This window comes from Rhinolophus sinicus, linkage group LG04, assembly GCF_036562045.2.
Source record: "Rhinolophus sinicus isolate RSC01 linkage group LG04, ASM3656204v1, whole genome shotgun sequence".
Taxonomy (NCBI): Eukaryota; Metazoa; Chordata; class Mammalia; order Chiroptera; family Rhinolophidae; genus Rhinolophus; species Rhinolophus sinicus.
In genome coordinates this window covers 171,604,292-171,888,993 of record NC_133754.1, presented here as the reverse complement: position 1 = coordinate 171,888,993, position 284,702 = coordinate 171,604,292, and the positions used below count along the sequence as shown (strand labels likewise).

General features: G+C 47.6%; 7 protein-coding genes and 2 long non-coding RNA genes across 29 annotated transcripts; 2 read left to right on the top strand and 7 right to left on the bottom strand.

Annotated features, from left to right (window-relative positions):
- Nucleotides 1-13,094: 13,094 nt before the first annotated feature.
- On the bottom strand, nt 13,095-40,138 carry TMEM268 (transmembrane protein 268). 8 transcript variants are annotated; one of them, XM_074330916.1, is made up of 11 exons: nt 39,574-40,138; nt 38,439-38,632; nt 37,081-37,128; nt 33,755-33,941; nt 30,418-30,527; nt 27,706-27,813; nt 26,548-26,697; nt 22,299-22,409; nt 20,200-20,280; nt 19,093-19,281; nt 13,095-15,865 (listed from the first exon to the last, which is right to left on the bottom strand). In XM_074330916.1, exons 4-11 carry the CDS (start codon nt 33,861-33,863, stop codon nt 15,686-15,688), a joined length of 1,038 nt encoding a protein of 345 aa, XP_074187017.1. In that variant the 5' UTR covers nt 33,864-33,941; nt 37,081-37,128; nt 38,439-38,632; nt 39,574-40,138; the 3' UTR covers nt 13,095-15,685. The 8 variants fall into 8 exon arrangements, with proteins under 8 accessions (XP_074187017.1, XP_074187020.1, XP_074187019.1 ...); XM_074330919.1 differs by having other exon boundaries at nt 33,755-33,937; XM_074330918.1 differs by lacking the exon at nt 37,081-37,128.
- Nucleotides 40,139-45,599: 5,461 nt separating this feature from the next.
- On the bottom strand, nt 45,600-52,937 carry ATP6V1G1 (ATPase H+ transporting V1 subunit G1). The gene is made up of 3 exons (XM_019731182.2): nt 52,749-52,937; nt 48,968-49,068; nt 45,600-46,391 (listed from the first exon to the last, which is right to left on the bottom strand). Exons 1-3 carry the CDS (start codon nt 52,828-52,830, stop codon nt 46,218-46,220), a joined length of 357 nt encoding a protein of 118 aa, XP_019586741.2. The 5' UTR covers nt 52,831-52,937; the 3' UTR covers nt 45,600-46,217.
- A 46,230-nt stretch (nt 52,938-99,167) lies between these two features.
- On the top strand, nt 99,168-182,936 carry WHRN (whirlin). 8 transcript variants are annotated; one of them, XM_074330906.1, is made up of 13 exons: nt 99,170-100,645; nt 124,672-124,890; nt 133,710-133,835; nt 159,045-159,247; nt 160,357-160,393; nt 161,571-161,783; nt 162,592-162,801; nt 165,766-165,798; nt 177,327-177,398; nt 178,638-179,151; nt 180,950-181,128; nt 181,640-181,762; nt 182,051-182,936. In XM_074330906.1, the coding sequence occupies exons 1-13, from the start codon at nt 100,028-100,030 to the stop codon at nt 182,231-182,233; spliced, it is 2,730 nt and encodes a 909-aa protein (XP_074187007.1). In that variant the 5' UTR covers nt 99,170-100,027; the 3' UTR covers nt 182,234-182,936. The 8 variants fall into 8 exon arrangements, with proteins under 8 accessions (XP_074187014.1, XP_074187011.1, XP_074187010.1 ...); XM_074330905.1 differs by having other exon boundaries at nt 99,172-100,645; nt 180,947-181,128; XM_074330910.1 differs by lacking the exon at nt 124,672-124,890 and having other exon boundaries at nt 99,169-100,645; nt 180,947-181,128.
- LOC141571359 (uncharacterized) lies at nt 137,870-143,041 on the bottom strand. Its single transcript, XR_012496117.1, has 3 exons — nt 142,782-143,041; nt 142,067-142,211; nt 137,870-141,168 (listed from the first exon to the last, which is right to left on the bottom strand). It is a non-coding gene; the product is annotated as an uncharacterized LOC141571359 (long non-coding RNA).
- A 3,845-nt stretch (nt 182,937-186,781) lies between the features above and the next one.
- AKNA (AT-hook transcription factor) lies at nt 186,782-239,325 on the top strand. 7 transcript variants are annotated; one of them, XM_019719578.2, is made up of 23 exons: nt 194,431-194,577; nt 195,222-195,303; nt 201,146-201,532; nt 204,415-205,484; nt 207,194-207,268; nt 212,951-213,107; nt 213,842-213,996; nt 216,544-216,603; nt 218,504-218,631; nt 219,126-219,333; nt 220,922-221,076; nt 221,178-221,375; nt 222,209-222,455; nt 223,445-223,551; nt 224,318-224,529; nt 226,134-226,293; nt 229,210-229,386; nt 230,018-230,124; nt 230,803-230,949; nt 232,130-232,225; nt 233,771-233,887; nt 234,148-234,340; nt 238,160-239,325. In XM_019719578.2, the coding sequence occupies exons 3-23, from the start codon at nt 201,259-201,261 to the stop codon at nt 238,422-238,424; spliced, it is 4,308 nt and encodes a 1,435-aa protein (XP_019575137.2). In that variant the 5' UTR covers nt 194,431-194,577; nt 195,222-195,303; nt 201,146-201,258; the 3' UTR covers nt 238,425-239,325. The 7 variants fall into 7 exon arrangements, with proteins under 7 accessions (XP_019575139.2, XP_074187003.1, XP_019575138.2 ...); XM_019719580.2 differs by lacking the exons at nt 194,431-194,577; nt 195,222-195,303 and adding an exon at nt 186,782-186,842; XM_074330902.1 differs by lacking the exons at nt 194,431-194,577; nt 195,222-195,303 and adding an exon at nt 187,290-187,392.
- Nucleotides 239,326-241,109: 1,784 nt separating this feature from the next.
- On the bottom strand, nt 241,110-244,558 carry LOC109439945 (alpha-1-acid glycoprotein). The gene is made up of 6 exons (XM_074330904.1): nt 244,394-244,558; nt 243,852-243,994; nt 243,552-243,622; nt 242,642-242,749; nt 242,389-242,492; nt 241,110-241,313 (listed from the first exon to the last, which is right to left on the bottom strand). The coding sequence occupies exons 1-6, from the start codon at nt 244,502-244,504 to the stop codon at nt 241,230-241,232; spliced, it is 621 nt and encodes a 206-aa protein (XP_074187005.1). The 5' UTR covers nt 244,505-244,558; the 3' UTR covers nt 241,110-241,229.
- Nucleotides 244,559-246,832: 2,274 nt separating this feature from the next.
- Nucleotides 246,833-250,276, bottom strand: LOC109439944 (alpha-1-acid glycoprotein). Its single transcript, XR_012495909.1, has 6 exons — nt 250,114-250,276; nt 249,577-249,719; nt 249,277-249,347; nt 248,366-248,473; nt 248,113-248,216; nt 246,833-247,036 (listed from the first exon to the last, which is right to left on the bottom strand). It is a non-coding gene; the product is annotated as an alpha-1-acid glycoprotein (long non-coding RNA).
- Nucleotides 250,277-254,667: 4,391 nt separating this feature from the next.
- On the bottom strand, nt 254,668-258,118 carry LOC141571176 (alpha-1-acid glycoprotein 1-like). Its single transcript, XM_074330898.1, has 6 exons — nt 257,953-258,118; nt 257,410-257,552; nt 257,110-257,180; nt 256,200-256,307; nt 255,947-256,050; nt 254,668-254,871 (listed from the first exon to the last, which is right to left on the bottom strand). The coding sequence occupies exons 1-6, from the start codon at nt 258,061-258,063 to the stop codon at nt 254,788-254,790; spliced, it is 621 nt and encodes a 206-aa protein (XP_074186999.1). The 5' UTR covers nt 258,064-258,118; the 3' UTR covers nt 254,668-254,787.
- A 4,385-nt stretch (nt 258,119-262,503) lies between these two features.
- On the bottom strand, nt 262,504-265,957 carry LOC141571177 (alpha-1-acid glycoprotein-like). The gene is made up of 6 exons (XM_074330899.1): nt 265,793-265,957; nt 265,251-265,393; nt 264,951-265,021; nt 264,040-264,147; nt 263,786-263,889; nt 262,504-262,707 (listed from the first exon to the last, which is right to left on the bottom strand). The coding sequence occupies exons 1-6, from the start codon at nt 265,901-265,903 to the stop codon at nt 262,624-262,626; spliced, it is 621 nt and encodes a 206-aa protein (XP_074187000.1). The 5' UTR covers nt 265,904-265,957; the 3' UTR covers nt 262,504-262,623.
- Between the last annotated feature and the right edge of the window lie 18,745 nt (nt 265,958-284,702).

Below are 284,702 nucleotides of genomic sequence, written 5' to 3'. Positions count from 1 at the left end.
TCCTGGACCAGATGGCTTCACAGGTAAATTTTACCAAACATTCAAAGAAGAATTAACACCTGTTCTTCTTAAACTATTCGAAAAATCCAAGTGGAAGGAAGTCTTCTAAGTTCATTCTATAAAGCCACCATTACCCTGATTCCAAAACCAGAGGAAGACATTACAGAAAAAGAAAACTACAGGCCACTATCCCTGATGAACACAGATGCAAACATCCTCAACAAAATATTAGCAAACTAAATTCAGCAACACATTAAAAAAATACCATACACCATGATCAAGTGGGATTTATTCCTGGGATGTAAGTTTAGTTTAATATCCACAAATTAGTTAATGTGATACACCACATAAACAAAATGAAAGATAAAAATCAGATGATCATATCAACAGATACAGAAAAAGCATTTGACAAAATCCAGCAAGAGTTTATGATAAAAAATCTCAGCAAAGTGGAGAGGGAACATATCTCAACATAATAAAGGCCACATATAACAAACCCACATCATACTCAATGGGGAAAGCTAAAACCATTCCCCTTGAGATCAGGAACAAGACAAGGATATCCACTTTCACGACTTTTATTCAACACGGTATTGGAAGTCTTAGCCAGAACAATCAGACAAGAAAAAGAAATGAAGGCATCCAAATTGGAAAGGAAGAAGTAAAATTGTCATTATTTGAATATGACATGATACTATGTAGAGAGAACCCCAAAGATTCCACCAAAAAACCTATTAGAACTGATAAATAAATTCAGTAAAGTAGCAGGATACAAAATTAATATTCAGAAATCGGTTGCATTTTTATATATCAATAACAAATTATCAGAAAGAGAAATTTTAAAAAAAAGCAATCCCATTTACAACTGCATCAAAAAAAATAATAAAATACCTAGGAATAAATTTAACCAAGGAGGCAAAAAACCCTGTACTTGGAAAATTACGAGACATTGAAGAAAGAAATGGAAGACACAAATAAATGGAAGCATATCCTGTGTTCATGGATAGGAAAATTTAACATCATTAAAATGTCTACACAAGCAATCTAAATGTCCAAAGCAATCTATAGATTCAGTGCAATCCCTATTAAAATACCAATGGTATTTTTCACAGGACTAGAATAATCATAAAATGTATATGGAACCATAAAAGACCCCCAAATAGCAATCGCAATTTTGAGAAAGAACAAAGTAGGAGGTATCATGCTACCTGATATTAAACTATACTACAAGTCCATAATAATCAAAACAGCATGGCACTGGCATAAAAGCAGATACAAGTCAACATTAAAAAAATAAACAGTCCAATTAAAAAATGGGCAGAGGTATTTCTCCAAAGAGGACACACAGATGGCCAATAGACATACGGATAGATGCTCAGCATCACTAATCATCTGAGAAACGCAAATTAAAACTACAATGAGATATCACTTCACACCTGTCCGAATGGCTATCACCAATAAATCAAAAAACAAGTGTTGGCGAGGATGTGAAGAAAAGGGAACCCTCATGCACTGTTGGTGGGATTGCAAATTAGTGCAGCCACTATGGAAAACAGTTTGGAGGTTCCTCAAAAAATTAAAATTATAACTACCTTATGACCCAGCAATTCCACTTCTTGGTATTTATCTGAAGAAATTCAAAACACTAATTTGAAAAGATATGTGCAATCCTATGTTCACTGCAGCACTATTTACAACAGTCAAGGTATGGAAGCAACCTAAGTGCCCGTCAATAGATGACTGGATAAAGAAGAGGTGGTATGTGTATGTATGTATGTGTATGTTTGTGTGTGTGTGTGTGTGTGTGTGTGTGTGTGTGTATATATATAATATATATGTATGTATATATGTGTATATATATATATATATATATATATATATATATATATATATATATACAATAAAATATTACTCAGCCATAGGAAAAAAACTTACCATTTGCGACAACATGGACGGACCTAGAGTGTATTATGCTAATTGAAATACACATAAGTCAGACAGAGAAAGACAAATACCATATGATCTCACTTGTTTGTGGACTCTAAAGAACAAAATAAACAAACAAAAAATGAAACAGACACAGACTCATAGGTATAGAAAACAAACTGATGGTTACCAGATGAGAAGGGGGTTTAGAGGCTGCGTGAAAAAGGTGAAGGGATTAAGAAGTACAAACTGGTAGTTACAAAATAGTCACAGGGATGTAAAGTGCAGCGTAGAGAATATATAGCAATAATATTGCAATAACTATGTATAGTGCCAGGTGGGTGCCAATCGGGGAGAATCACTTCATAAAATTATATAAATGTCTAACCATTATGCTGTACACCTTAAACAAATATAAAATAATATTGAATGTCAACTGTAATTGAAAAAATAAAAAATAATAATAAAAGCAAGTTTGGTAGAATTCCCCTGTGAAACAATCTAGCTAGGCCTGTTGCTTTTGGAGGGAGGGTTGCTTCCTGATAAATTTCTCTATTTCTTCTATAGGAATTGATAGAATTTTCTATCTTTAATGCAGTCATTTTGATAAACTATATTTTCCTAGGAAATTACCCACTTCATGAATTTTTTTAAATATTTGCATAAAGGTATATAACATACTGTCAAGATTTTTTAAATGTGTTTCAACGGTTATTTTCCCCTTATCCTTTCTAGTTTTATATATTTGTGTTTTCTCCCTTTTTCTTGATTAAATAACATACTATTTGTTTTTTTTTTCAAAAAAATATTTTGATTTATCAATTGGATCCACTGTTTATACTATACATAAGTAATTTGTCTTTATTTATGTACTTCCTTAGTACTTTTTTCTTGTATTTCCTTTTGATTACTTTGAATGTCATACTTTGATATTCTTTTTCTAGTTTATTTCATTCTTTTATTTTCTTGATACAAGCATTTAAGGACTGTGGTAGGCAGAACAATGCCCCCCCCCCCCCCCGCAAAGATGTCTTTGTCATATTTCCCAGAACCTGTCAATATGTTACCTTATATTACAAAATGGATTAAGGTTGCTAGTCAGCTGACCTTGAGATGGGGAGATAATTCCCAATCATCTGAGAGGGCCCCACGTAATCATAGGGAGAATCTCTGCAGCCCAGCTCTGGGCAGATTTCTGCCACCATAGCACAGAGGCCAGGACAGGAGGGGAAGTGGCAGCAGCAGGTAATATACCAGCACTTCGTCCCATCCGAGAAGGAACTAAAGTGATACAACCCATTTGTAAAGTGATTGGACAGTATCAACCCTGAACCTTTAAAATGCCCCAGCTTCTGATCCATCCTTTCTGCTAATTACTATGTCACCTTGACCAACATACCGAAGAAACATTCTGTGCCTCAGTCCTGGTTCCCTGGCTCTGTGACCTCACAGACAGCCTCCTCTCTGCTCTGCCAGCTGCAGGTGAGTGAGGGTCAAAGGTGAGACATGAGTGAAGAAGGGACACTGTCTCCATACTCCTGGACACCTTTTCACTTTGTGACAGGAAGCAGACATTATCTCTAACTTACCTTGATCCCCACTGTTTTTCTCTCTCTGGGTCCCAGTCTCCCCACCCATGCTAAATGGCCCCTATGAACCCCTCCAACCCCAGAAACCTTCCTGTTTGACTTAATTCATCTTTCTTGTTCTGGTCCAAGTGCTGTGGGGTCGCTGGAGACCTCAAGTTCACAGCCCACAGGGGACAACCCAAGGGCCCTTTGCTTTGGCTCCTGCTTCCATCTAGAAGAGGGCACTGGTAGTGCAAGAAATAACACACCCTGCCCCACCCACGCCTGGATCTCTCCTTCATCACAGTCATTCAAAATTATTAAGCACTTACTATGTGCCAGACACATGCTAAGCACTTCACATCTTTATGTCACTCAATTCTCACAACATTCTGGGGAAGGTTTTACCATCCCCATTTTACAGTTAGGAAAACTGACGTTCAAGGAGGTAAAATTGCTCTAGATTACACAGCAAGACACAGCAAGAATTACATCCCACTTCCATCTAAGTAAAAACTGTCTACTCTTGGGGCTGGCCCAGTGGCCATACACCGAAGGCTGCCGGTTCGAATCCCACATGGGCCAGTGGACTCTCAACCACAAGGTTGCCGGTTCGATTCCTTGACTCCCCCCAAGGGATGGTGGGCTCCGCCCCCTGCAACTAAGATTTAAAAAAAAAAAAAAAAAAATGTGTGCTCTTAACTGCTCCACCCAGCTTCAGGGGAACCCTTTCCATTTGAAAACCACCTGCCATCAAGTCTCAGAAGAGAACATCTCTCTTCCCCTGCAATTGCCTATAGGGTGAGACGGTAGACAGCATGGGCTCTGGCACCAGACAAAGCTATGTTAAAATCCCGGCTGCTACCCTTGGCTGCAAGGCCCGGGAAAGGCACCTTTCTGAAGCTATTTCGCCACCTGAGAAATGGAGCAAAGCCTTGCAGCGTGTAGCTGCACATTAAGTGAGCACATAGATGGGAAAGGACCTGTGCAAGACGCTCGGGGACTGTCAGCGGCCTTGATCCCCGGCTGTTTCTCGTCCCTTGTTAACGTCTAAGACTAAAGTCACCAGGAGAAGGAGCTAAGTCCAGAATCAGAATGTTTCCATCCATTTCTAGGAGCAAGGCATAAAGCAGCTGTTGGTGGAGGAAGGGAGAATGGGGAGAATGTTGGGCTTGTTGTTGTCCAAGAGAACAGCTCACGTACTTATTCATGCGATCCTGAAAGGGCACCTAGTCTGTGCAAAGCCCGTGCTCAGCTCTGGAATCCAAAGGTGAGCTGGACCCATCCCTGCCTCTCCGAGAGGAGTTCTTGCCCACGTTCACTACCTTATCCCTCACATACCGTGTTTCCCGAAAATAAGACCAGGTGTTATATTAATTTTTGCTCCAAAAGACGCATTAGGGCATATTTTCAGGGGATGTCTTATTTTTGATGTACAACAATCTACATTTATTCAAATACAGTCATGTCATCTTCTTCTGGAACATCGTCATAATGTACTACATGCATCCATCTGGCTGACGACCTTAAGTGGGGCTTATTTTCAGGGTAGGTCTTATTTTCAGGGAAACACGGTAGTACCTGGCACTAGTAGGTCCCCAATAAACATGCTGAACAAACTGTCTTATTCCCAAAGGTGACAAAGGCCATGGAGAAGAACAAAATGAGGAAGGGAAGAGGGAGTGGAGGGGGAGGCGAGGAGGTTTAAACAGGATGAATAGAATTAAATAGGGTGAATAGGCCAGAGGCCTCTCTAGAGAAGGTGACCTGTAAGCAAAGGCTTGAAGGGGGTGAGGGAATAGGTCTCTAGGGAAGAGCATTCCAGGCTGAAGGTGGAGCCCTTGCAAAGACAGCCGTGTTTGGTGTGGCTAGAATGGAGGAAAGGGGTGAGGGAGAAAAAAAACAACAGGGAGGAGTGAGTGAAGGGTTGGATTATGAGTTTTTTCAGAAGCCCCGAGAAGGACATGGCTTTTGTTCTGCGTGCTATGGGATGCCACTGGGAGACTCTGAGCAGGTGTGACATGATCTGACTCACACAGTAAGAGGATTCTGCTATGTTGACCTGTAATGAAGAACAGGGTGGGAGAAGCAGGGAGACCAGTTAGGAGGCCACTGCAATAATCCAGGTAGAGATGGTGGTGGCTGGAAAGGGTGGGAGGCTAGTACCCAAGGGGGAGGCCATGGCGTGATCCCAGTGTGCCGTGAGTGAATACAGCCACCATGATGTGAATTCCCAGAGTGGCACTTGGGCCACAGGGAAAGGGGAATGAGAGTGGGAGATGGCCAGGGGCCAGGAAAAGAGAAAGGAGGTTAGTAACAAGATAAGGATGTACAACCTTGGAACCTTGGATCATCAGAGACAGAAAGATCCTTGGAAAGATGATGCTGCCCAACCACCACCTGTTACAGATGGGAGCCTAGGCCCAGAGACAGGCATGGACTAACCCAAAGCCACACAGCAAGTTAGTGACAGAGCCAGGACTTGAACCGGCAAGGCTGAGATGCATTATCATGCTCCCATGAGACCAGGGCCCTACTGGAACAGATTGGAGCCAACAAGCTACCTAAAGGAAAGGGAATGGGAAGAAATGAGCAGAGCCAGCACCTATGCGCACCCGCCATCACAGCCATCACATTATGCGCAGTTAATCATTTGTTCCTCTAAGGTGGGTACCACTATTTCCATTTTCCAGATAGGAAAGTGCGGGGCAAAGAGATTACAAAATCAGCCCAAGAGCAGATACCTAGAAAGCAAACAACAAATCTGACTTGTAAACACAGGCTTGTCTGTAAGCGCTGCTGCATGCGTGCACTGGGTTCTGCTATCGCAGGACCTGGCAGAGAAGGAACTGGCAGTTTTCAGTCACAGTCTTATGTTCGTTTAGGAAACAGCCCTGCCCAGAAAACTGTACTGGACCTTAAAATCTGCTGATTCAACAAGACACCTCTGCAGGTAGACTGTCAGAGTGGAGGCTCCGAGTCCTTTCCATAGGTCAGAGAACTCTGGGCAGAAGAGGAAGGGCTGGCCAAAGGTGAGCCTACACAGGTGAGCCTGGGCCTCCTGCTGACCACGAGGAGCAAGGGAAGGTGTGGGAGGAGGGAGGGGCGTGACACCTTAGGAGCCTGGCCCAGTATGACCCACCGCTTAAATAACAAAGGGCTTCTGGGACTGGGGCAGCATAGCCAGATGCCTCGGGGACCTTTCCTCTTCCCACAGCCCACCGAAGCATGGCATCAAAGATCTTCTGTTGTTGCTGCCAGGCCAGCGAGGGGCCTCCTGACACTGTTTGCTCCTATACTCCAAGAACCCCCCAAGTGTACCAGCCACGGTCCTTTGGTAGGTTCCAGACGCGGGTGTATGGTGGCTGGCGAGCATGTCAGAGTTATTTCTCTGGACCTGTCTCCCCAGCCACCTTCTGCTAGGACAGCCTCAGATTTCTTTCAGCCTTTTGGAATTGTGAGAGAGTAATTATCCAAACCCGTAACAATACATCCTAAGGTCTATATTAGATAATACTAATACTGGCTTTAGTGCTACATACCAGCTTGAATCCTGCCTCAGCCACTTACTGAGCTTGCGCATGTCACGGCACCTCTCTCTCTGAGCTTCAGCACCCTTCTCTGTAAAATGAAGATAATGATAATATACTACCTACTTCTCAGGTTGTTGGGAGGATAGAATAAGGCAATATCTCTAAGTGCCTAGATTATGGCCCCACATGAAGAAGGCATTCAACAGATGGTGAGTGTATATGGGTACCAGTCAGAAGCAGCTATGCTGACACAACAAGTAAACTCTCAGATCTCAATTGCTTAACCCAGTTTGGGGTTATTCTTAGCTCAAGCAAGCAGAATTTTTTTCAAGCCATTAGTAGTATTAGCAACCCCCAAACGGGATCTAACCAAGACTGTGTATTCATGTGAAATTCAAAAACTTTGCCCAGGACAAATGTTGTCCTTCACTCTTTCAGATCTGAACCCAGATTTTTGCAAAGATAATTTGCAACACAGACACCCACACTACTCCTCCAACAACAGACGGATAAAGACCTGTACTCTTGCCAGACGCTGAGCTTTCTAGTCGGGGACCCCCAGGCTACACAGCTGCGGGAGTGCTTCCAGGAGGAAAAGGCTGCAAACAGGGGCCATGAAGACTGCTTCAGAAACTCCCCTGGAGGAGAAGATGTCTGAGCCATCCCTGCGCCGTCAGCAAGATCCTGGAAAAGCCACTGAAGGAAGAGCTGCTTTCAATTAAAGTCCTTGGTTGCATCCTAGGAGCGTGTCCCTCCTCTTTTCCCGTCCCGGGTGTATGGTGGCTGGCGAGCATGTCAGAGTTATTTCTCTGGACCTGTCTCCCCAGCCACCTTCTGCTAGGACAGCCTCAGATTTCTTTCAGCCTTTTGGGGGTGTGAGAGGAGAGTAATTATCCAAACCCGTAACAATACATCCTAAGGTCTATATTAGATAATACTAATACTGGCTTTAGTGCTACATACCTGCTTGAATCCTGCCTCAGCCACTTACTGAGCTTGCGCATGTCACGGCACCTCTCTCTCTGAGCTTCAGCACCCTTCTCTGTAAAATGAAGATAATGATAATATACTACCTACTTCTCAGGTTGTTGGGAGGATAGAATAAGGCAGTATCTCTAAGTGCCTAGATTATGGCCCCACACGAAGAAGGCATTCAACAGATGGTGAGTGTATATAGGTACCAGTCAGAAGCAGCTATGCTGACACAACAAGTAAACTCTCACATCTCAATTGCTTAACCCAGTTTGGGGTTATTCTTAGCTCAAGCAAGCAGAATTTTTTTCAAGCCATTAGTAGTATTAGCAACCCCCAAACGGGATCTAACCAAGACTGTGTATTCATGTGAAATTCAAAAACTTTACCCAGGACAAATGTTGTCCTTCACTCTTTCAGATCTGAACCCAGATTTTTGCAAAGATAATTTGCAACACAGACACCCACACTACTCCTCCAACAACAGACGGATAAAGACCTGTACTCTTGCCAGACGCTGAGCTTTCTAGTCGGGGACCCCAGGCTACACAGCTGCGGGAGTGCTTCCAGGAGGAAAAGGCTGCAAACAGGGGCCATGAAGACTGATTCAGAAACTCCCCTGGAGGAGAAGACGTCTGAGCCATCCCTGTGCCGTCAGCAAGATCCTGGAAAAGCCACTGAAGGAAGAGCTGCTTTCAATTAAAGTCCTTGGTTGCATCCTAGGAGCGTGTCCCTCCTCTTTTCCCGTCCCGGGTGTATGGTGGCTGGCAAGCATGTCAGAGTTATTTCTCTGGACCTCAGTCTCCCCAGCCACCTTCTGCTAGGACACCCTCAGATTTCTTTCAGCCTTTTGGGGGTGTGAGAGGAGAGTAATTATCCAAACCCGTAACAATACATCCTAAGGTCTATATTAGATAATACAAAGTACTGGCTTTAGTGCTACATACCTGCTTGAATACTGCCTCATTGACTTCTGAGATTCCCTTGGATATGGAGCAATTAGAGCCTCGTATCTTAACAAGAAATGTGGGTTTGGCATTCCAAAACATTTCAGCACTCCTAACCAACCTAGCGAGGAAATGTGTAGGAGAGGCTGGTAAGTGTAACGGGCGTCTATAAATGGATGCTGTGGTAAATGTCTAGAGCTTGAGGGCACAATTCTGTTCACCTATTGTGGGACTCCATTTGGTGCTCAGGACCATAGACAACAGCGGTCAAGTTGTGCAAACACTGCACCCAGCAGCCCAAAAGGGATGCAACGCCCAGCCAGTTTGTTTATGCTGAACACAGAGCACGCAAACATGAGGAACATGCAAGACACCAGCAGTCTTCAGCTTTAACCAGCGAGCCAAGCACAGAAGCAGATCACTTCCACAACAGAACCACAACTTTGGGAACAAAACGACGAGAAGCATTTTGCAACCAACTTGGGGATTCAGGGAAGGCTTTCTGGAAGAGAAAGCTTGAGTTTTCTGAAGGTTGAAAGGGAATTAGCCAAGCAAAGAGGAGGGGGAATGGTACCCCAGAAGGAGGGAATAAAACAAGCAAAGTTGGGAACAAAAAAAGATGCCCCTTAAATGTCACTTCCTGCTCTCATCACTTAAGAGTCCTCTTCACAGAAGGGATAGTAAGAGGCTCACATCCTATGAACTTGTCAAAGGGCTCTTGGCCTCAGAGTGACATCTTTCTTGGAAAGATTTTGAAGTAATAATAGTAAAAAAAATAATGACAGCCACAACTGGACTTTACCTCTGACTATGGCAGACTAGCTTATATCAGACTAACCCTTCTGTGAGAGCAGTTTTAAAAGATGAGGTTGTTATGGGTTTTTTTCCTTAAATATGTTTGAATTCATCAGAGAGCTACCAATGCGATAAGGACTCGAGTGGCCAAGACCCTGGAGAAAGGAAGTACAGAGAGATGAAATGAACATTGAGGTCTTCTGACCCTCTCAAGGGACCTGCCAATTCCTAAGCAGGGTCTAAGTGGCTGAAAAACTAGGCAGACTTTTCAGCAGACACACAGCCTGGAGTAACAAACATTGGAGGTTGAGGGCTTACCCTGGAGGAGGAGTCCTGGTTTTAAAAAGTTTTTTAAATAGGTTTTCAGTTAAAATCCCTGAAACTCTATAACTCTATTTCTGGTTAACCCTGGCAAGTCCCTGAAACTCTATAACTCTATTTCTGGTTAACCCTGACAAGTCAGGGTTAACCAGAAATAGACCAGCTCCGTCTCACTAGGCCTAAAACCCAGAGTGAAATCTATCCCAACCCTACTTTTCTCAGAAGCAAAAGTAAATCCTCTCTGAAGTAATATACAGAATCTTGTATACGCTTCATTTTTTTTAAATGGCTGGCACGCAATCAAAAATCACCAGGAATGCCAGAATAGATAAGAGCAACTGACCAAAAAGCAAAAGAAGCAGATCCACGGACGAACCAGATACTGGAGTCAACAGACATGGACTTTAAAATACTGAAGAAAATAGATGAAAATGGATAATTTACCTGAGAACTATAAACTATTTTTAAAAGTCAATTGAAATGTATAGGACTGAATATTATAGCTGAAATTAAGAACTCAATTGAAAGGGTTAACAACTGATTAAACACAAACAAGGACAAGAGTACCGGAGGAGAATGGAAGTCAGTAGAAAATATTCAAACCAAATCATGGAGAACCAAAAGAAGGGAAAACACAAAGTATTAGATATACAGTGAAAAGATACCATTCGAGTCCCAGAAGGAGATGAGAGAGAAGAGGGGAGAAGCTATGATGAAAAATATTGTACCACAGATTCAACATGTTCTATGAACCCCAAGCAAAATAAAGAAAGCTATACCTGGCACATCGAAATAGAATTGCTGAAACCCAAGCAAAGAAAACATTTTAAGAACAGCAATGAGACTCAGAGCTGACTTCACAACAGAAACAACGAAAGCCAATGACATCTTCCAAAAGTTGAAAGAAAATTACAGTAATATCCTAGAATTCTTGACTTACCAAAAAATAGCTTTCAAAAATAAAAACAAAATAGATACTTTTCAGCAAACACTCAGTCTGTCACCAGAAGATCTGTGCTGGAAGGAAATGCTAAAAGTATTTCTAAATATACTAAATGCTATACTAAAGAAAAATTTCCAAAGGTAGTTCTAGAAAGAGAATGATCCTAGATAAATGTATGAAAATGCAGGAATAAACAAAAAGTAAGAAAAATAAGGAGTAATAAAATGCAAACATATGAATAAATCTAAATGAAACTGACTATATGAAACATTAATAGTGGGTGGCCGGTTAGCTTAGTCGGTTAGAACCTGGTGCTGATATCACCAAGGTTGCCGGTTGGATCCCGGCAGGGACCACTGTGAGCTGACCCCTCCTTTAAAAAAAAATTAACAATCATGTCTGTTGTGGTTTAAAATACAGAGAATTGGAACCCACGATAACAAGAGTACAACAGACAGAAAGATGAAAGAGTTCTAAGGCCTTTGGATTTGCCCAGAAAGTGGCAGAAGGACGCACTTGAAATACAGCAAGGATCCATGTTGAAATCTAGGGTAACCACTAAAAGGACAGAATGCATACCTCCTAGGCTAAGAGATGAGAAATTATTAAAAAAAAAAAAAAAAGAAAAAGAAAAAAACAGAAAAAACCCCTTAAAAACCTTAATGCAAACGAAGGCAAAAAAGTGCAGAAAAAAGAACACAGAAAAAGAAGACCAATAGGAAGTAAATAATAAGATGGCACATTTAAGCCCAGATCTATCGAATATATCAGTAAGCACACTAGACATAGCATAGTAAATACTCCCATTAAAAAGAGAGAGACTGAAAAATTTTTTTAAATCCCATATGCCCATAGACAGGCACCTTAAAGATAAGGATACATATAAGTTGAAACTAAAAGTATGAACAAAGATATACTATGTGATCACTAATCGAAAAAAAAGATCATATATCAGACAAAGTAGATTTTAAGACAAAAATCTAGTAAAGAGAGACGTTTCATAAATATAAAAAGAGTCAACTTATCAAGAAGATTTAACAATTCTAAATTTGTATGCATGTAATAACAGAGCAAAACTTGTCAGAAATGAATTAAAATATGTTCACACAAAATCTTGGACACAATTATTCACAGCATACTCATAACAACTAAAAAGTAGAAACAACCCAACTGACGAATAAAATGTGGTAAACAAAAGGTGGTATAGCCAAGCGATGGAATATTATTCAGTCATCAAAAAGGAATAAAGTACTGATACATGTTACAACATGGGTGAAACTTGAAAACATTATGTTATGTGGAAAAAAGCCAGACACAGAAGGCTACATACTACACGATTCCATTTATATGAAATGTCCAGAATGATAAAATTCAGAGATAGAAAAGCAGATTAGTGGTTGTCAGGGGCTGGGGGGGAGCAATGGGGAGTGACTGCTAATGCACACGGTAGTGGGGGAAGGGGTGACGAAAACATTCTAGAATTAAACAGTGGTGATGGCCGTGCAATCTTATGAACATACTAAAAAATTCTGAATTGTACACTTTAAAATGGTGAGTTTTATGGTATGTTAATTATATCACAATTTTTTTAAACTATGGAATTAAAAGGAAATTTGTTAGAACTAAAAGGAGAAACAAAATCTACACTCACAGTCGGAGATTTTTCTAGCTTGGTCACAGATAGAACCAACCAACCCAAATCAGTAAGTACAGATTTGCACAACCCAAGGTAAAAGCTTGCACTAACACTCAGGTAGAAAACAGCAGGCAGCAGCTGCAAAAGAAAAACCATCACTAACGGGGCCCTCACCTCAATTAAGCCACCTGTTATCACACACCCCTTAATAGACGAGAAAATAGAGGAATAAAACGACCAAAGAGGGGGAGCATCTGGCCCAAAGTGACCAGCTTGCTCTTAACCTCCCTGCTATACTGTCCCCCGGTACTGAGTTTCAGAGAGACTTGACTAGAATCATAATTCACACAAATATACCCGATGGTGCTGGAACGACCAAGGTCTGACGCAGACTGAATAAACATTAACTGTTAATGACTTACTAAACAAAAATACACATGGGCATCTACAGTATACAAGTCAAAGTAAGAGGTTTTTTTATTTTTTTTAAATAGCAACAATTTATTGAAATCTTACTCAAAATTGCAAGCACTTTACATTTTTGATATCCTTTAATCTTCACAATAACCTGCCAGGTAGGTTCTCTTATTCCCATTCCACAATGGGGAGTGAGACCTAAGGATGGGAAGGACGCTCGCTGCTCCTGAGAGGCAAAACTAGGGTTTGAATCAATGTGACTAGAATCCCAGTTCTGAGCTACTTCCTCCCTTTGCTCCCCCTTCACGACACTGCACCACCTTCACCACTGCTATGGCTGGCAGTAACACAGAGCCTTAAAACTTACGGTGCTTACTGGTTCATTTGTGGAATCCGGTCTGCACAGCAACCCTGTGAAGCAGGCAAGACCAAGATCACAGAATTTTCTAAATGAGAAAGCTGAGGTGCAAATGCAAAGAACATGTACCACGTGGGCAAAGCTGAATGCCCCTCCCAGCAAGTGAGACCATCAGAAACTGAAGAGAGGAAAGGCAGGAAAGAATACAGCAAGGGTTGCATTCTTTAACTAAGCCCTAAAATGGAAAAACTGCTGTTTTGTCATTAACACACACATTTTTATTCTCGGTTATTATACTTACAGTTTTATGTTTGGATGATAACTATGGGCTCCTACTGATCACATTCACAGCCCTTATTTCCTCTGTGGCAGGTAACAAAGACAGTAACTACCTTCACGAATAATTCTCGTTGCCAAGCTGCCCTCAGAGTTGGCCAAAGAGAAATGCCGAAAACAGCCATTTCCAAGGGCTGGCCTACACACGGTTTTTCTTCCCTGGCCCAGAGAAAGTGATAGTCAGACTCATCTCTTACGCAAGTCAGCCACATTATTACACTTCACGTTCACCAGATCTGTTTATAAAGGAGTGAACTGACACTCAGAAAGGTTGCGTGATTTAGCCAAGGTCACGCTGCTAGGAAGGAGCAGATCTGGGATGAGAATCCAGCTCTCCTGCTACTAGGCCAGTGTTCTGTCCAAAGAAGCATCAGGTCTGGGCCATTTCAGTCGTGTGGGGCTACAGAACCTTTCTACATATAAAGACATAACAGACAGACAGGCCAACGGAGTAAAAAAACCTAAAAATTCCCAGAATTTTGGCTTTGGAAAAGCCATTCAGAACCACCCAATCTACCCTTTATATAGATGGGATAAACTGAGGACCAGTGAAAAGTTACACAGCTAGATGTGGCAGTTCAGGGCCAGAAGCCAGGTCTGTGCCAATCTCATCATTCAGCTACTATGGAGAAGACAAAGCAATTAATCCACAGGATTCTTTTCTTCCTTAGCAGGACCAGGTCATGCACAAAAGTATCAAATACAGTCTCTGCCCTTGAGGAGCTTATAGTCTACCTAGAAAAACAGGCATGTGCACGGGAAAACAGAATCAATACCAAAACATCAGTAAAGGTAGCAGCTACATCAAGAATTTAAAGGAGGCAGAGAGGAGCAGAGCTGGCTATGTTGAAAAGCTTCTTGAAGGAGGGATAAGGAAAGCTGGGCTTTGAAGCATGCATAGGAGTTCAACAGATAGAAAAAAATAGGTATGTCAGTCCAGGAAATAGTTTCAACTTATGAAGGAGTTTCAACTTATGGGAGATGAAGTCAAAATTGCAAATGAAGCCCAGATCTTGGGGACTGGGGAGCCTTCAAATGCTAGGAAAATTTTTGATTTGGGCCTATGGAATAATGGGTCCTCAAACTTATTCAGGAGCAGAGAACCTGAAAGCCTCTGAGCTCTTCACTGGAACTCCATAAGTGACAGATGATGCTACATTCCAGGACAGAGTTAGTGTCAGGAATCAGGCCTGTTGCTCTATATCTGTAGTATAAAACCACAACCACAACCACCAGCACACAGACCTTTGAACAAAATAAGTCCTCAAATCGGACAGGATGGGTCTTTTCCAAATAGTCCTGTGAATAGTCAGTTATGTGCCATTTGCTTCTTCCCTCTGTCTCCTCTGTCTCCTGGAAGCCTATGTACTAGCAGACAACAGCACAGGTGCACTGTTTTTCATCAAGTATAGGACAAGAAAAACTTAAAAGGGGAGAACATTCAGGGAATTTACTTCTTTTCTTCAGATCAGGAAGAGGCAGTCATAATTTTAGAGGCCCAGGGCAATGCCACAAAGAGCCTCCGTTTCCCCATCTGACTTGAAGGGCCTGGAGATGGGAGCATCATCTGGGACCAAACTATGGGTACGTTTGGCCCAGTCGGTCATCTTCACATTTTCTGGGCTGTCCGGACAATGAAAGGAACGCGAGCGTGGCCCTTCCATGCAGGTTCTCAGCAGCATGGAGAGTAGTTTGGAGTGCAACCGGCTCGGCCACCACCCGCTTCTGAGAAGGCCTGAGGTCAGCATGGGATGTCGACAGGCCATTTTTGTGCAGGGTCCTGAAGTGAGCACGACACCCTGTTGCTGACACGACTGACACCCTTCAGATGCTTCTCTCACCTAGGGCTCGCCGTCAGCCATCTTGGACTCCTGAGGCCTCCTTGACTTCTCACCTTCAGTCTTGGAGGAAGATGAGTACCTTCGTCCCTAGGTCACCTGGCCAGGAATGGGCAGCACCCTGTGCCCAGGATGTGGGCTTCTATGAGCTGGCAGGGGCATGGAACCCTTGGAGAGTCTGTGTGTCGTGTCCCCACTACGTGAGGGAGCTGGGAGGTCACCAGGAGCCGGATGTAGTAGCCACCAAACACTGCCAGCAGCTGCTGGGCCATTTCCTAGAAGAGGCACAAAAGCAGAATGAGGGCCACAGAGATGCAGCTAATCCACGAGGGGAAGCCAGACCGTCCTCATGCCCGGGGACCAGCAGTAATGCTCACAGGGAAACACCCAGCCAGGCCCTCCCCTGGGGCCCTTGGAAGATGTCTGGTCTAGAACCCCAGCTCTGCAACTGACTCTGTGGGGATCCTGGAGCCTGTTTCCTCATTTCTGCGGTGGGTAACCAAACTGCTGATAGGTGATAATAATACGCACAAAAAAGCTATGGAGCCTCAAAGTACTGGAGAAATTAGCATTGACTTATACCAGCCAGTCACACACACACACTTTTTCCAGTTTCCAGTGTCTGTGAGACTGTAAAGTGCACGAGGTCAAGGTAATACACTTGAAGAAAATCACCAGAGAATGGGGGCGGGTGGAGGAATAGCCCCATGGTGACAGGATGCTTCAATTCATACACGGTACCTGCTGGATTTCTTTAGACAAGTGCTCCTACTACACTAAGAGTTTGCTTATAAAAACTGGATTTATCACAAAAAGAAAAATGCTGTATGATTCCACTTACACGAGGAACCTGGAGCAAAAAATTCACAGAGAAAGAAAGTAGAATGGTGATTCCCAGGGGCTGGGAAAGGGGGAGTTCGTGTTTAAAAGGTATAGAGTTTCAAGATGAGATGAAAAAGTTCTGGAGATGGAAGGTGGTGACGGTTGCACAACAATGTGAAAAACTTAATGCCACTGAATCGTACACTTAAAAATGTTAAGGTGGTAAAATTGTACCTTACGTGTACTTCACTATAATGAAAAACATTAAACAGTAAAAAAGAATAAAATAAAGAATTTTAAAAATTGGATTTAACGCGTGTTCTTATGAACACATTTGGTCTCTAAGGTCTGTCCACTGGTCTGGCAGTTGGAATTCCATAGAAAATGCTTCAATTCCTTACCCGTGGCACTGAAGGCCTTTCATGATACATACTATGTCCAGTCTGAATGTAATAAAATGAAGTGTGGGTCACAGCAGGCTATTTATGATGGTAGAGTTAGTGATTAAGAATAGCCTTTCAAATCAAAAAGCCCAGTGGAAATTTCAGCTCAGCCACCTTGTGACGGACCCAGAGCAAGTCACTGCACCTTGCTAGGCCCATTTCTTCATCAGTAAAAGAGGGGAAATCCTAGTTCTCTACCTGGTTAGGCTGGGGTGAGGAGTAAAGGAACTAACGGATAAAAAGCCTTGTACCTAGTGCTCAATAAATGTCATCACTATCATTACCGTGATCATTATTCAAAACAGCAAAAAGTCCACCTCGCTCTGTCGGATCAGTGTTATCCTTTGTGCTAGAAAATACTGAAAATTCTTCAAATAGCCTGTCACTCACTAACTCAGATTGGTCTTCTTGCCCATTTACCCTAAAGTCAATAATGTAAGAAGCAAAGAACTAGGCCGGCCCAGTGGCTCAGGCGGTTAGAGCTCCATGCTCCTAACTCCGAACGCTGCCAGTTCGATTCCCACATGGGCCAGTGGGGTCTCAACCACAAGGCTGCCAGTTCAATTCCTCGACTCCCACAAGGGATAGTGGGCAGCGCCCCCTGCAACTAAAATTGAACACAGCATCTTGAACTTGAACTGAGCTGCTGCTGAGCTCCCAGATGGCTCAGTTGGTTGGAGCGTGTCCTGTGAACCACAAGGTTGCCAATTCGACTCCCGCAAGGGATGGTGGTCTGTGCCCCCTGCAACTAGCAACGGCAACTGAACCTGGAGCTGAGCTGCGCCCTCCACAACTAAGACTGAACGGACAACAACTTGAAGCTGAACAGCACCCTCCACAACTAAGATTGAAAGGACAACAACTTGACTTTAAAAAAAAAAAAAAAAAATGTCCTGGAAGTACACACTGTTCCCCAATAAAGTCCTGTTCCCCTTCCCCAAAAAAATCTTTAAAAAAAAAAAAAGAAGCAAAGAACTGTGGCGAGAAAATTGACCTGCTTAGAATTAGTAGCCTGGCTTCTGTCCTTGGCTTTGCCACATTCTCCACTGCTCTGTGTCCTTGGGCAAGTAGTGGACTTCTTTAGAGGCTTATTTCATCCATCAGAGAAGAACAAAATAATCTCTGCCTCAGAAAGCATGCTAAAGAATTTTATGCACGATAAAAAGTTGTTAAAATGTAAGAGGCCATAACTGTTTCACCATCTTTCACAGGCACTGGTTTCCTACTGAAATATAACAATATGGCCCATGCTGAGACTTGGGCACTGGCTATATTTTCCTTAAGTTATAAGGGCAGCTACTTTAAAAACATGTGTGCACACACTGGGATTTGATATTCATGACAGGAAATTGTATAACCACTGGTTTGAATGAATTTGAAAAATAATTTAAAAGACCCATCATATTTAATAGGCTGTTTCCCATAAACCCAGACATGCTTGCCGCAATAAAGTACGTGACCTTATCAATCTGTTCTGCTCTTCAGAAAAAGTCAAGTGAAGACATTAATATTTATCATTTTCTCTTATAGTAGTCCTATCTGCAGGCCCCCCACTCCCCAGCAGTGCAAAAGAGAAAGTCTGGGCTGGTTTGGACCTTTAATCCCCAAATCTGTTGGCCGAAAAGAAAATGCAAGTGCTCTTCTACAGCACACCATGCCTGAGGTCCCCCCTCACTGCATGTCTCCCAGACAGTAGGTCTGTCCTCAAGGCGAGAAGACGGTAGCACAAGCTGCAAACTCTTATCGTCAGATTTCGGGTCAAATCCCACGGACAGCTTAGGTGGCAGGACCCAACAGAACTCTGGAGGAACTGCACTTCAAAAGAGATGCACGTAAGATTTAAATATCCAATTGCAATTTAAGTAGATAGGTGGGTAGATGATAGATTGATTGATAGATTTAGAAAATGATCTAAATATTCATCTACATGTTCATGGTTAGGTAGGCTATGATCTAGCAACACACACCTATACATCTAGTGGAACTACCAAAAAGAATATCCAAGATATTAAAAAAGGGGAAATAACCCAGGAAGTAGAAAATGACTCCTCTGAACTATTTTTAAAAGTGCTGGGATAAGGGGAAAAAATATTGCAAACTAGTAGGCTAGATTTGTATGGTGTCCACCAACTCAGGAAAGCCATGTTCCGTGGAACTGACAACTTGAGGCCCCACACAGACTCGACACAAACATCCTGTGAGAGAAGGTGGCCCTGTCTGGCCCAGGTGCCCGTTACCTCCGGCTCAGCGTCAGGAACGAGCTGGTGAAGCTCAGTCTGCATGAGTGGTCTCTCTGTGGGATGAGGACTGCTGGGCAGGAGAGGGGCTTCCTCCAGCAGGTTCTCAGGCCCCTCCGCCGTTGTCGTGGGGCTCACCCCAGTCTCCATGACAACACAGAGCTGGCTCAATCTGCTTCTCAGCAAGGACTACAAAGGAAAAAGAGAGGGGGTTCGGGTAGTGTCCTAAGTTGCGTAGCATACAGGACGCCAAGTCTTGTCCTGAGCTGCAGACCCATGGAGGACAGAAGGACCTTCTACAGACTCAGACACTGACCTCGGGAGAATGTGGAACTGAACCACATCAGAAAGATCAGGTAATTCCCTACAAAAGTGCGGTCCGTAATAGCTTTTAAAGCACTTTTCCTTCCATGCTGTCATTTACTCCGCAAAGCAGCCTGAGATACGGTTATCTTTATCTGTACATTGCAGATAAGCATACTGAAGCTCAAAGGTCTTGCCCAAAGCCATACAGGAGCTAATGGGCCCGGATCAAGGCTAAACCACAACTCTGACTTCAGGACTGACTCCAGCACTTCCAGGGCCCGGGAAAAGACTGATCCCAGGGAAGGAGCCCAAGGCTCCAAGACAGGAGAGCTGGGGGGCAAACCGGGCATCACCAACCAGCTCCGTGACCATCCCAGGGTAGTGACAGGACTTCTCAGAGCCTCAGTTTCCTCATCTGTGGAATCAGAGCAAGAGCTCCCTGATCTTCATAAATGGTAGGAAATCATTTTGAACAGTGAACGCTGCCTAAATATGTGGTATTTTCCTCTGCCAGGATCTTTGTTATTATTATTATTATTATTATTATTATTATAAGTAAATATATACTCACTGTAGAAAATGTGGAAAGTGCAATCAGTTAAAAAGGAGATTAGTTAAAATGCAATTAGCTAGAAAGACTTAATTCCTTAGACAAAACACCCACTGATTGCACGTAAGTGAAGTGTTCTTCCTTCTAAGCAACTTTCCCTAAGACATTTTTCTAACTTTGAGGTAATGCAATCTACACAATTTGGCCTCCTTAGTGTTTTGTTTGTTTTTTCACTTAAAGTATCTTCTTACCTCCTGGTTAGCCTTCATTTCTTGAACATGATCAGACAAAAACTGCACACAGTTCTCCAGGTCAAAGTAGACAAACCAGAGCTGGGGAGAGAAGAAGCCATGACCACTGAGGCTCAAATCTAGCCTGACCTTGAACTCTCTGTCCCTGGAACCTTCTTCCACCTCCTGCCTCCTCGCTGGAGGCCCACCCTTCTGAGGACCACTAGATTTATCCTGGCCTCTGGCGGAAGCATGCCATTCTCTTCTCTCCCAGCGTCCCCATACATGAAGAAGTAAGTCTGCTTTGTACGGCGGGTGGAAAAATGGCTTTGTGTGCAAACCCTGTTCAAAATGGCTGCAGCCCCATCTCCCACGAGTCACTAAGCATCTGACTGACTCCAAATCATCCTGGACATCATGTATCCATCCGGGGATACCATCTTCATTTTCAGGGGCCAGGGGCCCTTCTGTCTGGAATCCAACATACAAAGGAGTGAAAAAACCCTCAGCGCTGTCACCCCTACGGCCCATGGACCAGGTCAGAGGTAATCAACTCGGATACTCTGGGGACAGAGGGGTTAGAAGTCCTTACCTCACTGTTACCTCCCCTTCCTCCACAACCTCAACCGTCCCCAGAAGCCCAGATTACACCTAGCCAGGCCGAAATCCTCCATGTTCACACATTACATCATCTTGTCAGGTCCATACCCGCCACACGTCACAACCCAAACTCTGCAAGAAACTGGGAGCCCCGTCTCACACCTCCATCCACTGACGTCCCCTGGATCCTAGAACTCCAGTGACTGACCCATGAGATCCAAGGGCACATCCCTCTTGCAAACTAGTCTCTCCTGCTGTCGCATCGACAGAGGAACATTTTAAAAATGAATTTCTTTTCTACTTTTTATCATGAAAATTTCCAAACATATACAAAAGTAGAGCAAATAAAGTCATTAACTTCCAGGTACCCATCATCTTCTTTCAATGGTTATCACTTCATGGCGACTCTTGTTTCATCTCTACCGCCACCTATTACTCACCCCAGACACCTCCAGCCCCCACCCCACACCATCCCCAATGATTTTTTTTTAAATCCAGATATCGTATCACCTCATCCCAAGATACTACTTTGAAACCAAAAGAACCCAATTATTTTAAAAGACGTGTCCTTTCACGAGTCATCCATCCATCCATGCCGTCAACTAATACTTGCCAAGTCACCCCTATGCGTCAATCCAGAAAGAGGCTTCAGAGACAAGTTCAGATTCAGAGGCTGAAAGGACTCCCAGATTCAAGGAGCTCCCAGTGTCTGATGTCACACTTGAATGGCCAGAAATCTCGTGATGCCTTTAAGTTCACCCCCTGGTGCCACACAAGACACCCTTACACCCTACACCACTTCAGGTGTGCTAGGCTCCAAAAACACGGATCTGCACTTGTCTCTGCTGCAGCCTCAGTACCTAGAACAGTGCCTGGCGCACACTAGGCTCTCAGGAAATGTCTATAGGATGAACAGGTCCTGTGCACAAAGAGCTTCTTCCCAGGTCCCAGCCACACACCCACCTCTGGGCTCCCACAGTGCAAGGAGCAACGACTGGTGAGAGGGCAGATGTGGTACAGAGATTTAGCAATATCACTTGGGGAGCCCCGCCACCATCAGGAGACCTGGGGCTCATCTAGCCCCAGCTGTGTCCCACATTGTGTGACCTCGGACTAGTCACTTAAGATCTCCCCACTGTCCTGAGGGCAAAGAAAACAACCAAGCCATGCAGACAATGCCTTCCGGGTCTGACCTGCCTCTCCAGGGCCCTTACATGGGTCCCTCAGTACTTGGCACACAGGATGCCCCATCTGTTTGCTGAATAGATGCTGAATGAGGAGTGAAGCTTGGATGGTCTCTGAGCAACCATTCCAGCCCCGTGAGGTTGTAGGCTGGTTACCAGTCAGAGGGGAGCCTCTAGGAAGGAACATTAGAGCAGGGAGGAAGAGAAGGGCTGCCGATACCATCTCATTAGCAGACTCTGGGCGACACTGTGAGACTGGGAGAACAGGGGCCACCTCTCCCCACCAGCCCAGCTACAAATGGGCCCTCGAGGAGAGGTCACTCTGAGACGCGGTACCTGAATCACACTCTGGCAGCCTTCTACTGTGTCTGTCACTCCCAACAGTACCCGGTGTCTCTGGAGGGCTCCGTTGGCAGCTGCCAGCCTGAGGTCTGTGTTGGTGTTGGCCTGTAAGACAAACACCAGCCCTGTGACCAGACCTCCACGCTGCCAGGGAGCTCTTGGGCTCAGACAAAAGCCACGCACTACCCCACCCCTTGATACCTTGGGACAACCGTTTTCTTCAAGACATATCCATTTCCTCCCCTATAAAGGGAGACTGTGAAGTTGTGAGGACAATCAATTCAGTAGTGTCAGACAGCCCTGGGACGAAGCCCAGCTCTACTACTTCCCGGCTGTGTGGCCCTGGACACGTTCTGTCCTTTCCCCGAGTCTTGCTTTCTTTAGTTGTAGAATAAATGTAAACAGTGTTCCTGCCTCCTAGGAATGTGGTGAGATTTAATTGAGACTGTGCGTGAGAAGCACTTAACCCAGGCCCTGGGACAGTCAGGTGCCGTAAGTACCTGTGGGAGGAGGGAGGTAGAGGGTTGACAGATGGGTTTGAGCACTTGCTGTGTAAGTAAAGCACCTACTCTGTCTATAAGGCATCTCCTTTCCATAGCGCCTACCACAGTGCCTGGTCCTCAGAAGGAGCCTCTGGGACTCTGTCTCCTTCTTTTCCCACCCAAACCCATGATGCTGTGGATTTAGTTGATAAAGTAGATGCTCAGCAAGTCAGAGAGAAGAGAGAGGAAGGGTGTTGGGACCCAAAGTGCTGATTTAGGGAAGAGACCCTCCGGCCCCACCCCCACCCCCACCCCTGCCCCAAGGATTTTGAGATGCAATTAGAAGGCAGCCCAGTCAAAGACAATGGTTCCCAAAAGATAGGACCGCTGCAAGGAGCTTTTGAAAATATGAGAAGGCCCTTTTGGTTGTCACAGGGATGGGGTGGAAAAAGCTGGCACTTAGGGAGAAGGACCAGGGATGCTAAATGTACTCTCATGTACCTTCCACTGAAGGCCATGTCCCCCAAGAGACAATCCCACGTGCAGAAGAATGGTCACCCAGCTTACCTGCACTCCAGTGCCCCACTGGGTGAGGATGCATGTGAAAAATCTCCTTAGAATTACCTGACTGGCTAACCTAACTCCATTTTACATATAAACCTAAAGTGTTTTTTTTAAAAATGGGTTTAAAATATACTGAATTTCCCAGGATTGCCACTACTATGACAATCGAGGGATGATTTCGTTTTGCCTAGAATGTCCATAAGGGTAGTTCACCCTTTCAGAAACCGGTATTACCAAGAGTTCAAATCCCAACTCCATCCCTCACTACCTATATAACCCTGGGCAAATTACTCACTGTCTCTCTGCCTCCATCTCCTCACCTCCAGGTTGGAGATAATAATACCCCCTTCTAATAAGTGTTATAGTAAGGATGAAATGAGTTCATCCACATAGAACACTTGGAAAAATAAACACTCAATACACATTAGGTAATGATTATCATTACCATGATAATATTGAACTGAAATCATCGTGTTTTCCACTGTATCATGTTGGCCACAAACAAATATTTTTAGGACTATTCCCACATGCCCTGGCAACGTGCTTTACTCTGTAGGGAATACAAGGCAGGGTCTTTCATGCTCTAACAAACCTTCCAATTTTAAGAAAGGCTATTAATGCCCCAAACAAGGGGAAAACAAGGCAGTGTGTGCAAAATGGTGAGGCTCTCAAAGATGCTATGTAATGCAGGTAGGACATTAACAGTAACAAGGGTCAGGAAGGGCAATCTGCATGGTCCTGAGTGACAAGGCATCCAAGGAGGAAGAAATCCTTGAGCTGAAGCAAGACCTAAGGAAGCTGTGTGACCACAGATTGGTTACTTAACCTCTCTGAGCTTCAGTTTTCCCACTGGCCAACAGTCAATTATTGTAACAGTTAATAATTATTGAGCATTTACTTTATACCAGGCACAATTGTAAGTACTTTGCATGTATTAAGTCATTTAACTCTCCAAACAATGCTATGGGGAACTATAATTATTATCCCATTTTACAGATGAGGAAACTGCGACCCTGAGAGGTTAAGCAATAACTTACCCCGGGGTTGCAAAGCTAGCAAATGACAGAAGTATCTTGCCTCCTTATCAGGTTGTTGGGCATAGATAGCAGGCTCCAAACACAAAACATATAGTAGGTGCTCATTAAACGATAGTCATTTACTAGGAAGGAAAGGACCCTGGAGAGGTTTCCTGAATAAGCAAACAGTGATGACAAAAGTGCCACTGTGTACATGGGACTCCATGCTGCACCTATGGGTAAAGACATAGGTCTTGTTCATCTCTGTGCCCTGTGCCTGGCACATTGTCTGGCACTTGCAGGGGCTTCATAAATACCAGCTGAACAAGGAAGGGAGGGAGGAAAGGCGGCAGACAGCCACAGCAGGCATTCCCTGAACTGCATTACATCTGCTCCTTGAAGCATCTGCCAGGTGCCAGATATTTTGCTCCTGCTAAAGCAGAATATACTTTGCTTTTACCCCCTCCCCAAGAGAAATTTCCTGCTGCAGGAGCAGCCAGCTCAATTTAAGTTTTATAGGCCAAGCACAAGGGCCATGAAGCTTCAACAGAGGCCAAGGCAGTATTATTTTGTCAGCCTTACCACAAAGCTCAACAATAATCTTTTCAGAATGATTAAGCCATAAAGTTCCTATTCGTCCCTGTGTGCACAGACACTAAATGGAACTCATCCCCCAAACCCTGGCCACATTTCCCAACATCCCGCCCTCTCCTCCTGAGTCAGGCAAGAGCGGAGTGTTTGCTAAAGATCTCAAAACCCAGCTTTGTGCCACGTGCTGGGGGAGCTTCCTACACACTGGAAAGACGACAGAGGTGTGGTAGGGAGGACAGAGTCCCTGCAACGTGCCTAAGTCCTACTCCCCAAAACCTGCGTATATGGTCCATTACATGGCAAAGGGGAAGGAAGGTTGTAGGTGGAATTAATGTTGTTAACTAGCTGGCCTTAAAATAGGGAGATTATCCCAGATAACCCGGCAGCCCAGTGCAATCTCAAGAGGCCTTAGAAGTGGAAGAGGGAGGCAGAAGATTCAGAGTCAAAGATGTGAGAAGGACTCGAGCCGCCACTGCTGGCTTTGAAGGTGGAGGAAGGGAACATGAGCCAAGAAACACAGGTGGCCTCCAGGAGACAGAAAAGGCAAAGACACAGATTCTCCCCAAGAGGCTGCAGAGAGGATGCAGCCCTGCTGTGTGAAACTTCTAAACTGCAGGACTGTAAGATAATAAATCTGTGTTGTTTTAAGCCACTGCGTTTATGGTCATCTGTTACAGCAGCTATGGAACACCAAGGCTGTCGGGTAGTGACTGAGGACGTGGCTTGGAATCTAAGCATCCTGGCCTTGAATTCCAGCTCTGCCATTTATTAGCAGCATGACTTTGGACTACTCCTTGAGCCTTTTGGAGCCTGGATTCCTCATCTGCAAAATGAGTGTGCAAGACTCTACCCAGAGATTTATTGGGGGGGGGAGCAGTGGAGGTTAATGAGTTAACATATGGAAAGCATTTAATAGACCGACCGCATATGAAGTGCTCAATAACTAACAAAAGGCAGACGTTGAAGCAGCAGAACACAATTAGTGAACCACACATAAGCCAGGAGAGGCATCAATCTCCTTTGTGAATGAGATCAGGAATCAGACGCTCAGGCTTTGAGCCCCTGCTCTGCCACTCACACTGGAACGGGCCAAGCTACCTAACCCCTCTGACTACCCACGCTCTGCCTCACAGGTCGTTGCTGGGGTGACATGAGACAGAATTATCAACAGAGCACCCGGTCAGGGCCTGCCCACCTCCCCCAACCCTCTGCCTTGGGCACCTGTGCTCAGTAACCCCCTCCTCACTCAGGGACTCTTGTGAGCATCCGTGGGAGACGGTGCTTGAAAGGGTTCAGTAAACTCCAAGTGCTGTACAAATACTGGCTATCAGTGCTCTCCTCCCGCTCCCAGACTCTCTCAAAACACAGCTTGCTTCCAGAAAAACACCCTGCAGGGGTTAGATAGGACAGAGAGGATTTAATCACACATGTGATTTGATTTCTTTTAGTCACCGGGCACATGGGCAAGTGTAAATTTTCATGCTTGGAGCAATTCACTGAAGGAGGGGAAAGAGAAATATCTGATTAGGGACCCTCCTGCCCACACAGCCCTTCTGGAGGGAACGTGGCTGGGGTCTCCAGACGTCTCACCTTCCTCTGATGTCTTTCGAAGATGAGCATAAGAGTCAGGGTCAGGCTCACCGCGGCCAGGGTCACGAGCAACACGCCCACCCAGTGGTTCCCCAGGGCGAATATCTGGCTGGTAGAGTAGATGTTGGCCCACACCACCACGTAGAAAACCTGCGAGAAGCCGGGGCAAGAGCACAGTCAGGAACGCCAGGCCTCGAGGGAAGCAGCTCTACTCAAGGGGACACCCTGGGACACTTCTGACGCGTCCTTGGATTCACAGAGCTCACAGGGCCTGTAAGAGACTGATGGGGGCCTGTGAGAATGAGCCCTTGTTCCCTGCTCCTAAGTGAAGATAGAGGAACAGGGTTAGTTACTCCAAATCCCTGCTTGCCCTGATTTTAAATAAAACAGGAAAAGGGCAGACAGCTTGGAAGGAAGAGATAGCTGAGACAGAAGCCCACATGATCCTTCAGTAGTTATGTGGCCTAGACAAGTTATAACAGCTCACTGAGCCTCAGTTTCCTTACCTGTAAAATGGGGATAATGCCTACCTCACAGGGTTGATATAAGGGTGAGTAAGATAACACATGTAACAGCCTCGCACTTATTAAAAGATTAATAAAAGCCAGTTGCCATCCTTTTCCCTTCCTGAGAAATGGGACGTGGCAGTCAGGAGTGCTATTTGACCATTTATCCATACAGAGGAGCATAAAATCACAGTGGTTAAGAGCACAGATGCTGAAACCAGACTGTCTGGGTTCAAATGCCGGCTCTGCCATACATGTATGTTTATATGTATATGTATACATTTGTACACACACATACACACACACAATTAGAGCTGAAATGGACCCATGGGTTGAACAGGTGGGGAAACCACATCCCAGAGAGGAGGAAAATCTTGACCAAAGCCAGACACTAAGTCCAGAGCCTCAGGTGTGGGTCTACAGATCCCCAATCGTGAGTTCTGCCCTCAGTGAACCCTGCCTCCCATCCTTTACCTGGGCAGCTTGTTACACCTCTCTGCCATAAATTCCTTCTTATACCACTTCCGGGTTCCTGTGTCGTGCCCTCTTCCAGGAATCAGGCCACCAGCCCCCAAACCCCTTACACGCACCAACAGGCACCAAGCCCCAATGCCCAGTGCAGCAGTGCCACAGGGGCCCACCGCCTCCTCACCACAGCAAATGCCAGCCGCATAGGCCTCGAGTTGTAGATGATGTATCTTCTCACTTGGGGCTCCAGGAGGGCACTCTCAGCCAAGCTTCGGTACTGGTCCGCTGGGACCTGCTTGGCCACCCAAGGGAAAGAGACCTATCAGCCACAGAGCACCCCTCCCCACCTCCTTCCTGCCAGCAAGCATGTCATTTCCAGGTCACGTGGTCAACAGTCATTGTCATGGGGAAGGGGAATCGGCTGCACGCTGGGCAGGATGCAGAGTTCAAGGCACTGACAGCAACCACAGGGCTCAGCTTTCCGCGCAGGGAAGGGCAGGCATCACGGGGAAGGTGGGACAGCTCGAGGTCCAGGAGGACATCCTGCAGAGGGATCCCCGCCGCCCAAGGCTCAGTACCTCACAGCAGACCCAGGACAGACTACCGGTAAGGCACAGGCCTGGGAGTCGGCCAGCACTGGGTCCAAACCTTGGCCCTGCCACTCACGTGCTATGTGAACTGGAGAAAGTAACTCCACTCCTCTGAGCCTGTTTCCTCCTCTGTAAAATGAGGACAGTAAGAGTACCCATCTGATAAGGGTTGTATGCATATGAAATAAGGTCACACATGTATACTGCTTGTCTATGCATCATGCAGTAAGCATACGTGTAATATGTACATACATAAAATCTGCACATCTCTGTGGTCCTTTGTTCTGCCTACCGCAGTCGGTTATATTTTACTTGGATAGATATGTGTATCTAAGTGTATCTGGCCCAGTGGTGGTTCCACAGTGAGCACTTCATACAAAGTACTATTATCAATACTGCGACATCAGTAACTATTCATAAAGTCCAAAGTACTGAATGAAAACTCTCATCTTCCTGCCTGTGGGTAGAGTCCCAGGGAGCAGTTTCCAGGCTCTCAGCCTCACGTGGAAAGGTGCTGGCTCGGGTAGTAGATGGCCGTCAGCTGTAACCAGTTAGCCATTGGTCACTGATATAACTGCCGCGGCTGAGCTAGCAAGCGCAGATTGCAGTTAGCAAGGGGTTGGTCAGTTGGCAGAGAAGCGGATGGCGGATTGCGGATCGTGTGGCTCCTGCTTCCTGTGTCTCCAACCCAGCCACCAGCGAGACTATAGTGGTATGAACCCCCGATCCATGGCTCTGTGGGTGTTCCTTTTGGGCCTCGCCATATCCTGTGTTCTTATGCGGGGAGTAGGACTGGAGACCCCGCATGACACCCTGCATGACACTGCTCAAACAAAAATGTTGTAGCACATAAAGGCCCCATAGGAGTGGACTGCTTAAGAAAATAGAATTTAACCATTAAAGATGCTATTTAGGAACATGTAGAATAGTATGTAAACCGTTTACTGAAGACAACTATTTAAGGAAAATGTTGCTCTGAACAAAGGCTGAAAGGAAACCTGGGAAGACAAACCAGCTGTTCTGCTAATGTGGACTTAGTACCATCAATTTGGAAAGTTTCACTTTCACGGTGATAACATGTGGTTTTAAACAATATGTGGTTTTAAACAATAAAGCAATTCAGTTTTTAAAAAGGTAAACTCTAGGGGTAGTGGGATGGCTCAGTTGGTTGCACGCGCTCTTAGCAACAAGGTTGCCAGTTTGATTCCCGTTATGGGATGGTGGGCTGCGCCCCCTGCAACTAAATTGAAAACGGGGACTGGACTTGGAGCAGAGCTGCGCCCTCCACCACTAGACTGAAGGGCAATGACTTGACTTGGAGCTGGCGGGCCCTGGAAAAAACACACTGTTACCAAATTTAAAAAAAAATTTTTTTTTAAAAGATAAACTCTAAAATCTTCAGGGTAAAATGAGAGTGTATCTTCGCCATCCGTAATCAACCCTCCCTGGGCAGTGCAAGGAAAGGATGCGGGGGCTTCGGGGAGAGAACACCGATGGGTATTTAATAAAAACAGCAATAGCTACAATGTTTTGAACATTACTACGTGCCACAGGTAGTGTAAGTGTTCCGCAAGCATTATTTCCCTTCATCCTCACAGAAACCCTGTCATAGGCATTAATACTGTCCTCACTTTACAGATGAGACTGTGGCTCAGAGAAGTTAAATCACCTGCGTAGTCACGCAGACAGTGGGCAGGACAGCTAGATGTGCTCCCCGAACTATGGCTCTATGAAGCCTCTACCCCAAACCACTATGCTCGAAGGCACTGCACTATCGGCTACTGCGTACCTGGACCCTTTCCTCTCCTACAAGGCCCCTCCGCCTGTTGGCCCAGCACACTCCTGTTTTTCTTTCAAGAACCCAGATCAAGCATTTGCTCCTCTGCAAGTCTTTCACAACGAGTGCCCTCGCCTGGGAAGGTGTATCATCTTGTCCTGTGAAGGTCTTCCATGCCTTATAGTCCTCGACTGCAGCATTTATCTCTTGTTGTCTGATTTAGCCGATGCATAGCCATCTCCCCCACTGGGCCCTGTGAGTACAGATACTGGGGCCCACTCACCTCTATTGTGCTTGTGCCCACCTATGTGCCTGGCACAGAGTGGGCACCCAAAACACACATCTGTTAAGTGAGTTAACTGGGAAGAGAGGACAGTTCGAATACGTCTTCCTTCTATCCCCTACCACATTGAGCACATGGTTTGTGTTTAATAAATGTTTCGTGAATAACTGGATGAAAGGATAGATGGACAGACAGGTAGATGGATGGAAGGAAAAATGGTAAGGACGCAAGAAAATCAGCACTCACCTGAATACCCCAGGTCTGTAGCTGCTCTTCTGCGGCTCCCAGATCGAAGGCGATGGGTGCACAGGTGTTGTCAATGCGGAGAACCGTGAGCACCTGGCCATTGCGGAGCTCTGAAAGCAGAGCAGGGGCTCCGTCTGGCTGAGCAATACCTACTCTGGATGAGCCCAGAGCCTGATGGCATCACCGCCTCTGGCCACAAGCACCTCGTCATGGCAAGGAGGGCAGGGTGGCTGTCCTCAAATCCCTAAAGAACTAGACTTGACAGGAAAGCCCCCCAGGAGACAGAACTGAGGCTATTAGGACACAGTGCAAGACGATGGAAGAACCCAAAATAAGAGATGTTTACTCATAGAATGGGAGGTAGTGAGCTCCCCAACACAAGGGATATTAAAACAGAGTGAACAATTAACTACATTGAGGAGATGATGTAACAGACATTTATTATTGCATTGCTTAACCAAGTAACTCTTCCATTCCCAGGGGGCTCAGAGCCTAAGAGATAACCGACTATGATAAGCAGAGCCATGGACCCCCAAAGATGCCCTGCCCTACTCCCCAGAACCTGTGCATGGCAAAGGAGAATTAAGGTTGCAGATGAAATTAAAGTTGCTAATCAGCCGGAGAGCATCTTGGATTATCTGGGTGGGCCCAATGGAAGCACAAGGACCCTTAAAAGTGGAAGAGGGAGACAGCAGGGATGGAAGAAAGGCAGACAGCGGGATTATGGCTGGCTTTGAAGATGGAGGAAGGATTCATGAGCCAAGGAATGTGGGCAGCCTTTGGAAGCTGGAAAAGGATAGAAAACAGATTCTCCCCTGAGCCTCGTGAAGGAATGCAGAGCCCTGACACCGAGATGATTTGCGTTCAGTGAGGCCAGGATCAGACATCCAACCCACAGAAGTGTGAGAGCATAAGTGTGTGTTTTGCAAGCCCCTACGTCAGTGGTAGTTTGTTACAGCAACTATAGAAAACTCATATGCTGACTTACTGGTAACCCCTCCCAGGGTATCTACAACCCAATCAATATTTTAAATGCAAAAGTGAATTAGATGTTACCTCAGAAAACACACCACATCAATCCAGGCTGATCACAACAGCTATCAAAACTCTTATTCTGCGAGAGTGCGATGAAGTCAGACTGTGAGCTTGAGGCCAGCTGGCCTGAGAGCTCCGGGCTAAAATTCCCTCAAGTCTGGCCCAGGGAGGAGTGGTGGCAGAATGAAGCCAAACCCACCTTCAGCCCTGAGTAGAAAGACTCTGGACAAAAGCATAAGCTAGCTAGTCTGGGATTCAAACTGTAACTCAGCCTCTCACTAAAAGAGTAACCTTGAAGAAGCAATCTAAATCCTTGGCCAGCGACTTAGAGGAGGGTCACATCCACTGCAGAGGAAGCGCTTGGCACAAAATGGATGCTGAACAGCTGACCACTATTGTTGTCGTAACTATTATCGTCGTAACTTAAAAGCAAGTATGTCAGAACTCAAAAGTTACAGTAGAGCAACACTGATCTAGTTGTGTTTGTTTTTACCCTCCCACACGGTGTTCCAAGAAGGATCTAAAGTGACCTCCTAAAAATATGAAAAAAAGAAAACTATAAAATTAGATTTAAAAGTAGGCAAATGAGGGAAACAACACAAAAAGAAAACAGAAGCAGAAATAAAACAAAATAAGAATAACTTCCAGTAATTGAGCTCTCACTAAGCACCAGGCACGGGGCTTAGGCTTTAAGTCATGATTTCATTTAATCCTCCAAGAGCCCTGAGGGTGGGTGCCAGACACATCATGGAAAAGGAAACAAGCCTCTGAAAGGCTAACAAACGTGCCCAATGTTACCAGGGGAAATGAAAGCAAGAAAGAGAAGAAGGAGAAAAGATAGTGAGTGCTCTCAATGTAGGCTATCATGCCCCCGACTAGCTCTCCATCTCACACACTAAATGGTAAACCCATATAGGTTTGGACTGCAGGCATGGAGAATATGACACCCACCGCCCCCCACGCTGGCTCTTTGCACACTGAGCAAAGTGTTTGCCCAAGCAATGCAAAGATTCTCCAGTGTCTTTGTTTGCCTTCCAGACCATGAGTTCCTGGATTCCTGGCAATCACCTCTCTCATCTGTTCCTCTAAGTGAGAATAGCAAGTCCTCCACTTAGACATACTTGTTTTTACACCTAGATTAGGAAAAAGGATCTGAAAAGCTACCAAAGAGTATGAGAGAGAGAGAGAGAGAGAGAGAGAGAGAGAGAGAGAGGAGATGGGAGCAATTTCCTGCAAAGGAGTAAGAACTGGCTTGCCAAAAATCAATGGAGCAATGTCTTCAAAGTTCTGAAGAAAAATTATTTCATTCCATTTCATTCTACTGTGTCTGTGTGTGTGTGCACATGCGCGCGTGCTTGCTTTCCTAATAGCAGTAGTAATAAAAGAAATCCTAAGTAGTTGAGTAACCAGCCACATTTCTATGGATCCCACACTTGAGAATGCCGTCTCCTCTTGCCTATTCCCAGCCATTCATTCATTCATTCAACAAAATACTTATTGAGCATCTACTAAGGCCCAAGCTCTGTGCAGGTACTGCACCTTGGTTCAACACAGAGAGAAACAACACAAAGCAGAGCCTCTGCCCTTGTAAAGTTTACATTCTAGTAGGAAAACTGGACATTCAACACTTTATTACACAGGTAATTATTTAATTACAGACTGTAATAGATGCCATGGAGAGAAGAAGGAATATATCAGAGGGTCCCGACTTAGGCTGGGCCATCAGGACAGGATTCCCATGGAATGGATATCTGAACTGAACTCTGAAGATGAATGGAAATTACACAGGGGAAAGGAGGCAGGAAAAGCACCTAACAGGCAGAAGGAAGGACAGCAAATGCAAAGGCCCTAAAGCAGGACAGCATGGCCAGAACCAAGAACAGTGACAGGAGGAGTCATTAAGACAGGCCATGCAAGCTGGTGAATGACAGATCTTTGTGCTAAGCCCAATGGGAAACACTGAAGCAGAAAGTAAAACCGTTGCTTGTGAATTTAAGAAAGATCCCTCTGGATGCTATGTACAGAATGGATGGAAGAAGCAAGAAGAGATCAGCTAGTAAGCTACAGCAGGGATCAAAGCAGAGGGTGATGGTGGCTTCATTTAAGGAGGTGAAGGCAGACAGAATAGGTAGAAATGACAGAAAATGGGCTGGAAACAAATCCCAAAATGCACACCCCTAGCTAAAAGCACTTCTGTGCCCATGCACTCTCCTCCCTCATACTATGTGAGTTCAGCTCAGTACCTGGGGCAGGGGACGGGGGCATAGCTAGCGAGGAAAGGAACTCAGGGCCATGAGCTTACCTTGCCCCCAGCCAGGAGGGCTCCCCACAGGCAGTGCGTTCCAACCTGGGGAGGAGGTAGACAAGGGGCTGGCTGCCCCACCTGGGTCCATCTGCAGTTCACAAGCCATAGCAGAGCCAGCGAGGTGTCTACTTCCCCTTCTTGGGGCTGTGGTTCATTCTGGGGCCCCCAGATCAGTTGCGCCTGCCTTCGGAAAACAGCAAAGAAAGAACTTCAGGCCTAGGCCTGACAGGTTGGGCTCCTTGGCTTCTCCCAGGCCAGTCATCACCGGGCCTGGGAGAACCACCCAGTCTTTTTGCTGACTTTGGTCTTTTTGGTCATGCTAAGGAACACTCTCAGCAGGAGTGAGAAGGAACTAAAACCCTCCCAGACCTCAAATGAAAACTTCCCTTCCGGTCTTGGGTCTTCTCCAGCTCAGACACATCCAGGGACCCAAAGCACCCAGGAGCTAACCAGGCCCCCCTCCAGGCACGTGAAATTTCCATTCCCTTACTAAGGGCAGGACAGCTACAGTCACGGGGAGACTTTTTATACAAAGGATCTCAGGTCGCTTCCCAGAAGACATTGCAAAATACAAATGAAAGAAATGAGGATGGTAGGAAAGATAGTTTAAAAATTAAAATAAAAGTGATAACCATGGAGAATAAAAATACCCAGGCAATCAGGGTCCCGAGCAGAAGTGGTAGAGGTTTGTAGATTCCAGGGTCAGATTAACTGGTTTAATCTGAAGAACACAGATTCCAGGGTCAGATTAACTGCTTTAAAAATCAGTTGTACAACCTATTAGTTATGTAAACTTGGGAAAGTGGTTTAACCTCAAAGAGCTTCAGCTTTCCTATCTTTAAATAGTGGTACCTTGCCCCCAGGGTTGCTGCACAAAGAATCCACGTGATGGTACACATAAAGGACAGACAGCAGCATCTGGAACAAAGGACACATGCCATAAAAACTATCTCTGGTTGTTGCTGTTTTGAGGTCTGATACAGTTGTACCTGAGCCAAGACTTTGGTTTTGAGCTTCCCGGAAGCCAAAGCTAAAATGGAAATACTGTCAAATAGTTACTGTTATCCATAAGGAGAAAAAGAAAACCCAGGGTGAGGGGAGCAATGCTACCCTCCTGGCACGTAGATTTAAAAGACCTTGGAAATGCTTTCAAAGCCTTGGGAGCTGGATCAGTGACAGCACAGCGGGATGACCCTTAGCCACTTTGTCAACAAGAGCAGAAATGCCTTTTGGGGATATTTCTTTGATGGCAAAACAGAGTTTCCGGTGCCATACACTCCGGCTAGAACCTGCACACTTTATCTGTGATGTGTCCATCTGGAGCCTGAGAATCAGTCCTCACAAAGAAAATCATGCCTAACTCCCTGGGATGATAAATCAGTCCTGCAAAAAAAAAAAAAAAAAAAAAAGCCCACTAAAATCATCTTTTGCTGCCATGGTTCTCGATGCTGATGAAGACAGACAGGAAGTGTCCAGTTGGCATACACCTGCTTGAGTCCAAGATGGCCTGAGGACTGACTGCCACTGTTCAGGTCCCCCAAAGGGGGAAACCTGACTCCCTCACCAACTTCCACTTCTCTGAGTCCTTTAAAAAGGACCAGCTACATTATTTCTGATGCCCAGTGCAAAATGAAAATGTGGAGCCCCTTGTTCAAAAATGTAGAATCTCAAGATGGTGACAACAGCCTTAAACCAAGTGTGTGTGGGGGTGGGGGGCTTCCTAAATGGGAGGCTCTGTGTGACTAAACAGACTGCATGTACCTGAGCTGGTCCTGACTTTATGTTACAGAAGATCACTTGGAAGCCCCCTCTACCAACCGAGAATATACAAAAATGAGTCTTTCACTGACAAGTATCACAAACCTGCCCTCTATCAGGCTTTGAGGCAAGAAAGCAGCAAAATGTTAGGAAGAGCGAGGACTTTAATACCAAAGAGCCTGGACTAGAATACCTGCTAAGCCACTCCCATGTGCTGTGACATTCACTGTCAAGTTATTTAACTCCCTGAGCCTTGCTGTCCTCATCTGTAAAATGGGTTCAGGGAGGCTTACTTGGCATAGCTGCTATGGGGATCATAGAAGGAAATATAAGTGTGACATTGAGCACCCTGCTCACCAACCAGGCCCCTTTCCTCACAGGTTTTTCTCATTTCACAGAACAGAAAATTGAAGGTCAATGGTGTGAAAGGACCTGCCCAATGTAGGGTGGCCAGAAGCTGTCAAGCCAGGAGGTAAATACAGGCCATCTGGCTCCAGAGTCCAAGACTATCATAACTCCCATGCCCTGGAGCCTGGGGACCCAGGTCTGGCTGTCTCTGAGCCTGTTCCTTACTCTAGCTTTAAAAAGAAAAAGACAGAGGCGCAGGTTGAGGGAGACACTTCCCAGGTGTGATCTAGCAACAAATTCCAGTCAGCACCTGAGATGCTGCGCTCTGCGAGGGGCTCTGGAGGGCAGGGACCATCTCCCCCTCACCTAGCCCAACGCCTGGCCCACAGCAGGCACTCCCAAATATTGTTGAGCATTTACCAGTCAATGGTATCACCCCTTACTTCCTTCTTCTTATCTTGTAACCCCCTACCCCCACCCCAGGCATGAAAGCAACAACCACCCAAGGATGTCTGCCTTGTACTTGGCAATCACTGAAGCCCTTTCCTGCCTCATTGGATCACCTCCTAGGTCCACCAGGAAAATATAGTCTTTAGATCCATTTCCCACTGAAGGCTGTTTAGTGTAATGGCTAAAAGTAACCTGCACAGTCCTCCCACTTTCCACCTGTGAGACCTGGAGCAAATTATTTCTCTCAGCCTCAGCGTCTTTACATGTAAATGGAAATAATAATAACTTTAAGTTATTGTAAGGCTTAAAGAGTTCATCCATGTAAATTACTCAGAGCAGAGCTGGGCAAATAGGAATGACTGAAAGGACTATAGCTGTCATTATTTTTACTCCAGACATATTCCCTAAGCTTCTAGTGCCAGGTGCCACGCTTGCTGGACTATAAAAACCATAAATTAAATCTTAAGTCCCTCTTCAGCCCTCTCTGCTGGGGATCACCATCTGATAGAAAAGACAAACTCAAAGAAAGAGAAATAAGAAACAGACAGTGATCAAACAAGGCAGAGGGATGGTGGAAAGGCTTGGCAAAGTGCAGGGGAGGGAAGGGACTGCCAAGTAGGGAGAGGTTCACCCCAGAGGCCAGGATGGGTCCAATCAGGGCAGCCAGAATCTGCACTCACCCTGCAGCCCCTTGTCCAACCTGGAGGCTGCAGAGGGCAGGAGGGGTGTTTAGCAAAACTGGCCAAGGGCAGACACTGACCCATTACCTTTCAGTGTGTCCTGGGCCCAGGATTCACCCCAGCACAGCACCAGTCCTATGGGGGACAGGAGAAGAAGAGATAGACACCAGGGTGGAGGGACAGCCCTGGGCTCCTGCAACTAACTGGTCATCTACTCCCCAGCTTCTCCGAGTTTTAGTTCCCTTTGCAGACTGCATTTACCCAGACCTTCCCTGCAAAGAAAGATATCCTTAAGTCCTGCGGAGCAAATGTCTCCATTTCTCCAGACACTGAGTGCCCAGCCTCCCCAGGAACCGAGTGCTTCACAGAGATTTAGGGAGGGTATGGGGGGTGGGGCAGGGGAGTGGGGGTTGGGAGAGAAAGATCCTTGTTTTTACAAGTCAGGTTTTGTTTTCGTTAAACTGGAAAGTCCCAATAAGAGGCCCTAAGAGGGACTGTCACAGAAGTTTTGGGGTAAAAAAAAAAACCTTGAGAAACAGCGGGTCTAAGCTCTCCATTTTACAGATGAGGAAATTAAGACCCAAGAAAATGAAAGTGAACTATCCAAGGTCAAGGAGCCAGTCGGGGTCCGAGCCAGAACGGAACAGGGCCCATTCAGGCCGGGGATGTCCCACCACGTCTGGCCTTGGCCTTGGGCATATGTGTCCTGCCCCAGTCATTGCCCTCAAGTCCGGTCCTGGGTCTGCTGCCTGGGGGTCTCCTTTACCCAAGAAATCACCCCCCACCGGCCACCGGCTCCCAGAAGCCGCTTGAGAGCAGCTCCCACGCACAACACGCGGAGAAAGGGGCCCAAAGGCGCCCGGAAGAAGCGGACGCGATCGCGGCGCCCACCCCAGGCCAGAGAGGACCGCCGAAGCGGCCGCGCAGCACCGGGCCCGCGCGGCTCAAGACTTGACTCCGGGCTGCACGAGCCCGCGCACAGACACAGGGGCGCGCCCGGGCCCGCGCACACTCACCCGGCTACGCCGCCGCCGCCGCCGCCGCCGCCCCGGAATGCGGAAGGTCGGGGGCGCCGCCGCCCCACCGCGCCTCAGCCTCCGGCACCGCCACGCGCGTCCCGCCTGCCGTCCGCGGCGCGCGCCACCCTTCTCGGTCCCGCCCCCGGGCCGGGTCGGCCCCGCGCGGTCACCCCACCCGTAGGAGCCGCCCGCCGGGCGCGCTTCGGGGCCAAGAGGGAAGGCTTTTCCCCGCGCTGTGCGCTGCGAAGCCGAGCTGGGAGCGTCCTTTCATCTGCGGGGCTCTCTCCCGGGACGCCGCGGAGCGCCTCCGTGCTTGCCAACCACGTGCAGCGATTTTAGAGCTCTAGGGGGTTTGGGGGGGGCCGAACCCTAGATTCCCGCCCCTCCCTGAATCTAGGTCTGCCCAGCCGAAGAGCCACGGCTTACCTCTGAGGTCCAGCCCACGCCTAACACAGTCACGGGACTCGGTGGATGAGCCAGTATTGGGGACCAGAAATTTCCCAGGGACTTGTTTTTAAATGAACAATTAATGTGCACTGTATTGTTAAGATCATTGGTTTGGGGATCCGCTTTTTAGATCATCTTTGGTAAAGTATTTAACTTCTCTGTACCTCAATTTTCTGTAAAAAAAAAAAAATAGATTATTATACTATTTCATGGGATGGTGTAAACCTTTAATGATATAATCTGTGTGAAGTAGTCACAACTGCCAAACACGTAGTAGCTATTCACTAGATTTTGATTGCCACCCCTACCCTCATCACTCAGCATTTCAGAGGGGTCGACAGTGAAAAGTGGCCCCTCCCCAAGGAAAGCGCTAATGTTTTGTTTTGTTTTTCCACGGAGTACATATGGACAGATGCACACGTGTGTATTTATACCAAAGGGAGTCTATTCTGTTGGGCACCCTAGTTTTTCATTAAACAAAGTTCCTTGGCATTCACCTCAGGCCTGAACACCCCACTCAGCCTCCTTTCTTTTCAAGGGGCTCATAGAACTAACTCCACATACTGAAAAAAGGCTCTCTCTTTGCTTTGTCCCTCCGGGGTTCCCACTCTTGCTCCCAGGCCTTGCTGGAATGGTCACAGCCGCAGTGCTGCATGCATGCCACGGCCTGCATTTCTACTTAAAACAGTCGGAATGGGGATGCATTTTTAATTTCAACAGATACTGCCAAGTTGCTGGAGGCCTCTCAAACCACAGGACTTAGTTGGCTGCACGTTTGGCCAGAGGCAGAGGCGGAATGCTTGGGGGCCGTGAGCAGTGATTGAGCATCTGAGCAGCAGATACTGGCCAGGAGTCCTCATTCACCAGGCAAGTGAAGATAGACATTGGGTGCCTGCTCGGTGCCAGGCAGGGTACTGGGCAAGCACTGAGCACACACTAGATCCAAGACATACCTGTTTAGTTTGCCTCATTTCCCAAAACACAATTTGGGGGCATGGAAGCAAAAAACACATGGGATGTTGGAGCTTTACTGATTGCTGAGAGAGGGATCTGTTGACACATATGTGGCCTGGGTCACCATCTAGCCAAATCCCGCCTCTCTAGCAAGGCCTACCTCCTCCATGAAGCTGGAAATTGTACTCCTGCATTTCTGCCAGGCTGGCTTCACTTTGCATTCTCACTGCTCATCCCTCCAGGACGTACGTGTTGACACATCAGTCTCCTTTGCTAGGGAGGCACAGAAGATGCGGGCCTTTGGAACTGGCTGCCCAGGCATCACCGCTTACTGGCACGGGAACTTGCACAGGTCGGTTCACCTCTCTGAGCTTCAATTGCCTCATTTATGAGAGAAGGATAAGAATTTCTGCTAAACTGAAAGATTATAAGAATGAAATGTGATGATGATGTGCTTAGCAGAAAGCACTCGGTAAAAGTGAGCTGCTGTTCTTGGGCAGCAAGGCGTCATGCCTTTTTCACCTCTGAACTACAGCACATGGCAAGGCCTGGCACTGTAGCATGGGGCAGTGGGGACTCCATGGAGAGTGGAGAAAGGTGAATAAAATCCAGTAAAAGGTGAGTAATATCTAGTAGAGTGCTGGAAAGCAGACTTCAGTAGCAATATCTCAATGGATCCACAAGGCTCTGGTGGGCGTAAGACCCTCCCCAACCCAGTCTGCCCTGTACTAATCTTTACCCACTGTCCCCCAACCCCTAAAAACCCTAAGCTCCAAGAATTCAGACCATCTCTTAGTTCCTCCTACACCCCATGCCCTCTCTCACTTCTCAGTGGTTGCCATGCCTTGCCATCTAGAAGGTACCCCAAACCACATCCCCACCTCATTACCTGATGGACACATTCTTAGGTCTCAGCTGAAAGGACCCTTCTGGGAGCCATTTCCTATCCTGGGCCCAGGCCAGTACCTCGTTCTCATAGTTACCCTTGCTTAACGTACAACCACATCTAGCACAGGTATGGTCATTGTTCAGTGTGCCATTTCCCAAAAAGAGAGAAATGGGGCATAGGGCTGTTTCCACCCATGCTGATAGCTGTCCCACAGCACTCTGCCCTCAGTGTTTTTTCACATTTATCTGAATTAGGGAATAAATAGCTATGAGTGAAATCATCAGGGCCTCAACTATACATAAATCCAAATATAGTCATGCACTCCATGACATCAGACTGCATGTACGACAGTGGTCCCAAAAGATTATAATGGAGCCTAGGTATGTAGTAGGCTATACCATGTAGGTTTGTGTCAGTCCATTCTATGATGCTCGCACAATGACAAAATCACCTGATGACGAATTTCTCAGAACATATCCGCGTCATTAAGCAATGCCTGACTGTAACCACAAATCCCAAAGCCATTCTTACTCAGCAGTTGCTCCATCTGTCCTGCTGTGTTGATAAGCGTTAGATTCATGTTTGAGGGCCAGCTGCCAACTATCTGGCAACCTGGATGAAGGAGGAATGAAAGTCTTCCCAGCCTGGCAGAACCTTCAAGCTTGGCAGTTGATGGGACAGGGGAGAGACTCAGAACCGCTGGATAAGTAAGTGAAAATCAAAAATCAAAAATGAGATCTTGTTTTTTGGAACTGGTCTGCTAGCTATAGATATAGCTGACTTCCTAACTCCTTTAGAAACATACTGCTTGAAATTTGCCATGGCCTGAACAAATTGAACTAAATCATATAGCAATTCAGGCTGGGAAGTCAGACAGACCTGGGTTCAAATCCAGTCTTTGCCACTAATTAGAGCTATCTTAAAATTTTTTCCTAAAAGCATGTCCCACAGAATGTTCCATTGCTAATGGCTCCATTAAATTGATTTCAAATCCTGGAAGTCACATCATGTAGTGAGTACCCCAGTATGAGATACACGTGTCAGAATTTGGGAGTAAACACACAACTGTCCTTTCCAGGAATGTGCAAGGAGTAAGACAAGTCACATGATATTTGTCAGGAAACTGTGAAAACCAGAAGAAATACTCTGAATTCCTGTCAGTGAGGCCAACAACCCTCCTGAAATGTAAAGAATCTGTTTCTACACTATGTGCAGAAACAGCCACGGGCAGATACAAAGGCAATAAAATGGGGTGGGTCCAAAGAGAGAGCATTCACATCTCATTGGGAGAGAGGACAATTGAAGGTAGTAATCAGGCTTTTGACTAGAGAGCTAGGCTCTCTGATTTACCTTTAAAAACCCACAAGACAATAGTAGACAACCTAATCATGCTCTCAGAACAACCAGCCTAGTTCTTCTCTTAAGATTTCTTCAATTGCTGCTATCTGTTCTAGAATGCTGTCGCTCTTCCCTTTTTATTTTCAAGTAGAAAAAAAGGCGGGGGGCGGGGGGTGTCTGCTCCCTGACTTTCAAAGCCCACCAATCCCCATCAATCATTCGCCCGAACACAGTGAGCTATGGCCTTGAATTCACGCTTGACCCAGAAGCCAGTCAGTGTCATTTGAAATTTTTTAAAAGCCAGATGTTGACATGATCTGGCAGCTTCCTCTCCCCAACCACTGGCAGGAGAATGTGCCTCTCCTGCCTCTGAAGACTGGCTTACTTGCAGGGGAAGGGGTGGGAATGTGGGAGCAAAACTTGAATTGTCTGCCTGTGCAGAAAAAAGCTTTTTCCATCATTTCAGAGCCACGGAAATGATCAGATCAGTTGACAGGACAAAACACTGAGATCTGCCAGATTTCCCTGAAGGAAAAAAAAAGTTTTAAAGGTGAAAAACAAGGGGAATGGAAGACTCACCAAAAAAAGTTCCTTCACACTAGCCTTGTGTAGCTAACCTTCTCCATTTCTTGGCAAATTTGTGAGAAGAGTGATGGTTTCAGAAGTCAGGGAAAGCCATTTGGTGGGAAGAACCTGTTTTGATGAGCCTCTGGGCCTCAGCTTTCCCATCCATGGAGGTGGGATCAGACTGCCCAACGAGATTTACATCAAGTGCCCGGCACATAAAAGGCCTCCCTCACTAGAAGCATGCAGAGATTCAACATATGCCTCTGACAAGTTGCTTCACCTTTGAGAACATTAGGGTTTTTTTCCCACTCAGAAAGTGGAAGTGGTAAATCTTTAGGGAACTTGTATAAGATGTCGCACACAGGGTTAGGCTTACTGTAAGTTTTGTGCCTTCTTTCAAGAACACGACTAGGTCTGAGCTATGGCACCACATGGAATGGTCAGTTTCTGTGCTTATAATGGGCAATATCGGGGGCATCCTTCTCTCTCTAGACAATGGGTTCACAGGACATGAAATTGCCCGGAACAATCAATCTAGGATTCGGGAGATGAAAAAAAATCACATGGGTGAGATACATAAAAGGTGTATGATGTGCTCAGTACTGAGCAAACGCACAGTGGTCAAGTACAGACACTGCGCCAGACACTGCGCCCGCATCTTGACTCTACCACAGCACAACTGTGGGCTGGTTCCTTAACCTCTCTGTTTCATATACTGCAAAATAAAAGTGGTTATGAGTTGTTAATATAAATGCCAAAGTTCTTAGAACAATAGGTGGTGTAGAGAAAGCTGTTAGTAACGGTAGCAGGTATTTTTCACTCACAGAATATCCACAGGCTCTCCAATTTCTTAGCCTCCCATGCAGTTAGGTTGGCTCATGTGACCCATGCTGGTTAGTGGGCTGGAAAGCAGTGCTGTGTCATTGCAGGACTGAAGCATTAGGAGCTGCTGCACGGTTGCCAACTTTATCTCCTCCTGCCTCTGCAATCATGGTAACCATGCTAAAGTGGTAGAGCCACAAAGTGGAAGTAATCTGAATCGCTGAATCACGGAGAACTGCCGAGTCACCCAACTTGTATCGAACATTCTAAGAAATACACCTTTGTTGTAATCAGCCACTGAGATTTCAGAGCATATCCTATCCGGACTGGCCAATAACCGCTGTTATTGTGGACTTGTAAACTCGTAATCACAGATGATTAGATTGCGAAAAGCAAATTTTAGAAAAGTAGGAAACATTTGCAAAGCACCTAGAATGTTCTAGGAATGCGTGGTACTTTAACAATTCTGTTGTTGCTGTATAACAATGGTTCTCAACTTGGGGTGGTTTTGACCCCCAGGGACATCTGACAAGGTCTGGAGACAATTTTGGTTGTCATAACTCAAGGAGTACTACTGGCATCTACTAGACGGTTAAGGCCAGAGACACTGCTAAACATCCCTGTAGATTAAATGTACAAAAAGAAACCCTCCTGTGGCAGCCCAGACCCTATCTTTTAAGAGAATCACTATTACTGAGGTTTCTTCTGTCCTCCAGATATACTCTGCATATAAAAGTATAGGCAATTGTATCATCTTTTTTGTGCTCAGTGGGAACAAATCACACACATTGTTCTGCATGTGTTATCTTGGAATTCATTCCGTATCAAAACCAACATACCTGTCTTAGTGCTCACAGAACCTAACAGATGCTATTTTTTCATACCAGACTACAATGGAAGCCTGTCCCCAAGGGAGTTTTTAAAATATCTTAGCCTTGGCCCTACTCCTACTAGCCTGGGAGGGGCCTGACACCCACCTTTATCCTTGGGTACAATCAAGATTAACAACTACAGAATTACACCACCTGTGCCCTGGATCCCATGGCCTCTAGAGCCCCCAGGGATTCTCACTCCACCCAGAACACCTTCTCCAGTCTCACTCCCTCTATTCCCTCCCACCAGCATCTGAACGTATAGTCACCTCTCAAATCACCTCCTCCATCAGCGCTACTGCAGCTCTCCTTCCATTCACAGCCAAGTGCTTTTCCACTCTACATTCAATTCATGCTTCAAACCACTTAGGTTCCTCTCCCAGGAAACCAAGCTCTCTACTTTTTGGATCTTATCGTGTCCTCTCACCTGAACCTATCAAAGCACTTTTGAAATATTTCCCTCTGTTGCTTCTGTGACTTGAGCAACATCCAGCTGGTTGGCTGCAAGTCAAGAGTCAGTCACATAAATACCATCCTATGCATCCGAGACGCAAATACTGGTGTCTCCCAGGTTAAAGACACTGGGTCTAAAGCAGTGAATGCAGGTGTTGCTTCTTCACGGTCTTCCAGTTCGGGAAATGTGTAGTTGCAGCAGGCAGAGACTTGGAGTTGCTACACTTAGAGATACCAAGAGTAAAGCCCTAACAAAACTGGGTAGTTTGGGGACATGCTAACATGGAGATGTTTATTAGGTGTCCAAATCTAAATATCAGATAAGCAACTTGAGAACTCCAGGGTTTAGGAGAGCTAAGTCGAAGATATAAATTTGAGTCTTCAATGTACCTGGTAAAGCCAGGAAATGTACATGGTCTCAGCAAGGGAATTTGTGTGGAGAAGTCCAAGAACAAACCCTTAGGAAGAGGAGGAAAAGACTGAGAAGCAAGGTAGCACATTACGGCAGAAGCCAAGACAGTGGTTCAACCCCGTCAAACAGTGCAGAAGGTCAGGTAGAAACAGGACTGGGCCTCTCAACCTGGTCACCATTGCTGACCTTGACAAGCACTTTCAATGGAGTGGCCAGTGCGGATCAGAGTGCTCTGACAGTGAAAAACGGAAATGCTCATATAGAAAACTCCTGAGGAATTCTAGTATAAAAAAGAACAGTAACTAGAGACAGGAAGTGACCTGAGATCAACCAGTCCCGAGTCATATAAAATGAAAGTTTAAAGTCCAGCTAATTCTCTCGTACTGTTTCAGAACAAGCAAGGAAAGCCCACAATGTTCTCTTTAACCTGTTTCTACCTACCAGAAATTAGCCAAGGACTTTCCGCTAATATAGGGTCACAGGGCATTTAACATGTAAGGGTTAGTGTGAAGTTCCTGTAGGTATTAACACATATCAGTTAGCCTGCCAGAAAAGAAATATGCTTCATAACTTGCCCAAGGCTGAGTACAGGTGCTCTAGAGGAAAGGCAAACTGCTGACTTACTAGTTGCTTGCTGTTTTTCAAAACAGCCATTGGGTGAAATCACAAGTGATTCCCTTCCTGCTAAGATGCAGACTATGAATATTTTCCAAGTATGAGTGCAAATGTGTGTGTGATACACGTTAATTTAATTTCCTAAGTGAAATTCTGCAGACATCTGGGTCAAAGTACACTTTATATTATCAAAAAGGATGAACCAGAGGGGGGGAAAATGCATGACAAAATCATTTACTTCTAAAAGATTATCAGTACACCAAGTAATAACAAGTAACAAGTATTTGAATCCTATCATCTAGTAACTTGGATTAAGAACTACTAGAAACCGCCTGAACAATTATACTAGTATTCACTGTTCTAACCCTCAGCCAAAAGGACTATTTAAGGCTGGCTGCTGCTCTACACACGTTACAAATAACTATTTACTACTTTTTCATAGATAAAGCCCCTGACCTTCAAGAAAGCTTTAGGGGAAAAAACATTTAATCCCTTTCTTTCTTAAAAAGTTTGTTTTTGTACTACATCTAAAAAAGAAAAAGTCAGTGTTGATATACATATGTTGCTTGAGCTAAAAGGCATAGGAAAACAGACAACATACACCCTTAAATTTCTAAGAAACATGAGGTAAAAAGATGAAATCTTTGGATAAGCTCTAAGTTTATACAAAGAAGCTAGATTTGCTATTCTCCAAAAAGCAAAAGGACCTAGTATATAATAAACAGAAATAATTTAATGCCTTTCATAAGACTATAACTCAAGCTTTGCTAAAGCTTCATATTCCACGGAGGTGTCTAAAGGCCAATCTGTGGAACAGGCGCTTCTTTCTTCTTCCCTTATCCATTTATGCGGTAGTTTTCGTGGATCTCTGGCCGGATGTCGCAGACAAAGGCCAAGAGGTTATCCAGGACTTCATCCCTGTTCTGCTGGAAGTAGGTCTGGAGGATGGTCATCTTCTCTTGGGTGTCCTTCTCCACTTCAGTGCTGCAACTGCCGTGCGATCCCAGAGCCTGGAGTCGGGGAGCAATGACACACAGGGAACAGTGGATGACATTCTGGTTAGCCAGGAACAACTTTTGAACTCTGAGGAAACTTGGGCTCATCAATGAATACAAATCAGCAGCAGTGGGCACTGGAGCCTCACGACTGAAGAGCACGTGGGAAGTCCCACAGCGTTAATGGGGGCATAAACTCACGCAATCACTTTGATGGCCAACCTTAAAACATTTATCTAAAAGTAAATTGCATAGCATTCTACTGCTAGGAAATTATCCTAATGTGTATTATTATCCTAGATGTTCTACTATCCTAGATATTTTTAGAGCGGTATATTCTCATCTCTCTAGAGTCTAATGTGTAGCACTAACCAAAGACTGGAATGAACTTAAAGACCCATAGACTGAGGGCTGGTTAAACAAATGATGGTGCATCTACACCAGAGAACACTCTTTGGCCATTAAGAAAGATAAGGAAGGTGTGTATAGCAAGACCAAATGAACTGTAAAATATGCAGTTTAACGGGGAAAAAAGGCAAGGTACAGAATGATATCAGTGTGGTTATTTCCTTCTGTGGCTTTTAAAATGGGGATATATGTTTTTGTATTTTTTAAACTCAAAAAATAATAAGCACAGGGTACAAGGGGAGACACAATTTAGGAGGAATATACAGTTTCACCATTACTGGCTAATGTTTTCGCTCTTACGTTCAGCAGTGAATTCACCAATATTATAAATATGTAACATCTGTTCTTTCAAATATAAATATTCTAGTAGAATACAAAACTGCCAACAGTGACTGTCTCTGAGGAGGCCTGCAGATCTGGGTGTGAGGGAAACTCCTTTTCATTGTTGCCCCATTTTATTTTTATTGCTTGAAGTTTTTATTATATGCATGTCTCACCCCTTCAGTCTCCATTCACAATTTAATACACTGATCGATCGATAGTTCCTTTTACCTTGTACTGTCTTCACAGTATGGCCGGCTTTTTTGTTAACTGCTGTTATTAGAACCTATCAAGTTCATAACAAGATATAACTTTTTTGTGTCTAACCCTTTATATTGCCTAACAATATTGCTATCCTATATTGTTCTCACTTCATTACATATGTTAACAACTATATCCCTTCATGTCTGTATAATACGGTTTATCAAGCATTCTCTCAGATGTTACCTATTCCTCCATAACTGATGAGGAGGCTGTAAAGAATGAGGAAACCAGGCTCAAAGAGGTCAAGGTGAACATGTGAAGATTCAAACCTAGGGCTCTCCATCCTCTATATGACTGTTCATATTACAGGAACACCCAGGGGCATTTCATCATGGTTAGCTCAGTTGCTAATTCATATTTTTAAAAGTCCATGAACCCTATTCAGGGGGAAAAAAACCCATACTAACTCTATTCTATGAATATAAATAATTGCCAAACCCCAGTAAGTTGTCTCACTACTGAAGAGGTTACAATGGAACCTACTAGAAAAACTCAGACCTTATGCCTACAATGGAACACTAATACAGTCTCTATAAGCAACTGCGGCAGAGACGTAAAAGATGAGACAGCTGCCCTGACAAGAGTATTTCTACACTGTTCTGTGGGCAGTCTGACAATTTACAGCAGCAATCTGGCCCAGTTTAAGAGTTAGCGAAACACTAAGTTTAAGAACGCTGTCACTGACCAGTGCTAAGATGAACAATGATGAACGAAACTACTGCTACTTACTGCTGAGAGGCATGAGCCTTAATCACTGGACTTGGACCTGGGACGCTGTGTGCCAGGAACTAGCAGAGGCCACAATGCAGAACTTGAGAATGAAGCCCACAAAGCAAAAGGCAGAGTAGCAAGATGGAACTAAGAATCCTAAGACTATTATTTAAGCTTCTGGATCAAAATAAAGTTAGCCTTTCATCTGGATTTTTAATTAATTCCACTTTGCTTAAACCAGTTTGAACTGTTTTCTGTTACCTGTATCCAAAAGTCCTGAGACTTTCTTTTCTCTGCGAAGCCCTCCTCCACCCCTTCCCCTTTCCAGAATGTTCCTTGCTTCCTTTGTGCTGTGATCTGTTTTTGCACTATTATTTTCTGCATCTTACGCACGGCAGTCTAGCCTATACCACTGGTATGTGTCTGCATCTCCACTATACTAAAGTGGGGCTCCGTGTGACATCTGTGTACGACTGCCACTGCACTTCTCACAGCTGCAGGTTTGCATGACTTGCATTTCACTTCTGAGTCTCCCTGACCACCAGGCTGTAAGCTAAACACTATAGGAGGAGGGCAAAGACCATGTCTATTTGCCTTTATAGCTCAACCCCAAACACCTGGTAAGGAACCTGGCACATGTTAACTAGTCAACAGATATGTGTTAAATGATTGAATAAGTGAAGACTAGGATTCAATGTTAGTTAAAAACGGATCACCCTGAGATTCAACCTGAGCATGCAAGAAAATAAAACACACAATAAGCAAAATTTCAAAATTTGACCCGAAGGAAAATTGCCAAGCTACGCTGGCCATTTTGAGACTGGAAGGACGGGAAGGAGAGGGAACACTCAGGAACTAAAGCAGCAGTGAGAACAAACGGGGCCCACCGCAGCTTCCTTGGCCTTGAACTCCTTCTCCCTCTGTAGGCGGTACTGTTCAATTTCCGCCTGAGCCTCTTCTTTGGCCTGCTTCAGCCTCCGGTGCTTTCCTGTTTTCAAAGGAAAGAGACGCATCAGGAAGTGCTTAAAAAACAAGTAGAAGAGGAAGCAGAGACTGAGATGGTAAAGTCTAACATAAAAAAGAAAAGTGTTTTAAGATAAAGTCCCAAGAGACATGCACTGGCAAGACGGAATTCAGAGCGACCTAAGAGTGTGAGTTCTTGCTGCCTACAGGCTGTATTTAACTATTAATAGAAAGTGAATAGATAAAAAGGTCTACCTTCCAAAACTATAGACTGTAAAAATAACAGAAAAATAAACTGGAAAGTGTGAGACTACTCTCCCAATCTTAACTAAGAACCAACATCAAATGGGTGACATTAACCATCTAAGGAACTCTTCTTCTTCCCAAGAAGTAAACACCTAAGTAGGCTGCTGATTGCAACTGGAGCTCTGCTTAGCTTAGCAGACACTAATAAGGTCCCAAGGGACCTCAACCTAAACTCTAACGAAACAGATGATGTAATATTGGAAACTAAAGGCCATGCCTGTGCATAAGGAAATAAGTAATGAAAGTGGTGCTGGGAAGGAATCCTAAATGCAGAACACTGGACAGTAAGACTGCACAAGCATCTAAGGGGCGATGAGACAGACACAGGTGGTCTAGTTTCTAGAAAAGACTAGTTTAACATACAACTGGAAAACTTCTTTAGGTTCTATCAGCACCTGCATAAAAACAAGACCACAAGACCAACCAGATACTCTTTACTTTGATTCCCTGCCCACCAATCAAACTTCTCAGATACCCAAACATTTAAAAAAAAAAAAAAAAAAAGGAGGGGAGAGGGGGGATTCTAGACAATCAGCCAAAGCATTTAATTCAGAGCAAAAAAACATCTTGCATTTAAAAGTAAGCTTTATTATCTATCACCATATATTCACTGCCCAAATCCCATTCAACCCATGTAGATAAAGGAAATTAAATTTAACCTTCCACCTCCTAAGATTAAGAAAGGATCTTAGACCTGTGATGACCCCATGACATCAACACTCCATGACGCAAGTCTGACACAATCAACAGATCTCTCTCTAAGCACCCCAAGGACTATTTCTGCAAGTATATATGTACTTCAGTATTATTTAGAGCCTACTGTTGTCCACGGGAACCAACCTGTACCCCAATGCACTACATGCTATCCTCATCAGCTATAGTCAAAGCTATGTTTCAAAGCCAAAAATCTTTTCCACACCAACAATCTACAAATAATATTTACGGCCTGAACACTGGGCAGTAGCTTCATATAATTTCACAATATTGCTCTCCTGATCACTCCCAACTCCCACGGCTCCCTGAATTAATCACTTGTGATAATATTAGGTTGGTGCAAAAGTAACTGCAGTTTAAAAGGTTAAAAAAAAATTGCAAAACCACAATTACTTTTGCACCAACCTAATACATTCTGTCAGCAAACATCTTCAAAGTCCAGTTTTGACTAGCCTTCTCTGAAAACCAAAACTAAATACCTGTACAGGACAGCATATTTCTTCTCAACCCTGTTTTTCATGGGCCTGACGTTATGGGAGCCAACGTTTTGTTTCACTCCAGTGAAATAAACCATATCACAAATGTTTAAAAAATATGGTCCAAAGCAATGATTTCATGAAAAATTTGGATTGGACCATTTTACCACATCATGTATTGCTTCTTCCAATTCCTAACAGGGCAAGTCAACTATAATTACAGATCAAGAAAGGCAATAATTTTTTCAAATTGCAGCCTTTCTCAATACTTCTGTTTCTAGTTATTGCAAATTCTGAGATGTGTATTAGCCATAAACTCCATTAAAACAAATTCATTCAGTAAATATGTAAAAGCTATTGAGATGTACAAGCCCCTGCACCAGCCTTAATGGGATAAAGGTGTAAAGCATAACCCGTTTCTCTAAGGCACTCAGAATTATTCTTACCAAATTCTAAGTATTTGTTCCCGCACTTCCCCCCAATATTCTCACATGCTTTCCAACAGATACTGCTTCCGTTACTGATGAGCCATTACAGGACAAACTATGAGAAGTCATTCTGGAAATACTGTATCAAGGGCATAATCAGAAATATTCTATGAAGAACACAAAACTTTCCAGTCACCACAGGAATAAAAGGCTTGGTTCCAATCCCCAACTCCCTCAAAAAAAGCTTTTTCTATGAAATATCGAGTATCACACAACCCTTAAGTGAGAAATTACAAAATTACAAAAGCCCTTTACTTGGGTATGGATTCAGAGTGTAAGTCTTACACTAGGAGAAACACCAAGGAATTACTAAGATTAATATTTCTTGGTATTTTACCCTTGCACAAGAAAGGAGACCTCTAAGCCCCAGCCATGCTGCTTCCCAGGCTATAGTCAAATTTCTCTCTGAGCCTCATTTTTCCCACCTGTAAAATAGGGAAATAGATAGAAACATCTATGTCACTAGATAAGAAACTGAATACATAAATTAGACACAGTCCCTATTGTCCGATGCTTAGTCAAGTGACTGAGCGAGATGAAGGCACAGGTTATTGCATTGCGATGACAGAAATAAGCACCTGGGAAGGACTCAACCTCGTGTGAGGGGAGAAGGTCAAGTCTGGGAAGACTTCTTGCAAGAACTGCTGCCTCAATTTCGAGATCTGAAGGAAGACTAACGGTTAGGGAACAAAGAGAGGAAACTGAGAAAAGGCTTTTCTAGTCAGAGGAAACAGCTGGGCAAAGGCTTGCAGGGAAATCAACTCAGGTGCCTTTGAGGAATCCCAGTGGTTCAACAGTCTGGAGGAGAGTAACTTTGAGATTAGAGAAGAAAGCAACAGACAGATCCAAAAGTGCCTCCTCCAACCGAAGAAAGAATTTGGACTTTATTCTGCAGGCACTAAACGTTTGCCGGCCGTGAAGGCGGTAAGAAAAGTCATAATCGCATTTTAGAGGGGTGACTAACTGCAGCGGGGAGAATGGACCAACTGGGAGGAGGTAACTTCTACCACTCACCAGTCTAGATCCACCTGTTAAATTCTTTAGCAACCTCGTTTCTCAATTTCAGCCCTCACTTCACCTGCAATTAACCTCGCCAGTATCTGCTTCCTTCACTGGGATTCCGAATACCATGATGGTGGAGACCACAGATACAGCGGGCATCCCGGGGGGCAGGTCTTAAGCGCATTTTTAAAAAGTTTAAGAAATGAGCCTCCTACAGGACCCTCAGAGAACTTGGTATCTTGGATTAAGATGCTGGGGGTAGGGACGGGGTAGAAGTGAACAGATATATAAACCTTAACGACTGACTGAAGTGCCAACGAGGGAGGGAGATGTGGCAAAGACAACTCTGTGTTTCTAGACTGAGCAGCTGTGTAGATGGCGGCTCCCTTCACTGCGACGGAGCACCCCAAAGGAACAAGTGGGAGGGGGAGACAACACGTTCCTTTAGGATAGCCCACTTCACACGCCCCTCCCCAGACACCAAGGACACCCACCCATTGTTGTCTCCATGCCCGATCTGCCATCCCACAACACAACTTCCAATCGACCTTCAAGCTTTCCAAGGGCTCACATCATAGAGCTTCCAAACACACAAGCTTCCGCGATTGTAACCAGCCCTCCGCCCCGCAGTTTCGGGCCTCATCCGCCTACTACCGCCAGCGGCCTGGCCGCGTTCCCTGGACTCGCGCCACCCCTGACCGCCCCACCCCGAAACTCACGCTTGCGGGCCTCCGACACCTTCTCGGCGGCCCGCTTCTCGGCCTGCAGCAGCTGCTGAATACCCTGCGACTGACTGGCCATGGCGGCGATGACTCTGAAGCCGAGGTGAACGGCCTAAATCCGCTCGATCGCTCGGTTGGTCAGCTGATCCGGCCGCCCCAGATCTGCGCCTGCGCCACAACCGCTGTCACGTGACCTCCGCGGCGCTGTGTCAGCTGACTGCGTTTGGAGTCCCGTGAGTAAGTGGGAGGGGGCGGAGGAGGGAGGAACGGAGCGCCTTGACTGCGCCTGCCCGGGATTTGTCTTCATTGTCTTTAGGTCTCACGGCCCAAGCTGTTTTTAATGGTGCCTCTCCCTTAGCTGGTTCGATTCTTGTGGCCGCCCTGCCACGTCATTATTGCCGTAATTCCTCACTTTACAATATGCCCACCTTAAGGTCCAAAGAGGAAGGGTCAAGGCCGATCACTTTCCCCTATCCTGCACACTCCTTTGTTTTCCCCCTTTCTGGAACTTTCCTTGGGACTCAAAATATATTAGGGGACAGATGAAGAAAATTTTTGCCAGGCTCCGGGTATGGAGTATGGGCTGGGAATGGGGAGACTTGAGCTCAAGTCTGCCACTAATCTTGCTGTGTGATTTGGGGGAAGACACTCCCTTTCTGAACCCAAGTTCAGGAAAAGATTGGACTGTTCCATAAATGTTTGTTGAATGCCTGCTATGATCCTCAACCACTGTTGGTAGGGAGGATACAGCAGAGAGCAAGACAAGGTGGGGCGCACAGTTCATAAAAAAAGAAAAAACACCGAAAAACATTAACAAAAATAGCAAATTACAAACTGTGATAACAATGAAGGAAAAACTCAGGATGATGCTTTAAGAAGGAATAGGAGAGAGCGGAGGTGTCTGTGAAGGCCCTCCCAAGAAAGTGGCACTTCAAATGAAATCAGCAGAATGGGAAGTTAGCCAGGAAAGAATAGTTGGGGGGGGGGGGCAGGGGGGGAGGCTGGAGGGGAAGGGGACCAGGTGCTTGGATTGGGCAACTTGGCACAGAGCCATCCCCTACCAGGAGGAGGGAGATAGGAAGACAATGGTTGATTTGCAATATGACAGGCACTGTCCTAAAACTTGACTTAACTTCTCACAGCAACTTCAAAGTAGTGTTATTAACCCACGTCTGTAGTGACCAAACTGAAGCTTGGAGAGGTTAACTAACTTGCCCGAAGTCATACCCCTGCTAATTGTCGAATATTTGAATCCAGCCAGGGCTGCAGAATGGAACATCTGACCCACCATAATCTTCTGCTAGAATCTTGTGGGCCCTGGAAAGGACCAGATGATCTCTTAGAGTCCACCAACCACTGAGAACATAAAATAATGCCAAAACTTTTCTTCATAGAAATATCTTTGCATTCAAGGAGCTGGATTCATAACTCACAACATTTTCATTTGATTGAGTTTAGGGCTGGGGTTGGGAAGGAGGCTAAATCCTATCTTTTCCCGATACTACAAGAACCTGCAATTGTCTGGTCTCGGGGATTTTTAAATCCAGTCAATGATTTCTTGAGACAATTTGTCATTTTTGGTGTTTTAAGAAAACATAGTTTACTAAGTCAATCAATGGAGAATAATACACACTTCCAAGGGAGGGATGAGAATTAAAAGAGATAATGCCAAGAGGTAGAAACACCCCAAATGCCCATCAGCTGATAAGTGAACAAACAAAATGTGCCGTATCTATACAAGAGAATACTATTTAGTCGTAAAGAGGAATAAGGTACTGACACGTGGTGCAGTATAGATGGACCTCAGTAATATTATGCAGAGTGAAGGAAGCCAGGCACAAAAGACTGCTTATTTTACAGTTCATTTTTATGACATGTTCAGAATAGGCGAATCTGTAGAGATAGAAAGTAGATTAGTGGCTACCCAGGAGCTTCGGGGAGAGGGAATGAGGAGTGACTGCTAACTGGTATGGGGTTTCTTTTAGGGATCATAGGAATGTTCTGGAATCAGATAGTGGAGATGGTCGCACACCCTTATACATATACTTAAAACACCAAATTGTGTGCTTTAAAAGGGGGAATGATACAGTATATGAATTGTGTCACAAGAAAGCTGTAATGAAAAGGGAGTGTGAGAATGGATATGAAGCCCTTGCGCAGTTTCCAGTCTGTAGTAAGTGCCAGAAAATGGAAGCTGTTGTTTTATCTGGCCAGGGGGTTATGGTTTGGTTTACAAATCTGGTCCTCCACTTAACAAAAGCCATCACATCAGGATTCCTCTAACAGCCAGCTTTCTCAAAGCATCGAAATAGCTACAAATTCCAGAATTTTATTTTTTCAAGGCGTTTCAAAAGTTTGTTGTGTAAAGAGAGAAACATTAGACAATTTGTCCTCGGAAATTTTCAAACTGGTTTGGGTTTTCTGGTTGTCTGAGTGGGTGCTTCTTGTCAGAACTTGGGTACACTGGGGAGATGTTCTGCAATAACTAGGAAATGAGGGTGAAGTAATTGCCCTCCAAGGGAAGGCTTGAAGTCTTGAGCCAGCGAGGCAGAACAAAGATTTGCCAAGTCATCTGAAGGGCACAGAGTGGATTCCCCTGAAAAGGAAATGGATTAACTAGGCTAAGGAAAGAATGTGCCCATTCTGAGGTGTGGCTGTTGACATACAAGCCGGAATTCAAGAAGAAGGAACAATAGCTATCTTTATAGTCCCCAGGTCAGCAGAGACTAAGGGAAGTGGGGGTCTCTCATTACCTTGGCTTAGGAAACTAGACAGTCTGGGTTCAAATCCCAGCCCTGTCATTTATTTGCCTGGTGACCTTGAGCAAATTACTTAACCCCTGTGAGCTCAGCCTCCTCATATTGGTTCCAGGACCCCCCGGGGATACCAAAATCTTAGGATGCTCAAGTCTCTTATATAAAATGGTGTAGTATTTGCATATAACCTACACACATCCTCCCATATACTTTAAATCATCTTTCAGTTACTTATAATACCTAATACAATATAAATGCTTGTTATACTGTATTGTTTAGGGAATAATGACAAGAAAAAATCTGTACATGTTTAGTACAGACATGTACTCATCAGCAATGTAATTTTTTTTTCAAATACAGAGAGTGCCAAAAAAATGTATACACATTTTAAGAAAGGAAAAAGCTATTAAAAGTACACTGATGGTAACCACTTTGAGCACCTTTTGTAATTGCAGAAGTCAAACGTGACTTGTGTTCATCTTCTGTTATCGGTCTATATTGAGTATTACAATTTGAATACAGTTTTTTCCTTTCTTAACATGCTTATACTTTTTTTTGGCACCCTCTGTATTTTCAATTCATGGTTGGTTGAATCCATGGATGGGGAGCCCACGTATAGAGAGAGCTAACTGTAACTGGCTTAGACTGTACTACTACTTATAACACAGATAGTACCTGGATCCCTGTGATACCGTGTTTCCCCGAAAATAAGACCTAGCCGGACGGTCAGCTCTAATGAGTCTTTTGGAGCAAAAATTAATATAAGACCTGGTATTCTATTATACCCAGTCTTGTATTATATAAGACCTAATTTATATTATATTGTATTATATTATATTATATTATATTATATTATATTATATTATATTATATTATATTATACCCAGTCTTATATTATGTTAAAATAAGACTGGGTCTTATATTAATTTTTGCTCCAAAAGACGCATTAGAGCTGATGGTCCGGCTAGGTCTTATTTTCAGGGAAACATGGTAGTGGCTTCTCAACAAAAAATAATTTTATACATTACCTAGTGTACTTGGTTAGTGGAAGTTTACCTCGGACAAAATGACTGCCCTAGGGAGACTTTGCAGGGCCACTGCATAAGGATAAACAGGTTATTCAGTGCACAAGAAAGTGAGACTGCTGAAATACAGCCCATGCTCCACTTGCTCTGCCCGGAGGAAGCACCTGTTTGTAACTCATTCAAGGGACTCCCTTGGGACCAAGTAGTAGTCCTACCACAAAATCCAGGATGAGGGCCTGACTTGCCTCATGGAAAACTCAGAAACTCGTGGGGAAACTACATGCCTAACCCCCACCCATAGCCCCACCCCCTGGGGCCTCCTGAGTGACAGCTTCTTGGCCGCTGCTTGTACATTTTCCATATTAGAATGCCGATGATTAATAGTTAACCCTTCTTGGCCCTTGATTTATACTGAAAATAATTATGAAGAGACCAAGATTATATGTTCAAACCTTACCAGTGTTAGAGAGGTAATATTTATCCTCCAAGGAACCCAGTTAGCTGTGTGTTAGTGTGATAGTGATGCAGTTCAGGACCCGCCACCCTAAAATATGGCATCTTGGCATATTGCGTATTTTAAGCTGAAAGAATTTGAGACAGCACGTACAGGAAGGGTTCTTTGACCTCCCCTGAAGCAGATCATAAGACTCTCATGTGAGATGTGCCCTCTCATTACCCAGAGGAAAGGAACATTCTTATCTCCAAGACCAAGGGACTCAAAGATGAATCAAAACAAATGGGGCTTGCTAAGGTCCCCACGTTTACTCCACTTAACTCATACCCATTGTGTCCTATCACATTTTCCCATGACTTTTCACTCTTAATCAAACTTAGCATAAAAACACTCAGGTTTAACTGCTTCTTTGGGTCTTCAATTTCCTATGAAGGCAACCATGTCACATACAACTTATCTTACATAAATATGGACGCTTTTCTCTTGTTAATCTGTCTTTTGTCATAGAGACCCAGCCAAGAACCTAAGTTGGATAGAGGAAAGATATTTTTCTTCCCATACAATAGCATTTACTTCCTATTTCAATGTCTTCAAAGATACAGACCCAGCATCTGCCTGGGTAAGTAACATTTATTTCTCTGCTTTCCCAGGAGCTCAGGAGCATGTCTGGAAAGCTGATGGAGGAAACAAAGCATTATAAATTATTCCTAGAAATTAACTACAAATGAGTCTGAACAAAGTTATGAGTAGAGAGATTAACAGTAATCCTTTTCATTAATTCATTTAAAAATGTGTTTTGAGTTCCTGATATATGCCAACCTTCAACCAGCTGCTGTTATGTGGCACTGGTTGTCCTCCTGGAGTTTGGCATGAATGGGGAAGACAGCCAAACAGAGATACCCACCAATGAATACATAATATTAAACTGAGTAAACGCCTCTACAGTTGGGCTGTCTAACATGGAAGCACTGGCCACAGGTGGCTATTGAGAAGTTAAAATGTGGCTAGTCCTAATTGAAATGTGCTCTAAGTATAAAATACATAGCAGATCTCAAAGACTTTGTACCCCCCCAAAAGTAAAACATTTCATTAATAATGTTTTATTGATTACAAATAGACTTGATAATATTGTAATATACTGGGCTAAATAAAATGTCTTATTAAAATTAATTTCATCATTTCATACCCATTAGGATGGCTACTATTTAAAAAAAAAACAGAAAATAACTATTGAGTGTTGGTGAAAATGAGGAGAAACTGGAACCCTTGTGCATTGTTGGTGGGAACATAAAATGAGGCAGCCATTGTGGAAAACAATGGCAGTTTCTAAAAAAAAAATTAAAAATAGAATTATCAGATGATCCAGCAATTCCATTTCTGGGTATATATCCCCCCAAAATTAAAAGCAGGGTCTTGAAGAAATATTTGTACCATCATGTTCATAGCAACACTATTCACAATAACCAAAGGATGGAAGCAACCCAGGGTCCATGAATGGAGAAACAAACCATACAATGGAATATTATTTAGCCTTAAGAAGGAATGAAATTATGACACATGCTACAACATGGATTAACCTTGAGGACATTACCAAGTGAAAAGAGTCGGTACGAAAAGACAAATACTGTTTCATTCCACCTATATGAGGTATTTAGACTTAGTGTAGTCAAAGTTATAGAGACAGAAAGTAGAATGGTAGTTGCCAGGGGCTGGGCAGAGAGGGGAATGGGGAGTAGCCTGAAACTGGTTGATAAATTTCTGGTGGTTGAGGGAACTCCATGGATTTTTTTTTAAATTTATGTTTCACTTACAGTTGATGTAGGACATTACATTAGATTTCAGGTGTACAACATAGTGATTAGACATTTATATACCTTATGAAGTTATCACCCCAATAAATCTAATACCCACCTGGCATGATACATTGTTATTACAATATTATTGTCTATATTCCCTGTGCTGTACTTTACATCACCATGACTGTTTTTATAACTGGCAATTTGTACTTTTTAATCCCTTTCACCTTTTTCATCCCTCCCCCCACCCCATTGTCATGATTCCCACAAATTTGCAGATGACAAATTCCTTGTTTATCTGTAACAAGACCAAACACAGATGAACCCATTCTTTGTCTCGTGAGTGATTAAGATTAGAATTGTTCGTACCCCTGAAACGAGCCAGACACAAAGATAAACACTTCCTGTTCAGCTGGCTGAGACTTCCTCTGATTGCAAAATAATTCTAACTCTGCATCACCCCACCTGTAACTTGTCTTCTCCTCCCTACAAAAGCCCAAGGAAAAGCCACCCCCCTCAGGCACTTTGATCTTCACATCTGGTTGGTCACCTTATTGCAATAGCCTAAACAAAATAATCTCCTTAATTCCCCATTCATCTTGTCTTTGACAACATCGTTCAGATAAATACCTTCAAAACCAGAACTTGTTGGTTTGGAAACTATGAACTTGGCACATGTAATGCAGCGAGGACGGAATCAATCCAGTTGAACACACCATACATCGAGCATCTTCTATGTGCAAAGCACTTTGTGAGGCACTAGATTGTGGGATAAATAAATCTGCCAGAAGCAATATACTATTAATTTCTTAAGTAAATTGTCATCCCAGCTTTCACTGAGCACTTACAACAACCTTTTGAAAAAGATATCCCCAGATAGGTATCTCTGGGTATATAAGATCTCTGTTATCTTAGCCTCTGTTTTCTCTTCTCTGAAGTGAAAATAACAGTGCCCTCCGTACAGGGATGTTAGGAGGGGTCAATGAGATAATACATGAAATGTTAGCCTGTTGTTATTATGGACTATATTAGAAAAACAGTTTGGTCTCTGGAAGGAGGGAGAGGTCATTGTCTACAAGAAGAATCTAGATCACACTCAGTGTCTGCCACTCTCTCGAGCTCATTTATGAGCTAAGTGGCCAGTGGCAGATCCTCGTGCACAGGTCATCATGCTTTTGTTCATCTGACCCTTTAACCCTAGTGTCGCCGAAGCTGTCATTACCCCCACCCAATTCCTTGTGACCTTTTAGTGGGTTCCAGCCCATTTCCAACTGCCAGTATCTGCATCTCTCAGAATGAGAAAGGTGACTCTTCCCAGGCACCGAAAGTGACTGGGAATTAACATCCCCAGGGAACAGCCCTCAACCAGTGACACTAGGGAGTTGGCATATAAATACCTCTTTTCTTTTGACCTTTGGACGGGATCATTCTGAGGTATATGTTTTGTGCTGTGTTTTCCCCAGAGGTTTAACTATACTCTTCTTGTGGCAGCTGGCTTAATAATACACCTCCCCTTTGTGGGGTCACTTCTGCACTCCCCTACCAGTCTTCCCTGCACCTCCCAAATAAAACTGGCACTCAAATCCTTGCTTCAGGGTCTGCTTCCCAGAAAACCCGCACTAATCCCCAGGCCCAATTGATTAGACAAGGGTGAAGCCTTGATCCAAGACAACCCCCCGCGGCTGACCAGAACACTAATCTGTACATGGTTATAATGAAGCAAAGCAACCTGATTCTTTTTCTCCGGAGCAGAGAAGGAAGAAAGTAAAGTAGGAAAAAGAAAACAGCAACAGACGAGCTGGATTCTGGGAATGCTGTCCTGGGGCCTCCTGAGGGAGGCTGGTGGAGGCTCTGCCACCCCCACTGATGTGCTCCCTGGGCACGTGCGTATCTCTGTGCATTTTTATAACAACTTCCACCCGCTGAGTCAGCTGAGTTCAGATCAATTCTAGGTGGTCTTCCGCAAATGGCATAGCACCTCTGCACCTTGGTTTCCTCAGTTCTAAATGGGATAATACCAACCATCTCACAGGTATTTGTTAGGATTAAAGAAATGTGTGCCAAGCAACCTGGGAAATAGGTTGTTGTCAATAATGTAGCTCTTACCTGAGATCTTCTGTAGGTCCTGGGGTCTACAAATAGTTCCTGTCTTTTGGTCACCATAGCGACCCTAGGCAAGTTCATACATTTTCTCTAACGAGGCTGAGATAGTTTCACTTTCCCCTGCTGTGCTTGTCTGTGTTTTGCATAGATTAAAAATTCCCGGAGGAGTCACATTTTAGAGTATGTAGTCTGACCATTTATAACCCATATCATCTACTGTGATATGGGCAAAAACAATCAAATCGGAAAAATAGGAAAGGTCCAATTCAGTCCTCCCTGAGCCCGAAGATGCCTCTATATTTTTGGCAGTTTGGGGACCATCTAGAGGGTGGGAATGAGAACAATTGTTGGTTGGCTTTAGCAGGAAGAGTCGCCTACAGCCAGCTGGTGTAATTTAAGAGACCACCAAGCAAGCTGCCTGCCTCGCTGCCTTTCACTCCACCTGCCTTTGGATTTGTAATTCCTGCTGAACACCTGATCATACCAGGTCCTGGGCTGAGCGTGAGGGTCTCAGGTATGAGTCCGGCCCAGGACCTGTCCTGAGGAGTTCACCATCAACACCATCATTTTCCTTTGTTGTAAAATGAAGGCATGGGACTAAGTGATTTTTAAATCTCTTCACACCTTAAAATTCTATGATTTTTATGAAGGTGAGATCAATTCTAGGAAGAAGGCCTGTGAAAAGAAGCTTTACTTGAAGATACAGATAAGGATGAGAGACGATCAAAATGTCATGGATTTTTGCAAAGAATCCAACGTGTTATCAAAACACTAGCTGGGCATCTTTCTTTCCATACGTTTAAAAGAACTGCTATGTGACTGGAACCCTTGCGTGTGAATAAGCTGTGTCCACCGCTGGGCCAGACATCTACACTAAGGTACGCTTTAACACTTGTTTTGAAAATGAGACTTGTTCCACTGTCCATGATATATTGGAGAACATTTTGGGCATAATGCAAATTTTTGTTTCATCCACGAGAAACACTAGGTAGAAGCAGTAAGCTGCACTCACCTGAACTGACTGCATAGCACTAAATAAAAAACAAATCTGGACCTAGCCAAGGAGAGACTTTCTTTGAAAGGTTTACTGTGGGGGTGGGTAAGGGGACACGATAGGGGCAATTGCAATGGGGAGTGTGGGGGCAGAGCCCCAGAAAGTAGTTTCCAGGCTCTCAGCCTCACATAGACAGGTGCTGGCTCAGGTAGTAAATGGCCATCAACTGTGATTGCATGGCCATCAGCTGTGGCTAGTTGGCCGTCAGCTGTAACCAGTGAGCCATTGGCCACTAATATAACTGCTGTGGCTACGCTAGGAGAGGAGGAAGAGAGAAAAGAGAAGAATGGGGCTAGCAAGAAGATGGCGGCTGGGCTGGCAAGTGTGGATGGCGGTTTGCGGACAGTGTGGATCCAGCCTCCAGTGAGAGTATAGTGCCGCCAGAGAGAATATAGTGGTATGACTCCCCTACCTATGGCTCCTTGTGTGTTCCTTTTTGGCCTCACCATATCCTGCGTTCTTGTATGGGGAGCGGGAGCAGAGACCCCGCAGGCCGCCCCGAACGACAAATGGCGCAGCGAGCAGGGTCTCCCGCCTGACAGGGAGAATGCATACTCCATGAGATCTGCAAGCCTTTCAAGTGTTAGGCAAATGGGTTTTACTTTTATGGAGAGAAAGTAATCAAGGCCAGAAAGAACCAGGTGTGGGAAGAATGATCAAAGGTTGGTGTGATCAGAGTGGCTCAGAGCATGTCAGCCAGCTCTCAGGAGGCCCTAAGGAGGGGCTGTACGCTGGTTCAGGTTCAGGCTGGGCCAACTGAGATGCCTGGACGAAGGAGAGAATTTTAAACCAAAGTTTCGTTGACAAGAATTTTGTTCCAATTGATCAGTGGGACAAAACAATTCAACTGCTCATGTATAAGGCAAAGAACGGGAATTTGGAAGGTTTGTGTCTGGCCTTGCCGTAGGTTAACAAGGAAGTCATCATGAGTCTTATTTAAGTCACATGGGAAGTAAGCTGTTGCTGGAACACAAAAAGGTGAGGAGATTTCTTTAGCCATCACTCTTTCCAGGATCACAGGACTCCAGTTAAATTCAATATTATCAGTAGGAATATGCAAAACGCACACATGCATGCACTTCTGACATCACCAGCCCTTAGCTCTCCACTTGTGTTATGAGCCACATCTACCCCCATCTGGGGTTACAGCTGTCTCTCTGATCTCAGATAATCCTCCTCCCAGCACGTTACCATAACTCATAAGCTGTCACCCTACCCCCAATTCCACAAGCAAACTTCAGGTCTTTTCTCAAGGTAAGGTGACATATTTGTTGTGATATTTATGTATTTCTTAACCGTGAAAGACTGTGCTACCATATTTACTAGGTTCCTATCTTTAGGTGTGGTTTTTTTTTTCACTGTGTCACTGACAGAGTGTTTGAGTGTCATGCCCTAAGCCCATTTTTCTCAAAAGCCCTGTGGTTTTAATTGCAGTTTTATACAGCACAGTGATTTTCAGGAGCACATATGTCATGTCAGAGCAGAACTGATTGTGCTGGCAATGGGGCAATGACACACAAGTCCAGGGACACTGGTTTTGCTGCATTCTCTGTGGCGCATTTTCCGAGGTGTTGTGCTCCCCAGGGCCGTGGAGGTTTTGTGTCCTGCACAGGGGTACCCAGCGGGGGTGGGGAGCAGAGCTCAGATGCAGCCCTGCTCTGCTTGCCAAGCCCATGGCACTGTGTGCCACTCTTAACTGCACACCAACGAGGAGGAAAAGAGTTTTAATTGCACTTGGAATTGGAGAGTTAATTGAATGAACAGGATTGTATCTCACACAGCAAAATGAGGCTCCAGCAATAACCTAACGCAGTACTTCCACACCTCAGAGAAAAAGTGGGATTTATTGAATCTTCATGTCCCAAGGCTATTGGCCAGGAGCTGTGACTGTCCCCAGTTCCACTCTGACTACTCTGAAGGTGCAGCGGATCCATGTGTCCCTGTACCTTCAGAGCCCAGGGTGCCATGGATAGCTGGACCCACAGTGAAGGTAAAACTAAAGAATCCTACCAAAATAATATCACGGGATCACTACTCTGGGAAAGCTGGGGGCGAGAGGGAAGGGGTGTGTCAGCTGATGCACCTACTGGAATAAAGACAGCTCTTTTCTTATAAGGGGACATCCAATGTGCCCCCTTTTTTTCCACAAAAGGGTCCTGCTTAGCCTATTTGTATTCCAAAAAGTTGAGACTACTTAGTAACTATTTGGTGAAATAGCCTGTGGTGTATAATAACAAATATATATTTGGTCTTTGTCCCTGGTTTCTGGCGTGGAGATCCTAAAACCCTTGGAATTTCTGGAGTGATAAGAACATCTTTCGTTATTCAAAACAAGCTCTTTTCAATCATACCTGAGTTTATTCTAATGTGATTCTTGGTGGGCCCCTAGATAGCTCCTGGGACAACACTCTCCAATTACCTCTGGGCAAACCAGGAGCCAGTGTCCTACAGTGAATTGTAACCGAACAGGACACCCGATTCCCAGGACTTCTCCTCCCATGGGTGCAGACTCCCTGTGTTCTATTTTTAAGAGGCCAGTCCAAAGGGTATTATTATTCTGTCTCCTGGAAAGAGTCTGTCACAGTGACTCAGCACCATCCTCCCCTGAACAATGGTCTGTGGGCTCCATCGCTCACTCTTGCCGACACACTGGACTGAGTGAGTGGTTGTGTGGGTGTCTGGAATCTGGGGGCAGGAGCAGAGGAAGGAGCTGGGTGGAGGGAGGGCAGGTACTCCCCATCCAGAGTCACCCCACCCTGGGAGAGGGAAAAGAAATTTACTTACAGATACTACCGTGTTTCCCCGAAATTAAGACCTAGCCAGACGATCAGCTCTAATGCATCTTTTGGAGCAAAACTTAATTAAGACCCAGTATTATATTATGTTATGTTACGTTACGTTACGTTACGTTACGTTACATTATATTATACCCGCTCTTATAGTAAAATAAGACCGGGTCTTATATTAATTTTTGTTCCAAAAGACGCATTAGAGCTGATTGTCTGGCTAGGTCTTATTTTAAGGGAAACACGGTAGAACCCAGGGAGCTCCCTGTTAACTTCTTTGCATAGCTGAAAGCTTATACATAGGGAAGCTGAGAGAAGCCCTTGCTCTCCCTCAGTGGGCAGCTCCCTCTCACTATCAGGGTGCAGAGAGTCTAGCTTGGGACATTGAGTGAGCTAGATGAAGGAGAGCACCTCACCCCCATAATTCAGAGGGTGCAGGACCAGACCCAGGGGCGTTTTCACAGTTGCGTCTCCCTGGTTTGCACAGTGGTTAAGTCCGGGAATTGGCTGTGTGATCTTGGAAAACCCATTTGGCCTCTCTGGTTCTTGGTTGGTTTCCTTAAATGGAAAGCTACAGGGTTGCACAACATCAGTGTTTTTCACTGTTGTTCCCAATAGCCTCTGATCACACAAAGGTAACTCTGGGACAAAGGTAACTCTGGACAGTCCACGAGGCAAAGGATTCCAGTGAGGCACCTTAGAAGCTGGCAGTAGAGGTGCCTTAAGGGACTAAAGGGAGGCCCCTAGGAAGAGGAAGGAGAAGGACCCTGGCCACTGGATATCTCATACCTATAATTCTCCAACATGGCTGCTCTTTAGCATCAAAGAGCTTTGTAAATACCAGGATTGTGTACCACATACTGACCCAGAACATTGCAGGGCATGGGGACCAGAGCCTGGACTTTCAGAAATGTCTCCTGGAAATTCTGAAGTAGCAGTTATTGGAGACCCAAGATCTGAGCCAACTCAGTGTGCTGCTAACCTCTTCCTTCCCAGCTGCCCCACTGCCCACATTGCAGATGCTAATTCCAAGAGGTAGGCTCTACTTCTAAGGAAAAGAAACACCTTCTGAAGCCAGGTCTCTGTGAAAACAATGGGGTCCAGACCTTAGCAGGTCCTCAGAGGGCAGCCATCTCCTGCTTCCAGCTGCTCAGAGCACATTCAGCTCACACACACTTGGTGCCTTGAGCTTCCAGTCAGTCTCCTCTGAGAGGCATCATTTCCAGAGCCACAAGTCTAAGGAGATCCTGAGTAGAAATATCGCTGTCATTTAGCTGGTGACAGACACAGTCCCAAGAACAGTGTGCTTATTATCACTGGAGAGAAACCCTGAATGGGTTTTTGAATAACCCGCAATGGCTCCCATGTGAACAGGAATTCATTGTCAAACTTGGCTGGCTCCTCTCAGACTTGCCTTTGGCACTGCTGGCTTCTGAAATTTGCATTCCTAGATAGAGGACGTGGGTGCAGATAGCAAACAGCTGAGATAGGGTTGGGACAGGAAGGAAGGATTCAGAAGCAGCTGGGTGGTAGTTGCCTAGGGAAAAAGAAGATATTGGCTGGAATTGTTTAGTTATAATGACAGAGTCTCATGGTTTAAGCAAAAAGGAAATGTACTAGCATGATGGAAGAGCAGAGAGTTATATGTGATTCAGTGTCATAAGGAATCTTTCTCCAGCTCTTGGTTTTGCTTTCCTCTGTGGAAGCTTCCATCTTGGCCAGGCCCTCCCAATGTGGTGGCAGAGATGGCCAACAATGGGTCCAGGCTGATGGGTTACCAGTTTAGCCCCTCCAAGGAAGGAATTCCCCTTTGTCCCAGATGATCCCGTAGGTGTCTAAGGGTAGAATGTCACTGGCAGGTGTGCCATTTTGGACATCCCAGAACGAAGCACGGTGGCCAGGCCTGGAGCTGAAAGGAGAGGTCAGTCCCTCTCAAACCATGTGAACTGACGTGATAGAGATGGCTTCTTAAAGGGAAAATTAGGGTGCTATTATTAGAAGGAGGGGGCCAGATGCTAGGAAAGCCCTCAGGAGCTCTTCCCGACCACCACAGCGGGAATGAAAAGTACTTGCTCTGGCTGCTGTCATGTGCTGTGCTCTCTTCTACTGTAAGTTTTTCTAGATGGTTATTTTTTCACCTGCCTGTCTTCCCCACTGGTAATGTGCTTTCAGGGAGCAGCTGTGACCCCTATCACCTTTTGTAAAGATGCTTACTACATCTTAGTGGAATGATGAAAATAACACAGAACTAGGATTAGAGAATCCTGAGTTTTTGTCTTGATTCTGTCCCTAACTTTTGTGTAGTCTTTGAGCAAGTGCCCCCTTCTCCTTGGGCCTCTTTTTTTTGCCTTTACGTATGTATGTATGGATGTATGTATGTATGTATGTATGGATGTATGTATGTATGGATGTATTTATATGTACTGGGGTGACATTGGTTAATAAAAGCATATAAATTTCAGGTAAACTTTTTAAATGATCATGAAAAGTAAACGTTTTTATTTGTTTTTTATTTTATTTTATTTTTAATTGGGGAATATTGGAGAACAGTGTGTTTCTCCAGGGAGCATCAGCTCCAAGTCATTGTCCTTCAATCTAGTTGTGGAGGGCGCAGCTCAGCTCCAAGTCCAGTCTCTATTTTCAATCTTAGTTGCAGGGGGCACAGCCCACCATCTCATGTGGGAATTGAACCGGCAACCTTGTTGTTGAGAGCTCACACTCTAGCCAACTGAGCCATCAGGCCGCCCCTCAGGCAGCTCAGCAGCAGCTCATTGTCTTCAATCTAGATGTGGAGGGTGCAGCTCATTGGCCCATGTGGGAATCGAACCGGCAACCCTGTTTTTCAGAGCTCGCGCTCCAACCAACTGAGCCATCCAGCCGCCCCCTTCAGGTAAACCTTTTCTGTAAAGAGCCAGATAGTAAATATTTCAGGCTTTGTGGGCTATCGGATCTTTATCACAACTACTCAACTCTGCTGTTGCAGCTTAAAAACAACCGAAAACAATATGTGAATGAATGGGCTTTACTGTGTTCCAATAACATTTTATTTACAAAAATAAGCAATGGCTCAAATTTGGCCGCCTGGCCATAGTCTGCCACCCCTCTAGTAGATTGTTTTCTTTATCTATTGCTATGTGACAGGCCACTTGAACATTTAGCAGCTTAAAACAACAGCAATCATTTATTTTGCCCATGAATCTAGTACAATTTGGACAGACTGTGCAGGTACAGCTTATTTTCACTCCAGGCAGCATCAGTGGGGAAAGCTCAACCGAGGTTGAAGGATCCACTGCCAAGATGGTTCACTCACGTGGTTGGCAAGTTGGTGCTGGCTGTCTGTCGTCTGGGAACTCACCTGGGCAGTTGGCCAGAGGTTTGATATGGTTTCATGTGGGCTTCTCCATGGAGTTGTTTGCACTTCCCCACGGTATGGTAGTTGTGCTCTAGGAGTAAGTATTCCAGCAGATGAGAAGTGGAAGCTATCCGTGCCACAAGTCTTGAGTCCAGAAACTGGCACAGTGTAACGTCCACCGTAAGCTATTAGTCAAGCATCACAGAGCCCACCCAGATTCAAGCAGAGGAGACCTAGTTCCCAGCTCTCAATAGGAGGAATGTCAAAGGATTTGCAGCCATATATAATCTACCACAATGAACTCTAAGGGCTCTGCCAGTTCAAAAGTCCCACGATTTGAAGACTCAACAATGTGGCCTTGGATTCCAGGAGCTTCCGGCTAATTCCCTCACCTAACTCTGGGAGAGAGCATCGCCATAACCCACACAGAGATCCCTCAGCTCTCTCGACCTTCATAATGTCCCTGGAATATATGCCCCCCTCCATCCCTATCACCACCGCTCAGAGCAGCCTGGATGTTGCAGTGGCCTCCTAACTAGCCTCTTGGTTCCCAGTCTATCCATATATGCTTCCAAAGTTACTCTCCTCCCCAAAGCACTTCTCTAGGCTGTCCCATCAGGAACATCAGTGGCTCCTCCCTGACTGGAGAACAAAACCCCAGACTGGGCTCCACCTCCTTTTCCAGGTTTGCTTCTGATTACTTTTCGCCCTGAACTAAAAATCTTGTCCTTTGCCTGAAATTCTGAATTCTCTCTCTCTCTCTCCAACCTCTCTTACTACTGAAATGTAACCTGGCCTTTTAGAGCCAGCTTCCAAAAGCCGCTTGATGCTTTTCCTAGTTCTCAGACCTTAATTGTATGGTTCTTAGCACATGGTGTGAAGCTTAGGCCAACTTTTACCTTATCCTTTGTGCTTTTCTTATTCCTGTCCCAAATGCAAGGACCTTACTTTATTCCTCTCTGTGGTTCTGTATGCAGAGGGTGCTTGGTAAGAGCCCGGTGAATGGAAGTCAACCAAATTACAGACCTCAACCTCCTTGCTATGCCTCTTAACCATCAGTATGGGCAATCCAGAAACCAGGCCTGCAGCTTTCCTGGCTGACCAAAGCTGAGTTGGGAGACAGAGGATGAGCCTTTCTCTTGTGCCTCTGGAATCTGATCCCGGGCTATCATCAGCATAAGCAGTTAATCTTTCCAGGAAAGGATTATGCGCGCAAAGAGGGGTGGGTGATACCAGCTTCTCCCACAACCCTCTCAGAGAAAACTGGAAAGTTGTCTGTTCCATTAGAAGCCAAGTTTCATTCTTGGCTTGGTTCATTTCCTCAGCTAACTGGATTCTTGCTTCCAGTCTATGCCTTAACATTCATACCTAACTATGACCTGGGCCCTTCCCTTCAGCCCAGAACCCTTCATTGGCAACCCATGGTCCCCAGGATGACATTCCAGCTCCTTATCCTGAAATCCAGGGACCTTTGTGATCTGGCCCTTGCCTACTCGTCCAGCTTTGTTGCTGTCAAATCTCTCTTCTTGAATGAGCCTCCCCTTACTGCACGATATCACAAACTTCAGTCACTCTGAATTATGTGGAATCTCTGAAAAGATTGAGCCTCTTCGATTCCTTGGGATCTTTGTCTATGCTCTTGCCCCAACTCCTTACCCGGCTGGGTTAGGATTCCCTCACTCTGCTGTCAGTACTTCCCTTGACCATAGCAACACTACACTGTGTTCATGGCACTTTTTAAAAAACATCTGTTCCCCACTAAACTGTGATCTCTCAGAGGGCAGAGATTTGGGTTTTTTTCTCTTCTAATGCTAATGCCTGGCACAGAGTTGGCCCTCAGTAAGTGTTTATTGGATGGATAAATGGTTGTTCATTAATTTTTAGACAATTTTGAAGAACAGAATCATAAACCTTAAAAGTCAAATAGCACACTGGGGAAAAAAACCCAACAGTTGTGTTTTATATATGCAGAGCATGCCAAAAATTTGTATACACATTTTAAGAAAGTCAAAAACTGTATTAAAAGTGTAATACTCAATATATACCGATAACTAAAGATGAATACAAGTCACGTTTGACTTCTGCAATTACGAGAGGTGCTCCAAGTGGTTACTATTAGTGTAATTGTAGTACAGTTTTTTTCCTTTCTTCAAATGTGTACACATTTTTTTGGGCACCCTCTGTGTATAAATATACATATATATAGATATGTAAACTATATATGTGTGTATATAAATAATCTATATATCTATATATAAACTATATATATCTATATTACAAAGATTTTTCTTTATAAACCAATAAGGTAAAACTTAACCTCCAAAAAACATTAGACTAAAAACACAAACAAAAAAAACAAAGAATAATAAACACGAATGGCCAATAACTATATGGAAAAATGTTGCAACAAAGCCTTACAAATTAAACATTGTACCGTTCAATGTTTCATGTCAGTAAACATGAAAAATGGCAATAACTTGGTGTTTTAATGAGGCTGTGAGGAAAGGGGCACTTCTGTCCACTGCTGGTGGAATATTCCTGAGTTCATTTTTACAATGTTCTAAAAGTCTTTTAAATGTGTAGGCTCTGCTCACCAACTATTCTCCTTCTAGAATTTTTATTCCAAGGGTTAATCAGTAATACGTGCACATCTTCACACAGCTGCCATTAATTCCTCGTTATTTTCTCATTGATCACTTTGCCTCTAAGAACCGACAGACATTACAGTCAGAGGAGCCGATAGTATCTTACCACTATTTTAGGGACAAGAGCAGAAAATCCTTTAGTTTGTGGTGGTTTGATGGTGGGTTACCAGCCTGGGGGAAGCCTTTGTAGGGCTGCCGTAATAAAGTTGGTCATGATTTATATAGGGTCAAGAAGTTTATCATCTGCTGTGCCAGTTGGAAAATGCTCAGCAATTACTTGAAAGATTAGCTTGAGAAGGGAATTCTGGCTTGGCAACTGGAAAGGGAAAGTATTTATTGAGTAAGTAACAAGAAGTTACGTATATGGCCTCGTTTTATCCCTTGTTGGGCAGCCATGATTATCTCCATTTTGCTGATGGACAAACTAAGATACAGCTTGAGGAAAACTAGGATGTGAACCAGGTATCGCTCACTCCAAAGCCCATGAAATTTTTCACTGGCGTACAGAAGACTAATAATCGAACTTAGCACTTAGATGTGCCATTGGTTGTTTAAGCAAAGGAGATTGAGCAAAGCTATTCTTGTTGCTCTTCATTAAATCACATTGAGTAAAATAAGATATGACACCCATGTTCAGTAGCCTCAAATCTTCTCCCAGGTACATAATAATAACCTATCATTCAAATGGGAGGAAAACAATCTGATTCTGAGCAGGATAGAGAGGAACAGGGTACTGAATGGTTCCTCAGTGTAATTTCCTTTAAGCAAGTTCTCAGTCAGGGTAACTGCACATGTTGTGTAATTGATGGGGACAGACTGCCCCGTCCTGGCAGCTTGGAAGTGCCTCTGAAATGATTCGTTTTTGCACATTCTGTAAAATAAACACAAGCCCCATTACATTTGCATCCACATCATAAAAAATAATGGTTATTTGGCTGATACCTCCATGCCTCCCCCAGAGCTATATGCATTGGTTTTTCATGCCCTGTGATGGGTACAGAGACCCTGGACAGGGGTCTGTGACTGAGATCAGGCAGCAAAGAGGAAGGACCCCAAAAAATATCAGATGAGTTAGAAATGACGCACAGGATCTTTTGTTTGTTTTATTGGTGTTGCTGTTGTTTTGAAGGAATTGGTTCAATATTCAGTTAAACTTTTAAAAAATATTTTGGATTTGGTTGGTTGGAGGTTCAATAAATCCGTGAAGTTCACTTTGGTGTTTGTTTAGGTTTGTTTTTGGTTACTTTAAGTTCAAATACCTGCTTTGATGGTGGGATGAAAGGTAAAATTATACATGAACATGCATAGTCATACAGCCAAGGAATATGATCTGAACCATTCATAATAAAAATCAAATTATACCATTCTCATCAGCCGTCCCATGTTATCCTCTTGCTGTTCCTGATTATCACCATTCCACAGTTGGGGAGTTTGTCTTAAAAAATTGTTAACTAACTGTGGCTTGTCCAGTATGTATCCAGTGGTCCTCAGTCTGGTGTGAGAAGATGCCTTTGAATACTGGAGTTTGGGGCAGGCCAGTTGGCGGGATTAAATGACTTAAAAACGATAAACTGAAGGGAGCGGTAATCACAGGATGATGGCTGCAAGAGGAGGGAAACATCTTAGAACATAACTAAGGGGGCAGTTATCACATTATTTCCTGGAATAAACCACCCCGTACAACTGTGGCCCTCCCCCAGTAACCTTCTCTTGTGCTCTGACCATGCCCCTTAGGTATTCCAGCCCTGAGCTGTCCAGTACAGTAGCCACCAGCCACATGTGGCTGTTGAGCACTTGAAATGTGGCTGTTCTGAACTGAGATGTGCTGTAATTACAAAAATACACACAGGATTCTGAAAATTTAGTATGAAAGAAAGAATGTAAAATATTCAAAAATCATTTTTCTTATTGATTGCATGTTGAAATAACATGATGAGTATCTTCGGGTTAAATAAACTATATTATTAAACTTAATGCCACAGGTTTCTTTCTACATGTATTAGTAGGGCTAGAAAATTTAAATCTACATATGTAGTTTACAATGTATTTCTACGGAACCAAGCGGCTCTAGAGACCAAGTTCTCCCATGCTCCAGAAAATACAAAATGCCTCATTGGAACGGGCTTGATGTTGACCTTTGCTGCTTACCTCATAACAAGGCAATGCAAGTGACATGGCTCCTGAAAATCTTGCATGATTCATGACAGATCCTGACCAAGGAAAATGGGGACTTTAGTTTACCTCCTTACGAGGTATAGCCATGAATCAGTGGTTAAACCCAGAATACAATTCATTCCAGTCCCTTTCCAGTTTGGAAATCATTCTTTTCATGATGCATCCATCCCCACACCCAATTTTGGGGAATCTGCGTTGCTCCAAATTTTGCACACAGAATGAAAACTTAACTGTTTTATATCACAACCTTCAGATTTACAGTAAATGTGTCCTTGGAGTGCAGGAAGAGGTGTGACCTGCTCTGCTTGCATCTCATAACCACCCCATGTTCCATCCAACAGACAATATGTAGTGGAATCTTTTCTCAGTCATAAGAAAAAAATTTTTGATGTAGTGATTAAAGCATTGCACTACATGTAGAGACAGTCCAGTGGCTGAGAAATGCTGAGTTCGTCAGAACAGGGGACAGGGCAGAGATCCCTCTTCACCTCACTTAGAACAGTACCAGCATTCTAAATGTGAGGCTAGCACCCCTGTCATTTAGAGAACACCAGATCAGGAAGGGACCTCAGAAGTTTTCTGGACTGGACCCCACTCCATGCAGGAATCTTCCTTTGCCTAATTCTTGATAGCAGCCAGCTGGCTTCTGCTGGAACCTCCCTTGTAATAGAAAGCCCCCTCCCACTCCAGATGGCTGGCCTGGGTTTTTTCTTTTGTTGTAATAAGTCTTGATTATATAAAGTTCATGCTTATATTAGAAAAATTGGTCAGGTGTTCACTCTGCTATGACCTAAATGAGGTCTAGAATGCAAAGCAACCTCCCTCCCCCCACAAGGATGAGTTTGAATGCAGCCTTAGCTATTATGTTTTTCCATGCCTCATAACAATTTCAGCATCAGTTGCCTCATCTCAAAAAAGGAGGGGAGGAGCAAGAAGACAGAGCTTACTGAGTCGCTGTAAAGACATGAGAGAGGAGAAATGGCTCTCTAGATGCTAAGTGCTGCGTGCCTGCTGGTCTGTTTGTCTGGTTCAGAGTGCCTATTTCTTTAAAACAGGCAAGGGCTGCCTTCCACGTGCCCAGCAAGCTCTAGCTTTCACAAAGATGCATTGGCAATTACTCAGAGCCCTGAGCTCTCCTAGGCATTTACAAATTGATTTGTTCCCACGTTTCCAGGTAGAGAAGATAAGCAGCTGAGTAATGATCCATGGGTAAGGACTGAGCATCCAGGGTGGGCTTTGTATCTGAGGGAAGAGGTGTAGCATGAGGCGGAGGCGACTCAGTTCTGTGGAAGAGCAGAGACTATGTGGATGGCATCTACAGACTTCAAATAAACAGCAAATACTTATAGAGGGGGACATAAAGTGCGCCTGATTTGGAGTAAAACAGACATGGGTGTAAATTCCAGCTCTGTCATTTATCAGCTGTGTGACCTTGGAGAAATCACATCACCTCTTTGACTCTCACTCTTTCATCTAGAAAATGGGAATAATAATAACTACCTTGCAGTATAAAATGTTACTTACGTGTGTAGCATCTGCTGCGAGACTGGGATTTATTCACTGTCTGACTTTTAGAAACTTGCTTTGTAACAGATTTCTGGAGGTATGAGTGACATAATGTAAACGACACATGTTTAAAGTGTACAATTTTGTCGTCTTTGACATTTGTAAGCACATGTGAAACTATCACCACAACCAAGATAATGAACATGTCCATCACTTTCAAAACTTTCCTCCTGCCCTTCCCGCCCCTCCCAGAAGTCCACGGATCTGCTTTCTGTCATAGATTCGTTTGGGTTTTCTTCTTTTAGTTTTGGATAGTTTCTATGGCTATGCCATCAAGTTCACTAATCTTCTCTGATGTCTAACATGCCATGAATCTTATCTGAGGTTGTTGTTTTTTTTTATCTCTGACATTATTGTTTTCACCTCTAGAACTTCAATTTGGGCGTTTGTTTTATAAAATGCCATCCTTGAGTCTACTTAACGTGTCTAATCTTTCCTCTAGCTTCTAGGACATGAGGCATAAAGTTATAATGACTGTTTTTATGTCCTTATATACTAATTCTATCATCTATGTCATTTCTGAATCAGGTTTGATTGATTTTTCTCTTTATTTTTGCTGCTTTTGCATGCTTCATCACTCTTTTCCTAAGTTTTTTGAATAACATAATACTCATATATATGTCCATATACTTATTTTTTTCAATTATAGTTGACATTCAATATTATTTTATATTACTTTCAGGTGTACTATGTAGTCATTTTTTATTGGATGCCAGACATTGTAAATTTTACTTTGTTGTGTAAAATTGTTATATACATTGTTGTGTACATTGTTATATTAAACAAACAAACAGACAAATTTGAATAGAGACCATTTGAATTCAGTATACTTATAAGCAGAACTGATTAAATGTATAGCTTTCTAACTTTTTACATATTTATCCCATCCACTTAAACATTTTATCTGGCAAGGTCATAATTATTAATAAATATTTCCAGGACATGTTTTTGAGCTGTTTTTCTGGGATGCTGTTCAGTTCTTTGGAAGCAGTTTGATCCTTCCAGGGCTTTCTTTGAAGCTGTGTTAGGCATGACCAGAGCAGTATTTAGTCTGGTGTTAATGTTCCCCACTAACGAGGCACCACAAAAAATGAGTTTTCCACCCTGGCTGTTGGGAACAGGCACTATTCCTAGTCCTGTGTGAACTCTCAGCAATGTTCCTCTAATTCTTTTGGGTGTTTTTTTTCGCCTGGTCTTGGCAGTTTCCTCACACACATGCAATGATGAGTAAACTGAATATTGAATAATCCTCTGCAGAGCTCCAGAGTTCTCTCTCTGTTAAGCTTTCTTCTCTCTGGGACTCTGCCCTACAAACTGTAGCCACCTTGACTTCCTTGGGCTTCTATTTCTGCGTCGTCAGCTCAAGGAGTATGCTGAACTCCGCCCATACTCCCCATCTGCCCTGCAGAATGGAAACTGCTACAGGCTGGAGCATGTGTGGGGCTCACTCACCTCATTTGTTCCCCATCTTTCAGGGATCGCCATCCTTTGTTGACTGATATCCGATATCTCGAGAGCTGTTGTTTGGTTTTTTTCACTTGTTTCGGCAAGGAGAGTACATCTGATCCCTATTTCTCCAGTTTGGCTAGAAGTAGAAGCCAGAAAAATTATTTAAATTCCCTACAACTCAATTTCCTCACCTATCAGAGGAGAATAATAGTACCCATGTCATAGAACTGTTGTAAGGATTAAATGCATTAATACTTGGATGTAACACATGATAATTGCTCAATATGTAGAAATCATTATTGTTGTTGTTATTATTGTTATGATTATGAGGGTCTACGGGTGGGTTTCTGGGATCTGTGAAGTTCCTGAATTTTCAGTCCCAAGCACAATACCTGATACTTCATTGATATTTAATATTTGTACCTTTAGCACTCTATCCCAGACCGCTCCAGCAGATAACCACTCATCCTCTTACTTCGGTGCAAGCTAAGAGTGACCTTTGAGATCTGTACAGCTATTATTTCTATTCCCTTAGAGATCTAATTGGTATTCTCGTCAAGCAAATTAGCATTTGCAGCAAACATATTTCAATCTAGATTTATTATGCTTCCTAAATTAATGTAACAAGGGTATTCTGAAGAGCAAACCAGAGTTTAATTCATATGAGTCTAGAGGTTGTTCTCAGATGAGCTGGAGGAATTCAAGCAGGAAAGAAAGCTTATTTCATTCCTTCCCAGGCTAACTATATGGGCAAATGGGATATAGAACTTAAAAAGGGAAAGAAATCTATCTGAGATATGCAATTGAAACAAGGGAAATCGTTGCTCCAGCCGCTCAGTTGCCCTTAATTTCCAACTCCTGGCCTTTAGATATCTTTCCTCAATTTTGATGTGGTTGGTGTTACAGGCAATGTCCATAACGACTCATGGACCAGTCATCTGATAGGGTCCTCTTGGAGGCCTAGGGAAAGTCAGCAGTTTGAGGCAGGTCACAATGCGTCCTCTGAGCAAGCAGGATGTACCCCATGGCAGCCTCAGACAAAGTCCACATTTCAGTCTTCTTGTAAGACCTCTCCCTTCTCACCTGCGTCAGTCATCAGAAGCAGGGTCTGCTCCCCACTGTTCCATCCTGCCCAAGTGGTGCAGAGACTTATGACCTAGGGGCTTGTTGATGCCCCCAACACCCTTATGGCGTAGGAGCCCACTTGATCTGCCTTCTCTCATTTAAGAAAAGTAGTTTTATTGTCATTAAAACTAAAATTCTTATGCTTGAATCAGTGACCACCTGGTACGCCGGTTTCTCATAACCGTACTTGCAGTTCCATTAGCAAACTGGCATTTGCCATTTTTCATCTCCAAAACCAAGAGCATCACAAACAGACTTTTCACAAATCGCGATACACTGAAAAAAGGATCAAGTCTGGTCCTGAAGGGTGTATGAGGGCTGATGGGGTATGAAAGAATCCACAACGTTCAGGAAGCATGTCTGCACTTAAACCTAGGGCCGTAACTTGGAGCCTTCATTAATTCTTTTATTCAGCAGTTATTAAGGGAAGGTCTAAGATAACCTCCTAGGAGAGGGTTGCAGTTCAATAGGGGATATAAGACAAGGACGTAAATAATTGGAACTCATGGTAAGAAATGCTTACGGCTAGAAAGTTGTATTGCATAGAGGTTAAGATTTAGAACTTTGGAGTCAGACCTGCATTCACCTACTGGTTCTGGCCTTGACTAACTGTGTGTCCTTAGGAAAGTCATTGTATTTCCCAGTGGTTTCCTCTTTGTGTAAAATGAGGATGAGAGAGCAGTTGCATGAATTAAACCAGGCGAGAGATGAACTTAGCACATCACTCCGAGGCAGCAGTCAGTCAGTGTGAGCTGTTATTATCAGTTGTTTCAATCCAGAGGAGAACAACATCTTAGATGGTTTCCCAGAGGGGTTGGAAGCCACTTGGTGGCTCCCTGGACCAGAGAGAAGATGGGGCTTTGGAAGCTGGCACCTTCTGCTTCTACTCCCTGCAGGCTACAGGTTTCAAGGACAATTCAAAATGGTTCTACTTCTGTCTGGAGGCCTAAACAGCCTCAGTAGGGGATGTATAAATTCTGTGTCCACAGCTTTTCTTGCCTTATGCTCCTTGGCAATCTCAGTCACCTCTGGAGTTTGAATTCCCACATGAGGTGCTAAGATTTCATATTTCTGGACAAAGCAGCTTGTCCCAAACTAAATGTTCCCCTCTCTGTGGCTGCAAATTCATTTATGCATGGCCTCATTCTCTCAGGGATTGAAGCCAGAAGCCTTCCTGATACCCCTGAGGCCTCCTTTTTCTCTTTACCCCCGTATCATCCGTCATCCTGCCCATCCCCCCATCCTGATCCCATACAATCCATCAAGTCGAGTGAATTTTATCTGCTCAATATTCCCTGAAGCCATCCGTCAAGCCACCACCCTGTGCAGATGGTCATCTTTCACCCACTGGGCTGCAGCAGCCTCCCTGGTCCCTCTGCTTCTGCCTTGTCCCCTGTCAGCCCATTCTCTACTCTGCAGTGAGGATGGTCGACATCCAGCCATGAGTCTCTCCTGCTGACAGGTCCTCCACAGCTCTCTACACAACCTCCTTCCTACTCACCTCATGTGCACTCTCTCCTGCTTCTTTTCTAATCCGTCCCAGTTTTGCTTGGGGCAGCAATGCGCTCAGTTAAAAAATCTTATTGTCCAGACTCCGTTGAAACTTTGTGACCAGGTTTTGGTCAAGGAGAGGTAAGCAGAAGTCTATGGAGTGGAGCTTCTAAGGAAGCCATGGTTTTCCTGATGAAAAGGAATGGATTCAACTAGTAGAACGCACCTTTTTCTTTCCTTTTTCTGTCTGACACAGATTGATGCCTGGAGGAGGAGAAATTATCTTGCCACTAGGAAGATGAAAGTCATACATTAAGGTTGGTAGAGCAGGAAGCTAGAAGGAGCCTGTTTTCTTAATGACTTCCTGGGGAAGCCACAATAACCCAGGACTGTCTGGCTCCAGACTTCCTGTTACATGAGGAAAAAAAATCTCTGTGTTGTTAAGTAATTGCATTTCCGTTTCTATTTCCAAAGTTGGACTCAGTCTTAACTGATCCACTCTCCCATTAACTAGAAGAGCAGTTAATAAACTTTAGTGAGCATCCAAATCCCTGGGGCACTTGATACACATTCAGAGTGGGCCCCCCACCCCAACAGGTTCTATCCCAAGTGTATGTGCAGTGGGGGCCTGTGACTGGTATTGTTTAAAAGTACCCCAGGAGCTCTCGTTCCAGATGTTCCACATAGGACAATTAGAGAAACACCAAATTCTGCAAACTACACTTAGGCAATTAAGGAAACACACAAATTCTGGATGCATAAAAAATTTTATAAACCTCTACAACTTCTTTCCAACCTTATCTCTGGCCACTCCCACTGCCTATACTTATCCAGGACTTACCATTCAGTGACTTTAGCTGTGCTGTTTTCATGTGTACAAAGCCCTTCCCACCGTTCTGGACGTGGATGGTTCCCAGCCCACAAGATACAGCTCAGGCTTCACCTCACCTGCAAAGCTTTCCATGAATCCTCAGGCTGTGGTTGTTGTCACTCATTAAGGAGCCCTTAAAAAGTTTTGGGTGGAGAGAACAGTCAGGAAGGTGGGGGAAGGGCAGATGGGAGGACATGTATTTCCCATCACATTTGCAATGCCCACTTGCTCCCACTTCTTCCCCTTGCATGGAGGTGGGAGGGTGGGGAAGAAACCTTTGGGAACATTTTGAATGTTATTAGTTTTTGGTTCAGTCCTCCCTTTATAATAACTCCTAGAGACTGAAATCTGCATCGAGTTGAATGCCTGCCTTAGAAATTCATTAATTTTAGTGGGCTGTTATCTCCTTTCCACTTTTCAGTTACATTTCAAGAGTTAAAAATCAACCCTGGGCAAAATAGAAGCAATCAGATAGGCCCCAGTAGAAAGCAGGGACATCTAATTAAATCCTTATATTTTCAGGTCTAGCTCCGAAGGGAGGAAAAAACACTGATGGGTTTGATATTTATGGAGCTCCATTCATTCATTCATTCAACCATGCATTCACTCATTTATTCACTCCCTCACTCTGCACTGACAAGATTCTCTTGGGTACAAGTAAAGGAAACACAGCTCAAGCTGTCTTAAGTCAGACAAAGGAAATTCATTGGCTCATGTACCTGGAAAGTCCAAGAGTTCTGCTGGCTTCCCACACTGGGGGCTTATCATGTCCCCAAATGTCTGTCTTCCTCCTCCTCTCCTTCTTCTTCTTTCCTCTTCCTCCTCTTGCTCTCTTTTGTCTCTTCCTCCACCTCTCATCTGCCCGTCCTTCAGTCAGGGTCTCTCCTTGTGGCAAGTAAAAGGGACTCCAGCGGCCCTAAGTAAACTTCTTAGCAACCCAGGGAAAAGAGGTTGTGTACTGCTCGTGCCAACCCAAAACGTCCCCAGGAGGCTTTTGATCTGGCTCGTGTTTCATGTCTTTGCCTAAAACCTTTCTGTGGTCAGAAGTTTTGAATAGTCTGATTAGTTAGGCTGGAGACACATGGTCAGGGTGGAGAATGTGAGGGGAGGGGTCAAGTTCGGCCTCACCTAATCACAGGTAATGTATACAGGATACTGAAGTGACATAACAAACAGATTTCACCATCCTGCCATCCATCCATCCATCCTGCCATCCATCCATCCATCCATCCATCCATCCATCCATCCATCCACCCATCCATCCACACATCCATCCATCCATCCACTCATCCATCTATCTTTTAATCAATACGTTTGGCCATCTAACAAACATTTTTGTTAGAGCTTTTTCTATGCTTGGCTTTATACAGGCACTCATGTATAGGTCATCTACCACACAGCCAAAGGGCAGGATCAGGACTTAGCACAAAGCCTGGCCCAAAGTAGGTGCTTAGTAAGTATTTCAATGAATTAATAAGTGACCCTGAGTCTTAAGCCTGGGTCACTAGGACAATGACGATGCCCCTCCCTGACAGAAAATGAGCGTGTGAACAGGAAAAGTGCTTCTGGGTGAAAGGGGCTGTGCTGGGCTAAGTGTTTGAATGTCTCATGTTGCCCACCTGGCAGTGGGAGAGCCAGGCAGGGATGGGAATTATCTGATGCTTTGCTCTGCCAGTCTCAGAGATGGGGGACTGAGGCAATTGTTCTGAGCCATCAGATGAATATTTTGGAATGAGAGTCAGCAGGGAGATGTGATGGGATTTAAATGATGATACAATATGCTGGGCTGCTTTCGGGAGGCCTTGTTACTGGACAGGATGGAGGGATTGGGAGGGCAAGAGCCCACCAGCCAGGGCACTAATAAGCCAGCGACCACGTTCCTCATTCCCTTCCCCTCTCTCGGGGTGCTCCCAGGAAGGACACTCTGCCCTACTCTCTTTTTGGCTGCTGTGTCCACCAGCATTTGGACTGTGTCAGTGGGCATTCTGTGCATGCACCAGTGATGGGAAATTACCTGGTGATGGAGAGATGGACCTTGTTATAGAAACACCCAACATCAGTCTTGCTACCCAGCATTAAACAAACATTAGCTCCATGTAGTCCACAGGCAGAGGGAGGTGGGAGCTCGGAGTTGGTTGAAGGACAGGATTTTTGTGAGCATTCTCAACTTTTAGTGCATTGATTCGTTTATTTGTAATTTGCTCATAAATTTCTTCCTTGCTTCTTTCATTCACTCAATAAACGTTGATGAGGCATATTCTTCATGCCCGGCCCAGATCCCTTCTTACTGTTTCTGTGCCCATCACCCCTCCTTAGGTGCATCTTCCCTGCCAACAGTTGCACGTGCACCCATCGCACTTTTAGGACTGGCCTTAGGAATTTACATCCTCCTTATCCCTAGGGTACCTTTAACCAGTAACTGCGGAATGCAGGAGTCAGAAAACTCCAGATCCCGACTCCTTATCAGGAAAACAGTGGGGTGCAACTTACACTCCCACATCCCCCGTCCCCTGCAGGATTAGGCTGAAGCTGCCCTCTGAAGGATTCTGTCTGAAACCACATCCTTGCCCAGAGGGCAGGATTAGGAAGAGGCAGGTGAAGCAACTGGGGCACAGAATTTAAGAGGACACTGACTGTCAGGCTCATGCCTGAACCTCTGCAGCGTTTAGCTTTGCACCCTGGGTGCCTCACTCTGCTCCCCCAGCCTTGGCGCTGCTGGCCTCCCTCCTCTTCCCCATGGGAAACCTGAGCAAAGTCAGCTGAGCAAGCGCCATGAGCTGGAAAGTGGTTTGTGTGCACAGCAAGGAGTAAGACATGTGTCTGGTCTCCGAGAGCTCACAGTCTGGTGGGACCACATGGTTCTGGGCCCTCTGTTTGCAAATAACTGCGCCACCTCTGGGTGTAGCCCGGAGGAAGGGAGAAGCTTATCCCAATACTCAAATGACTGGCCTCAACTGCCTTGCTACTCAAAGCTAGCCAAGGCTGCTGCTTTGAGGAGAGTCATAGCATATGGGAAATTAAAAGCACTTTTAAAAATAATTGGCTTTGTGTAGTCAATTTCTGCAGACCTTCATGGATTTGCAGGCTGTAAAGGCAGAGAGATTTGTTCTTAATTAATTTATCTTACGGCATTTAGATTTGAGGTTTAGTGCAATCTCAGCCGCGGGGGGACACGCTTCTTATCACAGCAGCGCCTCATCCTAGAGTTAGGGCATGAGGCCAGGGTGCTCTGAAGCATCTGTGCAGAGGAACCATGGAGCCAACAGAGGGATTTAGGTCGCAAATGAGTTCCAGGGATCTCTCCACATTCACCCTAGAGTGGACTGAATACTGTCTCCAAATCCATGTCTATCTGGGACCGCAGAAGCTAAACTTATTTGGAAATAGTCTTGCAAATGAAATTAATTAAAGATCTGGAGATGAATCATCCTGGGTGTAGGGTAGGCCCTAGATCCAATCACTGGTGTCCTTATAAGAAGAGAAAGGGACACTCTCAAGGTTACAGGAAGAAGCCAGAACACTAGTCAGAGATTGGAGGGAGGGAGTTACCAGCCAAGGAACGCTGAGGATTGTGGGCAGCCACCAGAAGCTAGAAGAAGCAAGGAAGGATTCTTCCCCAGAACCTTCAAGAAGAGCATTCTCCTACTGACACCTTGATTTTGGACTTCTAGCTTCCAGAACTGTAAGAGAATAAACTTCTGTGGGGTTAAATGACCAAGTTGGTGGTAATTTGTAATGACAGCCCTAGGACACTAATCCAACCCAAAGCCTCTTAAGAGGGGCTTCAAAGGAGCTTACAAACCAGGGACCAGGCAAGTCAGAGCCATGAAGTGGAAGTCAAGAAATTGCAAAAAGAAAAGAAAAAGTGTCAACTGACTGGCAACCCCAACGGGGTCCCTCCCAACTTCTCACAAAATCTTTATGACGAGGCAGGAAAAAAGTGAAAAAGAAAGTTCCCACCAATGTGGGAAACTAAGATAGATTCCCAAATTAAGGTCAGAATCTTCAAGGCATTAATTCAAGGTTGCTGGTGCGTGTGGACTGGGTAAAATCCACCCAGGCTTAAATGCAAGGTATACTCTCCTTTGGGTCCAGGAAAATGAGACAGCCAGGGAGGATGTACTGTAGAGAAGAGCCTCTCAAACCTGGGGAGCTTGTAAAACTGTAGATTGTGGTTCAGCAGGTCTGGGGTGGGGCTGAGAGGCTGCATTACTGAGGAGCTCCTAGGTGGGGTTGGACCCCACCTTGGATAACAAGGCTGTAGGCTGGCTTAGAACCAGGTGTGGGCATAGTCGAAGGAAGGTCCAAACGAAGCTGATGGGATGTTCTCCAGGAGAAAGCTGCTGGAATCCAGGAGTTGAAGTTGTGGTGGACTGTTTTGTGTGTATTGCTCGTGCGATTGGATGGCCCTTCGTGGAGGAGAACGTGGCTCTCCTGCCCATGATGTGCTCTGGAGGGGTGCTGTGGGGGTGTCACTGCTGATAAAGGTGTTCGTACCAGTCATGCTCCCTTTTTACTCTGCCACAGGGCTGGCTGTGCTGGTTATTAGCCCCGAACTCGCCCTTCTCTCCTCTGCTCTGTAATGCTGAGACATCTTTGTTAGCGGTTCCCTTTGGTTTTGCCATTTGCTGTGGATTGAATGTTTCCTGCCCCAAATCCATGTGTGGAAACCCTAATCGTTACTGTGATGGTACTTGGGAGTGGGTCCTTTGGGTCATGAGGGTGGGGCCTCCTTATAAGAAACAAAAGAGAGACAAGGTCTGCTCTCTCTGCCATGTGAGGATACGGCCGGGAGGTGATCCCAGCAAGAACCTCACTGTGCTGGCAGCTGACCTCAGACTTCTGGCCTCCAGAACGGTGAGAAATGCATTTCTGTGCCTGAAGCCATGGTGTTCTGTTATAGCAGCCCAAATTAAGACACCGTCAGGTCAGTAGGCACTGGGGGAGGTTGCAAGGCTGGAGGAGGGGAGAAGCGTCTTCCTCAGTCCTGTCTGCCTGGCGATCCTGCCAGTGCTGCCACAGCAACAGTCCTTGGTTGTGTGCTAACAGCTAGTTCCAGTGTCTAGGTGCTCTTCCTCTCCCAGAGCCAGGCTCAGTGCACCCCTGTGAGGAGCCAGCCGCAGCCGCCACCACTCCCCAGTGTCCCAGGCACCAGCTCTGTGCGCCCGCCTCAGCAGCGAGGCTCTGACAGCCCCAGCCCAGTCCCTTTGTTCCCCCAGACCGAGGGCTGGTCTTTGCTCCTGCAGGACTCTCTCTGCTTCACCTCACGGTTCCCTTTGATGTGGGTCCTCTAGTACTCATTACAACACTCCCCTGTATTAAATTCTCTCTGTTAAAACAACAGAGTCGTTTCTGTTTTCCTGACCCTGATGTCCTAGTAGATGCGAGTTCCTCTGGTAGCCTGGGTCCTGGACTCATGTTGTGAGCAGTCTTGGCCAGTCTGCAGCACGTGTTCTAAGCAAGAATTAAACCTTTGCACAGTGAGCCGCTGAGACTTCCTGGGTCACTCTTTTATGTCACACAATTCAGTCTACCTTGACTCCTACAGAAGCCATGAACATCAGATCCCTCCAGCCGGGCTATTAGGAGGGGATTCTCTCACTCTGCCAGTGGGCAGACAGCTGCACCCAGAGAGCTACACACTCTGGCAATTTTACAAATACCCCAAAGTCTGGACAGATCTTGCTGTGTTTGAAATTGAGTAAAAGAGAAAAGCCTGGGGTTTTGTTTTTATGATATGAAGTTTTATAAATAAATAAGGAAAAGACAAACATCCCTGTAGAAAAAAATGGCATAAGGTTCATATGGAAAAATACCCAATTTTACCAGTAAAAAAAGAAAATAATTTAAATATATGCATATAATACCATTGTTATGGGTTGAATGGTGCTCCCCTCCCCGCTCCCCCCCCCCGCCCCCCGAAAAAGGTTTGTTGAAATCCTAACCCCCAGTACTTCAGAATGTGATCCTATTTGGGAATAGGGTCGTTTCAGGTATAGTTAGTTAAGATACTGGAGTAAGACGCAATATGACTGGTGTCCTTATAATAAGAAGGCCACGTGAAAAACAGAGACACAGGGACAAAGCCATGTGATGAGGGCCAAGATTGGAGTTATGCAATACAAACCAAGGAACACCAAACTGCCAGCAAAGCCCCAGAAGCTAGGAAGAGGCGGAAGGATTCCCTTACAGGTTTTCAGAGGGAGTATGGCCCTGCCGACACCTTGATTTGGGACATTAGCTTCCAGAACTGAGATACAATAAATTTCTATTATTTTCAGCCACACAGTTTGTGGGTTTTTTTGTAAGAACAGTCCTAGGAAACTAATAAAACCATTTTTTACTTTTCATGTTAGAAAAGAATAAAAAGAATAAATTCCCCAGGATTTAGTAGAACGTTCACGAGGGGTAGGTAATAGGCACTCTCATACGCTGCTGATGGGAGGCTATACTTGTACAGTTTTTTTGTTGGATGAATTGGCAAAATGTATCAGTAAAGGCCTTAAAAAAAGAACACACCTTTTGATGCAGCAGTTATATTTCTACAATTGTTTTCTGGTAATAGGGAAAGTTAAAAATAATTTGTGTACAATAATAAGGGATTGCTTAAATAAATCATGACATATTCTATGCAGTTATTAAGAATGATAATGCAGATTTATGTATCGCTATAGAAAGGGGTTTACAACATATTGTTGGAATGGTAGGGAAATTCAAATGAGAAAGTACATATAGGATAATCCTGCCTGTTGTAGGGAAAGATGTAGCTATTTGTACATATATGAGTACGTATGCAAAGGGTTTGGTAAAGTACCTGGCAATTGCTAGCTACTCAATAAGCATTTACCAAATAAATGAATGAATAATTGAATGAAAAAAGTTATAAACCAAAATGTCAGCATTAGTTTTCTGTAGGTTGTGAAGTTACAGGTGAGCTTTTGAAAAAATGTGTTTTAATTATGTTTGAATTATATCTATTTTCTAATTTTTATACAATAAGCATGTATTATGTCTCAAAAGGCCAAATATTGCATGAGTCCATTTATATGAAATGTCCAGAATAAGCAAATCCTTAGAGACAGAAGATAGCATGGTGGTTGCCTAGGACTCCAGAGGGTGGTGATTACAGGGGTCGATGGTTAAAGGGTATGGAGTTTCTTTAGGGGGTGACTGAGTATGTTCTAAAATTGATTATGGTGATGATCTCATAGTTGCACATATATTTAGAACTCTTGAATTGTTAACTTGAAGTGAATTGCATGATAGATGAATAATACTTCAATAAAGCTATTATAAAAAAAAGAAAAAGAATAAAGTGGTTTCCTAACTCATGTTATCAGTTCATCCTGCAGGCAAGTGTGGTGATAGCTCCCATTTATTAGAGACATTGTACCCAGCAAGGCTGTTAACTGTGGCATGGAGCTGGAGGACAAGAGACGTGTGGCCCAGTTACTTCTATCACCCCAGCCAGCAGCCAGCGAACCAGCAGACATGTGAGTGAAGCCATCCTAGATCATCCAGCTGCCAGCTGACCCTCCAACTGACCATTCCTACATGAAAGAGCCCAGCAGAGATCAGTCAAGCTGGGCCAGACCAGAAGAGCCACCCAACTGACCCACAGAAGTATAAACTAAGTAAATGATTGTTGTTGAAGGTGCTGCATTTTGGGATGGTTTGTTATGCAGCAGAAACTAACTGATACACTTTTGATATAAATGTGTGATGGTTCCTCCAGGGAATATATCCAGCTATAGAACTGCTGGGTTATAGATTTGGCGTATCTTCACGTCTAGTAGATATTGCCAAGTAGTTTTCCACAGTGGTCATGCCAGTTTACACTCCCAATAGCCATGTAGGTGGGTTTCTCTTGTACCACAATCTTGCCAATACGAGGTAATGTCAGATATTTCGATTTTTGCCAGTCTGATAGGTGTGAAATGTGTGAAATGGTATCTTATTAATCTGCAATTCCATGATCAAAGTCAGGTCGAATATCTTTTCTGAAGTTTATTGGTTGAATGGGGTTTCTGCAAAGAAACAACTTCAGTCAGGTTTGCATTTCTCCACCTTCTTGATGTGGCAGACATTCATTCTTGAAGACACATGAAGAAAGTAAGCTTTAATTCCAGAGTGTCCTCTCCAACTCTTGTCACCTGCCTTTTTCTTTAAGAATCAGCTCAGGCATTGACTCCTCCAGTGAGCCGTTCCTGACTTCCAACCCCCACGTTAGGTTAGGTGCCCCCTTTCCCATTCACCTCCCTCTATTTGAATACCTGCCTCACTGTGTTGTAATTGTCTAACTTCCCTTCTAAAGCAGGGGTTAGGGGAACAGGGAACCAGTGCCTGAGCCCCACCCCCTACACCCTGTTCTAGGAACCAGCCCACCAGCTCAGTGTCGGGCCCCGAGTGACCCCCTTTCTTGTCCCTCCTTCCTGAGCAGTTGAGAGGAAGAATCAAAAGAACAAATAGGAATCCACTTCGCTTAGTCTGGCACCATTTTTCTTCACATTTGTTTGCTCTCTTTAAGGTGTATCAAGTGCTTCCAAGTTCATTACTCATTTTGATTTAGCAATAATAATAATAATATTAATAACTAAATCAATCAATATTATATTTATGTGGCATTTACTGTGGAATAACCAAGTCAGGGGCACTGTGCTTAGGACATTACATGCACATCTCACTGAATTCTCAAAATGACCACACGAGAAAGATAGGTCCATTTAACAGATTTGGAAACTGAGGCTTTCAGAGATGTCTTGAGTCTGGATTTAATCTAAGGTCAGTCTGACTCTAAGACGTGTGTTTTACTCTTAATCATGGGGCCCTACTGCATGTATGAATATGAGACTGAGACCCAGAGAAAGGGAAATTGTCCTTGAAAAAACCTTCCATAGGCATCACACTGCCTATCCTGCTCATCCTGCCCCGCCTCCTTTAATCTGAGGCATGTGGGAATTAACATCCTCAGTTTACTCACATGATGATCAGTGAAGTGACTAAGCCACTCGTTCCTAGTCAGGACCAGAATACTGAATCTGGATTTTCAGTACTAGACGCACTTCAGCCACTACCCATTTGCTGCTCAGGGGAGGGGGCATGGACCACAGCATTGGCGTCTCCTGGGAGCGCTCTCAGATGTACCCCTGAGATCTTCACTTTAATAGGTGAGATTCCGGGGAGATTCCAGTGTGCATCTAAGTGTGAGAAGCACTGCCTATGCCAGGTTGCTCGAAGTGGAGGCCTGCCTCCACTTGTCTTAGCTTAGGACCCTGAGGGAATCATCACACCACTTTTAACTTCAGCTTTCCAATCTCTAAAATGGAGAGACCCCAGTATAATAACACTTGAAACACAACAACTTTAAATGATTATTGTTAACCATGTATTTTACTTTCCTACGGTTGCTGTAACAGAGTACCACCAGCTGAGTGGCTTAAAAACCACAGAACTTTATTTTCTCACAGTTTTGGAAGCCAGAAGTCTAAAACAAAGGCATTGGCAAGGTTGGTTCCTTCTGGACACTCTGAGAACGAATCCATCACGTGTCTTTCTCCTAGCTTCTGGTGGCAGCTGGCAATCTGTGGCGTTACTTGCCTTCTGGCAGCTTAACTTCAGTCTCTGTGCTCACAAGGCCCTCTTCCATGTATATGTGTTTGTCAAATTTCCCTCTCCTGTTTCTTATAAGATCACCAGTCATTGAATATAGGACCCACCCTAAATCCAGGATGATCTCAGCTCAGGATGCTCAACTTAGTTACATCTGCAGAGAACCTTGACCCAAATAAAGTCACATTCTGAAGTTCTGGGATAGACATGAATTTTGGGGGGACACTATTCCACCCACTACAGCACGTTACCGATTGCAAAAATGGTCCCAATTGTTCCCTTCCCTGGACCCATGCCCCCTTGCAATGTAATTTTTCAATCCTTCCATCAAGAGGTAGCTTCTACTCCCCCTTGCCCCACCTTGAATGTGGGCAGGACTTGTGACTTGCTTTGCCAACAGAATGTGGTGGAAGTGATGGAGTTTCAGTTCTGAGCTTAGGTGTTAAGAGGGGTTCGTCTCTCTCTCTCTCTCTCTCTCTCTCTCTCTCTCTCTCTCTCTCTCTCTCTCTCTCATTGCTGTCTCCACCGTAAGAGACAGGCCAAGTTAGCCTACAGGAGGATGAGCGATCACATGTTGCAGAGAAGGGCACCCCAGCTGAGGCCAGCATAGCCTGTCATTCTCCAGCCAATCTACCCACTGACCACAGACACGTGTGTGAGCCTCGCCAAGGTCAGCCAAGCAGGCTCAGATCTGCAGAATCACTCAGCTGACCCTCAAATAGGTGTTTATTATTGTATGCCACGGGAATGTTGTGGGTGTTCCTTACGCAGCATTATCATGGCAATTGATAACTATTACATATTATCCTGTTAATAAAAGTAAAATAGTATGAAAGCATGTTTCAAGCTAGTGGTTATAATCTCAACAGGTATTCAAATCTACCTAGAATGTACGTTCCACGAGAACAAAGACTTTTTCTGTTTTATTTTCCACTGCATCCTCGGTTCTTAGAATATTGCGTGGCACTTAGTGTGTATTCAATAAATGTTTGCTGTATGGATGGATGAAATCCAGGCTATGCCTCTTAAAGATTTCACCTCCCAACCTCTATTTCCTTACCTATTAAATGGGAGGATACAGAGACCTGGGAGAGTGGACATGAGTGTTCAATGAAGAAAGGAGCATAATGTACTTGATACATTGTAAGTTCTCAATACATAGAAGCAAGGATTATGGAGAATAGGGAAGTCAATGCTTTGGGGCCATGGACCACAGAACTTAGAAAGAAAAAGCACTGATACAGACACATAAAATATTGTGCACAATTCCAGGAACTTCACAAATGCACTGAAGCAAGAGCCCCAAGTTAAGAACCCATAATTTATAAATGGCAGTTATTTTTATTGTTATGTCTACCATCAGCAACACCTAATACATGCTCGATAAGAAGGTGCTGCTGAATGAGTTAATACTGAAAATGGATCATCTCTCCCTGAAATTCTTTGACCAATGACGGTCTCAGTCCATGGTCAGGCCTTCCTGGCCCATCCATCACCTATAAGGAAAGAGGAACGACCTTGGCTTTTTCTGACGAGCAAGAACAATGGCACAAAACCTTCTCCACGTGACCAGCAGAGGCCCCCACAGTCTTTCTGGGCCACTCTGCCCAACCTCCTCACGCAGTTCAGTAAAAACTCCTGATTTCTTCCAACTCCAGAACAAGAACACTGTGATTCCGAGATGTAACTGCAATATCCTTCTTGCTACAGTGGCTTTTAATTAGGCATCAAAAAACCCTGGAGCTCATACTGCTCCCTTGTAATGGTGTGTTACAGAAAATGACTGCCATTGGATTAAATCAAAGAAATGCTATTCAACTGATTCATTAGGCATATTTTAGTGGTTGTTGGGATGGCATCACGGCCACCCTTGCTGTTATTGTTATTTACAGAGTGAGGAGAGAACGTACGTCCTTTTGGAAGGTTGTTGATGAGACAAACTAGTTCTTCATGAAATAGCTAGAATAGGAGAGGCTGAGAAATCATGCCTGGAACGAGGACATAGGATATTCACCAATTGGAGATGGAGGGATAAGCATCTAACATTAGTTGAGAATATACTATATATATATATATATATATATATATATATATATATATATATATATATATTGTTTAGGAAACAGCTAGGAAGGTCTGCATCATTAGATTCAGCAGGTATGTGACCAGAGACTTAGCTGGAGAGTAGGTGGGCTGAATTGTGTCCCCTACCCCCCAAATTCATATACTGAAGGCTTAACCCCAGTACCTCGGAATGTAAGCATATCTGGAGATAATGTCTTTAAAGAGGTAATGAAGTTAAAATTAGATCTTTAGGGTGAGTCCTAATCTAGTATGACTAGAATCTTTATAAGAAAAGGAAATTAGGACACAGACACACACATGTGAAGACACAAGGAAAAGATGGCCATCTGAAAGAAGAAACCAACCCTGTCCACCAACACCTTGATCTCAGACTTCCAGCCTCTAGAACTGTGAGAAAATAAATCTCTGTTGGTTATGCCACCCAGTCTGTGGTATTGTTATGGTAGTCCAAGCTAAGTATACATATACTGTATGCCAGATGAGTGTTTGGCATATATAATTGCATTTGATTCTCACTGCATTTAGTCACTTGCTCAAGGTCTTACCAGCTGGCAAGTGGCAGAGCCAGGATTTGAACACAGGTCCCTCTGATTCTGATGCCTGCCACACATTGCCAAGCTGCATCAAATTGCAACGAGGAGAAAAGGCAGCTATTGCCTACATGAATTTTGAAAATCCCTTCCAACATAAGCAATCTAGGGTTTGGTACATGGTGGAGGCTCAGACATATTTTTAGCAAGCCCTGGCATCTATTGTATTCTGAAAGAGTGCCACCCTCACTGAGGATGCTTTATGGAGTACAAGTGCTTCTGTAAATCTTCAAGAGCTGTTGGAAAAGGTGCTTGATGCTCCTCTGGGAAGAATTAGAATCAGCAATGGCAAATTAATGGATCCGTTGCTTTTAGAATACTGTCAACATTCCTTAGCCCAGCATTCCATGTCTGTCATGATTTGCCCTTTGCTCACCTACTCTCCAGCTAAGTCTCTGGTCGCATACCTGCTGAATCTAATGATGCAGACCTTCCTAGCTGTTTCCTAAACAATTTGTTCTTTTACCTGCCTCCATATCTTAGTTCATGCTGTTCCTTCTGCCTAGAATGTCCTTCCCACCTTATCCACCTGGTGATCTCTACTCATCCTTGAAGTGTAAGCCTTCAAATGTCCCCTATTTCAGGAAGCCTTGACCTCACCTGAAAGAATCAGGGGCTTCCTCCCATGGGTATTCGTTACACCTTTCCATCTTCCTCGCGATGGACACACCCTACGGTGACCTCTACAATGGATCAGACCCTTGTGTAATCCCCTCCCCTTCAGTTTGGGCAGAACCAGTCACTTGCTTCTAACCAATAGTGTATGGCAGAGGTGATAGGATGGCACGGTCTTGATTAGATTCCCTTATATGGCAAAGATGATGGCGTGGCACTCCTAAGACTCCATTACGTTATAAAAGACTCCATTTTAGCAGACTGCAGAGAGACTCCCTTGTTGGTTTTGAAGAAGTCAACTGCCATGTGGGCCACACGGCACAAAACTGTGAGTGGCTTTTAGGATCAGAGAGTGGCCCCCAGTAAAAAGCTGGAAACTTCAGTCATACTGTCACAAGAGATGAACTCTGCCATCAACTAACTGAGCTTGGAAGAGGATCCTTCCCTAGTTAAGCCTTCAAATGAAGACACCGCCCTGCCAACACCTTGATTGTAGCCCTTATGAGAGGAACCAGCTAAATCATGCAGGACTCCTGACCCATGGAAACTGTGCGATAGTAAATGTGTGTTGTTTAAGCCATCAAGTTTGTAATAATTTGTTACAGAGCAATAGGTAACTCATACACAGTTACAACACATAGCCAGTATTATTCCTCAGATGTTATTCCCAACTAGATGAGGACTAGAGTTCAGCTGTTTTAAACCCCACACAGTGCTTGGAACACAGCAGGCACTTGATACATATTTGTTGAATGAATAAAGGAATATGATCTTTAAGCTTCCACCTGACTTTGGAAAAAAAAATCGCTATAATTCTAGGATGTTGAAACTCCACTTACTGTTACCTTCATGGAAGGTCAATGAGAATATCAAATTTCCAAGGAATAAAGAAGAATGCAGAGAGCAAGCATTCTTCTGTAACAGTTATAGATTCTTTGACACAATTTGCCAAGCAGTTGGGCACACTGGGCCCTGTAAATGTAATAACAATGTCTGCCGAGTGTCTTTGAAGATGGTCAAAGTCAGAGGCAAAATCACAAAACCTGCTAAAAGGCAGCTAGGACCATTAGCAGCTATTTGAAACCCGGAGGCAAAGAGACATTGAGTCTTAAACCAGTCAGAGGGAGAGTCATCAGTCAGCGATGGAGCCAGGGACAAAATTCGAAATCTAAATTTGCGCAGAACCCCCAGAAAACTCTTCATGCCTCTCCCCTTCATCCTGTCTTCCCCTCCCCTCCTCCTCCTCTGCCGCAGAAACAAAAACATAATTCTCAGAGCTCAAAAGGCCTGCAGATCACTGCCTCCAAGGCCCTCATTGTACAAATGGGAAGACTGAGGCACAAGAGAAAAGACTTTGCCAGGAGTATACAGACGGTCCCGAGGACAGTATTCTTTTTCAGAATCCCCTGAACACTGAATAAAAATAAAAACAAAATAAAACAAAACAAAAAACTTCCTTGAGGATCAGTGAGGAAATCAGGCAATTAATCAGAAATTCTGGCACCTTGCTTTTTTTAAAAAAAAGTTTTACAGGGTCCATACATATGAGCAAAGCTAAGGAGTTATTTCCTCAAAGCAACTCTTATGAACCCCAGGGCAGCCCTGGTGCCAAGCACTGTGCTACGCATTTTGTAGGCATTACCTTCATTACCTTTCCAGCCATTCCTTTCTTATAGCATCTCTTACAGCTCTTTTTTTAATGAATGAAGAAACTGAGGCTCAGAGCGGTGACGTGATTCCTGCAAGGTTACATAACCAGGAGTTATTTAACCAAGTCTGTCTGTGGTAGTGATCACATTGCTGTGATGCCCATAGGAGTGGAAACTGAGGCTCAGAGAAGAAGGTGCCAGCTGGGGAGCCTCGCCACACACCCTCACGTCAGAGCTCACAATGGCCCAGTCCAGCCACCCATGACCACATTGGATACACACAACGCAACCTCCCCTGACTATCAATCAGTTCCCGGAGGGCAGAAGCCATGGCGGTCTTGTTTCTGCTAAAGCCCCGGGACAGTGCCTGGCAGAACGGAGGAGGAGAGAAGTAAAGTTTGAATGGGCGTGAATGCGTGAATGGATTCCCCAGTTAACCGTGCTGAGGTGTGCATGGCAAGAACGTTTCCCACGGGGGCTTATCTAATCTGAACCAAGCCGATGTGTGGAGTGAGTGTCCCAGCGTAACCACTATATAATCCCCCAATTAGAGAAGCTCTTCCAGACTTCGTAGCAAGCGGATCACAACACAGCAGGCCTGATAAGGTCACTTCACTGCTCTGCCTCCTTCCAGCCCACAAATTGGCTCCCTGCTATTTATTAGTGCAATGGTTATAGTTTGCTATTTCCCCCAAAGCTGTGGGAGAGATGTCAGCTGCAATCACATCTGTCTTAATACAAGATGCAATGAGAATGTGTAGAGGGCTAGTAGGGTGGATGGTTAACAGTACAGATTTTGGGAAAACCACCTCAGAAGCACAGGCCCTCAGCTTCCTCATCTGTAAAATAAAGGTAATGATAATATCTGTTTCACAGGATTGTTGTGAGGAACCAATGTCTGTAAAGTACTTAGCTCTCTACAAGCACTCAGTAAATTTTCCTTTTCGCTACTAAGGAGAGAACCTGGGACAAGCACCCAGTGGGACTGTGGGCAAGACAGTGATCTTCTGTGGCCCTTGATTGTCCTATCTGTAACGCAGGTAGGAGAGGGAGGGAACGATGGATTCATTCAACCAATACTTACTGGGCGCACACAAGGGGCTCATCCTGGGGCTGAGCACCAGACACAGAGATAACGGAGCTCAGGTCCTGTTCTCAAGGGCCTCCCGTGTGAAGACAGCTTTAACCAACATGGATGCTAAGCATTGTGGGAGCACCTGCTATGTGCCAGGCCTCGCGATAAGCACTTTGCATACATGAGCTCAATCAATATTCATAATAATACTGATGACAATGCCACTGTCCCCATTTTATAGTAAGGGCACTCTGGCGCAAAAGCCCTTCACGACTTGCCCAAGGTCACACTGGTAGCAAATATCAGAGATGGAATTTGAATGTGGTGATCAACTCTATGCTCTAACACCCTTCCTGCACAGACATCACATGATTCTCTGTGACCAGAGACACACTCTGGAGATTACACCCAGGCCAAGATAAATACCTGTATGTCTCCTCTTTTTTTGATGTTTTTGTGTTTTCTCTTTTTCTTGTTATCTCCCTGCACTTCCATCAATATTGTCTGCATTATCTACCAGTCATAGAGGCGCACATTTCCATTTTCTCTACGGATACCATCCCCACTGACACTGCAGGGAAGAGACAGGCTGTGGTCCTGGAGCAGAAGTGATCACTCCGGTTGCTAACCTTCTTTCTCTAGGGATCCCAGAGCTGGAAAACATCCCCCTGACGCCCTACATCAGACAGCTTTGAGCCTCCTCCTCCTTTATTAAACCCCTGCTCATTGTCCCCATCATAAAATGTCAGCTTACCAATCAGGGATCATTAGTGGGTGGCTACTCTTTAACCTCAGACATTCCCAGCCCAACTTTTAAGAAAATGTGATCTTCATATAATTCTCATCTGGGACCGTTTAGCATCTTTGAACCAAACATTTGAAAGGTTGCACAGCACAGTGGCTGAGTAAGAACTCAGGAGCCAGACTGCCTGGGTTCAAATCCCAACTCTTCCATTAACTACCTCTGTAACCTTGGGGATAGTTGTGTCCCTGTGTCTCAGTTTCCTGGCTATTCCACCAGGATGATGCTGGTGGTGGTGGTGGTGGTATCTCTGCTTACAGAGTAGTTGGGAGGATTGAGTGAATTAAAATACAAGTGTTTAAAACAGTGTTTGGCACTCAATAAATAACTATACTCTTTTAGATGTCCCATAGGAAATGCATTTCAAATTAAATTAATCTCTATTTCCTTGTAAGGATACATTCCAATAGGTAAGAGAGAAGGGGAGAAGCTCCAAATGACTATGAAATAGAAAGAGGCTTTTTAAGATTGCCATGAAAAATAAGAGAAAATAACTAACAATTTTATGACACCCTATGAGCAGCAGCATGCTTTCATTTACTGCACAGGACATGGCACTTGCAGCTACCTCTGGGGAGAAAGAAAAGGTTTAGAAATTCCATTTCACAGATGAGAAGGGAAGCCATTTGCTGTGGGCCACTCAACTAGTAAAAGGACATTCTGAGTGGAATGATGGTTTTCTGCATGATATCCAGAATGCAACTGCATATGTTGAATCTTGGTTAAAACAAACAGCTCAAAAAACCCAGCTCAACACAGAGCACTTCTGAACTGAGTATAATTCATTCTTATTTCCTCTGTCTTTTCAACTGCTCCAGCGTGTGCAAGTTTTTCCAGGAACATCCATAGGAGAAGGGCATTGGTTTGCCAGAGTTGGTGAACAATAATGAACTATTAAAAGTGGCTTTGGTTAAGACAGCAAAGGAGAGCCTGCAGCATACATGGGAGAATGATAGTTTCCTTCTGAAGAGATTAGTATGCAACCAAGACCTGCTCAAACTCAGGGTTTCCTTCCAGGTCTTGAAGGCAGGATGGAAGCAGGTAAGCCCTCAGGAGCCCAGGCATCTTGGATTTCTAAGAGCTTACTTCTGAATGACAAGCATATCTTCAGACATGAAATAGGATTCTTGAGGTTTGAGCACAGTTACATGCTGTCTTTCATTGAGGGGACACACTGCAAACTGATACAAAGGTGGTTATGCAAGATGGATGGAAGAAACCCCACTGAGTGCTTTTTCCCATGTTCTTGCACTTGTCTGCCCTCCCAAATCGGCCTCTATGAAATTAAACAATAACACGGCATCCCAGATGGTCTCTGATGTTTGCAGAGGAAAGTGTTTCTTTTTCTGCTAAGACCTGTGTGCAAGGTAGTTTCTGCTGCCTAAAGCAAAATACCTTCTTGCAAACATTCTTTGCACAGAAATAAAATGTTGGGAATAGGGATCTTAGCTCCTGGGATGCATTTATCAAGCCAATCACAGTAATTATAATTGGAACACAAACTAAGTGAAAGCTAAGCATGAAATACATTTGCAGTAAACCTGAACTGCACACAATTAAGCCCTGCTGGGTGGCATTTTTAAGTATGCCATTAATATATTTTTGGGGTGGGGAAGATTGATCTTTTTCTTAAATATCTTTGGCTGATTACTTCAAAGGCTTCAATAGCAGTAAAGAAGGAGGAAGGATACACATTATTAACAGCTAAACTTAGAACGGTAAGACAGATGTCCAAAGGTAGCCTAATTGGCTATTTAAGAAACCCTGTCAAACATGTTCATTGGGCATTAATTTAACCTACATCTGTTTTAGGGAAGTGAAGAAGAGAACTGAGTATTTGGGGGGATAATATACCTTCAATTCCTAGCCTTAGTTTTGGGAATGCACTAAGCTAACAGTGCTGAAAATCCTTCATGTTTCCCCTTACGAGCCTTCATTCAGATGTTACCTCTTTAATTTATAAAGTCCTTACCATTTTCTCCTCTAAACCTGGGCTCTCTCAGCCATTACCATACTGGTTTTTTATTTTATTTATGTGGTCTTTCTCTCCTGCTAGATTGTGGCCTCCTTAAGGTCAGAGATTTCGCCTTTTTAACAGGGGTCTTCAGCACGCAGCACATGATCCATCACAGAATCGGTGTTTGGAAAATGTTGAGTGAAGAGTGATCAAATGAGTAAATGAATGAATGAATGAATGCTTCAGCCTTCGGGGTCCAGCTCAAACTTACTTTTTCCAGGGACACACCATTTCTTCCTCCCCCAAATAAAATTGCACTGGCAATTCCAGAATATTTTTAAGGGAAAATATAGCTTTCCATAGGAAAATAGCTTAGGAGAGGCAATTCAGGTTGGAGAGCATATGTGTGAAGTGTGTGTGTGTGGGGGGGCACTACTGGCTCCTTAGAAAGCCACCTTTGAATAAAAGCAGAGGCTTTCACTTAGGTTGTATTTAGGGGAGTAGGATGGGAGGTGACAGGCTCTATGCCATGCCTTGGAGTATCTTCCCATTTTGTCTTGGATGGGAAAGCATAGAACATTTTTCCCCAACCCATTTCATATATATATATATATATATATATATATATATATATATATATATATAAATTTTGAGATAATTGTGGTAGATTCACATGCAGGTATAAGAAATAATACAGAGACATCCCGTGCACCTGTCACCCAGTTTCCCCCAGTGTGGACAAGATCACACCCTGAACATTGACATTGATACAATCCATCCACCTTATTCAGATTTTACCAGTTTTATATCCATGCATTTGTGTGTGTGCATGCACGTGTGTGTGTTGTGCATCCTTTATTTTTCTGAAAGCGGCTTTCTCGCCTGCTGGAGACGGGGCAGAAGGTAGTCTGAACTATCTCTACACAAGAGTTGGCTCCCACAGACATCAGTACATGCTTTTATATATCTCTCTCTCTCTATATATATCTTGAACACAGTAGGTGCCCAACAATCGTCTTCATAAACACTTGAACTTGTATGTCATGTGCGTGCAAGAAGGGAGGGCAGCGTTTTAAAGTAGAAAACTGAGCCTGAAGGATTGAATATTTTAGGGGTAAAAAGTTGACTATTTGCCCCCACAATTTTGAATTAGTCAGCTGGCTAATGGCTCCAAAGCGATCCTGATCACAAGCTTTGATCGCGGAAGGGCAGTTTTTGAGGTTCACCCCCCCATTCTGGAAGGGGCTCACAGAGCCCCCAGAGCTCCTCCCACCCCTACCCCCACTTTCACCCCTTTCTTCCCTGGGACTGGACTGTTTCACCCCGTCTCCAGGCAACCGCCAGGCGCGAGGCGGGACGTCATTTCCTGAAGAGCCCGCGGGGGAGGGGGGGAGGGAGGGGGAGGGGCAAGGGGCGGGGCCGAGACTGGGCCGGCGGCGGCGACGGCGTCGGAACTCGCGGAAGATCGGCCCCGGGCGGCTCAACAGTTCGCAAAGTCCGGGTTCGCGGCCGCGCGGCTCCGTCTGCGCCCGGGCGGTGCAGGGGCGCGGGGTTCCCCGGGCTGCTGCATCCCGGGGCTGCCCTGGACATGCCCCGCACCCCCTGCCGGACGCCCGCGCGGCTCCACCGGCTGCCATTCGTGGGGCTCTGGGATTAGAGCGCCCCCCACCCCAACTTATGACTTTGGGGTCCCCCAGCCCGAAAGGAACGGGCCGCCTGGCTGGGGGAGCCCCGGGCATGGTGTGACGGGGCGGTCAGCTTTGCTGCGCCCCCCACTCCATCCACCCGTCGTCTCAGTGCCCTGCAGAATGTAGCTGTTTTCTCTGCGTCCCCCACCCCGGACTCCAGCCGCAGTCTCCGCGACCTCCGGGCTCCAGCCACCAACTCCTTGTCACCCCGGATCCCGTCGCCGTCTCCGTGTCCTCTGGATTCCAGCCGCCGTCTCTGCGCCCCGCGGACTCCAGCCCCGACCCCTTCTGTCTTAGCGCGCCGGGGACTTCAGCAGCGGTCTCCGCGATACCCCTAGGATTTAGACACTCTTTCTACGCCCCCAAACCCAGACTCCAGCCGCCGTCTCTGCGTCTCCAGGGATCCAGACCCTGCCTCAGCGCCCTCCACTCTGCCCTCAAACCCAGACTCCAGCCACGATCTCCGCGCTCCCCGGGATTCAGCTGTCGCGCCGGTGCCGGCGAGTGCAGCAGCTGCCCCACCGCGCGCCCGGAGTCCGCCCGGGCCTTGGCGGGGAGATGAACGCGCAGCTGGACGGTCTGTCGGTGAGCTCGTCCTCCACCGGCTCGCTGGGCTCGGCGGCCGGGGCTGGCAGCGGAGGGGGCACGGGGCTGCGATTGCTGTCTGCCAACGTGCGCCAGCTGCACCAGGCGCTGACGGCGCTGCTAAGCGAGGCGGAGCGGGAGCAGTTCACGCACTGCCTGAACGCTTACCACGCGCGCCGCAACGTCTTCGACCTGGTGAGCACCCTGCGTGTGCTGCTGGACAGCCCTGTTAAGCGGCGCCTGCTGCCCATGCTGCGTCTGGTCATCCCGCGCTCTGACCAGCTGCTCTTCGACCAGTACACCGCCGAGGGCCTCTACCTGCCCGCCACCGCCCCCTACAGGCAACCCGCCTGGGGCGGCCCCGACGGCGCGGGGCTGGGGGAGGTGCGCCTGGTGAGCCTACGACGCGCCAAAGCCCATGAGGGCTTGGGCTTCAGCATTCGCGGGGGCTCGGAGCATGGCGTGGGCATCTATGTATCGCTGGTGGAGCCAGGCTCTCTGGCTGAGAAGGAAGGGCTGCGAATCGGGGACCAGATTCTTCGTGTTAACGACAAATCCCTGTCCCGGGTGACTCATGCTGAGGCCGTCAAGGTAGGGCTCTGGTTTGAGGATGAGTTCAAGGCAGAGTGATGCAGCTACTCATGGTGGCAGTAGCTCCATGCTGTGTGTCCTTAGGCAAATCATATGACCTTTCTGGGCTCCATTTCTTCAAAGTGTTTCTGTAAAACAGGAGCATCTAGTTTATTGAGCAAATAGATGCCAGGCACTGGTGACATAGTGATGGGCAAAGCAGACATGGACCCTGCCTTTGTTAGGCATAAAGGCTAGTAGTGTGTGGGAGACAGACATTATCAAATACTTGGGCAAATATATGATCACAAAGTATAAATGTGGCTGTGGATTCTTATGAGCATTAAAAGAGAGGTTTCTGCTTGGCATATGGTTAGTAATCAGTGAGTGTCCTCTGCTTCTGCTGTGGCTATTCTCATTATTCCGTAGGATTTTGCCCCAGAAAGAAAGTTTTGTTAGCTCCAAGTGGCCCGAGGAGGCTGTTCTGGTCATCTACAGAGCTCTGGCCCCGACCCTGCTGTTCATGGACCAGGCTGTGTATCTCAGGATAAAGCACTTGTCCTCTCAGAACCTCTCGTTCTCTACTTGGGAAATGAGGCAACAGGACCAGATAAGTGTCCCTAACCTTGTTGGAAATGAGGCCCTTACCTAAATATCAAAACAAATCCCCCATTCCCCTGAGAGTAGTTGTACTTTTTGGGTCTGTTAATGGAGAAAAATAACCTTATGGCAACAAGCTCCTAGAAATTGTGTTGTCTAAATCACTAGAAACTGTGTTGTCTAAAGGAATCTGCGTGTTTGCTAATCTCACACCCAGGGCTATTGCAAACCAGTTGGAATATGAGATGAATAATGTTGGTCTATGTGTGAATTCAAGGTTCCCTTGCAGACACACACACACACACACACACACGACCTTTGTGTTCCAGAAGTGAAGAGTTTTGGGGAAAAGGAAAGTGCTTCTGCGGGGAAGATGCTTCCTAGGGTTCGGGCCTGCTGATGACCCAGCTTCTCACCAGCCCACCCCTTGCCTCTGCTTCCGGTCCTCTCAGTGCAGGGGTTTTGAACTCCATTCGAGGGCCTGCTGGCTGCTGGGAAACTCTTAGGCAGCAAAGGTCCACGGCTGCTTCCTGTGTGCTATTCAGTAACCTATGGCCAGGTGTGTCTTGGGCTCACTTCCTGACTGTTCTCCTAGGACATGACCATCTCATCTATGACCTTGGCTTCCCTTATTTGCTTCCTAGCCCACCTGTCCCTGGGGAAGGCCCTTGAGCATTTTGGAAACGTATTTGCTATTTCTGGAAAAAGGCTGATTGGCTTATATTGTTGGGAAGGGGAAGTTGCAGTGGACAACAGTCCTTGTGGGTTTCCATGCACCCGTGTTCTCTCTGTCTCATCCTACCCACATCAATCTTTTCCCTTTAGCTGACATTCCATATATTTATTAAAAAAAAATAATCCATTAGCCTTTGTTCCTGAAAGGTCTGGAGTTCCCAAATGATAAATTTATATTCGAAAGATACTTGAACCCAATGGTCATTTATAAACGTGGATTCAATTTTAGTGACCATTTGAAAAACAAAAAGACTTGGGTAACTTAATCATCACAAGGTGATAGACTTTGAGAAGGCCTCAAGTAACCTGGACATTAAAAACACAGATTCTCCCTTCAAATCACACCCCAGACTCAGTCATGCCTATAAGGCTGGAGCTGCTTGACTGAGAGTTTCAGTTTGGCCCTCTCACATCTCGTGGATGACCCTCTGCACCTTCTGCCTGAACCTCCCTGAACTACTCCAAGGTGCTGTTAATTCTGTGACTTCTCAGCAGTACCAGGTCTTACTTACTCTTGTTGCTTCCAGAGTAAAACCTAAATTCCCCATGGCATGGTTTTTGAAGCCTCAGAACTAATCCCTGCCAGGGGGAGAGGTTGATAGGAGCAGAAACTGTCCTTGGATGTGTGGGAGCCTGTATGAACTGAGCAGCCCCCTTTGTCCCCGTCACTTTTCCTCCAGACGCGTCTGCTAAAGCAGAATGAGCTTCTACTTGGGGGTGCCCCTCTTCCAGCCAGCGCCAGACACATAACCTGCCCAGAATGCTTCCCTTTTGACCCTTCAGAAGCAGCAGGCTTTTTCTGTTCCAGGCAAAATGAGTGCTGCTTTGTGTCACCTTAACTCCAGGGAGAAAGGGGGACAGGCTTTCCTTGGGTGGAATTTAAAACGGAGGAGGCGGATCCTGTCTCTGTGGCCTCCACTAGCGCCTCTGGGTTGCAGGATGGGCAGGCAGTTTCAGGGACAGTGGAGAAGAACACCTGGCACTTGACACATTTCCACAAAATTAAGGATATTCAGTCCCTTAACTGAAAACCAAAAGAGGCCTTACTTCTCTACCAGGTGCAGACTGCCCTTAACCAGAATTTCCGCTCCCAGCCCCTCTTTTTCTTTCTCTCCCAGCCCTTCTTTATAAACGACAGTGCTCTAGGGCACGGTGTCAGGGGTTTTAAGGTGCAGTTACATTCCTGTTAACTGAACTTCAGACTTCATTGAAATGTCCCCAGTTTTTCTGCTTATATGCTTTTTCTGTTCCAGGACACCACATTGCATTTAGTAGAAGACATGTTTTCTTTTCCTCAATTTTATTTATTTATAGTCATCCATCTGTATCCATGGGGGATTGGTGTCAGAACACCCACCACCCCCAAAAGATACCCTTAGGTGGTATGCAACATTATATTAGTAATATTAGTTTCAGGTGTACAATATAGTGGTAGGGTGTTTTTATACCTTACAATGTGCTCACACCACCACTAATTCTAGTAATCATGTCTCCGTGGAAACTTATCACAAAATTATAAACTGTATATTCCCCTTCCCCGTTTTCACCCCCACCCTTCTGGTAACCATTCCATTGGTCTCTGTTTCTATGAGTCTGTTGTTGTTTTTTTTAACTGTGAGTTCTGCATTTGAGGATACAGAGGGCTGACCATGTTTGTTGTTTATTTATTTTGCTTCCTCCCCCCAGCTTTATTAAGGTATCCCTGGATAATAAAAATTCGATGTATTTAAGGTGTGCATGTGATGATTGACATACCTATGCATTGTAAGGTGATTACCATAACCCAGCTGATTGACGTAGCCATCACCTTACAGTTATTTTATTTTTGCACTAAGAACGCTTAGATGCACTCCCTTAGCAAATTTCCAAGTATGTAACACAGAGTGGTTAACTGTTGTCACCATGTGTGCGTTAGAACTTCTTCATCCTACAACTGAAAGTCTGTACCCTCTGACCAGCATTGGCCCACGTCCCGCAGCCCCCACCCCTTGGCAACCACCCTTCTATTCTCTGCTTCTGGGAGTTTGACTTTTCCAGATTCCACATATAAGTGAGATCTTGTCTTTATGTGTTGGGTATATTCACGTCGTATAATGCCCCCCTCAGATTTATCCAGACTGTCACAAATGGCAGGATTTCCTTTTTTATGGCTGAGTAATATTCTTGTGTGTGTGGGTGTGGGTGTGGGTGTGTGTGTGTGTGGGGGGTGCACGCGCCACACTTTCTCCTTTCATCTGTCAGTAGACACTTAGGTTGTTTCCATGTTTTAGCTATTAAGGAGATGTTTTCAATCTTAAAATCTTTATTTTTCTTCCGCAGATAGGAAAAAGGGGGAAAAGATCTTCTGAGCTTCCCAAAGGAGAGATTGTGTGTGTGTCATAAAAAGAAAATTAAATTTTAGGAATCAAGATACTTAACAGTTTGTGAGTCAGAGAGGTTTACCTCCTCCCAGTCAGTGAACAGAGTACATTGAACATTCAAAGTGTTTGCACTTCTCTCTCTGACAAGTCAAGCATCCATTGTTACCCAGAGCAGTTCAGTGAGCATTTTACCCTCTGTCCAGCGGGGGGCCCATCCCTCTCTTGAAGCTTGTTTGCTAAATCAGCAGTGTCAGGTCCAGATAAGGCAAGCCAGTTACTATTTGCAATTATGTTGAAACGTTTGATTTTTGAAAACTCTATCTTGAATGAACAGGAGCCAAACCAATAATAATAAAAAATGAGATCTTTCAAAGGTTTTCAGCCAAAAATGCTTGATAAATTGGCTAAGGAGTCTACAGACCAGGGATGCTGCATTGGGTTCTGCCACATGCTTGCTGTGTGACCTTGGGCCAGTCACTGACCCTCTTTGTGCCCTAGGATGCGTGGGCAAGGGGCTGCCCAAGGCCCCTTCCAGCTCAGACAGTCTGATTCCTTTGGTAAGTGCTATACAGAATGCGTTTAGAATGTCTAATGTGATGTTTTCTTGTTCTTTGGGAATTGCTTTCGTTTAAGGCAGAGTAAGGAAAGTTGGCTAAGCATTGGGAGATGAGAATCTTGGCACTCTGTGTAGCCTCCTACTAAATCAGGAAATTGACGGGTTACACACTGTACTGACGAGAACTTGACTGCTGTCCGTCGACCCAAGAACACCAACCCTGCTGCCATTCCAGAGTAAATGAGAAAATGACAGTAGGATTGTGGCATGCACAAGACTACCCTGGGAGCACTCAAAATCACATTCACTTAGCCGCCGGCTTTCCGAGTCCCTGATTCTGCGGGTAGCAGGGAGCAGAACATGGGGTATTTAGTGCTGCTAGAATGTATATACGTATGTGTGTGTTTCATCTCGGTAAGAATTAAACGGCTTCATTAGTCTCTGCGTCCCCCTGGGTACATCCAAGGTGCGTGTTAGAATTTGAAACATTCCAGACGTCAAAAACAGTGACCAGCCTTTTTTACTTAGAGGTAACACACCCTCCCTTCCTTTGCATAAAAACCTGGGAAGAATCTGTCCATATTAATCTAAACCATTGTATTTGGCCTGGCATGTTCTAAATGACACATTTGTGATTTTCCCATTGTATATGGCTAGCGGAAGCCATTACAAATCATTACCACTTCCAACTTTGTATCTGAAACACAGTTTCTCCCTCTGGTGTCATTCCTGTATTCCAATTTGGAAACCATGGGTAATACGTTCATGGGTGTGCACAGACTTTCCTGGGCCCTGCACTCTTGCTTGGGTCCTGTGGGTCCTGCCAGCAGTGACACATTGAAAGCTCACTATTAATAAACCCTTTCTTGAATAGATGTTAGGTGCTGGATCTAGAGTATGATGCAGTATATTGAGAGGGTCCATTTTTTAAATTTAGTCTTGTCTGTTTGGCTCAAGCTGATCCTGAAGGTTTCAGAAAATGATGGTACCTACCATGTTTCCTCGAAAATAAGACCTAGCAGGACAGTCAGCTCTAATGCATCTTTTGGAGCAAAAATTAATATAAGACCGGGTATTATATAAGACCCTATATTATATAATACTATATTATATTATTTCCAGTCTTATAGTAAAATAAGACCAGGTCTTATATTAATTTTTGCTCCAAAATATGCATTAGAGCTGATTGTCCGGCTAGGTCTTATTTTTGGGGAAACACAGTATGCAGGACAAAAATCCTTTCAACTGGTTATTTACTGTTCAAGTCAAAGAAGCATTTTGTAGGGTGGAAGGGAAAGCCTTTATTTTTTAAGAATTGATATTTTTATAGTAGAAGATGCCTGCCTCCTGACTTGAAGCTGGGCATGAAAGAGGTATAGAATCACTCCAGTGCTAGCTTCTGGTTTTTCTTTCGTCCCCAACCCTCTTCTGACAAACCCAGCATTGTTTATTACCTGCCATGGAGTCATCATTTAGATGGAGCTGCAAAGATAAGTATGATCCTTTAACCCAGGACCAATTGGATTTTGTGTGTGCTGTCACTTCCCACCTCCGCCTCCCTTCAGCCTCACAGCACACAGCCAGTACACACCTGTCAAGTGCATGCCAGCCCCTCAAACGCCTGTTTGTTCATGCTCACAGCACATGTGCATCTCCGAGTCATAACCCCCCCTCTGCCCTGCAAAGGGCTTTGCATTGAAGCAGACGTCCATGGGGGACTAGGCTCCAGCTGGCTGTCTAGCAACGTTCTTTGATGGCATGTAAGTCCACTGCTCAGGGATCCCAGACTAGTTAGTACCCAGCAAGGACCAGAGACTCTGATTAGAGGGAATGGCATTGAAATGGCTGGAGGTAGATGGAGGCTGAAATACAAAATTTTCAAAACCAATCCTTTTTTTTTTTTTTTTTTTTTAACCCCAACCCTCACCCCAAGCAAGAAGCTGATGTTAACACTAAGCTCCGGCGGACTTCTAATTTTGCTCTAAGGTGGGGGCCGCGTTTTAGATTCCTGTGCTGCAGATGTTTCCATTTCACTGTTATAGCACAGCAGGTGGAAAGGGTGCAAGGAGCAGGAATCAGACTCTCCATTTGTTTCCTGGGTCCCTCTGGTGCCAGCTGCAGGAGGTGGTACAATGAGGCCAGTGCACATGTGTTTGAACATTGCTTTCCTGGAACTCTATTGTGAAGAGAGGAGGCTGACGTTAGTGAGTGCCTACTATGTGCCATGTGCTTTTTCCCTCCCAGGGGATGCAGAGAGGTGAGGAGGCTCGTGCTCAGGGAGGTGAAATGGACTAGCCCAGGTCCACTATTGGGATTAGGAACTAGGTGGCCTTTCTGCCTTACCCCTATGGGAACCCAGCCCTCGGGTTATGGAGCCGGCCTCCTGGAAGACTATGGCAGCTTCCTGCTAGAAGGCAGGCAGGCGTCACCTTTTGTGCCGGATATCTCGGGGCCTTTTAAGAACCATTCAAAGGCTTCATTTTACCAAGTGGGGAGTCTGATGCCCACACATCAAGGGAAAGGGGCATGTGTTAGCCTGTGGTCATGCAGAACCATTGAACTACACTGCTCTGAGCAGCATGTACCACAGCCAGGCCCCCGGCTGGTACTTAGAACTCAGAGATGAAAAATGCATGTCCCTGCCTTCGGGGAGCCATTGGGGGATGGGGGCACATGGACCCACTCATAGCCACAGGTCACACAATGTTTTAAGTGCTATGACATCTGCATACCTCTGCAGCCCTGCCTCCCTCTTCGAAGCAGCACCCCTCATCCCCACCCCACCCCACCCCACCCCTCCATCCCCTTATCCTGCTTCAATTTTCTTCAGTGCACTTGCCTGGAAGGATGTTTCACTATTTGTTTTCCCCACTGCAAATAAGCTCTGAGAACCGAGATTTGATCTGCATTGCTCACTCACATACCTCAATACCTTCACAGTGCGGGGCACATAGTAGGTGCTTTAATTAATAAATAAATAATTCCTGAATGAATGGAATGATCCTGCTCCCAACGCAGTGCTGGTGAGTTCAGAATGCCCTAGTTCCTGAGTGTGATATTGGGAGAAAGTCTGTGTGTTGCAATGTAGTGGGTGCTGGATAGAAAATCGGGGAATGCCAGAAGCTTTAGTGTATACTTTACCATGAAGCTGGCTGTGTGGCTGTGTGGGCACATCATGTAACATTTCTGAACCTCAGTCTTTGGGACTGTGAAATGGGCATTGCCGCCTCCCGCCTGTCTCCTTCCTGGTGTGGCTGTGGTGATCAGATGATTTAATAGGTGTAAACAATTTGGTAAATAGGAAACCCTCTACTACTACAGCTGACCCTTGAATAACGTGGCTTGAACTGCACAGATCCACTTATATATGGATTTTGTTCCAGTTGACTCATGAAGTTCAAACCAGCGTTGTTCAAGAGTTAACGGGTGGTTGGGATCCGAGTCTGTGGAGGGCCAACTTAAGTTATACTTAGATTTTCAAATGCACGGTATCGGCGCCCCTACCCCTGCATTGTTTTAGGGTCAACTGTATTTTAGTGAAAGGCCTTTAAAAATAATGTGCTCTGTACCTGGGTGGGCAACAGCTTTTCTCATCCTCTGCAGCCAAACTCTATGAGACCTCTTTGGTTATTTCATTTGTCACTTTGCTCTTAATTTGAAAGCCACATTTCTAGAAATGGGTTATTTACCAAGCCTGACTGTGCCTGTGATTCCAAAATAGAATCATTTATTCTATTTTGAAGCAATCAATGAACCAAGTTTGGGTGAGGGATAGCTTCTGGCTTTTTGTTTTTCAAAGCAACAACAACGCTATTCAGATTTCAAGAAGCCCCAACATTTCAGGTAAAGGCCAAGTTCCTGCTAATCACTTGTATGTTTAAGAGCTGCTTTATTCTCTACCGAGAACGCATAAATGGGTTTATTTTTCCTTCTTTTCCAGCCCCCGCCCCCTTTAAGAATTTGTGTTTCTTCTGCTAAATTGGCTGTGGTTTTGCTTCAGCTGGCAGCCAGTTTTGTAGTTATGTTTCCTCTCTGCCTGAGTTTTCTTAATATCAGCATCCTCTCAACTTTGAATGCAAAGCAACTACCGTGTTTCCCCGAAAATAAGACCTAGCTGGACAATCAGCTCTAATGCGTCTTTTGGAGCAAAAATTAATATAAGACCCGGTATTATATAAGACGCGGTCTTATACTATAGTAAAATAAGACTGGGTCTTATTTTAATTTTTGCTCCAAAAGGCGCATTAGAGCTGATGGTCCGGCTAGGTCTTATTTTCGGGGAAACACAGTATATGAGCCTCCATAAACAAGTCCTAAGATGTCCTCTTCTGAAGCTGCAGGCTACAGGGAGGAACACAGAGAAGTGACATCAAAAGGGATATTCCCAAATGCCTAGGTGTTGGGGCCTTAGAAGTAGTGATTCACAAATGCAACTTGCCTGAAACTTAACAAGACCCCAGGCAAATCTTAACCACCCCAGGTCTGGGAAGCGCTGCCTGCCTTTAGAATTCTTTCCCTTCCCCCATTTATCCGCATGGACTTGACCAGAGAAGCAGACCGACCCTGTCCCTGTCCTTAGCTGATCTGGAGTAGGATTCCAGATGTGCAAGGTCAGCTGATACATTGGAGAATCAAGGAAAGGGAGGTCTGTACCCAAGAGGTTAGAGATGGCTTTCCGCAATGGACCTGGGCTTAGCTGTAACCTGGAGCAGCTCCCTTTGCTTCTCTGTGTCTCAGACTCCTCTACCCTTGATTCTACCTCGTAGTCCTCACAAATGGTTCTTGTTGCCATTGTACCTCCAAAGTTTAAAAACCATGGCCGCGGAAGTGCCTCTGCAAGAATTGTCATGAAAAATGTTACTGACTGCATTCGCTTGGCTTTGAAAACCTTCGGTTGTGTCCGCTTAGTTGGGGATAAAAAAATAAAGTGCCATTAGAAGAAACACTGGGACTTGGGGCCCTCCTGATTCGTCGTAGAGATTTGAATTGCAGAGTCATTTACTCAATGTAGTTGATATTCCCACGTTGACAGTTGCTTTAAAAATGTCTCCTATCTGGAATTTGGCTTCTGCATGGTCGTTTCACAGCAGTAACCAAGCCCGGGGGTGGGATGGAATTGTGTGTCCTGACCAACCACCCTTAAAAATATAAGAAGGCAAGACAGATCCATGGCCCAGAGGCCAGTGTGTGACAGCGTTATCCCTGACTGGCTGCTTCCTGAATCGTGTTTCCAGCATCCTGCCCTGATTGGCTGCCTCCCCAGGGGCCCTGGATGAGGGGAGAGAGAAAGCCATTTCCAGACGTAATTAATGCAGGTGGAAGTAGTGGTTTGACAACATGGGCATCTGCACTTAAAAGTCCTGTAGTTTGTTTGAACCACATCTGAAATGGTACGCTAGCCTTCATTAAGAGGATCCTGATTAAGAAAAGGAAAGTGGTCCAGCTTTCAGAAATTACCCTCCATGTAGTAGGGAAGTCCTGAGGAGGTAGGGATTCTTTTGCCATTTCCATCCTTCTGAGGATGAGGGTGTGATGTCCTCTGTTATATCTGGACCTTGCGTGACCTTTATCCTTTTTCTCCATCTCTTTTCTTTTGCCTCCCTCCTCTTTCTCCCTGGGGACCCCAAGCCTTTCCCAGAGTTCTCCCAACTCACCTAATCCTCTCCTGCTTCCAAGAGTCCTTCCAATCCTGAGATTTTAAGTCTACTGGGAAGGTTAAGATGTTCCGATGGCCCTCAGATTCCTTCCTCACTGCCCCCAAGTGTCTGTATCTTCACCCATCTTCTTGCTGTTACTGTCTCTGAACAGAATCTGTGCCTCCTTTGAGTGTCTTTTTTTTTTTATTTCTCTTTTCAACTCTTGTCCAGTCTTAGGGACAATCTTTAATTTCACTGGAAGTCCTAGTTCATGGCTGACCCTCTGATGGCACTCTCCTCTCGCCTTCCAGTCGTGGACATTTCCCAAGTTAGTAGCCTTGCCCTGCTCCTCTTCTCCGTGGTCTCCCCACCCAAGATATGGTGCGCTTAGACCAGGGGCGTCCAAACTTTTTTCAACGTCTTTCACCAAGGGCCATATGCGGTAAAATACACAAACAGCCGGGCCACTCACTCGAGGTGCAGTATGGATTGCCTCACGTGGTTTATTTAAGTAAACTAAATATATTTTTGGAATTTGCTGCGGGCCAATTAACAATGGATCGTGGGCCGCAGTTGGCCCGCGGGCCGCAGTTTGGACACCCCTGGCTTAGACCCTCCCCAGCACGTCTCAGAACTCACTTGCCTGCTCCCCACTGCTGCCACTTCACACTACAGTGGCCATCTCACTCTCTTTGCCTCTCTTCTTGCTCATCTGCCCACCAGTCCATTCAGCACCCTGGCAGCAGAACGAACTTTCTAAATTTGTATCTGATCAAACCATGCCATGCCTAATGCTTTGCCCTGGAGCTGGGGGCCTGCAGGGCGGAGGCTGAGCCCCTTAACCTGATGTTCGGGCTGCCCATAATCTGATCCCTGTTAACCCACAGACTGCCCTTTTCTGTCCACACTTGGCCAGACCAGCAACACACCGTCCTCTGAAATAAGGCTTTATTTCTCTGCACCTGTAGATACCTACAGCCCCTGTGGGGCCCGGCCCCAATGCATCCTCCCAGCAGACGTGCCCTCATACCCACAGATGGGGGCAGCTGGAATCCTCCTTCCCCTCAGCTCCCTCAGCGTGGTGTCCTGCTTCACTCTGTCATGATGCGGGTAATATATGTCCTCATGTTTTCTTGGGTTACTCTTTGGACGATAATAGCGTTTGTACTGAGGGCTTACAATGAGCCAGACACCTTTTCAATACTCTCTATGTATATACACTCATTTAAATCTCTCGACAACCCTATCAGGTTTGAGGTAGGGGCCACTTTTGTCGCTTCATTTTACAAAATTGCAAAGAGTTTGTCCTTTGCCTGTTGTCACAGAGATGGAAAGTGGCCAAGGTTTTGTTGACTTGAGGGAATGTGTCCCTCACTCCAACACCAGAGAGAGGTGACATGTCACAGTGCTAGAGCCTGGGCCCTGGAGACAGACACTGTCTGGGTTTGAAGCCCTGCTCTGCCACTTTGTACCTATGGTGTCTTAAACAAACTTCTTATCCTGTCTGATTCTCAGATTGCTCATCAATAAAATTATAAGGACAATAATAGTCAAGTGACAGGCAAGTTACTTTGAATTTCTTCATCTGTAAAGTGGGGATGCTGGTGGCCAGATAGGTAATGTGGTAAAGCACTGGGTACATCTATTAACCTGGACATTGACTGAGTACCACTATGTCCAAACCACTGTGCTGGGGTCTGTTTTCCTACTGGACGAGGCTCTTCCTGGTATAAAATGCATAACACACAAGATGCTTACAAGCTTATGATACTGAGCACACTAATAAACGTGGCCACCAGGAAGGGTCTTTTTGCCCCCAGAAGCTCTTTTAGGGCTTCTTGTGAATCCCTTTCCTCCCCCACCAACTCTTCACCACAGCCCCTGGGGAGAAGAAACTGAACCACCAGGAAGAGTCACCAGTGCACAGATGGGAGGTGGCAGGGCCAGGATTTGAACTCGAGTCTTCCTGACTCCAAAGCGTATGTTCATTGCCACTGGCTCTCGACTGTTTCTCACTGAGAAACTGGCCAGAGCCAGGGTTCAGTAAATGTCTGTCTTCCATGATTCTTTTCCTCATGGAAGTGGCTTTGCAGCCATTCAACAAGAAGAGCCACGAGGAACCAGATCTTTCCTTCTCTCTTACCTCTTTCATCATGCCCTGACCTTTGTCAGGATTTTCTTTTGTACCCTGTCTGTGGAAATTCTCTAAATAGGGAACTGTGACCTCAACTCAACTGTGACCTCAATTCAACCCTCGTTAGGATAAACCTATAACTTATGAAATCACCTCATTGAATGGTGGAGTCTGAACCTGTCTACGCTGTCTGCTGTGTGGGCAGGATGAGAACAGGGTCTGCTGGGCCTTGTGTGAAAGGCTAGTAGTCGTCATCCCGTCACAGACTAGATAAATAAAGGGCCATTTTGGTCTGGGTCATAGGAAACATAAGGAGTAGAGGAGTCAGCCTGGACTTTTAAAATAAAGTGTGTGTGTGTGTGTGTGTGTGTGTGTGTGTGTGTGTGTGTGTTAATGACCTAAGAAATATGAGTTTAATTTAGAAAACTTAGAAACCGCAGAAAGACACAAAGGAAGAAAAAATCCCCAAATCATTGATAATCTCCTCCACCTAGAAACGATCACTATTGACAATCTGATTCCTGTCTTTCCAATCCCCTGTGTGTCTGTGTGTGTAAATTTGTACTGGGAATTTTCTGCAAAACTGCTGTTGTGAACATAGCGACGAAGCCTGCTTCTTTCACCAAACAGCGACTCTTCCCACTTTGATAAATGTTTTTAGAACATGATTTTTAATGATTATGTAATGTATCCTAGCAAAGAAGTACATGGTTTCCTTAAGTAATTTCTTCTTGTTGGATGGCTTGTTTTTGAAAACATTATCCATATTGCTGCTTTAAACATCCTTGCACATTAATCTTGAAGCACATTTCTAATCATTCCTTGGGCTGTCTTTCTACAGGTGGCATTGGCACAGGGGATAGACGGGTTTTTAAGGCTTTGGTAACTGTTGCCAAATTGCTCTTGGGGAAGAGTTTGTATTTTTACAGTCTCTCCTATCAACATTAGCAGTGTATGGGATGCCTCATTTTCCCCCAGCCTTGCCAACCCTGGATATTATATTTCTTTTCCATTTTTGCCAATCTGATATACAAAAAAGTATCCTATTTTAATTTGCATAATTTAAATAGTGCAATTGCACTCCTTTGCATGTTTATGGTTTGTATAGCTATATATACTATATGTAATATATAAAATATATAGCATATGTAAGAGTGTATATTATATATCGTTATATGCATGTATAATGTATATCATATCTATAACATACTCATTTACTTTTGGTGTCTAACTTACTGATGTCCTATGCCCATTTAATCATAAGTGTTTTACATTTCCATGTCATCAAATCTATCTCTCTTTCTTTGTCACATCTGCTGAGGAGATGGTTGATTCATTCACCTTGAATTCAGATTTTTCAGTCTGAGAGTGAGTTAAATTGGAAGCCTTTCCCCTTGTTAACGCAGAACACACAAGAAGTGATGAGGGGCAGGAATGAAAAGAAAGAGTCGATGAGGAGAAACAGCCCATCCGTGTATCCACTCATGGACCGAGAAAATGATATTGATACAAACAAATTTTCCTGATGGATGGTTGTGCTATAGACATTGATTCTAGACAACAAAACACTCCATTGCAAACCCATCGAGGCTTATCTTGAGTGATTATATTTATGACTCTGAGAATCTAGTTATTAATAATTTTTCCCTAAAGAAAAAAAGAAAAGAGTAAAGAGACGAAATTTAAAGAATCTTTGTAAAGGAATTTACTTAAATTATAAGAGACTGAAAGCCAGGCTTAGTGAATAATTGACAAATTGCATTGAAAAGGAATCAGTATCTTTCTAGAATCTTCTCTTTCCTCATCTTATGAGTTGTTTTGCAAAGGGATGGTCACTCTGTCACGACCTTGCAAATTTCTCGTGGCATTATTTCCAAGGACAATGTTATTTCTCGCTCTTTGATTCTTCGTGTTTTTCCTTGTAGCACAGCCTTTACTCACAAAGACATTTAGAAGCAAAGATACTGGAGAACAGGGGCTTTAAAATGTCAGGTCCCTGTTCCAGCCTCTACGATCCTGGCGTTGCAAGCAGTGGAGCAAAGATTTCCTTCTGTATCTTCACACCGAGAAGGTCAAATTCATAAAGAAAAGAGAGCGGAGGGAATGAACAGTTGGTTTTATTAAAATCTATTTTGTAAGGCCGAAATTTGTACTGGGCAAATTTAAACAGCATTAAAGAAAACTGAAAAGGAGAAGAGAAGATACTGATATTCCCACTCTCCTAACTAGTCCCCGTTTCTCTGCTATCTCCCCTGGCCTTTATCCTCGTGCGTTCACATTTCCTCAGTGGTTGAGTCACCTGCTTCCTTCCGTTCAGCTTTGCTTCGTACATATGTTGTTGTGTTGTTTCATGATTCTTCTGTTGAGCTGCATTTCAGGGAGGGGGTCCTGGTTGGGCTCACACAACTGCTCTGCAGTCCAGTTGATTTTCCCCGGGGTCGCAGCTTCAGGAGGTGAGGTGGCTACAAAGAACGAGCCAGAGCACATGAGCCATATCATGGCACATCTTTGATCCTGGCCCTGTGATGGGCACACAGATGTGAGGGACACCACTATGAAGCCCCTGTACTTTGAGATAGAGTGAGTTCTTACCACACCACTACCTGCTTATGTCAACATTGCAGCAGAATAGAGACCAACACAATTTGTTTAAGGGAATGTTGTAAATGACATACATTCTTAGTCGGCAGCAGCATAGGATTTCTGGAGAGTGGAGGGTGAGAGGTAGGATGAGAAAGCAGAGTTGTTGCCCCAGCGTCTGTGAAAAGTATCTCTGCCTCCAACTCCTTGTACAAGGTGTCTAATTCTTGAGGAGTCACTTTAGCATTCATTATCCACTGGGCAATTGTTTTTTAAACACCTCTTTTGTAATTGGTATGATTTAACACCCTCTTTCAACTCTACATATCCTATTCACCTATTGTTAATATAGTTATAATATTCCTTCCTATTTCAAAAACAATTGAGTGACTTCACCTAAAAAGCAGATCATGAAAAAAGTGGAGAGATCAGAAACCATATTGGAAAGAATGCATGTGTGTGTGTGTGTGTTGCCTTTAATAGGAATAGTATTTTATATTTAAATGGACTTGTGAGTTTCCTAGCAACTAAGGCAAAAAGGGAAATTAATACATTATTAGATTCTACCAGAGAACTCATTGGCACCTCAAAACAGGTAAAATTTTTCATTGGCATTCGGTGTCAAGAGGAAGGCAGTCGATTTCAGGAGGAAGGCAATTTCAACTGCATTTCTTCATTGTCTCTCATTTTATATGGAATCACCTACTATCTCCTATCTTTCATATTTATTGATACATCTGTGTCCAAACCAGAAGAACTCCCTGCCTTCTCTATCTATTGAGAAAGGTGTAAGTAATCACTCGTATAAGTATGTTGAGATATGTTCTTTCAGGGACAGGGAGCAGCACGTGCAAATAGCTTGGAGCACTTGATACTGTAAGAAAAGCCAGGTGACGGGGGCAGGCAATGATGCTGGCCAGGAAGAAGGGCCAGCTACATAGGCCTGAGATGCACTGGGGGGATTTTGCATTTCCCATCAGAAGCAATGGGAGAGTTTGGGGTAGGGAAGGGACAGGGTCCACTTGCATTTTATAAAGGATGCACTGGCTGCTGTGCAGAGACTGATTTTAGAGACTGGGAGAGGAGGCTGGGAAGTTGTTGCAGTTAGTGGTCCCTGTAAAAGGTAATTAACACAGATAAAAACGTGGTGCAGAGGAAAAGACCTGTGAAGACAAAGGGCTAATTAGGGCTTTACTTTCTCATGACATTAAAATATGCCACCGGGGCAGAGTTCACATCACTAATTTCGGTCTTCCCTCAAAGTGGGGCTGAACGAGGAGAGTTTTTCCAGCCCAGGTAGCTGTACCCGGCACCAGCTCAGGGTTCAGGAGTCCAGGGTCTCTTTCTTGTTTACAGCCTGCAAAACCCATGTGCCCCCTTCAGACCCTCTCTCCTTGTTCATCTTGTGAGCCCAAGACATAGGGTTGGCCTTGTGTCATCTGAATCCCCCTGAACTGTTGGTGAAAGAGGCACGAGTTTGGAGAGTTCAAGATTCAGATCCAAGCCCTGCCTCTTACCATCCTCTCTGTGGCCTTGCATAAGATACTTCACCACCTACTGTGAGGAGAGTCTCTTTTCCTCATCTGTGTAATGGGAAGAATAAACCAAGTGGTCATCACTGTAATGTGACTATTACCAATAATATTAACCACCATTTGCTGGCCACCTACTGTGCACCAAGCCCTGTGCAAGATGCTTTGTGTACATTATCTCCTCAATCCTCATTTTGTCTGTATGATGATTCCCTAAGGGTAGACGCATTTAACAGGTAGGAGCCCCATTTAACAGGTGAGAAAACTGAGGCCCAGAGGGCTTAAGTAACTTGTCTAAAGTGTCATAGCTAGGAAGAGGTGGAACTTTGGGAATGGCTTTCCAATGAGTATACCTTCCACTGAAAAACTCTTGGGGGGTCCTCACTCTAAGACTCCTTTTTATTTTGGTGCTTTACAATATCTTAGTCCCCAGATAAAGTTGGAAGACAGAGCCAAGATTTGCCGTTTCTGGAACCTGTGGAACAAAGCATGAAGCAGGATGGATCTCTGCTTTGGGAAAAGATCACTGGAAAGCCCCTGTGGATGGTAATTCAGATCTGTAGCCCCACATGGTGTAGTGCTGCCCCCTGCAGGTGGTTCTAAAAACTACAACAGGAAGAGATGATTGCATTTGAAAAACACTACCCACTGCTTCAGGAATTCCACTTTTCTCCCATCCAGAGAATTAGATGCACATGTGCTCCAAGATGCACATAAAAGCATGTCATTACAGCATTGACTGTGTGTGCTGGCAAAAAAAAAAAAAAGAAAGAAAAAGAAACTGGAAACAACCTAAATGTCCAGCAATAGGGGAGTGGGAATTCAGTGGTGTTGCATATCTGCCAGAGAATGTAATGTAATGTGGAAAGAAGTGAGCTTAATGTCATTGAACTGGTGAGGAAAGACCTTCAAAATACGTTTTTATAATTGGAAAAAATGGCAATGACAATTTTAAGTATGAGTCCATTTATGGAAACATCAGACAACAGTAGTTTTGTATATGCACAGCCACACATTTGTAAAATGAACGGAACAAGTCAGGAAGGACCGACACCAAAATGTAGCAGTGGTTATCATGGATGGTGGGTTGGACTTTCATTCTGAGTTCTCTCTAATAATAATAACACCTAACCCTTGTATCACTTACCTGTGTTCCAGGCCCTAAACACATTATGTATATTAACTAAATTTAATGCTCACAAGCGCCCTGTGAGGTAATGCCATTATTATTATGTCTTATGCCTGAGAAACTGGAGCACAGTAACTTGCCCAGGGTTGCTGATGGCAGGTGGCAGAGCTGGGATGGGAACCCCTGCAGCCTGATTCCAGAGGGGTAGCCCTTAACTATTCCCTCTTCTGCATCTCTCTCTAAATTCCATGTGAGTCTCAGGTGTGTACGTTCACATGCGTGTGGGGAAGCATGGGATGCCTGAGCCCTAATCCAGTGCATTGCTCTTTCTGCAGCCCATTTGAACAGATTCCTGGGGGCTGCCTGGCATATAGAAAGCTCAGTAAATATCTTGTTGGATGGATGGATGGATGGATAACGGAGTGGATGGGAAGGAGCAGGGAGAGCTTATAATGAGAACAGAATAGGCAATGTGCTTCAAGGAACTTGTCTTATAGTCTTAGAGACAGGATGTATGAAGGTGATGTAGAACCTATTGCGTAGATGGCATCAAATTCATAGAAGTGTGCTGGGTGCTCTTGGATAGTCAGTCACAATCCAGAAAGGCTTCCTGGAGGTGGTGGGAGAGGGGCTTAATGTCAGAGATGGGACAGATATGAAGAAGGGTGGATTAAAGGAAAGAAGAATATGTATGAAGATGAGGAAAGTTGGGAGAGAAAAGCTAGAACTGCCCATGTATTTGTGTCCATACAGATTAGAGATTTAGAGAATTTCTAGGGCTTGTTCTTGGGAGAAGGAGCTGGCAGACTCAGGAAAGGAATTTACATAACATTTAGTACCTACTATGTACCAGGTACTATATAGGCAGTTTATATAATCTTAATTGTCCGTATAGCAGTTGCATTTTTTAAAAATTATTTTTCAATTATAGCTGACGTACAACATTAAGTCATTATAGTATATTATATTATATTATATTAATGAATAATTCAATATTATTGACTGTATTCCCTAGGCTGTACTTTAATCCCCATTACTATTTTTATAACTGGCAATCTACTTCTTAGTCCCTTCTTCATCCACCTCCCCAACCCGTCTCCTATCTAGCAACTATCAGTTTGTTCTTGGTATCTATGAGTTTGTTTGTTTATTTTGTTTTGTTTTTGTTGATTCCACATATAAGTGAATTCATATGGTATTTGTCTTTCTCTGTCTGATTGATTTCACTTAGCATCATACCCTCTAGATGCATCCATGTTGTCACAAATGGTATGGTTTCATTCTTTTATATGGCTGAGTAATATTCCATTGTATATATGTACCGCTTCTTTATCCATTCACCTATCAATGGACATGTACGTTGCTTCCATATCTTGGTGATTGTAAATAATGCACAGCAGTTGCATTTTAAATGCAGAAACAGGGACAGAGAGGTGAAGTAATTTGCCCTTTGTCACACAGCAAGTCAACAGCAGAGTCAGGATTGGTGCCCCAGTGAGTCTGGACCCAAAGTCGCAGCTGGGCAAGGTGAGGACAGGAATAGCGGCCATGCATCATCCTTTCCTCTCTTCTTAAATACTAACGTGAGTCTCAGCTTGAGTATATCTGTTTCTGAGAAGAGACAAGCTTGACTTTTGAGGTCTAGGCCCTGAAATAAGCTGGATGACTCACCATTATGTGTCCAGAGCATTTCTTTTGTACATGCCGCTCAGGACGATAGTCTGGTAATCATGAAACCCTGTGGTCCACTTTGTGCTTGCACTTTGGTGCATGTTTTTGAACGCAGGAATATATGCACATCTGTGTAAACACACACCTTCTAGTACCCTTGCACTCTGGCCCCCTCCAGTCTGTTTCTCAGTCCCCTGCTAAGCAGAGAATCATGTCAGCCTGGTCTATGATTTGGGGGTTTCCGAGTCAGCCCTGAAGAGCGGAGTGAAGTAAATTTGCCTCCTGAGAGCATTAATCCAAGTAGCAAGTTGTTAAATTTGACGACAAATACATGTAATTTACATTTCTGCAATCATAATGCGCTGCCTGAATAGTCGTCTGGAGATGGATAGTATCTTCGCCATGCTAGCTGCTGGTCAGATGCAGATTTCTCTCATCAGACTTGGTGGGGTGCAGGCGAGCCCCTAGGTCAAGTTTCACCAGTAAACGTGTGACAAAAAGCATGGGAACACAGTGCTCTGTTGACCGGTCTGCTCACAGTAGGCTCTCCCTAGGGCTCATGATGTTTTTCTTTTTGGCCATAGCTCACTGAATTCTTAAGTGACAGGCGATGTGCTAATAGGGCTCCTCTTTCTAAAGAGAGAGTGGAATTATGGTCTTCATTTGGCAGGAGAGACACAGAAAGATTTGGTAACTTGTATGAGGTGACACAGCTGACAAATGGTTGATTCAGGAGACTGGCTGGTTCTGCTGGTTGCCACAGCGGGACAGGGGCGTGGCTGACAGAGTCACCAACCTGCACAGGCAGAGTGTGAGGTTGCTTTCAGGTGGGCATTGGATGTGGTTTACTAGCCATAGGCAGCTTCTTAGAAAGAGCAGGGCCCCTCAACGGGGCCTCTCACCAGCCCTCAGGTCCCTTAGAAGGTCCCTCATTGCCGATGATGGTGCCGAATTGGACTGTGCAACCGGCCACATCTGAGATGCTCCATCGGCCCTTCTGGTGTTGTCGTAAACCCTCTTGGCCTCTCCCAACTGATACGGAACCTCAGAGCCCCCAGGTTCAAGATCTGGTTCAGGCACCTGGTTGCAACCCAGCCAGGCAGCACAGTTCTGAGTGCTCTCGGGGAAACAGGACAGTCTCTCAGGCGCAGCCCTCAGACCTTCCCAGAATCCATCCCTGCACTTCCCAAAGCCCCTGATCCCTTCGCTACCTTGACCTGTGACCACCATGCAGGTCATTAAAGCCTTTTCTTCTAAATGCAGACACAAACCAGAAGACACTGAAGTTTAACTTGGGGCAGGACGTCAGCAGTCAGGGAATCCAACCTGCTCATTACCAGATAGCAAAACAGAGGCCGAGTGAGAGGAGGCTGTAGCCCCAGGTCACCCAGCAAGCCAGTGGCACAATGGGGACAGAACTCTTTCTAATTGTTCTGCTGCCTCAGGCTGCTTGCTACAGAGGCTCACTCCACTGAGAAAAGGCCCTAGTTTTTTTGAGAAATGGATGGCCCGGTGCACCTAACAGTGAGCAAGGACCGCAGGATCCCCATGTGGCCTGAGCCCCAGGGATCCAGGTGACCCTGGGAGTGAGTGTGCAAAGCTGGTGGAAGGGTTATCGGGAGAATGCATCGGCCAGCTCTCTCCAGGCATGAACTCCAGTCAGTGCCCCCCTTTAAAATAAGCAAGCGGTTGTCATAAATATGGAGACAAGAAGGCAATAAGAAGGTAGAAACTGACCTCTAGACCACCTCCCACCTCCACGCCTTCCTCACATGACATACACAGGTTTTAGTTAAATTAGAGAGCAGTGGATGGAGCAAGGGTCTGATGGCACCAAGACCATATTCTGAGAGCCTGTCCCAGGAATCTTGTTTTTCTACAGTTTTACCAGAAAAATAAAGAAGGTGGCAGTGGATGATGATATTCTTGCTCTCCAAAACCCACTGAAAGCCCACATTTACCCCCAAACAAGCCAATATCAGAGGTTCTGGAATGGTCTAAGCTTGAGTAGCCATCAGATTTTCTGGTCCCACAGGCGTGTGATGGGGAAACGGAGGGACAGAGGGGAAGGGGCTGGCCCAGGGCTGGCCTCCTGTGTCCTTAGCTGTGCCTCTCGTAGCTGTACCCTCTCTGTCCCTTCCCATCTCGTGTCCCCTTCTGTAAAATATTGGGGGCAGGCAATGCATGGGAGACTCAGTGACCTCCCACACCCCCTCCGGCGCCAGCCCTCTGTGGTGTTTCCATCAAAGACATTAACCTCCTCTCTGTTCTCAAGGTTGCTGCTTTCCTATTTATAGAACTGACCAATAGAATTCCACTATTGCCAGCCATACAGAATACAAATCATGCTCTACTCGTTCATTTCCTTCTCTCACCCACTTTCTTTTTTAACTCCTTGGACAAAGCTTTTCTACACCTGGTTTCCCTTCTCAATGCGGACATGCCAGGGCAGAAAGGGGAGTGGGCTCTACCACTTGCTGAACTCCTACTGTGTGCACAGGCTCTGGACCCCATGCACTTTGTCTCATTTAATCCACATGACCCTGAGAAGTGGGTATTATTCTTTTTTCATGTGTGCTGCTTTGAGAGAGAAAGCCGCTGGCCCAAGGACTCTCAACTAACAAGTAACAGAAGTGACTTAAATCTACTGCCTTAATCTACAGTCTGTTCTTTCCACTTGCCTCTGTTCTTAATTCCAGTGCATCCTTCCAGATCAAACGAGTAAGGTGCCTGTGGATGTTATGGTTTCTTGCAGAGCCACATATTTACTTTCTCACCCAATCAGGTCAACCTGCTTTTCTGAGGACCAACTGTGTGCCAGGTGAAGCCTGTGTCTCACCAGGCTGTAAGTGCCATGAGGATATACCCACTTTGTTCTCTCCAGGCCTGGCATGAAGTTGGCCCTCATCAAATGTATGATGGAGCTCAGACTCACTGTCAAGGGAAGAAGCAGAGAAGAGGCAGGCCAGTTGGAACAGCATTGAGCAGCCAGCGGAATCATCATGGAGGAGGGAGCAGTGGGCAAGGAAGAGGGGTCAGGAAGACGGTGTGGAGGGCGTAGTGGCTTCAAAGGCTTCTGCTGATGACACTTGTGCCCTGCGATCCACTTCCCACTTTGCTCCAGCAGAAACCTGCTTGGTCTCCGCTTCCTCCATCCTGCCCATCAAACTTAACAGAGATTTTTATTTTCCCGGCTGTTCTGTCAGAGGAGTCCTGGGAATGCTGAAAAAAAACATGGTAAATTGTTTCCTGCTCATCTTCTCAGAAATCTTTTTTTAAAAGCAGAATTTTGGAGAGCCGCCATCCTTTCATTATCCCTATTGGGGACTGGTATTTAGCTGTGAAATTGAAGGACCCAGTGCTTCTCTGCTCACTCTTCCTCCTCCAGGAGAAGTTCAAATGTCAGAGTGTCCTCCTCAGGCAGGCTCCGCCCAGCCAGGGCTCCCCACTGTCCATGAAAACTCAGTCCTTGGTCCTTGTTTTCTCTGGAGAGTACTGGGGAGTAATGAGTGTGTGCTGGATTTGAGTAAGCTGGAAGGGACCAGAGAGCTAAGTACTCTCCTCCCCCTTTTAGGCATATTGTTGTTTTCTGATATACCCTCATTCTGGAACATTTGGAAAAATATTGAGAAACAGGAAGAACAAAATAATAATCACCCGTAATCCTGCCACCCAGAGGGAAGCACTGCTGACATCTTGGCACATTACTCCTCAGGTTTTTGTTTCTTTTCCTGTGTGACTTTTCTTTGAACATAACTGAGATCATACTTTTAAGACATGATTTATATCCTTTTGACCCCAGTTAACATTAAAATAGATCATATATCTTTGGCATTATAAACTCTTTGTAATGATTTTGAAATGTGATTTTAATGGCAGCATGAACTTTCGTGTGTAGGTATTATCATTTACTCAAACGGTCCCCAGTTTCAGGGTGTGCTATTAATCCTAGTTGCTAAATGACTGTCTGCTGGAAAACACAACAACACTTCATTTCAGCTACAGGTGCATTGTGGGAAAGCAATATAGCCGATCTCAGCTTCCACCCAGGGCTTAGGCTTTGTCCTTATCTTTCCTGGTGGTTGGTCCATCCGCAGACTGGAAAGTGTAGAATAAAGGTGGTACAACACTCAAAATTAGTTGCTATGGGGAAGGAACTCCTTACCAGCTGTGTGGACAGGGGATTGCCCTCCATTTCTTCATCTGAATAATGGGGTTTCCTTCCCCACAAGATTGAATTCTGTGAGGATTTCAGGAAATAAGGCATGCCAGGTGCAGAATGGCTGATACATATAGGCCCTTTATAAAAGTTAGGCTGTCGTTATCAAGATATTTTTTCTCTTGACTCTTATATTTTATCAGAGTCATCAAAACCACCCCCAGGTTCTGTGACACTAGAAGGGCTTATCGGCTCAGCATATAGTTGTACTCGTGGCTAAGATTTATTACAGTGAAAGGGTACACAGCAAAATGAGCACAGGAAAAAGGTCTGTGGGGCAAAGTCTGCGGGAAACGAGGCACAAGCTTCCGAGTCCTCTCCCTGTGCATTCACACAGCAGGAGCTTCATTCCTCTAGCACGGAATTGTGACAATAAGCATGAAATGTTGTCTACCAGGGATGCTCATTAGCGACTCAGCACCTAAAAAAGGTTTTTACTGGGGGCTGGTAACATAGGCACCTTCTGCCTGGACCCACATCCCAGATCCTCAGAAGGAAAGCAGGCATGCAGCATAAACCAGATGGTTTATACAAATAGCCTGGGCAACAGTGAACCACCCTTGTCAGTTAGGGAATGCTGGGAATAGAATGCAAGTTCCTAGGTGCCAGCCAGGCAGGCCTTCCTCAGGATACAGTCTCAGGCCTGCTCTGTTAGCACTTTTCTGCACAGGTATGCAAAGAGACCATACTTCTTGTGTTTGGACCACTTCAGGAGAAGGATGGGACAGATGTCCTCATTTCTATAGGACAAAACTGAAGGCTAGAAAAAGAAAGGGATTTAGGGACTGGCCACCTCCTCTGTGTGGGTCCTGAGAGGAAGCAAGTTCTGGGCAATGGGAGGGTATCCCTCAGTGCCCCCTTCCTGCTGACTAACCCTGTATCCCTCTCTCTCCAGGCTCTCAAGGGCTCCAAGAAGCTGGTACTATCGGTGTACTCGGCGGGGCGTGTCCCTGGGGGCTATGTCACCAACCACATCTACACCTGGGTGGACCCTCAAGGCCGCAGCATCTCCCCACCCTCGGGCCTGCCCCAGCCCCACGGCAGCGCCCTGAGGCAGCGCGAGGGAGACCGCAGGAGCACACTGCACCTCCTGCAGGGCGGGGATGAGAAAAAGGTGAGCTGCCCCTCCTTAGCCTTGGGAGGCCGGCCTGAGGCAGAGAGCTGGGCGGGGAGGCTGGCCCCTGAGACCCAGTTCTTCTTGCCAAATCCAGAGCAGGGAAGCTTCTCAGAGGCTGGAACAAGGGTCTTGGTTCCATCTGGGCTCTGCCCTTCCTTTTTGACCTGTGCAGCCTGTGTTACATACAGTGCAGGCTATGCTGCTGCAGCAAAAGAGCCCAAGGACTGTGATTTAAATAAGATCGGTTATCTCTCCCTGTCATAGCAGAATAGAGGGGACAGTGTGGGCTGGTGGGGCAGCTCTGCTCCACATCCTATTCTGGAACCCGATTCGCTCCACTACCATCCTCGAAGAGATCGCCCCCTTCTGATGGCTGCAGCTGGGCCAGCGAGGTCCCCATCCAGCCCCTAAAGTGGAAAGGGGAAGAGAATAAAGGGGAAGAGAGAAAGCGCAGAGCTTCTCTTAAACTCAAGATGATTTAACTTCTTAGCAGTCCAGACCCAGGTGCTTGGCCACACTCAGCTGCCAGGACTCCGTGCTCTACAGGGAGCCTTTTGCTGTGCAGGTCTTGGGTTGTAAAGAACAGAAACAGGTCTGGGTCACCTTCCACAAAGTGGAAATTTACTGGCAGGGTACGAGCAGTTCCAGAATTGAAGCTGAGGAACTCGGCAGCCTCCAGGAGGAAAGGGATCTCCACCATTTCAGTTCTCTGCCTTCTTCCCCTCAAGATTTGTATCCCAGGGAGGAGCACCTGATTGGCTGGTGGGGAGGGCTAGACACTTTGATTGACAGAACTACCCAAGACAGAAGCTGGTGGGGAAGGGGTTGTGGTCCAAAGCACCATGGGATGTTGTACCCAAAGAGAGGGGCATCAATACATGCCCCCTACAGAGCTCTCTGCTCCCTACACCATGACTGTTGCTTAAAGTATTTTTTAAAAGACTGAGAGATGGTCCCCTCATGTTTTAAAACTTCACTCTGGGCACTGTTTGCATTGTGCCCCTCGTTGCTCCTGGGACCAAGAAAGTAATTCCTGCAAGCAACTCTCTGGTATTTTAGGACCTTGACACTGAAAGCCCGGAGGCCACACAGTTTGGGGCTTTGAGCCAAAAGCCTTGCCTCTGGAGACTTTCTCAGCTTTCCTTTCCTGTCGATAAGACCGTAACATTTATTTAATGTGTTTTGTGCTCTTTGTGTTCAAACGTCAATACGCAGGATGAGGCAGAGGTAGCAGAAGCATCTGTGCCAGGTGAGAGGCAGTGGAGTAGCCAGTTGGCATGCACCGCTGGGCAGCCTGGGCTTCTTCAAGGTGGCCAGGGCGAGGCGAGGCGACTTTGCTCTCTGGCCGTCTTGAGAAAGCAGCACTGCTTGTGGCATTCAGTGATTTCCAAGGCCGGCCTTCCAGGGTTGGGCAGAGAACTTGCTTTATCTTTTTCTCAAGCCCCTTCCTGAGTGGGGCATGATTATAGACTAGCGATTATCGCTGAGGAGAGCTGATCAGATGCAGGGCTCTGTGCTCGCAGCATCATCCTGGGGCCTCATGGCTGTCCTGTGTGGCAGGTATCCTCATCCACATTTTACAGATGAGGGATCCGAGACTCAGAGAGCATTCAGCAACTAGGACCCATTGGGTGAGTCACCCGTGTTTCGTGAGCGCCTGTGGTGTGCCTGCCACTGTTATGAGACGTGGAAATAGAGAAAAGGACAAAAGAGAGGAGGCCTTACTCTGGGGAAGCTTCCAGTAAGTTTGGAGGTCATGGGAAGAGAAAGACAATAATCCGGAAATGAACATAAGTGAGCAAGATCATGAAGATGGTGAAGATTGATGGAAGGCAAGAAAATCAGGAGAGGGGATAGAGAGTGATGGGGAATGAGGCGTTGCTGCTGATGAGGTGGTCAGGGAGGGCCTCTCTGAGGAGATGACTTCTGAGCTGAGACCGAGAGAGGAAGAAGGAGCAACCATGTGCCATTCTGAGGGCTGAAAATCCCGGGCAGCAAGGACAGCACATGCAAAGTCCCCAAGGTGGGAACAAGTGTGGCATCATCAAGGCTTAGAGAGAAGGCCCCTGCACCGGAATGGAGTGGGTGGGAGGGTTGGGAGGAGATATGGTGACCTCTGGGAATCTTGGAGTGATTTATGTAGGAACGTGCAAGGCAGTGGCTGAGAGAATTTTGCTCCTGGGAGTCAGGAGTCAGGGACCTCAGGAGTCAGGAAATCCCCTAGACCACACCACAGGGGCCTTCACAGAACTCACGGCTCTAGACTGAAGCTTCTGCCCTCCCCCCTTTCCTCCTCTTGCTGATACAATGTGGAAACCCCCATTTCCCTGTTGAAGAGGGACATGGGGAAAATGTCTCTGGAACCCTCAGTTCTGGCTCCCTGGACCTGATTCTCTTCTGTCCAGCAGCCTAGTCTCATCTTCTAATATTTCAAATAGCTGTGACCAGACTCCCAGATGGATTTCCCATGCGAAACTTCAAAAATCCTAGCCTCGCCCTAGTGGGGACACACCTTCTAGGGAAATGAGTTCGCAGGGCAATAGTGACATAAAAATCACTCATAGAGCAAAATTCCCCTTGAACCTCCTACCCCAGCTAGTTCTGGTTTTTGCATCCCTTCTAGTAATGCTCTTCTCCACACTGAAGTGTGAGAACCGTCCCATGATGCTGAAGGCAGGAACAGAAGGGAAGAACATATGTAGCTCTCTGGAATTCAGACCCGTGTGCACTAAAGACGGCGTCACATCTTCAGAGGAGTAGAGGGGCAGGGTGCAGAATTGCTCATTATTCCAGCTTCACATTCTATGCTAACCCTGAGCCTCTATAGCTGTAATAAACTGGAATAGATTTGTGTGGGGGGGAAGGGAGGTTCAATGGGATAGTGTCAATGTGGCAGGGAGGATAAGACACTGAAGCCAGGCTGCCTGGGTTCAAATCCTGACTCTGCCACTTGCCAGCTGTGTGACCTTGGATAAGTTATGTAACCTCTCTGAGCCTTGATTTCATCCTCTGTAAAATGGAGACAGTGGTAGGGTCTACTCTCCCCACCACCATGTAAGCTCCGTGGCAGTAAGAATCATTGATCCAGGCACTATATATGTACCAGGGCACAGGTACATATATAGTGCCTGGATCAGTGCTGGGCACAGCATAGGCGCTCAGTAAGTATGTATTACATGAATGACTGAATCAGAATGAAAACACCTTGCCAACAGACTGGTACATGGTAGAGGCTTAGTCAGCATTTGCTGGGTTTGAATCTAAGTCTTGTTTGATCAGACCCATGTATTATACACTGTTCTTTACGAAGTTAGAGATATAACTGATAAGTTCCCATGACCCCTCCTCAGGTTCAGTTAATTTGCTAGAGCTGCTCACAGAACTTGGGAAAACAGTTTACTGAGTATTTACCAGTTTATTATAGAAGGATATGGTAATGGATACAGATGAGCATCCAGGTGGAAGAGATGTGTAGGGCAAGGTGTGTGGAAAGGGGCACAGAGCTTCCATGCCCTCTCTGGGTGTGCCACTCTCCCCATACCTCCACTTGTTCACCAACCCGAAAGTTGTCCAAACCCCACACTGTTGGGATTCTATGGCGGCTGCTTCATGCAGACATGCTCAATTAATTCCATTTCCAGCTCCTCTCTCCACTCTGAAAAATGGAGGTGGGGCTGAAAATTCAAGCTTCTAATCCTGGCTTAATCTTTCTGGTGGTCAGCCCCCATGCAAGAGCCATCCAGGAGCCCACCCAGAGTCACCTCATTAGCATAAAAGATACTCCTCGTGCTCTTGTTACTTAGGAATTTACAAGGATTTCAGGAGCTCAGTGCCAGGAGTGGGGATGAAGACCGAATATATTTATTTCTTATTATAAATCACAATATCGCACCTGGTTGTAGAACTTCCTGACTGTGTGACCTTGGACAAATCACTTAACCTTGAGTGAGTCACTTCAGCTTCCCTCTCCACAATTTGGAGAAGGTCACAGCAGCCATGCGGGGCTGTTTCAAGGATTAATAATCAAGTGCATAAGCACGGAGCAGTGCTTAGGACGTAGCAATTAATTCCAGGGACAACCAGCATTTACTGAATGTCATCGAGGTGCCAGGCACCTATCGTGTCTTTTTGTCCCAATATGCTTATCAACATCATCGGCTGCTCACGTTGCTTTGTGGGCAGGATGAGGGTCCTCAGTAAGGCAAGAAGGTGGATGGCAGTGCCTGCTCCTGGTCGGTTGTGCAATTCTCATTTCATGGATGGGGAAACTGAAGATCAGAGGAGCAATGAATGGGCCTTGCCCCATGGTTGCCCAGGAATAAAGGGCAGAAGGAGGATTTGAACGAGGGCTGTGGGAGTCAGTGTGGTGTGCTGGCCCTCCAGCCTCAGCTGTCTCATTGGGAAATTGGGGATAATAAGAGAAACTGTAGAAGAGGAGAAAAGAGGTTCAAATGAGGTCATGCATGTGAAGCACTGAGCACAGCGCCTGGGGTTTAGGAAACACACTTCGTGACCAATTCAGTGAGTGATTATTATTATTACATGCATATTATTAGTGGGCGTGGTATTCCCTTTAGGGTGCCAGGGTGCTGCTCACAGCTTAGGGTGCTTTCCCATTGGTGAATTTTGTTTCCTCCCTAACACTGGTTGAATTTCCAGCAAGTGATTGAGGCAGATTATCGTGTGGCTGATGAGACTGTTATTACAGTTCTGTGATAAAGACTCTGTTTTATTCCCAAGTAAAGGATTTATGGGGAGATGATGGGGAGGCAGGAGGTTTGTTTTCATCCCTTGTGTTCAGAGCTGACAACTGCTGCCATCTGTGTGTTCCTGGGCTCCTCTGGGATCTTTCCCCCAGAATCTTTTCTCCTGGAGCTGGAGGGACCAGGTGGGTGTGGTCACGAGGGGCAGAAGGAGTGACTCCAGGAAGGACCCAGTGAGCAGGGCTGGAGTCGGGCTTGTCCAGGCCCTGAAGGCACCGCATGGAAGGTCGGAGTCTGTCCTGTCAGGCACAGCAGGAGCTCCAAGTGGGAGCTGCCCACTCTGTCCTCAGCCAGCCCCACTGAGCTCCCCCAGGTCTGAGCCCTGCCTCCCCCACCCCACTGCTGTCTTAAGGTGCACACCCTCTCCTGAAGGATCTCCGGAAAGAGGCCCCCTCCGCTGTTCCCCCTCCTAGTAGTCTTCCTAAAACCCCAACCTGAGCCTCTGTGTCCCCTGTTGAAAGCCCAGGCTTCCTGGCCTGACTGACAGCCCACAAGGCAATCTTGTCCATCCCCTTGCCTCCCTGCTGCGCTCCATCCGAACAGAACCCTTCAGTAACCCCAGGGGACTGTGCTCTGTCCAGGTTCTGAGCTTTTGCATGTGATGTTGCCCTCCCCTTGCCCTGGCTGACCCCTCAGCCTTCAGGACTCTAAGGTCATATTTCTGGAAGGCTCTGCCTGAGGTCAGGCTCCCAGGAATGGACTCTGAGGCCAAGATTTCCCTGGAGGAGGTTTCTAGGAAAGTGCCTGTGTTAAAAGAATGACTTCCCAGCAACATCCACCTCCCAGTTCCTGGAGCCTGTGAAGATGTCACCTTCCATGGCAAAAGGGACTTTGCAGATGTGATTAAATTAAAGGTCTTGAGACAGGGAGTTTCTCCTGGATAACCCAGGTGGGCCCAGTGATCACAAACGTCCTTAGAAGAAGAAGGTGGGAGTATCAGAGTCAGAAAAAGGCTATATGATGCTGGGAGCATGCTATGCTGGTGGCTTGAAGCTGGAGAATGGGGCCATGAGCCGAAGAATGCAGGCAGCCTCTAGAAGCTGGAAAAGGCAAGGAAACAGGTTCTCCCCAAGAGCTTCCAGAAGGAATGCAACCCTGTCAACTCACACCGGATTTCTGATCGCCAGAACTCTAAGATATTAATAATAGATCTGTGTTATCTGAAGCCCGTACGTTTGTAGTCATTTATAACAGCAGCAATAGTGCCCTGGGATCAACACTGATAAAGCCGTGAGGCACACAGGACTGACTGAGCAGAGGGAGGAGTGGGCTGCAGTGCCCTCAGGGCAGAAGCCTCGGCCAGGCGCACGGTGCTCTGGAACTGGGGTGGCCCTGCAGACTTGTCCTGAGGCAGGGGTCGGGCTCTCTCCCTCACCTAGTTGTTGGATGGAAGCTGCTCTGGGGCGGGTGGGCAGTGTGTATGTGTATGTGTGGCAGGTCCCCGGAGGGACTCAGCTGTGAGCCGTCAGCAGTCAGCACTCCACCCCTGGGGCTCCTCTGAGGACCTGGTCAGATTCTCCTCTGAACCTGGCCCAGCACAAGGCCTGGCTCTGCCTTGGGCCTTTGTTAGTGTTTGGGTGGAATACCATCGACTGCTCACACGTGTGTGGCCTGGCCTAGCCTATGAAGTAGCCCACATTCATTATCTCCACAAGGAAGGCCTTGTCCTTCTTTCCACGATGCACCTGCTCACGCTTAGTCAGAAGGCTTGCCCGAGAGGGCCCCTTGGAAGATGATAACAACAGCCCACGTTTTCTGAGTGCCTCTGCTACGCCAGGCGCGATTCTAAAGGCTCCAATGAGTGGACCCATTCATCCTGCACAACCCAGTGAGGTGGGCGTGATGTTTTCCTCCTGAGAAAACTGAAGCCCCGAGAGGCGAAGTGTTATTGTCAAGATTAGACCTCGACAGTCTGGCTGCAGAGCCTGCACATGTGACCAGCACACTGTCACCTCCCAGCTACACAGACCTGCACGTCATGAGGGACCTGGGTGGGCCTCAGACCCAGGTCACCTCAAACCTACTCCAGCCCTGCAGCTGGCACTGTATTGGGGCAGAGAGGGGCAGATCACAGGGCCAGGCAGTTGTTCCTAAGTCCAACCTAAAGCGTCTTCAGAGCCTGCTGGTGTCCGGAGAACATCTGCATCTCTGACGCTTCTGGGTGACAGCTCTCAGGGGCCTCCCGGGTGCTCTCCTTTCTAATGTTCTGTCTGAGGAGCAAACTGGGAGCCGGCTCTGGGCTTATGCGCCTGGGGCCACCTCATTGGGCAGCACCTCCTGGCCCTGGCCCACTGGGGATGGGCCTCCCTGACATGCCACAGAGACTGCAGTCTTAGGAACAAACCCCGTCGACTCACTGTCTCTTGGGCTCTCTCCCAGCGATGGTCTGCCAGTCGCTAGGAGTCAGCTGTGGCCGTGTAGCCTTGTCTGGTTTTGTCCTGTGCAATAGGGGACTAACAGTGGCTAACATCTATGGAGGGTTTACTGAGAGCCAGACACTCGCCTATGTTTGTCTCTTAATTTGATCCTCTCCACAGTAACGTTATAAGGCAAACAATATTGCCATCCTCATTTTATAGGCTAGGAGGCTGAGGCACAGAGAGGTTAGTTAAATAACTTGCCCAAAGTCGCACAGCAGAGCCCCTTCAGTGGGCAGTTTGGCCTTGACCACGTCCACCCTGACCCCCAAGGTAGTCGAAGAATGAAGTGAGATACTACCTATATATAGAAGGCTTTTCCCGGTGGCTGGCATAGAGCCGTGGTTACTCTTAGGTGAATGACGTGTGGGAACTGGGAAGCAGGTTGTACCCCTTCCCTAATTCCCTGACATGTGCTCTTCCCTGATGCCCGAGGGCACACTGGGCTCTCTTTAGGTCCCTTACCCATCCCTGGGTCTTCACTTGTTGCAGGATGGTTTCTGCCCTTGGAGGGCAGGTTCCAGCTGCTCTGGCCCCTTTCCTCCTTATCCATAAATTCCTCTCTCATACCCAAGGCACACTTGACCTGCCTGTCTCCTGCACGTCCCACATCTGTCCCCAGCCTCCCCACTCCCCCCTGCGGTCCCAGCTCTGGCCACAGTGACTCACCTCCACTCACTTGCACCAAAGCATGCTCCCCCACTGCAAAGCAATGACACGTGCCGTCCTGTGTCCCTGGAGAGCCCCTCCTGCCCCTGCGTGGTGACGCCGGCTCACCCTTCGATGTCATGAGTCGTCACTTTCTCCAGGAAGCCACCCTGACCCACTCACACCCCCAGTCAGGACCATTGCCCCTTCTTTTTGCCCACACAGCCCCCGAGCCGCCCCACCATGCTTTGATCACACTGTTTACTGGTCTCGCTGCCCCTCTAGACTGAGATCCTCTCGAGCAGGACTGTGTCTGGGTCATCTGCGGGTCCCCTGGCCCGGCACTGGGTCTGTACTTAGCAGGTGCTCCCTGTGTTTATAGAATGAAGGGCTGCTGCAGTAACACTGCCATAGTACGTCAGGATGGATGGCAGAGCAGGAGATACTGGAAAGGCACGAGCTGTCCAAAGAGGTGGAAAGCCCCTGCGAAGGCAGGAGACCCCTGAGATGGCGGGTTGAGGCGCCCCCAAGCCTGGACTCAGCCTTGATCCCAAAGAGGGAGGATGGAAGGTGAGGGAGCCTGGGTGGAGACCCCAGACCCTGAGCAGGTACTCGCTGACTGAAGGGCATGGTCAAGGGCAGCCAGTGGAGGTAGAAAGAGTCTGTGACACCCATGGTGTGAAGAACATGTGACACCTGAAGTGTTGAGGCAGTCCAGATGTTCGCATAGGAGGTCTCTAAAGGTCATCGCCTTCAGCATCTTCCTTTTACTGCTCTTGTAACTGTGGCCCAGGGAGGGAGAGGACTTCCCCAAGGTCACTCGGCACGTCAGAGGCCGAGCTGGGGCCGAAACCAGAACGTTCCAGGGCATCTTGCAGGCCTGAATCACTGTGCCCTTCGGGGTTTGGAAGGGGCTGTACAGCCTGCTGGCCCGAAAGTTCATGGTGCCCTTCAGGCCTTCGAATGGTATCTCCTGTCCCTCCTGCAGGTGAACCTGGTGCTGGGGGATGGCCGGTCCTTGGGCCTCACGATCCGCGGGGGAGCAGAGTACGGCCTAGGCATTTACATCACTGGCGTGGACCCAGGCTCTGAAGCCGAAAGCAGCGGGCTCAAGGTGAGAGGAGACGGGGCTGGCGCCAGGCTGTATGCATGGAGTGAGGGAGGGGACGACCTGTGTGTGGAGCTCTTTGCGGCTGCTTTTCGTCAGACTTCCCGCAGAGCAGTCAGCACCCACCTTTGGGCTGGTCCCGGCTGGGAGCCCTCTCCTGGCTGCATGCCTCTAACTCACAGCTCAGAGCAGCAGCAGGAGCCCTGCCCCCACCTCCCATGCCCTGAGTTCTCCTAGCTGTCCTCAGATCAGGGTGGCCTCTCACGTGGTGCTGGGCAGCAGCCAGCCCGAGTTCTTCGTGGCTACTGTTTTGCAAACACTGCGATGGATTGCGATGAGCCTGACTTCAGGGTTTATTACAGTCAGTGCATGGAGAGGGAAGAGGAGAGAAAGCTGCCTTGGGGTTGCACTGGGGCAGTTTCGGGACTGGCATTCCGTCCAGGGCAACCAGCAATTATTGACATAATATTATTAGCTCACGTTTAAAGAGGGCTAACTGCCCAACATGCGTAGTTGACGTCACACGTGTCATTTCATGGAAACTTCATGCTACCCTGTGGGGTAGGCTGTTCTTACCCACATTTCCCAGTTGGGGAAACTGAGGCATGGAGCGGTTAAACAGACTTGCCCAAGGTCATGCAGTCGATGGGTGCAGAGCAGGATTTGAGCCCAGGCTCTCTTAATTCCAAAGTCCGTGGCCTTGACTGCTACACTGCACCGCCCTGCTAGGAGGACCGGGAACTCGCTCAGAGCTTTGGGGGGAGATTATGGGGCGTAAGACAGAGACTGCCCACGAGGACACTGGACCCAGGACAAAGGTCACCTAAGTAAATGGCAGCATGTGTTTGGGCTAACTCCTGATGCCAGGGACGCCAAGGCAGCAGTGATTTGGAGCAGTGACCACGGGCACAGGTGGCATTTCAGCCAGGACTTGCAGGATGAGAGAGGCTGATGGGGAAAGGGACTGGGGGAGAAAGGATGTCACTGGAGGAACCATGTGGTTGGACCGTGGGTGAGTAGATGGGTGACTAGTCTACACATGAGGCGGGGGGATGATGGACCAGATGAGACTGTCTTCTGTAACAAAAGGCCTTGAATACCCCACTAATGTGGGGAAACCTGATCCTCTACGCAGACGAGAAGAAAAGGTCCTGGCAGATCAGAGTGGTGTTCAGGGGATCCCCCCTCCCCCGCCCCCGCGGCCCAAGCCATGTTATGGCGGATGGGCTGGAGTGGGAGAAAGGTGGGGCATCTGTCAGGTCCTAGGAGGACAAATGCTGTAGTGGGAAGAGCTCTGGGTTTGGAGTTGGGAAGATTGGGTTCAAATCCCAGCTTGCTGCTTTTGCTTTAATAGCTGTGTGACCTTGGAGAGTCCCTTCGCCTCTGTGAGCTTCCTGTCCTTTTCCCAGGCAATCATAATAAATGACATGTCTTTCTGAGGATTATTGAAAAGATAAAAGGAGAAATGAACTAACAATAACATTAATGACAAAGGTATTTACTGAGTGTCTGAATTACTGGACTGAACATTTGTGTCCCCACCACAAATTCATATGTTGAAACCTAATCCCCATTGTGATGGCATTTGGAGGTGGGGCCTTTGGGAGGGTGGAGCCTCATAATGAGATTAGCGTCCTTATAAAGGGAACCCCAGAGCGCTCCCTTGTCTTCTTTCCACTATGTGAGAAGGAGAAGTTGGCAGTCCGCAACCTGGAAGAGGGTTCTCGCCAGAACCCGACCATGCTGGCACCCTGGTCTCAGACAGCCATCCTCCAGAACTGGGAGAAATAAATGTCTGTTGTTTATAAGCCACTCAATCTGGGGTGCTTTGTTATACAGCTGGGACTGACTGAGACAGTGTTTTTTCCTCAAGTACTTTAAACCTCCCAACATCCCTGTGAAATGCATCCTTTTGTAAATCCATTTTACAGGCACAGTATCTGAGACTCAGAGACTTGCACAGAAGTAAAGCCACGATTCCCATCCAGGAATCAGGGTTCTTGTTCTAGATCTGTCGTAATCAGGCAGGCGGTAGATGTTCCACAATGGTTGGTTGAATCTAGTTGGTTGTGAAATGCCCTGGGTCTGGGCACTGGCTGTGCTCTCAGCTGGTGAAGATGGTACCTTGTTGGGACTCCAAGAGAAAACAATCTCATAGTATCATAGTATTATTATGTATGCAGATTGTGTTTAATAAATTTGTTACTTTGGAATAATTTTACATTTACTGAAAAGTTGCAAAGATAGTTTTCCTTTTTCCTTCATCTAGCTTCCCCTAATGTTAACATCTTATATACGCAGGGTACCTGTGTCAAGTCTGAGAAGCTAACATTGGTAGAATACTAGTAAACCAACTACAGACTTTGTTCAGCGTTCACATGGTTTTCGCACTACAACCCTTTCTCTGTTCCAGCATACAGTCCAGTCCAGCATACCACATTGCATCTAGCCTGTATGCAGTTTTAGTTCCATTTATTTTCCACCAAAATCACAAAAACAGATTGAAGTCACTTTCTAAGCACAGACTAAAGATTTTCTTTTTATGAGTGAGAAAATTGGGAGGAATGAAAATGGGGGCAGAGGGAAAGAGATAAAGCTGGAATGAGAATCTTCCAGAACACTTGCTATGTGGGCTGCAAACCCAGCTACCAGCAGGACACAGATTTGGCTCTGAGCTTCCTGGCAGCCAACGCAAAGAGGGAAGCAGGTGAGATATTTGTAAGATGAAAACAAACCAACTGTGCATGAGAAGCCTGGTTATTCCTCTCCCTGAGGCCTGAGAGCAGTTTTCATCTGGTCCCTCATAGAAAGGATGTTGTGTGATGACATAAGCCATGTCTTCGGTGACAGGAAACACATGAACAGGTTCTATACTTTGCGGGTGATGGATACGTTCGTATTGAATCCATGTTAAGCGAAAGGGGGAGGGAGTGTGCGATAGAAAGGACATGCTAGGTTCTGGCCTGAGATGTGCATATCTCAAGGATGTCCATGCTCTGTTATTAAGTGGGAAGCACATGATGCAAAATCACCAGTCTAACAGGATTTCATTCATATTGTACATGTACGGGAACATATGCACAGAGATACATTTATACTGACTCATACCGAAATGTCAGCAGTGGTGATCTTGACGTGATGAGATTATGGATGATTTTCACTGTTCTTTATGTCCTTATGCAGTGTCTGCATGGAGCGAGTATTACTTTTATAATCATGGAAACAGCAGCAATAAAGCAACTTCCATTTCGAAACAAAGCAGAGGAAACATGTTATATAGAAGTTTTCCAGTCACTTTAGTTGCTTCTCAGTTGCAGGCAATCGAAAGCTTTATTTGCTCATAAAATGCCTGCCTTCAGTAAAGTCTTTTCCATCTTCGGTGCCCATCACAAGAAAGCCCTTTATATTCCCTGCCCCTATTTTACTTTCCTCTCCACGGTCTTGGGATATGCAAATACCTGCCTACACTCTCTTGGGCATCTAGGGCTGATTAATTCCGTTTATTGCCAATGCATTTTCAGTAGAATTAGGCATATTGAAATGGAATAAAGGGGCTTGGCTGTGTGGGTGGTGGAGCCAAGAACAGGCTTTATTTGTCAATAGGGCTCCTTGCTGCTGTGCAGAACTTCCCCAGGGTTAAAGTGCTGCCTTCTGCCTGGCTTCCAGCGCTCACTTAGCTTCCGAGGGTCAGGGGTGGGCCCAGGGGAGGGACAAGTCAACTGCTAGGTGGAGAGGCTCCTTAGAGTGGGCTCAGGCACTACCCAGCATTTTCTCCAGGGGTGGCCAGGTGGGATGAGGAACACCTCCACCCTCCCAGTAGGGGCTCACTCCCCCTTCAGCACTTATCTTTAGGTCTCTCTTATTCCTTTGCACCTGCCCCCCACCCCACCCCCCCAGCTTCAAACCCCACTAAAGAATAGACCATAAAATCTTGTTTGTTCTTTTAAGGACAACCAAGATTGACTAGCATTTAAAAATAATAATGATAACAGTTGCTATTTGTTGATCAGTTATTATGAATCAGGCACTGTGCTAAACACTTTAGATAACACTCTTATTTATTCCTCCCAGTAACCCTGTGGTGGCCATTGATAGAAGCAGTTCAGGCTCAGAGAGGTGCGGTAACTTGCTCAGGATCACACAGGATTGGGCCCTTGCCTTTCAGGACTCTCAAAGGCCATATGCTTTGCTCTACTATCTCCTTGATACCCTAATTTGACCAAATAGCAAAAGAATGCAGAGAGAGGAAACCAAGGATATTTAGTCTTCTTAAAACTCGCCAAGTTTCTGAAGCCCAGTGTGGTTGTCCCAGATCCTACCTTGGCCCCACAACCTCACCCTGAGGTCATCCCAGGGTGGGAGGCCCATTTCATTTCTGCCAGTGGTGAGAAGTAGCAATATGGATTCATTTACCAAAATAGAAAAAACTATATATGAATGTGCACGCAGATACAGACCTAAACAGGGGTGTGTATATGCACGAGTTAGTATACAGACATCTAGTTCCTCGCTCTATCCACTGAGAAGAGCTGCAGGCAGGGACACCCCAGTAAAAATAGGTACGCTTAACGCTAACATCTTAGTTTCTAAAGACTATTTTCCAGATAAAAGGGACCAGGGCTATTTGTAGGAGTGGTTGATGCCATGTCTAGAGCTGGGAAGGTACAAGACGAGCCTGGGGTACCAGAAAGGAAAGATGTGCTACCAAATCAATCAACACGCAAGTCAGCGTATCCACTGTGTGCAGTGCTCACCTGGACAGCTCCCGGTGCCCAAAGGGGAATACGGTGACTATCTATGCGTCCAAACTCATGTAGTTACACAAAGAACTGAATAAATAAATAAATGGGGGCGGGGAGGGACAACTGTTCCTTAAGGAAAATTTCCCATGAAACAGTGTAGAAGGAACAAGGGAAGAGAACATCACCCTGTAACATTACATTACAGTAATAATTGCGAGGAGGAAAATGCACCCGTGGGTGCTAAAGAGTGGACAGAAGTTTAAGCGGAAACAGCATTTTTTTTTTTTGCATAGTTTCAAAGTATCTCTACCAATATATTTTGTAATTATCAAGAGAAAATTATTAAGTTTACAGTGGAGAACCCTGGCAGGTACCAACCTGGCCAAGTATAATAGATATGTTTTTAAAAAATATCAATCCTCTTTTTCTAATTGTAAACGTAGTACTTGCTATTTGTAGAAAAGTCCAATCAGGCCCTGCCTTGTGCGGTAGTGACAGACCTTCTTCCCCTGCCCCTGTCCAGCTCTGGGATGTGAAGACTCTCAGCAGGTGGCATGTCCTTCCAGACCTTTTTGCATCTGGCCTGTTGTACACACAATGTTCTGGGGACCCTTCTTGTTCATTCTGTTCCTTTTATGACCCAACCATCCGTTTCTTAGAAAATTGCTTCCTTTCTCAGTTCAAAGCCTGACAGCTCTGATTTATAAGATTGTGACTAAGTTGTTGCCACTTCAGAATCTTGCGATGGGCTTCCTCAAAACTAGAAGCATAAAAATGTAGTAAACATGTATTTTAGAGGTCGCGTTATTAACATTCTTCACTATTGCAATTTAATACCTATAATGTTCTTTCTTCTGCAGTCAGAGAGAAAACACGCGTAGGAGAAATGAGAAAATGTCTCCTGGGTGTGCCTGTTTTCTCGTCTTCCTAGAGTGGGGTTTGGAGACAGCCTTGCTGGCTGGATGGCAGAGAGGGTTGGCCATGTCCCTGCCCTGGCAACCCAGCTGTGTGGGTCCTTCTTGTGGGTGGAGCCTCGCAGGCACCGGGAGCTGGCGATCGGGGAACAGAGTGAGGTGTGTGAGATGCAGCTCCTGAATTTGTGGTCCTCTGTGTACTCTGCGTGATAATTGTGTTGAATGGGGACGGTGGGAGTGGGAGACAGAGGCAGTGAAGACTGCTGAGGCCCAGATGATGTACTGGCTAAGCACTGGTGAGAGACATGGTGACAGCGAGCATTCACCCAGTGATAACTCTACGCTGGGCATCCTGCTGAGTGCTTTTCGTGTCCCACCTTAACGAATCCCTAAGCAATCCCTGCGGCAGACATCATACTATCCTTCACTGAAAGATGAGCAAACCGAAGCTCAGAGAGGTCATCACTTACTCAAGGTCACACAGCAAGGAAGTAGTGGTGCTGGAGTGGGGAATCTGCCCCAGAACCTCTTGTTAGTCATGAGAACCTATCACCCTGAACTTGTGTGATGGAAAAACAAACAGTCTGACAGCCCTTGGCGGCCAGGCACTCAGCCCTCCACAGTTCCTCTGTCATCACAGTAGCGATACGCACCCAAGGTTTCCATATACTCTGCTTTTGGACTTGGAATCTAGAGGATTCTTACGGCTGATCAGAATGTGTTTAAGTAAAAGCATGGTGAAAATGGCAGAAGGTACCACAGCATGAGGGCAGTGATAATGATAATAGAAGGAGGTAAGTTAAGGCAGAGCAGTTTTCTAGTTATTTCTAATTGACAGTAATAACAGTGATCACCAGCATGTGGGGAGTGCTCCCTCTGTACCAACCTGGGTGCTTAGTGAGTCATTTAGTTCTCCCAGCAATGAGGCACTAGCATCATCCTCATTTTAGAGGTGGGCAACTGAGGCCCAGAGAGGTTAAGTAACATGCCCAAGGTCACACAGCTAGTAGGTGGATTAGCTGGGACTGGAACTTGGGCTGGTCCAGTGCTTAGTCGCTGAAGTCCTGTTCCCACTTCTCCCCTCACACCCTCTCCTCTGGACAACCCCAGTGGCTCTTACAGAACTTGCTGGGGGCCTCCCCTTGCAAAATGGTTCTCCAGCAAACCGGCAGAAGAGCACAGCATAGTGTGATGTTTCTGAAATCTACATAATAACAACAGCACAACGGCAATTACTGACCACTTATGGCCACCCTAGTCCCATCCAGGTGCTTTCTGAATCATCTTGTCCTGTCCTCATTGCAGCCCCAAGAGGAGGTTCTGATTGTCACCATCCCCATTTTATGGATGAAAAACCTGAGACTCAGTGAGATTAAACAACTTGCCCCAACGCAGGTTCTTAGTTGGCAGCCACCTGTAATTGAACGCAGGGGTCTCCGAGGCCATGTGCTCTCACATCCGCGCATTACAGCTGAACAAGCACAGCTGGACATAGGAGTCAGAATACCTCGGGTAGTAAGGCGGCTTTGATTTTATGCTGGCAGGGACTCTGTCCATGTCCCTCTGCCTCCAAGTTCAGTGCTCTTTCCATTCCCAAGGACAGCAAATGTGTATCTTGCGTGCCAGCACCGTTGATTTAGTGTGGCTGCAGAAGTGTTTGTACAGTGTGGTTGCAACTGGGCTCTGCAAGGAAGAAGGCTTAGCTTAAGTGAAGGCTCGCTCAGGAGTGTCTGCGAGGGGCAGGAAAGGGGACCTGTGGCCAAGATGGTTGCGTGTGTGTCATCACCACATGAGAGCATGGGCCTAGCTCAACTTTAAATAAAATTATTTAAATAAGAATGTGTGACTAACGCTGTGCTTCAGCAAGAAAGTGTTATTTGGGGGGGAAACTTATAATAACAACAATAATAACAAGAGCAGCCATTTCTCATACCTACTGTGTGCCAGCACTGTCATGTCATTATCAGGCAGTGTCACGTGCTGGCTGTGTCACTTTATCTCCCTGGACTCAGTTTTCTCATTTGTAAAGCTGGGATAATAATACCTCTAGGAACGTGTCAGGATGTAGCCAGTGAATCTCTATAAAGCATTTAACATGGATAAAAGTATTCAAAATACACTGGCTTGAAAAAAAATATTCTTGGTTTTCATTATAACCCTGTAAGGTAACTAACTAGCATTAGTTCTGCTTGTGGGTGAGAAAAATGGGGCTGAGAAAGTGGGAGGGATTTTCCCAAGGTCGCCTACCAGGAAGGGGCCGGCTAGGGTTGCAGGACTGGCTCTGGCTTTGAACACCCAGTGATGTCGTTTCCACCATGGGCCCTGCCTCCCAGGTGAAGGAGCAGTCCTTGTGTTGCCCTCTGGGATGGGATAAACGCAAGGCTGCTCCTGCCAGTTCCTCGCTGGCGTGCCAGCCCTGGCCCCACAGAGCCCGTTTGGGGCGAATCATAGCAGAGCAGCCCGATTGCTTTGGGGACTTGAAAATCCCCTGGCTCTTTAAGGAAGAGGTCGGATAATAACTTTCATGTGATCACTGAGCTCCAGCTCAGACAACAGGCTTGCCTCCCATCCAGAGCTTTACCTCGGGACGCCTCTCCCTGAGGCGCAGTGGTTACCTCGAGCTCCTGGGTAGGGGTCCACGAACCATGAGCCTCAGAGGTGGCGTCTTGCTTCCCGTCCCAGGGACTGCGGAGGAGGATTTGTGCTGCCTATAGATTCCAGACTCTCTAAAAAGAAATAATAATAATAATAATACCACCACCTATGTCCCGGGTACTATATTGTCAGGATGCAATGAGCTAATAATGCGTGTAAAGCCCATTGCCTGGCACACGATAAGAACCCCCAAAACGGGAGCTCTAACTCTTGTGAGTGATTTTCGTTATCCACACGCGTGTGGACGCTGGTGGGTGAGAGTGGTCTGTAATGGCATCTGAAAGTGTCAGGTAGCTGATGAGATGAGTCTGCACTGAGGATGAACAGCTTTCCCAAGAAGCTGGGAGGTGATTCTTTCCTGAGAAACCCGGCACCTGTGGGGAGACTGTTTTAGCCTCTCCCCGCTGGCTGGACCACATTCTCCATCCTTCATAGGATACTCTCTTAGCTGGATTTGTGAACTGGCCTCTGAATGGGGGTTTAATAAGTTACAAACATTCGAGTTGCTTAGTCCTACCATCTGGCTTTTAAAGGGGCCCCTGCTAGGGCGGTAATTACTCCCAGGCAGGCTACTGTCCAAAAGAGAAACGCCTAGTTCCTACAGTGAGGCCCGTTAGAGCAGGAGCCCAGCTGCAGCTTACCGTGGTCACAGGGAAAGGTGGGAGGCTTCTTTCAGGCGCCCAGGGCCCTGTGAACCGTGCTGTCCATCTGAGGCAGATGGTTGGCAGGGGCTGGCTGCGGACTTCCTTCTAATCTCCTTTCCAAGTGGCTGCGTGAGGGGCCTGGAGTTGCTGAGTGGTGGCTGACTCACATGGGAGGGTTGTCAGTTGCCTTTCTGGCTCCACGTGTGGCCATGTCAAGGTCATTGCCTACGCATCAAGGATGTGCGTGGTTTGCTGGATCTGAGGTCAGCCCATTCCCCTGTTCATTAGGGGGTTTACTTGGTCAGCATCTTTCAGAGTGGGGGTGTGCAGCCACCTGAGTGGGGCTGCGCTCTAGAGCTGTTAACCCAGACCTTTTTGGGGAATTTTGTTTCTTTTTCATTTTAATTTTTTTCTAGCTATTAAAGCAATAGGTTCAATACAAACATACAGAAAGTAAAAGGGACCCAGACATCCTGGCTCCTAACGTCAACCTTTACAAGCATCTTTGTTTTAGATATAATTCGGGTACCATAAAAATCACCCTTTTAAAGTGTACAAAGTAGTGGTTTTTAGTATATTCACCAAGTTGTACAACCATCATCACTATCTAATTTCAGAACATTTCATCACCCCCACTCAAAAAAATTCCTGTACCCATTAAGCAGTCCCTCTCCATTTCTGTCTCTATAGATTTGCTTGTTTGGGGCATTTCATATCAGTGAATTATAGTATATGTGGCCTTTGTGTCTGGCTGCTTTCATTTAACATATATTGGTAAATTACTTGTTATGGCTGAGTAATGTTCTGTTGTATGGCTATTCCACATTTTGTTTATTCACTCATGAGTTGATGGACATTTGGGTTGTTTCCATCTGTTATCATCTTGATGTACGTTCTTTCATTCCTTGCTCTGCACATTTTTACACGATTGGTATTATATGGTGTATACTATTTTGCCTCCCACATTTGTCACTTGCATTTTCCCATGTAATTAAAAACTTCTCCTAAGTGCAATTTGTGATAGCTGCGTGATAACATTCCATCTTGTGTCTGAGTTATAATGTACCTAACCATTCCCTTGAAAGCAGGTGTTTGTTTAGTCGTTTCCAATTGAAATGAGGTTTTAAAAGGTGCAACAAATGAGAGAAACCTCAGAGGATCTTTCTAGAAGAGGTTAAACCGCCTCCAAGCCTATCTGTGCCAGCAGGCTTCTGAGCCCAGTGGAGGACAGGAATGAGTTATCCCAAATTACTTAGAGACATGGATTGGATGGGTGGCATACAGAAGAAGCTTCTCCAGGGTGGCATAGCAGAGTAGCCAAGCGCCCAGGCCCACTCTTCCCAAGACCCCAAACATTGAGGGAGATGTTTCATGTCATGCCCTCCCCCCACATATTTTTACTTTTCTTTTTAGGATTTTTTTTTTTTCTCTTTGCCTCAACAATATGGTCTTCATATACCGTCGGGACAGCACAGAAAATGAATAAAGAGCTTGAAATTAAGATTGCCTGGAATTCACCATTCAGAGGCAACTCCTGTGAACATTTTGGCAGATTCCTTCCCAGCTCCTTTAACACAGTTAAAGACCACATTAGATGAGGAACTTCAAGATGATATAAAAAAAAACCTGAATTTAGAAGTAAAGCATGTTCATTGTAGAGGATGTAGCAAATCCTATAGTTAAAAACTAGTACAACAGTGTTGGTGTATGTCCTTCCAGAGTTGTGCTTACATGGAATGTGATGTGGATAAAAGTAGTTCAGGAAAAGTAGGATCAGACTATATGCTTTCCCCCACCCTCCAGGACAATGCAGCGTTAAGATCCTTCCATGGCAGAAAGACCTTTGCAGAATATGAAGGCACAGAGTGGTGTTATATGATCTCATGTTTGTTTTTTTGTTTGTTTGTTTGTTTGTTTTAACAGGACTTTATTGGGGAACAGTGTGTACTTCCAGGCCTATTTTCCAAGTCAAGTTGTTGTCCTTTCAGTCTTAGTTGTGGAGGGCGCAGCTCAGCTCCAGGTCCAGTTGCCGTTGCTAGTTGCAGGGGGCAGAGCCCATCATCCCTTGTGGGAGTCGAACCGGCAACCTTGTGGTTGAGAGGACGCGCTCCAACCAACTGAGCCATCCGGGAGGCAGCTCAGCTCAAGGTGCCGTGTTCAATCTTAGTTGCAGGGGGCGCTGCCCACCATCCCTTGCGGGACTCGAGGAATTGAACTGGCAACCTTGTGGTTGAGAGCCCACTGGCCCATGTGGCAATCGAACCGGCAGCCTTCAGAGTTAGGAGCATGGAGCTCCAACCGCCTGAGCCACCCGGCTGGCCCCTCATGTTTGTTTTTTTAAGAAGATAAATATATTCATTTGTACATACATAAATATGTGAAGAGTGTTCCTGGGAGAATGCCCAAGAAACTGTTAATAGTGGTTACTTCCTCATGCTGAGACCTCAGATGGTCTGGAGACCTAAGGTGTGTTTTTAAGGGTAGGGAGCTTTAGGGAGACAAGATTTTTAGAGTTTGTATATACCTTTTTTTTTTCATTGTTTGTTTTTGCTATGTGCTTATATTGGTTTTGTAATTTTTTAAATAAATTGGAAAACATTATATGTGATTAAATATTTTACAATATTGTTTTTTATGGCTTTATGGTATTGCTATATGGATTTAGCATATGATATTTGATTGATCAATTCCCGGAATTTTAGGAAGCATCTAAATTAGCTTTGTAACTTCTTGTTTTGTGTAACCATGATGATCTTCTTGGGATTAATTCCTAGAAATAAAGTTGCAAGGGTTTTTGCACCCTTTTGTCAAATATGTCTTAGCAAGTTTGAACCAAGTTGTGCTCCAGCGGGCAAAGTGCCAAGATGCCCTGTTAACCCTTCCTCACCCAGATGGGCTGGTGGAGGCCCTCTGGTTTCATGTCTGTTGGGCGAACCATAAGTGTATGCCATGTTTGAGCACCACTCATGTGGTAGACAGAATAATGAGCCCCAAAGATGTCTACATCCCCAGAACCTGGGAATATGTTAGGTTATATGACAAAGAGGAATTAAGATTACAGAAGATAGGTTGTAATACTACAGAAGGTTGCTAATCAGCTGACCTTGAGATGGGGAGAGGATCCTGGATTGTACAAGTGGACCCAGTGTGATCATAAGTGTACTTAAAAGTGGAGCAGGGAATCAGAAGAGAGAACCGGAGAGATGGCCACGCGAGAAGGACTTGGCCTGACGACACTGGCTTTGAAGGTAAAGGAATATGGCCGTCAGCCAAGGAATGTGGTGGCCTCTAGGAGCTTGGAAAAGGCAAAGAAATGTACTGTGCCCGAGAGCCCCCAGAGGGAACTCAGCCCTGCTGACATCTTCATCTCATCCCAGTAAGACCCATGGCAGACTTCTGGCCTCCAGAACTTTAGAATAATAAGTTTGTGTTCTTTTAAGTCACTAAGTTTGCAGCAATTTGTCAGGGCAGCTGTGGGAAACTAATACAGTACATACGGTATCCCCATCACCAAGCGCAGGACTGGTACGTAGGAAGTACTTGATTCTCATGTAAATGGTTCAATGTATATACTCACTTGCCGAATCTTACAAGACACAAAAGTAGTTTAGAATTGCCTAATGCAAACCACTGTGAAAAACAAACCTACTGTGTTGAGTTTCAGATTTGTTTGAAATTCATTTTGTCCTTAAACTAAGATTTTAGAGTGAAAGGACTGTGTTACTGGGGTTAGTTATTCCTTTTTCCTCTTTCAGCTTAGGTCTGTTATTCATTTGAAATAGGTTCATTTGTTTCTGCTGGCATTCACACCCCACCCCCATCCTTATTGATTTCATTGTACTTTTTGAGTAACTAAAACATCAAAGTTATACAAAAAAGGTAAACTCAGAGTATCAGCTCTATCCTATATCCCTCCTACCCACTCCCACCCACTCCTTGCAAGTCACCAAATACACCAGTTTCTGGTTTATTCCTGTTTCTTTGTGCAAAAATAAGCAGGTATGTGTATACTTTCTTCCTTTTTATGCAAAAGGCAGTGTGCTACAGATATTCTTTTGCACTTTAATTTTTAAAATGTTATATCATGGAAAAACTTCATGCCAGTGCACAGAAATCTTTGTCAGTCTGTTTGTCAGCTGCACAGCGCTCCACTGTGTGGCTCTATCATTACTTTATTCAACCCCTCTCCTCTGTGTGGGCATTTAGGTTCTTTTCCATATTTTACAAGTACAAACAATGCCACCATGAGTAACGGTGTGCGTATGTATTTTCTGACTTTTGGAAGTGTATCTTCAGGATGCATTTCTAGAAGTGGGATTTCTGGGTCAAAAGGTAAATACATATATAGTTTGCTCAGTATTGCCAGATTCCACTCCGTAAGTGTTGTTCTGTCCCGACTTCTCACCAGCCGTGCATGAGCAAGCCTGCTTCCCCACAGCTCACTGGCAGGCATTGTCAAGTTTTCAATTGTTTCCAAGCTGATAAGTGAGAAATGGTATCTTGATGTAGCTCTCTATATTTTTGCAATTTTCTTATTATGAGTGAAGTCGATGTCTTTTTGTATGTTTTTTATGTCTTTTTTGGTAACTTTTTCATGTCTTGTTCCCTATTCTTTTGCTATTACAATTTTGGATTTTTCCCCCTAAAATGTGAGCATTCTCTCTATATTAGGGCTAATCAGGCCCATATATATGATGACATATTATAAATGTTTTCTCTTCCATTGTCATTTTCTTTTGACCATGCTTATAGAGTTGTGGGTTTTTTTTCAATGTGAAAGATTTTTACTGTTACTTAGTTTAATTACCAGTCTTTTCTTTTATTGAATCTGAATTCTCCTTAGAGAACCTTTCCGTATGCCCGGGATAGACAGAATTTTACCCATTTTTTTTTTCTTTTAATACTTGTAAATACATTTTCCCCTTTAGATCGCTAATCTGTTTGCCATTTATTCTGGTGTAGGATTTGAGATATGGATTCAATTTTATCTCTTTCCAAGTGGCTACATAGTTATCTCAGTGCTGCGTATTAAAAAGCCCATCTTTGCCACAGTGATTTGTAATGCCCCTTCATCGTATACTGCATTTCCATGTGTCTTTGGGCCTGTTTCTTGTCTGTTCCCCTGTCTGTCCCTCTGTTCAAGAGTCAGTGCCACACCATTGGAATTACAGAAGCAGTAAAGCAGGTTTTAGCATCTGGTACCTCCTCGTGAAGCCCTTCTCCATCAGGGTTTTCATAGCCATTCTTGCTTTTTTATTTTTTTAATTAAAAAAAATAATGGATTCATCTTAGAGCAATTTTAGATCAACAGAAAGATCGAGCAGAAAGTACAAAGTTCCCATATACCTCCTCTCCCCCGACCCTGCCCACATAGTGTCCTCTAATATTACATCTTGCATTAGTGTGGTACATTTATTACTATGACGAGCCAATATTGATAGGTTATTATTAACTGAAGTCCATAGTTTACATTAGCGTTCACTCTTGGTGTTTTACGAGGTCAGACAGTTACGTTCGAGAACTCATCCTAAAAAAAGTGCTACATACCTCATTGCTGAATATCACTGTGGTCACCTTAGAAGTACCCACCTTAGGAAGCTATGCACTGACACCAGCGCCTAGTCCACCCTTCAAAGCAATTTTGGAACTCTTTCTGGAATGGCCATCAGAGCTGTCGTCATATTACCCTTGATGTCCTAAATGTCATCAAAATGTCTTCCTTTCAATATTTCCTTTATCTTCGGGTAAAGAAGTCATTGGGGGCCAGATCAGGTGAGTAGGGAGGGTGTTCCAATACAGTTATTTGTTTCCTGGCTAAAAACTCCCTCACAGACAGTGCTATGTGAGCTGGTGCATTGTCGTGATGCAAGAGCCATGAATTGTTGGTGAAAAGTTCGGGTCGTTTTCATCTTTTTCATGCAGCCTTTCCAGCACTTCCAAATAGTAAACTTGGTTAACTGTTTGTCCATTTGGTACAAATTCATAAAGAATAATCCCTCTGGTATCAAAAAAGATTAGCAACATCGTTTTGACTCTTGGTTTGGACTGACAGAACTTTTTTGGTTGTGGAGAATTGGCTGACTTGCATTGTGCACTTTGACGCTTTTTTCAGGGTCATTTTGGTACACCCATGTTTCATCACCAGTGATAGCAAGACCTAAAACATCATCTTGCCTCTCCAAAAGGTCTTGGCAAACTTCGACTCTCCTTTGCTTTTGTTCATCGGTGAGCTCCTTCTGGACCATTTTTGCACACACCTTTCTCATGCTAAGATTTTCAGTTAAGATTTTCCTAACTGTTTCTCTATCAATGTTTACTTGGTCTGTTATGCTTCTCACAGTCAGCCAAAGATATTGATGCACAAATCAATGAATTTTTGCAATGTTTTCCTCAGTTTGACTCGTTACTGGCCGCCCTGACCTCTCTTTATCAGTGACACGTTCTCTCCCCTCAGAAAAACATTTAATCCATTTGTACATTGCCATTTTCTTCATGGCATTATCCTCATAAACTTGGACTAACATGTCGCAGATTTCACTTCCATTCTTGCCAAGTTTAACAAGAAATTTAATGTTTGTTCGTTGCTCTAATTCAAGCCCGGACGTTCTCGTGATGACACAAAAAACACACAACAACAATAATGAACACCACTCAGCAAGACACCGCCACACGTCGACACGAACACAGCAGTGAGACACTGATAGACCAAGGTTATGAAACCTTCCCGAGCTGTTTGTCTAGTGCTGCCGCTGTAAGCGCACGGCGGCAAGTTTGCGATCTTAATTGTCAGACCTTGTAAATAGGATTTCCCCTTCTAGCACAGTTTCTGGCTAGTCAGTTTGTGTATATGAAGGCTATGGACTTGAACTTGAGAACTCTGATTCTTGCAGGTCTGTGGAGCAGCACGAAACAGATGAGAGGGCTGGGTTCTAGGCCAGCTTTGCCCTGACTGACTGGAAGCCTTGCCCCTCACCCTAGTTTTCTCTCTTCCAAAATGAGAGTCTGGGTAAATGTGCACCATTTTCCAGAATGTAATTCCAGCCAAAACAAAACTGTGATTTGTGTTTTTACCTCTTTGCCTTCCACTGAAAAAATCAGATGCTCTTTCCCTGCTGCAGTGCAGAGCCAGGCTGGGGGTACCCAGCTCCCTACATGCCCTGGCCTTGTCAAACTTAACCTTTACATAAATGGAAAATGGCTCCTGCCTGTCTGCAGAAACCAGAAGGGGCAACGGGACTAGCTTGCTTGTGTGTATGTCTGCTCATCGTTCAGTTAATCGTTCATTCACTTGTTCACTGATTCTGTCAGGCATTTGTCAGATACCTCCCAAGCGCCATGCGAGGAGAATGTAGCACATGGGCCCTGAACTCAATGCTTACAGCCTAGCATGACCTCAAGATATGATGAGGAGAACTATGGGGTGTGCTGCAGGGTGTTTTGAGCAGGGAGGGGGATACCTGCCTTGGAGGGGGTAGTCAGAGAAGGGCTCTTGGAGGAGGTGTCATTTGAGTTGAGATCTAAGGGTTGAATAGCAGTCATCCAGGTAAGGAATGGAAGAAACAATCTTTTGGGCAGAGGAACAGCATATGCAAAGGCCCTGAGGTGGGAAAAGGCTCTATCTTTCATAGAACTGAGAGATGACAAGGGTGGATAGATTGGGAAAAGCTGGGGGATAGAAATGTAGATGGATTAGCAAGGTAAGTCCCCTCTTAGGCTAAGTAAAGGAGCCTAGAAGTCAGTGGGGAGTTTTAAGAAAGGTGTGGAAGCTCAGATTTATAGTCAAATTGATTAAATCGATCCCTTTGCTATACAGGGAGGTGTATTAGGATTCTCCAGAGAAACAGACCCAATAGGATAGATAGACAGACAGACAGACAGACAGACAGACAGACAGACAGGTCGATAGATAGGTAGATACCGTGTTTCCTTGAAAATAAGACCTAGCCAGACAATCAGCTCTAATGTGTCTTTTGGAGCAAAAATTAATATAGGACCCGGTCTTATTTTACTATAAGCGCGGGCATAACATAACATAACATAACATAACATAACATAACATAACATAACATAACATAACATAAATAATGTAATATATCTAATATATCTAATAAATATAATTAATATAATATATAATACAATATCCTTATATTAATTTTTGCTCCAAGAGATGCATTAGAGCTGATTGTCCAGCTAGGTCTTATTTTTGGGGAAACACAGTAGATAGATAGATACATAGATACATAGGTACAGATAAGAAATTTATTATAGGAGTTGATTTGTGCGGTTATGGAGACCAAGAAATACTATCTGCTGTCTGCAAGCTGGAAAACCAGCAAAGCTGGTGGTATAACTAACTCAGTTCGAGTTCAAAGGCCTGACAACCAGGGGAACTGATGTTGAAAGTCCAAATCTAAAGGCCCCCAAATCGGGGGCCAGTGGTGTAAATCTTGGTCTGTGTCCTCAGGCCTGAGAACCAGGAGTGCTCATGTCCAGGATCAGGCATGAGGCATGTCTGAGCTCCAGCAGACAGGGTGAATTCACCCTCCGTCCGTCCTTTTGTTCATTTCAGGCCCTCAGTGGATTGGATGACGCCTGCCCACATTGGGGAGGGTGATCATCTTTACTCGCTTCACCAATCCCAGTGCAAATCTCTTCCAGAGATTCCCTCCGAGATGCATCCAGAACTAATGATTTCCCAGCTCGCTGGGCATCCTTCAACCCAGTCAAGCAGACATATAAAATGAGCTGTCAGAGGAGGATGGTCTGAGGGATGGTGAGGGTAGAAGCAGGGAGGTGGGTCAGGACGTCATGACAGTGGTCCAGGTGAGAAGCTGTGGTGGCCAGGGCCAAAATTGGTGGAGATAAAGGGGAGTGAACGGATTAGAGATTCTTCCAAGGGGAAGGTAAAATCTGGTGGGCACGATGATGGACTGAATAGATTTGGAGGTTTGGGGCTTGAGCACTGAGATGAGGAGCCCCAGACGAGCACTGGTTGGAGGAGGGATGGGAGAAGGTCAGGGCTTCGGTCTGGGTCATCAGTGTTTCGAGCTGTACTGCTCAGTGCGGCAGCATCTAGTGTCGTGTGGCTATCAAAACAGAGCAGCTATGACTGGGGAAATGAATTTTTAATTTTATTTCATTTTAATTAATCTAAATTTAAGTAGCAGTGGCTGCTGTATCGGACAGCACAGATACAGAACATTTCCATTATTGCAGAAAGTCCCTTTGACTGAGCTGGTTTAACATGCTTTTGAGTCATCTGAGTTGAAATGTTGAGTAGGCAAATAAGGAGTCTGGGGCTCAGAATAGCAGCTGGGCTGGATTCAAGTCCTGCTCTGCTACTTGCTTGCTGGGTGTCCTTGAGCAAGTGACTTTACCTCTCTGAGCCTCACCACCCTGATGTATAAATCAGGATGCCATTCCACGTCTCTTGTCGCGCTTATTAAGTTTAGAGATGAATCGTATGGGGTAGCTGACCCAGTGAGGCACTGAGGGTGGGGGGTGGGGGGTGGACTGCTGTTCTTCCTCCTGGGTTTGACTTTTGTAACTGCTCTGGTTTGTTTGCTTGGGAGTGGGACTCTTCTGTGGGAAGAACTCAGAGTGGCTTCTCTGCCCTAGCTCTGACCTTGACTCCACCTTGCTTAAGTCCTTTCCTCTCTCCAGGCCTCAGTTTTTCCATTGATGACCTGGGGATTAGAATAGGCCTTCATTGAGGGCAGCCCATATCCTGAATAGAGTAAGCAAGTACTGACAACGGAAGTGCCAATGTCAGAAGAAGGAACCAGAAGGAAGCAGGTGTCCTCATGGACGTTGGCATGCGTTGGCTTTGCAGTTCCATCCATAGCCTTTCTGATTGGATTCTGCCGTGTGAAGGTACCAAACCTGAGAGGGTTGTATGCAGGGCTCACCGAGACCCTGCCCTTCACCCCAGCTTGCTCCAGGAAACTTCTTAGCTTTTATCTTTTTTTTTTTTTTTTTTTTTTTAATACGGACAAGGTTTACTAACTTATGAACGGCAGGGAAAAACGAATGTTGTCTCATTAAAACTGCATTGCTCACTTGTATTCCTCCCCCCTCCCCCCAAAAACCAGCCCATTAAAATTTCATACCTGACATGGAAGACTATTAAAGATTTATACTTGCAATAAAACTCTTTAATAGAATTTGAATTTGCATTGTGCTAATACTACAATCAGTGGGGTCCTGATTTGAGCAGCAAAATTCATTTTAATCAAGCCTTGGGGAGACATGAAGACGGCCCTAAACCAGCTTCTTTCAGGCTCCTGGAAGGACTGGCTCCTGTCTCCCAGCTTAGCTCGTGGATCAAGTTGTCGGCTGCCGGTTTCTCTCCTGATGACCTCTGGCGAGGGTGCTCGGAGCTACTGCCATCCTGCCACAGGTTCTTTTGGCTCACTTGTTTTCAGTTCCTGTGTCAGGCATGAATAGAGTGTCTACTGTGTGTATGGCAGCCAGCCCAGAGCTGAGCGGTCACCTAAGAGATGGAGGAAGAATCGACTGGCTTCTCGTACAGGCAGGATTGATACTGGTTCCAACAGGGGCTTTGCAGGATGACAGAACAAAGGCCAAATCCCAAAACTTGTCACTTCTCGTCCAGCCTCAATCTCCTCATCTGTAAAATGGGGATAACAGTATGTGCCTCCTGGGCGTGGTCAATATATATATGGGTATGTTGAGGCTGAAGGCAGGGCCTAGGGAGGAGTCAGGTAGAAAGGTGGGGGTTATGGTTTCATGAGACTCAGGAGGCAGAATCACAAGGTTTGGTTGGTGAGTGACTGAGGGATCACTCAAGGCATAAGCCTGGTGTTTCAAAAGTGCACTAACATTTATTGAGCACTTACTATATGCTACATACTGTTTTACGTGCTTTATAGGTGTCTATACAATAAATATTCATTGAGTATTTACTAAGCCAAATGCTGTTTTAGGTACTGGGGATACAGTGGAGAGTTTATTAAGTCATTTAATCCTAAGACCTATGAGGTAGGAAGTGATGCTATACTTAGTTTCCAGAGAAGATAACTGAGGCACAGAGAGGTTAGGGAAATTACCCAAGGTCACACAGCTAATAAGTGGCAGAGCCTGGGATTAGACCCAGAGGGCAGGCTCCTGGGTCTGTGCTCACAACCACACACCAGATGGCCTCTCATTTAGTCTGCATAAGAGTTGGTGGTCTCATTCCCATTTTGAGGGAAGGAAGGCTTAGACCAGTAAAATTATTTTCCCTGGGTCTCTTAGGGAATAAGAGGGGACCCTTCACCGAGGTGGGCTCACTCCCAAGCCTGCTGAGCACTTTCCACTGCTCCAAGGACCTCCTTAATGCTCCTGTGCCGCCTCAGACCCAGCAAAAGTGAATTCCTTCTTCCTGGTGGTTGGGCAAGTTCAGGGGAAATCAGTGGCCTGTCCTTGTGGAAGTCCCTTCCTGCTCTCCTCAGCGCGTCCCAAATCTGAGCCTGTCACTCAGTGGGCTGTGGATGATGGAGGAGTCTTTCCTCAGCCTTGAAATGAAGGGCATTCCCATGGTCCACCCTCCACTCCTCCATCACTAGTGATAAATAGGATGCCATGGTGACAAATAAAATAGAGCCACCTTTATTCGTTTATCCTTCCGTGTCCTCCCCATCGGCGCCCCGATGGCAAGCCGAGCAATATTAGGCACTCGATCACTGTTTGCACCTGTCTCTCCTTTCTTTAGGGGGTCGTGTCCCAATGAGTACTGGGCAGCATGGCTGTTTTCTTGGTTAATTAGCCTGAGAATCTGGGCTGTGGCCCCAGACACATTCCTGTGCTTTCTGGGCCTTAGTCTCCCCATCCACAGGAGACCCCTTAGAAGGCCTGACAGTCACAGCACCTTTGCCTCTTTACTTTTTGCCTTGTTGACCCATGTCGTCTAACTCAGAGCTGGCTTCAGGGGGTAAGAAAAAGTAACATTTCAATGAATAAACACATAGAGCTCTTAGTTTTTGGGGGGATGGGGAAGGGCCAGATCAAGACCTTTAAACGTGCCACGTCTACCTTTACATTGCACAAACCAAAGGAAAAGGGGAAGCAAGTGGAAGTGAGAATGGGAGAGCAGGAAGAACAGTCTCTCTGCCCTTCACCATTTACTAAGTGCCGCCTCTGTGTCAGGCAAAGTGCTGGGAAAAGGGTGGCACGGGGTGGGGGGTAGGAAGAATGTGAGAAAGCTGGGCCCAAATGCTGGCTCATTCATTGTTCACTTCCTGGCATGACCAGTGACCTTGAGCAAATCACCTGACATCTCAACCTGTCTCCTCCATTTGGAAGGAAAGCAAATGAAAAGCTACTAAAAGCCTGTCATGTGGTGTGTCAGGCTGTGTGCCAAGTTGTACCATTTGATTCTCATAGCCACCGGGAATTGCTGGTAGTATCATGCCCACTTGACAGATGAGAACACTGAGACTCGGACTGTACTTGAACGCCACGCATGGCCACATGGCTATTATGGTTGGTTGAATGGCTTCAGAACTAGGGGCATCTTTATGTTGCACCATAGAGATGGGACGCGATAGCCCACTGTCCCCACGGGTCTGCTGTGAGTAGCAAGGGGACACTAGGTTTATTTGAAAGTGGTTTGTGGACTCTAAATAACAGTGAGTGTGCAGACACCTGTTCTGACAAAGCTCTAGACCTTGGGAAGCGTTTCAGCAAGTAAAGAATATAAGAGAGAACAGGACACAGAGAAATGGGAGTAACTCAGACCAAGCCAGGTGCTGCGGAGGGCTGTGTGGGGACCCCGAGGCCAACTCCATCTAGAACAGGAGGAAGAAGAAAGACAGGAGAGGAATGGAAAGAGTTTGGGAAGATGGGCTCACGTACCCCCATTCAGTTGGGGTTTTCCAAGTATGACTACTATTTCATGCCTGTTCCCCAGGTGGATCGCACGTGACGCCCACGCTGCCTCTCACAGATCTGCTAAGGATGTATTTATTTAACAGATGTGAGGGGGGAATGCGACTAGCACAGCAAACGTGTGATTTCGCGGATATTAATGTTTCGGATAAGGCAGAAGCAAGTGGTATGCTGGTCATTCACAGGACTGCCTACATGACAGGTGCCAGGCTCAGGGCAAGGGACAAAATTTGGAAACCATAGCACTAAATCAGCCCCCACCTCAAGAAGCATTTCTCCAGAGGTTACTGACACCCCCACCCAAGGGTTGCCAGATTTAGCTACTAAAAATACAGGACGCCCATTTAAATTTGAGTTCGTTCCAGAAAAACAACGAATACTTTTTTTAGTGTGCATATACCCCATGCAGTATTTGGGACATTGCTGTGGCCAGGTAGATGCTTGTGGATTTGAGTTCTCCTTTCCTTTGTTCTCCTGGGGTCTGGACCTGTAGGGAGAAGCTTGCCCACAAAAGGATGTCCTCACATATCTCATCTCTCAGATGCTACTTTCTTTAATTAAACTCTGGGATGAAATCACGTGTATGAGGAAGATTAAAATTGATTCCCTTCACTTAGCAAAAGCCAAAGCTATTGAGAGGGATACTTAAAAAAGCGGAGCACTTCAGCAGATGACAAGTGCAGCCTGGGCTCCTGGGTGGAGGGCAGCTGGGCAGAGGGGAGAGGTGGAGCCACTGCTTCCCCCGGAAGGCAGGCACAGTTAATGACTTGAGTGCCTGTGGGCCCAGCGGTGGGAAGTGAGTTTCCCCTCCACTCTCTAGTCTTCACCACAGTTCTGCTTCTTCGCATCAGGGAAAGCCGGCTGGGAGTGGGCTGCCAAGGCAAGATGGGAAGTGGCAGAATCCATACCTTCACGCGTAAGCAACTTACTGAGCACTTGCTGTGTGCCAAGCAAGTCCTTTCCAAGGAGTCCAGCTGCAGTGGCCTAAGTTCTCAAGGACCCAAGGTTCTCAATCGGGAGCTCAATGATGCAGACAGAGAGAGAATTGTGCTACTGTTGGTGGCAGGGGAAACAGCTGATGACTATAGGAATGTGGAGAACAATTCGGGGCTAGCACCCCCTTTTTACACCCGAGGAAACTGAGGCACAAACCCCAGTGGATTCGCTTGAACTTGTACAGCATGGAAATAGCATAGCCAGGATTTGAACCCAGGTCTGAGAGTCTGTTGAAACCCTTAACCATACCTCCTTGCTCCCTACTGGATTGTGGGGGGTCATTGGAGGTTTTTAAGCAGGGAGGGATGTCATGAAAGTAAAAAGTTGAGGAAAAATTAACCTGGTGCAAGGTCTGAGGCCAGTTTGGATGTCAGTGCCTTGAGGGGTGCTGGCTCAGGGACCCAGGCGTGAGGAGGCTGGGACCCGGGCTGGGACAGGGGCCGGAGGGGCCGGAGGAAGGTGAAGATTGGGTGGGTCTTCCTGCAGGATCTGCTCAGGGGAATCAAGGCAGAGTTGACCATGGGGGTGGGTTTTTAGATCCGGGTGCTGTGGGCAGGGCTAGGGAGTGCTGGGAGGATGGTGTCTTTGGACAAGCTGGATTTGAAGTGATGGCACATGTCCCCAAGGAGAGCTCCGGACAGCAGCCCAGTAGGAGAAAGTGTCAGGGCCTTGGGGCCAGCCTGACCTGGGTCTGCATCCTAGGTGTTCTCTCCACTAGTTCTGGGACAACAGGCGATTTACTTAACCTCTCTGAGCCTCCGTGTTCTCTCTGCTGAGATGAGAGCAATGGTACCTACTCTGCAGGATAGTAAATAAGAAACATATGTAAAGGGACAAACAAGGCAACTGGCACACAGTCAGCGTCTGGTAGGTAAATAGCAGTTTGCAATTTGGGTCCTCAGGTTGCTATAATGTGCCGGTGCAGAGGTGGTCCCAGGGCTAGGAATGGAGAGGAATGGGTGTCTTAGTTTTCATTCATTTGATGAATTTGTATTGAATTCCCACTGTGTGCTGTGCCCTGGGGATACAGTGTGGAGAGGCTGATGGGAGAACCCAATTAATAGCACAAAACGGAGTTCACTCTCAACTAGGAGCAGCGCAAAAGGCAGGAACCGGTCTGTCTTGCTCACACGGCATCCCAGCACAGAGCCTGGCGCGTAGTAGGTGTGCAGTAAGTGTTGCTCAGTGGGGTCATGGAGGCAGAGATGCACAGGGCCTTCTCTGAGCATGGCAGTGTGGTGCAGAGGGAAGACGGAAAGTCTGAGCCACACTCTGTACTGAAAACTCCCCAACTGCAGGCGAGGGGTTAAAGAAAGACAGGAAACTGGGGACCAGGGTTTTCGGTTCTCAGCCTCATCATCACATCTTCTTTGCTCCTCTTTTGCTTCCAAATTCTTACTTGGCTCACCTTTTACAAATCTTGCTTTGAAAAATGCTGGAAAACCCCCCTGGGGGTTGATCACGTGCCATCCGCAGGCGGGGAAGCTGGAGAGAAGGAGAAGCAGCCGTAAGTAACTAGCCTTATGAGGCTGCCCTTCAGGGCCGCGGTGAGGGGGTGACCCAGGGCAGCTCCTTCCATGCCATGGGCCACAGTCACCACATCTGTGACAAGAAGAGAAGCACCGGACCCTGTGTGTTTAAATGTGTTGTAAGCCTTTCAGATGTGCCTATCTCACACTCAGCGTCTTCCCTTCCAACCTCTTCTATTTTTGTCACATATTTATTTTTATTGGTAGCCTAAGTTGTTGTTTTGTTTGTTTTTCATTTTTTACTCCTGTCATTAAAAAAAAAAGTGTTTTTGCATTTCAAAATAAAACGCCCTGCTTGTAAGAATCTAAGCAATCTGTTATTGCTTTAATGGGAGGCTGGTTTTCTCATTTATTGTTCTTTTTCTTAAGTAAATTAAAATGTTGTTTACATCTTAAGGTAATAATAAGAATGCCTGCTTGAGGGGAAAAAAATCTTAACAAGGTGGAAACCTAGAAGGGAATAATAGAAGTATGACTTCATGCCTCTCACCTCATCCTGTCCCCTTATCCTTCCCTACCGCAGCCTCTGAGATGACTGTTGTTTTCTGGATAAGGGGATCCTTGGGATTCTCCTTGTAAACCCACCCCTTAGAGCCATTGGTCAAGGGGAGGTGACCCTTTCCAGTGACAGGAGCATGGGCTTAGGATCAGGACGGGAAGTTTGGCTCTGACCTTGACTTGTTTTGTGTGACCTTCAGGCATCCACATAACCTTTCCAAGCCTCAGTGCCCTCCTTGGCAGGCTGGCCAGGAGAATTGGGATCGGGGATCGGGGATCGGAGGCCCCTGGCATGAGATGGTATCCTGCAAACAGCCTAGGTCACTGTGTTATATTATGGTCTTGGCAGGTTGGGGACCAGATTCTGGAGGTGAATGGTCGGAGCTTTCTCAACATCTTACATGACGAGGCGGTCAAGCTGCTCAAGTCATCCCAGCACCTCATCCTGACGGTGAAGGACGTTGGGAGGTTGCCCCATGCCCGAACCACTGTGGATGAGACCAAGTGGATTGCCAGCTCCCGGATTGGGGACACCGCCACGAACTCAGCAGGGTCAGGCCGCACTGCTTACTCTGAGCTGCAGGACCCCAGGGCCGTTTCTGAAAGCCAGCTTTGGTCCCCCCTCACCTACCTCTGCCACATCCTGAGCTGTAAAGATTGCACCAGTTCTCAGAGCTTGGGGTCCCAACATGAGAGTCCGTTTTATTTTCGGACATGACCTTGGACATGTCCCTTCTCCTCTCCTGGCCTGTTTCCCATGGAGAGCTGAACTGCAGGATCCAGCTCTCTCATTTTTTATTTGCCTCAGGCAAATCATTTAACATTTTTGGGCCCTTAGTTGCTTTGTTTGAAAAGTGAGGGTCGTAACCCCTGCCCCCCTCCCAGATCTATGAATGAGGATGTGGTGAGTTACTTGGGTGAAAGGGCCTTGGAAATCATAAAATGAGATTGAGTTGCCAGATGGATGAATAATTGCTAATATTGTAATGAATCACCTTTGGATTTCCATCAAAAGTCTCAGACTGGTTGGTGGCCCCCCCCAGGCCACTTCCTTCCCTCCCTCCCTCTTTCCCTCCCTCCCTCCTTCCCTCCTTCCCTCCCTTCCTCCCTTTTCACCTGCACAGTATTAAACATTTTGAAAATTAGTTGCCAGCATTTAAAAAGATATCAGGTTTCCCATAAAAAAAAAACAAAAAACTGCATTCCTAGCTGTTTCTTAAAAATCAGAAATTCTGGCGGCTTGAGCCCGCGTTTTTTTCATGAAAACATGGGCTGGAGCTGCATTGCGCCTGAGAATTGCATCTCCAGAGCTCCAAGTCACCCCTGTCCCACGCTCCTTAGGACTGGCCTGACCCCAAGGCCTCAGGTCCGTTGCCCCTTATTCTCTCCGTTCCTATGTTACCGACCTGGTCCTATAGGGTTGAAAACAACTCAGGGATCCACCTTGCCTGGTTTTAAAAGTGCTGTTCGTGTGGTTGAGCGGGGGTGGGCTGGAAGCCACCCATCTGTCCTGGGGTTCATATTCCCTTGAGTAGCCCCAGCGAGTGGCGACCACGGTTCTCCAAAGCTTTGCTCACCCCGCTACAGGTCAGCCTTGCCCTCGCCCAGCCCTGTCTGAACTGCTCAGACGTGCATCTGAACACACTTGTCTTTCTTGATAGGTTTCCTGGGGATCTCACCACAGAAGGGACGGACAAGGTAGGGTCTCTCTGTCCGGGAGTCCTTGGCTTCTTCTCTGTCATGGTGAGGGGAGCTCTGGGCCCGACAGTTTGTGAGTGACTCACATACGTGATCTCTTCCATTGGGGCAGCCCGCTGTCTGTCCGTCCACCCTCTGTTTCACACACGTCTGTGAGTGCTGCCAGGTTCTAGGCACTGCCCTGGCACCACCCCAGACACTGGGGTTAAAAGCAACAAACAGCAGATCAGATCCCTGCCCTCATGGAGATCACCCCCAGTGAAGGAGATACACATGAAACAAAACACACCTACACACCCATCTAATCATAGAAGATGTTCTGTGCCATCAAGGCAAGGTGCTGGGTGTTATGTGAGCGACTTGCAGAGGCGACATCGAACTTAGATAGGGGTGGGGAGAGGGCAAAGGCTAATGTGATACCTGGGCTGTGAACTGAGTGTTAGGAGTTACTGAGATCAAAGCCTGGTGCAGGAGCAGGAGGGGGCAGATCTAGTGGTGGGCACAGCATGAGCCAGAACCCTGGGGCAGGCAGAGGGCTTGGCTTTTTGGAAGAAAGGAGAGTGTGAGGGAGTGCAGGGAGCGAGGGGGAGCTGGGACCAGAGGACAACAAGGGGGACGGTCACACAGGGCATTGTGGACCACAAAGTAAGAGGTCTGGCTGCTAACCTAAAAGGATGGGAGGCCGTTGAAGGTCTTAAACAGGGAACAAGATGAGATTTGGGTCTTTTCAGAGAGAGGCAGAGGGGAGAACGAGTAGCATCTTAGACACAGCTGATGATGATAGAGACAGTGGCAGGGACGGGGTGGTGTGTGTGTGCTGATCTAAGCTATATTTTGGAAATAACGTTACTATTATCCCCACTTTATCAAGGGAAAAATTGAAATTTAAAGAATAAAATGGGAACCTTAATAATATTGCTTGCCTCTGAATGGTTACAAGGATCTGATGAGATAACATACATAAAAGTGCTATGTAGGCCATAAAGCACTTTGCAACTGAAGGAGGCCACATACCCTGAGAACATATCGGTAATGTCTCCTGCGGGTTTGTGGGGAGGGCTGAGGCCACTGAGAGACCCACCCTTTCCCTCTGCAGTGTGGCTGCTGCTCGCCTGGCCTGGCCTCTTGGCTCCAGAGCAGCTCAGAATCCCCAGGCCTCTGTCTTCCTGTCTTTCAGCTTGGATTTTACAAGGGGCCAGCTGGCTCCCAGGTGACACTGAGCAGCCTGGGGAACCAGGCGCGCGTGCTGCTGGAGGAGCAGGCTCGGCACCTGCTGAACGAGCAGGAGCGTGCCACCATGTCCTACTACCTGGAGGAGTACCGCGGCGGCAGCGTCTCCGTGGAGGCCCTCGTCATGGCCCTGTTTGAGCTGCTCAACACCCACGCCAAGGTAACCTGAGCCCCTCCTCGAGGCTGGTGGGGCCTGGCTTCTGCTTGGCTCAAGGGCTGTGCATCCTTCCCTGACTCCTTTGGTCCCCCACTCCTTTACTGAGAACCCACAGCGGTCAGGCTTAAATAGAACCCTGGACAGAGACTGGTGACCGAGACCGCCCACTGCCCTGGGGAAGCCCACAGACTCCTGGGGAGACAGTCAATTAAAGTCCCCTGTGATTAGGGGAGCCCTAACACAGTGGCTTCTGATGCTGAGTGCACATTTAGAATCATCTGGATTGCTCTTTAAAAGCGATGCCTGGGCCTTACCCTGGGCTGGCTAACTCCACATACATGTGGGAGGAGCCGGCCACCAGCAATTTTTACAAGCCCCCAGCTGACAGCTGTGCTGCCAGCTTTGAGAACCCTGCTGTAGCGGAAGCCTGAGTTTCCAAAGCTGCGTGAAGGAAGGAGTGATTACATCCACTGGGAGCGGTTACATTTGGAAAGACTTCACTGAGGATGAAGCATTTGGAAAGAACTAGGGGGGCATTCTAAGTGGAAGGGGCAGCCATGGGCTTCTGGCGTGTTCCGGGAGTTGATGTCATGCGTGCATGATCAGATGCCAGGGAGGAGGAAGAGTCAGATGATGCTGGCCTGGTGTCTAGGTGAAGATGTTTGGATTTTCTCCTGTGGGCAGTGGGGAGCCACAGAGGGTTCAAGAGAGGAACCCAGTGGTCAAATTTGCATGCAGGTCATTTGGGGCAGCAGGGGGCCCCCTGCTGGTGCAGCAACCTGCTGAGTGCCACACTTGTCTCCACCTCCAGTTCTCGCTCCTTTCTGAGGTGAGAGGCACCATCTCCCCCCAAGATCTGGAGCGTTTCGACCACCTGGTGCTGAGGCGGGAGATTGAGTCCATGAAGGCGAGGCAGCCCCCAGGCCCTGGGACTGGAGACACCTACTCCATGGTCTCCTACAGTGACACGGGCTCGTCCACAGGCAGCCACGGCACCTCCACCACCGTCAGCTCAGCCAGGGTAAGTGCCCCGGCCCCGGCCCTGGCTCGATGGCCAGCAGGGGAGTAAAGATACAGTTGGCCCTCCGTACCCATGGGTTTCACATCTTAGATTCAACCAACCGTGGATTGAAAATAATTTGGAAAAAAAAACAATCCTAGAAAATTCCAAAAAGCAAAACTTGAATCTGCCATGTGCCAAGCACCATGCTGAAGCCACACAAATGCTGTGACGTGTAGGCAGACCCTGCTGTAGCCTATATGCAGATATGGGTTATATGCAAATACTATGCCATTTTATAGAAGGACTTGAGCGTCGTGGGTTTTGGTATTTGTGTGGCATCCTGGAACCAATCCCCCACAAATACCGAGGGGCAACTGTACTGACTTTGCAGTGAGACCACCCCTTCCCACCTCTACTTGCCTTTCTGATCCTGAGTTTGTTCACCTGTAGAAACCTCATAATTGTTGAGTGCTTGCTGCGTGCCAGGCGCGGACTCTAGAAGACAATAGATGTGGTTCTGCCGCGTAGGGCTCACAGTCTGGTGGGTTGGGCTGGGGGTAGAAAGGTAAAAAACACAGGTGATGAGACAAATATTTAAAATAATGACAGTCCGTGGGAGGCTCCCATGAGAGAACCACGCAGTGTATTCATGGCAGTGGTCATGGTGTTTGGGTCTTCCCTGAGACATGTCCTCTTGTCATGGAGCCCCAGCCTGATTCTCTCCCAGACTCCTCAGCCTCCCACCCCAGAAAAGCATCTGGTCCATCTCAGGGCGTGGTTCTGCCCCCAGGATGCTCAGAGGCAAATTAATCCCAGGAGGCCTTGCAAGAAAGGGGCAGAGAAAATGCCTTGTTATCCATCATGGGAAGCAACCAGTTATATAGTGGGAAGAGCCAGGCGGCAGGTCAGGAGGGCTGGCTGGGCCCATACTCTCCTTTCCTGTGGATCATTCCTCACCTATGGAAAGGAAGAGGAAAGTCACGTTTCTTAAGCATGTAGCTGCCAGACACTGAAACGGGAGCTCTCATGGGCGGAATCCCAATTAGACTTGGGACAGACGTGGTCAGCTGTCCTGTGGGAGAAGGAGGAGCTCTGAGGGTGTGGTGGTGTCCAGGGTTGCTGGCAGAGGTGGTTCGTGGGCACAGATGAGCTTGCAGCCCCCGGGAAACAGCCCTGGAGCATGCATGCCTTTCCTTGCAGACCCCAATTCCCAGCGTGGCTTTTTTGTTTGTAGCTCTGGGGATTGGAGTTTCTGGGGGAACTTCTATTCCTCTACCTCCTACCCCTACCATCCTGAGTCACCTTCGTCCTCGTCCCTTCCTGGGCTGACCGGGAAACTGCTGTGCAGTCCTCCAGGTTCTGGATATGGTTGCAGGGGAGACATTGTCATGCTTCAGGATGAGCATGTCACTTCTGGGGCACGGAGGAGGCTGTCCCCCAGCTGAGGCTGCATGTTGGACCCTGTGCACACTCTCTGATGTACGTTGATAGTGTCCAAGTGGGGCTTCAGGAGTCACAAGTCACTGCTCTGAAACCCGAGGGGACAAGAGACCCAGTGGGTGGGATGGGATGCGTTCTAGCAGGGGGCACAGGAGATTTAGCTTTAAACCCCAGCTTCTCTGGGCCTCAGTTTCCAATGGGTAAAATGGCCTGAGGTCCGTGCTGGCTCTGGCCACAGCAGCCCGAGGCTCTGTCAGTAGGTCAGTCTTCAGGACTAGGAGGAGTCCAGGTGACTATTATGCCTGGCAAAGTCTCTGGGCAAGGGTCCCTGCCCCAGCTCAGCGCTGGCCTGCAGTGACGTTGGCCCAGCCCAGGGGTCTCTCCCATACCTGAGAGGTGCTGCCCCTGGCCAGCCTGGGCCCCCGATATGGCAATTGGCCCTGCCCTGCCGGAGAGAGCGCCGTGGGGAAGGCAGACTTCAGAAAAGCCATGGGATGATTTTGAGCAGGGAGTTTTGGGGGACATATAGAAGGGGTCCCCAAGCTGCTGAGGTGTGAACAGCTGTGGGAGTCTGTGACCCACGATATTGCACGTGCACGTCAGATTCGGACTAACCAAGACCAGGTTGAGCCCTAGGGTGGATTCTAAGAGAAATTTTATATGCAGGAGAGGCTGTATGCAAAGAAGGTCGCGTCACCCCATGGTGCCTCAGTTTCCCCACTTGCATTGAGGCAGCGATGCCACTTTCCCCAGCTTGTTGGGAGGATTAAATGGTGAGCACTTCCTGGATAGTGTCAGCACCACAGAGACGCTGCCCACACACTGAGGGCAGGTAAAGCCTCTCTTCTTTCTGTCTTCGCCCAACCTGACTGGGAAAACCACCCTGAGGATTTGCGTCCAGGGCCTTGCAGACACTTGGAGGATTCTGAAAAATGCTGCCGGATCTGTCATGCCCCCCATCTTCATCCTGCTCTAGGTGCCCTCCGCCTGCACAGGGCTTGGGCCTCTCAGAAGTCTAGGTCTTCTCTGAGCAAGTCTTCTGAATAGGGTCCTCCTTCAGGCTCTGCCTGTCATTAGCAGGTGTGACCCTGGACAAATCGTTTTCCGTCTTTGAGCCTCAGTTTTTCTGTCTGCCAAATGTGACTAATGATCCTAGCCCTACCTGCCGCAAAGTCCCTGGGTTGCCCCAAGGTGAATGACCATCTTCTGAAGGCCCTTCTCAGGGACAAGAGTCATTTCTGTAGAGCAGTGGGGACCCCTGCTTTCCTTCAAGGAGGCAGGTAGAATGAAGCAGTGCTGGTTGTAGCAATGGGGCCTTTTCTTCTCCATCCCTCCTTTATTCCTGTCCAAAGCGTTCAAAGTAAAGAGAAAAGAGAATCGTTTATTTTGCCAGTGTGTGTGTGTGTGTGTGTGTGTGTGTGTGTGTGTGTACGCATGCATGTACACACACATGCGTTTGGGGGGTTTTGCTGTGCCCACCCCCTCCCTAATATTTATTTGATGTATTTTTCTTTTTGCCTTTTGCCCACCCTTCCTCCCTAGGAGCGGCTGCTGTGGCTTATAGACCTGATGGAGGTACCGTCCTTTCTGCTGGGTGGGGCTGTGGGCGTCCCTTAGCCAGGGCAGAGGTAGGGGGCTGTGGCCTTTCCCGCCACCCCCTTACGTCTGCACCCAGGGTTCTCCTTGGTGCTCATTTTCTCTTCTGCTCAATAGTTCATCAGGTTTCCTCAGGCTCTGGAGTGAGAATGCCCTCCATTGAAATCCCAGCTCTGCCACTTCCTTGCTGTGTGACCTCAGGAAGTGGTTTCACCTCTCTGAGCTCAGGTTTAGGATCTGCAAAATGCGAATGATAATGTCTGTGCTGCGCAGCTGTTGAGAGACTCCGTAGCCTTTCACTCTGTCGTCTGGATGTTTTCCTTCCCACTTCACTTGCCCTGGCTGTCTCCTGTGTGTACTTCACCCCTTAACTTCCATGCCACCTCTTGCAAGAACACTTCCCTGATCCCTTCAAGGTGGCTGACTCAGCCACTGGCTCCTCCAGTGCCCCGGGCTTCCTGTGGTGGCTCCGGTCTCATTATATTCTAATGAGACAGTTACCCGCCTTGAGCAGGGGCTGCCTGGGGGCAGTGACTGTGCCTGGGTCACCACTGAATCCCTGGTGCTCAGCACAGAGCTTGATCCATATTAATAATTGGGACCTTTCTTAATAAGGACAATAGCTGGCATTTGTCCGGGTTCGCCACGGTACTGGGATAATGCTTTCCAACTGTATCTTCTTTGACCCTCTCAGCAACTAAGAGTGGCAAGTACTGCTATGATCTCCATTTTACTGAGAAGAAAACTGAAGCTCAGAGAGGAGAAGCGACTTGCTCAAGGTCACTCAGCTAGTGAGTTGTGGAGTCAGGATTCAACCCAGGCCTGCTGGCTTCTGAGTGGCTGCTGTTAACCGTCCCGTCTGGTTGCGATGCCTTCCTGAAGGAGGCAGCGGCTTTTTAACGTTATCTGTCTGTCTGTCTGTCTGCCTATCTCCTCCCTCCCTCCTCATCCTTCGGTTCTGTTAACAAATGCTGATTGTGTGCTTGCTGTGTGCCATACACAGTTCTGGGTGCTGGAATACAGTTGTGAACAACAAAGAAGTCCTTTCCATATGGAATTTAGGGTCCGGCAGGGATGACAGACAGTAAGCAAGATAAGTAACTGAAGTACACAGTATAAGGGGTAGAAACGTGCTAAGGAGAAAAATAAAGCAGGAAGTGGACTTGGGGAAGGGGTGGGGTGGTCAGGAAGTGACACCTGAGTAAAGACCAGGACGAGGTGAGGGAGATAGCCACGCCCACCTCTGGGAAGAGCACTGGAAACAGAGGGAACAGCAACTGCTCCCTGAGGCAGGAGCAGGCCTGGAGTGTCCGTGCAAAATCCAGGGAGCCCTAAGGCTGGAGCAGGGTGAATGCAGGGAAGCGCAGTGGCAGATTCTGTACTGAAGAGTTTGACTCTGAGATGGGAGCCATTGGCAGGTTAGAGCAGGGCCAACATGGTCTGACATAGTTTGAACAGGATGCCACTGATTGTTGAGAATAGATGAGGATGGGTTTGTACCAGGAACAGGGTCAGTGGCAGGAAGGGCCTGGGGAGGTCGTGCAGCCTGAGATGCTGAGAGATGTGATGATGGGCTCTGCAGCACCAGCTCTTCCCGCTGCTGGCTTGGTATCTCCTGGGAACCCCCTTTCACACACACAGCAAGTCTCAGACTGGATAACCCATGCTGCCTGTGTATGGAGCCACAGGACAGAGACTGCCTCTTCCTGGAAGCCCCTCCTGCAGGAGTACAGGGCACCAGGAGCTGCACACTTCTCCACTTTGTCTCTACCATGCAGTGTGCCCTCAAGAAAGCTCCTCATGCACCGTCAGCCCCAATCTCCCCACCTGTATGAGCAAGGCAGACCACCCCCGTCAAGGCTCCTCTAACTCAGAGTCCTGTCTCTGTTGGGAGATGTAGGGAAATACTCCAGGGGTGGCATGGCGAGGAATGGCAGCTCTATTTTCCCACCACTTCTCTGGGCATTTGGACAAGGGCTGCAGCATTACTCCACAGAGAGAGTGTGGAAAATAATATTTAATCACCACTAAGTGCCAGATGGTAGTCTGCAACAGTACCATGTATTAGTGAGCTTTTGCTGCAGTGATGCTGAGTAACAAACAACCCTCAAATCTGGGTGATAACCAAAAACATTTCTTTGTCATGGCCCAAATCCCTGTCCTTGTGGAGCTCACGTGCTTTTCACATCACAGTGCTTTAACCTCTTCCTGAGTTTGTCTCCCCCAGTACACAGGGAGAGGTGGCAGGGTGCATGCGGGGCCACATCTAGCTCCCATCTGTGCCCCCAGTGCCAGGGGCTGGAACACAGTGGAGCCCAGGCAATGTGGAGCAGAAACTAAAATGGAAATGCACTCCCTGCCACTCAGGGTTCTTCTCTAACGTCTGGACTTTTAAACATTTGCCTCCCTCCTTGTAGGAAAATGTCCTTTGCCTGGCACTCAGATGGGCAACGTGGCAGGCAGCTGGCTATCAGTGACCCAGATGCCCCACAGGGTTGCCCCTCGTGGAGCCAGTTTCCATTTAGCCTGACTTCCCTGGATCGTGCTGCACGGTTATCAATCTCAGGTTCAACGTGGCTCCTGCTACAGCCATTTTCTCTCAAACCAGACACAATCGATCAATGGAAATCAGATGTAGCCTTCCCCCATCGACAAACTGTGTTTATTTCCCATTTGTCTAATAGAGACTCATTCCCCTCCCATAAAGAAGTCAGCCAGGAGAGTTGAGCGCAAGAAGCAAGGCCTGCCAGACAATTCTTGAATTCTTCATCTCATGCAAGCAGGCCCGTGGTGGAGGGGCTTAAGTGCATAGGCTCTGGAATCCCACATATGACTCTCCTAACTAGTCGCCATGTCACCTTGAGCTTTCAGAACTTCAGTTTCCATGTCTGTACACTGGGCTGATGAGACCGGCCATCTGTGGGTTGTCCTGAAGATTCAGTGAAATCGGGAGTGAGCTTGCTGGTGTGGAGTCCACGAAAGTCGATTCTGTTGAAACTTTAAAAGCTAACAAAGGGCACTGCAGAGAATTACAGAGGAAAAGGGGTCAAGGCCAGCCTTGTACCCACGGAGCAGATGCCACTGAGGTTGGGGGTGACAGCTGGGACTTGCTGTGGCCTTAACGATTGCCCTTTACTACCTAGATTTGACAGGTTTTGCACCCCAGGCTTATCATGTGCCTGGGAAGGGGCTCTCTTGGCCTTCCCAAATATGTGGGGGAGACCCTGCCTCTGAAGGCCTTCCTGAGAATGGCTCTGGGTGCGGGTGTCAGCCCTTTGCTGCATCGGCTTCCTCCCCTATGACTGCCATGTCTCCCTCCTCATCCAGGCCAAAAGGAAGGTGGAGAAGCTCAGGCCTGTCTTAGGCCCCTCCAGCCACAGAGACACCTGATTGTTAAGCTCACTCTTTCCAGAAACAGGGAGTAAACTATTAGAGGGCTTTCTCCCACTTCCTGCCTTGCTCCAGCTTGGATGGGTTTAGAGAGTGCACTGTGGGGACAAGTCCTCCGCCCTGCTCCTGTGGGGAGCAGGAGAAACCCATCGATTCACTCACTCATTCACTCAGCCGTTCCTTTATTTATGTGGCAGGCATTCATTGAGTGCCTCCTACATGCCAGACCCTGAGTGGGGCACTGGTAGCCACGAGCAAGAGACAATGATGCCTGCCCACCTGAAGCGTCCCGAGTCCAGTCGGGGAGACAGCCTTAAATCAAATCATCTACATAATTCACACTCTGATAAGTGGGTCGAAGTGTGGTGTGAGAGCATGGGATTGGGGCCCAGACCCATCGGGGCATCTGGGGAGAGATGTCTGAGCTGAGATCTAAAGTCGTTCTCACCAACAAGGCAGCTTAGAGAGCCAGGTGAGGGCCCTGAGCTGGGAGAATCATGGAAAGAACAGCAGGAAGTTGGTGGGGCCAGAGTGCCCGGACTAAAGGGGAAAGCAGTGAGGGTCAGCAGCAGGAGTTGCCAGGGACTTGGGTTTAATTTTAAAACTGGGACACCATCGCGGGTCCTCAGTAAGGAAGTGACATGATCCTGTTTGCATGTTTTAAGATGTCTCTCCTGTGTGTGGAGAGAGCTCAGAGGGGTAAGTGGATAGGAGTAACCCTGTCCAGGTATGCAGGTATGTTATCAGCTGAGGGTCCCAGTATGTAAGTATATCATCAGTGCTGTCCAGATGTGAAGGTACGTTGTCAGGTGCTGTCCAGGTGTGCAGGTCTATTGTCAGGTGGGATCCCAGTATGCAAGTACATCGTCAGGTGCTGTCCAGGTATGCAGGTGCATTGTCAGGTACTGTCCAGATGTGTACCTATGTTGTCAGGTACAGTCCAGGTATGCATAAATGTTGTCAGGTGCTGTCAGGTGTGTAGGTATGTTGTCAGGTAGACTAGCTCTGTATCCCCATCCCAGGAAGCTGCTCAGTGCCCTGATGGGGTAAAGGCGAGGGCGGAGTTTTCCTTTCCCCTTGAATAGAACAGCCCATTCCCTCCTGAGAAACCTCAGCTTGCATCCCCTGTGCCCCCGAATCATGAATTCAGCGGAGGCATTAGTGACCCCTGGCTGCAGCTTTGCCTCAAGCTGGAGTCTGAAATAAGGAAAGTTCCTTCCAGCCAGTCCTTTGCCAAGCATCTGCCTCCTTGGGTGGGGATTTGAGGGTGATGGAAACTGTTTCCACCAAACAGAACCAGGTTCACAGGGGCTAGAGCCTGTTTGGACACGGGCCAGCCCCTGCTCCTCTCAGAGCCCCCATTTTCCCAGCTATAAAAGGACAGAGTTGGACTAAGCATTGACTCAAGATTGGGGGTCTTTATCTTTTCTGTGCCGTGAACCTTTCTGGCAGGCTGGCAAAGCCCTGCCACCCCTTCTCAGAATAACAGTTTTAAATGTTTAAAAGTAAAACACATACATGGGATTACATAAAAAACAAATTATAATGAAATTACATTTTCAAAATACCAAAACAAATCATCAAACGTGTGCTGCTTTATTAGCACGCCCAATGACGTCTGGCAGCGGGTCGGTAAGGGCTGTAATTGGAAGCCCTGATGAGCATATATGGGCTTTTGTGGCATCTGCAGCAACTGGAATGTGATATGAAAGATCTGTGACTTCGGTTGGTGACAGTGTCACAGGCACTGAAGATTCTGCTGGGCTGTGTTGCCTCCATTCATAACGGAAGGAAACGCTACATTTCAGTTAGATTAATGAAAATAAGGATGCAGTGTTTTCACCCAGCCAAGTTCACAGGCTCCTGCGTTCCCTTCTGGAGCCCTGGTTTCTGATTGTCCTAAGGGCTCTTTCAGCCCTGCCCTGGAGATTCTGGGTCACACTCTCTGTCCACTGAATGACAGCCTTTTCCTAAGACCACTGGGAGGGAGATGAAATGGGTCAGAGGAAGCACCGTCTGTCTATACCAAACAGGCTTCCTTAGGACAAGGATTTGTCTTGTCTCAGGAGGGCTTTGTATGCAGATTTCCCAGGGACTTTTCTGCCTCTGGTTTAGTGGTAAAACATGACAGCAGGAGTGGGCAAGCTGGTAAAAAGGCCCAGTGACAGCCCAGCATTGGGGCAGTTCCCCTGGTACCAGCCACCCAGCAGCTGTGGGTTCCAGTCCTCTGCGTCCATTCCTTTCTCTCCCAGTCCATTCCTCCGACCTTCCCCGTCAGCCTCCAGACCTCCACTCCACCCCGTGCTTGGAGAGCCTGGGAGCAGCATGGCCCAGCAACCCCACCACGGCTGTCAGTCACTCCAGCATCTGGCTCCATGACCCCTTTGGACCCTCAGGGCCTGTCCACTGCACTCTGGGCAGCCCCACTACCCCCACCCCCAAGGAATGCCAGGACATTCTGGCTGTGGCCAGCTCACATGGCTGTCCTGCCCCGCCTACCACCGCGTCTTTCCGGGACTGACAAGCTTCTCTTCCAGAGCCCCAGCTCTAGCTGTCCCACCACGTCCTGCGTTTCTCTCATCTTTCCTTCCTCTCTTTCTCCCTTTGCTCTCCCGCCTCTCTTTCCCCCTAATCCTCTCCCTTCTCTTTTTTCTCTCATTCTCACTCCTCCCTCTCTGGTTTCTCTCCTCTCTTTCCTTGTGTCCTGTGAGCTCCAGAAGCCTTTGTGACTCAGTGGCTCAGTTTTCCCGTATCCAAAAGGGGGAGGCCGCCCAGCCTAAGGCCTCTCCATGGACATTTTGAGGCAGAGGTGGGGGGAGCCTGTTGTCCTGACATTAGAGTAAAACAGCAAGAAGAGCAAAGAGCTGAAAATAGCACCTTTATGTAAGAGCCCTCTCCTTGTAATGAGGGGATGGAGGCCTAGCAACTAGGGAATTGGGCTGGGGCGGAGAAGGGTGGGGCGGAGGGAGGGAAAGGAGAGGCCTCATTTTGTTGAGGTGGCACCTGGGCCATGCGAGCCTCCATTTCCAGCATCAGGAGTCCACAGGTGATTGCCCCTTATCACTGCATTTCATTTTGTCCCCACGGTCCCCTCAAACCAGACCCGGGGGACATACAGTCTCTGATTGGGCCAACTCAGATAAAAAGCTTTCTTTTTTCTCTGAAAGGAAGGGAATTTTCTGAACTGCCACAGATTGGAGACAAAAAAGCTGGGAGAGGAGGTCCTGGGGGCATCCTGGCTCTTGTGGGAAGCAGTCTGGATAACAATCAGACCCTAAATAGGGTTCAGCTTCCTGCTCCATCCTTGCCGTGTGACCTTGGGCAGGTGGCCTTCCCTCTCTGAGCTTCAGTCACCTCAACTGTAGAATGAGTGAAGGATCCCACTTGGCAGAATTCATTGAGCTACTGGGTCTAATCCCTCAGCTGGGCTCTGGCCTCAGTGGGTGCAGGAGAAGGGGGCCCCAAGAAACTGGGGGTCGGGGTGGCCAGGATGCACAGACCAGCTCCTGTGTGAGCTCTGACCTTGATCCTCCTCTCGAAGCCTGTTCTGTGAGCATTTCTGCTGACGCATCCCCTGGGTTCTTAGCCTGCTGTCTGCAGCTATTTCAGATGCACAAGGAACATGGCTCGGGGACTCGGGGCTCCTGAGCGTCTGGATTCAGCAGATGGAGTCTGGCAGGGCTGGGTTCCGACCCGTCTGCCATTTGCTCCACTTCAGGCCTCCCTCCCAGGCTGAACGTTTGTCCAGTTCCACCCTCCCCCTTTCCCTCCCTGCCTTGTCTGGGCTCCAGGATGCCATTGATAGCAGAGAATGTCTGAGGCCAGGGGCCAATGATGGCTGTGTTCTCCCTTGGTTCAGAGAGAGTGGCTCCTGGGGCCCTCTGGTTCCTATGGTACCAGGGCGCTATCCAGTTCTGGGGTCGGTTAGGCCTGCATGGGCTTTGCAGTCATCCTGACCTGGGTTAGAATCGTGATTGGCTGGAGAATGACCACGTGGTCTTGGACAAGTCACTTCTTTTTCTCTGAGCTTAAGTATAAAAGATGTGAGCTGGGGAGAATCGTAGTGCCTGCCTCACACTGAGAATCAAATGAGATGATGGGAGGGAACCACCCGGCAGGGGGCCTGGCACACAGTAGGTCCTCCACTTTGTAGTTCTCTGATCTCCTCTTTCTACGAGAAAGGCACACCCTCCCTGTAGAGCTCTCAGCAAGGACATGCTTGTGTTGTCAGGCTCTGGAGCCTTCCTTTCCCCTCCTCCTGGGCTCTTTTACAGCTGCCTGCCCCATCAGAACAGGAGTTTGTGGGCAGCTTCTGTGTGCTTGGGCCTCTGCCTGGCACTGGAGACGCAGTGACCTACCTCCTCATCTTTTATCCCCATGAGATTTCCTCATAAGTCAAAGCCACCTGATAAATGCTTGTTGAGTAACTAAATACATGGTTGAAACTCCTGATGCGCTAGAACAGGAGAAAATTCGGTGTCTTTGGTCCCACCATGGACTGTCCTCTGAATCCCCAGTGTGCCTGCAGGTTGGATTCCAGGGGCAGGGGGCAGTGCTACATTTGAGTGTGGTGGAGGCCCCTCTTGTCTTTGCCGTGGGCACTTCCCAGGCCTCTGGCTCTCTCTGAGCCTCCTGCTGAGACCAGGACTCCGACAGCCAAGTCTTCGGAGATCATTGCATGTAACCAGCCCCACCTCACCATTCACCTTAACTCTGGATGGTCTTTGTTACCCAGCTGGACTTTTTCCAAGGAGCACTGGACTCGTTATGGTGTTGGATTTTGGAGGGGATTTATGGGAGGGCTGCCGTTCCCTTGTCATCAAGGTGTTCACACAGGCCAGGGTACCTTTTGCAACTATTCCGTTGCTGGAACACATTTGCAAGGTCCCAGGCTTCTGATGTGTGTAACAGTCACCTCCCCTCATATGTTATGCCAGGCTCTGTACTGAGCATTTTTTTAGGTGTTAATACATCAACCCCATGAGGGAGAGACTGCTGTTGCCCTATTTTACAGATGAGGAAACTGAGGCATGGAGCAGTTCAGTGATTTGTCCAGCATCAGTCACCTGTAAGTAGCAGAGCTGGATATGATCTCAAAGAAGCCAAAAGTAGTGCTGCCAGTCAGTGGGTGAGAGAGCAAACCCATTGCTCCACCTCCCTCTGTCCTGGCATCGCTGAGGCTGTCAGCAGCGTCTTCCTGAGACGCAGTGTGCAGGACAGAACAGGAGCCCGTCAGGGGGCTGAGGTTTGCATGTAAGCCTCAGCGTTGTGAGTAAATGGGGCAGTTGTCCGGGTCTGACTTTGCCTCAAAGGCATCAGGAGACCAAATGAGGAGCCCTGGGAGTGAGAGGCTCAAAGCCAGGAGGGCCGAGCATCTTGTCGGTTAGTGGGTTCCCATGACTGGTCTCTGTGATCCTGGTCTCTTTGCCTTGGGAGGATCCCTGGAGATGGGGCTCAGTGTGGATGACCCAGCAGCTTCTGCCGTAGGGGGTGTGGAGTTGGGGGTCGTCTTCCAGCCCTACCCTCTGTCCTCCCCCTCACTCAGGCCACCATGACTGCTCTCCATGAAAACAGTAGCCTCCTTGCTCAATTCTCTGCCTGCTCAGGCCTCCTCCCTGTGATGGCCAGAGTGATTGATTCATTCATTTCCCCATCAATTCATTGATTGACTATTTATCAATATTTAGTAAATATTTATCAAGAAGCCGTTATGCTGAACACTGAGGACAGAGTAGGGACCAGCTGGTCACAAGTCTTGCCTCTGAGAAATTTGTATCTTACTGAGAGACAGTATGCAAATTAATAGTATAAGATCAGGTAGTGATAAATCTTATACAGAAAAACGAAGCAGATTCAGGGGTTAGACAGTGTTGTAAAGGGGCGGGGTGCTGTTTTAGACAGGGCTGGTCCAGGAAGGCATCACTGAAGTCAGAACTAAATGAAGTAAGGGAATGAGCCAGAAGCAGTGTGGGCAGAGAACAGTAAGTGCAAAGGCCCTGAGGCAGGACTGTCCCGTACGTTGGAGGAGTAGCAGGAAAGGGCCCAGTCACGAGGCACAGTGAGTGCAGAGTTTGGAATTTCCTCCAAGGAAGAGAGAAAGGCCCTGGAGCGTTATGAGCTGGGGAGGGACATTATCTGACTTATGTTTCAAGAATTACGAGGTCGGACAATTAAGTTCACAAACATCTTTGAAAAAGTGCTACATACCCCATTGCTGAACATCACTACGGTCACCTTTGAAGTCCTCCCCTTGGGAAGCTATGCACTGATGCCAGCGCCTAGTCCACCCTTCAAAACAATTTTGGAACTCTTGTTCTGGAATGGCCATTAGAGCTGTCGTCATATTACCCTTGATGTCCTGAATGTCATGAAAAAGTCTTCCTTTCAATATTTCCTTTATCTTTGGGTAAAGAAAGAAGTCACTGCGGGCCAGATCAGGTGAGTAGGGAGGATGTTCCAATACAGTTATTTGTCTACTGGCTAAAAACTCCCTCACAGACAGTGCCGTGTGAGCTGGTGCATTGTTGTGATGCAAGAGCCATGAATTGTTGGCGAAAAGTTCAGGTCGTCTAACTTTTTCACACAGCCTTTTCAGCACTTCCAAATAGTAAACTTGGTTAAATGTTTGTCCAGTTGGTACAAATGCATAATGAATAATCCCTCTGATATCAAAAAAGGTTAGCAACATCATTGCAAAAGTTCACGAACTTAATTGTCAGACCTCATATATCCTGGCCACTGGGTGAAAAATAATGATCAATGCAAAGGAGAAAAATAAAGCAGGAGGAGAGATGGGGGTTGTGAGTTTAGGTGAGTTGTCAGGGTAGGCCTCTTTGAGGAGGTAATATTTCAATACAGTCTTGAAGGAGGTAAGCCAATGGAGCATACTTTGTGGCTAGCCGAGGGGAAGAATGTTCCAGGCAGAGGGAACAGGCCGTGTGGAGGCCCTGGCATGCCTGCGTTGTTCTAGTGTGGCTTGAGAGGAAATGAGCAAAGGGCATCTTAAGGCAAACTTGACCAGTCCCCATGGCAACCCACTGCCCTCGGGCTCAGGTCCAAACAGTGTCATGCTTGACTCATGTGGAACCGCTGGAAGATTCTCAAACATCCCTATCCTTTCTGCTTTATGAATACCTTTTCCTCTGAAACACCCATTGTTCCCTCCTTTACCTAACTCACCGACAAGACTCAACTTTCAGACATGCTCCTTCCTCCAGGAAGCCTTCCTTGGTAACCCATCCCCAGCTGCATTATATGCCTGTTTCCTCACTCTGTGCGCAGCCTCCTCCATGCTTGTTTGTGTTAATCCCACTATCTTTAAGCTACTGAAGGCAGGGGTCGTGTCTCATCTCTGTGTCCCAGGTCCTGTCAGTCTGGAGCATTGAGATTGCTCAGTGTTGATTGCTACACTTGAGACATAAGTCAGGTGTTGGTTGCGGAGGCTTTGACATCCTGGGCTCTGTCGGGTGGAGAAATGGCTCCCCCAAGTCCTCAGAAAAGATCAGTTTAGAAGGGAGTGCTGCTCAGCCTCCCAGGAAAGCCCTAGAGGTGGCCTTCTGGCAGCTCAGTGTCATTTGAGGGAACAATAGGCTTCTTCTGGAAAGTTAGAAGAGGAAAGAGGAAATGGACGTTTTTACAAAATAAGGTCCATTTAAACCTTTCCAGCCCCATCACTATTAAAACCATTAAAATTAGAAGAGAGAGAGAGACACTTTCCCAATCCATCTTTCATATGTATCTTGCCATTTGCACACCTTCCTGGGATTCTGTCAGTGAGCAGTGGAGAGAGAACCTTTGGGATTTGATGGTGTTGAGCAGCACCCAGCTTCAGGAATTCCCAGTCCAGGCCAGGGCCACCCCACAGCATCTCCAGGTAGTTCCTGGGAGGCCTGGAAATAATCAGAAAGTCTCAAAGAAAAATTGATTTCAGAATGACTGGCAAGGAACTTGACATTCATTTTAATGTATAAATTCCAACAGAGTGGGTGGGGCATGTCAGAATCACATAAGCCACCTGAACGTGTCCCAGGGCCCGTAGATTTTGGAGTCCTAGAGAGCAAACTGGTTTTTCCTTCGTGGTTTATATTTGCTCACACAGCTTTCTTCTCCGTTTCTAGAACACTCTGGACCTGGAGGAAACTGGCGAGGCCGTCCAGAGCAATATGAGCACTCTCCCAGATGTTTCCTTGGTAAGAGGCTCTCTCTCCCTTTCCTGACGTTTGCCCTCCCTGGGGGCTGGCTCCTTGGTGAGAGCCAGTGGGAGGGGACAGAGAACCTGGCTGTGAGCTCTCAGACCAATCCCCAGGCCTGTACACAAGTGTATCCGTCCCTCCACCGTCCCCAACAGGGGCTCCTTCTGGGCATTTTTGGCTGTCAGGCTGTTGGACTGTTTGCCCAGTGGGTGTTATTTTTGATATGTTATCTGAACGTTATCAGAGCAAATACTGAAATATGGAGCTTGTAGAAAGAAGTCCCTGAAGAGGCCATATGACTGGGCTGGACAGGGAAGTTAAATGTGGCCTCATATCCATGCGCACACGTCAGCAGCCTAGGGGTTATCACTTTGTGATTCTGACCCAAATAACGTTTGAATGCCCTGGGCTCTGGAGCCAGCCTGCCTGGTTTCAAATATCACCTCTGCCACTGACTGTGTGACTTTGGGCAAGTTTCTTAACCATTCTGTGCTTCGGTTTTCCCATCTGTAAAATTGGGGTAAGAATAGTATACCCCATAAGTGGAGTAAATTAATTAATTCAGGGGTAAATTAGTTAATTTAAGTAAAGCATTTGAAACAGTGCTGGTGCTACGATCAGAGCTATGCAAGTGTTGAATGTTGACGTAGCAGAGGGGAATAGTAATGACAATATCCATATTTGCCATTCATAAGCACCTACTGGGTGGCAGGCACCTTGCTAACACATTATACACATTGCTCCTCATATGCCCACAACTCTGCTGCAGCAGTCCCGTTGCCCAGAGCCATACTCAGAGATGTGCTGTGCCTTGCCCAGGGCCACACAGCACCCGGCCCATGCCATGCTCTCCCTCCAGGCCTGTCACACCTCCCATCTCTCATAGCCTGAAAACAAAAGCCAAAGAAATGCCTTTTTTGTTTTTCCAGTCTCCACATCCCGGCTCTCATTAAGTCTTGTTCCCTGTGACAAACTCTGGCTGATGCCAAGAACTTCAGTTCCCAAAGGTAACGGTGCCGTCCCCAGAGACGCGGCCAGGATCCTGACGCTTATCAGCTGCTGAGATGCTGGGAGAAGTTTTCCACTTGGTGTTGCATTATTCAGAGCAGTGTGGCCAAGAGCCGATAGAGCGGGGACAGAATTCCAGCCAGGCCTGGCCCACTCGGCTGTCAGGTCTCCCCTCTTCCAGCAGCAATGGGCTCTGACTCCTTCTACTCCTGTTGGGTCTTTTGGCAGGATGATGTCAAATCCACGGCTGAGGGGCTGCCTAGCTACAAGCCGCCGCCTCCCCCACCACCTCTGGTCCAGCAGAGGAAGCCTGGGAGCCAGGACCTCCAGCCTCCTTCCTCTGCGTCTTCCCACTCGGGCATCGTCTTCTCGGCTCCCCAGAATCGCAGCCCGCCGGCGGGTACTGCGCCCACCCCAGAGGCCCCCTCAGCACAGGACTCGCCCTACTCCCCCATCTACGCCTCCGTCTCCCCTGCCAACCCCAGCACCAAGAGGCCACTGGACGCCCATCTGGCCCTGGTCACCCAACACCCCATTGGCCCCTTCCCACGGGTCCAGTCCCCACCACACCTGAAAAGCCCCCCTTCAGAGGCCACGCTGACTGGGGGCTGCCTCCCGCCACCCTCCCCATCTGGCCGCCCAGACCAGACAGGCACAAACCAACACTTTGTCATGGTGGAGGTACACCGCCCGGACAGCGAGCCAGACGTGAACGAAGTGAGGGCACTGCCCCAGACACGCAGTGAGTACTGGCAGACCCTGGGGGCTGGGTAGGGTGCCACTGTGTGATCTTGACAGGCCCTGTCCCCTCTGGCTTGATGTGCCCATCAACACAGTGAAAATGGAACCAGGTGCTTGCCTAGTGAGGCGCCTTCTACCCCAGGCATTTCCCCACTTGGAGTCAGGGTGGCAGGGGAAACAGGGTCTGAGCCCACGTTTAGGGGATTTGGAGTTGGAGATGAATGTGAGTCCTGGCTCTGCCATGTACCAGCTGTGTGACTGTGGACCAGCTGCTATGCCTCTCTGAGCTGCTTTTCCATCTCAGAATGGAGATGACAGTGACAGCCCTGCCAGGCTGCGGTTAAGGGTTGGGCTCCTCCTCCAGCATCCCCAGCCCTGGGCACACTGAATTCACCTAGCAGTTCTCCCCCACCATAAAACTAAGCTTTTGGGGGGCAGAGGTGGCTTCTGTGATCTCTGTCTCCCAGGGCCTGGCCTGGACCAGGTACTGGGGGAAAGGTGGACCCCTGGGTGGCGGTGGGTCTCCTGACTTGGGATCAGGATTAGAGTGCAGGATGGGCCTTACAGGCACCCGGGAGGCCAGTGCAAGTCTGTAGCCCCTGAGTTTCTGGAGTACGTCCAGCCGAGGAGGTGGAGGGAAGGGTAGAGCCTGCTTTCCACTCAAAAGCCTGAGCCCTCTCCTCCCTCCTGTTAGCAAGTTGGGTATATTTTGTTGGATTCTGCTGCCATCTTGTGGCTAAAGTGATATTCAGGGCCCACTGTGGCCAGGGAAGGTGGCAGGCCAGGTCAGGGGTCCCTGGGAAGGCAGCAAAGGGGAGAGCAGGCAGGATGTGGTGACAAACCCTAACTATTACAGATGGATCACTGCTGCCTCTGGACCTAGCACTGAGCCAGACACACACAATGATAGGAACTAACGGTTACACAGCACTGTCTGCCTTGCCTATATTAGTAACTCATCTAATCCCCCCAATAGTTCTGTGAGGCTGGTGCTATAATTATCCTTATTTTAAATAGATGATGAAACTGCAGCACAGAAAGTAATTGTGGAGCCAAGCAATGTAGGCCAAGTCTGTTCTCTTGGCTGCTTCAATCTATACGTCATATCTATTAGCCTTTATGATAACCCCATTGGATAAGCATCATTGCTCCTGATTAGAACAAGAACATGGAGGCTCAGAGAGGCTATGTAACTCACCTGGGGTTGCACAGCTGGTCAGAGGGAATTCACGTTCAATCTGCCGGACTCCAGAGTGTGTGTTCTTAACAGAGGGTCTCAAACTCAGGGACTAGGCTGTTACATATATAACGAAACAGCCTGGGTTGACTGGTGAACCAGAGGGCATGTGCCCACACTCAACTCAGGCCAGCTGGAGTCATGCAGGGGTGCAGACCAGACGTGGAAGACTTTCCTTTTTGTTTTCCTCGAGAAAGTAGAAATTTTACTTTTATGTGAAATCCCCTAATTTGAGTGTGTTGGTCCATCATTAAAACTTAACAGTATTGTGTGAATTAAAAAAAAACACATCTGTGGACTGGGTTTGCCTTCTGACCTCTGTTTTGATAATTACATTACACCAGGGACAGTCAAGGCTGATGTGGAAAGTGGCAGCCTTGGGGCCAGGCCCAGCTGGAAGGGCAGGTCTCAGTAGGTAGAAGTGTGGTGGAGTGTCTCCCTGCCTTCCAGCTCCCCCACTCCCCAGTCTTTGCCCAGAGAATGCTCCCAGCCTTCCAGCCTGCAGCCCCATCACCTCCTCCAGGAAGCCCTCTCTGACCCCAGCTGTTCCCCTTCCCAGCAGCCTCCACGCTCTCACAGCTCTCGGACAGTGGGCAGACTCTGAGCGAGGACAGTGGTGTGGATGCTGGTGAGGTAGAGGCCAGCGCCCCCGGCCGAGGCAGACAGATGGTGTCCACCAAGAGCAGGAGTAGCAAGGAGCCGCCTCGGAACGAGAGGAGCACAGAGGGGGCCACCAAACCGGTGAGCAAGGAGGAAGGGGGCTCAGAGGGGAAGGGGAAGGCAGGCCCCAGGCGAAGGACAGGAAGTCCCTGACCAGGGTTCAGCTTGATACGCGACCACAAGGGATGGAGACAGACCCCTCACTGGAGGGATGGGAGTACCAGAAAGAATGCTGTATTAGAATGGAGGCCCAATTGAAGGCCTACCTTTGCCATGACTCTGACAAGCCAAGTACTGAAGCTTGGACCTGAGAATATTAAAGCTCAGTTCTGACGTGATGTGGTGGCTGAGGCAGTCAGGCCTGGGTTCAAGTCACCACCAGGCAGCCTTGGGCCACCCCTTAACTTCCCGAGCCTCAGGGATTTTTGTAGCAATTAGAGGGCTGAGAACACCAAAGGCTTATGTTACTGCCTGGCATCCTGGAGGCTCCCAACATGGGGCTAGAGTCTGAGCCCTGCTGACATAGAGGTGTGTCATGGTCAGGCCTGTCCACTGAGAAGACCTCAGTCACTGGTCTCCTTCATACCCGCAGCCCGGACTCCTGGAGCCCACGTCCACCCTGGTCCGTGTGAAGAAAAGTGCGGCCACCCTGGGCATCGCCATTGAGGGTGGTGCCAATACCCGCCAGCCCCTGCCTAGGATCGTCACAATTCAGGTATGTCCCATCGGCCCCCAACTGACCATCTCTCCCTACCCGTAAAGGTTCCTTTATCAGCGTCCCCAGGATTTTGCCTCCCCCGAGGTGACCCACCATCCAAGGAAAGAGCCAGGCTCATACCACCTTTGCTGTCACTGAGCTTTAATTTTTCTAATCAGGGCAATGGATACCAGATTGTAGCTACCTGGTGGGCAGTGTCAGGCTTGATTCAGTGGGGGATCAAAGCCTGCCCGGACTAGCCCTGGGACACCACACGTGCCCCTGCCCTGTGTCTTGCCCCTGCAGCGAGGAGGTTCGGCCCACAACTGTGGGCAGCTCAAGGTGGGCCACGTGATCCTGGAAGTGAATGGACTGACCCTTCGGGGCAAGGAGCACCGGGAAGCAGCGCGCATCATTGCAGAGGCCTTCAAGACCAAGGAGCGTGACTACATCGACTTTTTGGTCACCGAGTTCAACGTGATGCTGTAGGGGCTGAGGTCTGAAGGCCTCCCACTGCTGCCCGGCCCCTGGCCCTGGTCCCTCCTCCCTCCTCGCACTGTTAAGCTCCTTGAGGGGCCGGGGATGCATGGCCAGGGTAGCAGGAAGACATCCCCCACTTCTTCCCAGCCCACTGGACCAGAACCGGAAGAAGGAGCTGGGCAAGGCAAACAGAAGGTCAGGTCAAGATCTAGTACCGTGCCCAGTACATAGTAGGCACTCAATACACGTGTGGGTTTCAGGAAGGGGAGAAAGGGGAAGGGTGGAGCGCCTTGACACATCCACCTGAGGCCTGCCAGGGCCTGTTACTCTGGGTTGGTTAGGGGGCACTGCTATCCCCCCAACCTTCTAGGACCTGGCCCATCCCCAGATACCTGGGGCCTTTGTCTGGAGTGAGGTCACACGAGAATTCATGGACACGGCCGCCAGCCAGGAGGGCATTTTGCAGGACCTTTAGTGCCACAAAAAGCATCAAGCAACCCCCCCCCCATTCACACCCGCATTTCTCCTAGCTCCCTGTACCTCATGGTATTTATTATTTATTTCCCTCTCCACACCCCTGGGGACCCCAATATCCTCGCTTCCCACTGCACCCCCAGCCTATCCCAGAGGCCTTGCAGGTGACCAGCGATGTCAGTGTATTTATATACAGAGCTTATGACTTTAATTTTTCAATAAAGCGATCTGAACAAGGTTGGGGTCCAGTGTGGTGTGTGGCCTGCCTGTGCGGCTGGGGTCTTGATTACTTGACATGGAAAGGGGTGGGTTAGGTAGATGGAGGGATCAGAGCACCGCACACCACTGCTCTCTCCCCCGGGCCCCCATGGCTCAATCTGGGACCCACAGGGAGGGTGCAAGAGCACTGGAATCACACCCACATTTTGGAACACCCTACCTGAAGGTTATTTGCAGATTATATTTTTAGATTAAAAGGCATTGTTGTGTCATGGGGCAAAATTCACGATGTATGTGGATGTATTAAAACATAGAAAGGTGGCCCACCTTAGGGGAGGTCCCAGAAACGGACTCAGATGAGTATATGTATGCAAGAGATTCACTGGGGGACGGGCGGGCAGTAAAGGAGAAGGGGGTCAGGAGGGGAAAGGGAGGAAACCAAGAAAGGTGGGATTTCAGGCATTGTACTGGGAGGGTGGCTGCAACCTGATCCCTCAGGGACACCAGAGTGTAAGTTAGGCCTAAAATTGTCCCCACTCAGGGCCAGGGGACAGATCTTTCATGCTGTCAGTCTTTGGACAAGGCCTGGGAGAGAGAAGGGAGGCAGTAAATTCTCAATAACTTCCCATCCTCTACCTTTTCAGGCCACACTGTTCTAGGAGCCAAGGGCAGTGGGTGTTCGAAGCAAAAATACACGGAGGGGGGCAGGGAGGGGGCGGTGGCAAGAAATGGTCTGCTCCCCAGTTCCAGTGCACATTTCTTTCCTCCCCAGGTTCCTCTGGGGCAAGAAGAGTTTGGGGCATCCTGCTTTGTCTAGCTCTGTGTCCAGGGCTCTGCCAGAAGTGGGTTAGGTGTAGTTGATTCCACAGACCTGCACCAGATCCTGTTCTTAGCTGAGCCCAGAGCCCTGGATTCCACTTGACCTCTGTATCAGCCAGTATCTCTGAAGGCCCCAGCCCTTCCCAGGGGACTCGTATGCCCTTCCCCAGTCCTAATACCTCTGCACAGACGAACCCTTACCTGGCTGCAGGAGAGCTTTGTCAAGCCCCAGATCTCCTGGCATCAGATTCCAAATCCTGTGTGATCAAGGGCAAGAAATTTTACCTTGCTGAGCCTAAATTCCCCACCTGGAAAATGGGTGTGGTAGGCTGAATAATGGCCCCTAAAGGTATCCAGTCCTGGAACCTGTGAATGCTACCTTGTAGGGTAAAAGGACTGCAGATGTGATTCAGTCAGGCATGTAGATGGGGAGGTTATCCTGGATTAGCTGGGTGGGCCCAATATAATCACAAGGTTTCCTGTAAAAGAGGCAGAGAAAGATTTGACACAGAAGGGGAAAGGGTGTTGTGATGATGGAAGTGAGGTTGGAGTGATGCACTTTGAAGCTGGAGGAAGGGACGAGCCCAGGGATACAAGTGGTCACTAGAAGCTCAGAGGCAAGGAAATGGATTCTCAGAGAGAGCGTGCAGAAGGAACCTGCCCTGCTGACACCTGCCTTCAGCCCAGTGAGACTGAGTTTGGACTTCTGATCTCTCTTTGTAAGAGGACAAAGTAGTGTTTTAAGTCATGAACTGGGTAATTTGTTACAGCAGCCACAGGGAACCAGTCCATGGAGATGCTGCTTGCCTGATGGAGGTCGGGACGCTGTGTGTGGACCACGGCATCAGGCTCAGAGTCAGGCCCAGGGAGAAAAGTACAGTCAGGATGATGGTGAATGAAGAAAGGAGCCCTCTGATCTTACGAACGCCACCCCTTTTCCAGTCCCCGGGGGACAGAGATCCCCCAGCAGCTGCTGCCCACGGTCCCATGTCTGCAGTCTGAAAAAAGTAAGACAAGAATGAGTTTCTGGAACTGTAGCTTATGAAATCCCTGGGCCTGACTCTGGGGCCGTGGAAACTTAAACCTAAAAAACAACAAAAAAAAAACACAACAACACTTTGCAAGTGGGCTTAGAAAGACCAAGTTGCTTGCCCAAAGTTGGATAGCTAGTGAGTGGGAGAGGACAAATTTGAACCCATGGCGGCCTGAGATCGACAACATGAAACCCCAGGACAGGCACATGTCCTATTGTCTTTTTTATTTTTTTTAAGATTTCTATTGGGGAAGGGGAACAGGACTTTATTGGGGAACAGTGTGTACTTCCAGGACTTTTTCCAAGTCAAGTTGTTGTCCTTTCAGTCTTAGTTGTGGAGGGTGCAGTTCAGCTACAGGCCCAGTTGCCTTTGTTAGTTGCAGGGGCGTAGCCCACCATCCCTTGCGGGACTGGAGGAGTTGAACGGACAACCTTGTGGTTGAGAGCCTGCGCTCCAACCAACTGAGCCATCTGGCCCATGTGGGACTCGAACCAGCAGCCTTTGGCGTTAGGAGCACAGAGCAACAACCGCCTGAGCCACCCAGCTGGGCCCTCCTGTCGTCTTTTTAAAGGGACCCAATACTAGGACAGCTTTGAATATTGGGAGAGGGAGGGGCCAGAGGTCCATCTGGACACATGTACCCGTGACCCTAACATCTTTACTCATGATGCCAGAGCTGGACGGGGAGGTACGGCTAGAGTCTCACGGTCAGCTGCTAGATGAAGAAGACGAAGAGGGCCAGATTTTGGCTTGAGCTGAGGCCTGCCCAACCAAGTGCTAAATTGGCCTTCAGATTACCTGGAGCCCTCTCTGCTTGGTGGGGAACGGAGTAGCCCAGCGTGGGAAGTACAAGGTCAGAGAACAAGACACAGCTCAAAGAGTCCACACCTCACTATCTGAAACCTAGGATCAAATTGCACTCCACTTCTTGCCTGTGTAATCCTGGGCAAGTCACTTAACCTCTCTGAATCTGTTTCCTCATCTTTAAACGTGGAACATAATACTAATCTAACTTTTGAGTTATGGTTAAGGGTTAGCTAAAATATTTGTCTCTGAGACAGAGAATGCCTTTAGTGGATAGAAGCTGTTACTATGATTACCATTAGATTTATGTGAAGGGAAAGACTGGCAACCAGGGGAGCTGGGAAGAGCTTTCTGCCAAGAGGAAAGCACTGGGTTGTAACACAGCTGGATGCAGGACCCTGAGAAAGTCACTTCTTGTTTCCCCGGCCTATTAATCCCCGCTGTGAAATAGAATTCTTCGGGGAACTCTTTAAATGAGTGCCATTGATTTGTTTCTTGTAGACCTGGTGCTATGTTTATGTACTTCCCTCGGCAACCCTGTGAGGCAGAACTTATGAATTCTGTTTACCTACAGCTCAGTGGCAGCCAGTGGCAGAACTGGGGCGAGAGCCTAGGCCAGTTTGATATCTTACACCACCTCCAAGGTGCGCTTTTAGTGGGCAATGGATTATTTCTGTCCTGTATTCACTGAGGGACCTTGGGCAAGTTCTTGTCTCTCTCCAGGACTGGGTTTCCCCGCTTGCCTAAGGGTGGTTTGGACTAGAATATACTTGGGGGTAATGATAATACCTACCTATCTCATAGGAGAGGATTGGGCACAGTAAGAGCTCACAGTAAGTGCCTGATACCTAATAAGTGCTCAAGAAAAGTTAATGACAGTATTTTTACTACCGTTATGAAGCAGTCCGTTTCCTCTATGAAAGTTTGTGATTTCTTCCTCACTGCGATCTTGCACAAATGTGTTAACACGGAGCTTCAGCATCGCGCCTGCAGTCGGACAGGCTCCAGGAGAGACACACAATCTCCCAGATTTGAGATTTTCTGTGGTGGAGCCGCGTCTGAGTTTCTGAGGACCGGCCGCAGGCAGCCGCCTGTCTGCGATTGGTGGAGCTTCCGGGGCCCCGCCTCCTGGGGCCGCACCTCGCACTTCAGAGGCTGGCCTCGGGGATTATGCAAAAAGTAATCGCCCCGCCCCGCGCCCGGATTGGAGGCCTTTGTTTGCCGCTCAATTCCAGGAAACCACCCCGCGCGGCGGCGGCGGCCAGCAGGTGAGAGGCGGGGAGGGGCCCATAGTGGGTCCGGGGCGGGTTCCGGCCCCTCGCTGGGTCTCAGTTTCTCGGTCACGGGAATGGGGTGGGAGGGTGGACAGCGCCGATGCGCCCGGATCCACAGGGACAGTGGTGTTCTCGGTCTCTCCCACGTGGAAACCCCCAGCTCACAGGAAGAAGATCCTAGCTCCGGGAACGGGAGGGAGACTGGGACTGGCGATTAGGTCCGAGTCCAAACCCTGCTGGCTGCGGAGTTCCGCAGCCTCCACCCTCTGGCCTCAGTCTCCACCTCCGCACAATGGGGGCGTTGACCTTTAGTCACTCTCCCGGACTGGGGCTGGTCGCAGGGAGGGGAGGGGTCCCGAGGGAATACGGGGGTGGTCCTTGGCTGGGCCTCGGGCTGTGTTTGGGCTGGAGGTGTGGCCGGGTAGCTGTGGTTACCGGGGAGGTGGGACTTCTCTGCCCTGGGATTTGTGTGAGATTCGCTCACCCGGCAACAACCCGTGCACCCTGACAACTCAGAGCCGCGCACCCTCCCCGGACTCCTAACGCAAGTTTCTTTTCCTCTTTTTGGAAGGGAGAGGGAGGTAGAGCAAGGGCCAGCATGGGGATGGACAGTGGTAGGACCTGGAATGGACTGCAGAAATAAGGCCAGCCCCTCTTGGTACAGATGGGGAGACTGAGGCCCAGAAAGGGGGTGCGGCTTGCCCAAAGGCGCACAGCAGGGCAGGTGCAAAGCTGGCCTCTCTCCAGTGTGATGGGGCAGAGCCAGAGCTCTGCTTTTTGTAAGACTTTGGATGAGATGAGACTCCTTTCCCCAGTTTTTGTTGAGAGAAATGACAGATTGGAGCGGATCATTACCTATGTTTCAAAAGCTTCTGCTTCTGAGTGAGCAAGTTGGAAAGTAAAGTTGCGAATAACAAACCGGGGCTACTTTGGATCTGAGAAGAGAAGCTGAGACAGGCTGCACTGAAAAGACGCATTGTTCCTGTCCTCTAGAACAGAATGAGAAGAAATGGCTGAAACTGAAGCGTGAAAGACTGAGGTTAGATACATACAGGGACTTCCCAAGAGAATTTTCCAGGCGCCTCCTCTGGAGTTAGTGGGTTTTATTTATTGGCCATTGGTTTTGTTTTGTCAAGAAAACAGAATTTCTGCCCATCCATTTGAGGGCGCCTAAGTCTCGCTTACTTACCAGTGGGGAGATGGACCCCGGGCTGTTTGGGGTCTGCTTGGGTTTATTCCCAGGAATAGTCTCAGTTTTTCTGCAGGAGGCAGAAGGTGCCCATGTGGGGCCTTTGCTTTCCAGAGTCCAGCGGCTTGCACTTAAAACATGTGATTCGGGCCATTTCTTGCAAGGAAATTTCATCAGCTCCCACCAGCCTGCACAGCCCTCTAGGGGTGCAAGGGTTGGGGTTTCCAGAGAGTCTGGGAATGGTCCAGGCATTGAGGCAGTCACGCTGACAGGGTATTTTGGAAAATTGGTGCATGCCAGGGACATTTCAATTTACCCTTATGAGCGGGGGAAGAAAGAATATTTTTAAAGCTTTCAGCTGAATCACCAGCTGAATTCTAGGTCCTTTTTATGTTTTCTCAGCCCTGGAAGGTAGAACAGACCTGGAGACCAGGACTTAAAAGACCTTGGTCCAAATCCCAAGCCTGTCTTCAGTTCTGAGTACCTCAGTTTCCCCATCTGTGAAATGGTAATGGTAGTGACCACTTCAGTGCTACTTTAAGGCTCCAGTGAGGGGGCATCGTAGAGTTTTGTACAGCCCACGTTCTAAGTCAGGAAATGAGGAAACTGAAGCCCAGAGAAAGGGAATAACTATATTACTATTGGTAATATTAACTAATGGTTATTGAATACTGTATTTTAGCCACTGTGCCAAGGGTTTTACTGCAAGGAGTGGGGTCTGGGAAGGCAGGAGCCCTTGACCATCTTGTCACCCGTCACCTTCCCAGTGCCCAGTATGGAACCCTACATATAGTAGGTGTTCAGTACATTGTTGATTGCCTAGATTATATCACTTAGTGTTCACATCATTGCTGTGAGGGTAGTGCGATTGTTGTCCTCATTTTACAAATGAGGAGCCTGAGGCTCAGAGAAATTGTCATTCACCTGAAGTCACACAACTCTTCTTTGGGGCTAGTGGTCCTTCCTTTGGAATGTTGCAGGGGTGTGTCAGCTGGTGAGAGCTAATTGTGCACATTTCTTCCCAGTGCTGTGCTCAGTGATATCATGTTGGTAGCTTGAAATTGGCTATAGTAAGGGTATTTACACTATGGAAACCAGTAAATGCCACAAATCAGGGCTTTTTCCTTTCTTTTCTGTTCTGTTCTTTTCTTTTCTTTAGAGAGCTGCATGTGAATGGTGTTGGGGGCTGGAATGCCAGTCTTACTCTACATGGCAGCCAGGAGGGTTCCTGGCCATGTAGGAAGCCCCAGGGGAGCCAGGTCAGAATGGGAACCACTGCAACTCCCCTGAAGTGTGGAATTTGGGAAGGAAACCTTATGGATGAGGCTCCTAGTCTGTGCTGTGAGTTGTATAGAGTGCAGCAACCCTCTGATTTGGGAACGGATCGATATGAGCCTGAATTCCAGGCCAAATGTCTGGCCTTTAACCTGAAAGTGACAGCAGCCATCGATGATGGTCTTTAAGCAAGGAAAGGCTGGACCAGAATGATGCTCTAAGAAGGTTTATCTGACAGTATGTGCCAAAGGGATTGGAGCGTGAGTCAGGCATGGGGCAGTGGGAAGAGGTGCTAGGTGACCAGGGGAGCCAATAGCACCCTTCCTGTGTTTTCTGAGCACCTTCTGTGTGCCAAGCCTTGCAAACACATTGTCCTACTATTCCACATGCACACCCCTGAGGAAAGTGTTACCCTTACTCAGTAGATGATGATAATCAGGGAGGTTCAGATACATTTCTAAGGTCAGAACTACCAGATCTGGACCAGGCCTTTCTGCCCCCCACACCTTTGCATTTTCAATTCCTCCATCTCCGCATCCATTTCAGCCTACAGTCCCATCTTGACTCAGATCTTCCATGCCAAGTGCCAGCCTAACTCCATTTTGGTTGTGGAGAGAGACCCCCTGGCTCCCAAGGATGATCCAGCATTGGCCCCTAGGTCCTTGCTGGCATTCTCCCTCCCCCTACCTTATCCCAAGGCTGAGGCTATTCTGGGGGAGGGGCCGGTGATCAAGGCCAGAGTGGGATGCCCACCTGTCAGTCTTTTGGAATCTTGGGACCGCAGCCAAGGACCAAGGACCGGGAAGGGCCTCAGTGTCCAGGAGGCTGCACTCAGCCCTTCTAAGTCAGGGATTCATTTGGAGGGTAACACTGTACTTGATATAGATCCTAATGTGCTGTGTGATTTGGGGCAAGTTGTATGACCTCTCTGTGCCTTTCCTTATCCTTAAATGTCTAGTTATGAGGATCCAATCATGCCATGTCCTAAAATGTTGAGCAGCTAAGGCTGGGATTGCTTTCTTTTTGTGATTTTTACCTATTCCCACATGTTGCATAATGGCTATATGTGTAGGAAAGAACACATAGTATCAGAGTTTAAAAAGAGGAAGAGAGGTGTGGGATGAGAGTTACAGCATGCCGCAGAATGTCAGAGCTGCAAAGGGCCTCGAAGAGCCCAGCCACTCTTCACAGCTTGCATAGGTGGGGAAACCGAGAAGGGTGTGTCCAAGGTCTTCTTAGAACAAAGCACTACACAGATGTGTGGTGGTAGCTTTTCTTTTTAAGAACAGTAAATGCTCATTTTACTCTTATTTTAAAACAACTGTTATTTTTAGAAAATACACATAAGGAAAAAGAGTAAACTTGCCTTAGTTAGAACTAATACCTAATAATAATTATAAACATTTTGGAGCACCTCTCTCTCTTTTTCCTTTTTCTCTCCTCCCCTTTTCCTTCTTCCTTCCCTTCCCTTCCTCCACATTTTATGGTGTGTTTTTTTTTTCCTTAAAGGACTCAAACTAGATATATATGATTTTATAACTGGCTTGTTCACTTAACATATCACATTTTTTATATCACTTCATAGTTTTCTGCAATATGATTGTTAATAGCTGCATAATATTCTTTTGAGGGGAAATATGATTTACTTCAGTGATCCCCTAATACTGGACACTGCAACCTTTTCACCTACTGCAAGGTTCAGTTGCAAAGTGATTAAGTGATACTGTCTGGATTCAGACAGCTTCCCTTCCTGTGAAATGGGCATAGTAATACCTACCTCCTTGGACTGGTATGGGAATTAAATTATGAGATCCAAATCCATGGAAAGGCCTTTACTTAATAGGTAAATGAACTGTTGCTGTTAGCAACGCATTCCTGGCACGTGCACATGTTTTTGTCTTCATGGAGCACGCATTTGGGAATGTGTGTGTGTCTGTATGTGTGCATTTTCCTCAATATGGCCACACTCTCCTTATAACCCATGTTTCAGTTGGCTGAGTAAGGCCTGTTTCCTCCTCTCCTTAAGTATTCAGGATGGGGATGCATTTCTAGCTGGGTCAGTGATCCCTGGAACCGGTTTGGGGGCCACAGGAAAGAGGGTCTCAGGGAGATAGTAGCATTTCTCTCTGCTTGGGAGGGCTGGCTCTCTCCTTTTGTGTATAGGACCCAGAGCTAGAGCTATGGTTGATATTGGGAAAGATCTAGAGCCAGGAAAATTAAACAGTCCTTCAGGGAGCAAGCCATCTGGGCGATTCATGGATATGGCCAAAGTCATTTATATGTGAGCTCTGTGCCAGCTGGGCCCTAGGCCAGGACTTCAGGCACATGCGTAGTCTCATTTATCAATTCCAAGGAGCCTGTAATATCAGTATTACCCCCATCTTGCAGATAAGGACTCAGGGGTTCAGAGTGGTAAGCGACTTTCCCAAGGCCACACAGCTTTTAAGCGAGAGCTTGGAGGTCTCTGACTCCCCACAAAGCCCATGCGCCCTTAAACTCCTGTGCCCTGTAGCCCCCCATCAGCACGGCGTTTCTGCCTGTGTGGGCAGGTGGAGTTAAAGAACCCAGGAAATTCAGTGCTAGAAGGTCATTTCTGATAACCTCAGGGATAATCTCATTAAGCCCTGAGGTTCCAAAACTAAGAGAGGGGAAGCACTTGTCCAGTGTCGCTCAGGCTGGAACCTGGACAGCCACTTCCCAAGCCAGGCTTCCATTGGTTCTTCTGGTTCCACTCCTGAAATCCTCGTGTGCCTCCTGTCAGCCCCACACTCCCTGTGGATTTTCAGCAGCCTGGGCAGGAAGGAGTGGGTGACCTTAGGGTGGGTTTTCATTTCTCTCCCAGGGAAGGGAGCTGTCGGGAGCTCAAGGAGGGGCTGAGGGTTGAATAACAGCTTTTGGCCCCCAGGCCTCCTGAAGTTGCCAGCGCCTGGTTTCCCCTAGGATGGGTGAGAAGGTTATCGGCCCCACAGTACCCTCTGGGCCTCAGGACGTTGTATGAAGGAGTGACTGACTGTCCAGGGCTCATCCCATCAGCCAGTGATGCCCATCCCAGTCTTGGGCTGTGTCCTGGGCTGTACCACAGACTCCGTTTCCAGTCTGGTTAAGGCACGGGCACTTAGGAGGGGCTCAGGAATGATTGAAGGAGGGAAGGAGGGGATGGCTGAGTGGGTGGGCATTGGAAGAGTGGGCGAGGAATGGCCATCGCAGTGTTAGAGCATCATGACCCAGGGGCTGGAGGGAACAAACGGCTGAAGGCTTGCTGGGCTCCTTGGGGAAGGACTGGCAGAGTCGTGCAGACGCAGCCGCACGTGGGCATGCTGCTAGTGTGCTAGCGAAAGTAGCAAGCCCTGGCGGTGGGGACCAAAGGGCTTTTTTGTTTGTTTTTGTGTTGGGTGACCAGGAACTAATCTCTTCCCCATCTCTGGGCCTCCGTTTCCTCCCCTGTGTGGTGGAATCATACTCCTGTCCCGCCCACGTCCCAAGGCTCTTCTTCAGCATCTAGTGTTAGGTAGGATGAGAAAGCATGTTAGAAAACCGAAAGGCTCAGTGCAGAACCAGGGCCTCATTAGAAAGTCAGAACATGGGCTTAGTGAATTGCAATTAGTTGGTAATAAGCTCCACTCCCGATTTAATTGTGCCCAGGTTATTAATTATCTCCGCAGGCTGCAACAGTGTGAGCACCAAGCGTGGCCATTAAAAGTCAGGTCTTTGTGTGTTTGACTCTCTACCGGCACTCACCAGCTTTGTGACCGTGGGCAAGTGGCTTAGAGTCTCTGGGCCTCTGTTTACCACCCCACCCCCCCGTAAAATGAGGATGTTACACCAGCCTCACTGGGTTGTTGTGAGGGTCCACATGCCAGGCGTGGGCAACTGGCTCATCTCGGTAGCTCATCCATCGTATATTACTGTGCTTCTCCTGTGTGTCAGGGCCTGGGCACCGTAATGGTGAGAGCTTAACAGAGCTCCCAATTGTCAGAGAGACAAACCTAACATCTTATTCCAAGAGGCAGTCCCTGAGCAGGGCCCATGGGGCCGAGACCTACAGGTTGCCTGGAAGTTAACAGGGAGAAGAAGTGGAGGTGCGTGATGAGGGGGTACACGACGCATTTGTCCCAGGAACAGCAAGGAGCTGTTGAAGGAGGGTGAGGATGGAGGGAGAAAAGGGGGGAGCAGCGGCCAGGCTATGGAGTTTCATCTTTCTCAGAGCAATGGGCAGCTTCTTTCTCAGACTGTTTTAAGCAGAAAGGGGCCATGTGTGGATGCCTCTGTTTTCGAAAGATCCCTTTGGTGCAGTGGGGGGAATGGATTGCAGAGACCAAGAGCTTTCCAAAAGAGGCTGTTGTAGGAGGCCATGTGGGGTTGCAGAGATGGGGCAGATTCTGGTGAGACTTAGGAAATAAAATCAACAGGAGTTGATGAGGGACTGGTTACGTGAGGGAGAGGGAAGTGTCCCGGATGACGCTCGGGTCTGGCTTGTGCACCTGGGTGGGTTTGGAGGCTGGCCATATAATGAGCCCGGTGTTGGACGTGATGCTTCGGTTAAGTAGAATGTGGCCGGTGGGTGGAGATGGTGTTCCAGGAGGGGCACCACACTAGCAACGGCAGGGAGGAAGGTTGGGAAGGCTTGGGGAAGGCAAAGAGAAGGCAGAGTACACGGGAAGCTGTTTTCCTTGGTGTTAGGCAGCTGCCCCTAAGCTGGGTTTGGGGTTATCCAGGGGCCACGGGGCATGCCTGGCAGTGGCAGCGACCTGGCATTGATGGCAATGCTGCCTGGTTAATGACCAGGGAGGGAGAGAGAGTGAGTGACAAGGTGTCAGGGGAGCCCACCCTGAGCACAATGACCCACATGGTCACCAGAGCTGGCAGGGAGGGGCCTCATTAGGGTTTGGTTGTGCTCCACCTTAGGCTGGGGGCTGTAGGTAGAGCCCCTCCATCCAGATGTGAGTAAAAGGCAGCGGAGAGGTGGAGGGGTGTGGTGATTACCGGGATGAGGGCACCTGGTTCTAACCCTGGCTTTGCCAGATACCCACAGGCTGACCTTGGGAAAATTCATTCATTCATTCATTCATTCATTCATTCATTCATTCATGTTCCAGGCCCTCACTCTGTACTTTGCAGGCGTTACCTCATTGGATCTTGGCAGCAGCCCTGTGCGGTGGTTACTCCTCTTATCCCTGTTTTCCAGATGAAGAAACTGAGGCTTAGAGAGGTGAAAGCTCAAAGGTCACAGAGCTAGCAAGAAGAGGGGCTGAGATTGGAACCCAGGTCTGCATTGACTCTAAGATTCATTTTTCTCTCTTGTACTGGTGGTTCCCAAACCTGGCTGCTCATCAGAGTTACCTGGAGGGCTTTACGGACAATACAGGGGCCAACTTTTTTCCCTTTTCTTTTTGTTTCCTGAATCAGAATCCCCAGATCTTGAGTAGGGCCAGAGTTGGGAGACACACACAAGTGTGGGGACTGGACCCTGAGCCTGCCCCTCCACCCTGGCTCCTGCCTGTCCCCCTGGGTTCCCTCTGCTCTGGGTACATAGTCTTGCTGTTCTCAGAGAAAGCACCGCTGGTTCCCACCTTGCCCTTTGCACTTGCCCTTCCAGAATACTCTGCCACCAGCCCTTCCTGTGGCTTGTTCCTGTCCCTCTCATCCTTCCAGTTCCTTGATGGAATGTCGTCTTCTCACAGAGACCTTTCTGATCATCCCCACTCTCTCCCCAGCTTCCACCAGGGCCACACACCCCAGTCACCTGAGATACTTTAAAATCACTGATGCCCTGAAACCGATTCTGTTGGTCTGAGTGAACCCTAGGCATCGATATGACCAAAAGCAGCCTGGGATATGGGTCACTGCACCATGCTACCCTCTCTGTCTTGTTCACGACTCTCTGTGTTTGTTATTTGTGTCTCCACTAGAGTAGAGCCAGGGCTTGGCCTGTCTTGTGCCCTGCCATAGTCCCAGCTACTTGAAAAGCACCCAGCACACAACAGGAGCTCAGTAAGTACCTGTCAAATGAATGAATGGGATGAGGGGGGCTTGGCAAAAGGCAGCTTGGCCTCTGATGAGCCCTAGGAACAAAAGCGGAAATTTACCCGATCAGTCAATTCCCCACCTCCATGCTGCCTGGAAAATCCCACTGTAGCTACAGGCCCAGCTTAGGGCAAGGACAGTGGGTGGTGTGGCAGGAATCGCTGCAGCCTTGCTGAGGTCATGGGTTGCATATTGGCAGACAGGATAGAGAGTCAGAGCTGGGAGAGTGCCAAGCAAGTGCCATCCATTCTGAGCTCCCATTGTACAGATGGGCACTGAGGCCTTGTGAGAGAGGAGCCTCTGCTAAGGTCACACCCTAGAGGGGAGGGGCTGTGGAAAAAGCTCCTAGCAGGTTGAAGCTGCTGGAGGCCTTCCAGGTTCAGCATTCTAAGTGACCCCGGCTAAGCCTCTGACCTTTTCAGGGCTTTAATCTCCTCAATCGTACTTGGGTTGAGATGTTCCCAAGACCTGACATCGGAAGTTTCCATGAGTCCTTTCCTGAGCAGCGCAGACCCGCAGTGGGCCTGCAAGGGGTTAAGCTCCTCCTGCTCACTCTCACTCTGCAGGCAGACAAACCCCCTCCTTCTGACAAACACTTGTAGGAAATCAGGCTGGGCGCTTCCTGCTTAGGCAAGGCGGCCTCAGCGGCAGCAGGGGCGGGGAGAGGTGGGGAGCGATGCTTGTCTGTGAGCAGCAGCTCCAGCGGGCAGAGCGGCCTGGAGGCGGGCCAGGGCGCCATGGAGGCAGGGGGCTCCCCAGGTTTGGAACAAAGACCTCACACGCAGGTCCTCTGAGCCTGGGCCAGCAGGATGGTGGAGCCCCAGAGAGGTAAGGGAGTGAAAGAGGGCGAGGAAGGAGGCCTCCTTCCCTCTGGGCAGGCCAGTCACAGACACTCTGGGACAGTCCAGGGCGGCTGGACCAGCCCAGCCAGGAAGTTGCAGCTGCGGCAGCTGTATTACTTCTCCTCCAGCTTAGGGGAACCCGGCCCCCAGGCCAAGCGTGGATTTTAGGGGGATTTCCTCAAGCCTCGGGATGGTGGATTCCTATCTGAACTCTGATTCTGATCTCTGGAACTTGGACAAGTGCTGGTCCCTCTCTGTGCCTGGGTGTCCTCATCTGTACATGGAGAGTTAGTCCTACAGGCTGCTAAGGGGCCTCAGACATGATGCACAGATGAGGAGCAGGCCAGGAGGCGACAGAGGGTCCCCCTGAAAGAGTGGCTCCTTCTGCCCCTTAAGGGCACAGACAGAAATGGGGGATGATCCAGCAGACACAGCCCAGCTCCTCAGGCTGATGGGACTGGAGTCCCCAACAGCCAGGGTGCCTTTCCTCTTTCTCCTGGGCCTCGCTGCTGGAGAGAGCTGGGAACAGGAGGGCGGGGGTACATCTGGAGAGGGGAGTGGCTGGTGCTTCTTCATGGGTCTAGTTTCTACACTGCTGGCAGGAACCTCTCGAGAATAATAGGTCTATGCCCGGCCAACTGGTCAGGGAGGGCAGCCAAGTTTGGGGCTCTGACCCCAATAGCCCATCCTTTTTGAAGGAGCCAAGCCACTTGATATAGGGGGTCTTCTTTCCCCTTCCTGCTGCCCTCCTCTCAAGTGCAATGGACTTGGTTTCAGAGTCACGGGCCCTGAGTTTGAATCCTGGGGCTGCACATCCTGGCTGCAACATCTTGTGAGAGCCCACCACCTCTCTGTGGCTCTATTCCCAAATCTGGGAGATGTCAGTGAGGGAGCAGGATGGGCAACCCTGGAAAGCCCTGGCTGGATGGGAAGGGGCTTCAGAAGGCATGGGGTGGGGGAGGTGGGCTGCATGGCTGCAGCTGGCAAAGGAAAACTAGGGAGATGGAGCCATAAAGAGAAGGGTCCTCAGTTTCAGAGTGGCTGTGGGGATAGAGAAGCACTGAGTGGAGGTGGCTGACCCACTCGGGAACTGGAGAGAGAGACCACAAGGGTCTCATAGACCCTTGAGAGAGCCAGGGGTAGGGGTGAGGTGGTGGATGGGGGGACACACAAAAGGAGCAGGGGTGGTATGGGGGGGTTGGTGCTTCCTTGTGGGGCTAGTTTCTCCTGGGCTGGCAGCCCAGACCTTGACGGGACTTGGTGCTAACAGGGCTTTCCTGGACTCAGCGCCCAGCTCACATGGCTGGAGCCTTCACCCAACCCCACTGCCTTTTGGGAGCAGCGCTGCAGCCTTCATGGAGGCTGCCTAGAGCAACCCTGCCTTGTGTTGGTGCTCAAGGACCCCTGCCCGTAGCTGTTCATCAGGCTCCGTTCATACTTTTAGACCTTTGCCTACTGTCCTGTTCCTTCCGCCTGCAGTGCCCTCCCCCATTCTTCTCCCCCAAAACCCTCTTTGTGTCTCAAGCCCAGCTTAAGGCTTCTTTCTTCAATAACCCTTCTGTCCAACCCTCTCCTCTCCCCCACGTTCATTTGAAACTTGGGAATGCTTTTGCTCATTTCTGTATTCTTGTGTCTTGTGCAGTGCTTGGCATACAGTAGCAGGTCCCAGGTTTTTCTTCAAGTTAATTTGCACCCACTGGGTGCTCAATATCTTTATTACTCTGAAATGGGAGCCCAGGGAGGAGGAAGGGGTTAGCACTTCTGAGGCTGTTGCCCTCAGAAGCCAACAAGCCAACCAGGAGCCTCCAAGTTCATTTAGCCACCTGCCAGCCTGCCCCAACGCGGCGATACCCACTTGCTGTAGCAAGAGCCGCTGGCGTTCTCTCCATTTTACAGCGAGGAACAACTCAGCCCAGCCCGTCACCGCGGAGCAGCCGCACTGGCCCGGAACCTGGTCTCCGGACGCCCAGCCGCTTCTCTTTCACAGCAGCCCAGTGAGTGCATGTCCTCGCCCAGCCTGCGGTTGGCATGCGGTTGGCACTCATATATGTTGTTGACTGACAGCTGACTGACCAGTCCCACGCTCCGTGGCACCAAGGGCCATGGCACGCGTGGAAGACAGAGGTCCTGCTCAGGAGAGGCTCACAGGTTTGGGGGCCTGGTGCGCATGTGCAAAACTGCAGCCAGTGACCGCAGCTGCCTCCGACACCCGGCCTCCCTTGGTGAGATTTCTGTGAGGACTGACTCATCCCAGGGGACAGGATGTTCCTCATTGTGCCCCAGAGGCCTCTGTGATTGGCAGGCTGTTCTATGGCACGGCTAGAAAAAGCCCTTTAAAAAATCAAAAAACCACATGCCGTCCCTGGCCCCTTCCTCCTCCTCCGGCAGTGGTTTCAGAACTAATGCAACAGCTCTTAGCACCTCTCACACCTGCCATAGTAGCAGGAGCCAGGAGGCCTCGCCAACCTAACGGGCGGGCCTTGCCTGGGGCACTGGCTTAAAATACAGATTCCTGGGTCCTGTCCCTGAGTCACTAATCTGGCTTTCTTAGGGTTGACCTAGGACTCTGAATTTGTAGAGGACTCTTAAGAGCACTCAAGCTTAAAGCCCACTGGCAGGATTTCCAAGAGAGGTACAGCCCTCTCCCCACCTCCTCCCCAGGGCAGGGAAAAAGAATTAGAGTGGCCCTTCAAAATATGTATTTTCTATTGTACCTTAAAAATCCTTTTTTGGATATATTGTTTCTAATACATATAATGTGTTAGCATGAGCATACATGTATATAAAGTTATAGGAAATATATATTAGGTATGCCAGCAGATATATATTTTTACTGATAAGTGGTGTGATTAAAAAAAAAAATTGGAAACCCCTGGGCCAAAACTGCCAGTTCTAAATCTTGCTCTGTGACTAAGCAGCTGGGTGATCTTGGCCAAGTCACTATTCCATGTTGAGTTTTGGTTTTCTCATCTGAAAAATAGGTTTCCTGTGACCCACTTAGCTGTTTGGGGTGCGGGCAGGTTGGGAACATGCAGGTAAAGCTTCTCGGGCAGGCTGGCAAGAGCAGACACAGCATATGGGGCCTCCATGGGCATGCTCAGCGTAATGTGCAGGAAATTCTGGGCGAGAGGAATATGAAGTGGGGAGGATGAACCCCCGCCCAAGGAGCAGGGGTTGCAGCCAGAGGGGGGAGAATGTTCCTCCCTGCCCCAGCCCTTGAGCAGGCTGCAGCCTTTCTCCAGCTACATGGTCCCCGGGGTACTTTCTATGCAGACATAGTTGCCTTCTGATTTTTCTCAACAGTACAAATCAGGCTCTGACCAAGACCCAAGTGCTCCCGAGGCTGCCGGGACAAACAGCTGACTGGCCTCGAGGCCTGGAGTTACACTCTATTGACTCCACGGCATAGAGGGAGGAGCCTGGACCTGGGCCACAAGGGGCCCTGTACCCCAGCCTTATCCTGGCTGACATGTGGCTTCAGGCAAGGCCCCTCTGCTCTCTGGGCCTCCGTTTTCCCAGGTTTGGATGAGCTTCTGGAAGCCCCTCTCACTCCCTGTGTGGGACCATGTCTGCTGCTCTCTCAGCTTTGTGTTTCCAGAGCTCCGTGTGGTACTGGGCACAGAGGAGGTGCTTTAGGAGTGTGGGCCATAGCAGGAGAATGGGGAAGACGGAGGCAAGAGGAGAAGAGAGAGAGAAGGAAAAGAGGGAAAGGAAGTGAGGATAGAGCAGCCGGAGAGGAACTTCGAAGCCACATTACCATGTGCTCTCCCATGTCTGGGACGCCCTTCAGATGCCTCAACAGGACCTGCAAGGGTCTGGGCACCACCTCTCCTTGCCCACACTCTCTGCCATCAAAGTGCCCAGCCCCTGCCCCTCCATACCACAGCCTTCAGGAAACCACTTCCATGCCCGCCTCCTGCCGTCAGGCTTTTGTGCTCGCTGGTCCCCTTGTCTGAAATGCTTTTTTTAAAAAACTGAGGTGAAATTCATATAATATAAAATTAACCATCTTAAAGTGAACAATTCAGTGGCATCTTATGTATTTATAATATTGTACAACCACCACCTGTATCTAGTTCCAAAACATTGTCATCACCCCACAAGGGAAGCTGTGCCCATTAAGCAGTCTCTGCCCAGTCCCCTCTCCCTCGGTCCCTGGTGACCACCAATCTGCTTTCTCTCTCATGCATTTACCTATTCTGGATATTTCATGTAAATGGACTCATACTGTACACGACCGTTTGTGTCTGGCTTCTTTCACGTAGCATAACGTTTTCGAGGTTCATCCGTGTTGTAGCACGTGTCAGCACTTCATTGCTCTTTATGGCTGATTAATAGTACATTGTATGTGTAAACCACACATTGTTTACCCATTCATCGTTGATGGACGTTTGGGTTTCCACCTTTTGGCTATTTGGATAGTGCTGCCATGAACATGTGTGTACATGTGTTTGTTTGAGTGCCTGTTTTCAATTATTTGGGGTACTGGAATGCTCTTTCACCATCCCCCCACTCCCGATCTGAATTCTTACCCAAGGAGTGTCAGGAAGGTTCTCAGAGGAAGTGGCTTCTAAATAGGACCCTCTCTGACTTCCTAGGCCTGCACTGGACTCTTGACACCACCCTCTTCCGCCATCATCCTTCCCCATTGCTCTGGGCTGGTGCCCTGCACCCACACACAGAGCCTGGCACAAGGTAACAATTGCCAGCACGCATCCAACCCCTGGCTCCTCACCCTGTATCTCAGGTAATTATACGCACTCTTGATGGAGAGATGAATTATTATCCCAGTTTTACTGATGAAAATGAAAACAGAGTGACTTGCCCAAGGTCACAGAGCTTCAAGGGGATGGAGCCAGGAGCTGAACCAGGGCTGTCTGATCCAGAGTTCCTGCTGGTAACTTCTTGTTCTAAAGAAAGGAGGGGACTCAAGGATTAATGCTGTTCCTTGATTGTGTCCCCGACAGGCCTCAGGCAGGATGGCTGGTGCTGAGAGGAGCCAGTGGTGACTCTGGTGCCCATAGTGGCAGCTCCATCTCCTGAAGATGAAGTGGCCCAGGTGAAGCGCAGACCAGGCCTAATGGCCAGCTCAGGGACAGAGGTCCACTGGGCCCAGCCCGGCCTGGGGAAGGGGCCCCAGCGGCGGCGCTGGGCCTGGGCCGAGGAGGGAAAGGATGCTGATGGGAGTGGTCCACACAGCTGGGGAGAAGAAAGACCCTTTCCCAATGCCACCAGCCCCGAGCTCCTGGAGGACTTCCGCCTGGCCCAGCAGCGCCTGCAGCCACTGGAGTGGGGCCTGGAGCTGCAGCCCGATGGGTGCCAGGATTCCGAATCAGGAGAGTCTACGGAAGAGGGTGAGAGTGACTCCCTCAAACCTCACAGTGGTATCCCCCAATCATCCCACTTTCTGGTGGGAGGTGGGGAGTGGGAGGGATTTTAGCAAAAAATATAATTAAAATCTATGAAGTTTATAATTAAAATTTTTTAAAGATTTAAATTATGTAAGTGATAGTCTTCATTGCAGAAAAATCAGAAAGCGTCAGCAAAAAGAGGAAAAACTGAAAATTACTTAATATCCAGGTGGCTCTTTTCCATATGTATATGTGCAAACGTAATATGAATATGGAACAGTATTTTAGAAACTATATTGTAACCTGTTTTGTTTTTTGTAATTTAATAGACATGAACATTTTTGCAGCTCATGGAATATTCTTGCACAGTCATTCCTAATGCCTGACTAGGAATTCCATGGTGTGGATATTCTGAAATTTGTTCAGCCAGTCTCTTTCTGCTGGGCATTTAGTTAGCTTCTGTTCTTTTACTATTATAAATAATGCAGAGATGTATGTTATCAGCACATCTTTGTACATTTGATTTGATAATAACCTGGGTAATTTAACTTGCTTGGTCCAGGGGTTATGCCCATTTTTAAGATTTTGTAAGATCCCAGTTAGCAATGGTATTGTTGGCATTCCCTGTTTTGCAAAGTAACAGTTCCCTCTGCATCAAGACCAACTTAGATTAGCCTCCTTGTTTGGCTTCGCAAGTCCCTTCTCCTCTCGGAATCTTGGTTTCCCCATCTGTGAAATGGTAGTAATAATACCATTGAGAATAGGAAGAACTTGATGCGTGGTACCTATTGCTCTTTGAGTACAAATGAAATGCCTGTCTTAGGATTCTGCAATTCAGGCAGGCCCCGTGAGCGGTACAGAAGCCATTAGGCTGGTAGTGCGTTGTGCCATGACCCAAAGTTCCTCATGTCAGGCTCGCCCACAGCTACCCTCTAGGGAGCCATTTCTGAGCTCTCCCTCAGGGAATGGGATGCACCGGGATCAAAGGGCGGGGCATCTCTTCCTGAGATCACATGGTAACTCCCTGCTATGATGTAACACCTGCTGGCATGTCCTGTGCCCTTACTGTGTGCCAGGTGCAGGGCTAGGCAGAGCCTGGGACTTGTCTCCTTCCCTCCTCACTATCCTCTGCCAGGTAGGAGGGACTAGCCTCCAGTCTGAGTAAGGACCGCCAGAGAGGTCAGCTCCTTGCCCATGATTCCCAGTGAGGGATCAGAGGAGCCTGGATTGATCTCAGGGCCCCCTGGCTCCAAAGCCCACTCCCTTCATCCCACTGCATGAACCCTAGTAGCAGAAACTAACTTGCCTCCGTGGCTGGGACCTGGGTTCTAGGTCCGGGACTGCTCTGAGCCACTGTGTGATCTTTGGCAAGATACTTAACCTCTCTTGACTTCGAGTGTCTGCTGTAAACAAGAGAGACTTGTTGAAGGAGATTTTAAGGAGTTGAAGGATCTGGAGGTACCAAGCGTAGGGGAAAGAGCATAGGGAGCAGGGAGTGATACAAGGGTTATGATAACGGTGCATCTGGGCAGAGCAGAGAGTCTATTCTTGGCGGTATGCAGCTGTGTCTCATGTAGCTTTGGCTCTATCCCAGAGGCTGACATAGGACCTAGGAATGAGTAGGTGCTCAGTAAACATTGACTATGCAGCCAATGGTGCATCACTGGACGATAAATGGGTCAGTGGGTGATGGATGGATGAGTGGCTGGGAGGATAGGTAGATGGATAGATAGATGGGTGAGTGGGTGTTGGATGGGTGAATGGATGGATGGGTGGATAGGTAGATGGATAGATAGATGGGTGAGTGGGTGTTGGATGGATGAATGGATGGGTGGGTGGATGGATGAATATTTCTTGAGCACCCACTATGTAGTAAGTACAACAACTATGCATTTTCTGGGAACATTGCATACCTTATTGTCCTCCTTTCCCTTCCTTCTTTCCTTCCTTTCATTTAGTCCACAAGTATTGAGCAGCCACTCTGCAAATACAATAGTAAATAAAAATAGAGGGTGTCCTTACCCTCATGGAGCTTATAGTGTAGTGGGGGAGAAAATTTTTAATGATACAATCACATGAATAAGTGGAAAACTGCAGTTGGGATAAGTATTTCAGAGTAAAGGTATTCAATCCCGTGAAAGCCTATTAAGGGAGAATTGGACCTAGTAAGGAAGATCTGAGACTTCCTCGATGAGGTCAAGATTGAGCTAATGCCTGAAGGACAAATAGGAGTTAACTGGCCAAGGGAGGGAAAGAGGACCCTGGGAGAGGGATCAGCACGTGTGAGGCCGTGTGGTGGGAGAGGATGTGCATGGCTAGAGCAGAGAGAGACTGAGGGGGACCCTGGAGAGAAGTAGATCAGGAGAGCTCATGGGGGCTGGAGGCAGGGTCCTTGGAACCATATTAAAGGTTCAGCTGTATCCTGGGAACAACAGGAAAATATTGATAAGTTTTCAGATGGGGGACGAGGGTGACTGAGGAGACGACGAGGTGGCTACTGCAGAGGTCCAGGTGAGAGAGGATGTTGTCTGGGGCACAGGTGGTGGTAGTGGGCTTAAGAGCAGCAGGAGGTGAGTCTGACAGCTCTGTAGGAGGTGATGATGACGGATTTGATTAAAGGGTTAGGGGGAGACAGATGGCAAAGTGCCTCCCGGATTTCTGGCTTGTGCAGCTGGATGGGATGGTGTTGCTATTTACTGAGACAGGAAACATGGGGGACAACCAGGTTTGAGGTTTGAGTTTGGAGGACCTTTAAGACAACTAGAGGAGGTGTTAGGTAAGTACGTGGCCATGTGGGGGCTCACTGGGAGGGGTGAAATGACTTAGGCAACATTCCACGGTGAGTCCAGACCTGACATATACTAAGCAATGACCTCTCTTTCCAGAGTGTGAAGCAGAGGATGGGGACAGCCCAGAAAGTTCCAACTTGCCTCTCAACTGGCTCCCTAAGCAGGATCCTCAACTGGACATGACAGAAGAGGAGCCAGATGTGGCCCTCAGAGATCATGAGGCTGAGGAAGCTGGAAAGAGCTCCCCAAAGTTGGGGTATGAGACTGGTCTCTGCTCTGGAAACAATGGAAGCACCAGCCCTATGCGTCGTCTGGGGTGGGATCAGGCCCCACCTCGGGTGGCCTCTGACAAACAAGCCAGTGGAAACAAACTTCCAGAACATTCTGAGGTCAACCCAACTGTTGACCTCAGCCCTGCAAGGTCCTGGAGCAGTGGGACTGTAAGCCTCGACCACCCTAGTGAGAGTGTTGACTCTACCTGGGAAGGAGAGGCTGATGACGCCCAGCCCACTGCCCTAACAGAAGCTTTACCACAGAGCCCCAGCCACCGCCTCCGACACTCAGATGACACAACTGGAGGGAGCGTCGCTCTGGCAACCCCCACGGAATTCCAGGGCTCGTCAGCAACCCCAGCCCAGAGCCTGCAGTGTCCTGCACATAGATGGAGGAGAGAAACTACCAGCTTCTCCTGCCCTCAGCCCGGGGACCAAGCCTGGAAGCGGACACGGATATCACCTAAGGTGCTGCCTTCCCGATTCACCGGCTCCATCAGCCCCCTGAACTCTCCGCCTAGGCCAGCTCAGCAGGACAGGCTGCCACCCAGGCAGGGAGCCACTCTGGCTGGCCACTCATCTTCTGATGCCCCCAAGTACGGCCAGGGGCGGCTGAACTACCCACTCCCTGATTTCTCCAAGGTGGGACCCCGGGTGAAGTTCCCTAAAGATGAGAGTTACCGCCCTCCCAAGTCTAGGAGCCACAGTAGGCAGCCTAGGGACCCTGTGAGGCCACTGATCTTCAAGTCACCTGCTGAGATTGTGCGGGAGGTGCTGTTGAGCAGTGAAGAAGCCTGCCTGGGAAAGGACCCACCTTCTTCCCACCACATCACCAGGGTACCTCAAGAATTTCAGACGCCTGAACAAGCCACCAAGCTGGTCCATCAGCTCCAGGTAAGCTGGACTCATTTCTAAAGGTGTGTCACCAAGGCACCTGCTGGCCTGGGTGGTTTGGAAGCTGGTTGGAATGGGGGGGGCTTGGGCTGGCCCAGGAGCCCCCTGCTGGTGGAGAGAGGGTTGTACCCCAAGCCATGATGAGTCCCTAGCCCTTTGCTCAGAAAGAACAGTGATTGCGCTCATGCTACAAAGATAGTCCGTGTTTGTTTGTTTTTAACTTCTGCTGTGAAAACATTTGAAGCATATACAAGAGCGAAAATCATATAATGAGTCCTCCTGTCTCCGTCACCTGGCTTCCACCCATATACCCATCACCCAGCCCCTGGCAACTTTTTCATCTATGGCTTCACCCTTTCCCCCACTCACCCTACCGGAGTATTTTGAAACAAATTTCAGGCATCAGATCATATGATTCAAAAATATTTGAGAATGTATGTCTAAAGATAAGGATTCTACCTTGAACGTAACCACAGTACCATCATCATACCTAAAAGTTAACACCCGTTCCTTAATATTACCCAATATGCAGTCAGTGTTCACATCGCCCTGTGTGTCTCATACATGGCCTGTTTGTTTCAGTTGGTTTGAATCAGGATCCAAACACAGCTCACATATTGCATTTGGCCATTGTGTCTTTCAAGTCTCTCCCCCATCTTTTTTTTTTCCATTTTTCTTCCTTGTAATTTATTTGTTGAGGAACCAGTTCTGTCCTGTAGAGTCTCCCATTTGCTGATGCATCCTTTGGTGTCTCTTCTTATGCCCATTGTCCTCTCTCTGTCCTGCATATTGTCAGTTCAGAGCGAGAGGTTTTTTCAGGTTGTAATCCCCTGTTTATTTCCCCTCCAGGCCATGAGCACCATGTGGGTAGGGAGTATGGGGCAACCGCACATCACGGGTGGTCCCTTCAGGAGGCAGGGGATGCCTGCTGCCCTCTCATCTGATGTGAGCGGCCGCTGATGGTCATTGCCTTGATTCAGTCCTTCATTTGGGGTGACGGATGGTAGTATTCAATGCTCTCATTCCTTCTGCATTCTTGTTCACATGGGAAAGATGGGAGAAATGCTTGATGCCGTCCTTCTAATTACCAGTTTTCAGAACAATGCGTCAGTTCCCTAGCATCCTTCAAAGGTGACCGTGACATTTATTTTTGCTTTTCCCCTGTAATGACTTGTTTTAATGAAACTCTTCAGTTTTAAGGCAAATAGTGACTGAGTAGATGCAACTGTAATTTTCAAGTCTTCGATTTTTCTACCCAGGAGACCTTTGATGATTCATTCATTCAGCCATTAAAAATTACCTATGAAGCACATACTACTTAAGCTGGAAATAGGGCAGCGGGGAAGACAGATGCGGGCCTTACCCACAGAGCCCAGAGATGGGCAGGGAATTTGGAAGCAAGTAGTTACAGTCCTCTGTGATGGGGTTTTGGAACCAAGGTAAAGCAGCCCAGAAGCCCTCCTCCATGACTCACTGTCTGAGTTGGTGGAAGGGGACGGTGGATGAGCTGTCCTGTTACCTCTGGCATTCCAGAATTTGACCGTGGAGGTCTGCATTGCATGTGAGCCTGAAAAGATCTGCTCCGCTCCCATCACTGAGCTCTTTCACTTTGAGGAACCCAGAAGCCCCTTTTGGGGGGCAGGTTTCCTATGAAGAGCCTCACAGCAAGGAGCCTGGGTGGGTAACTGCTTTGCTCTCCTCTCCTGCAGGAGGACTACCACAAGCTCCTCACCAAGTATGCAGAGGCCGAGAACACCATTGACCAGCTGCGCCTGGGGGCCAAGGTACCTGGCTGGACTGGCGGGGAGGTGTGGGCCCTGGCCCCTTGGAGATGACACTTTCCCATAGTCTTCGAGAGGGGCCACTGCCTCCTGCCGCATGAGACGCTAGGGATAGTGAAACTCTGTCCTTCCTTGTTTTATGACAATGTCACTCATTCTGTAACCCTGTGCGGTGGTCTCCTAGCTCAGTCCCCTTTACTGTTGATGAGCTTTGACAACCTTGAATCCTAGAATCTAGGGTGCCCAGGAATTTTCACCAGAAGCTCTCTCCTTCTAAATGAGCTCTGGGGTAAGATCCCCTGGGCTTGATTCCTGAATCCATCACTGATCAGCTCTGTGACCTTAAGGAAGTTACTCGGGCTCTCTGAGCCTCAAGGGAGTAGCACAGAATTTCTGCTCAGCCCCTGGTGCTTATTTCCTGGGCCTGATCCTTCCTTGATCACAACTTTGCCTTTCTTCTTCCCCACCATTCACTACAGCCTCTCCCCTCATCCCCTGACTGAATGTCGAATGATTGCCAAGTGTGTGGCAGGGGGAACGTGGAGGGGAAATCCATCCACCCCATAGAGCTGGCTGCCATCCTGCCCAGCCCCCACCCAGACTTGGGCAGAGGCTGTGAATTCTGCATATGAAATCTTCCCCTTTTCTGGGGTCAGGCAGGAAGTGAGACCTGTGGCAGCCCCTTGCGGCTTCCTGCCTTCCTCCCACCCTACTATTGCCCCATCAGGTAGCAGTGGAGGGAGGGGGTGGCAGCTGAGGTGCAGAGATGCAGACCCTTCCTCTCCCGTGCCTCCTCTCTCAGGACCCCCACGTGGGCCTGCCTCTGTGATGCTCCAGGACCCCTTCTCCTGCCACCGTGCTGCTCTCAGCCATCTAGAAATGCCTCTGTGAAGTGTGGGCGGAGGCAGCCATGATGAGAAAACGGAAGGGGCCCTGTCCTTGGAGCAGTTCTCTGCGTCCCCACCCTGGCCTCACACACAGGCAGCTCCCTTCCCATCCCAACCTCCTTGGACACATCTATAAAGGGGGTGAAGCCTCCCTCCCTCCTGTAAGGGGACAGGATCCACCTGGCATCTTAAGCCTCTTTACATCTCTGAACTGCTGAGCAAGATTCAGGGGTGGAAGGGCCAGGGGAGTTGGGGAGGACAGGAGAGGGAGCTTGGTGAGGCATCCTCTCCAGGGAAACCACATTCTCATGGCTGCAGATGCCTAGAATTTCTGAGGGTAAAGAAACTGTTCATCAGGCCCAAACCCTCAGCTCCCCATCTTACAGATCAGGGAACTGGGACCTCCAGAGGGGCAGAGCCTGCTAAAGGTCATGGTCAGAGGCAGAGGCTTGAGGCATCTCCTCCCACCCTCCTTTCCTTCCTTCCTCCTTTACTCATTTAAGAGAATGAGTCAGTACATGGGAAGCACAGACCTGGCACCTGGCAAGGCCTTTCTTACAGACAGGGAATGTTATTATTATGAATAGTATTAATATAAAGGTGTTTATTGGGTGCCCATGTGCCTGGCATAGTGTGGGCACGGGCAGGGGTGGATGGAGCAGAGCCGTGGTACCTCCTCTCATGGGTGCTTTCCCAACCCAGGGGGGACTCGGGTCTCCCGATATGCAGTCGCCTCAGCCAGGGTCATGGCTGGAGACAGACCCCTGTCTCCGGTGTGAGGGGAGTGCAGGAGGGAAGGTGGGAGAGGCTGGGAGTGGTTCAGTGCCAGCTCACCCACTCCCACTTTCTGGAAAAATGACTCCTTGGCCGCGGCTTCTCCTCAAGAGAAGGGCAAGCACAGGTCATTTGAACTCTTCCAGGAGCAGGACAATATGCTCCTGGACCCCCAGTCTCACAGCCACCCTGGGGAGCAGTAAGGGCAGAGCTCACCATCCCCGCGTGCTAAGGAGGACAGGAAGCCCAGGTGGGGAGGGGACTCGCCCTGTCCCATGGGGCCTAGGGCTTCCGGCCAGGCTTCTCACTCTGCCCAGGGCTCTGTAGACTCGTGAGATGTGCAGAGGCTTCCTGCTCAGAGCCCCTGTGAGGGAGGTGGAAGCGTTCCTGCTCCCTCAGGCTGAGCAGGTGGGCGTGGTCTCCCTGGATCTGCTGAGCCCCTCACTCTGATCAGAGCTCTCTGGGGAGACTGGACCCACGTGGGAGAGGGCCAGGCTGGGGATGTTGCCCAGGGCACCCAGGCCAGGCCTGGCAGTGGGTAGCCAGCAACAGTGTGGGCCCAGGGGAAAGAGACTGGCCTTTGCTGAGCAGTGAAACAGGGCCAGGCCCAGGCTAAGGACATACAATCGTCACCTCATTTGATCCTCTTCACAAGAGGAAACTGAGGCTCAGCCAGGTGGAATGGTGTGCTCAACGTCCCACAGCTGGTAAGGGATTAAACGCTGAGGATTAAACCTAGGTCTGCTTGATTCTAAAGTGCTTGATTTCCCATGTCTGGGTGAGCCTCACGGGCCCTGGCACCGGGTCTGTTGCAGACTCTTAGGGATGAAGCAGAATAATGATGTTATAGTGATAATAACAAGACTCATGAGTCATGTTTACTGACCAGTCCTAAGTAATTTACTGTTGGGGAAACTGAGGCACGGAGCGGGTAAGTCATTTGCCCAAGATCACTCAATAAATAGGTGCCAGAGCTGGGGTTGAGCCTGGCAGTCTGGCTCCAAAGCCCACTATTTATACGAGTCTCTAGCACAGCCAGACTCTGAAGGTTCTACAACTGGGGAGTCCCACTGCCTGGCCTGGGAGCACCACTGTATCCAGACTGGGTGGGGGCAGGGAGCCTGGGCTGGTCAGGAGTTACTTCTGGGCTCTATTCTCTACACCAGCTTACAGCCAGAGTTTTTGGTGACCTCACATATTCGCTGTGCTCATCACCTCCCCCCAGCCTCAGTCCCCCACCTCAGCTGCCTCTCAGCTGCTGGGGGATCTGTGAGGCTGAGGAGACTAGAAATTACCCCAGAAAGAACAGGGGGGTGACATAAAACTGCCTTTCGTAGAGTGTATGTTCTGATGAGACCTTGTTGGTCCAGAAAATCCTAACGGAGATGGGGAGGGGCGAGGGTGGGGAGAAGGTGAGGAAGGGGTGGGGGAGGCAAGAGAGGTTGTGTTCAGAGGAGCTGGGGAAACATTTCCTGTTCTCTCCACTCCCTCCCCCTCCTTGCCCCATTCATAAAGCCCATTAGCATTTTAAAGGCTGTGGGAAACCCATCTGTGCAGAGAAGAGTGAATTTTTAACCCAAAGTTTCCCACACTCACTGATTAACCCCCTTGAGGGAGCTAGTCAAGCCTCAGGGAGCATCATGGATCACCCTGGCTTAAAAGGGGTGCTCTGAAGCCAGGGGTGGGCCCACGTATGTCAGCTGGGAGGCAGCTCAGCAGCTGCCCACAGCTCCCCTCAGCTCCCCTCTTCAGGGCATCTGCACAAGGCTTTGGACCCCTGCTTCAAGATCCTCTAATTCCTGAAACAATGGGGGGCCCTCAGTGCTCGAAGCTGCTAGTTCCTGTTGCTCCCTAGGTTGGGCCTTGGTGGGCCTGGCCTGAGGCTGGGGGCAGGGACCAGAGGGAAGGGAAGAACATGGAGGGCTGGGCTTCCCCCAGTTCTGGGTCACGTTGGTTGGGAGAAGAGGGGTGTTGATGGGCAAGCCCCCACCAGCGGGCCTGAGCAGATGGCTGAGGGGATTATTAAAATCCAGCTTTGTTCTCATCAGAGGCTGGGCCTGAAAGAGGAAGAGGCAGCTGGAGGCGCGGAGTGGGGGTATGGGGTTGGGGAGGGGGCGTACCCAAGCAATGCAGGGTCATTGTCCTTCACTTTGGAGCAGATTTTTCTGCCAGGACCAGGACATAAAGAGCAGCTGAGGCAGGGAGAGGCTGCCTGTGGGAGCTAGGGAGCTCTTTTCACCAGGCCCACCCTAAACTGCCCACTCCTAACCTGGGGACATCATAAGGAGCAGGGGGCACTAAGGCACCACCCACAGGGGCGTGGCTTTTCCAGGGACCTGCGTCTGGGAGTGATGGCGGTGATGAATGTGCTAGTGGTGGTGATGGTGATAATGGTGGTGATGGCGATGATGGATGTGAGGGTGGTGGCTGCTGTTTACTGAGCACTCACTTTGTATACAGAGCGGTGGTTAAGTCAGCGACTCTAGGACTCACAAGTAGAGGTTAATCCAGGCTCTGCACAGCTCCCACGCTGAACTAGGGCTCAGCAAACTTTCTCTGCAGAGGGCCAGATAGTGAATATTTTCAGCTTTGTGGACCACACAGTCTCTATGGTAACCGCTCAACTAGGCAGTTGTTGCCAGAAAGCAACTCGTAAACAAACGAGCATGTCTGTGTTCACTAAAATCTTATTCACAAAATCAGACCATAGTTTGCCAGCGCTGCTCTAAACCACTATATGGTACGTGGGTCTCTCTAATTCTGAGTTTTGGCCACCGGCCTGACCAGACTTCTCTCTCACACACCCGGATATCCACGGGAAATCCATCCTCAGTGAGAGAGATCTGCTATACCTGAGAGAGTAGTTCATTCACCTGTGATTTACTCTAATTCACTCAAACAGCCATTAATTGCTGATATTATCAATGTAATAGTTATTATTGGAAATGTTTTTGTTGTCGTGATGTGGAATTAACCCCTGGGCGTTCACAAAAGGTGAAAGCATTCACAGACTCCAAAGTGGGAAAGCAAAGGAAGTTTTTATTAAAGTTAGGAAGAGAGAAATCCTGGCAGACTCCTTTGCCAGGGCACCTAACTTCAGCTTAGCTTTCTCTTATAGAAGAAAGGGGGAGTCAGGAAGGTCTGAGGGCTGACATCCTTCCTGGGGTCTGGTCTGTTTGAAGACGATGTTATCTCCAGATTCTGGACTCGGACTTGGCCATAGCAGCCTGGGACTTGAATGCATCACCAGTAAAAACCTGCAAGAAGTTGTCAATTGGATTCCAGTGTCTGGGTGCCTAAGGATTAAGAAATTGCTCTTTCCCAGGTTAGGATGTTGTTAATTAACGAGGTATGGGGAGCCTTGAGAAAGGGAACAGAGTTCTTCAGCTAATCAGTGAGGGAAGAACAAAGAGAACACAGATGAATATCAGGATGGATCAAACAGCAAACAAACTAAGTCTAATTACAGGTGGCTCGATAGCTATGCAGTGAGTTAAACTGCAAACTAGCTAAGTTTAACTGTGTTCTTGATTCCCTGAATTTCACCCTTACATTTATTAGCAAATATTAATTATTATACCATTATAATATACTCATTGCATGTTAAATATTATGTTAATTATAATATTATGGTTATATTATAACAAACATGATTAATAAAATTCTTAATATAAAAACTGGAGACTTTGAGGTCAAAGCCAAGTTATAATCCCAGGCCAAGGATTTATTGGCTGGAGGTTTTGAGTTAGTGACTTAACCTTTCTGAGTCTCAGCTTTCTCTTCTGTAAAATGGGGATGATGGTCCCTGCCTGCCTCCCTTTTAGGACTGCCATAAAGAGGAAATGAAATGTAAGCCCTTAGCCCAGTGTTTGGTCCCCACCCAAGGGCTCCAGTAAAAGGTAGCATTTATGATCACAGGCGTGTTTGTTGAGTGCCTGAGTGAGGGTGTCAATGAAGATGAAGCCTGTGGAGTGGGTTTGCCCCACCCCTGACTTGGCTCCATCCCTGCCTCTCTCCCCGACAGGTGAACCTGTACTCCGACCCGCCCCAACCCAGCCACAGCATCCACACAGGGACCGTGCCCCAGGGGACCAAGGTCTTGTCCTTCACCATCCCACAGCCCCATTCTGTGGAGCGGTGGCCTGGCCCTACTGAGGCTCCACAAGCTTCTGAGGCCTCAGGTGAGTCTGGGACAGGACATGGCTGGAGGGCTCATTCTGCCTGTGATCCTGTTCTGGAGGCACTTGCTTCACCTGGGGTGGCACTGGCTTCAGGCTGGGGGAAGCAGGGAGGTGTGTGAGGCCCCTCTCTGGCCCCTTTGACGTGAAGAGGTCAAATGGAGATGTAAGAAGTGTCCTGCTCTAAGCCAGAGCATGCTGCGCGAAGTCCTCATTCTGCCGCTTAGCAGCTGGGGGATCTCGGGCGCGTTGTATGACAAAGGGCGTTGTCACTGTGGAGCCCATATGGGAGCCAGGCCCTGTGCCCCGCCTTGCCACACATGATCCTAGTTAAAGCCCCACGTCAGCCTGGAGCGGTATGTGCTCCACTGACAGTTACAGAGACCAAGGCTCAGAGAGGTGAGCACATGCAGATGGTCACACTGCTCTAAGGGAGAGGCTGGGATTTGAACCTGCACCCTTGTGAGTTAGAACTCACACTATTGCCTGGGAACCCGAGGCCTGGCTTGGCTCCAGCTGTGTGATCCAGGGCAGATCCCGGCCTTGTTGTCTCCTGTAAATGGGGACAGCACTGCCCAGCCCAGCCACTCCCATGGGCCTGTGTGAAGACGGCCTGATCGTGAAATGACTGAGCTATAACTTCATGATGGAGGCAGTGGTTTTGAGGTGAGGCATCAGTCTCTCAGTCCCAGCAATGGCTGGGCTTGGCCCCAGTGTTCAGTGGTTGTGTATTACAGGGTGGTCGTCAGCTCGAGGAGACATGAGCCCCTCCTCACCCACCAGTACGCCCACCCCAGGGTGGCTTCCGGAGAACCTGGGCATCGCCCAGGACCAGCCCTCAGCAGAGCGGACCCAGGTGCTGACTTCTCAGGCCAGCCGGTTCCTGGCCAAGGTGAGTGGAGCCCCGGCTTTGCCAGAAGAGACATAAGTCACCTGGAGAAAGCAGAGCCTCTGCCTCCTTGGATGAGAGGCTCTCTGTCACTGCCCTGCCAGAGTTAACTTGCTCATTTCAAAAACACAAGCCTCTCCCCTGGTTTTAGAGGCCGCATGGCTCCAGCTTCCTCTTTGTCACCAAGTGCTAGGTTTTACTTCCTTTTTGTCATTGTGTCTCATCACACTCTCTCCAGTTGTGCTTGAAAGTGTCTCCTGGATCACTGGCCCCCAGGGGACAATCAGCTCTCTCAGGATTCTGGAAAGGTAATAAAACCTCCGCTCAACCTTTCCTCTTCAGGATAAATCACCCCACTTTCTTAGTTCATTTCATTACAGAAGCCAATTCTCAGTCAGTTCTCAAAGGGCCTTTATTTTTTCATCAAACAGTCCAAATAACTGTGAATTGTTTGCAGATCTGTTTATAACTACACACTTGGCCTTATTCCAAAAGTGCTTCAAAGTGGCTTTGAAAATACATGCATTATAACCACATTCTGCAAACGGAAGTGAGGAAACTGGGGCAAAGGAGAAGTAAGGGTAGAAAAAAAAATAAAATGAACTTAAGATGAAGTGAGTAAACTAAGTGTTCTGTTGGACCCTGAACACTACCAGATTCATATTTAGCTTTGAGCTTCCCAGTTGTCAATGCAGCAAGGGAAATGAAGTAGTTACATGCCGCACCATGTTCAGAAAACAAACTTCCTTCAGAGAAACGCCAGCATTCTTTTCCTTTTTCTTTCTTTCTTTTTTTTTGTAACAGCTTTATTGAGATGAAATTCACTCATTTAAAGTTAGTACTTCAGTGTTTCACTATATTCCCAGTCATGCACCCATCACCACTATCAATTTTAGAACATTTTCATCAACCAGTAAGAAACTCCATACCCATTAAGCAGTCACTCCCCATTTCCCTTCCTCCAATCCCTGGCAGTTGCTCATCTACTTTCTGTCTCTATGGATTTGCCTAGTCTGGACATTTCATATAAGAATTGTCCTTTTGTGTCTGGTTTCCTTCCCTTAGCATAATGTTTTCTAGGCTCATCCATGTTGTAATAGCGTGAACAAGTACTTTACTCCTTTTTATCACCACCATTCTGGGCCCTGGAGAGACATTTTTCTTTGTCCTGTGTGTTGTAAAATGAAGCAAAGCCAAGGTCATCACACTGAGCAGGACCTGGGGCCCCGACTGATGCAGGGCTGTCTGATATGGGAGCCAGCCACAGATCACACGGCTATTGAATGCTTGACCTATGGCCAGTCCAAATCGAGAGGTTCCCTAAGTGGAAAACACATACTGGATTTCAAGGACTTAGCATGACAAAAAGAATATAAAATATTTCATTGATAATTTTTTATACTGAATTTATGTCAAAATAATATTTTAGGTTGATAAAATATATTAAAATTAATTCACCTGTTTCTGCATTTTTAACATGACTACTAGAAAATTTAAAATTAGATACGTAGCTTTCATTACATTTTTATTTTATATGTTATCTAGATTATATACTATAATTATATAAATTTCTATGTTACATTTCAGCACTGATCTAGAGCTTTCCTAGAAATGGTCCCCAAATTATCCTTTCCTTTTTTCTCCTAATTAAAAAAATTTTTTTTATAAAGGTGGTAGATAGATGTACATGGTCAGTCAATACCCTCATGTACTACTAAGGTATATTCAGCGAAAAGCCTTTTCTCCCACCCTTGCCCTTCTGTTCCATGGAAAAATGTTCAACATGTACATAAGCATTTATAGAAATAATCACAAAAGTGTGTATGCTATATAGTACCTTGACTTTTTTAATGTCCCAAATTTGGGTATTTATTTCTGAATAGGCAATCAATTCACCTTATTAAAAGTTCAAAGATACATGTAGTAGAAAATCTCCCTCCCATCCCCATCCCCCGCCACCCAGTTCTCTTCCCTGGAAGCACTTAATGTTTCAGTTTCTTGCATCCTTCTAGAGATAGTTTATCATATATAAGCAAATGTATTTATATTTTTTCTTCTTTATTCTCCACATAGTTTATGCATATGGTAGCGCATTAGAAACACTGTCCTGTACCTCGATTTGATGCTGAAAAGCAGGCCTTGGAGGCATTTATACATCAGAACATACACATGTGCTTTCCTCGTCTTGGTGTCTGCACACTGGTCCACAGATAGGCATTTAAACTGTTACCTCTCCCACCCCCACCCCCAATCATGATGCAGTAAATATCCTGCCTCATAGATCTTCATGCACATGAGTGAGTGTGCTTTGCTGTCAGTAAATTCCTGGAGGTTCCCCTTTAATTTTTCCCAAGGCTACCATGGCCGAGGTCAGTGGTGAAGTCAATTTCTGGCACACGCCTCTTCGTGCTTGGCAGAAAACCCACATCGTGAAGCAGGACCCAGCTCCTTGTGCCAAAGCATGAATGTAGCTGAGTGCTTGAGTCTGCAGGACGCATCTTCCAGGGTCTGGATTAATGGAGTGTGTTTCCTTCTCCTCTCAATGTCCAGGTGGAGTCCTTTGTGGGCCTGATGCAAGCAGGACGGCTGACACCCCAGGATCAACTCAAGGTACCTCACACTTCAGGAGATGACCTTGGAGCTGCCAGATAATTGCTGTCTCCCATCACAGAGTCTCTGAAGCTTCATTTGCTGCAAGACAGGCCAGAGAATCCCAGACACAGTGTCTCCTTTTAGAACAACAGCCTCTGCTTAGCTTCCCATGATAATGATCGTTATATCGCAATAGTTACCACTTATTAAGCAATGGTGACGGCATGCCAGGTACCAGGACAAGCTTTTGATGTACGTTATTTCATTTTATCATCTTAAAAACCCAGCAAGGCAGTTATAGTCATCACCCCCATTAAACTGGGACGGATCTGAATCCTGGAGAGGTAACTTGAAGGCCACACAGCTAATAGGCGGCAGAGCCTGGACTCGGGTCTGTCTGATTCCCAGGTCCAGACTCATAATTACTACCCTGCACAGCTTCCCACCGATTAGCCTGCTCTCAGCCACCAGAAAGAGGCCTTTTCTTTTTCATTTTCTTTATTATCATAGTAATAGCCAAAAAATTAAAAACTAGAGGGAAAAGTGGGGGAGAGCCCTGAGCTAACATTATTGGCTTATTCCCTGTGGTATTTCTAGGTAACTCTCATCATATATAAACATGTAGATTTCTGCTGCATCAGCCAGGGTCCTGGGAAGGAGCAGATGGAGCTCCCAAGAGCTGGGAGTGGGGGGTCAGTGAGGGGGCAGTTAGCAGGGGTGTGGCAGCATCAGGGGCGTGACAAGGAACACGAGGCCCAGGGACCAGCGCCTGCCGGGAGCCATCCCCTCCCCGGTCTCTCTTCTCTTGCCCTGTGACCTCTCAGACCCCATGAGAAGCCAGCTGGTAGGGAGCCCAGCTGACGCTGGAGGGCCTGGAGGGGCAAATACAACACACCTTTTTTACAGAAAATATTATGGTACATTTCCCTCTGTTACTGTATAGACGTCACGTGCATTTTCCAATTACAAACACGTGATATGGAGTCTATTATCTCATGGAGTGGATGATCAAGGACTTTGAAAATTAAAACCATTCATTGTCTTTCCCTCTACCCGAATTCCTTCATATCCAGGGAGGTTGGGAGCAGTTGGAAGATCAAGGTTGACTGGGGACTAGACTCTAGATCGCCGTTGGCTTGTCGTCAGCATGGAGTGAATGAGATGGGATGATACTAAGCCAGGGATCATGATCCCACCTTCTGCAGTTTTAGCTATTATCACATTTACTATGTGGGCTAAGCATAACTGTTAAGCCCATGAGGTCTGAAGCCACAGGGCCTGGGTTCAAATCTTGCTCACTAACTGTGACCACCACCAACTTAAATATCCTCTCTGTGCCTCAGTTTCCTCCTCTTTAAATGAAGATGATAACATACCCCTCTCATTAGGATTATGTTGAAGGTTAAATGAGTAATACGAAGTGCTTTCGCATACAGTCTCAATGTTCAGCAATGATAATTATTTTTATCCGTCGTATGATGGTGACGATAACGTCATCTGTTGTGATAGTCCAGAGGGATTTGGGAAGAGAATGACTAATGTTCCAAAACCCGCAATGTTGCAAATCAAGAATGAGGACCCATGGTCTCTCCAGTACTGGGTCCTTACGGGGACATAGTGATAGCATATTTGACACTACAACTGCCATGGAACATTGGGGTTCTTTTAGGTCTACCCAGGAAGGACATGGCGCTGTACGCCATGCCTCTGCCATGCCAGTCTGATGGCAGAGAGCTCGACCAGGTCAGGCAGACTTGGTCCCCACCTCAGCCTCCCAGAGCCTGGGGGGCACGGAGGCCTCCGCAGACCCAGGATGAGTCCTGTGGCCTATCCATGGGCTGTCTCATTCACTGTGTCTGCAGGGAGCGAGTCCACGGGGGCTGGACACTCAGGTCTTCCTGGCCTGGTCTGGTTTCAGGGCTTCCAGCTGCTAACGGCTGCCCACTCAGCCCTGGAGGAAGAATACCTGAAGGCCTGCAGGGAGCACCACCTGGTTGAGCAGCTTGCCGGCTCCAAAGGGACACCTGGGAAGTTTGATCCTGGCAGGTACCTGCTGGGGAGGGAGCCTGGGGGGACAGATGGGGCAGGCCCGGTTCCCTCAGTCACCAGCAGGGGCACACCTTGTCCTCATAATTTGCATACTAAGACGTCCTATCCTAATTAGGCACATATCCAAATGGGGGAATACTGAATGCTGAGATTTGTGCCCTTCTGGACTCACTGCAATGAGAAGTGACTTTGGCGATAAGAGCTCAAACCTCTCATTGGAGAATGGGAACACCGAGGCCAGATCCGGAAGGGATTTACTCAAGGTCCCACAGCCTATTGGTGGCAGAGGGGACTCGGGCTGAGGCCTCCTGATTCCCAGTGGAGTCCATTTTCATCTTGTTTATTTCGTGTTCTCCACATAATCCAAATGATGGCATTAAGTAGACCCTCCCTGGGCATTCTCTGGGGCCTCTACTCTGAAGCATAGCCTCCCAGACCTGCCTGACCTGGCTGCCATCCCCGTTCCCAGTGCTGATATTTTCCCATTGCAGGGAGCTGGAGGCAGAGATATTCCAGCTAGGAATTCGCCTAGAAGAGCTGAAGGACCACATGGACCAGAACCAGCAGGAACCTCAGCGAGCCGGGCCAGACTCACCTCTGGACAGCCCCTCGGCCACGCCCTCCCCCCACCAGCCAGCGTGTCTGACCTCTCCCTCAGACCAGGCCCCCACGCCTGCCATCCAGACCCTCTGCCCTGAGGTACTTCTTTGCTCAATCATGTTGGTCTGTTCCTTCACTCATTTCTTCACTAATTGACTTCTCCACTACATATTTATGAAGTGCATACCATATACCAGGACTCATGACACATGGTGGGAATTCAGTGAGAAACAAAAAAATAGGCGGCCTCTACCCTCATGGAGTTTTCTGTGTAGGTTGAACTAATTACGTGGGTATTACAATTTTGATCAGCGCTCTGAAGGAGAATTACGGCATTCTATGAGAGGAGATAACAGGCTAACATAACTGAGTTTGGCCGGAACAGTAGGGGTCAGAGAAACTTTCCCTGAGGAACTAATGTTTAAATGAGAACTGAGGGTAAGTAAGAATTACCAGGCGCAGAAGAGGGCAAACCATCCAGCAGGAAAAACAGCCTGTGGAAAGGACTAGACGGTAGAAATGAGGGGGCACTTGTCTGAGAGATGTGGCTGGAGAGGCAGGCAGGGGCCCCATGAAGCAGGGGCTGGCGGGCAACATCAAGCATTTGGTCTGAAAGTGCTATGTTTCTCAGCAGGACATGGTATACGATTTTCAGGTAGGTCAGTCAGAGATGGGGAGGTGGCAGGTAGCTGGAGAGATGAACATGGACTTGAGAGAGATTAGAAGGCACATTTGACTGGACTTGGAAGGTTAGTGAGAGGGGAGGGAGCCAAGGATGACCTCCAGGCTTCTAGCTTTTGGTACTGGATGGCTGTGGGGACTGTTCACGAAGACCAGAGACCCTGGACAAGGGCTGTCCACGGAGGGGGCTTTGTACATTTTCTCCAGTCCACATCACAGCCATAAGAGATGACCATGATGTGTTTTGTTTGCAGTGGAGCAAGTTGGGTGTAGAGAGGTCACACAGGTGACCCAGGTGGAGCCTCTGTGCCTTGTAGCCGGTGCTTCTTGCTGCAAAGATCTAGGCTGCAAAGATTTGTCTGTTGGGCATTGGAGCAAGAGAAAGGGCTGCGTATTAGGTGGGGCGGGGGCTGGTGGAGAGCTGGGGTGCTGGTAGAATATCCATGACAGCTGACATCTTGGGGCCGAGTGATTAGGGGAAATTCTCTCACTGTGCCCTGCACCCCCAGAGGGTAGGAAAACTCTACCAGGTGAAAACCTGAGTGTACCATCTTGAAGGGAACCCTTGTTCCCACATTTAAGGTGTTTTGGGCTTGGTGTCCCTCCTGGAATTGAGGAGGTCAGGAGAGGTGCTTCTAGTAGGAAATCTGGGTTCAAATCTCTCCTCTGCCCCTCTCTTCTGTGTGACTTTGGGCAAATCATTTGTGACTCAGTTACATGTCTGTAAAATGGGTCCTTATAACCGTAGATACTGGTGGCATTGTTGTGAAATGATGTCTGTACGGTGCCTGGCACACAGTAGGTGCTCCATCCGTGGCAGCCAGTATTGGAGATGACATGATCCAATTCCTACATTCTGCATCCATATAGAAGAGTGGTAGAGTTGGTCCGTCTAACCTGTTTTCTTACTCTTTGGCACCCAGCATGGGCCTGACGTGAGGTGGTTCCTTAGAAAGTGATGTTTATGTATCTGCTGACTCTGCCCCTCCTCCTTTCTGGCCCCCAGCCCGATGCCCCCAGCATTGACCCCTGCCCCTTGCACCTGAACGTGGAGCTGAGCACTGCTGGTAGTGAGTCAGAGGACAGGCTGCTGGGCCTCCCGGGCCCACTCAGGCACAAGGAGCTGCAGGTGGAGCAAGACTTCCATGGGCTCCTGGAGCGGTGAGTGCTCACTAGCAGGGAGCCAGGGTACTGGCCCAGTGGCTGGGTCTTGGCTGCCCCCGCTGGGCAAAGGTCACACCCCTCTGTGTGTCCTTCTGCAGGTACCTCAGTGTGAAGTCCCTCCCAGAAGCCATGAGGACAGAGGCGGAAGAGGAAGAGCAGGAGGAGGAGGAAAGGGAGCAGGCCCAAGCCATGGAAGTTGATGGGCCGGCTCCAGCTCCAGGGAAGGCAGAGACCACCAGGCACCGCCCAACGCAGCTCCCGGCACAGGCTGAGAGAAGTCGCAGGGACCCCCTTGAGTATGTCCCTGAGCCTCCCCACTTGTCCCACACCAACTCTGAAACTACAAGGGTGGTAATTGTCTTAGTGAGCTAGACAGCTCTTCACAGTGTAGAAATGGCTTTCCTGGCCTGTAGCTCAGCATCTCTCCAGAATGTGGAACGTACGCCATTGATAGACTTTGGGTTCTGTGGGTTGTGATTTTCAGGAGGACAGAAGCAGCATTAAATACCATTATTCTCCTTGTCAGCCTCAGACCTTCTAAGTACATCAAGGAGGGAGTCTCGGTTAAACGCTATTACATCTTCAGTGCCTTTCTTTGTCTGCCTTTAAAGAGAGAGAGAGAGAGAGAGAGAACGCAGGCCTCAGGCCCACTGTCTTTAGCAACAGGATCTATGTAGAATATGAAGATATTGTTTTTGTGTTTCTTATATTTGTTTTCAAAGTTGGTTTCTATTTATAACACAAAATACTGGTCTTCTCTTTATGATAGTGACATAAAGTCTTTTTGAGGAGATTGAAGTTTATGGAAATGGCTGAAATAGGGAAGATGGTATGCAAATTTCTGAAGCCTGGGAAATGATGCTTTCTTTAAGTGATGCTTTCTTTAGCTCATTTGTTCCCATACTATTTTTACTGTGGTGTGCTGGGTCACTTTTGTTGGCATCACATTTTACAGTTGAGAAAAGTGAGGTTCAGAGAAAGGAAGTGCATTGCCCGAGGTCACAGGGCAGGACCAGGGTGGCTCCCAGGGGTGTCTGACTCAGAGCTTGTGCCCTGGATTGCTTGGCTCCCAGGACAGGGCTGCCCGTCTCATGCCAGGGCTCTCTACGTGCCTCTCCTTCCCTGCCAGGGAGACTGTGGAGCAGATGGTGTCCATGAAACCAGCAGGCTTCCATGCATCCATGGCCAGAGATGGGCACCTGCAGGGCCTGGGCAAGGCTAAGGCAGCTCCTCCAGGCCCTGGCAGGCCACCCCACTCTCAGGGTACCAAGTCTACAGCATCCCACCAGAGCAGTCTGACCAGCCTAGAGGGAAGCGGCGTGTCTGAGTGCCTACCACGGAAGTCTCTGCGCCAAGCTGGTGGTCCCCACGTGGAGGTAGGTGTCCACGGGGACATGGGCTCAGAACCTCAGGGAGCTTTCTGCCTCTGGGCCTTTGTTCATGCCATTCCCTCTTGGAATGCCTGCTCCCATCGCTGCCAGTCACAGTCCTGCTAACATACGGGGCTTATGCCCAATGCCACCTCTTTGCCACACCTTCCCCCGCACCCATCCTTCTCCCAGCAGCTCTTGTTCCTCCTCTGAGAGCTTGTAGCCCATGGCCTGTCTTTCTCGGAGCCTGCTTAGCACAGCGGCAGCTAGTTCTTGACTCCATGCCCTGTTTGTGCCATTGGAGCAGCGATTTTTAAACTGTTACGGGGATCACAGATGACTATGGAAATGTGACTGATGCTACGGATCCTCCCCTAGGATAAAATATATATATGCATGTGTGTACACACACACACACACACACATGTAGTCCTAATGAGCTTGTGGTAAGGAATCGGCACTAAACCAGGAACTCTGAGGGCAGGCACCGTGTCGCTTGGTTTGTGTTCTTTGTGCTTTGCATGAGACCCGGTGTGCAGGAAGTGTGCACGTTTGATGGATTTCATTTTCCCGATTCACTGGGCATTTCTACAGTCACATAGGACCACAGTGGCCCAGGCCCAGGCCAGAAGACATGTGGAGATGAGCAGCCCCTTCCCACAGGTCCCACAGGGACTGCCTTCTCCTCTTCCTATTCCTCAGCTCAAGAAATCTGCAGTCTCGCTCCTTAGGACCCTGGCTTCCACTCTTCAGGGAGAGGGAACTTGCCCAGGGTCCTCTCAGGGTGTGGAGTGCCTGTTCTTGTCCGGGTGCTCTGCTGGGGCCTGAGGGCCTGAGGACCCTCACTCCCTGGGCCTGGTGGTGGGGAGCTGGGCCAGCCTCCAAGTCCAGTCTGTGATACTCTGGAATGTGACGCCAGGGCCAGGACTCTGGGAGATCTTCCCAGTCTGCCTCAGGCACATTCCTCAGACTTAAAGGGACATTGCCTCTTTCAGGAGCCCTGGATGACATCCCCCGAGACAGACAGTGGCTTTGTGGGCTCAGAAACCAGCAGAGTGTCACCCCTCACCCAGACCCCAGAGCACCGGCACGCCCACATCAGGTATCCTGGGGACCCCCCCATTGTCCCATCAGGGTCACAGACCTGGGATAGCCAGGGAATTGAAGTGCCTGTGAGCCCAGAACAGGGGTGGATGGTCTGGGCATTCTCAGAGCCCTCATTCATCCCCCTAGCGATGGTTCCTTTTCCCCATCTTATTGATAGAGGGGAACCACAGCTCAGAGAGGGAAAGTGACTTGCCCAGTATCACTCAGCCAATGAGCAACAGACTGGGAAATAAATATTTGTTGAGCAAATAAGCAAGTGAATGGTGAATGAATGAAAACTGGGAGGGTGGCGTGAGGTGAGCAGAAGATGAGGACAAAAGGCGGTCAGGGTGGCTACCTGGGGAAGAGGCAGCTGGAACCCAAAGGGAAGAGCAAGGGTGGAGGGGACTCAGGTGAAGCGTGGAATGTTGGGACCACCATGAAGAGTGACGGCCTCTAAAGCCAGGTGAAGCCCCCTTGGGAGGCCTACATGGCAGCCCAGGGCTGCATGAGAAGAAATGATTAGAAATGCTCTAATCTCTGTATATTTTCTAAAAATGAAATTGAGCTTTATAATTCTGCATGTATGGTGGGCAGGTGTACGTCTCTGCAGTTTATAAAGAAATGCATGCGTAATAAGGGTGCATCTTCAGAAATATGGTCCTGTCCAGGGTGCAAAGTCCCAAAGTCAGGAACTCATTGGTCTAGGATGTGGAGAAGCTCGGAGACTGTGGCTTCTCTTTGTGTGACCTCAGCGTGTCTCTCCCTTTGTGGTCCCCCAGCACCCCAGGGACATTAGCCCAGCCCTTCACTGCCTCTGTGCCCCGAGGTGCAACCTCCTACCCCCAGACCAGGGGTCTTCCGGTCCCCAGAAAAGCCTCTGAACCCAGCACACCCAGGAGCCGAGCCCAGAGGCACCCCTCCAGCCGAGACAGTACGCTCCGACAGAGGGCACCTAACTTCTGTCTGCAGCGGACGCTGGCAGCTGAGATGGGTGAGTGGATGCGTCTGGGTTCGCCAGGACCTGGGGTGGCCAGATTGCCTGGATTAAAAATTCAAACCGACGAAAAACTTGTATTTTACCCTTTAGGATACAAAATATCATACAGGCTTGTTATAGACAAATTTGAAATTACAGATAGTGTGGACAAAAGAAAAAAAACATTGAAAATCATCACTGCTGACATTTTGGTGTAGAACCTGTGAGCTGCTTTCTCTGCCAGTGTGTGTGTGTGTGTGTGTGTGTGTGTGTGTGTGTGTGTGTGTGTGTGTGTGTGTTTATTTATTTACATAGACTTAAAACAGAAATGGGATCATATTATACATAAATGTTTGATGATCTCCTTATTTTTTTCACTAAACATTGTATCATGAACACTTTCCATGTCTATAAAACCTATCTGTAATTTAGTTTTTTACCTTAAAAACAAAGCATGTGAGCTTTTTATGGAAAGAAAACACACAGGAAAGAACAGAAACTTGGTCTGAACACAGACCAACAAACAACATGATCACAACCCCAGAACCCCCATTAAGCCCCTTCCAGTGGCTCCTGCCCCTCCCAAAAGTAACCCCTGCTCTGACATCTAACACCTCAGATTAACTTTGCTTCTTTTTAAGGTTCATTATTTTTGAAAAGTTTTAATTAAAATTTAATTAAAAGTTGTATTAATTATAGATTTGCATGCAGATGTAAGAAATAGTACACTGAGATCTCATGTGCCTGGCCTTCCCCAGCTTCCCCCAATGGTAACAGCTTGGACGATTACAGTGCACGGTCATAACCAAATACTGACAGGGACTCAGCCAAGATACAGAGCCTTCCATACCACAGGACCCCTCACGGTTGCCCCTTTGTAGACACACCCACTTCCCTCCCGCCCTCACCCCCTCCTTAGCTCCTGGCAGCCACTCATCTGTTCACCATTTCTATAATTTTGTCATTTCAAGAATGTTATGTAAATGGAGTCATATGATATATAACCTTTGGGGATCGGCTGTTTCACTCTGCATAATTCTCTGGAGATTCATCTAGATTGTTCACTGTATCTGTGCTTTGTTCCTTTATACACTGCTGAGTAGGATTCCAAGGGCTCATTGTTTTTAATGCACAGGTCACATTAGGGGTTTTTAAACCTCTGGTCCTCCATCCCTTCTGGAGGCTAAAGTTATAAATGCTCTCCCCCAAAACATGCACTCAGGCCAAGGGGTGACTATAATGTCAGGGAGAGGTGCAGGCTCTGAAGCCAGTTCCAGAACATGGTGAGATGGGTGACAGAGTCTGAGGGGCCCACGTGAGGAGCAATGAGCTCTTTGCAGGAGGAGGGTCCTGGAGACTTGGGTCTGATGCCAGAGGAGTGGACTGTGGGGGGCATTCTAATCAGTAGTAGATCAGCAGGCCTTGCCTACCACCCCAAACTCCCAGCCCAAACCACATCTTCTGGTTTGGAGGTTAGTGGGGCGTTGACCTCATCAGAACTTCCTATGTGACCTCAGCTGAGCACTGTCTCTTCACAGCCCATCCTCCCACCCACACAAGTTCACACTTTGATGGTCTTCTCCGCATGAACTCACTTTGGTCTCTTTCTGCCTCCCTAGCTGTCCCTGGCTTGGAGTTGGAGGGGCGAAAGGGGACTTCTGAACAGCTTCCTCCCAGCACAAGAGTCAGCCCACCCCCCACCCCAGCCCCTGCAGCTGCCGCTCTGCCCTACAGATCGACAGAGACCATCGCCACCCTCCTCACCAGGACAGGGCGAGAGTAAGTCAGAATGCTTGGGGCCTGCAGATTCAAGGTCATCATCAAGACGGGAGAGTGATGCCTGAGGGAGGCAGGGGCTTTCTCAGCACTCACATATATCCATTGGTGGCCGTGCTGGGGCCAGGCGGACCCAGGCGTCCTGCCAGCCAGTTTGGGGCTGTTTCTGTGGGACCTAATTGATCTAGACTTTGAGGACATGTCTCCTGCCAGTGGGAAATGACCTAGAGGTTCACCTTTCTGGTGCCGAAACCTCCCTCCCTGCCCCCAACATTTCCAAGACTGGTCTGCACTTCCCATGTTTTCTACAGTTTATGCAGTTATTGTATGGACTCAGAAGAGTGTTTTCAATTCTTTTTAATCCAAGCACAGTTTTCCTACTAAGAAAGTTGCTCTTGCCTTGGTTGAACAGAAACAGGAAAATATGTTGTTCAGCCCTCTTACCTCTCCTCTGAGTTGCTTCTGGCCAATAATCAATCACATGCCTTTGTTGGATTGGAGCATCGGTCCCAGGATCCTAGAACGCACGGGGGGAGACTGCTTTGCATGATCCGCGGACTGTGTGATCATGGGGCCCGTGTGTAAAATCAGGTCCAGCTGCTGGCGTTTGGCTTCCAGGTCTGAGTTCAGTAAGTGCAGCGTAGGAATTAGAGGCTTATTTGCCTACAATATGCCAGGCTCTGGGAATACAATAGTGGACAAGACACAGTCCTTAGCCTCATAAAGCTCACCATCTTGTAAGATGAACAAAGAAACAGGCAGTCACACCGCAAGTGTGATAAGTACAGTGATGGCAGAGGCCCAAAGAACTGCTGACACGTAGAGAAGGGGTGTCTAGCCCAGAGGCTTCAGGGAGGGCTCCCTGGAGGAAGTGGTATCTCAGTCAAGACCAGAGGAAGAGACATGGAAAAGTATCCCCAGCAGAGGGAACAGTATGTGCAAAAGACTCAAGGTGAGAGGGTGCCATCACCTTAGAGGAGTCAAATGTTTGTTCTAGCTGGATCCACGACTATAAAGTGGTAGGTGTTGAGCAATAAAGGCAGGAAGGTCAGTGAGGAAACCTGGGGGAGGTCTTGGAGGGCCTCAAATGCCATGGTTAGAGGTTTGGACTGTGGCTCAACTCAGGTGTTCGCTGAATATTCATGAAGCGTACTCACTTGAGCACAGTGAGGGGGATTTTAAGCAGGGGAATGGTGTGGTCAGCTTTACATTTCAGAAAGAGTTCTCTAGCCACTATGAGGGTGGTAATGGAGGTTGGGAGACTGCTGAAAAGGCTGCCTCACCCAGGGAGATGATGAGACCAGTGGGGAAGGAACAGGGAATGAATGCATTTAAGAAGAGATATTTAGGCATTGGGCCCACGGGGTTCAGTAGCTGGTTAACTTTAGGGGGTGCCCAGGGAAGGGAATGGGTCTAGAATGACTCAGATTTTAAGTGCATTTAGTCACTAAAGAATTAAGTCAGGAAGCCTGAGATCCTGATAGAAACAACCGAGAGGGCAATTGACACCCAAGTGGGTGTTCCAAGTCCCAGGACCTTATTCAGAGTCCTTTGGCCTGGGACAGGAAGTCAGAGCTGCCCGAGGTCTTCACGCTGCATGGAGCCTCAGCCCTGCCTTCCAGGGGTTAACTGGTGACGGAGCTCTCGCTTTCCTACAGCCACCACTCTCACAGTTTGCCTTGGAAACCCCAACAAGCGTCTCCCTGGGGATTGCCAGGGAAACCAACTGCCCTTGGACGCACGCTGTGCTGGGGTATAGCTAGAGAAGCCTCTTGCTCCTTCTGGCACACTCACCTGAGAGCTGATGTTTGCAAGAAGTGGTGCCAGGGCCACCAGGCAAGAGCTAACCCTGAGGGGGGCCCCGCCCCGGAAGCTGGCCCCAACCAGTAGATGCGGAACCCACACAGCCCGGAGGACAGCCATGCTGAGCCAGACTCTGATGTTCTGTTGGGATTGGAGTGGGAGCGTTTGTGTATAGGAGCGTCTGGATAGAACTGCCTGCCACAATGCCAGCTACGCCCCCAGAGCGAGACTAGAGATTCCGGGACTGGTTGGAGAGAAATGCAAACAGCATTTACCCACTAGATGCTAGCAACTCATTGAGATACCTTCCAATAAGAGTTTGGGCTGTGGTTGGGGTTTTCACAGGGATTCCCAGCAACCTTGCAGATAGCGCCCTGCAGCTTCCGGCCTGCTCACATTCAGTTGGTGACAGGAAACCCCAGGTTGTCTCCTTGTCCTCTGTCCATGCACAGCCTTTTACTCTGCTCCCTCGTGGAGCCTGGAGCCCTGGTCAGCAACATCCCCTGAGCCTCTGTGAGGTCTAAGAGTCTCCAGGTTTGTGAGGTGGGGAGGCCTGCTCCTTGCCTGCTGATGGCTGACTATCTGGTTGGAGAGGCATCTTCTGCCAGGATCAGAGAGATGGGCTTGAACAATGTAGGAAGTGTTTGGAGGAACTCAGGAGGGAAGGGCTGAGTCAGGGCAGAAATACCCCAGGCCTGTGTAGTTAGGATTTCTATGGACAGAGTAGAGGAAGGGAGGGCAGCCCAGGGTCCCAGGCAGGTCAGACTTCAGATTTTAAAGGGGGAACTTTATCCAATTTATTCTGCACCCTTGTCTCTATCTTGAGAATTGGTCACTGGTGGTTCAGAACAGCCACTCAGAGGCCCTGCATGTTAGGTTGGGTGAATCTCACAGAAAGTTCTGCTTTGTTCATCTGATGTTCAGGGACGTGAACTCAGAGAGGTTCAAGATGCATAGCAAGAAAAGCGGACACGCAGGGACGTTCTAGAATCAAGAGCTGAGTTGGACCTTGTGCCTGCTAGAAAGGGACAAAGGCTGCTGCTACATCGGGCAGCACTCTGGGGGGGACGGAGGGGCTGTAGCTCCATTCTTTGTTTTGGCTCTACCCCACCCCAGCCAGGCCATCCGCGAGCTGCAAGAGGAGGTGTCCCGGCTCCGTCTGCGGCTGGAGGACAGCTTGCAGCAGCCACCCCAGGCCAGCCCAACACGGCCTGCGTCTGCCTTCAACCGCCCTGCCCGGGCCCGGGACCGGCCAGCAGATTCCCCAGCCACCTGGGGCTCTCACTATGGCAGGTGGGTGACCCCAAAGCTCCCACCCTGTGCCCTGGTGGCAGCCACAGAAGGTAGATGTGGCCAGCCGCTGTCTCTCCATGTGGACATAGACACAGTCACAGCCCTCTCTCACTTATTCACTCAATCATTCATTCACTCTTATATTTCTTTACTGTAATATTTGATGCATAAAAAATATGATAAACATATGTGTTAATAATGAAGTATGATACAGTGAATATCCCTGAACTCCCCACCCAACTGAACAACTAGAATATTTTCAGGACTCTCACCCACTCACTCAGCAGACATTCATTCATGGTGATAGCTTATAAAATCAGCTAACTTTGTGTGGTTCTCTGGGAGGGCACTAGGTTAAGTGTTTTATGGACATTGTCTCATTAATCCTTCCAACAACCCTCTGAGGTAATTGCTCTTATTATCCCCATTTGACAGATGAGGAAACTGAGGGTTAGAGAGGCTCAGAGCCATTTTCTGTGATTCTGACTCCAGGGTCTTTGGATTGGACTTCCATGCCCTCCTCCTCCCATTAGGTTATAAGCATTTCTCTGGGTTGGCCTTCTCGCTGATCATATTTAGAGGCTGCATAACCTTCTCCAATGACATCAGCTCTCTCTCTCTCTTTTGCTAGTAAATCCACAGAGAGGTTGTCCAGTGAGCCAGAGCAAGCTGTCCCCGTGGGGAGGCGGCGAGCCAGGTCCTCCTCCGTGCCTCGGGAGCTGCCCCGACTCTCCTTGAGTAAGTGACCACCTGCTAGGACTGTTTCCGGAGACCTCAGTCTGGGTGGTCAGGGACCACAGCAACAGCCTTAGAGGAAACTTGGAGAAGGTTGTGTGTCTGCTTTAGTGAGTTGTGGTGCTCTGTAGCACAGGGCACCTGTAATACCTACTGCATCTGTAAAGGCCTTGTATATATCATCTCACTTAACTGTTACTGCGTGATAGGTCATATTATCCCTGCCTGCAGATGAGGACACACAAGCCCGAAAGCGTAGGGGACTTGCCTAAAGGGACATGGCTCTGGAATCAGTGGCCGGGTTCAGCCCTAGCTCACGCCTTCCTGGCTGTGTAACCTTGGCTGGGTTGTTTACCTGTCCTGGGTAGTGAAGGGCAGCTAACAGTGCAGGAATAATAGCATCTGCCTCCTGGGATTGCTGCGGGGGTGCTGCAGGACACGGTGCGTGCAAAGTGTCTAGACCAGCGCTGAGCACGAGGGCCAGGGTCCGGATGTATCCAGTGTTATTACTAAGGAGTAGATCTGCGATTAGGTACGCCCACTCCCTGAGCTCTTTAACCCGTGCAGTAAAGGGACAGCTAACAGTGCAGGAATAATAGTATCTGCCTTGGATTGCTATGGGGGTGCTGTGACCCCACCCCCGCCGCCGCCTGCCCCTTCTCATGCCCCTCTCCATCCCAGGTTCCGATTCTGAGCCAACCTCCCCCCAGCTCTTCTCTGAGAAGGGCAGGACTACGAAGGACAGCCCACGAGCAGCTCAGGACAGAATGAGAGGAATGGGCAGTACCAGACGGCCAGACAGGGTCACCTTCCGGGGCCAGTACACAGGTGGGCCGGAAGGAAGGGCTGGGGTGGGCAGTCCCTAGGGGGTTTCCTCTGTCATGATAAGCCTTTTCTAGTCAGTCATTCAAATGTTACCATTTTCTGTGAGTTCTGTGATACAAAACAACATCAGGGAGCGTTGCCTCTGTGAATGTCGGTGCATTTGTTCATTCATTCATTCAGCAAACAATTTCTTTTTTTTCTTTTTTTTTTAATTTTTATTTATTTATTTATTTATTTTAATTAGTTTCAGGTGCACAAGACAAAGCAAAACTTAGACATTTATCATTTATATCCCTCACACTGTGTGAACCCCCCTCCCCCCATCCACTATCCCTCTGTACGTTCCCAAAACCTCTCACCTTCCCCTTATCCCCACACCCCCGCCCCTCTAGCAACCCTCTGTTTTTCCTCCATGTTTCCAAAACTGTTTCTGATTAGTTCATTCACTTATTCTTTTCTTTAGATTCCGCATATAAGTGAGATCATATGGTATTTGTCTTTCTCTTTCTGACTTATTTCACTTAACATAATGTTCTCTAGGTCCATCCATGTTGTTGCAAATGGTAAGATTTCTTTCTTCTTTATGGCCAGCAAACAATTTCTGATGCCTCTCCTTCTCCAGGGCCCATGCTTGGTTCTGGGGAAGCCCATTCAGCTAGTCAGTCATAAAGAAGTTTACGAAGTGCCTGCTGTTTGCAGGACCGGTGCAGCCCCTCAAAGCTCAGGGCGAAAACGCCACTGACCCTATGCACCCTAAGCCATTTGCATCCCAGCCAGCAAGTCAGGTCTGGGGGTGTGGCAGCGCTCTTTGTCATTGCTTATCATGTCTTCCTGGCCTGCTTCAAATCCTAAGTGAGCTTGGGTTTGCTGATTGCTTCTGTGTGTTGAGAACTAGGCAGCTGGTACCTAAGTAGGATCTGAGATGAAACAGGAGTCTGAGAGAGCTTACAATAAACAGACAGAGCAATGTGTCTTTATGTACAAGTGTCTATGTACATACACACAAATCGATACATATTTATGCAGATGTATCACGTACACGTGTGTGCATGCATGCACAATAGAAAAGAGAGAGACTACTGAAACGATTTGGAGGAAGAGGAGAGGGGTCATTATATTAAGTCCTCCTCAACTCTGCAGCCAAGCAGAGAGCTGACACTGACTGTTCTGTGTTCGTCCCCAGGCCAGGAGTACCATCTTCTCACCCCCAAGTTTGTCCCAAGAGGCAGTGGCACAGTCTCCTGTCCCCATTGCCAGCCTGTTAGGACCCAGGATGCAGGTAAGGGATGGAAGCAGCCATGTCAGCGAGGCTGCAACTTCTTTCCACAGAGGGTCCAGTCAGGCCAGATGTGGGCCTGCCCTGAGCTCAGGGGTGGGTCAAAAGTATGCATCAGTGGAATGGGATTTTCCCGGGCCTCTCAGGCCTCCCAGGGTGTCCTGCCCTCACCCCTGTTGCTCCAGTTGCTGCTGCCTAAAGCCACCTCCTTGACCTTGACATGGAGAAAGCATGGACATGATTTAAGAAGTTCCTGAAAAGTCCTAATAGGAGGGTGCTGGGCAGCAGGAGGGGCCGGCAGCGGTGATTATATCTTATCTCCACTCCACCCTCCCTCTACTCCTTGTGCTTTCCCCGAAACCCAACAGGGAAGAGTAGTGGGGAGAGCAGTGACCAGAGAATGTGGACACCGCGTTCTAGTCTCAGGTCTACCACTGACTTGCTGTGTGACCATAGGCAAGTTCTTTCGCTTCTCTGAGCTTCAGTTTTCACATCCATAAGGAAAGGGTTGGAGATGGTTTCTGAAACCCTTTCAAGCAGTGATGATGATAATGATGCCGTCATTTATTAAGCCCCTACTGTATACAGGGCATCATGCTAAGGATATACAATCTTTGCAATTCTATAAAGTAGGTTTGCTCATTTTATTATTATGCCCACTTCATGAGTGAGGAAACTAAGGCTCAGAGATATTAAGTAACTTGCTCAAGGGCATGTAGCTTATAAGTAGAGCCAGGAAGTGACTCCAGAGCCCTGGCACTTCACTATGTCCCTCTGACTTTACTAGAGTACCAATAGTCCTCCCCATTCATTCATTCATTCATTCACCACCTTTCCATACTGGGCCCTGAGACCTGTCCCCAAGGAACTCTCAGCTAAGTAGACAATGACAAAACAAAGTGGTCAGAGCTGGGATGGGGGAGCATAAGGCGGGCTAGGAGGCATATAACTCAGCCTGGTGAGTGGTAGGGTTTCCCAGAGGAAGTGATGGTTGAGCTGAGACCTAATGGAGAAGTAGACTGACCCTGGAAGTGACCCAGGTGGCATCGAGCATTTACATGGGAAGAGAACAAGGGTGGCCACTCTCCTCCTGCTAACTGAGCAAGTTCAGGCCTCCACTGAGCCCTCTGGTGCCCGGGGCCATTGTGGGCCACTCCCACATGGAGAATGGACCATAGGCACAGGGCTGCAGTCAGGAGAGTTGTGCTTGGAATCAGGCAGAGGACGGCAGCTTCCCAGCTCTGAGACCTTGGTAAAATCTTCAACCTCTTGGGGCCTCAGTTTTCCCATCTGTAAAATGGGGGAGTGATAATGGTAGTTAGATTTGACAAAATAATGCATGAAGGCCCTGAGCAGAGGGCCCGGCTCATTAAATGTGGACTCACTCTCATGGTTGCCATCGATATTGTTGTCACCCAGATGGAGGCAGCTTGTTTCCTCTGCATGTTTCCTGAGGAAAGCTCAGTGCTGCAAGAGGCCTCCTTGGGAGGCTCCAGCCCTGATGATTCAGACATAATCCTCTCCTGATGTCTCTTCCTCTTTCTCCAGGTGGTGCTGTCACCAGGGACCCACTGGGACCATCTCCCACTGATGCCCTGCGATGCCCCCTGTGTGGTCAAGTTGGGTCCCCCGCAGAGGCGGAAGGCCCAGACTCAGCCACCTCTGGTGAACAGATGCTCACTCTCTTCCCTTAGCTCTTCTTGCTGGGGGTTGGGGGCCCGGACAGGGTTAGCAGGGTGGCTGTTCTCCCAAGTGTGGGATGGAGCTCACAGGACAGAGGGTTTGCTTCCCAAATCCAGGCATTCCTAGCATAGCTACCCCAGTGTCCAGCTCTAACAGAGCAGGGCCTGGGCAGACCCTCTGTTCTCTGCTAGATCTTCCCAAGTGGTCACACTGTGTCCCTCTGGTGTCCTTTTCCCTGGCAGGGGCAGAAAAGGACACCACAAGGAGAAACGCACCTTCCGCTTCCAGCCCCAAGCAGAGGAGCAAGCGAGTGGGGTCACCACCCCGGCCGCCTCCTGGACTGTGGTATCTGGCTGCTGTGCCTTCAGTACCAGCCTCTCCTGCTTTTGCCTACGTTTCCTCAGTGCCCGTCATGCCTTACCCATCAGCCACTGTGTAAGAACCTTCTGTACCCACCCTCCTAGCCTCTGTCTAAATTGCTTAATAATTAGCGTTTGGACCTGTGTCAGGCATCTGAGAACCTGGGTGCTGTCTATTCCCTTGTTTTCTCCCTCGTGTACAACTTGCAGAAGAAGTTAGACACATGGAATCACTCAACAAACCCTGAATGCTCCCTGGGTACCAGGTAGAATGCTCAGCCCTGGGGACCCAGCAGTGAAGGAGCCTGGCAGAGGGCCCTGCCCTTTGTGAGCTTACAGCCTCGTGGGGGTCTTGAACCCTAACCATCTCCCATTTCCTTGTGGGTCTTCTCAGCAAGCAAGTAATGCGCACTCATTTTTTAAAAAACACTCGATTTTCCTAACAGTTTTAGATTTATAGAGAAATCGAGCAGATAGTACAGAGTTCCCATGTAACTCCCCCCGATACACGTACATATGGTTGCCCCATTCAGTTAACATCTTACATGAATATGGTACATTTGCACAATTAGTGAACCAATGTTAATACATTATTATTAACTAAGGTCCATAGTTTATTCAGGCTTCTTTAGCTTCGATCTAAAGTCCTTTTTCTGTTTCAGGAGACCACATACATTTAGCTGTCGTGTCCCCTTAGGCTCCTCTTGGCTGTGACAGTTTCTCAGACTTCCCTTGTTTCTGATGGCCTTGACAGTTTTGAGGAGGACTGGTCAGGCATATAGTAGGATAGGCACTTACTTTTTATGTGGATTTGGGTGTAACATCAGTCAAGACAGAAAAGATATAGCAGTCGAGGAAGAAGTGGTTCTGGTTTTAGAGTCAGAGCTGCACTGTAATAGAATCCTGTCTGCTGCTTACTAGCACTGTGGCCTTTGTCAAGCTACTTCCTCCTGGAGCCTCAATTTCCCTATCTGTTAAATGGGATAATAGTCTCAGTCATGTCCAGTTGTGTGAGGATTAAGTGAGGCGTGTGGCAAGAAGCACATGAGATGCTGGTGGACTTGGTAGTGCTGGAACATGCTCATTGCTGAGTAAATAGCAGCCTCGTCATCACAGCAAGTGTAATATTGTCATTTGTGAGAAGAAAAGTGAGTAAAAGTGGCTTCAGCATGACTGGATTATGTGGGGGGAAAAGCCTGGCCCCTGGAATTAGGAGGTTTGTCTTGTCCTGACCATTACCACCTAGTTCCATGCCTCAGTTTCCCTCAGTATAAAATGAGTCGGTTGGGGCACTTCTTCAATGGCGTGTTGTCAGAGGCCTGTGTCTGTGGGTGAGGGGCCAGAGTCCATGTGAGGGCTGGCATTTGGTGGGAACAGAAGCTCGAGGCACCAACCAGGCCCAGTCCCCTCTGAGGACTCTGGCTTACAGTCTGGCCTCTTGCCGCCCTCTCAGCTGAGTCTGGGCAAGTCGTTAAGGAATCTTCCCCCGCCGCAACTATGAGAGCCATACTCATGTTCAGGCCTCTGGCCTATGCTCCGACTTATTGGGCGGGAAAGGTTTTGCCTGGAATTTGGTGACCCAGGATAAATTCTTGAGTGCCTATGGTAACCATGGGGTCTCTTTATTTCTGAAGCCGTTCTGTATCCTTCTAGGCTCAGACCTGTGGACAGAACTCATCAGGTTGCTGTCCTCAGGCTAGGATGGGCCATGGGGGAGGAGAAGGGCCCTGGGCTTTAGTGCCAGACAGACATGGCCAGCAGTAGCTCTATAGTCTTGGGCAGGTCACTTTGTTCTTCTGTGCCTCTGTGTTTTCCTCTGTGAAATGGGTTGTGCTAGGGATTAAATGAACTAATGTATGGAAAGCCCATAGTACATCGAGGGTGGCCAGTAACTGTAGTGCTTCTAATGCTGCTAGAACTTGGCCTGATGCCGTCAAGTTTCTCCAGCTGCAGGTCTGAGCATGCTTCGTGCCTGAGGCCTGTGTGACCTTTAGAAAACTGAATTGGCCTGTGCTGCCACCTGGTGGTCTGTCCACTTATAGCCACTGCACCAAAGGCTTTCTAGCCAGGAGGGTTGGTGGGATGGTTTTTGTTTTTGTAGCTTCTGTCCTAGGGGAAGTTTTGGGTAACTCTCAGGCCAAGCTGGTCATCAGATTATCAGAAGGTAGGGGTGGGTGGGAATCCTGTGATTACAACAGATAGTCCCTGAAGAGGGGAATTGGATTCAAGAAGCCCGTTTATTTGTTCATTTGGTTCGGGTGATACCTATCAGCGTCTGCTGGGTGCTAATTAGCTCTGCTGTAAATCCAGCACTGCCCCTTCCAGCTCTCTGACCCTGGGCCTCCGTAGTGATATTTGCAAAGCACTTACCCTGGCCAGGCAGCTTACGGAGCTTTTTACCTGAATTTTCCTATTGGATCTACCCTGGGAGGTAGCTGAAGATGGCTGTTTTAGATGAGGAAACGCAGCCCTTAAAAGGTGGAGTAACCTGGCCAGGGTCCTGCGGCTGGCTAAGCAGAGTGACCAGGATTTTGTCATTCTTCTGCCTCCCCTCGCTTCTTTGAGCTTCACTTTGCTCATCTGTGAAATGAGGGTGTAGTACTGACCGAATAAACGGGATAGGGCTGGTAAAGCACCTATCTCAGAACCTGGCACATGGGTTCCAAGGATGAAGATTGTAGCCCCAGGCTGAACACTTGTGTTTAACTGTCTTGAGGAACAGCGAGACGGTCTTCAAAGTGCCTGCACCATTTCACATTCCCACCCGCAGTGTATGCAGGCTCCAATCTCTCCACGTCCCCGCCAACACTCACAATCTGTCCTTTTTACCTTAGCCATCCCCATAGGTGTGAGGTGTGCGAGTGGCATCTCCTGTAGTTTTGATTTGCATCTCCCTGATGGCTCCTGATGGTGAGCCTCATTGCAGGTGCTTGTGTGGACATTTGTACATCTTCTCTGGAGGGACATCTACCTGTTCCAATCCTAGCAAAGCCCTTGTTTTCACACTGTACAATAATGCAAATTAGAAAGTGAAGGGTCAGGAATAAGATCAGAGTTTACAGTGTGTTCAGCAAGATGTCACTGAATGAGTCAGGCCAAGCCCTCCTCAACTCATTCCTGCTTTCTTTTGGTGAAATGCTTCTTTAACCCCCTCTCTCCCAACACATTTTATTCCACAATACAGGGTCCATACACTTCTCTTGCCCAAGGCTGGTTTCCTTGAACCGTAAACTTAGTAGCCTTGGAAGAAGGCAGTGGTCACTTCTTGGAGAAATCATGCTTCCTCGTATGGCTTGTCAACCCATTTCCGCCAGCACTTTAAAACAACACCACACGATCCCATAGGACCAGGCAGGGAGGGACACCTTTCCACCTGCTGCACTAGATGAGTAAAACCAGATCCTCCGAATCCTGCAGAATCCTAATTATTATGACCCCATTTCTCTAGTGCTCCCCTATATTACCTCTCCGAAGAAGGAAGTTTGCTACAGAGTTTGGGGTGATCCTAGTCTCCTCTAGATCTGGAGCTCAGATTATATGCTCCAAGGAGGCAGCAGGATCTGTGTTGTTCATTCACCATTGTAACCCCAGGGCCTGGCACTGGCTGGCACACAGCGTATGGTTAATATTTGTGAACTGAATGGGAAGATTGAACTAACCATGGTTAAGCACCTGTTCTGGGTCAGGCACTCCCACTTATCTTCCTTCATCCTTCTAACACATCTCTCAAAGTGGGTGTTTATTGTTCCCAGGTTAGAGGTGAAGAAACTGAGACCCAGAGAGTAGGGGCCAGTGGCCTAGCTGGGGCTCAAAGTGGGGTTGACTCCAAACCTGGCATTCCTTGGCTCCACCCAGCCCTGTCCGTGGTTCACGATGTACTTACTTCTCTCCTCAGGTTCTATGCGTCTCCGAGAGGACCTACCTCAGCCCCTTCAGCCCAACCCGTTGCTGAATGGCCCCCCACAGCCTCCTCCCGGCCAGCCAGAGGACACCGGCATTCCATCCAGCTGGACCCAGAGGACCTGGAGGAGCTCAACAAGGCCCTGAGCCGAGCCGTCCAGGCAGCAGAGAGTGTCCGCTCCACCACCAAGCACATGAGCCGCTCACTGTTGGCCAACCGGCGCCAGGCCCATGGCCTGAGGGGCTCTTGCCTCTTCTGATGGCATTTGCGGCTCAGAGACAGATGGCAGGCCAGGTTGCCAGGCATTCCCCAAGCCAGAGGTCTGCTGAAGCGATTCCTGAAGGCCCCGTAGATCCCTCACAAGGAACTCTCTCTCCAGTACAGGCCCTGTCTGCTCAGTCTCAGTGTTTTCAAAATGGAAGGGTTCTGGTTTTCAAGAGAAGTAACTTCCCAGGGGACCAGCCCCTGAAGGAGGTTCTGGGACTGAGGCCACCTTCTGTCCAGATACACTCTCTGGGAGTCTCCCAGTCCTGTACTTGTCCACCTCCAGCTAATAATAATGTATTTTATATACGGTGGACAGGTAGTGTTTTACACTGAGGAGTTTTCCTGGGCATGGATCCTCCTTAGGAGGCCAGACAACGGATGGGGCCAAGGTCTCGGGCACAAACTTGTCCATCTGCCTGTGACCCGCCACTTGGGAGTAGCCATCTCTGGAAGGACATGGCTGGAGACCTCTCTTTAGGCTCGTGGTAGGATAGTTTGCAACCACTGGAATATCTAAGGTTGCGAGCCCCAAGATGACACGTGTCCTCCTTTCCATGGGCCTGCTGGGATTGAGATGCCCCATGGAAGACCCAGGAAGCCGTCCACCACAGTCCCTCTCAGTACCTCATCCTAAGACCGTCACTATCTCCTGGAGATCCCTGTGGCATTTGGCTAGTGGCCAGCTACCTGCCAGGCCCATTTGTGGCCCTGAGGCCAGGCTGTCTCCTGCTCCCCCCCCCCCCCCATAGCAGCGTGTACCTCAGCTTTTCTGGAATGTGTGTGCATGAATGATATATGTATATCTGAGGCATTTAAAAATTCTATTTTCGTTATGAAAGCAAATGAAGAAGAATTGATCTTATAAAGAAAAAGCAAAAAAAAAAAAAAACTATTACCAAAGCTGCCCAGGTTTGTGATGACTTCTAGTTTCTAAAGTCAGGTTTGTTGGGTGGGACCTGTTGGGTGCACATACCCAGACTCTGGTGGCATCTGCTCCTCCAACTTTCCTCCTCCACCCATCTCAGAACCATAAACCTCTCGATTGGAGGGGTCAGCACAGCGAGGCAATCTGGCCAAACCCCTTTTATGGAGGCCAGAGGTGTTCCGAGACATACAGCAAATTGGTGTCTGCAAAAGCAGGAGCCTGAACTCCTTCCTATTAGGAGCAAACAGCAACAAAAGCTGCCGTTTATGGCCGGCTCCACACCATGCACTCACCAGCCCTCCTGGTTCCCACTGTGTCCCCATTTCATTGCTGAGGAGCCTGAGGTTCCGGCCCAAATTCAAAATGGTCTGACTCCAAAGTCCATACTCTGTTACTGATTTTCTCTACCTAAATTTCCATGATTCCCCCACCTCACCCCTGACTCCTGCTTGTTCCTGTGGCTTTTTCATCCATCTTCCCCACCTCTCATCTCACTTGCTTCTCCCTGCTCACCAGGGAGAAAAATGGCATTTTAATTTCCATTTCATTTTCCAGCTCATCCTTCTCAGTAGAGTCTCAGTAGAGAAAATGGCATCTTGCTGAAAGCAACACTAAGATGGGTAGATGGCTCTAAGTGCTAAGCCTCCGGGACTATACCCTTCTGGGTGCCAAGAGGCTGTGCCATAGACATCAAGATGGAAAGAGAGGAGTCCAAGGTGGGGACCAGGACAGTGTCCCCAGCCTCCGTACCCTGGGCTCAGCTGTGGCTCCACTTTTGAGCAAAGGACGCGGAGTCTTGGGTTCCTGGAGCCCGACTCTGGAGGGCGTCAGCATGTGAGCCTTGGGCCTGGGCACCCGGAGCTGTGGTTATGGTCCTGTCTCCTGTCGTGCGAGGTGGCTTAGGCCACTCCCACGGGGAATTTTTCAAACAATTCAGTCCCAAATTTTCTGCCACCTCACATGGCCTGCTTCCCTCACGTGACCGTCAATCATGAAGCCCTCGGGTCTGGAAGGAGGCCGGCCTTGCTTGCTGGACTCCTGGCTTCAGGAGCTCAGTTCTCTCTATTCCACTACGTGGGCCTGCCTCAGATACAGCCGCGTCTTGAGGGCTCCAGACACATTCGCAAGATTGCTGGTTTCTAGCGGCCAAGCTTGCCCCTAGGTGTCTTAAGCTCCTTTTGGTGTTGGACGGGCACCCTGAGGGCACTGCATGGAGACACACAGGCCCAGTTCCCCACCTCTTGCCAGGATGCTCACAGCAGCCTCTGCACCAGTCTTCCTGCCCACGGTCGGGCCCCTCCCAATCTCTCCCTCAGATGGCTCTGGTAATGCCTGCACTAAGGTCCTTTATGCCTGGCACCACACACCTGAGTCCTCACTGCCCCTTATCCACCTGAACTCCTACTTAGGGTTCCTCTGCCTCGATGTTTCTCAAACAGGTCTTCTCAGATCCTTCGTTTGCAGCGGGAATAGCGGGTGCTATCAAGCTCCTAATCTTTCTAGACTGGTTCAGATGCCCCTTCCAGGAAGCCTTCCCATACTTCCCCCTGCTAAGGAACCTTCCTCATATGCTGGGCTCAAACACACCTCAGTGCATACCATTGTCCATCCTAGCATGTGTGCTGGGTATTACAGCAGAGGCTCTTTCAACCAGGGGCAGGGGCTCATCCAGTGGTTAGCCAGCGCTCAACTCAGCAGGCTTTAATGTGAATGAATAAATGAGTGTCAAGGGAAAGAGCAAATGATAACCTGCCTGTTCCAAATGAGTAAGCTTTATTGATGCAACTGAGGTACAAAGGTTGGGAGGGGGCTGAGGATAGGTCGCAAAAGTTCCCGAGCTCCTAACCCAATGCTATGTCCTCTGAGGACCCCTCATTTTCCTCCTTCCTTTGGACCTTTGGCATCTGTTTCCTTCTTCCTCTCCTCGTGTTCTTTATGCAGCGGCTCACACTGATCCTAGAAGACAATGGGAGAAGGAAGCACAACGATGGGATAAGGGTACGATGAGTTCTGGACTGTGACCCTGGCCCAACCATGGCTCCAACCCAAGCTCTGCCATTTCTGAGCTGGGTGTCCTTGGGCAAGTCATTTCCCTCTCTGAGCATCAGCTTACTCAACTCTAAGGGCTCAAACCCTTAAGAACAAGGGGAATTTACTGGGCACGTATGACCTGCCAAGCCCCTATGTTGCTCTGGATTTCTCACCACTATATTCAGATGATGCACCTAAGGCTCAGAGTGGCCATGGGTCCTGTCCAAGGTCCCCCAGCCAGTAGTTGGAGGTGGCAGGCAGCAGCGGACTGACTCCAGTGCCTGTACGTATATTCATAAGCCCTTTCCCGGGGTTCCTGGGAGCCCCAGGGGGGTGGACGATCTGTGCCACTGGTGATCACAGATGATCTCAGGGGCAGACACAGGGACACATGTTTATCTTAATAATCATGAAAGTATATCATGTATATCCCCAAAGGGGTAACCAGCTCTCAGCTCTGTGATTTCAGATATGGTTCCATTGGACAAGACCAAGTAAAGCATTCCACTTAACACAGGCAAAGAAAAGTATTGAGATCAACAGGTAATTCTCAGTTACAGCAAAAACCGGCATGGCAGTCCTGGACTTGCTGCATATTGAGTGACACTGGAAACCACAATTCCAGCTCCCCGTCACACGGTGTGAGAGGCCTGGGTGTGGCAGGCCGTTGTGACTGATAATTCCCCATGTGCGTGTCTTCCCCACGTCCCTACCAGCACACCGTGGCTATACTGTTCCCCTCCTGTTGGCTTTCCCAATCCTCCCCACCTACTCCATACGTCCTCCCTGATTTCCCAATGGTGTCCCCCCGGGGCTCTCGTTCACTCCCTCTGCACCTCTGTGAAGCTCAGCTGTCCCTGCACTGAGGCGGGCACGTAAAAGCAGCATCTCCTGTCTCACTGTGCAGCCCTGGCTAGCAGCTTTCCCTCTCTGGGCCTCTGGGGCTGCCCAAGGGGAGAGCACCCTCAGGTGGGCACTGCCCACTCCTCCTCACACTCACCTGGTTCTCATCCACATACACGATTTCCGACTTTTCCATGCCCATGCATATGACTTGTTCATGGAACTGTCTCATTTGCTCCGGAGTCAACACGGGCTTGTCAGCTGCAAGAAGGAGCAGCGGGCTGGTGAGAGTGCCAGCAGGTCCCGATGGGAGGCCAGGGAAGGCTGAGGGTCTGAGGGCCCGGCCCGAGGAGCGAGTGGTCTGGGGAGGAGGCCTGGGAAAGGTGGGAGTTTGGGGGTGGGCTGCCTACCGAATAAGGAGAAGCCCATGTTCTGCTTGTCTTCTGGGGAAAAAGCAAGCATGAAGATGCCGGGGTCCTTGGTTAATATCAGGTAGGCAAAAAGTTCTGTGCCCATAACTGGAAGAGAAACCTTCTGGGTGAGACCATGGGGACGACCAATGGTTCTCCCCCTCAGCGGTGAGAAAACCTGGAGTGCCCAGGGCCATATACCAATAAGTCAAGGTCTGGGTTCATCTGGGTCACGTGTCCCTAGGTCTTACTGTGCGCTGGTCCATGCGCTGAGCACTTATGTCAGTGGTCTCAGAGGAACCTCATGAACTGTGGCTGTCAGGGCCTTTCTTCCCATTTTACAGATGAGAAAAATGAGATCTGAGAGGAGCCTCAGGGCTCCTAGGTAGTGTCAGTTCAATCATGTTGGCATTTGTGTGTTCCTACTATGTGCCCTCTCTGGTGATGGTGGGGACATGGGGGAAGTCACTGCCGGTCCAAGAAACAGTCTGCCACCCTTAGCTCCCAGAGGATAAAGAGTGGTTGAGAGAGAGAAACAGGACTGGAGCCAACCTTGAATCCTAGATCTAATTGCAAGCTGTGTGACCTCAGGGAACCATGTGACTCTCTGTTTCCTCATTTCCTCATCTCATGACTGTAATGTCCTCCTAGGTTGTTTGTAAATATCAAGTGGGTGAATTTATGTAAAGCACTTCAAACAGCGCCTGGCACACAGTAAGAGCTCAGACATGTTGGCAGTTATTGATTACTTCAGTGTGCAGGTACTGGGCCCTCAGAGATATAAGAAACGGGCCTGTCCCATGTTCTTTGTGCCCAAAGTCCTCAGGGTCTTAGCCCATAGTCCCCTCCTTTAGGTGGCCCACCCACCATCTCACCATTCCACACAGCAGCCCTCCCCCTGAGAGCTTACGGTATCTGGACAGGGTCCCATTTTCCTTCTGCATCTTCAGGTGGGAAGAGCTATAGATGCACTGGTGATTACTAAAGCCAGGCAGAAGAGGGAATAAAAACAGTAACAAGGTCAAGGAGAAGTGGACAATCACAGTCATCGTGGGGTAAGAGTCAGGTGGCAACTCGAATCAGCCCCTCCCCATTCCATGTTTGAGAAAGTGAAGCCAGGAAGATGGAGGGGCTTGCTCCAGGCCTCTGGCAGCTGGGAGTAGAAGCCAGAAGCACCGGCTAGGGGAGAACTGGTGTGTCCGGATCTTACATTGTCGCGTACTGTCTGATCAGTACGGTGTCGTCCGTGTGGTTGAAGTCAAGGTAAAAGAAGGCCGATTGGGTAAGGCTAGTCAACAGCTTATACAAGGGGTTGCGGTAAGCCCAGGCGACAAAATACCCCTTGCCAGAGATCTGGGGAGAAACAGGAGTTGGTGACGGAGGCGGGGCTGAATCCTTGAGAGTAGCTTGGAGGACATGGGGCAGATCTCAACCACCATTCGCGAATCAGGAGACTGAGCCCTCCATTGAGGAGTGGGCATGCGGGAGCTCACGCTGAGGGTCAGGCATCACCCCCATGCCCCGGCCACCCCTTCTTGCCCAGTACAACACTGCCTCTGATGAGGAGCCTCACAATGGGGCTTCCGAGTTTGGAGGCAGAAGAATGCCTCTGGAGGTTGGACAGAACTTTACCCCAGGACCCAAGAGAAAAGAGCAGAGTCAGGTGAGGACGTTGTGCATAAGCCAGCAGGGCGAAGCGAAGCCCAGAGAGAGAAACACCTGCCCACAGTGCTCTGGGGCCCAAGCACCCACCTGGTCCAGGGAGGCATTGGTGATAGGCACCGTGAAATTGACACACGACGAGCTCTGGGCATTCAGTAGAGGAAGGAGGCTCAGGACTGCCAAGGCCCAGGGCAGCGCCATGCCAAGACTAGGAGGTACCCAGGCCCAGGTGGCACTGGTAGCTGGTGGGTACAGTGACTTTTATAATGAGGTGTGGGTGGGGCCCTGGAGACCGGCTCTGACACAAGCCAGTAAACGCTTGACAAATGTCATGCACAAAACCTTCCCTCCTTTCCCCGAAGCCAGATGTCAGTAAAGCCTCCAAGCCCAGGCCTAAGTTGGGACCAGACCTTGATACAAGGGTCAGACGTACTGGCTATTCCAAGCTAAGCTGGATAAGGGCTGCAGTGATATTAGTTAATGCTGGTAGATTTCAATAGTGGACTTTCTAAGCAAGCGCTCTGTTTTCATCCAAGTGCTGTCCCACTGAGCACCAAGACTTGACCGGGATCCAGTCATAGATCAAATGCTGAAGGCAACTTAGACAGTTCCCATCTAACGTGAGGTATAGGGGGCGATGGGGTTGGGAAGGGATGTACGGGTGGGGGTCAGGGCAAACATGGAATCAGTTCCAGTTGAGTGTGGTAACAACTGAGAAAGAGCAAAAGTCCAGAATGTCTCCAGCCCATTCCTGGAGGCAGGGACGTTTCCAAAGAAGGGGCCATTAAATCGACTGTCTATTTCCAGCAAATGTATTACTTGAACCATCTCCCCACATCTAAAACAGGAAATTATCTCTGTGTTGTCTTCACTGCTTGCTATTTGAGCAGTGAACGTACCTCTCTTTTCACCGGTGTATCCCCAATCCTGGAACAGTGCACAGCACATAGTAAGCACTGAGGAAATACTGTGGAATGAATAATTCCACTGTCCACTTGCATTTCTACATTTATAAAAATCTTTTTTTCCATTTTATTTTATTTTTTGACATTCAATATAATTTTATATTAGTTTCAGGTGTACCAGCCCTCCTGGTTCCCACTGTGTCCCCATTGCATTGCTGAGGAGCCTGAGGTTTCGGCCCAAATTCACTATGGTCTGATTCCAAAGTCCATACTCTGTTACTGATTTTCTCTACCTAAATTTCCATGATTCCCCCACCTCACCCCTGACTCCTGCTTGTTCCTGTGGCTTTTTCGTCCATCTTCCCCACCTCTCATCTCACTTGCTTCTCCCTGCTCACCAGGGAGAAAAATGGCATTTTAATTTCCATTTCATTTTCCAGCTGATCCTTCTCAGTAGAGAAAATGGCATCTTGCTGAAAGCAACACTAAGATGGGTAGATGGCTCTAAGTGCTAAGCCTCCGGGACTATACCCTTCTGGGTGCCAAGAGGCTGTGCCATAGACATCAAGATGGAAAGAGAGGAGTCCAAGGTGGGGACCAGGACAGTGTCCCCAGCCTCAGTGCCCTGGGCTCAGCTGTGGCTCCAGTTTTGAGCAAAGGACGCGGAGTCTTGGGTCCTGGAGCCTGACTCTGGAGGGCGTCAGCATGTGAGCCTTGGGCCTGGGCACCCGGAGCTGTGGTTATGGTCCTGTCTCCTGTCGTGCGAGGTGGCTTAGGCCACTCCCACAGGGAATTTTTCAAACAATTCAGTCCCAACTTTTCTGCCACCTCACATGGCCTGCTTCCCTCACGTGACCGTCAATCATGAAGCCCTCCGGTCTGGAAGGAGGCCGGCCTTCTTGCTGGACTCCTGGCTTCAGGAGCTCAGTTCTCTCTATTCCACTACGTGGGCCTGCCTCAGATACAGCCGCGTCTTGAGGGCTCCAGACACATTCGCAAGATTGCTGGTTTCTAGCGGCCAAGCTCGCCCATAGGTGTCTTAAGCTCCTTTTGGTGTTGGACGGGCACCCTGAGGGCACTGCATGGAGACACACAGGCCCAGTTCCCCACCTCTTGCCAGGATGCTCACAGCAGCCTCTGCACCAGTCTTCCTGCCCACGGTCGGGCCCCTCCCAATCTCCCCCTCAGATGGCTCTGGTAATGCCTGCACTAAGGTCCTTTATGCCTGGCACCACACACCTGAGTCCTCACTGCCCCTTATCCACCTGAACTCCTACTTAGGGTTCCTCTGCCTCGATGTTTCTCAAACAGGTCTTCTCAGATCCTTCGTTTGCAGCGGGAACAGCAGGTGCTATCAAGCTCCTAATCTTTCTAGACTGGTTCAGATGCCCCTTCCAGGAAGCCTTCCCAGACTTCCCCCTGCTAAGGAACCTTCCTCATATGCTGGGCTCAAACACACCTCAATGCATACCATCGTCCATCCTAGCATGTGTGCTGGGTATTACAGCAGAGGCTCTTCCAACCAGGGGCAGGGGCTCATCCAGTGGTTAGCCAGGGCTCAACTCAGCAGGCTTTAATGTGAATGAATAAATGAGTGTCAAGGGAAAGAGCAAATGATAACCTGCCTGTTCCAAATGAGTAAGCTTTATTGATGCAACTGAGGTACAAAGGTTGGGAGGGGGCTGAGGATAGGTCGCAAAAGTTCCCGAGCTCCTAACCCAATGCTATGTCCTCTGAGGACCCCTCATTTTCCTCCTTCCTTTGGACCTTTGGCATCTTTTTCCTTCTTCCTCTCCTCATGTTCTTTATGCAGCGGCCCACACTGATCCTAGAAGACAATGGGAGAAGGAAGCACAACGATGGGATAAGGGTACGATGAGTTCTGGACTGTGACCCTGGCCCAACCATGGCTCCAACCCAAGCTCTGCCATTTCTGAGCTGGGTGTCCTTGGGCAAGTCATTTCCCTCTCTGAGCATCAGCTTACTCAATTCTAAGGGCTCAACCCTTAAGAACAAGGGGAATTTACTGGGCACGTATGACCTGCCAAGCCCCTATGTTGCTCTGGATTTCTCACCACTATATTCAGATGATGCACCTAAGGCTCAGAGTGGCCATGGGTCCTGTCCAAGGTCCCCCAGCCAGCAGTTGGAGGTGGCAGGCAGCAGCGGACTGACTCCAGTGCCTGTACGTATATTCATAAGCCCTTTCCCGGGGTTCCTGGGAGCCCCAGGGGGGTGGACGATCTGTGCCACTGGTGATCACAGGAGATGATCTCAGGGGCAGACACAGGGACACATGTTTATCTTAATAATCATGAAAGTATATCATGCATATCCTCAAAGGGGTAACCAGCTCTCAGCTCTGTGATTTCAGATATGGTTGCATCGGACAAGACCAAGTAAAGCATTCCACTTAACACAGGCAAAGAAAAGTATTGAGATCAACAGGTAATTCTCAGTTACAGCAAAAACCGGCATGGCAGTCCTGGACTTGCTGCATATTGAGTGACACTGGAAACCACAATACCAGCTCCCTGTCACACGGTGTGAGAGGCCTGGGTGTGGCAGGCCGTTGTGACTGATAATTCCCCATGTGCGTGTCTTCCCCACGTCCCTACCAGCACACCGTGGCTATACTGTTCCCCTCCTGTTGGCTTTCCCAATCGTCCCCACCTACTCCATACGTCCTCCCTGATTTCCCAATGGTGTCCCCCCGGGCTCTCGTTCACTCCCTCTGCACCTCTGTGAAGCTCAGCTGTCCCTGCACTGAGGCGGGCACGTAAAAGCAGCATCTCCTGCCTCACTGTGCAGCCCTGGCTAGCAGCTTTCCCTCTCTGGGCCTCTGGGGCTGCCCAAGGGGAGAGCACCCTCAGGTGGGCACTGCCCACTTCTCCTCACACTCACCTGTTTCTCATCCACATACACGATTTCCGACTTTTCCATGCCCATGCATATGACTTGTTCATGGAACTGTCTCATTTGCTCCGGAGTCACCTTGGGCTCATCAGCTGCAAGAAGGAGGAAGCAGGCTGGTGAAGATGCCAGCAGGTCCCGATGGGAGGCCAGGGAAGGCTGAGGGACTGAGGGCCCAGCCCAAGGAGAGGGTGGTCTGGGGGTAGGCCTGGGTAGGGTGGGAGTTTGGGAGTGGGCTGCCTACCGTAGAAGGTGAGGCCCATGTTCTGCTTGTCTTCTGGGGAAAAAGCAAGCATGAAGATGCCGGGGTCCTTGGTTAATATCAGGTAGGCAAAATTTTCTCTGCCCAAATCTGGAAGAGAAAGCATCTGGGTGAGACCATGGGGACGACCAGTGGTTCCCTCCTCACGGGTGAGAAAACTGGGAGTGCCCAGGGCCATACACCAATAAGTCAAGGTCTGGGTTCATCTGGGTCACGTGTCCCTAGTTCTTACTGTGCGCTGGTCCATGCGCTGAGCACTTATGTTAGTGGACTCAGAGAAACCTCATGAACTGTGGCTGTCAGGGCCTTTCTGCCCATTTTACAGATGAGAAAAATGGGATCTAGAGAGGAGCCTCAGGGCTCCTAGGTAGTGTCAGTTCAATCATGTTGGTATTTGTGTGTTCCTACTATGTACCCTCTCTGGTGATGGTGGGGACATGGGGGAAGTCACTGCCGGTCCAAGAAACAGTCTGCCACCCTTAGCTCCCAGAAGATAAAGAGTGGTTGAGAGAGAGAAACAGGACTGGGGCCAACATTGAATCCTAGATCTAATTGCAAGCTGTGTGACCTCAGGGGAACCATGTGACTCTCTGTTTCCTCATTTCCTCATCTCAAGACTGTAATGTCTTCCTAGGTTGTTTGTAGATATTAAGAGGGTGAATTTATGTAAAGCACTTCAAACAGCGCCTGGCACACAGTAAGAACACAAAAATGTTGGCAGTTATTGATTACTTCAGTGTGCAGGTACTGGGCCCTCAGAGATATAAGAAATGGGCCTGTCCCATGTTCTCTGTGCCCAAAGCCCTCAAGGCCTTAGCCCCAGGTCCCCTCCTTTAGGTGGGCCACCCACCATTTCACCATTCCACACAGCAACCCTCCCCCTGAGAGCTTACAGTATCTGGACAGGGTCCCATTTTCCCTCTGGATGTTCAGGTGGGAAGAGTTATAGACGCACTGGTGATTACTAAAGCCAGACAGAAGAGGGGAGAAAAACAGTAAGAAGGTCAAGGAGAAGTGGACAATCACAGTCATGGTGGGGTAAGAGTCAGGTGGCAACTTGAATCAGCCCCTCCCCATTCCGTGGTTCACAAAGTGAAGCCAGGAAGATGGAGGGGCTTGCTCCAGGCCTCTGGCAGCTGGGAGTAGAAGCCAGAAGCACTGGCTAGGGGAGAACTGGTGTGTCCGGATCTTACATTGTCGAGTACTCTCTGATCAGTACTGTGTCCTCCGTGTAGTTGGAGTCAAGGTAAAAGAAGGCCGACTGGTACGTGCTAGCTGACTGCTTATACTCGGGGTTGTTGTAAGCCCAGGCGACAAAAAACCACTTGCCCGAGATCTGGGGAGAAGCAGGAGTTGGTCACGGAAGCTGGGCTGAATCCTTGAGAGTAGCTTAGTGGACCGTGAGGCAGATCTCAACCACCATCTGCGAATCAGAAGACTGAGCCCTCCATTGAGGAGTGGGCATGCGGGAGCTCACGCTCAGGCATCACCCCCATGTCCCGGCCACCCCCTCTTGCCCAGTACAACACTGCATCTGATGAGGAGCTTCGCAATGGGGCTTCCGAGATTGGAGGCAGAAGAATGCCTCTGGAGGTTGGACAGAACTTGACCCCAGGACCCAAGAGAAAAGAGCAGAGTCAGGTGAGGACGTTGTGCATAAGCCAGCAGGGCGAAGCGAAGCCCAGAGAGAGAAACACCTGCCCACAGTGCTCTGGGGCCCAAGCACCCACCTGGTCCAGGGAGGCATTGGTGATAGGCACCGTGAAATTGACACACGACGAGCTCTGGGCATTCAGTAGAGGAAGGAGGCTCAGGACTGCCAAGGCCCAGGACAGCGCCATGCCAAGACTAGGAGGTACCCAGACCAAGGTGGCACTGGTAGCTGGTGGGTACAGTGACTTTTATAATGAGGTGTGGGTGGGCCCTGGAGACCGGCTCTGACACAATCCAGTAAACGCTTGGGAAATGTCATGCACAAAACGTTCCCTCCTTTCCTCGAAGCCAGCTGTCGGTAAAGCCTCCAAGCCCAGGCCTAGCTTGAGTCCCTGACCTTGATACAAGGGTCAGAAATTCTGGCTGTCAAAGCCAAGCTAGATAAGGGCTGCAGTGATATTAGTTAATGCTGGTAGATTTCAATTGTGGACTTTCTAAGCAAGCGCTCTGTTTTCATCCAAGTGCTGTCCCACTGAGCACCAAGACTTGACAGGGACCCAGCCATAAATCAAATGCTGAAGGCAACTTAGACAGTTCCCATCTAACGTGAGGTATAGGGGGCGATGGGGTTGGGAAGGGATGTACGGGTGGGGGTCAGGGCAAACATGGAATCAGTTCCAATTGAGTGTGGTAACAACTGAGAAAGAGCAAAAGTCCAGAATGTCTCCAGCCCATTCCTGGAGGCAGGGACGTTTCCAAAGAAGGGGCCATTAAATCGACTGTCTATTTCCAGCAAATGTATTACTTGAACCATCTCCCCACATCTAAAACAGGAAATTATCTCTGTGTTGTCTTCACTGCTTGCTATTTGAGCAGGGAACATACCTCTCTTTTCACCAGTGTATCCCCAATCCTGGAACAGTGCACAGCACATAGTAAGCACTGAGGAAATACTGTGGAATGAATAATTCCACTGTCCACTTGCATTTCTACATTTCTAAAAATCTTTTTTTTCCATTATTTTGGTTTTTGATATTCAATATAATTTTATATTAGTTTCAGGTGTACATCATAGCGTTAGAAATGTATATAATTTCTACGAAGTGATCCCCCTGAGTATGACCCACCTGGCATATACATAGTTTTTACCATATTGTTAATTATGTTCCCTATGACTTACTGTACATCTCCAGGACAATTTTATAAATACCAATTTGTATTTCTTAATCCCTTCACCTTTTTCACCCTGCCCCCAACCGCCCTCCTATCTATCACCCCATAGATCTAGTACCCATCTGACACCATATATAGTTATTAAAATATCACTGACTATATTCCTTATGCTATACCCTACATTCCCATGACTTCTGCGTAACAGTCAATTTGTTCTTTTTAATCCCTTCCCCTTTTCACCCACCCCAACCCACCTTCCATCTGGCAACCATCAAAATGTTCTCTGTATCTATGAGTTTGTTTCTGTTTCACTTTTTGTTTAGATTGTTCTTTAGAGTACACTTATAAGTGAAATCATCTGACATTTGTCTTTTGCTGTCTAACTTACTCCACTCAGCACAATACCCTCTAGGTCCATCCACGTTGTCACAGATGGCAAGATTTCATTCTTTTTTACAGCTGAGTAATATTCCACTAAGTACCACCTCTTCTTTATCCATTCACCCACTCAGGGACACCCATGTTGCGTGCATATCTTGGCTATTGTAAATAATGCTGCAATGAACATATGATAGCACACCCCCTCAAAGTAGCATTTTGAGTTTCTTCAGATAAAACCCACAAATTGGATTACTAAGTCCTTCTACGCCTCTTATTATAGTCTTTGTTTTAAAGTCCATTTTGTCTGGCATTAGTATTTTTGCCCCGGCATTTTTTGTTTGTTCGTTTGTTTGTTTCCATTTTCATGAAATATCTTTTTCCATCCTTTTACTCTGTATGTCTGTTGATCTGAAGTGAGTCTCTTGTAGGCAGCATATGTACAGGTCTTGTTTTCTTATCCACTCAGCCCTCCTACATCTTTTGAGTGGAACATTTAATCAATTTACATTGAAATTAATTGTTTTGCTATGTAGTTAGTGCTGTTTTACTATTCATATTTTTTACTTGCTTTTGTTTTTGTTTTCGTTTTGTCTTAGAGAGGTCCCTCTAAGATTCCTTGCAATACTGGTTTGGTGGTGATGAACTCTTTTAGCTTTTTCATGTCTGGGAACTTCTTTATCTGTCTTTTGATTCTAAACGAGAGCTTTGCTGTGTAGAGTAATCTTTGTTGTAGGTCCTTGCTTTTCATCACTTTGAATATTTCCTGCCAATGCCTTCTGGCCTGCACAGTTTCTGTTGAGAAATCAGTCGAAGTCCTGTAGCAGCTCCCTTGCAGGTAAGTAACTGCTTTTCTCTTGCAGCTTTTAAGATTCTCTTTGTCTTTAACCTTTGGCATTTAATTATGATGTATCTTGGTGTGGCCCCTTTGGTTCATCTTGTTTGGGACTCTCTGCACTTCCTGGGCCTGTATATCGATTTCCTTCACCAAGTCAGGGAAGTTTTCTGTCATTATTTCTGATAGGCTTTCAATTCCTTGCTCTCTCTCTTCTCTTTCTGCTACCCCTATGATGTGTATGTGGTATGCTTAGTGTTGTCCCAGAGGCCCCTTAAACTCTCCTCATTTTTTTAGATACTATTTTTGGATACTTTTTTTTTTTTTTTAGATTTTATTGGGGAATGGGAACAGGACTTTATTGGGGAACATAACTTTTTTCCAAGACAAGTTGTTGTCCTTTCAATCTTAATTGTGAAGGGCGCAGCTCAGCTCCAGGTCCAGTTGCTGTTGCTAGTTGCAGGGGGCGCAACCCTCCATCCCTTGTGGGAGTCATACTGGCAACCTTATGGTTGAGAGCCCACTGGCCCAAGTGGGAATCCAACTGGCAGCCTTCGGAGTTAGGAGCACGGAGCTCCTACCACCTGAGCCACCAGGATGGCCCCTTGATACTTTTGTTGGGTACTGTTCTGTATGGCCAGCACGCTGTCTGGCCAAGCCCATTTTATGGAGGCCAAAGGTGTTTCGAGACATACAGCAAACGGGTGTCTGCAAAAGCAGGAGCCTGCATTCCTTCCTTTTAGGTGCAAATAACAACAACGGCTGCCATGTATTGCCGCCTCAACACCATGCACTCACCGGCCCTCCAGGTTCCCACTGTGTCCCCACTTCATTGCTGAGGAGCCTGAGGTTTCGGCCCAAATTCACTATGGTCTGATTCCAAAGTCCATACTCTGTTACTGATTTTCTCTACCTAAATATCCATGATTCCCCCACCTCACCCCTGACTCCTGCTTGTTCCTGTGGCTTTTTCGTCCATCTTCCCCACCTCTCATCTCACTTGCTTCTCCCTGCTCACCAGAGAGAAAAATGGCATTTTAATTTCCATTTCATTTTCCAGCTGATCCTTCTCAGTAGAGAAAATGGCATCTTGCTGAAAGCAACACTAAGATGGGTAGATGGCTCTAAGTGCTAAGCCTCCGGGACTATACCCTTCTGGGTGCCAAGAGGCTGTGCCATAGACATCAAGATGGAAAGAGAGGAGTCCAAGGTGGGGACCAGGACAGTGTCCCCAGCCTCCGTACCCTGGGCTCAGCTGTGGCTCCAGTTTTGAGCAAAGGACACGGAGTTTTGAGTCCCTGGAGCCTGACTCTGGAGGGCGTCAGCATGTGAGCCTTGGGCCTGGGCACCCGGAGCTGTGGTTATGGTCCTGTCTCCTGTCGTGCGAGGTGGCTTAGGCCACTCCCACAGGGAATTTTTCAAACAATTCAGTCCCAACTTTTCTGTCACCTCACGTGGCCTGCTTCCTTCACGTGACAGTCAATCATGAAGCCCTCGGATCTGGAAGGAGGCCGGCCTTCTTGCTGGACTCCTGGCTTCAGGAGCTCAGTTCTCTCTATTCCACTACGTGGGCCTGCCTCAGATACAGCCGCGTCTTGAGGGCTCCAGACACATTCACAAGATTGCTGGTTTCTAGCGGCCAAGCTTGCCCCTAGGTGTCTTAAGCTCCTTTTGGTGTTGGACGGGCACCCTGAGGGCACTGCATGGAGACACACAGGCCCAGTTCCCCACCTCTTGCCAGGATGCTCACAGCAGCCTCTGCATCAGTCTTCCTGCCCACGGTCGGGCCCCTCCCAATCTCCCCCTCCGATGGCTCTGGTAATGCCTGCACTAAGGTCCTTTATGCCTGGCACCACACACCTGAGTCCTCACTGCCCCTTATCCACCTGAACTCCTACTTAGGGTTCCTCTGCCTCGATGTTTCTCAAACAGGTCTTCTCAGATCCTTCGTTTGCAGCGGGAACAGCAGGTGCTATCAAGCTCCTAATCTTTCTAGACTGGTTCAGATGCCCCTTCCAGGAAGCCTTCCCAGACTTCCCCCTGCTAAGGAACCTTCCTCATATGCTGGGCTCAAACACACCTCAGTGCATACCATCATCCATCCTAGCATGTGTGCTGGGTATTACAGCAGAGGCTCTTCCAACCAGGGGCAGGGGCTCATCCAGTGGTTAGCCAGCGCTCAACTCAGCAGGCTTTAATGTGAATGAATAAATGAGTGTCAAGGTAATGAGCAAATGATAACCTGCCTGTTCCAAATGAAGAAGCTTTATTGATGCAACTGAGGTACAAAGGTTGGGAGGGGGCTGAGGATAGGTCGCAAAAGTTCCCGAGCTCCTAACCCAATGCTATGTCCTCTGAGGACCCCTCATTTTCCTCCTTCCTTTGGACCTTTGGCATCTTTTTCCTTCTTCCTCTCCTCATGTTCTTTATGCAGCGGCCCACACTGATCCTAGAAGACAATGGGAGAAGGAAGCACAACGATGGGATAAGGGTACGATGAGTTCTGGACTGTGACCCTGGCCCAACCATGGCTCCAACCCAAGCTCTGCCATTTCTGAGCTGGGTGTCCTTGGGCAAGTCATTTCCCTCTCTGAGCATCAGCTTACTCACCTCTAAGGGCTCAACCCTTAAGAACAAGGGGAATTTACTGGGCACGTATGACCTGCCAAGCCCCTATGTTGCTCTGGATTTCTCACCACTATATTCAGATGATGCACCTAAGGCTCAGAGTGGCCATGGGTCCTGTCCAAGGTCCCCCAGCCAGTAGTTGGAGGTGGCAGGCAGCAGCGGACTGACTCCAGTGCCTGTACGTATATTCATAAGCCCTTTCCCGGGGTTCCTGGGAGCCCCAGAGGGTGGACGATCTGTGCCACTGGTGATCACAGGAGATGATCTCAGGGGCAGACACAGGGACACATGTTTATCTTAATAATCATGAAAGTATATCATGCATATCCTCAAAGGGGTAACCAGCTCTCAGCTCTGTGATTTCAGATATGGTTGCATTGGACAAGACCAAGTAAAGCATTCCACTTAACACAGGTAAAGAAAAGTATTGAGATCAACAGGTAATTCTCAGTTACAGCAAAAACCGTCATGGCAGTCCTGGACTTGCTGCAGATTGAGTGACACTGGAAACCACAATTCCAGCTCCCCGTCACACGGTGTGAGAGGCCTGGGTGTGGCAGGCCGTTGTGACTGATAATTCCCCATGTGCGTGTCTTCCCCACGTCCCTACCAGCACACCGTGGCTATACTGTTCCCCTCCTGTTGGCTTTCCCAATCCTCCCCACCTACTCCATACGTCCTCCCTGATTTCCCAATGGTGTCCCCCCGGGCTCTCGTTCACTCCCTCTGCACCTCTGTGAAGCTCAGCTGTCCCTGCACTGAGGCGGGCGTGTAAAAGCAGGATCTCCTGCCTCACTGTGCAGCCCTGGCTAGCAGCTTTCCCTCTCTGGGCCTCTGGGGCTGCCCAAGGGGAGAGCACCCTCAGGTGGGCACTGCCCACTTCTCCTCACACTCACCTGTTTCTCATCCATGTACACGATTTCTGACTTTTCCATGCCCATGTGTATGAGGTGTTCATGGAACTGTCTCATTTGCTCCGGAGTCACCTTGGGCTCATCAGCTGCAAGAAGGAGGAAGCAGGCTGGTGAGGATGCCAGCAGGTCCCGATGGGAGGCCAGGGAAGGCTGAGGGACTGAGGGCCCGGCCCAAGGAGAGGGTGGTCTGGGGTTAGGCCTGGGTAGGGTGGGAGTTTGGGAGTGGGCTGCCTACCGTAGAAGGTGAGGCCCATGTTCTGCTTGTCTTCTGGGGAAAAAGCAAGCATGAAGATGCTGGGGTCCTTGGTTAATATCAGGTAGGCAAAATTTTCTCTGCCCAAATCTGGAAGAGAAAGCATCTGGGTGAGACCATGGGGACGACCAGTGGTTCCCTCCTCACGGGTGAGAAAACTGGGAGTGCCCAGGGCCATACACCAATAAGTCAAGGTCTGGGTTCATCTGGGTCACGTGTCCCTAGTTCTTACTGTGCGCTGGTCCATGTGCTGAGCACTTATGTTAGTGGACTCAGAGGAACCTCATGAACTGTGGCTGTCAGGGCCTTTCTGCCCATTGTACAGATGAGAAAAATGGGATCTGGAGAGGAGCCTCAGGGCTCCTAGGTGGTGTCAGTTCAATCATGTTGGCATTTGTGTGTTCCTACTATGTACCCTCTCTGGTGATGGTGGGGACATGGGGAAAGTCACTGCCGGTCCAAGAAACAGTCTGCCACCCTTAGCTCCCAGAGGATAAAGAGTGGTTGAGAGAGAGAAACAGGACTGGAGCCAACATTGAATCCTAGATCTAATTGCAAGCTGTGTGACCTCAGGGGAACCATGTGACTCTCTTTCCTCATTTCCTCATCTCATGACTGTAATGTCCTCCTAGGTTGTTTGTAGATATTAAGTGGGTGAATTTATGTAAAGCACTTCAAACAGCGCCTGGCACACAGTAAGAACACAAAAATGTTGGCAGTTATTGATTACTTCAGTGTGCAGGTACTGGGCCCTCAGAGATAATAAGAAATGGGCCTGTCCCATGTTCTCTGTGCCCAAAGCCCTCAAGGCCTTAGCCCCAGGTCCCCTCCTTTAGGTGGACCACCCACCATTTCACCATTCCACACAGCAACCCTCCCCCTGAGAGCTTACAGTATCTGGACAGGGTCCCATTTTCCCTCTGGATGTTCAGGTGGGAAGAGTTATAGACGCACTGGTGATTACTAAAGCCAGACAGAAGAAGGGAGAAAAACAGTAAGAAGGTCAAGGAGAAGTGAACAATCACAGTCATCGTGGGGTAAGAGTCAGGTGGCAACTTGAATCAGCCCCTCCCCATTCCGTGGTTGACAAAGTGAAGCCAGGAAGATGGAGGGGCTTGCTCCAGGCCTCTGGCAGCTGGGAGTAGAAGCCAGAAGCACTGGCTAGGGGAGAACTGGTGTGTCCGGATCTTACATTGTCGAGTACTGTCTGATCAGTACTGTGTCCTCCGTGTAGTTGGAGTCAAGGTAAAAGAAGGCCGACTGGTACGCGCTAGCTGACTGCTTATACTCGGGGTTGTTGTAAGCCCAGGCGACAAAAAACCACTTGCCCGAGATCTGGGGAGAAGCAGGAGTTGGTCACGGAGGCTGGGCTGAATCCTTGAGAGTAGCTTAGTGGACCGTGAGGCAGATCTCAACCACCATCTGCGAATCAGGAGACTGAGTCCCCCATTGAGGAGTGGGCATGCGGGAGCTCACGCTGAGGGTCAGGCATCACCCCCATGCCCTGGCCACCCCTTCTTGCCCAGTACAACACTGCCTCTGATGAGGAGCCTCGCAATGGGGCTTCCGAGATTGGAGGCAGAAGAATGCCTCTGGAGGCTGGACAGAACTTGACCCCAGGACCCAAGAGAAAAGAGCAGAGTCAGGTGAGGACGTTGTGCATAAGCCAGCAGGGCGAAGCGAAGCCCAGAGAGAGAAACACCTGCCCACAGCGCTCCGGGGCCCAAGCACCCACCTGGTCCAGGGAGGCATTGGTGATAGGCACCGTGAAATTGACACACGACGAGCTCTGGGCATTCAGTAGAGGAAGGAGGCTCAGGACTGCCAAGGCCCAGGACAGCGCCATGCCAAGACTAGGAGGTACCCAGACCCAGGTGGCACTGGTAGCTGGTGGGTACAGTGACTTTTATAATGAGGTGTGGGTGGGGCCCTGGAGACCGGCTCTGACACAAGCCAGTAAACGCTTGGGAAATGTCATGCACAAAACGTTCCCTCCTTTCCCCAAAGCCAGCTGTCGGTAAAGCCTCCAAGCCCAGGCCTAACTTGAGTCCCTGACCTTGATACAAGGGTCAGAAATTCTGGCTGTCAAAGCCAAGCTAGATAAGGGCTGCAGTGATATTAGTTAATGCTGGTAGATTTCAATAGTGGACTTTCTAAGCAAGCGCTCTGTTTTCATCCAAGTGCTGTCCCACTGAGCACCAAGACTTGACAGGGACCCAGTCATAAAGCAAATGCTGAAGGCAACTTAGACAGTTCCCATCTAACGTGAGGTATAGGGGGCGATGGGGTTGGGATGGGATGTACGGGTGGGGGTCAGGGCAAACATGGAATCAGTTCCAATTGAGTGTGGTAACAACTGAGAAAGAGCAAAAGTCCAGAATGTCTCCAGCCCATTCCTGGAGGCAGGGACGTTTCCAAAGAAGGGGCCATTAAATCGACTGTCTATTTCCAGCAAATGTATTACTTGAACCATCTCCCCACATCTAAAACAGGAAATTATCTCTGTGTTGTCTTCACTGCTTGCTATTTGAGCAGGGAACATACCTCTCTTTTCACCAGTGTATCCCCAATCCTGGAACAGTGCACAGCACATAGTAAGCACTGAGGAAATACTGTGGAATGAATAATTCCACTGTCCACTTGCATTTCTACATTTCTAAAAATCTTTTTTTCCCATTATTTTGGTTTTTGATATTCAATATAATTTTATATTAGTTTCAGGTGTACATCATAGCGTTAGAAATGTATATAATTTCTACGAAGAGATCCCCCTGAGTACGACCCACCTGGCATATACATAGTTTTTACCATATTGTTAATTATATTCCCTATGACTTACTGTACATCTCCAGGACAATTTTATAAATACCAATTTGTATTTCTTAATCCCTTCACCTTTTTCACCCTGCCCCCAACCGCCACCCTATCTATCACCCCATAGATCTAGTACCCATCTGACACCATGTATAGTTATTAAAATATCACTGACTATATTCCTTATGCTATACCCTACATTCCCATGACTTCTGCGTAACAGTCAATTTGTTCTTTTTAATCCCTTCCCCTTTTCACCCACCCCAACCCGCCTTCCATCTGGCAACCATCAAAATGTTCTCTGTATCTATGAGTTTGTTTCTGTTTCACTTTTTGTTTAGATTGTTCTTTAGAGTACACTTATAAGTGAAATCATCTGACATTTGTCTTTTGCTGTCTAACTTACTCCACTCAGCACAATACCCTCTAGGTCCATCCACGTTGTCACAGATGGCAAGATTTCATTCTTTTTTACAGCTGAGTAATATTCCACTAAGTACCACCTCTTCTTTATCCATTCACCCACTCAGGGACACCCATGTTGCGTGCATATCTTGGCTATTGTAAATAATGCTGCAATGAACATATGATAGCACACCCCCTCAAAGTAGCATTTTGAGTTTCTTCAGATAAAACCCACAAATTGGATTACTAAGTCCTTCTCGCCTCTTATTATAGTCTTTGTTTTAAAGTCCATTTTGTCTGGCATTAGTATTTTTGCCCCGGCATTTTTTGTTTGTTCGTTTGTTTGTTTCCATTTTCATGAAATATCTTTTTCCATCCTTTTACTCTGTATGTCTGTTGATCTGAAGTGAGTCTCTTGTAGGCAGCATATGTACAGGTCTTGTTTTCTTATCCACTCAGCCCTCCTACATCTTTTGAGTGGAACATTTAATCAATTTACATTGAAATTAATTGTTTTGCTATGTAGTTAGTGCTGTTTTACTATTCATATTTTTTACTTGCTTTTGTTTTTGTTTTCGTTTTGTCTTAGAGAGGTCCCTCTAAGATTCCTTGCAATACTGGTTTGGTGGTGATGAACTCTTTTAGCTTTTTCATGTCTGGGAACTTCTTTATCTGTCTTTTGATTCTAAACGAGAGCTTTGCTGTGTAGAGTAATCTTTGTTGTAGGTCCTTGCTTTTCATCACTTTGAATATTTCCTGCCAATGCCTTCTGGCCTGCACAGTTTCTGTTGAGAAATCAGCTGACAGTCTTGTGGGCGCTCCCTTGCAGGTAAGTAACTGCTTTTCTCTTGCAGCTTTTAAGATTCTCTTTGTCTTTAACCTTTGGCATTTAATTATGATGTATCTTGGTGTGGCCCCTTTGGTTCATCTTGTTTGGGACTCTCTGCACTTCCTGGGCCTGTATATCGATTTCCTTCACCAAGTCAGGGAAGTTTTCTGTCATTATTTCTGATAGGCTTTCAATTCCTTGCTCTCTCTCTTCTCTTTCTGCTACCCCTATGATGTGTATGTGGTATGCTTAGTGTTGTCCCAGAGGCCCCTTAAACTCTCCTCATTTTTTTAGATACTATTTTTGGATACTTTTTTTTTTTTTTAGATTTTATTGGGGAATGGGAACAGGACTTTATTGGGGAACATAACTTTTTTCCAAGACAAGTTGTCCTTTCAATCTTAATTGTGAAGGGCGCAGCTCAGCTCCAGGTCCAGTTGCTGTTGCTAGTTGCAGGGGGCGCAACCCTCCATCCCTTGTGGGAGTCATACTGGCAACCTTATGGTTGAGAGCCCACTGGCCCAAGTGGGAATCCAACTGGCAGCCTTCGGAGTTAGGAGCACGGAGCTCCTACCACCTGAGCCACCAGGATGGCCCCTTGATACTTTTGTTGGGTACTGTTCTGTATGGCCAGCACGCTGTCTGGCCAAGCCCATTTTATGGAGGCCAAAGGTGTTTCGAGACATACAGCAAACGGGTGTCTGCAAAAGCAGGAGCCTGCATTCCTTCCTTTTAGGTGCAAATAACAACAACGGCTGCCATGTATTGCCGCCTCAACACCATGCACTCACCGGCCCTCCTGGTTCCCACTGTGTCCCCATTTCATTGCTGAGGAGCCTGAGGTTTCGGCCCAAATTCACTATGGTCTGACTCCAAAGTCCATACTCTGTTACTGATTTTCTCTACCTAAATATCCATGATTCCCCCACCTCACCCCTGACTCCTGCTTGTTCCTGTGGCTTTTTTGTCCATCCTCCCCACCTCTCATCTCACTTGCTTCTCCCTGCTCACCAGGGAGAAAAATGGCATTTTAATTTCCATTTCATTTTCCAGCTGATCCTTCTCAGTAGAGAAAATGGCATCTTGCTGAAAGCAACACTAAGATGGGTAGATGGCTCTAAGTGCTAAGCCTCCGGGACTATACCCTTCTGGGTGCCAAGAGGCTGTGCCATAGACATCAAGATGGAAAGAGAGGAGTCCAAGGTGGGGACCAGGACAGTGTCCCCAGCCTCAGTGCCCTGGGCTCAGCTGTGGCTCCACTTTTGAGCAAAGGACGCGGAGTCGGGTCCCTGGAGCCTGACTCTGGAGGGCGTCAGCATGTGAGCCTTGGGCCTGGGCACCCGGAGCTGTGGTTATGGTCCTGTCTCCTGTCGTGCGAGGTGGCTTAGGCCACTCCCACGGGGAATTTTTCAAACAATTCAGTCCCAACTTTTCTGTCACCTCACGTGGCCTGCTTCCTTCACGTGACAGTCAATCATGAAGCCCTCGGGTCTGGAAGGAGGCCGGCCTTGCTTCCTGGACTCCTGGCTTCAGGAGCTCAGTTCTCTCTATTCCACTACGTGGGCCTGCCTCAGATACAGCCGCGTCTTGAGGGCTCCACACACATTCGCAAGATTGCTGGTTTCTAGCGGCCAAGCTCGCCCCTAGGTGTCTTAAGCTCCTTTTGGTGTTGGACGGGCACCCTGAGGGCACTGCATGGAGACACACAGGCCCAGTTCCCCACCTCTTGCCAGGATGCTCACAGCAGCCTCTGCACCAGTCTTCCTGCCCACGGTCGGGCCCCTCCCAATCTCCCCCTCCGATGGCTCTGGTAATGCCTGCACTAAGGTCCTTTATGCCTGGCACCACACACCTGAGTCCTCACTGCCCCTTATCCACCTGAACTCCTACTTAGGGTTCCTCTGCTTCGATGTTTCTCAAACAGGTCTTCTCAGATCCTTTGCCTGCAGTGGGAACAGCGGGTGCTATCAAGCTCCTAATCTTTCTAGACTGGTTCAGATGCCCCTTCCAGGAAGCCTTCCCAGACTTCCCCCCTGTTAAGGAAACTTCCTCATATGCTGGGCTCAAACACACCTCAGTGCATACCATTGTCCATCCTAGCATGTGTGCTGGGTATTACAGCAGAGGCTCTTCCAACCAGGGGCAGGGGCTCATCCAGTGGTTAGCCAGCGCTCAACTCAGCAAGCTTTAATGTGAATGAATAAATGAGTGTCAAGGTAATGAGCAAATGATAACCTGCCTGTTCCAAATGAGTAAGCTTTATTGATGCAATTGAGGTACAAAAGGTGAGAGGGGGCTGAGGATAGGTCGCAAAAGTTCCCGAGATCCTAACCCAATGCTATGTCCTCTGAGGACCCCTCATTTTCCTCCTTCCTTTGGACTTTTGGCATCTTTTTCCTTCTTCCTCTCCTCATGTTCTTTATGCAGCGCCTCACACTGATCCTAGAAGACAATGGGAGAAGAAAGCACAATGATGGGATAAGGGTACGATGAGTTCTGGACTGTGACCCTGGCCCAACCATGGCTCCAACCCAAGCTCTGCCATTTCTGAGCTGGGTGTCCTTGGGCAAGTCATTTCCCTCTCTGAGCATCAGCTTACTCAACTCTAAGGGCTCAAACCCTTAAGAACAAAGGGAATTTACTGGGCACGTATGACCTGCCAAGCCCCTATGTTGCTCTGGATTTCTCACCACTATATTCAGATGATGCACCTAAGGCTCAGAGTGGCCATGGGTCCTGTCCAAGGTCCCCCAGCCAGTAGTTGGAGGTGGCAGGCAGCAGCGGACTGACTCCAGTGCCTGTACGTATATTCATAAGCCCTTTCCCAGGGTTCCTGGGAGCCCCAGGGGGGTGGACAATCTGTGCCACTGGTGATCACAGGAGACGATCTCAGGGGCAGACACAGGGAGACATGTTTATCTTAATAATCATGAAAGTATATCATGTATATCCCCAAAGGGGTAACCAGCTCTCAGCTTTGTCAATTCAGATATGGTTGCATCGGACAATACCAAGTAAAGCGTTCCACTTAACACAGGTAAAGAAAAGTATTGAGATCAACAGGTAATTCTCAGTTACAGCAAAAACGGGCATGGCAGTCCTGGACTTGCTGCAGATTGAGTGACACTGGAAACCACAATACCAGCTCCCTGTCACACGGTGTGAGAGGCCTGGGTGTGACAGGCCGTTGTGACTGATAATTCCCCATGTGTGTGTCTTCCCCACGTCCCTACCAGCACACCGTGGCTATACTGTTCCCCTCCTGTTGGCTTTCCCAATCCTCCCCACCTACTCCATACGTCCTCCCTGATTTCCCAATGGTGTCCCCCCGGGGCTCTCGTTCACTCCCTCTGCACCTCGGTGAAGCTCAGCTGTCCCTGCACTGATGCGGGCGCGTAAAAGCAGGATCTCCTGCCTCACTGTGCAGCCCTGGCTAGCAGCTTTCCCTCTCTGGGCCTCTGGGGCTGCCCAAGGGGAGAGCACCCTCAGGTGGGCACTGCCCACTCCTCCTTACACTCACCTGTTTCTCATCCACATACACGATTTCGGACTTTTCCATGCCCATGCATATGACTTGTTCATGGAACTGTCTCATTTGCTCCGGAGTCACCTTGGGCTCATCAGCTGCAAGAAGGAGGAAGCAGGCTGGTGAGGATGCCAGCAGGTCCTGATGGGTGGCCAGGGAAGGCTGAGGGTCTGAAGGCCTGGCCCGAGGAGCGAGTGGTCTGGGGAGGAGGCCTGGGTAGGGTGGGAGTTTGGGGGTGGGCTGCCTACCGTAGAAGGTGAGGCCCATGTTCTGCTTGTCTTCTGGGGAAAAAGCAAGCATGAAGATGCTGGGGTCCTTGGTTAATATCAGGATGCAAAGATGTTCTCTGCCGTTATCTGGAAGAGAAAGAATCTGGGTGAGACCATGGGGACGACCAATGGTTCCCTCCTCCAGGGGTGAGAAAACTGGGAGTGCCCAGGGCCATACACCAATAAGTTAAGGTCAGGGTTCACCTGGGCCAGGTGTCCCTAGGTCTTACTGTGCACTAGGTCATGCGCTGAGCACTTATGTGAGTGGTCTCAGAGGAACCTCATGAACTGTGGCTGTCAGGGCCTTTCTGCCCATTTTACAGATGAGAAAAATGGGATCTGGAGAGGAGCCTCAGGGCTCCTAGGTGGTGTCAGTTCAATCATGTTGGCATTTGTGTGTTCCTACTATGTACCCTCTCTGGTGATGGTGGGGACATGGGGAAGTCACTGCCGGTCCAAGAAACAGTCTGCCACCCTTAGCTCCCAGAGGATAAAGAGTGGTTGAGAGAGAGAAACAGGACTGGAGCCAACATTGAATCCTATATCTAATTGCAAGCTGTGTGACCTCAGGGGAACCATGTGACTCTCTGTTTCCTCATTTCCTCATCTCATGACTGTAATGTCCTCCTAGGTTGTCTGTAAATATTACGTGGGTGAATTTATGTAAAGCACTTCAAACAGCGCCTGGCACACAGTAAGAGCACAAAAATGTTGGCAGTTATTGATTACTTCAGTGTGCAGGTACTGGGCCCTCAGAGATATAAGAAATGGGCCTGTCCCATGTTCTCTGTGCCCAAAGCCCTCAAGGCCTTAGCCCCAGGTCCCCTCCTTTAGGTGGCCCACCCTCCATCTCACCATTCCACACAGCAGCCCTCCCCCTGAGAGCTCACCGTATCCGGACAGGGTCCCATTTTCCCTCTGGATTTTCAGGTGGGAAGAGTTATAGACGCACTGGTGATTACTAAAGCCAGACAGAAGAGGGGAGAAAAACAGTAAGAAGGTCAAGGAGAAGTGGACAATCACAGTCATGGAGGGGTAAGAGTCAGGTGGCAACTTGAATCAGCCCCTCCCCATTCCGTGGTTGACAAAGCGAAGCCAGGAAGATGGAGGGGCTTGCTCCAGGCCTCTGGCAGCTGGGAGTAGAAGCCAGAAGCACCGGCTAGGGGAGAGCTGGTGTGTCCGGATCTTACATTGTCGAGTACTGTCTCATAAGTATCTTGTCCTCTGTGTAGTTGGAGTCAAAGTAAAAGAAGGCCGACTGGTATGCGCTAACCCACTCCTTATACTCGGGGCTGCGGTAAGCCGAGGCGATATAAAACCACTTGCCAGAGATCTGGGGAGAAGCAGGAGTTGGTCACGGAGGCTGGGCTGAATCCTTGAGAGTAGCTTGGAGGACGTGGGGCAGATCTCAACCACCATTTGCGAATCAGAAGACTGAGCCCTCCATTGAGGAGTGGGCATGCGGGAGCTCACGCTGAGGGTCAGGCATCACCCCCATGCCCCGGCCACCCCTTCTTGCCCAGTACAACACTGCCTCTGATGAGGAGCCTCGCAATGGGGCTTCCGAGATTGGAGGCAGAAGAATGCCTCTGGAGTTTGGACAGAACTTGACCCCAGGACCCAAGAGAAAAGAGCAGAGTCAGGTGAGGACGTTGTGCATAAGCCAGCAGGGCGAAGCGAAGCCCAGAGAGAGAAACACCTGCCCACAGTGCTCTGGGGCCCAAGCACCCACCTGGTCCAGGGAGGCATTGGTGATAGGCACCGTGAAATTGACACACGACGAGCTCTGGGCATTCAGTAGAGGAAGGAGGCTCAGGACTGCCAAGGCCCAGGACAGCGCCATGCCAAGACTAGGAGGTACCCAGGCCCAGGTGGCACTGGTAGCTGGTGGGTACAGTGACTTTTATAATGAGGTGTGGGTGGGCCCTGGAGACCAGCTCTGACACAATCCAGTAAACGCTTGGGAAATGTCATGCACAAAACCTTCCCTCCTTTCCCTGAAGCCAACTGTCGGTAAAGCCTCCAAGCCCAGGCCTAACTTGAGTCCCTGACCTTGATACAAGGGTCAGAAATTCTGGCTGTTCAAAGCCAAGCTAGATAAGGGCTGCAGTGATATTAGTTAATGCTGGTAGATTTCAATAGTGGACTTTCTAAGCAAGCGCTCTGTTTTCATCCAAGTTCTGTCCCACTGAGCACCAAGACTTGACAGGGACCCAGTCATAAATCAAATGCTGAAGGCAACTTAGACAGTTCCCATCTAACGTGAGGTATAGGGGGCGATGGGGTTGGGAAGGGATGTACGGGTGGGGGTCAGGGCAAACATGGAATCAGTTCCAGTTGAGTGTGGTAACAACTGAGAAAGAGCAAAAGTCCAGAATGTCTCCAGCCCATTTCTGGAGGCAGGGACGTTTCCAAAGAAGGGGCCATTAAATCGACTGTCTATTTCCAGCAAATGTATTACTTGAAACATCTCCCCACATTAAAACAGGAAATTATCTCTGTGTTGTCTTCACTGCTTGCTATTTGAGCAGGGAACATACCTCTCTTTTCACCAGTGTATCCCCAATCCTGGAACAGTGCACAGCACATAGTAAGCACTGAGGAAATACTGTGGAATGAATAATTCCACTGTCCACTTGCATTTCTACATTTCTAAAAATCTTTTTTTTCCATTTTATTTTATTTTTTGACATTCAATATAATTTTATATTAGTTTCAGGTGTATATCATAGCGTTAGAAATGTATATATTTTCTACAAAGTCATCTCCTTGAGTAGGACACACCTGGCATATACATAGTTTTTACCATATTGTTAATTATATTCCCTATGCCTTACTGTACATCTCCAGGACAATTTTATGAATACCAATTGTATTTCTTAATCCCTTCACCTTTTTCACCCTGCCCCCAACCACCCTCCTATCTATCACCCCATAGATCTAGTACCCATCTGACACCATATATAGTTATTAAAATATCACTGACTATATTCCTTATGCTATACCCTACATTCCCATGACTTCTGCGTAACAGTCAATTTGTTCTTTTTAATCCCTTCCCCTTTTTTACCCACCCCAACCCCCCTTCCATCTGGCAACCATCAAAATGTTCTCTGTATCTATGAGTTTGTTTCTGTTTCACTTTTTGTTTAGATTGTTCTTTAGAGTACACTTATAAGTGAAATCATCTGACATTTGTCTTTTGTTGTCTGACTTACTCCACTCAGCACAATACCCTCTAGGTCCATCCATGTTGTCACAGATGGCAAGATTTCATTCTTTTTTTACAGCTGAGTAATATTCCACTAAGTACCACCTCTTCTTTATCCATTCTTCCATGCAGGGACACCCAAGTTGTCTTCATATCTTGGCTATTGTAAATAATGCTGCAAAGAACATATGATAGCACACCCCCTCAAAGTAGCATTTTGAGTTTCTTCAGATAAAACCCACAAATTGGGTTACTAAGTCCTTCTGCGTCTCTTGTTATAGTCTTTGTTTTAAAGTCCATTTTGTCTGGCATTAGTATTGGTGCCCCGGCATTTTTTGTTTGTTCGTTTGTTTGTTTCCATTTTCCTGAACTATCTTTCCATCCTTTTACTGTGTATATCTGTTGATCTGAAGTGAGTCTCTTGTAGGCAGCATATGTACAGGTCTTGTTTTCTTATCCACTCAGCCCTCCTATGTCTTTTGAGTGGAACATTTAATCCATTTACATTGAAATTAATTGTTGATATGTATGTAGTTATTGCTATTTTATTATTCATATTTTTGACTTTTTGTTTTTGTTTTTGTCTTAGAGAGGTCCCTCTAAGATTCCTTGTAATACTGGTTTGGTGGTGATGAACTCTTTTAGCTTTTTCATGTCTGGGAACTTCTTTATCTGTCTTTTGATTCTAAACGAGAGCTTTGCTGTGTAGAGTAATCTTTGTTGTAGGTCCTTGGTTTTCATCACTTTGAATATTTCCTGCCAATTCCTTCTGGCCTGCACAGTTTCTGTTGAGAAATCAGCTGACAGTCTTGTGGGCGCTCCCTTGCAGGTAAGTAACTGCTTTTCTCTTGCAGCTTTTAAGATTCTCTTTGTCTTTAACCCCTGGCATTTTAATTATGATGTATCTTGGTGTGGCCCCTTTGGTTCATCTTGTTTGGGACTCTCTGCACTTCCTGGGCCTGTATATCTATTTCCTTCATCAAGTCAGGGAAGTTTCCTGTCATTATTTTTTCAAATAGGCTTTCAATTCCTTGCTCTCTCTCTTCTCATTCTGCTACCCCTATGATGTGTATGTTGGCATGCTTAGTGTTGTCCCAGAGGCCCCTTAACTCTCCTCATTTTTTTGGATACTATTTTTGGATACTTTTATTGGATATTTTTCTGATTGGGTGTTTTATGCTAGCTTATCTTCTAAATTGCTGATTTGATCGTCTGCTTCATCTAATCTCCTGTTGATTCCCTGTAATGTACATTTTCATTATTGTATTCTTTATTTCTGACTGGTTCTTTTTCATGTTTTCTGTCTCCATTTTTGTGTTTCTCATCTCATTGTTGAAATTCTCCCTGAGATCATTGAACATCCTTATAACCATTCTTTGGAACTCTGCATCTGGTAAATTGCTTGTCTCCATTTTGTTTAGTTCTTTCTCTGGAGCTTTTTTTTTTTTCTCTTATTTGGGAAATATTTTGCCTCTCTTTACCAATGGTGATGTATTTGTTTCTATGTATTACGTAGGGTTGCTATGTCTCCTGGTCTTAGTAGAGTGGCCTTATGTAGTAGGTGTCCTGTGGGGCCCTGTCGCGCAGTCTTTCTGGTCACCTGAGCCACACACTCCAGGTGTGTCCCTTGTGTGGGTTGTGTGAGCCTTGGTTGCTGTTTACACATCAATGGGAGGGATTGACCCTCAGGCTCATTGGCTGTGAGGACTGGCTGTGGCTACAATGGAGGAGTTGTGGTATAAGGGCTGACCCTACAGAGCAGGATCTGCCTCAGCAGAGTTGTTGTACCTGCCCAATCCACTCCTTGGGTGTGTCATACTTGGAGGGGGCTGGGTGATGTTCCATCTCATTTTGAAGTTGACCACTGGGCATCCAGCCCCAGGGACACCTGGGAGGGGACCTGCTGTAGGTCAAGTTCAGCTGCAGTCCATGCTCCACCCAGGGCTACCCAGCAGGAGCCACAAAGCAATATGCAGATGGCCACTGTTTCTACCATGCTTGAAAGCACCTCAAGAGGCCAAGCTGTGAAACAGCTGCCACTAGTGCCAGGCTTAGGGCTGCTCAACCAGCGGTACGGGACATGCTGAAGTCAGATGCCACTTGTCTGTGTTCTGCAAACTCTTTTGAGACCCTAGGAAAGTCTGCAGCATGAGCCAAGGCAAGTGGTTTGTGGGAAAAACTCACTGAAAGCGATTTGGGTGTGCCCAAAAGTTGGGTGGGGTGGGGCCTCAGAATCACCAGGGTGTGGAGAGCAAATGGTGTCAGCCAGCTGGATGGAGACGCAGATATGGCAGCCCCTGCATCTGCACGCCAGGGAGGGGGAGGGCTCAACAGAGAAACACTGGTTTCCACCAGCGACTCTGTCTGGCAGAAAGCTGCCCCTCCAACCTCTGTCCTGAAGCCATTCCACTCAGTTCCCCCCTGTATATCCTTGTAGCCTCTCCAGCTACTGCCCCAGCACTGGAGCTCAGAGCCAGTGATTACATTGGTGAGTAAGTCCATACATGGTCCCTTTAAGGGGAGGACCTGGGATTCCAGCCACCCTCTGTCTCTCTCAGCTGAAGTCTCTGCTGGTTTTCACACCAACATTTATAGGGGTTTCTCTCCTTGGCACTGGAACTCTGGGCTGGGGAGCCTGGTGTGGTGCTGGAACCCCTTGCTCCTTCGGGGGTGCCCTCCACAGCCAAGATGTCCCTCCCAATTTTTAATGGTCACACTCAGGTGACCAGCCCGTTCCGCATCTCTGCCCCTCCTACCAGTCTCGAGGTGGATTCTTCTGTATATCTATAGTTGTAGGGCTTTGGTTCAGCAAGACTTTAGGTGATTCTCAGTGATGGTTGTTTTGTAGTTTAGTTGTAATTTTGATGTGGTCATGAGAGATGGTAAGCACAGCGTTTACCTGCTCTGCCATCTTGACTGGAACTTCCTGATGGTGTCAAATCTTTATCCACACAAATAAATATGTTCAAAAAGTATTATTATGGTGTCCTTACAATTTTGTTTTCTTATTCACTTCATATAGTTTGAATAATTTTTCTTGTTTCTGTGCAGTCAGTAGTTGTAATTTTAAAGGATATATAACCTTTCATTCAGTTCCTAGGTTATAATTTACTTAATCATGTCTTCTCTTTATATCTACAGCATTTTATTTTTTCTAGGTTTCTTGAGATATAATTGTCTAGCATTTTATATTGTGATTTTTCCTCTGATGATAGGTATCAGGGAGTGACCAAATTGTTAAAAATTACCATTTAAGAGAAAGAAAAGCATATGTCATGTGTCAGACTTTAGCATTAGTCCAGATAGCCAAAAATTAAAACCAATTCAAGTGTTACTCAACAGGGAAATAGAAAAACAAATTGTAGAATTTTCATACAATGAAATATTACTTAACAATTAAAAAGAATGAACTACTGACTCAGTCATCAAAATGGCGGCGTGAGGTGAGCCTCTGTAAAGCTCCCCTGGAATTTACAACGAATCGAACAACAAAAACTCCACAAAGGACTCCCTGCACAGCAGACAGGCAAGACGAAGAGGCCCACTATCGACCGAAATCACCTACAGGTGGGAGATTCGGGCGAGCAGGGGAGGAGGGAAGGGAGAAGTGCGGAGACGGAGCCGCGCGGGCACAGGACGCAGACCCAGCTCAGTGCGCCAAGCTCCCTGCTTCCCAGAACTACCGCAGCTGTGGGAGAGGGAAGAACTCATACTGCTAGGGCTCCGCTTATGGCCCACAGGGCTGAGGGGGCAGCATATAACATGGCTGAACCCAACGCTCACGGCAGAGACCTCGGAGAAAAGACTGAGGGAAAAAGGCCGAAAACGGTGGTTTAAGCCCTCACTGCTGCAGAGAGCGGAGCCTTAGGCACTGAGACTAGCCGCCCCCTTCCTCCCCTCCCAGAGCTCGCCCCACCCCCACCTGCCCAGTGCTAGAAGCGGAACAGTAGCAGTGTCAGATCAAAGGAACAGAATATTTGCTGTTCTGAGAACTATGGACCACAGACACAGATTCACAGCCCAACTAGTTCCGACAAAGGTGAGAGAGCTGTGGAAGCAGGACTGGCTGTGGTGGTGGTCGCCGCCATTGCTCTGGGTCACCCCTCACAACTCATCCCGCCCCTGGCCCCACCTATCTGGGCGGATCCCTGCAGGAGTAAACAGAACTGCTGAAACATATGGGCTCTGAATCTGGTGCAGGAAGAGCTTTGGAACTTCAAAAGCTCTCCGCATACCCACACAGACACTGTGCCCTGTGACCCAGGCAAACTATTAACAGAGAAGAAGCCCATCTCCCAGGGAATCCCCCCATTGTGTGAGAAGCTGGGATAGTGCAGAAAACATAGCACTACCGTGTGAGAGACAAAAAAAGTCTGCAGTCAGAGACCATATATTGGGACATAAAATCAGCCTCAGCAAATTTAAGAAGATTGAAATCATACCAAGCATATTCTCTGATCACAAGGCTTTGAAATTGGATATCAACTGCAAAAAGAAAGCAGGAAAAAACACAAATACATGGAGATTAAACAACATACTTTTAAAGAACGACTGGGTCAAAGAAGAAATTAGAGGAGAGATCAAAAGATACATAGAAACAAATGACAATGAAAATACATCCTACCAAAATTTTGGGGATGCAGCGAAAGCAGTTCCAGGAGGGAAATTTATATCATTACAGGTCTATCTCAAGAAACAAGAAAAATCCCAAACAAATAAACTCATGTAACACCTTAAAGAACTAGAAAAATAAGAACAAGTGAAACCCAAGGTCAGCAGAAGAAAGGAAGTAACAAAAATCAGAGCAGAACTAAATGAAATAGAGAACAAAAGGACAATAGAAAAAATTTATGTGACAAAATTCTGGTTCTTTGGAAAGATTAACAAAATTGACAAACCCTTGGCTAGACTCACTAAGATAAAAAGAGAGAAGACACTAATTAACAAAATCAGAAATGAAAAAGGGAAGTTATCACGGACACCACAGAAATACAAAGGATCATCCAAGAATACTATGAAGGACTATATGCCACCAAATTCAATAACCTAGAAGAAATGGACAAGTTCTTAGAAACATATAGCCTTCCAAGGCTGAACCATGAAGAACTGGAAAATCTAAACAGACCGATCACCAGTAACAAAATTGAATCAGTCATCCAAAACCTTCCCAAAAGCAAAAGTCCAGGACCAGATGGCTTCACTAGTGAATTCTACCAAACCTTCAAAGAGGATCTAATACCAATCCTGCTCAAACTCTTCCAAAAAATTAAAGAAGAGACAGTACTCCCTAACTCATTTTATGAGGCCAACATTACCCTGATACCAAAACCTGGTAAGGACAACACAAAAAAAGAAAACTACAGACCAATATCTCTGATGAATACAGATGCAAAAATCCTAAACAAAATTCTAGCAAATCAAATACAACAATGCATTAAAAAGATTATTTATCACGACCAAGTGGGGTTCATCCCCAGGGCACAAGGATGGTTCAACATCTGCAAATCCATTAATGTGATACATCACATAAACAAAATAAAGGACAAAAATCATATGATTATATTAATTGATGCAAAAAAAGCATTTGGCAAGATACAACATCCATTTATGATTAAAACACTTAATAAAATTGGTATAGAAGTAAAATACCTTAACATAATAAAGGCCATATATGACAAACCCTCAGCCAATCTCATAATTAACGGTGAAAAACTGAAGCCCTTTGCTCTACGTTGAGGAACACGACAGGGCTGTCCCCTATCACCTCTGCTTTTCAACATAGTGTTGGAAGTCCTTGCCAGAGCAATCAGGCAAGAGAAAGACATAAAAGGCATCCAAATTGGGAATGAAGAAGTTAAATTATCACCCTTTGCAGATGACATGATACTATATAGAAAACCCTAAAGACTCCACCAAAAAGCTATTAGAAACAATCAACGAATACAGTAAAGTTGCTGGCTACAAAATCAACGTAAAGTAGTCCATTGCATTCCTATATACTAACAATGAAATCTCAGAAAAAGAAATACAAAAAACAATTCCTTTTGCAATTGCAGCAAAAAGAATAAAATACCTAGGAATAAACTTAACCAAGGATGTGAAGGACCTATATGCTGAAAACTATAAGACATTTTTGAAAGAAATTGAAGAAGACACAAAGAAATGGAAAGACATTCCATGCTCATGGATTGGAAGAATCAACATAGTTAAAATGGCCATATTACCCAAAGCAATATACAGATTTAATGCAATCCCCATCAAAATCCCAATGGCATTTTTTAAAGAAATAGAATAAAAATCATCAGATTTGTTTGGAACCACAAAAGACCCCGAATAGCCAAAGCAATCTTAAGAAAAAAGAACAATACTGGAGGTATCACACTCCCTGACTTTAGCTTGTACTACAGGGCTACAATAATCAAAACAGCATGGTATTGGCAGAAAAACAGACACATAGACCAATGGAATAGAATTGAGAACCCAGAAATAAAACCACATAAATATGGACAGATAATTTTTGACAAAGAAGCTAAAAGCATACAATGGAGGAAAGACAGCCTATTCAATAAATGGTGCTGGGAGAATTGGATAGCCATGTGCAAAAGAATGAAACTGGACTGCTATCTGTCACCATGTACCAAATTTAATTCAAAATGGATCAAAGACTTAAGCATAAGACCTGACACAATAAACTGCATAGAAGAAAACATAGGTACTAAACTTATGGACCTTGGGTTCAAAGAGCATTTTATGAATTTGACTCCAAAGGCAATGGAAGTAAAAGCTAAAATAAACGAATGGGTCTACATGAAACTTAAAAGTTTCTGCACAGCAAAAGAATCCATCGACAAAATAAAGAGTCAACCAACTGAATGGGAGAAGATTTTTGCAAACAGTGCCTCCGATAAGGGGCTAATACCCAAAATATACAAGGAACTCATGAAATTCAACAACAAAAAAAACAAACAACCCAATTGAAAAATGGGCAGACGACCTGAAGAGACATTTCTGCAAAGAGGACATACAAATGGCAAATAGACATATGAAAAAATGCTCAATATCACTAATCATCGGAGAAATGCAAATCAAAACCACAATGCAATATCACCTCACCCCAGTCAGAATGGCTATCATCAACAAGACAAATAGTAACAAGTGTTGGAGAGGCTGTGGAGAAAACGGAACCCTCATACACTGTTGGTGGGAATGCAGACTGGTGTAGCCGTTATGGAAGGCAGTGTGGAGGTTCCTCAAAAAATTACGAATAGAATTACCATATGACCCAGCAATCCCTCTCCTGGGTATCTATCCCAAAAATCTGAAAACATTTATCCTAAAGACACGTGTGCTCCAATGTTCATTGCAGCTTTGTTTACAGTGGCCAAGACATGGAAACAACCAAAATGTCCTTCGATAGATGAATGGATAAAGAAGTTGTGGTATATATACACAATGGAATACTATTCGGCGGTAAGAAAGATGATAGAGGAACATTTGTGACAACATGGATGGATCTTGAGAGTATAATGCCAAGCGAAATAAGTCAGACAGAAAAAGCAGAGAACCATGATTTCACTGATATGTGGTATATCAACCCCAAACAACAAAAGAACAAGACAAACAAATGAGAAACAAAAACTCATAGTCACAGACAATAGTTTAGTGGGTACCAGAGGGTAATGGGGAAGGGGGGTGTGAGGGGGGTGGGAGGGTAAGGGGGATCAAATATATGGTGATGGAAGGAGAACTGACTCTGGGTGGTGAACACACAATGGGATTTATAGATGATGTAATACAGAATTGTACACCTGAAATCTATGTAATTTTGCTAACAATTGTCACCCCAATAAATTTAATTAAAAAAAAGAATGAACTACTGATACATGTAAAACATGAATGCATCTCAAAGACATTATGCTGAGCAAAACAAGCCAGACTTAATAAAACATATGCCGTATGATTCCATAGGGGTTCAGAACGGGTCACCCCAAGATGTGCCCCTGTAGGGACAGAGTCCCAGAGAGCAGTTTCCAGGCTCTCGACCTCACATGGAAAGGTGCTGGCTCGGGTAGTAGATGGCCATCAGCTGTTGCTGGTTGGCCATCAGCTGTAGCCAGTTGGCCGTTGGCCACTGAAATAACTGCCGTGGCTGAGCTAGAAGCGTGGATTGCAGCTAGCAAGGGGTTGGTTGGCAGAGAAGCCGACGGTGGATTGCAGATCGTGTGGATCCTGCTTCCTGTATCTCCAATCCAACTGCCAGTGAGAATATAGTGGTGACTCCCCTATCCATGGCTCCGTTGGTGTTCCTTTTTGGCCTCGCCATATCCTGCATTCTTGTGCACGGAGCGGGCGCTGAGATCCTGCATGACACATGGCACAGCGAGCAGGGTATGGTGCCGGCCAGAATCCCCAGAGGAGTAATGGAGCAGTTCATACGTATGAAAGCTCAGTTTCATGAGCAGGGTATGGTGCCGGCCAACGCTCTCCGAAGGGCAGTGGAGCAGTTTGTTCATATGAACACTCAGTCTCAGGAAGCCCACCAGGAGCAGTGCTGGGAGCAGGAGATGCGATCTGCCTGGGAGAAATGTGACCCCCTCGGTGAATTGGTAGTCCTCTAGAGCCTGTGGATGGCATGCTGTCCTACTGGCCATAGCAGGCGTCGCCTGCCTTTTGGTGGTCTGCTGCTGCCGTAGGCTCCTAGAGTTGTGGACGTCTTACACAGGGGCCCCCACCCACTCAGATACCTGGCGTGGCAAGCAAGATTCCGGCCAGGTAAGAATGATGTCTGACTCTGGGCAGGCTGACATGTGGCCCACAGACAGTGTGTGATGCCCGGTGGCCACTGTTCTCGGGAGCTGGACCCCCGTGGAGGGGTGGGAAGATGTGGATGGTTCTCCAACCAGCATAGGCCAGAGAAAATGAAGATCGTTGTGGCTGTGTGGGCTGGGAGGTGCTTGCTGGGGCGGCCCAGATGCAGAACTTGTGGTCCCAGGAGGAAACGCTTGCTGAGTCCTCAGTGGAGAATGCAGGTGAGGTCAAGATCATCCCTCACTTCCAAGTTGGGGAGGACTTGGAGCTCTCACCTGCGGAGAGTGCACACATTGTGAGGCCAATGCACAGCCCTGGCAAATGACTGTGGACTATGGGGAATGGGTTCCATCCCTGATTTGATGGACCGCTTGACTGTTTGCTTGGGAACATACCACAATGTAGTGGAACCGGCAGATGTTTGCTTCCTGTGTCTGGCCCAGCCACCAGCGAGACTGGTGTAGGAAGACCCCTTGTTGGGTACAGGTGGATGTTTACTTCCTGTGTTTTGCATGGCTGCAGCGAGATTGTGGTACTGAAAGACTCCTTGATGGGGTGCAGGCGGGTATTTTCTTCCTGTGTCTCGACCGGTCGCCGTCGAGAATATGTAAGTACCTTGGCTGTGAGCCACTGTTGTTCCAGAATGGTACCCTGAGAACCCTGGCTGTGGCCAGGAAGTCTGGCTGTGCCCAGAAAGACTGGCAGTACCCTGAGAACCCTGGCTGTGGCCAGGAAGTCTGGCTGTGCCCAGAAAGACTGGCAGTACCCTGAGAACCCTGGCTGTGCCCAGGAAGTCTGGCTGTGCCCAGAAAGACTGGCAGTACCCTGAGAACCCTGGCTGTGCCCAGAAGTATGTGGACATCGAGGGACACCACCTGGGACATTATTTGAACTGGACTGAAACTTCTTCTCATGAGCTGGACTCCTGACACAGGGCCCCTCGCAGAAGACGCTTGTTGCATAGACTGTGAGGCAAGACCCTGTAGGGATGGAGTGTGGAGATAGTGTCCCAGAGAGCAGTATCCAGGCTTTTGGCCTTACATGGGAAGGTGCTGGCTCGGGTAGTAGATGGCCATCAGCTGTAGCCAGTTGGCCATTGACCACTGATATAACTGCCATGGCTGAGCTAGCAAGCGCGGATTGCAGTTAGCAAGGGGTTGTTGGTTGGCAGAGAAGCGTGGATTGCAGCTAGCAAGTGGGTTGGTTGGCAGAAAAGTAGACAGCGGATGGCATATCGTGTGGCTCCTGCTTCCTGTGTCTCCAACCCAGTCACCAACAAGAATATAATGGTATGACTCCCCTACCCATGGCTCTGTGGGTGTTCCCTTTTGGCCTCCCCATATCCTGCGTTCTTGGGGAGCAGAAGCTGAGACCCTGCATGACAGTACCTCTAGCATGCACATTATTTTGAGCTGAAAATGATCAAGCCCAGAAAGCTCAGGAGGAAGCTTTGACCGCCCCCTAACAACCTAAAAGAATTTAAGATGGAGGACCTGCTCCAGGAAGGGAGCTATCATCCTAGAGAACGACGATTTAATATGAATCAGGTGTGATAGACAGGGAGGAACTTATCAGCGTCCATTTGATCGTCACTCTCTGTGTCTCATTGTTTCAAGACGGTTCCGCAAACATCTGTGTACTAAATGTTAACTTTTTTCACCTCACTGTGAATTGTCTTACTTGCTTTTGAAGTCCCAGACCCCTACCCCCTTTTCCTGAGTCCAGCATGACATAGATAACTCATTTTTTACGCTTATGTGAATTCCCTATGTGCATATATTAATATTTGATTTTCTCCTGTTAATCTGCTGTATGTCGTTGGTATTTATTCGACCAGCCAGAAGAACTAAGAAGGGAAAAAGGAAAGTTTCCCCACCCCCGATAATTCCATTTATGTGAAGTTATAGAACAGCTAACACTAATCTATAATGGTAGAAATCAGATCAGTGGTGCCCTAGGGAAAGAAGGGCAATTTGACTGCAAAAGGGGCACCTTTCTGACATAGGTGGCAATGTTCTGTATTTTCACTGTGGTGATGGTTACACACTTAATATACATTTGTGAAAACTAATTGAACTGTAAACCAAAGATGTGTATATTTTATTGTATGCCAATTATACCACAATTAAGCCGAGTTTTTAAAAATTCTTCCCCCAAAAAGGGAAAACAAACACACAACAAATCAAAAAACACTAACAATTTTAATGCTGACCCAGTTTGGCGATGTACAAATGAGCCTCTTTCTCCATATCCTTGTCAGGACTGGAATTTCCTGTTTTTTTCTTTCTTTTTTGCCAGCTCAGTGTTTTGAATTTACATTGCTCTAAGGTTAGTCTTGAAAAAATGATTAGAGCTTTTCAGGAGGGAAGCGTGGGAGTGAGAGAGCGCGTGTGGCTGGAGCTGCGATGGCTTTGGAGTGCTGGGGGCTGATACTGGAGAAGCGTGAGAGTCTGAATCTGCAGAGCCGGATTCATGCGAAGTAGTTTGCTGTGGACCCTGGGAATCCTGGGGAGAAACTGACAGATTTTAAGGTGGGGCGAATAATCAGATTTGCTTTTCAGAAGGATCACTCTGTCTGTAGTGGAAAGGATGTAGGAAGGGCACAAATAGGAGAGTGGACTTGGGGATGCAGTCAGTCAGAGGCTGTTGCAGTGGTCCAGGTGTGAGATGATGGCGACGGGGGACTGATACGAGATAGTTTATTTCAAGGACAGGCTGAGTATTGTGTGGGAATAGCACCATCGTTAGACTTGGGATAACATATCAGCATCCCTGTCATTTCAGATTTGGTGCTTGGTACTGGCATAGAGTGACCTAACATCCTCCTGGGAATAAGTCTTTCCACCTTGTAAATGTCCTGAGACTTTGTGGACGATGCTACTGCTGATGTAGGAGATAGACACTACTTCAAAGGTCAGGGAGAACTTAGGTGGGCTCAGAAGTAAGAGAAAAGATACATTAATTTTCTAATTCCTTCCTCTCAGCGTAAAGGTGTCAACCAAGCAGAAATGAATCAGGAGACTTTCCTACAATTAAATGACAACTTTTATTCAAGGGTCTTAAGATTTGCAACTCTGCAGAGACTACTCAGTAACACCTGGAGTGTTCCAAAGAAAACAGTTGAGAGTTCTTACAGTGAAAAGTACTGTATTTGAGAAGAATCAGTCCTGCATTTTTAGCCTCTAGATTGGTCCAAGACGGTGATTTTTCAGATGCCAGGGGTGGTCTGGATATGTGAAGATTCTTTCCTAAGTTCTTCAGAGGGTTATCTATAGGATTTGTATCTATCTCCAGCCATTGATGCACAACTGAAAATTTCAAATTTCAAGTCCTCAAGCTAAAGTAAAACAAAATCTCTTCCTCATGTTTCTGCTCATTCTGATTTAAGAAATTTTGTTAACTTGGCTATGGTGATTCCATTTTTGTTCTTCACTCCTTCTTCAAAGGCAATACATTCTTGCAATATCAACTCTTGTTTGCTAATAATACTGAGGCTTCATGTTTTTTTTCTTTCCACCATGTGTGGTTGGGGAGGTCCTCTTGAGATAGAACAAGGCAGAATTTGCAACAGTTGCACATGGCAGCTGAGAAACATTTTCCAAGATTAAATCACTCATATAACTTTTAAATTCGTGCATAGGTAGAGGTAATACATATTAAGGATGAATCTGATTCTTGCCGTCAGCGACTAGAGGTTGAATGCTGGCATTGAGAATAATTTTTAATTTTAAACAAATTTGGAACAAGATTTAATCCAGTAATTAAATTTCCAAAATTAAAAATTTTAAAGTCAGCTTTATTTAAATACTTCCAATTTATAATGTTTAGGTATTTATACCAATGGTATGTGGGTCTCCATTTATCCATATGCAGAAATGCTAGGGGTGTCTTTCATGGCAGAGGAGTGAACTGGGAAAGCCAAGCAAAGAACCCAGTTTGATCTTTCTTTTGTCCGAGATATTCAGCTCTGGCCTAAACCGCATGCTTCTTGAAGCAAAACCACAGACAGTGAGTGTGATATAATAAGAAATATAAATAAATAAGAGGTGGTATGGATATATATATATATATATATATATATATATATATATATACACAATGGAATATTACTCAGCCATAAAAAAGAATGAAATCTTGCCATGTGCAACAACATGGATGGACCTAGAGGGTTTTGTACTGAGTGGAGTAAGACAGGCAAAAGATAAATAGGTACAGAAAACAAACTGATGGTTGCCAGATGGGAGGGGGTTAGAGGGCTGGGTGAATAAGGTGAAGGGATAAGAAGTACAAATGATAAGTTACAAAATAAATAATCATGGGGGGTGTAAAGTATAGCATAAGGAATATAGTCAATAATATTGTAATAACTATGTATGGTGTCAGATGGGTACTAAACCTATTGAGTGATCACTTTGTAAGTTATATAAATGTCTAATCATGTTGCACAACTGAAACTAATGTAATACTGTATGTCAACTGTAATTGAAAAATTTAGAAAATATTTTAAAAAAGAAAAAAGTTTAGTCTCTACCTCCATTTCCAGGTACACAACTCCTAAAACCCTTGGAATCTTCACAGTGATAAGTGTCTCCTTTGTGTGCTAATGAGATGACAGGTGTCTGGGGTCTCCTGCATAGCCTCCTGATGAGGGCTGGTTACTGGGGGAACCAACCTTGTACTTAGAGGGTTGGAACTTTTACCCCGTGACCTTGGGGAGGGAACTGGAGCTGGAGATTGATTTGACCACTAATGAATGGCCAATCATTAAGTAAGTCATGCCTACGTAAGGAAGCTTTCATAAAACTCCTAAATGACGGGGATTGGAGAGCTTCCAGGTTGGAGAACATGTGGAGGAGTTGGGTAGGTGGCCTGTTCAGAGAGGGCATGGAAGCTCTGTGCCTCTTCCACAAACCTTGCTCTACGCATCTCCTCTATTTCTGAGTTGTACCTTTTTGTCTTGTTCTTTTGTTATTTTTGGTTTATATACCACATATCAGTGAAATCACATGGTTCTCTGCTTTTTCTGTCTGACTTATTTCGCTCAGCATCATACTCTCAAGATCCATCCATGTTGTCACAAATGGTCCTATATCATCTTTTCTTACCGCCGAATAGTATTCCATTGTGTATATATACCACAACTTCTTTATCCATTCATCTATCGAAGGACATTTTGGTTGTTTCCATGTCTTGGCCACCGTAAACAAAGCTGCAATGAACATTGGAGCACACGTGTCTTTATGGATAAATGTTTTCAGATTTTTTGGGTAGATACCCAGGAGAGGGATTGCTGGGTCATATGGTAATTCTATTCGTAATTTTTTGAGGAACCTCCACACTGCCTTCCATAGCGGCTGCTCCAGTCTGCATTCCCACCAACACTGTATGAGGGTTCCTTTTTCTCCTAGTTGTACCTTTTTATAGTAAATTGGTAATCTAGTAAGTAAACTATGTTTTCTGAGTCCTGTGAGTTGTTTTTGCAAATTGCCAAACTCAAAGAGAGGGTCGTAGGAACCTCTCATTTATAGCAGATCAGTCAGAAGCACAGTGACAAGATGGACTTGTGATTGGGCTGAGCCCTGAACCTGTGGGATCTGATGCCAACTCCCTTAAGTGTCAGCGCTGAATTGATTTGTGGGACACCCAGTTGATATCTGGAGGGTCAGAGGATCTCTAGGTGTGGGAGAAAGTCCACACGTTGGGTGGCCAGAGTATTGTGAATAGAGAGAAATAAATTTTCCTTACCGTGAGTAAATAAGTGCTTGTCTTCAGAAGGAGTGAGTGGTCCTCACCAGCCTCGCTGTTACCAGCCTGCCCCTTGGGGGGGGCCTCACTCTCCTCCCAAGAGGTTATCCAAATAGTTTCTTCAAGCATACCCAGCACTCATCTTGGCACAGTACACTTTTCTTCATCTTCTTAAATTTCAAGGATGCTTTACTACCTCTATGGACTGAGGTTCTGGCAGTCATCCTTCCACCTGGCCCTGACACAATGTCGAGAGAGGTTTAGCAAGAAAAAGAAAAGCCATCGGTGGTGTAGGATGGTGGTGAAGAGTTGTCCTGGGTCTATGCCTTGCTAGCTGTGTAACCTTGAGTAAGTTACTTAACTTCTCTGTGCCTCAATTTTCCTACCTGTAAAATGGGGATAATAATAGTACACACTTTACTGGATTGTTATGAGGATTAAATCAGTTCACATTTATAAAGTGCTTGTTAAATGAAACAAACTTGCTTCTAAGGGTCTATCTCTTATAACCATCACCATCAGTTTAATGACAAGCTGGTGTGGCAAGGATCAGAAGACAGATTCCTGCATTCCATAACGACTTCAGGGATTGCAGGTTACATGCACTTCTAAAGACATTAAAATGCAAAAATATGTCCATAGTAGTTGTAAGGAAATAGGATATTGTTCCCGTTAGATAGATGAGGAGACAGATGGTTCAGTGAGGTAAGGTGGCATGGTGAAGAGGTAAGTCTTTGATAACCAGAGAAATACACCCATTTGAAAGGATTCATTTGCTGAGAAAACCGCTTTGTCCATTCTTCTTCATCAACGCCATGGCGGAGCTCTGAGTCTGATGACTAATTTGTGGTCTTCTGCCTGAACAGTCATAGAAAATACATTGGTAGAGCAAAGTGTCCTAATTAGAAACTTTGTGTTTGGCTGAGGAAATAGCCCCAAAGAAGAATTGCTTAAGTTCAGATCCTGTATTGTACTTTGGGGCAACTGATGTAACCTCTTTGGACTTCAGTTCTCTTCTCCGAGGAGACAGGTAATAACATGTGTCTCAGAAGGTTATACGTGAGCTGAAAACGTATCACATCCACGCAGCTCCTGGTTCACAGTCAGTGTGCAAGAAAGTGTAGCCACGATCATTTTGAATGGTGTTGTTATTGGGTTGAACCATATGAAACCGTGGATTTTGCAGGTCAAAAAGCAGTTGAATATCATTCAGTTTCATACGGTTCACCCTACTGGTATAGAACAGTAGTCCTAGCTGTGGCTGGCAAGCAGGGAAGGACTCATCGTCCCCATGTTACTGATAGGGAATGACGTGCCCAAGGTCATGTCCCAGTCAGGAGGCTGGGACTTGAATCGCCTGCCAGCCTCTCCCCTTCTTGCTTGCCCCTCCTTCACTTTCCCAGCACCAGGTTGCCAGTCACTGTAACCTGTGACTGTCCATGGCTGGGGCTTGATTCATTGTGGACAGCAACTACAGGCTGGCCTGGGCTTCCCCTTGAAGTTGGCCAGGCCTGGGAAGTCCACCCTGGCTGTTTTCTAACACTTGGTTGTGCAACAAGAAATTGGGAACTGAAGGTGCTGCCTGCCGTCTGTGCCCTACCTGCTCCTGCTGGGAACGAGCTGACCCAGCTTCAGTGATCTGGCCCGATCACAGAGGTCCTCCTGGAACGCGGACTGGCTGAGACTTGCGAGTGTCACAGTTTTAACATAGCCCTTCTTCTCTTTTCCCTCTGGTCCTTCTTCCTGCCTCTCTCTTCCCCTCCCATGTCTTCAAAGCTACGCGGATGCTGCTAATAGCTCTGGAGTTCTGACGGTGGCTCAGACCTCTTTCCTGTCCTCTCAGGTCAGCCAGCTGCCTCCTGGACAGCTCCCCTCTCGCACCTCATCTCAACCCAAACCCAACTTGGCCAACCCAAACCGTGCTCTCCTGTGCAAGCCTGTGGCTAGTCCTAGTCCTAGCGCAGTGCCCAGGCCTCCCTACAGCACCCCCTGTAGCCCCCTTTGAACTACTTACTGTTCCCCAAAGATGCGGTGCTACCTTTGCTTCCAGGCCTTGGCAGGTGCTGTTCCCCCCGTGCCCTGCCCCATCTGGTGAAACACTCTATTCATTCTCTCTCCGCTCAGCTTGTGATGATTAACTTTATGGGACAACTTAACCGGGCAGTGGGGTACCCAGATATTTGGTTCAACCTTCTGGGTGTGTCTGTGCGGGTGTTTTGGATGACATGAAAATTTAAATGGTGGACTGCGCAAAGCAGACTGCCCTCCCAAGTGTGGGTGGCCTCATGCAATCCATTAAAGACCTGAATGGAATTAAAAGGCTGAGCAAGAGAGAATTCCTCCTTTTCTTGCCTTTGGGCATGAACTGAAACATCATTTCTTGCTGGGTCTCGAGCCTGCCAGCCTTCAGACTAGAACTATCCCATCAGTTCTCCTGGGTCTTTCCAACTCTCTGCAGATCTTAGGACTTGCCAGCTATCACACTCATGTGAGCCAATTCCTAATAATAAGTTTCTTTACACACACGTGCACACCCTATTGGTTCTGTTTCTCTGGAGACCGCCCCTGCTGAGATTGCATCAGCTGTGTATTGTTTTTTCTCCCCCACACTTGGCCTCTGGCACCCCATTTTCCTAACCCTAACCACACAAGTTCCAACTCCGCCAGCTGCCTCCACCAGTCTCAAAGCCCCTCAAATACACTGTGTATGGACAGGGCGCAGCACAGAGAAGATGCTGCTGATATATGGTCGTGGAGGCAATGAAGACGAGGGTCCACGCGAGTAATAGTTTAACAAGTCCGAGTGCCTTCAGTATGCTGTACACTGTGGCTGCAGCAGAGAACAAGGTCTATCCTCTGCCTTCACAGAGCTTTCGAT

Bases quoted from the DNA above. Each gene is read 5' to 3' on its own strand.
- TMEM268 (XM_074330916.1), bottom strand. From the start codon at position 33,863: ATGGCTTGTGAACTGCAGATGGACCCAGGTGGGGCAGCCAGCCCCTTG. The intron at 30,528-33,754 runs GTAAGCTCATGG...CTCTGCTTTCAG, and splicing joins CCCTCCTGGCTGGGGGCAAG to AGCTCCGCAATGGCCAGGTG. The intron at 22,410-26,547 runs GTGAGACGTCTG...TTTGTCTTACAG, and splicing joins TCGAAAGACATCAGAGGAAG to GCCAACACCAACACAGACCT.
- ATP6V1G1 (XM_019731182.2), bottom strand. From the start codon at position 52,830: ATGGCCAGTCAGTCGCAGGGTATTCAGCAGCTGCTGCAGGCCGAGAAG. The intron at 49,069-52,748 runs GTGAGTTTCGGG...CTTTGAAAACAG, and splicing joins GGTGTCGGAGGCCCGCAAGC to GAAAGCACCGGAGGCTGAAG. The intron at 46,392-48,967 runs GTGGGCCCCGTT...CCCCGACTCCAG, and splicing joins TCAAGGCCAAGGAAGCTGCG to GCTCTGGGATCGCACGGCAG.
- WHRN (XM_074330905.1), top strand. From the start codon at position 100,028: ATGAACGCGCAGCTGGACGGTCTGTCGGTGAGCTCGTCCTCCACCGGC. The intron at 159,248-160,356 runs GTCAGGCCGCAC...CTTTCTTGATAG, and splicing joins ACCGCCACGAACTCAGCAGG to GTTTCCTGGGGATCTCACCA. The intron at 177,399-178,637 runs GTAAGAGGCTCT...GTCTTTTGGCAG, and splicing joins CTCTCCCAGATGTTTCCTTG to GATGATGTCAAATCCACGGC.
- AKNA (XM_019719580.2), top strand. From the start codon at position 201,259: ATGGCCAGCTCAGGGACAGAGGTCCACTGGGCCCAGCCCGGCCTGGGG. The intron at 205,485-207,193 runs GTAAGCTGGACT...CCTCTCCTGCAG, and splicing joins AGCTGGTCCATCAGCTCCAG to GAGGACTACCACAAGCTCCT. The intron at 207,269-212,950 runs GTACCTGGCTGG...TCTCCCCGACAG, and splicing joins AGCTGCGCCTGGGGGCCAAG to GTGAACCTGTACTCCGACCC.
- LOC109439945 (XM_074330904.1), bottom strand. From the start codon at position 244,504: ATGGCGCTGCCCTGGGCCTTGGCAGTCCTGAGCCTCCTTCCTCTACTG. The intron at 243,995-244,393 runs GTGGGTGCTTGG...GTTTCTCCCCAG, and splicing joins CCAATGCCTCCCTGGACCAG to ATCTCTGGCAAGGGGTATTT. The intron at 243,623-243,851 runs GTAAGATCCGGA...GCCTGGCTTTAG, and splicing joins ATCAGACAGTACGCGACAAT to TAATCACCAGTGCATCTATA.
- LOC141571176 (XM_074330898.1), bottom strand. From the start codon at position 258,063: ATGGCGCTGTCCTGGGCCTTGGCAGTCCTGAGCCTCCTTCCTCTACTG. The intron at 256,308-257,109 runs GTAAGCTCTCAG...TTTCTCTTCCAG, and splicing joins TGGGACCCTGTCCAGATACT to ATTTGGGCAGAGAAAATTTT. The intron at 254,872-255,946 runs GTGAGTGTGAGG...ATTGTCTTCTAG, and splicing joins TGTACATGGATGAGAAACAG to GATCAGTGTGGGCCGCTGCA.
- LOC141571177 (XM_074330899.1), bottom strand. From the start codon at position 265,903: ATGGCGCTGTCCTGGGCCTTGGCAGTCCTGAGCCTCCTTCCTCTACTG. The intron at 265,022-265,250 runs GTAAGATCCGGA...GTCTGGCTTTAG, and splicing joins ATGAGACAGTACTCGACAAT to TAATCACCAGTGCGTCTATA. The intron at 262,708-263,785 runs GTGAGTGTAAGG...ATTGTCTTCTAG, and splicing joins TGTATGTGGATGAGAAACAG to GATCAGTGTGAGGCGCTGCA.